The sequence below is a fragment of the Schistocerca piceifrons genome, chromosome 8 (genome assembly GCF_021461385.2).
Source record: "Schistocerca piceifrons isolate TAMUIC-IGC-003096 chromosome 8, iqSchPice1.1, whole genome shotgun sequence".
In the NCBI taxonomy this organism is placed as follows: Eukaryota; Metazoa; Arthropoda; class Insecta; order Orthoptera; family Acrididae; genus Schistocerca; species Schistocerca piceifrons.
This window is the reverse complement of record NC_060145.1, coordinates 59732669-59984111: the sequence shown is the minus strand read 5'-3', so window position 1 is coordinate 59984111 and position 251443 is coordinate 59732669. Positions and strand designations below refer to the sequence as shown.

Here is a 251443-nt window from a genome sequence, read left to right as displayed (position 1 = left end):
GCTGTGCCTTCTGTGCTGCATTTTTCTTCACTGCTTTATGACGCACCATTCTTTGATGCTTCTGCACCTGCCGCTCCCACCATGCCACATATCTCTTTGCTGCTTTACCATGTGCCACTCCACGATGTCTCCATTCCTGCTGCATCAACCACACCAGCCAATGCCCTAATGATGCTGCCAGCCTCAAAAAATAATGGCCCTTACTACTCCGTAAATCCTTGGCTGAAACTCCCTTTGTTGAAAAAGGACTCACCTGTGCTGTGGTTCGTGCTTAGTGAGTGCATAATGGAGTCTGCTGGTGACACTGAGGACAATGACAAATTTGCAGTACTTTTCAACCACCTTGGTGATAAAACTGATCTCTTTAGTTAACTTTCTGCTTGATGTGCACACACAAACAAATAAGTACCAGACTGTCAAGGCACTTCTGCTTACACACCTATCCTGCTCACCAGAACAACAACTTCATCTAGTGATAAGTCAAACCTCACTCGGTAACAGTATGCCTTCCAAATGGTGGCGCAAGCTTCATCTGCAAACTGATATGCGCCTACTTCCAGATCGTACCCTGTGGACTTAGTGGCTATTAAAACTGCCAGAGAACATTCAAACAGTGATACTCACAAATGATGATGCTCCACTAGATTTCAAACTATGCCTGACAGAATGCTGGTTCCCACACATCACCGCTTGTTGATAAATTCTCATTGTGTCCATGCTACAGGTGACAACACCCCACCTATGTCGCCAACAACACACGACCACAAATGAACCTAGCCGAAGCCCAGCCTGCAGTCCTGGCCAGTACTGTGCAACTTCTACCGTGCAGACGGCAGCCACCCGATGTCTACCGGGACTCACTAAACCTTGCGGAGCCAGCATCCACTACTACTCTCTGTGGTCTCCTGGCTGATGAATATAAGAAAATGCCTACAGTGTGGACCACCACTGGTGTGCCTCTACCTGGTAACAGACCATGCCTGCCAGTAAAACAATGTGAGTCTGTCGGGCACTATGCCCACTGCCTCTACTGGTTCCACACTCGCTTCGAGTCCAAAATGTTACGTTGCAAACAGCCATGCTCATACCCAAACTAATTTTGCAACCTGGTACCAATGCACCAGATCATTTGTCCTGTTTAAGTCCCACAAATCACCATTCTGGATAGTGTCCACAGGTCTCATCCACAATCGCAAGGCTCTAGCTCTTCATTTATGATGCACAACTAAATTCTTACTTTCTAGTTGATGTCAGAGCCAACATCAGCACAATTCCACCATCCCTCATTCCTGCTACACTTTCATCTCCACCCTTACAATTGCACGCATCTGATGACTCCATGAGACTGGTAGTTGGCACCGCCTCCATCACTCTCAATCTCAGCAATCATGCACCTATGCCCTGGACATTCTTGGTGACTGAAAAAATGAAACCCGTCTTAGGCACTGACTTCCTCACACACTACAGTTTACTGCCAGACCTGAAGCTTACCCTGCTCCTGCACCACGATGGCCAATGGCTGATCAGCAAAAAGATTAGCGACTCCCGTCCTGCCAGTGATAAACTGCCGTCTCCTACTTGGCAGTCAGAGGTGCCTCTCAATCTTATCTTAAAATGGCAAATGCCTCTGGGTGAGCACTGCATAACATTTGCCATGCACTCCAAACTCCAGTGTTGCAACTTGGATATGTGAGCAACCAAAGGTCTTCTCCACTCACACACCGTTGAGACATCTAGCGAGCTTCATATGGCTCAACAGCAACTCATCATTCCGCAACATCTACACCCACTTCCTGACTACAAAGACATTACGTCAACCTCAAAACAGGTCAGTCAAATGCCATTACACAATTGTGCCCACCTGACAACACCCAGAGTTACCGACAGTACCTCCATGACCATGGTGTCAGTTGACAATGAGATAATACCTATCACTATGCCCTCAGCCCACATTTCATGCCACCCCCTCTGGCCGCAGACTGTTTGTACTTTCCATGATGGGACAGTTCATCAGATCAACACCACCCACGGCCCGTCAGTCCACTGTCGCCCCCGCTGCCTACCTCACCACAAACTCAAAGCGGCAAAAACTACTGTCTATGAACTCTTGTCTGCTGATGCTGTACAGCCATCCAACAGTGCCTGGGTTTCCCCCATTATGCTCGTCCTCAAAAAGGATAATACTTAGCAACTGCGTGGTGATTATCGGTACCTCAATGCCTGGATTGTAATAGACAGCTACTCTGTACCAGACTTACAAGACTTTGCACATGAACCTGCTGGTGCCTTTATATTCAGTGTTTTTGACTATGAAAGAGCCTATTTACAGATGCCTATGGCTAACAAGGATATACCAAAAACTGCAACAATCACACTATTCAGCCTGTTTGTGTTTTTATTTATGCCATATTAGTGAAAAATCATGGCCCACACCTGGCAGAGGTTTACTGACGGCCTCCTATTTAATGTGTCCTTCTGCTATACTTGCCTCGATGATGTGATAATTCTCTTGCAGTCTCCTGATCAACATGCAATTCATTTACACACCGTGTTGTACAAGTTAGCAGCACATGGCATCATAATTAGTAATGATAAATGTCAACTATGGCAATTGTTTGTAACCTTTGCTGGACATGTGGTTTACATTAGGGAACAAATCTCTCCCCTTAGAGAGTCATCGATTTTACAGGCATCATCTCCCACATGTTGCTGAAACACTCTTGCCTCTAACTGAGGCACTGTGTGGCAAGAACAGCACTGGCAAATGATGCCTGGTGTAGAGACCAAAAATGCAAATGGCCTTTGACAAGATTACTCGTGATCACTGTAGATCCCAGTGACTGTGCATTTGGTTTGGTACTGCAACAAGAGATGACCAGCGTAACACAGCTGCTGCTTTTCTTCCCTCGAAAGTGGACCAATACTCAAAAGAAGTGGTTGACTTTCGATAGAGAACTCTTGGGCAACTGTGAGGAGTCCACTATCTCCAGCATGGCATTGAAGGATGCCCTCTAACCATTTACACTGACCACAAGCCTCTTGCAGATGTGATCAAAAACTCTTCTGTTAACATGATGCCAAGGTGCTTTCACCACCTCAACCTGGTCTCATAATTTACCAACAATGTCAGACACATCCAAGGTGCAGAAAATATAGGCATGGACAACCTGTTTCACCATATATACTCAGCTAGACTTTGATCTACTCACTGACACACAGGCCACAGATCCTGACCTACATCACCTACTCACCAGACAAGACTTGACATTGGGCTACAACTATTGCAGCGCACACTGCCAGGAACCACCAAACCTTTTTGGTGTGATGTGTCACATGAGAGGATATGACCAGTCATCCCGCAGTCCTATTACGAAACTCTGTTTGATCTGCTGTGAAATCTTGCACATCCCAGCGTATGTTACACACTCAAGTTAGTCACAGAATGCTTTGTCTGGCTCAATGTAAAGTGTGATTGCATTTCATGGACCAGGGGCTGTAACCCTTGTCAACAGACAACCTACATCACTGATGACAGACCAAGACTGGCAATTTGAGTTTGCCTAGTTCAATGAAATGTACTGACTTTGCGGGTGTCATCATTTCCATACAACTGCTTACCAATCCTTATCGAATGTCCTAGTGGAACGATGGCACTGCACACTCAAGGCAACGTTAATCTGCCACTCGCAGCTGTGGACCAATGCCTTGTCCTGAGTGCGTCTCAGAATTAAGACTATTCATAAAGAAGGTTTGAACGCCTTGCTTGCTAAGGTCCTATATCACTGAACAACAAATTTGAAGTGAAAGTGTGCAAATTGCATGATTTTGAGTTAGTTACATTTATTTCAGTATAAAATGATACAATATCATCCTCTTCATAAATATTTAGCTCTAGTTCTTTTTTAAAAAAAGTAATCTACATTTTTGTATAAATCACTCACTAACTAAATATGCAGTCATGTTCCAAGATTCAGCATAACAAATTTTAAGTGAATAATTATTTGAATTATGTTATTTGTTATGCACTGATAAATTTCAATGCCATTCTGGAAGTACAAAAGTAAAATATTAAGAAAAAATGAAGAAAATATTACATGAATGAAAATACTTTGTACCAGAACTATGTAAAGCACAAAAGAAAATATAATTAACTGGTGACAAATGTGTATAAAGGATTACAAATGTTAAATGTCCATTTGTACAGGATATAAAATTACATATTTTGTTCAGAGATACATTCAGATGATGACCATTTTCGATTGGCTTGACGTTTATACACAAACTTGGAACATCCCTTATGACAATCTAGCAGTGATCTGCTAAACATTAGGGCTCCACTTTCCGGTATACCTCTTCTCAAATGTGGCAATATCTTGATTAAATTTTGCCCACGTTCATCACTTACTGCACAACAATCTTTGGGGAAGAAGTCAAGATGACTATGTAAGAAATGCATTTTTAATGACATGTTGCAACCAAGTTTTAGATGACAGCATGTTATCTTATGAAATCTTATTGCTCGTTTGTTCCCTAAGAACTGTAAACAGACTGTCTTAAAACATTCCTATGTATGCATCTCATCACCTTGTATGATTCCATCAAAAGTATGGTATCCAAAAAGCTCTCGAATCTGTGGGCTTACAAAGATGCCCTCCTTTATTTTGGCATTACTTAAGGGAATTTTTGCTTTAAGACCTTAAATGTGTCACCATATTCGTTCATTCCCTTAACAAAGTTTTTTATGAGACCCAACTTGATGTGCAAGGGCAGGAGCAGAATCTTCTTATGGTCTACTAGAGGTTCACTCTTAATGTTCTTTATACTTGGCTGAAGAGATTTTCTGGTGGGCCATTCATTTTTACTGTAATGAGATGCACAAGCTTGGCTATCCCATTCACAGAGAAAGCAACAATATTTAGTATACCCTAACTGCATACCTAATAGCAGTGGAGCCACTTTCAAGTCACCACAAAACTGTCATTGAGAATCATTAAACTTGATGGCTTCTAGTAAAATTTTCATGTTTTGGTATGACTCTTTCATATGCATACTATGCCCAACTGGAATAGAAGGAAGTTCATTAACAATATGTAAAAGCACTGCTTTTAAGCTCAAGTTTGACAAATCAGTAAAGAGTCTGCACTCATCAGGGTTGTAATTAATTCTGAGAGCCTTCATTTGAGCATTTATGTCTACACATAAGTGAACTGTTGCTCTCTTCTGTGGTAGAATGAAACATTTACATTGCTTTCCAGAAAATTGCGCTGCTGCAATCTGGATGCTAAAATCTCAGCCTTAGCTTTAGAGAGCTCCAAATCTCTAATGAGATCACTTAACTCATTTTGAAACAATTTTTGTGGATCATCAGTTGATGATATATTTGGAAGAAACTCTGGATCTTGTGATGTACATGGTTCAGGACATTCAGAATCCCCATCAGAAGTACTCTCGCACTCTGTTGGTGGTTCAGGTATTGGCAATCCTTCCCCATGTAGAACTGGAAGTATGGCAGATGGAATGTTAGGCTAGATCACTGTCTGCTTCTTCTTTGATATTCCCTTCTTGATAGGAGGAACCATACAAAAGTAACAGTCACTGACATGGTTAGTGGGCTCATGCCAGATCATGGGCACTGCAAAGGGCATTGAACGTCCTTCCCCCATGCATCCAATTCCTGAGGTTGCTGGCCCAAGTGTTGCAGATCACATGTGGAGCCCAGGGTTTATCCTGATCACCTATTTTGCACCCAAAATAACAACCGTAAGCTTTTTTAATCAATGGAGTTATTTGCTGTTTTTGTGAAGCAAATGTCACTTCTCCGCAAACACAGCAAAATGTGTCGGCACTGTTAACACAAGCTTGTGGCATTTTTGTTCACTTCAATAGCAGTCAACTTGAACTACTGGTAGTTAATCTGGAAACAAATGTGCAAAAATAATTACGTGCATTAATAAAGTCACTGAAGCTGAAGAGGAGGGAGACAAAAGGATCACTAAAATTGGTATCAAAATGTTTATATCAAAAATATTGCACACAAGTAAGACCAGGGACAATAATATAATCCATTGTTAGTAGTTATTATGACTTTGACAAACCATATATAATTATCCATATATAATTATCTCACTGCAATAAAACAGTGTAAAATGAAAACTAGAGCTAATTTGAATTGTCTTTGTGAAATTCGCGATCAGCACATTAGAATTGATAGGAATTGGCTATTTTCATTCGCTTTACATTTTTATTGTTGCACAGTGTATTACGAGCCACTCTGCCTCCCTGCAGAATTTGTCACTCAAGGTGTGGCTACAGAGGACTATGATCTGCCGGAAATAGTGCAGTGGGTGCTCGACCATAGATGCATCACCCATATGCCAACAGCTACCCATCATGCAAAGCTGACAATACTTGTTCACAGGGACTTGAACACCTGTTCCCATGTTATGCTGCACAGACATGCTATCGAGCTGGCTTTTCACCCCTCCTGCAGTGGACCATACTGCATAGTCAACTGGGACACTAACATGTTTGACATTATCATCCCAGGAAAGACCAGTAAGGTGTCCTTAAACAGACTTAAACCATCATGGACTTCAGTCACCTCCCTGGTGGTATGCCCTGCATCACAGTCTCCACAGCCAACAGACACTAACTTCAAAGCAGAACTAAATATGAGTGACCTTCTGCCGGAAGATACTGATGTCACTCTTCAGTTTCGCAAATAGGCAGGCAGGCCCCAGTGTTGTCTCCAGGTCAACTGAACTTGCCATACCCCTGCTCTCCTTCATTGATAAAGGGGTTAACATCTCGCTTCGGACTGATGGAGCCCTTATTCTCAACACACCTGTATACACTACTCCAGCCGCTGATGCCTGGGATGATGCCACCTCTACCACCACCTCGTCAGCCGCTAATCATCGCATCTGGTACAGTGCCCCCTCCTCCATCACCGATGTTGACATCACGCCTCCTGCTGCCTCCCAGGTTGGGGATCATTATACTGCCTACACCGCACCATCCCCCTCTCCTCAGCCTCCAGTAGCTCCTCCTACTTCGGCTGCACCCTATGCCCACCAGCGTACCTCACCGATTAAGAGATTTTAACAATTACCACCACTGCACCGACATCTCACTGGTGCATACAGCTTTCTCCCATGTTCTCCATCTCTGTGGGGATGTAACTCCCTGGAATCAGCTGAAACAATATCATTGTACTGAGGTAGCTCAACTAACCTCTCTGGACCTGCAGGAGTTCACTCTGATATTCGTGACAACATGCTTTGTACCTTGTGAGACATTAAAATATATATTTGTATGGAATTGTATGGCCTGTCAGTTGTTATTATACGTAACTACTATTCCGAGTATTGTACTTTCTACACACATAATCTTGTATGCATTAAACATGTATAAGGAATAACCTTTAATTCTATCATCAGCTTGATAACAGAAAATAGTGATATGGATCAAATTGGGAGATTCACTCATATTTTCATTCACTGTGTTCTGAATGTCCTGTTATGATGGTGGGGGGGGGGGGGGGGGGGAACACACACGTACGCACGCACGCACGCACGCACACACACACACACACACACACACACACACACACACGAAGGTCTGAAAGCTGAAAACAATTCTAGCATTCTTTTCCATTGTGCCTGTCTGCATGTCGAGGCCTCCTCTATGTGGTGAGCAGCAATCTCTCCTTTCCATATTGTTGCTATCCCATCCTGGACTTAATGTTGTACGATGAAGTAAGGACAGTTAGGGATTAATGTCCCATCAATGGTAAGTCCATTACAGACAGAGCATGTGCTCAGACTAGGGAAAGATAGCGAATATGTGTGATTATCTAGTGTCCTTTTCAAAGCAATAATACCGGTGTCTGCTTTAATGGAGAAATCATGGAAATCAAGATAGGAACTGGAACCCCAGCCCTCCTGAATATGAGTTCACTGCCTCACCCCCATGTATGGTCCATTAGGCAGAACTATCAGGTTGATGGCTTAGCAGAAGCACACATTAACAAAAGAGAATCAGTTGTTAACAAGTACAATGGATTGGAAAAATTAACTCACAATATACTGATCTTTCCTATTTGATTATACATGAGAAATTGAACCTATGGAGGATTTCATGACCATGCTACTGATTTCATCTATGATATTTGTGTGTATGTTTATGTCTTCAAGTACCATATCTTCTTCCCACCTCCGTCTGACCCTATCCTCCTGCTCCACTTCTTTCCATCTCTGTCTCCACCTCTTCCTTTTCCACCTGCCCACTAGTCCTCTACACCTTCCACCTGCCCATTACACCTTCCACTTGCCTCATGCACCTCCCCCCTCCTCCCCTCTCTCTGTCCATTTCCTCTTTCCCCTTTGTCCACCTCTCCTCTACCCATCTCAACCTGTTCTGAGCGATGCTCATTAGCACATGTAGCCCCTACAATACAGTTCATAAAGCACGCTAATACTATCTCCCAACATTCCCATCATGCAAGGCAGACTACACATCAGGTGCTCGAAAACCATTTATTTCCCACTGTGTACAGGCTGCTAAGCAAAGCAGGTCAATGACCCTGGCCAATAGTACGCCAACACGTCTGTTGTGCAGGGCAGCCTACATGTTAGGACACGTAATACCATTTCTTGCCCCCGACATTTAGGCTGCCCTGCCAAGCAGACGGATTTGGCAGACTGACAGTGTTCCCACACAATATGCCGTTCGTGGAGGGCAGTCTACACACTAGAGGCTGAAAAAAACACTTTTTGCCCTATCTTCATTCCCATGGTAGCTGCAATGTTATATATCCCATAGTGCTGAGACTCAAGAGACCTGCTGTTTCGGGGCCTAATTTGATTAAAATCAATCCACGAGTTTGGGAGGAGATCCTGGCCATACACATATACACAATGCTTTACATATTGCTTGTCTTTTCTGCACAGCTTTGCTCACAAATGCATTCAACCCATATGTGCAGAAGTCACCTCCTCCTTCCTCCCTCCCATCTTTCTGCCCACCTCAGCCTCCCAACTCTATATGTCCATCTGCTTCTTGCCACTCTATCTCTCCATATCCTTCTCCCCTCTCTCTGTCCATCTCCTCTGCCCTTATCTCTGACCACATCTTCTTCCCCCTTCCTCTGCCCATTTCCTCCTGCCCCTCTTCCTTTTCCATGTGCCTCCTGCCTCTCAATACATATCTCCTACTTTCCTTCTCCCTGTCTGTCTCCACCTTGTCCATCTTTGTCCATCTCCTCTGACCCCTCATTCTGTCCATCTCCTTCTCTCTCATTTCTCTGTGCAGCTCATTCTCCCATTTCTATTGCTATACATCTCCTCGCTCTCTCAGCTTAGCCATGCCCATCCACAGGTGTATGCTTTGCAAGGCATTCTGTTGCTGTCTGCACACAACGAACCTCCTCCCCACACTTTCTGTTCATGTCATCCTTCCACTCTCTCTCTGTACGTCTACTCTACTCCCTCTCTTTCCATCTGCTCCTCCCCCTTTTCTCTGTTCACCTCATCCTCCTCCTCTCTCACTATCCGTCTCCTCCTCCTTCCTCCCCTCCAATCTTCCTGTACAGCCATGTCCATCTGCACATGTAGCCCCTGCAAAGGAGGTCAACAAAGCAGGCTGATACTACTCGCACACATGTCGTGCAGGGCGGCCTACATGTTAGGAGCCTGAAAACTGTTTCGTATACCTGATGTGTAGACTGCACTGCAGGTCTTTACCATTCTCAACCAATCCACCTATCATGCATGGCAGCCTCTACACCTACACCACAGCTGGCAAAAACATATTTTTTCCAATTTCTCTGTCCCTATTGGAGTTATGAGATTATAAACCCCACAGTGTTGATATATGTGATGCCAGTGGTTTCTGTGCCAGACTTTGCTGAAATCGATACAAGAGTTCGGGACATATCCATACACATACACTCCGCTTTACTTACACAGAGGTTTATTTATTGATTGAGAGCTGAGACTTCCCCAAGAAATTCAGTAATTAATTGTAACAAATTACTTCTATTAAAATTCATTAGTATTTATTGTTTAAAAATGATTCAGTTGTTATTACACTACCACTACACAGGGTGATTCAGCTCAGATATTTCTGGACCCGTTTCAGATACTGTAATTATATATTCACCCAGATGAATTGAGAGAAAGTCATCTTTTTATTATAAACAGAGATATCACTATCAACTTCATTTTTTCACGTGAAACTATAGTGATTTATGCTGCTAGTACAGTAGTTCTAAGAGGCCTATTCAATGGCATTTCACTCTTCAAAATTGTATTACCTGTTTTGGTGTAATTACAATACTTAGAAGTTAGCCTTTATCTGTTTTGCACACGAAAATGAGTGATAGCTTACTTGGAAGTTTTTGATGTGCCCTTTCTTTCAAAGTGCTGGCAGAAATAAGAACAGAATCATTACTGTAGTTACATGGTGAATTATCTTTAGATGCCACCTAATTTGTTTTCCAGCCAGTGTGTTGATCCAACCACATGTAGCCAAGTGTGATTAGTATCAGTTTTATATTAAACTTTCCTCCACTATTCCACTTTTGTAAGTATACTCTCTTGGCTGCCTTAAGCAGAATGCCCACCAGCCTGTTGCAACAGTCGATACAACAACACAAACTTCTGCATAATACAATAATTAGTTTCACAGTATAAACATGTAAATCCTTAGTTCTAAATACAGTATGCAAAGAAATGCGAAATAAGCACTACTAACTGTGTTTTTGTTGCATCTTTTCTTTTTTCAGAGTCAGCACCTTTTCTCAGTATCAACATTTCAACTTTTGAAAGAGTGATTTTGTTTACCCCGTTTTTGAGACCCATGCTGAATGTTTGGGTTTTGGCCTGAAATTGTTTCTCACAGAAGTGCATTCAAAAGTTTGTACAGCACTATGGCACTTTCATTGACAAACCACCAACACCCCCTCCAGCAAAAAAGTGCCCACTTATTCCCTGATTTGTTTTCAAGTTGAGTATCTTTCTTCTTGATTATATCCTCAAAGTAAGTGACAACTTCTTACATCATTGAAGTTGCACTTCCTTTTTAATTTTAACTACATAAAACACTTTTTTGCCTTGTTTCACAAAGTCTTATTATTTATGTACAACCTAGGTTTAAGGTCGTAAGCCTATTTTCCAGTACACAACTGATTCCAAACATGGCAACACTATCACAGTATCTCTGTTGACTATTTTGACACATTTATATTTGTATTGTACAATACAATGGCAGCATTTACTCTGACTACAAATAAAACTACACTAGAATAGAGTTACATACACAGAAAAAGGTATTTGTGCTGTTACCTATTTATGAATGAAAGCATCCACATCCCTTCCAATGCAGAAGTTACAGTATTATCTAAAAGGAATGACTAATTGAACTGATTCTCCTCATTTAATAGTAAATGTGTGGATAAAAATATCTGGTTTTTAATTATAACTGACTGAGCATTGCTCCCTTTCCCCCTACGTGTATGACTGCTACACCTTGACATACTTGCAATCTTGGTTTAAGCAATGTTCACCAAAGAATAAATCTAGCTTCACTCTCCAGTTTCTATGGTGTTCTATGAGCATAGTACAGATTGACCACTTACTCTGCCCTATACTGCAGGGCTGCCACTCTTGGAATGTGTTGTAATAAACCTCATTTTCCATTATAGCCAGTTGATTGTCTTTAGAAGTGAAAAAACTTCTACCTCTGTGCAACCCCTGCCCAATACATCCAGTCAGTCCATACTGTTCTAGTTTATCTCACAGGAATATCCTGTCAAGAGGCAGGGCCACTTCTGAAAGTCATATTCTGTTCCAGCTCTGTTATAACTTCTGCACAGAATTTTATGTGGACATGACCACCAACCAGCTGTCCACCCAAATGAACAACCACTGCCCAATTGTGACCAAATACAGAGTTGACCACCCAGTGGCAGAATAAGCCGCTGAACACACACTTTATTTCAATGGATGCTTCAGAACCCATGCCATCTGGATTCTTCCCCTCAACAAAAACTTCTCTGAAATTATGTGGATGGGAGCTGCCCGTGGAATGCGTCCTTCAATCCCATAATTGTTCTGGCCTCAATCTTCAGTAGCGCTATACTAACACCCAAATCCAGCCCTTCCCCAAAACCCAACTTGACTCATCCTGCACTCACACGTCCTCCCTGCAATCTTCCCCTCCTCTGTTCTACCTTTACCTTTCAATACACTCCTCCATGTCATTGTACAGGTTCCCCTTCAGGCTGGGAGGACTGTACAAGGAACTAGCATTGGGTGTGCGGATTACATCAAGAATTGCTCTTTTTCAGACAGTTCTTAAGTATTACAGATCATCCATCAACTGTCTTTGCTCATGGGTTATGTTGCATAAACAGAATTTGATTTGAACAGTGCTATCTGATCTGATGCAGTGAAAAGACAGTTGCAGCTGCAGTTCATTACGTACAATAACTTTTTCATCCTGCAATAATTTTTATGGTTATACAGGTTTTGTCAGCTTGGTACAAGGAAAACACATAAACTATGCATACGGTCATAGGGGCAAATGTGTTTAAGAATAGAACAGGTTGTTGGCCATGGCCTTGTTTAAGAATCATCCCTGCATTTGTCTGAAACAATTTACGAAAAAATCGAACAATGGAAAGTATAGGACAGAATATCAAAAACATTATGAAAAGGGCAGATTGCTACTCACTGTAAAAATAACAATGTTGAGTTGCAGACAGGCAAGCAAGCATGCCTCATGCACACACGACTGCTGTCGTCAGCAAGAATGCAACTGTCATGTTGAATGCAAGCAGCAATTCGGAGTAGGATAGGGAAAGGCCACCAGGAATAGCAGGGAGCAGGACACGGAAAGGCTGCCAGGAATAGCAGGGTATGGAAAGGGGGAGGGGGGGGGGGGGGATAAGGGCTGTCTGGCAGAGTGTGCAGGGATTCAATGGCAGTAAGACAAGGCTTCCAAGTGCAGTGTTGGGAGGCTGTGGAGGAGAAAAGGGGGGGAGGGGGGGTTGGAGAAATGGTGAACGGACAAGGAGAGGAGCAGAAAAAGAGAAAAGAATGGTGGGTGCAATGGCAGAGAGTGACATACAATGAAGGTGATGGGTTGTGGATTGGGAGGAGGTGCTAGGATAGAGGAGGCGGAAACTGTTGGGGCAGGGTGGGGGGATGGTAGGTTACCACAGGTTGAGGCTGGGATAATTTCGGAAGTGGAGAACGTGCTGAATGTATAACTCTCATCTACACAGTTTAGAAGAGCTGATGGTTGAGGGAAGGATCCACATGCTATAGGTTGTGAAGCAGTCACTGAAATCAAACATATTATGTTCAGCTGCGTATTGTGCCACATGGTGGCCTAATTTGCTCTTGGTCACAGCTTGGCAGTGGCCATTCAGCCTGGTGAACAGCTGGTTGGTAGTCAAACAAATGTAAAACGCTGTGTTATGATTGCAGCAGATCTGGTTTATGACATGGCTGCTTTCACAGGTGGCCCGGCCTTTGATGGGATACAATAAGCTGGTGACAGCACTGGAACAGAAAGTGCTGGGCAGGTGGATTGGGCAGGTCTTAATTCCAGCTGGAATAGTATTCTGGCACCTCCCAGGGAATTTTTTTAACTCACTTGAACAAGATGGCACTGTAAATTAAAAAAAAAAAATACATGTGTATTAAATCACAATGTTAACTATATACTATAATTTGCCACTGCACCAGCACCAGTGAATGTGACAATGGGTGGTCAATGTGATGTGATGGACAGAGATGTGGGGCGATGTACTCTGTCTGTGTGTGTGTGTGTGTGTGTGGGGGGGGGGGGGGGGGGGGCGTAGTGTTGGTGCACACACAATATACCCAAGAGTTGAACAAAAGGCTATATGTACCGATCACAACCTCAGAACGAAGTTGTGATCGGTACATATAGCCTCTTGTTTACAACTGTGAACACCCTCAGTGCTCCAGTAGTATGGCAATGTCTCAGGTCATGTGTGTCAATGAGCATCTCTATAATATTTTCAGAAATCGGAACTCATGACTTTTATGACTGAGTGGAGGAATGGGGCTATGGCTGAAGAGGTGCATTGCAGCACCTGATACTTTACAAATATGCACTGTCTTGCACCTGGGTCTTCCACAGGGATATGACCCCTGTGGTAAGTGGTTTGAACTGGGAGTGGCGTAGGGATGGACTAGGATGTTGCAGAGATTTGGTGGGCAATAGGACACTAGTTTAGGAGGGGTGGGAAGGATCTTGAGTAGGAAGTCCCTCATTTCATGGCATGATGATAGACAGTCAAAGCCCTGATGAAGGAGTTGTTCAGATGATCCAGTCTGGGGTGGTATTGGGTGACGAAGAGGGTGTTCCTTTGTAGCTGGTTCTTAGGGGCGGTAGAAGGATTAGGAGTGTGTGGTGATATGGCACGGGAAATCTGTTTGCAGACTAAGTCACGGGACAGTACCTCTCTGTGACAGCCTTTGTGAGACCTTCAGCATATTTGGCAGGGAGTTCATGTCACTGAAGATACACCATCCCTGGGTGGCCAGGCTGTATAGGATGGATTTTTTGGTGCAGAAGGGATGGTGGCTGTCAAAATGCAGGTACTGTTGATGGGTTTAATATGGATGGCAGTGTGGATGGAGCGATCACAGAGGACGAGGTCAATATCCAGGAAAGTGGCATGCTGGATTGAGGGGGAGCAGGTGAACCGGATAGAAGAGGTTTTGAGGTTTGGAAGGAATGAGGATTGGATGTCTTGGCCCTGAGTCATCTGGTCGCCATCTAGTCCCCCCATGTTCTAACATACAGCACTCTTCTCTCCTCTAACCCACACACTGCTATCCCTTCCCTTTCCCCACCACACTCTGGACTGATGCTTTCATGCAATGCAACAGTTGGATTCTGGATGCTGCAGCTGAAGATAACGGTCATGTGTGCATGAGGGGTGTGTGTGTGTGTGTGTGTGTGTGTGTGTGTGTGTGTGTTTACCTCCCCCCCCCCCCCCCTCCCCTACTCCCAAGAAGAAGGCTTAGGCCAAAAGCTTCCATCTGCTTTGTTGTGCTTGTCTGCAACTCAACATGTCATCTTCATGATGAGTAGTAATCCATCCTTTTCAATATTAATTTAGGGAAACCTAAATCAGGATGTCCTGACTGAGTACAAACATCCATCACTCTGAATCCTGGACTGGTGTCTTAACAACTGTACCACCTCATTCCTCTCTTTACCTGCTGGTACAAAGAGATACTGTGACTGATGTATTCTGCAATTTGTTGGCTTCTTTGTTTCCTAATAAGCAGTGATCTTCAGAGTTCATTACTTCAGGTCTGTGGGAAGGGTAGGTCACCGAGAGCTCAGGACAAAGGGGGAACACTGTAGTGAGGATGAGGATAGACAGAGATGAAAGGGGATCTGATATATTTCCTTTGTTATTAAGTTTTTTGTTTAGTTACACCTTTTCATTGTTCAATGAGCTTCCTTGTTTCACTATCTCCTTTCTATGTTTAGTGCTGGTTATTCCCCATGTTATTAACAATTTTCCTTGTCTGGGCAACCTCCTTCCATTTTCTCACAGTCTTTCTTTCTTCAAAAACAGTCCTTGGTGTCAATGTACTGTGTTGAAAAATGGGGAGTGGAAGTTCAAAATGTGGAGACGAAAATTTAACAGTCATGGGTGCCTGGAATTGTTTAAATGATGTAGCTGACAGTTGTACAGTTGCTTTTCACAGTTGTTTACTTTTGCAGTTCACAACCCCACAATATTACGCAGTTATATGGCCAGTCCCTCCCCATGAACCACGTACCTGGCCGTTGGTGGGGAGGCTTGCGTGCCTCAGTGATACAGATAGCCACACCGTAGGTGCAACCGCAATGGAGGGTTATCTGTTGACAGGCCAGACAAGCGTGTGGTTCCTGAAGAGGAGCAGCAGCCTTTTCAGTAGTTGCAGGGGCAACAGTCTGGATGATTGACTGATCTGGCCTTGTAACATTAACCAAAACATCCTTGCTATGCTGGTACTGTGAACAGCTGAAAGCAAGGGGAATCTACAGCTGTAATTATTCCCGAGGGCATGCAATTTTACAGTACGGTTAAATGATGATGGCGTCCCCTTGGGTAAAATATTACGGAGGTAAAATAGTCCCCCATTTGGATCTCAGGGCGGGGACTACATAGAAGGATGTCGTTATCAGGAGAAAGAAAACTGGCATTCTACGTATTGGAGCATGGAATGTCAGATCCCTTAATCAGGCAGGCAAGTTAGAAAATTTAAAAAGGGAAATGGATAGGTTAAATTTAGATATAGTGGTAATTAGTGAAGTTCGGTGGCAGGAGGAACATGACTTCTGGTCAGGTGAATACAGGGTTATAAACACAAAATCAAATAGGGATAACGAATAAGAAAATAGGAGCACGGGTAAGCTACTGCAAACAGCATAGTGAACGCATTATCGTAGCAAAGACAGACACGAAGCCCATGCCTACGACTGTAGTACAAGTTTATATGCCCACTACCTCCACAGATGACGAAGAGCTTGATGAAATGTATGATGAGACAAAAGAAATTATTCAGATAGTGAAGGGAGACGAAAATTTAATAGTCATGGGTGATTGGAATTCGACAGTAGGAAAAGGAGAAACGTACTAGGTGAATAAGGAATGGGGGTAAAGAATGAAAGAGGATGCCGCCTGGTAGAATTTTGCACAGAGCATAACTTACCCATAGCTAACACTTGGTTCAAGAATCATGAAAGACATTCGTATACATGGAAGAGACCTGGAGATACTAGAAGGTTTCAGATAGATTATATAATGATAAAGCAGAGATTTAGGAACCAGGTTTTAAATTGTAAGACATTCCCAGGAGCAGATGTGGACTCTGACCACAATCTATTGGTTATGAACTGTAGAGTAAAACTGAAGGAACTGCAAAGAGGTGGGAATTTAAGAAGATGGGACCTGGATAAACTGGAAGAACCAGAGGTTGTAGAGTTTCAGAGAGAGCATTAGGGAATGATTGGCAGGAACAGGGGAAAGAAATATGGTAGAAGAAGAATGGGTAGCTTTGACAGATGAAATAGTGAAGGCAGCAGAGGATGAAGTAGGTAAAAACATGAGGGCTAGCAGAAATCCCTGGGTAACAGAAGATATATTGAATTTAATTGATGAAAGGAGAAAATATAAAAATACAGTAAATGAATTAGGCAAAAAGGAATACAAACGTCACAAAAATGAGATCGACAGGAAGTGCAAAATGGCTAAGCAGGAATGGCTAGAGGACAAATGTAAGGATGTAAAGGCATAAATCACTAGGTGTAAGATAGATACTGCCAACAGGAAAATTAAAGAGACCTTTGGAGAAAAGAGAACCACTTGTATGAATATCAAGAGCTCAGATGGCAACCCAGTTCTAACCAAAGAAGGGAAAGCAGAAAGGTGGAAGGAGTATATAGAGGGTTTATACAAGGGCGATGTACTTGAGGACAATATTATGGAAATGGAAGAGGATGTAGACGAAGACGAAATGGGAGATAAGATACTGCGTGAAGAGTTTGACAGAGCACTGAAAGACCTGAGTCGGAACAAGGCCCCCGGAGTAGACAACATTCCATTGGAACTACTGACAGCCTTGGGAGAGCCAGTCTTGACAAAACTCTACCATCTGGTGAGCAAGATGTATGAGACAGGCGAAATTCCCTCAGACTTCAAGAAGAATATAATAATTCCAATCCCAAAGAAAGCAGGTGTTGACAGATGTGAAAATTACCGAACTATCAGTTTAATTAGTCACAGCTGCAAAATACAAACGCAAATTCTTTACAGACGAATGGAAAAACTGGTAGAAGGCGACCTCGTGCAAGATCAGTTTGGATTCCATAGAAATTTTGGAACACATGAGGCAATACCGACTCTACGACTTATCTTAGAAGATAGATTAAGGAAAGGCAAATCTACATTTCTAGTATTTGTAGACTTAGAGAAAGCTTTTGGCAATGTTGACTGGAATACTCTCCTTCAAATTCTGAAGGTGGCAGGGGTAAAATACAGAGAGCAAAAGGCTATTTACAATTTGTACAGAAACCAGATGGCAGTTATAAGAGTCGAGGAGCATCAAAGCGAAGCAGGAGTGAGACAGGGTTGTAGCCTCTCCCCGATGTTATTCAATCTGTCTACTGAGCAAGCAGTAAAGGAAACAAGAGAGAAATTTGGAGTAGGAATTAAAATCCTTGGAGAAGAAATAAAAACTTTGAGGTTTGTCGATGACATTGTAATTCTGTCAAAGACAGCAAAGGACTTGGAAGAGCAGTTGAATGGAATGGACAGTGCTTTGAAAGGAGGATACAAGAGGAACATCAACAAAAGCAAAAAGAATGGAATATAGTCGAATTAAATCAGGTGATGCAGAGGGAATTAGATTAGGAACTGAGACACGTAAAAGTAGTAGATGAGTTTTGCTATTTGGGGAGTAAAATAACAAATGACGGTTGAAGCAGAGAGGATATAAAAATGCAGACTGGCAATGGCAAGAAAGTCGTTTCTGAGGAAGAGAAATTTGTTAACATTGAGTATAGATTTAAGAGTCAGGGAGTCGTTTCTGAAAGTATTTGTGTGGAGTATAGCCATATATGGAAGTGAAACATGGATGTTAAATAGTTTAGACAAGAAGAAGATAGAAGCTTTCGAAATTCGGTGAAAATTGGATTGGTGGGTCACATAACTAATGAGGAGGTACAGAATAGAATTGAGGAGAAGAGAAATTTGTGGCACTACTTGACCAGAAGAAGGGATCGATTGGTAGGACATGTTCTGAGGCATCAAGGGACCACCAATTTAGTATTGGAAGGCAGCGTGGAGAGTAAAAATTGTAGAGGGAGGCCAAGAGATAAATATATTAAGCAGATTCAGAAGGATGTAGGTTGCAGTAGGCATTGGGAGATGAAGAAGCATGCACAGGATAGAGTCGCATGGAGAGTTGCATCAAACCAGTCTCTGGACTGAAGACCACAACACAACAATAAGTCCAGTTCACTATTGGTTAACTTTTGATATGCCTCATTAATAGTTTGCAGGCAAACGTCAGCATACTGCTACAATAGTTTACCATTTAACATCTATGAGCAGTAAAAACCTGACCGCACAGTTCTTGCAGAATAATACGGAATGTGTGAAACTACTGAACAGACACTGTTATTGTTTTTAACATGCAGCCTATTTGTGTCAGACTTATTTCGTGGTTAAATTGATGCTTTGTTGTTGACCTAACCAATACAGGTTTCTCATCTGAAAATCAGCTGTGGACTGTCTCAGGAGCAAAAATCAGGCCTTTATATATCCTCACAATAATAGGTACTGCAACTGCACTTTTCAATGTTTAATTTTCAGAAATTACAATTAAAATATAATTCATTCAGTTAACTGAATATACAGAAAAATCCCTTCTTTTTAAGCTTCTTCTACTATGAGGGTTAAGCCGAATTATTTGTTTAAATGATGAATTTAAAAGATATTGTTACACAAACAATACTTTTGATAAACCTGGAAATTATTTTGGAACTAATTATCGGCTGGCTTTGCTGATATGTTTTCAAATAGAGTCAAACAAATACTTTAGTAATCTGAGTAGTAGTTCTTCCAAATGTTTAAAATTATTACAGAATTTATATTTGTTAATAAGTCAACAATAGAATTTAAGTCATGAAACAATTGTTGATTTCACCCTATAATAAAAGATATTGACTAGTAACAGTCACAATAAATTAGGAAATTGATTACATCCACAAAGCTAAGCACAAAATTAAATCTGGTGCTATATTTTGTAAGACTGAGGGCCAATCTATTTCTTCTATGAAAATGCTGATTATACTCATGTGCGTTAATGGTAATTAGGCAAAAATTAAAATGAAATGAAGTTCAGGAGTCAAATGGCAAAATAATAGGAAGTAAAAAGATCCCAGCTGGCTTCGTCATACGCTTTTAAGCAATCTTTACTGTAGTTAATGATAATCTCTTTTCTCTTCATTCTATCAGTGTTTCATGTGTCTGTATACAGAAATCCTTCATCTCACTATCTTTTTCCTTTTTTTTCTTCAGGTGCACCAGTCGAAGTCGTCATTCATTCATACGTACTCTCATGTTCCAAATCCTTTACCACAACAACTAGTTTCCTTTCCCAAACATGCTCTCATCATAGCGAAACAACAATTCCAGTAACTCTTTGTCCAGTCCTGCTTAACCTTTGGCATTGCTTCAGATGATCTTATATTAAAAGTGCTAATATCTGGCTGCAATCCATCCTTCCAAAAACTCCCTCTCAAATTTCTGACTGAAGAATTCTTAGCCTTTGCCCACCTTGTCCTTGAACTATACATTGTCTATACCAACCAACCACCCCAATAGCTTCTGTCTCTGTATGAAATCCATCACCTTTTAGCCCCTAGATGTGCTATCATGCTCAAGTACAAACTCCTTGAACCTAGCCATGAACTTGAACAAAATGTCTCACACCTCTTAAAGAAGCTGTATAGTCTGGGAGTCAAACATCTCAGAAGTGATGTTCATCTCTCTAAACTACCACCCACAATAATTCCAAAAATCCCCCCCCCCTCCCTTTTTTTTCTGGCCAACAAGCTCAGCCAGGTCTCCTTACTTCACTTCCAAATCCCCAAAGTCCAGCACATCTCCACCCACAAACAAACATAATCATAGTCAAACACCAAGGTCCCAATTCAGTCCTCAAGGCCTCATTCAGTCCCCTCCATAATCCTGGCACATCTGTTCTTTCCAAAGGCCTCACCTTCAGCCCCACACCCAAATGAAACCATACTGCATCAGTCAAAGATATCCTCTCATTCACTCGTAACCTCAACCAAAAATATCATTTCACTACAGGTGAGTGTGTCTCATTCAGGAATCTGGATGATGATCTTTACTTTTCAAAATTCTCCCCCCCCCCCCCCAAAAAAAAACTGCCTTTCTCATCATCTGTTTCATAAGTTAGAAAGAGAAGGTGTGTTATTTACTGCCAGACTTGCATTAATAACTGTGATGTATTTGCAGCATTCTTTTTAGGTTCATAGTTTATTCTTTTTCATAATGCTTTACTATTAGGTATCATTACTTGCCATTTTTAATCTTCCTATTTACTTTATATATATTCTGTTGAACAATTTGTATGTGCTGCACAATAAAATGTAGGAACACATCATATAAATTATACAGAAAATAACAAATAAATGTTTTTTAAAAGGCTGCACATTTGATTAAGGGAAATGACTGTTGAAGTACCTATTAAGCTGTATATTTTGCACTACATAAAACTGCCTGGTAATGCATTGGACTTTGTTTTTCTGATGTCTCAAACTGCACTTGTTTGGTGGCTGTTATTTCTCAACAGTGATGCTTCATTTGAGTGGAAGTGGCATGATTTTAAGTACACTCCACTTCCCTAACACAAATAACCAGCAAAAAAAAAAAAAATAAATAAATAAATAAATAAAGCCATGTGAATCCACCTAGTTGATGCCTCAGAATATGTGTGCCGCAAAGCATTTTACCTCAGCACACATTAACATTCTTAGGATGGTGCTCATGTTCAGTCTGTGGTTCATTGTTGAAACTTTCTACCTCATGCATAATCCATGCACTGATATGAAGATTCCCACTTTTTATACACAAAACATTCTACTGATTCAATAACGGGTTGAATTTCCAGAACTTATGGTACAGTAACAGACTGGCAACACTGACAAACAGCCTCTTCATGAGCCTGGTTTCATTAAATTTGGATCAAGTCAGTGTTGCCCAAGCTGCATTGGGTTGCACATATTTCTGACAATGCTATTATTTTTATAACTTTTGTATTACCCCCTACTGCTTCCCAATAAAGAAATCATTTTCTGTAGCCTATACCCATACTATTGAAGGTTTTGCAATAGGGCATAGACACTTTTCATTCGTTTTATTATCTTCACTTAAACAAGTTCTGTCTCAATAAAGCTCAAATATTAATGACAATTTTCTTAATTTGATAATGCTAACAAAGTAATTTAAAAGCGAATAAAAATTACAATGTGAGATTTATACAGTGAGATACTGTTGTGGAATTTTCTTGGGTAGCCCTAAATTTTAAAATTAAAAAACATCAACATTGGGCTGGAACTGATGCAGTTAAATATTATGTAAAGATTTAAAGTACCGGTACTGTTAATACAAGTAAACCTGGTCCTACAAGTTCTCTTTGCACTTTCCGTTTACATAAATAGCTTTAACGCTTAAGTAATTTAAATTTAAAACTAAAAACCACTTAACATACATATTAATCCGCACACTATACAATGGAGTTGTTACAGGTTTCCAATTCGAAACCTCAGTTTACTGGTTCAAGACTTGATACAAAGCAGTATAAACCATATTCAGACTACATATATCATTCTCTTTCATCGGTTATATGGAGAACTGTGACAGTGACTGCAGGAGGTGACTACAAACAAATTCTTCGTTGATTGCCTTTACGTAAAGTGAATTCCATGTCTCATAGCGAAAAAGATGATCCTTCCGTCTGTCTTTCGCAAATTCCTTCTCTTCTTCACGCTTTCTGTTGGATCCTGACGTCTGCAAGTGACAATAGAAATTGTCTTGTAACAGGAATGCCATACTTACAATTACAAAGATGTATTGAGATAAAAGATTTGTTTACAGGTCACATGCATCCGACCTCGAATGTCTCTCAAACATTGAACTAAACTACAGAAGTGCATAGTCACATGTCAAAGGTCGCCAAACAGTGTTATTTAAAGCCTCTTTTACGAAAAACATTCATCCAAAATCTATGAACAAACGTACTCCGCGGAGTATTGGCAGTACTGCCTGTTTGTAAACAACAATTGAAATACTAGTCTGCGATTAGTTCAGTGGAAGATGGACTCAGTGTGTACAGTGATGTGAGAGGTTGTTGTGCACGGCGAAATTATGTATATCCTCATCGGTAGAGATGTCGAAGTTTGGGAAGTGCGGCCTAATGGTCGGTGATAAGAAAATGAAGGATAAAATGCCACCATTCAGAAGAAAAAAAGCGGGAAAATCGTTCCCCGTAAAAGTGTGTACTTTGGATGCTGAACTCGAATTTAATTTAGAGGTTTGTGCAATAACTGTTACTGATATACCTATTGTCATCCAGTTCAGTAGCAACTAGTTTAGTCAACATCTTCAGTGACCTCAGTACCCAGAACTCTGGATGGGATTATTTAGTGAAGCTTACAGAAATTGCACATAAGTTATTGTGATAGCATAAATTTTAGACGAATTTTACTCACACAAACATCGCGGTCCATAGAAAACGACTTATGCATCAAGTCAAGCAGTGTGTTAGTATACCGAACAAACAATAGTTGGGTATAATAAACGTACTCTAAATATAATCAAAATGGTTGCAGCAGGTGTAATTTAAGTCTGCCGAAAGCACTTTAATTCTCCTGATGACCGTACGTTAACCATGACCGTTTCATAAATATTTCTTCAGGAATCTTCGGCTGTCTTTCATTTCTAGACCTAATTGGCATTTTTTGACAATGTAGTTAAAGCCTCTCGTGAAGTTCGCAGCATGTTTTTTTTCTTATTAGAGGTTGTCGGTTAGAATGCTGACATATTTTGTAAATATACCGTACATCAGCAATGAAAAGTGCTAGAAAAGGGGTGGGCGAGCAGTACGTAACTCTTACCAAGTTATGGGGAGTGAGAGAGCAAAATACTTGTTTTTGCATCCTTTTATTAGCCTGTATGTTCATGTGGGCTTGGCGCCATAGTTGTAGAAATATGCTCGACTTCCACGGCACCTCAGTAAGCAACTTTAAATTGCTGAAGTTGGTGGTGATATGTTCTTCCCTAATGCAATTATGTACATCGCTGTGTACCACAACAGCACATTTTCCTAGTTTATTTTTAGATGAGGAAATGATAATACATTGATACTGGCAACTGAAATTTTGTGGTAACATTATCCAGCAATATTTCTAATTTCCAACATACTGAAGAAGGTGTACTTGATATTGACTGAAGGTTTCATGTATTGAACAGAAGATGTTTAGAGTCCTAACTTTTTTGTATCATAACAGAACTCATTTCTGTGTAGTTTGAAGGTGGATGTTAGATTATATCCTTTGTAACAGATTACTTAACTTAGTGGTATGTTGCATTTTATCTCCTTTGCATTCAGTTCTTCTGGAGTAGGCAATGTTTCTCTGTGTAGTATGCTATAATTAGTTACTAGCTACATGATTAATGAATTACAACATGAGTCAGTAATGTATAAGTGGGCCCAGGCCTAACAGCACGTGCAGGTACGAAGTGGAACTACTACATTGGTTCAGGGGGATTGAGGCTTGATTCATTGGTAAGATATTGGAAAGTGATTGTGTATTTTAATGAACGTCTAGAACATTTGTACCACATTGTAGGAATACTTCTCAAGTTCCTGGTATCAAGTCAAGCTAAAAGGAGGTGGCAGTACTAATGATCACTGGCTCACTGGCTTATTTTACGGGCCAGTTAGTGTTACCGAAGTGCTCCAACATCTGAACTCTAAGCCATTCAGTTGAATTTACTGCCAGAAATTCTTATACTATAACTTATAAACTCTGAAATGAACAATATATTTTACAATTTTTATGCCTTACTCTCTTTCAGACATTTAGGAAATACCCAATTTTCCGAAGTTGAGTTTATTAAATCAGCCAGAGATCTCCCTAACCACTGAGAACAGTTCTTTACTACACAGGTAGATATCCCATCAAGACCTTCTGTACTTTTGAGCTTCATAGTGAAAATATTATTTTCACTTGTTGGCATCAGAAAAATACATTCTGTAATATTGAATATGTTATACATATTATTTGGCTTTTGGGACCTATTGTTATCCTTTATAAGTTTTTACACTGTTTCAACTAGTGTAGATTAAAAATATTTCTGACTGCGTTTGGATCCCTACATTTCTTACCATCTTTCTCAAAAATTATATTATCACTATTTCCTCTGCACCACCTGATTTTTCTCCTATAAACTTTATTCTCTATGTTTTATTTATGTTCTAGACACTGCTCATTCTGTTAAGCTGATTTCCCAAGTCCTTTGGTGTCTTTGACAAAATTACAATATTAACTGCAAATCTTAAAATTTTTGTCTCCTCTCACTTATTTTAATTCCCTTTTCAAATTTCTATTGCCTTCCTTCGCTGATTGTTGTACTGACAAATTCATTAACATGGGGGATGGCCTGCTAATTATGCCTCACTTCCTTCTTGATTACAGCCTCTCTTTCTCATCCTTCGACTCTTACAATGCAATTTTTTTTCTGTGCGAGTTGTAGACAGTCTTTTGCTTTCTATGTTTTATTTCCATTAACTTGAAAGATACAAAGAGTTTGTTCCAGTCAGTATCATCAAACTTTTTTTGAAATTTACGAATGCTATAGACATGGGTTTGGCTTTCTTCAGCCTACCTTCCAAGTTGAAAATTGCTTCTGTATTTCTATGTTTCCATGGAATTCAAACTGATCTTACCCAAGGCCAGCTTCTATGTCACCCCATTCTCTATGGATAAAAGGCCTGAACACCAAATCGAGTCCATTCACCAGCATGCTGTAACACCGAATACAAATAGCATAAATCTTCCTAGAAGGCACAAAGATTGTGTGGTTTAAATCTAATGCTCCAACATCATGAACAATGATGGTAGCTCCATCCATAACAGCATAATGTATATTAGAGGTGTCAGCACCTAGTATGGTGAGATATGTTTAAGGAGTAACACTGGAACGTTTGCCTCTCGTTGTTGTTTATTCGGGTAATGATGCAAAACATATTCATGTTGTACATATCCTGTAAACTGACTCGTTCTGCATCATTTCGATAAAAGAATTGTTAAAACAATCACTGGAACATGTAATTAATTAACTAACTAATCAAGAAGAAAGTCTTAGTGAGCAGAATGGACTGGCAAATGTCCTGTGCCATATTATAGAGAAATAAAGGAAAAATTCTTTGGAGTGTTCCTAGAAATATTCTAGATCTTGTCAGAGGGTGAGAAATTCAACAAACTACATGAGAGAACAATCCAAACTCAACTTTCTCATTATTTCCTACTTTCCAGCAATCACTAAAGAAGCAAAATTAATTATCATAATAAAAATTATGGCTTTGCTGGCTAGTGGAAGGAACAGTTTGCATGAATTAGGTGAGACCACTTCCACCTGTCAACACAGGAAAAAATTTGTAGAAGTACTGCAAAATCTAATTAATATAGCATTGTGTTACGTAATACCTCTGTCAACTGGAAAATGACAAACTAGATAAAAATATCTAGTGTATATAACTACAGTTCAAAGTTGGAACTGTGATTTGAAAAGCAGAAAATAAGACCAGATATTCTAGTGTGTGCGTGTGCGTGCGCGTGCGGGTGCGCGTGCGCGTGTGCGTGCTTGCGTGTGTTCTCCTGCCACTGTGTGGTGAGTAGATTTTTTTATCTATCCAATTACATTATATTGTCAAAAATTGATTATTTTCATTCTTCTAAAGGAATGTGTTTTTCTAAGCCTTTCACAAATTAATGAAAGAAAAAAGACAAAACTAAAGTCAGTTATTGTGTCTCATGGATCACAATACTTAGGGAAATCATCATGTATGTGCTATAGACAGTGTATTCATAAACAGTGGAAAATAGTTATTAGAATTATGTTACTAATTAATCGTCACTTACAGCTCTACACTACTTTTGTTTATTCGAGCTAAATGAAACGTAATAAAATTAACAGGAGTGTCGCTATTTTGAGATCAGCTGCTGCTTCATCAGTTATGTTAAACGCTTGCTGTTAATGTGCTATTGCTAGTTTAGTATCTCCATGAATACATTGTGCAGGATGATTGAGAAAGAAAGAACAGTTTTCAGTGGTTTATTACAGATGAACTGTGAGAGACACACACACACATTGCACATTTCACTGCATGGAGAAAGGTTCAAAGTTGTATGTTCACAAATATCATACACCCAACATAAGCGCCATGTGTTGCTCAAGAAACAGCACAACAGTTGTCAATTTCGTTCCATACGTGAATCAACAGGTCAATAGCTCTTACCAATTTCCCATAGCCAAGGCTCTACCCCCATGGGACTCGACACTCGTTGGCGGGTTCATGTTTGGCTAACATGAGCCCCAGCCTTTGCATCATAATTTTCCATCCGTGCTGCATGTCTATCCATTTGTTATTCTTTTTCCCCTTCCTTGGGGAACATGTCTGGGGTGTTTTTGGAAATGTGTTCTGCATATTCAGTAGCCAATATCAGAACAGACTCTCCACTGTTTTTTGTTCCTTTGTTCTCTCTTCATTCCCCTTCTCCTATCCTTCCTCCGCTTTGCCATTTGTGAGGTTCCTCTTTTTCTTCTTCCTCCATGCATGCTCCTGAAGGCCAGCTCATGCGTCTGATGCATAACAAGTGACTGGATAAAGCATAATTCCCAGCCCTGGGCTGACAGGTAGGGTTCACACGTACCCCCTGGTACGGGCCAGGCACAATGACAGGTGACTGCCTGAGCTGCTGCCTTCCCAAATTGCTGATTGGTCCCTCTATCAGGTGTTCAGGAGGTGAACAATCATATAAGGTGGGTGCATACCCTTCTGAAGGGGGGTCCCTATTTGGAAGAAGCAAGCCCACCATCGGAGATGCTTGAAATCATGGGGGATTTTAATGAGCCAGTCATTATCTTCACAGTCAGCGTCTACCAAACATAAACGGAATGAGGCCAACGAATCAGAGCCGCTGCCAGCTGCACCATGGTTCCTCGTGGTTTCACGTACTGAAGATTGTTAGTCTTTTTCTATGGTAAATCCGTTTATTAGTCAGAAAGGTGTCAATGCAATTTTTGGCCCTGTAAAATCTTGCTCTCGTTCACAAAATGGGCCTTTGCTTTTGGAGACTATTTCTGATTCTCAAGCGCAACAATTACTTGCAGCTTCTCTCCTCCATGGCTATCCTGTTTGTGTCGAGGCCCGTCGAACACTGAATTCTTCCCACGACATTATTACACTAGACTGCTCGATGGTCTGTCCAAGGCAGAAATCCAAATGTACCTCTCTGATCAGGATGTCATTGCAGTCCATTGGGTGATGAAAAAGGTAGATGCATCCTTAGTGCCCCATACGCACACTTTTTCTCACTTTTGATAGAGTGGTGCTGCCATCAAAGATCAAAGCAGGCTATGAAGTTATCACAGTCCAACTGTACATTCTGAACCCGATGGGCTGCTATCTGTGCCATCACTACAATCACACTTGAATGTCCTTTCAACACCTGGCCAAATGTGTAACCTGTGTTTATCCTTACCATCGCAGAAAGTTCCATTCCTCACACTTCCTCTTTATCACGCCATGTCCCAGTCCCTTGGTAGACTGAGGCATGCCGCAGAGACATGTTGTCCGTGTTTTTAACCACCATCCTACAATGGCCAACTTCATTCATTACAAACAGTTACATGCACAGTGTCATCACATTCTTCGGGATAGCAGAAAGGCTAGCTGGATTTACTTTACTAGTTCTTTTAACAGTTCCACACCGTCTTCCATCGTGTGGGGCCAACTTCCGACAGCTGTCTGGGACCAAGGTCCATTCCCCAATTTCTAGCCTGACAGTAACAGATCATGTCATAGTAGACCCTAATGCTATCTCCAACACTTTGAGCTGCTATTTTCCTAAGATTTCGAGCTCCACCCTCTATTATTGGGCCTTCCTCCATCGGAAATGAATGGAGGAGACTCAGGCAATACCCTTCTCTTCTCAGATTTGTGAGTGTTACAATGCCATCTTTACTATGAGGGAGCTAGATCATGCTCTCACTTCATCCTGATCCTCCGCTCCAAGGCCGGATGATGTTCACATTCAGATGTTGCAGAACCTTTTTCTTGCAGTTTCTCCTTCATACATACAATCGTATCTGGGCAGAGGGCATGTTCCCCGAAGCCACTGTCATACCCATACCTAAGCCGAGCAAGGGCAAACACCTTCCTTCTAGTTTTCACAGCATTTCTCTCCCCAGCTGTATTTGCAAGGTGATGGAACTTATGATTCATGCCTGGCCAGTGTGTATGGTGGCTCAAGTCTTGCAATTTACTTACCTCTTTACAGCGTGGATTTTGAGCGTGCCCTTCTGCAGTTGACCATCTTGTCAACCCATGTTGTGAATGGTTTTCTGCTGAAATACCACACTGTGGCCATGTTTTTCAATTTGGAGAAAGCCTCTGACACCTGCTGGAGGACTGGTATCCTCCGTACACATTATATGGGGGCTTCCGGGGCCGCATGCCCCTTTCCCTTCAGGAATTCTTACAAGACTGGGTTTTTGAGGTATGTTTGGGTTCTGCCTTGTTGGACACCTTTACCCAGGAAAATGGTGTCCCTCAGGGTTCCATTCTGAGTGTCACCCTCATTGCTGTCGCCATTTACCTTTTTATGGCCTGTCTCCTGCCGGGCATCTCCAGCTCCCTTTTTGTTGATGATTTTGCCATCTATTGCAGTTCTCCATGGGCTTGTTTCCTTGAGCGGCATCCTTAGCAATATCTCGATTGCCTTTACTCGTGGAGCATTGACAGTGGCTTTTGCTTCTTCAGTGACAAAACAGTTTTATGAATTTCTGGTGATGCAATTGATTTCTTCCTTCGTCTTTACATCTTGGACCTATTGGTCATCCGTTCATTGAAACTACAAAATTCCTGGGGCTCATCATCGATAGGAAACTTTCTTGGTCCTGTGACATGTCTTATCTGGCTGTCCACTGTACGCGGTCCCTGTGTCCCACGTGACCTCAGTGGTACTTCCTGGGGAGCAGATCGGACCACCCTCCTCCATTTGTAATAGTCCCTTGTCCGTTCAAAACTAGACTGTGGGTATTATTTTTATGCATCTGCACATCCGTCCCTCTTATGCCGTCTCAATACTACTCACCATTGTGGCATACAATTGGCCATTGGCGCCTTTGACACTAGCCTGGTTGAGAGCGTGTATGCCGAAGCATCTGAACAACCGCTGTCACACTGCCGTGACTTTCTTCTCGGCGGATATGCATGTCGTTTGTCTGCCATGCCTCGGCACCGATCCCATGCCTCCTCCTGTGATGACTCCTTTGATCACCAGTATGGAGCACATCCCTCTTCTTGTTACCTCCTGGAGTTCGCTTTCGGTTCTTGCTCCAGCAACTTGTTGTTGTTGTTGTTGTTGTGGTTTTCAGTCCTGAGACTGGTTTGATGCAGCTCTCCATGCTACTCTATCCTGTGCAAGCTTCTTCATCTCCGAGTACCTACTGCAACCTACATCCTTCTGAATCTGCTTAGTGTATTCATCTCTTGGTCTCCCTCTACGATTTTTACCCTCCACGCTGCCCTCCAATGCTAAATTTGTGATCCCTTGATGCCTCAAAACATGTCCTACCAACCGATCCCTTCTTCTAGTCAAGTTGTGCCACAAACTTCTCTTCTCCCCAATCCTATTCAATACCTCCTCATTAGTTACGTGATCTACCCACCTTATCTTCAGCGTTCCTCTGTAGCACCACATTTCGAAAGCTTCTATTCTCTTCTTGTCCATACTAGTTATCGTCCATGTTTCACTTCCACACATGGCTACACTCCATACAAATACTTTCAGAAACGACTTCCTGACATTTAAATCTATACTCGATGTTAACAAATTTCTCTTCTTTAGAAACGATTTCCTTGCCATTGCCAGTCTACATTTTATATCCTCTCTACTTCGACCATCATCAGTTATTTTACTCCCAAATAGCAAAACTCCTTTACTACTTTAAGTGTCTCATTTCCTAATCTAATTCCCTCAGCATCACCCGATTTAATTTGACTACATTCCATTATCATCGTTTTGCTTTTGTTGATGTTCATCTTATATCCTGCTTTCAAGACACTGTCCATTCCATTCAACTGCTCTTCCAAGTCCTTTGCTGTCTCTGATAGAATTACAATGTCATCGGCGAACCTCAAAGTTTTTACTTCTTCTCCGTGAATTTTAATACCTACTCCGAATTTTTCTTTTTTTTCCTTTACTGCTTGCTCAATATACAGATTGAATAACATCGGGGAGAGGCTACAACCCTGTCTCACTCCCTTCCCAACCACTGCATCCCTTTCATGCCCCTCGACTCTTATAACTGCCATCTGGTTTCTGTACAAATTGTAAATAGCCTTTCGCTCCCTGTATTTTACCCCTGCCACCTTTAGAATGTGAAAGAGAGTATTCCAGTCAACATTGTCAAAAGCTTTCTCTAAGTCTACAAATGCTAAAAACGTAGGTTTGCCTTTTCTTAATCTTTCTTCTAAGATAAGTCGTAGGGTTAGTATTGCCTCACGTGTTCCAACATTTCTACGGAATCCAAACTGATCTTCCCCGAGGTCCGCTTCTACCAGTTTTTCCATTCATCTGTAAAGAATTCGCGTTAGTATTTTGCAGCTGTGACTTATTAAACTGATAGTTCGGTAATTTTCACATCTGTCAACACCTGCTTTCTTTGGGATTGGAATTATTATATTCTTCTTGAAGTCTGAAGGTCTTTCACCTGTCTCGTACATCTTGCTCACCAGATGGTAGAGTTTTGTCAGGACTGGCTCTCCCAAGGCCGTCAGTGGTTCTAATGGAATGTTGTCTACTCCCGGGGCCTTGTTTCGACTCAGGTCTTTCAGTGCTCTGTCAAACTCTTCACGCAGTATCGTATCTCCCATTTCATCTTCATCTACATCCTCTTCCATTTCCATAATATTGTCCTCAAGTACATCGCCCTTGTATAAACCCTCTATATACTCCTTCCACCTTTCTGCTTTCCCTTCTTTGGTTAGAACTGGGTTGCCATCTGAGCTCTTGATATTCATACAAGTGGTTCTCTTTTCTCCAAAGGTCTCTTTAATTTTCCTGTTGGCAGTATCTATCTTACCCCTAGTGAGACAAGCCTCTACATCCTTACATTTGTCCTCTAGCTATTCCTGCTTAGCCATTTTGCACTTCCTGTCGATCTCATTTTTGTGACGTTTGTATTCCTTTTTGCCTAATTCATTTACTGTATTTTTATATTTTCTCCTTTCATCAATTAAATTCAATATATCTTCTGTTACCCAAGGATTTCTATTAGCCCTCGTCTTTTTACCTACTTGATCCTCTGCTGCTTTCACTACTTCATCCCTCAGAGCTACCCATTCTTCTTCTACTGTATTTCTTTCCCCCATTCCTGTCAGTTGTTCCCCTATTCTCTCCCTGAAACTCTCTACAACCTCTCGTTCTTTCAGTTTATCCAGGTACCATCTCCTTAAATTCCCACCTTTTTGCAGTTTCTTCAGTTTCAATCTGCAGTTCATAACCAAGAGATTGTGGTCAGAATCCATATCTGCCTCTGGAAATGTCTTACAATTTAAAACCTGGTTCCTAAATCTCTGTATTGCCATTATATAATCTATCTGATACCTTTTAGTATCTCCAGGATTCTTCCAGGTATACAACCTTCTTTTATGATTCTTGAACCAAGTGTTAGTTATGATTAAGTTATGCTCTGTGCAAAATTCTACAAGGCGGCTTCCTCTTTCATTTCTTCCCCCCAATCCATATTCACCTACTATGTTTCCTTCTCTCCTTTTTCCTACACTCGAATTCCAGTCACCCATGACTATTAAATTTTCGTCTCCCTTCAGAATCTGAATAATTTCTTTTATTTCATCATACATTTCTTCAATTTCTTTGTCATCCGCAGAGCCAGTTGGCATATAAACTTGTACTACTGTAGTAGGCATGGGCTTCGTATCTATCTTGGCCACAATAATGCATTCACTATGCTGTTTGTAGTAGCTTACCCGCATTCCTATTTTCCTATTCATTATTAAACCTACTCCTGCATTACCCCTATTTGATTTTGTGTTTATAACCCTGTAGTCACCTGACCAGAAGTCTTGTTCCTCCTGCCACCGAACTTCACTAATTCCCACTATATCTAACTTCAACCTAGCCATTTCCCTTTTTAAATTTTCTAACCTACCTGCCCGATTAAGGGATCTGACATTCCACGCTCCAATCCGTAGAACGCCAGTTTTCTTTCTCCTGATAACGACGTCCTCTTGAGTAGTCCCCTCCCGGAGATCCGAATGGGGGACTATTTTACCTCCGGAATATTTTACCCAAGAGGACGCCATCATCAATTAATCATACAGTAAAGCTGCATGCCCTCGGGAATAATTACAGCTGTAGTTTCCCCTTGCTTTCAGCCGTTCGCAGTACCAGCACAGCAAGGCCGTTTTGGTTAATGTTAAAGGCCCGATCAGTCAATCATCCAGACTGTTGCCCCTGCAACTACTGAAAAGGGTGCTGCCCCTCTTCAGGAACCACATGTTTGTCTGGCCTCTCAACAGATACCCCTCCGTTGTGGTTGCACCTACGGTACGGCCATCTGTATCACTGAGGCACGCAAGCCTCCCCACCAACGGCAAGGTCCATGGTTCATGGGGGCTTAACTTCGCTATACTTGCCACTTTCCCAATGGGTGTGAACCCTTAATCACCTTCATTTACATCCTAAAGACACTACTCCAGCCTCATTCTATTGCCATACATTTCATGACCTTCGGAGGGAACTTTGTGATAGTACCTTTGTGTACACTGATGACTCTCGGACTGACTGTGGTGTCGGGTTCACCATTTCCTGACAGGATGGCCTCTTTTTAACCATTTATGTTTGCCATCTGAGTGACCAGCTGCTTTAGTAAACAACGCTTGGTCTGTTGACCGTGTTTTACTTTTTATTCATCGCAGCAAAGTGGCAAAGGATATTTAATCTTCAGTTCAGGACCTCCGTTTCTCTATGGCATATTTTATAGACCTTTCCTCAATTTATTGTTTTAGCTATGTTTCCTTCTGTCACTTGGGCTTAACGTGTAGTCATTTTTAACCCTTTTTTTCTTAGTGTTGTATGGTTCTGGCTTGAGAACATATGACCCTAGTTGCTTTTGAGCCTTAAAACAAAACAATAGTCAAGGCTCTCATATTAAAGATGCAAACCACTTCCTTCACCTACTCTTGACCGTCGCCAAGCTATTGTGGTACCACCTGGACCTTTACTTTTCACTGTGGATGCCACCCTTCATATACTATCATCCCCCATGTTGATGGCCTTGCTGATACGGAACACTTCCTCTCCCAACATACTTCTGACTCCAAAACCACCACCTCATTCCTAATACATCTAACTAATTACATCCACACACATAATTACTTTTTCTTAGAGTGAGAGATATATAAACAAATCGGTGGCATTGCCATGGATAATCAAATGAGGTCCTCCTATGCCAGTCAGTTTATGGGCTATCAAGAGACAACTTCCTAGCCTCCATAAACACCAAACTCCTTGTCTGGTTCAAGTCCGTTGATGATTTCTTCATGATCTGGACCCAGTGCAAAGACTCCCTGTCCTCATCCTTCGACATCCTTGATACCTCTCCCTTTTGCTGCACCTGGTCCTTTGTTCCCCACCTCTCTGATAGCTCCATGCGTACTTTTGCCCATATCTAGTCCGTGAACCATCAACATACCTGCATTTTGATGGCTGACATCCCTGCCACACCAAAAAATCTCTTCTGTATAGTCAAGCCACCCATAGGCAGTGCATCTGCAGCAATGAGAATTTCCTCAGCCAGTACACCTGTTGTTGTTGTGGTGGTGGTCGTCTTCAGTCCAGAGACTGGTTTGATGCAGCTATCCATGCTACTCTATCCTGTGCAAGCTTCTTCATATGCAAGTAACTACTATAACCTACATCCTTCTGAATCTGTTTAGTGTATTCATCTCTTGGTATTCCGCTGTGATTTTTACCCTCCATTCTGACCTCCAATACTAAACTGGTGATCCCTAGATGTCTCAGAATGTTTCCTATCAACCAATCCCTTCTTTCGGCCAACTTTTGCTACAAATTTATTGTCTACTAAATTGTATTCAGTACCTCCTCGTTAGTCACATGGTCAACCCATCTTATCTTTAGCATTCTTCTGTAACACCATATTTCGAAAGCTTTTATTCTCTTCTTGTCTAAACTATTTATTGTCCATGTTTCACTTCCATACATGGCTACACTCCATACAAATACTTTCAGAAAAGACTTCCTGACGCTTAAATCTGTACTCGATTTTAACAAATTTCTCTCCCTCAGAAACGTTTTCCTTGCCATTGCTAGTCTACATTTTATGTCCTCTCTACTTTGACCATCATCAGTTATTTTGCTCCCCAAATAGCAAAACTCATCTACTTCTTTTAAGTGTCTCAGTTCCTAATCGAATTCCCTCTGCATCACCTGATTTATTTTGACTATATTCCATTATCCCTTTTTTGCTTATGTTGATGTTCCTCTTGTATCTTCCTTTCAAAGCACTGTCCATTCCATTCAACTGCTCTTCCAGGTCCTGTACTGTCTGACAGAATTACAATGTCATCGGCAAACCTCAGTTTTTATTTCTTCTCCATGGATTTTAATTCCTACTCCAAATATATCTTTTGTTTCCTTTACTGCTTGCTCAATAGACAGATTGAATAACATTGGGGGTAGGTTACAACCCTGTCTCACTCCCTCCCCAACCACTGCATCCTTTTGATGCCCCTCAACTCTTATAACTGCCATCTGGTTTCTGTACAAATTGTAAATTGCCTTTCGCTCCCTGTATTTTACCCCTGCCACCTTTAGAATTTGAAAGAGAGTATTCCAGTCAACATTGTCAAAAGCTTTCTCTAAGTCCACAGATGCTAGAAATGTAGGTTTGCCTTTTCTTAATCTATTTTCTAAGATAAGTCGTAGGGTCAGTATCACCTCACGTGTTCCAAAATTTCTATGGAATCCAAACTGATCTTGCCCGAGGTCGGCTTCTACCAGTTTTTCCATTTGTCTGTAAAGAATTTGTGTTAGTATTTTGCAACCGTGACTTATTAAACTGATAGTTCGGTAATTTTCACACCTGTCAACGCCTGCTCTCTTTGGGATTGGAATTATTACATTCTTCTTGAAGTTTGAGGATATTTCGCCTGTCTCATACAACTTGCTCACCAGATGGTAGAGTTTTGCCAGGCCTGGCTTTCCCAAGGCTATCTGTAGTATTAACAGAAAGTTGTCTACTCCCGGGGCCTTGTTTAGTGGTACATCTTTCAGTACTCTGTCAAATTCTTCAAGCGGTATCATATCTCCCATTTCACCTTCTTCATCTACATCCTCTTCCATTTCCATAATATTGTCCTCAAGTACATTGCTCTTGTATAGACCCTCCAGCAATCACTAAAGGAACAAAATTAATTATCATGATAAAATTATGGCATGATAAAATTATGGCTTTGCTGGTTAGTGGAAGAAACAATTTACATTGAGTAGGTGAGATCACCTCCACTTGTCACCAAAGGAAAAAATTTGTAGAAGCACTACAGATTTTATTTAATGTAGTATCATGTTACATAATGCCTATGTCAACTGGAAAATGGCAAACTTGATAAAAATATCTAGTATATATAACTATATCTCAAAATTGGAACTGTGATTTGAGAAGCATAAAATAAAACCAGATACTCTAGAAAGCCAACACATTGAATTTCAACATGCAGAGCACACTAGACATTGACCAGAATTGACAAGACATGTGCCAAAGATACTGCAATAATCCACTGTTATAAGGCCAGTCCTAATATATACAGCACCTTCAATGGACTCACATAAGTCAAACAGCAAAACTCTTGATCATTCTAAGAAGAATACAAAAGACCGTCACAAACATAGTATGTGAATAAGATGCTTGGAGCAAAACTCGTAGAACAAAGTGCAAAACAAGTTCAGGACATCAAGTTCCAACACAAGCAGTAATAGGAACATAAAGTTAAAATACAGACTATGAAGTCCTCTAAAAGGTGCAGAAAAAAGTGTATCAGAATGCAATTAGAACAGGAGCAAAGAGAAACTGTACGGAGACAAAAATACACAATAATAAGCAACCGAATTATAACGTAAAGGATGTGTGAAGCAAAAAAATGAACTTTGGAGAAGTTTTTTAAATGTTTCCTCTGTCACTTGGATCACAAAATTTTTTTGAAATCCTTCCCATAAACAAGAAACAATTTGATTTAAAATCAAAAAACCTTGTAAAGAAATGTCATTGTAAACTTTACATGAATTAATAAGAAATGTCATTGTAAACTTTACATGAATTAATACAATAAAAAAAGCAAAACAGAAATAGTTATTAGAAACTGTTTTAGTTTTTAATCATTCTCTTACAGCATATATTATGTTTGCTTATTCAAGCTAAATTTAACATAGTAAAACTAACAGGCGAGAGCCATTGTTTCGAGAACAGCTGCTGTTTCATCAGTTATGTTAAACACTTGCTGTTAATCTACTATTTAGTCTCTCCATGAATATATTTTAGAGGATGACTAAACAAGAAAGGACAGATTTTAGTCTTTTATTACATATTAATTATGAAGACAGAAACACAATGCACATCTCACTGGATAGTGGAAGATTCAAAGTTTTATATTTGTATGTACCATACACGCCACATGAGCACCATGTGTAGCTCGAGAAACATCACAACAGTAGTCCATTTCATTTCACACAGGAATCAACAGATCCCTCTCAGTTTATTAGATTGAAAGTTTCAAAAATTAGGTTTCTCAGCTCCTGAAGAATAGTTGCCATAAGTGGGGCAAAGACTCTGTCTTTTATGTACGCCCACAGAAAAAAATCACAAGGTGTGAGGCCTAGTGAGCTGAGCTGGAAGGCCAAAAGAAATTAACAATATCTTCTTGTCTACTTCTTCCAGTACAACATTGTGGGATGGAAGTGTTAAGAAAATGCTAATGAAAGTGAGGTGGGGCATCGTCATGCATAAAAATGAAATCATTGGAATCGTCATTAAGCTGAGGAAACAATCAGCATTGCAGCATGTCCAGGTATGACATTCCTGTCACAGTTTCATGTACAAAAAAGAAAGGTCTGCCAACTTTGAGTACAGAAATGGCAGTAAACACATTCAGTTTCAGTGAGTCTCTTTCATGATCAAATACGATGCCAGAATTTTGTGACCCTCAATTGTGGTGATTTACTTTACCCGATAGATGAATTGTTGAGTCATCCAAAAAGATGAGTTGTTTGGAAAAAGTGTCCTCTGCCATATCCTGAGGAACTGAAATGCAAAATTTGCACCTTCTGTTACAGTAACCGGGATGCAATTGCTGCCGTAACTGTATCTTGTAAGGCTTCAAATGCAGGTGTCATTTCAGAACACACCGCACCATTGTTTGCGGAAATTGAAGTTCCTGGGGTACCCATCTTTAGGACTTCAGAGGGCTCCATGTGAATACATCTTGGATATGCTCGACATTTTCATCAGACACACATGGCCGACCAGTCCACTTCCCTTTGCATTTGCAACCACCTTCCAAGAATTTTGTATATCTATACATTTGCTTGTGTAGAGGCAGCTTGTTGCATAATTGATAGTGGACTGTGTGTTGCACTCGAACAATGGATTGACGTTGCACGAATTCCAATGCACAGAATTAGTTCCCTTATTGTGTAGTCACCATGTTGCTACAAACAACAGCACATCTGGATCAAAACTTTGAATGTTCCTCTATCCAGTGACAGGCACAGTGTACTTCTATCTGCTATGTTATATCTGTAATAAGCAACTGAAGTATGTTCTTTCTTCTTGAATCACCCAGTATTTGCTTGAGAAGGCTTTAAGGGCCATGGTCATACATACAAGATATATAGATATTTTAGGATATATAGCAATAACACTTTGTTCCATTTATCAATGTTTTGACCAGTGCTGCAGTTGAAATTCATAAGGGGGAGGGGGGTGGAATATAGGCGATTTATGGCCAGAATGATCAGGAATCCAGAATAAACTTTGCTATGGCTAGAAGAAAAATATAGCTGGATCTTAAGTCATCTAAAATATATAGGTTACTCAAAAACCTTACCCTCTAAGTACCATAACAAGTGGCTGTTTAAGAGTTATTTCCTGCAACAATGGACACCCTATATGACCAGACTTCAACTTGTTATTTTTGAGCAAGACTTCAAATTACATGACCACTAGGGAAGGTGGAGGTAGAGCCTCACAGCAAATTACCTACATTCAAATCTACATCTATATCTATATTCAGCATACCACTGTGAAGTGCTTGACAGAGAACAAGAAGGGACAGAGATGTACTATAATAAGTGTTGTGGAGGATATGTGGTGGCACTGGAATTCTAACGGTAGCATGTATTTCAACAGTGGCCACTTCTACATTAGTTTTAAACCAGGTCTTCCACTTGAACATAGTAAGTCAACAGTAGAGGCAATAAGTCCTCAGGCTTCAGTGTTTACTGTAAAGCAGTAAACTTGACACACACACACACACACACACACACACACACACACACACACACACACACACACACACAGTTTGCATCACTAAGAAAGGGTCATCACAATGACACAGGATGGGTCCTCTCGCCTGTGGATGTGACCGTGAGTCAGTCAGGCGTGGCTGAAACAGAACTGATAATGGATAGTAGATTCTCCTTGGGAAGAGTGCAGAGAAGATTGCCATGTGGTCGTGGCTCCTTTCATTGTTTGTAGCTTGTTTGCAGTATCCATGGCTTGCCACTCTGCCACTCCTTGTTCCAAGTCTCCAAAAGCTTAAGTTGCAATGTAAGTTTGTGTGTGTGTGTGTGTGTGTGTGTGTGTGTGTGTGTGTGTGTGTCGGTGGGGGGGGGGGGGGGGGTAGGCATTCGTACACAGCAAGTGTGTGTGTGTGTGTGTGTGTGGTGTGTGTGTGTGTGTGTGTGTGTGTGTGTGTGTGTGTGTGTACGTACGTGTACGTACTTTATGGGTACTCAACAGTGATATTATCAACTCCCTGACATATTTTCAAAGGAACAAATGCGCACAAAATCACTAAAATTATTGTATTTACTCAATAACACTCATGCACTCATTCCCACCTAATTCACATTCGCTAACACACTCACTATTTGTCATGCCTTAAGGCAACAGAAAAAGTGTGAAAGGTATAATGACACTGGAGCTAAAACAATGGCACAAATATATGTGACTGGCTTACCACTTATAAAAAAAATTGGGTGAGCCATTTACCCTGTTAACAGATTAATAAAGTGTCCCTTAAATTTTCTGGAAACAAATTGGACAAATAACAAAAAGGTTAAAAGCTTCACCACATTCATCTGAACATCACTTAAAATAGAGGGCGGATCTGCCAGCAAATCTGCCACTGCCCTCTGATCCAAAAACATAACACAGTCACTTCCTATGTGAAGGCGAGGTAGGAGGACCTCATCCCGTCTTTGTGGCTGGAAGGAGGTAAGATGAGTAGTGGGCTTTACTAGACACAGCTTATTATCTGTCACTTCCAGCCAATCATTCCCCATGCAATGCATGACTCTGTACCACAGTAAGGTGACAGAATGCAGGGGAATGGCGCATTGAAATAACTGGGGATCACGACATGCTGCCTTGGCTGCTATATGTGTCCTTTCATTCCCCATAATAACCACATGCCCTGGCACCCAGCACGAAGACACCTCCTTCCCCAGCTGTTGTAGTTGGAGGAGAATGTCCTGAATATTACGGACTATTTTATTTGACGGGTACAAGTATTGTAGAAAGAGAGTAGGGCACTCAGAGAATCACACAGACGTGTAATTTAGCACCTGAAGTCTCGAGGCATTTGGACCTTGAGGACAGGATCAGGGAAAACGACAGAGCAACTAACCGAGTCACCCTGTTTTGACCCATCCTTAAAGACAGCTGCAGAGTTGCAGTTATCAGTTAAAATGTCATAAAATAATTTATTAAAAACATAGACAGCAGTACAATCTGTCCTGCACTGCACCAAATCTAAAATTAATCTGTGTGGTAGGCAGTTAAAACCCTGAATTTGGGGTTGTATGTTTGCTCCACACCAAGTGACTCCAGCACACGCTACACGTGGATACCAAATGGCATCGTTGTTCGTGGGTGACTAGAGAAAAGGCATTCCAGAGGTGGACAAGCAACATAATGGTATGTGAGGAACTTAATGCCTGATGCACCATGAGCAGTTGTCACCCGAAGGTGAGCGGAGGTTCCTCAGCCTCAGCAGAGAGACTAGATACGGGGCTGGTCTTGTAAGCATCTGTGGCCAGTCTAATCCCCTCATGGTGGATAGTGTCAATAACCTGCAGGTAAGAAGGCCTCACTGACCCATACACTGTGCACCATAGTCTAGCCACAAATTCACTAAAGGCCTATAAAACTGGAGCAGACATGCCCTGTCTGCTCTGCAAGATCTGTGGCTAAGGCACTTTATGGTACTGAATTCCTTCTGGGTTCTAACTTTTGGGTCTCTCAGGTGTGGTAACTATGATAGTTTGGGGGCAAAAATGAGGCCCAGAAACCTCAACAAGTCTTTAAAATGTGGAAGGTATCCCTCATATGCAAGTCAGTTAAAATAAAAATACAATGAGTATGATTAAAATTAAGGCACACACACTTATCTGCAGAAAATCGGAACCCATTTGCTCAGCCTACTCCTCTAACCCCTGCACAGTAAGTTGCAACTGACGTGCAACACTGGAGGAGGAACAGAAAATACCAAAACTGTCCACATACAAGGAGAACTATACAGGGCTCCTTTCTGTAGACGTGATACTGTTCATGGCTATAGCAAAGAGAGTAATGCTCTAAGGAACACCAGCCTGCCACTCGAAACCATGCAACAGTACACCACCAATCTGAGACCTAAAATGCGATTATAAAGGAAGAAATGTATGAAAGTGGGGAGATGCCTATGAAAGCCCCATTGATGGAGTTGCTCGAGAATATTGTGTCTCCAAGTCTTGTCGTACACCTTACTGATATTGAAGAATATGCCAAGACAGTGATGTGTACATAGGAAAGACTGCTGAATAGCCGCCTCTAGTAGGGTCAGGGCATCAACAATGGATCCAAATCTCCGGAATCCACACTGAGAATGGCTAAGGAGTTGCCTGGTCTTTAACAACCAGACCAGGTGACAGATAACCATTCGCTCTAGGGTCTTTCCTACACCGCTCTTTAAGGCAATGCTCTGGTAACTACTGGGATGTGTGTGGTACTTCTCTTGAGCTGGGTAAGTTGCCTTTCTGCCATATAAAATTAAAACTTTCAAGGAGGATTTACTTTGACACTGCTAACAAATGCCAACACATGCAGTACCGGTTCTGGATGTGACCGGGTGCAGTATCATGCGTCTCAGACAGTGCCAATTCCAGCTCCCAAACAGAGAAAGGGCACTTGTAAGACTAAGAATTGTGAGATCTGAATTCCAACATTCCCCTCTCTACATTCACAAGGTAATAGCAAAATGTCGGATCATGGCTAACATTGGCTGTAGTCACTGCAAAATGCTCTGCAATTGTCTGAGCAATGCCTCTGTGTGTTATTTGGAGACACACGTTTCAGCTCTGCTGCTATTAACAAATGACTGTTTACCGGAAATCCTCCAATGGGTTCCCATACTTTTTTACAAGTGGAACAGCTGATGGAGTCAAGGAATACTTGCCATACCATTTTCTTGCTCTCTAGCACAGGGCATTCCTGCGCTAGCAGTTTCCGTTCTTCCACATGTGTCCTGAACCCACTAATGTTCTACTATAATATGGGAGCTATCTATCACAGAGGTTGCAATTTCACTCTATTTTTCTGCCAGGGAGTGGAGCCCATCATGGATGAGGCTCAGTCTTGGTGCGAGATTGTTGTCCCAGTCCGACCTCAGGGTCCATTAGCTCTACAGAAGAATCACGAGAGACGTCAAAGAGGACGGCATTTACATTGTTACACTGTTTACTTTCTGACTCCATTGGTAGTGGATGCGTGACCTTTGATTTTTGCCTGTGTAGGCTTCAGAGCCACAGCCATGGCAGTGCTAGTTGCAGTGCTGGGCAATGGACTTGACTGAACCTTTGGAGAAGCAGAGAGCTCAACAATATCTGCTACTACAGCCTCATCTGATGTTCTGGGAGGAAGTGTAGGCTTTGAAGTAACTGTAACAACACAAAAGTACATTGACAAACACAGGTACCAGTTCTGACACTAGCAACCTCTATTTGTGTAGCAGCATCAGTTTTCTGGACTGACAGTTTAACATATGAAGCAAAGAAGTAGCGAGCATGGGGTAGGGGGGCTGCATGGCCTTATAAATCTTTTTGGCCTCACCATAGGGGATCCATTCTGTAGTTTTGTCTCGTGTGTCTTCCATTCTTCAAGGAAGACACAGCAGTCCCTCCTCCAGACAGGTTGAGCCCCAGAGCATTTCACACACTTTGGAGGAGATGAACATCCGACTGCCTTGTGGCCAGCCTTATCACATTTGCCCCAAGTGACTTCTCCCTAACCTCCAAGAGTGGTGTGCCCAAAGTGCTGGCATTTAAAAGATAGCATTGGGTTTGGGACATACAGCTGCATGGTTAGCAAAGAAAACCTGTCTTAATATGTTCTGGGAGTTTTAAGCTATTAAAAGTGAAGATAAATGAGTTGGATTTCATTGGATTGCCTTCCATCCTTCTCTTAATATTCTGTACAAGGCTTTCTTGGGCCCATTCAACTTTCAGGTCTTCTTTGGGTATGTCCAGGAGGTCCTTGCATATCAAAACACCTTTACTGTAATTTAATGTGGTGTGGAGCTCTGTCTCAGTGGCATATTCCCCGAGGTTTTTGACCTTCTGCAGGCTTGTCACTTGCTGGGAACTTCAGGTTTCCACCAACAGTCTCCCATTTCGCAGCCACTTAACAGATTTTAACTTATCTGCAATCCCTTCTAACCTCTTTTGAATCAAAGACAGTGAGACTTTTTCAGAGCTTGTCTCTTTCCTTTTAACTGATTCTGAAGTGAGAGAACTGGCTACATGAGCCCTCCCATTAGATTGGGTTTGGTACCTTCCACTGGCCTACACTTTCTGCTGGGAGGAGGAAGTGAAAATTTCGAAAAATCCATCTTGGTCCCACAAGCAGCTAAGGAAAAAGTCCACCTTAACAGAGCCCCCGCATGATAGGTAAACCTTACACAACTGAGGTGCAGCAGGTTTCCCAGAGGTTGCCCGCTAATGTCTGTTCCATATCAACAGCCATGCATCTTGTCAGTGCGCAGCAGACCTTGAAGTTGAGGTTTAGTTTTTTTTTTATAGAGATTTTTACCATCTCTGCTATCTGGGCAATTAAATAAATGTTCTTGTTCCCTGTGACACGCAATGTTCCACTGCCTTGCCACACGGTGGTCGTTCAAGCACACCCATAGCTTACAAAAACAAGGAACTGTGGCATTTAACAGTCCCCAGCTCAGAAACTCCAGGGTTGCCAAGCCCGTACACAGCAATTTAATGCTAAGCCCCTGAGGGCTACAATGTAAGTATTGTGTGGGACCCCAGGAAAGCATGAAGGCAAGATTTACTTAATTGTCAACCTTAGAAACATCAATATACACAACTTCTGAACCAAAAATTTTGGCAAGAATAGAGAGGAACATATGGTGAAACACAGAAGAGCTCTTTGCTGATGAGACTGTAGTATATGTGCAAGCGTAGTCGTTTAGTGACTCTAGGGGACACAGTGACTGAGGACAAAATTTCTGTCTGATGTGATGAATGGCAACTTGCTCTAAATGTAGGAAAATGTAAGCTGATAGACTTAGGTCAGTGTAATGGCCAGCCTGGATGCGGCTTTTAGGCAGCAATACACACCACACTAGGTAGAAAATGGTATGGCAAGTATTCCTTGACTCTATCAGCTGTTCCACTTCTACAAAAGTATGGGAACCCATTGGAGGATTTCCAGTAAACAGTCATTTCCTAATAGCAGCAGTGCTGAAACGGATGTCTCCAAATAACACATGGAGGCATTGCTCAGACAATTGCAGGGCATTTTGCAGTGGCTACAGCCAATGCTAGCCATGATCCAACATTTTCCCATTACCTTGTGAATGTAGAGAGGGGAATGTCGGAATTCAGATCTCACAATTCTTAGTCTTACAAGTGCCCTTTCTCTGTTTGGGAGCTGGAATTGGCACTGTCTGAGACGCATGATACTGCACACGGTCACATCCAGAACCAGTACTGCATGCGTTGGCATTTGCCAGCAGTGTCAAAGTAAATCCTCCTTGAAAGTTTTAATTTTATATGGCAGAAAGGCAACTTACCCAGCTCAAGAGAAGTACCACACACATCCCAGTAGTTACCAGAGCATTGCCTTAAAGAGCTGTGTAGGAAAGACCCTAGAGCGAATGGTTATCTGTCACCTGGTCTGGTTGTTAAAGACCAGGCAACTCCTTAGCCATTCTCAATGTAGATTCCGGAGATTTGGATCCATTGTTGATGCCCTGACCCTGCTAGAGGCGGCTATTCAGCAGTCTTTCCTATGTACACATCACTGTCTTGGCATATTCTTCAATATCAGTAAGGTGTACGACAAGACTTGGAGACACAATATTCTCGAGCAACTCCATCAATGGGGCTTTCATAGGCATCTCCCCACTTTCATACATTTCTTCCTTTATAATCGCATTTTAGGTCTCAGATTGGTGGTGTACTGTTGCATGGTTTTGAGTGGCAGGCTGGTGTTCCTTAGAGCATTACTCTCTTTGCTATAGCCATGAACAGTATCACGTCTACAGAAAGGAGCCCTGTACAGTTCTCCTTGTATGTGGACAATTTTGGTATTTTCTGTTCCTCCTCCAGTGTTGCACGTCAGTTGCAGCTTACTGTGCAGGGGTTAGAGGGGTAAGCTGAGCAAATGGGTTCCGATTTTCTGCAGATAAGTGTGTGTGCCTTAATTTTGATCATACTCATTGTATTTTTATTTTAACTGACTTGCATATGAGGGACACCTTCCACATTTTAAAGACTTGTTGAGGTTTCTGGGCCTCATTTTTGCCCCCAAACTACCATAGTTACCACACCTGAGAGACCCGAAAGTTAGAACCCAGAAGGAATTCAGTACCATAAAGTGCCTTAGCCACAGATCTTGCAGAGCAGACAGGGCATGTCTGCTCCAGTTTTATAGGCCTTTAGTGAATTTGTGGCTAGACTATGGTGCACAGTGTATGGGTCAGTGAGGCCTTCTTACCTGCAGGTTATTGACACTATCCACCATGAGGGGATTAGACTGGCCACAGATGCTTACAAGACCAGCCCCGTATCTAGTCTCTCTGCTGAGGCTGAGGAACCTCCGCTCACCTTCGGGTGACAACTGCTCATGGTGCATCAGGCATTAAGTTCCTCACATACCATTATGTTGCTTGTCCACCTCTGGAATGCCTTTTCTCTAGTCACCCACGAACAACGATGCCATTTGGTATCCACGGGTCAAAACAGGGTGACTCGGTTAGTTGCTCTGTCGTTTTCCCTGATCCTGTCCTCAAGGTCCAAATGCCTCGAGACTTCAGGTGCTAAATTACACGTCTGTGCGATTCTCTGAGTGCCCTACTCTCTTTCTACAATACTTGTACCCGTCAAATAAAATAGTCCGTAATATTCAGGACATTCTCCTCCAACTACAACAGCTGGGGAAGGAGGTGTCTTCGTGCTGGGTGCCAGGGCATGTGGTTATTATGGGGAATGAAAGGACACATATAGCAGCCAAGGCAGCATGTCGTGATCCCCAGTTATTTCAATGCGCCATTCCCCTGCATTCTATCACCTTACACTCTTTAACATCCATTTTTATTTATTTACTTATTTAGGCATAACTAATTTGAGGGCCAAACAGACCAAAGAAAAAAAATCATCTTTTATTTGACTGTGCACTTGCCCACAAAAGTTCTTTGTAAGTGAGAAAACCAAATTTTGAAGTGTAATTTGTTTGTACATCTGGACTGTTCACCTCATGTCACACTCCTTAACTTCCACCAATTCTCACGGCTAAAGACATTAGTGGCTGCAAAATGTTTTGCATCCACTGAAGGACGTAGGACAGCTGTACATAAATAATTTGTGTACTTTACATAATTGTGCTTCAGGGTTAGAATTACTCTGTAGGGAAACATTGAACAACACGAATTGATCTAAAGAGAATTATCAAAAATAAATTCACTGTTTTCTAAAGTAACGCATTCCTTCACTCTTAGGCTGAGGAATATTGTGTGTCATTGTACTGTAAGGTCCTCTGAAAGTATTTCATTTGATTCATTTATTCGCCCAGATATCTCACAATAATATAAGATTTCTCTTCATTATAACAATGAAAATAGATAGCTTAAATTATACGTATACACCAAATATGTAATAATATTTATGTGAAGATAGGACAAGTGGTCAGCCATGGCCTTGATGAAGGAACCATCCCAATATTTGCTTGAAATTATTTAAGAAAACATGAGAAACCTAAATCATGATAGCCAGACAGAGCAAATTTTATCTTCCTGAATGTGAGATCTCTCTCTCTCTCTCTGTGTGTGTGTGTGTGTGTGTGTGTTTGTTTGTTTGTTTTTACAATTACACTGCCTCATTTGGATCATTGTACAGTGTTCTTTGACTTACAATTTGCAGCAGATAACTTATACTTTCAACGTAATTTTGGACTGCATCATTGCTCACATTAGACATCTGCTGGTGACTGCTGGAGCATGAACATACTGCTATGCATCTGGCACTCATTACAGTCTGATTGGAAAACTGACTCTGTCCTGTAAACATTCAACTATGCCCCATGCGTGTTTTTATGTCCTCCCCTCCATCCACCTGAGTAACTTTGGTCACAATCCCCCCGTAAAGAGAAGAAAAGCAAACCTACATTTATGGCATTTGTGGATTTAGATAAAGATTTTGACAATGTTGACTGGAATACTCTCTTTGGAATTCTGAAGGTAGCGGGGATAAAATACAGGGAGCAAAACACTATTTACAACTTGTAGGGGCATTAAATTGAAGCAATTGTTGAGAAGGGATTGAGACATGGTTGTAGCCTATCGCTGGTGTTACTCAGTGTGTACATTGAAGAAGCGGTATAGGAAACCAAAGAAAAATTTGGAATGGGAAGGAAGAAAAAAAACTTTGCGGTTTTCTGATGAGATTGTAATTCTGTCAGAGATACAAAGGACTTGGAAGAGCAGTTGATTGCACTGGACAGTCTCTTGAAAGGATTATATAAGACAAACATCAACATAAGCATAACAAGGATAATGGAATGTTGTTAAATTAGATCAGGTGATGTTAAGGGAATTAGGTTACGAAACAAGTCACTTTAAGTAGATGATGAGTTTTGCTATTTGGGCAGCAAAATAACTGGTGATGACCGAAGTTAAAGAGGATATAAAATGTAGACAGGCAGTGACAAGAAAAGCATTTATGAAGAACAGAAATTTGTTAACACTGAATATAAATTTATGTGTTAGGAAGTCTTTTCTGGATGTACTTGTCTGGAGTGTAGCCATGCATGGAAGTGAAGCATGGACGATAAACAGTTTAGATGAAAAGAGAATACAAGCTTTCGAAATGTGGTGCTACAGGAGAATGCTAAAGATTAGATGGGTTGACCATGTGACTAACGAGGAGGTACTGAATACAATTGGGTAGACAATGAATTAGTGGCAAAACTTGACCGAAAGAAGGGATTGGTTGATAGGAAACATTCTGAGACATCTAGGGATCACCAGTTTAGTATTGGAGGGAAGTGTGGGTGGTAAAAATCATAGAGGGAGACCAAGAGATTAATACACTAAGCAGATTCAGAAAGATGTAGGTTGCACTAGTTATTTCGGAGATGAAGAGGCTTGTTTAAGATAGAGTAGAATGGAGAGCTGCATCAAACCAGTCTTTGGACTGAAGACCACAACAACAGCAGTAATCCACTACTGATTGCTGCGGCAGAATTTCACGGGTAGCAGGGCTCTGTACATGTGAAATGGTACAGTGATGTCCATTACGACTAGGGATTCACTTGTCATTTTAATCTGACTGGCTGGGAGGTATACGAGTGGGGAAATTTAGTTTGTGTGCTGTCATTATGTCATTCAAGTTTTCATTAGGATCCAACTCATATAGATAACACAGCTTTATCAACATATACTATAGTACCCATTAAGTTTGCTAGATAATAGTAGGTAGTCAAAATTGCAATTGCAACCAATAAAATTGGTTGACATTAGAAATATCATATTCACACTCAGATATGTTTATTCATGCATAATATTTGAATGATAGTGGCCTTTTTCTAGAAATAAAATATTATAAACATAAATTTTAATCATGTGTAATGTAATTTTTTTTGCGCTTTATTTTTATTGGGCCTTCATATTAATTTCAGTGGCGTGCTACTGGAAGAGATCTGTTCGATTTGGTGTGCCGGACTATTGGACTAAGAGAAACATGGTATTTTGGACTTCAATATGAAGATTCAAAAGGCTTTATATCATGGTTGAAACTGGACAAGAAAGGTAATTTCTGATTTACTGAAGCACCATAGTGTGGGAACAGTATTCTGCGATACAGCATTCGTACAGTGATAAAAACTCAGGTGTATTTCTTGTAGTTTCCGCCAATCAGTTATTGTTGCAGATTGCTGCCAGGTTTATTACTTGAAGTTTTGACAGTTAATTATTAACTTTATAATGATTCCAGAATGAGATATTCACTCTGCAGTGGAGTGTGCACTGATATGAAACTTCCTGGCAGATTAAAACTGTGTGCCGGACCAAGACTCTAACTACCCAAGCACGTCTCACGCCCCATCCTCACAGCTTTAGTTCTGCCAGTACCTCGTCCCCTACCTTCCAAACTTCACAGAAGCTCCCTTTGAACCTTGCAGAACTAGCACTCCTGGAAGAAAGGTTGGAGACAAGGTACTGGCAGAACTAAAGCTGTGAGGACGGGGCGTGAGCTGTTCTTGGGCAGCTCAGATGGTAGAGCACTTGCCTGCGAAAGGCAAAGGTACCAAGTTCGAGTCTCGGTCCGGCACACAGTTGTAATCTGCCAGGAAGTTTCAGCTTTATAATGTTCCAAAGATGAGCTTCAAAAACTGATAAATACTAAGCTTGTGGGGCATAGAAAAAAGTGAAAATTGAATATATATGTTTACTCACTGAACTGGCCATTTTGACTCAGCTCCCATGTTGTTTTACCAAATCTCTTGATGCATGTGTGAGGGTCATGCTTAAGAAAACGCTATAAATAGTAATTTCCAATACCCTTTTTACATGATTAAGACATTTTTACATATATGAAAATTTGTTGATGGAACCAAATTGTGAAAAAGAACTAAATAATAAAATAACAAGAAGTGAAAGAACTATCATTATGTACATTGTTTTTCATACCATTTTCGAAGAATATAATGAAAAATGCTAACTATTGCTGGTGACTTGTTACTTACTTATGTATTCTAATCTTCTGATTTTGATGGTAAGTCCTTTGGGAGGGTCATTAGGTATCAGATAGGTTTTCAGAAAGAATATATGAGATTGAATTCTAACTAGGACAAAAACAAGTGTTCTTCACTGATAGAGATAAAAACAGCAAGGGCTAATGGTTTGATGGTAGGAGGCAAACTGTGGTAAAAGGAGAACTGAAAATGAAGAAGCAGTTATAAAAACAGGATTTAAAAAGTGGTTCATTGTAGCAACTACTGGCAGAGGAGAATTTAATTTATTATGATAGTGGGGGTGGCTTTGCACAAGCTTAAAATAAATATTATAGGCTATATTCAGAAACCTTTGCTGAAGTTATAAAGTTGCTTCAATAACAAAGAGCACTTGAACACAGGTTTAAATGTAACCAAAATCTCATACATGAACAAATACTGAAAGAAGCCAAAATTAGTGTTATATGATTGATATGTCTGAAGCATTTGTTGTATTTAAAGTAAAATTCTATCTACCCATTTGATTGAGACATTTGGTTACAATAATGGCATCAAAGTTGAGGATAATAGAGAGAATGCCGATACACTAAATTTTTTTCCCAAAATTATTTCACCGAGGAAGATCATGCAAATTCCTCCTTTCAACCATTGCTTAAACATCTAAATGACAAATAACTAAATAACTGTCTATGGGACACAACATTAGCTAAAAATCACTCAGCAAAGGAAAAGTGACAGGACAGAGTGATCTGCCCAAACGATCCACCTAGACTACGCTAAAGAACTTGCTCCTCTTCTAGCAGCAGTTTACTGTAGATTGCTGGAGGAGTGAAATATTCCAAGGGGTGGAAAAATGCATAGTCCATTCACATTTTCAAGGAGCTCCATTGAACACACACATGCAAATGTAGATCAGTTTTGTAGGAGTTCAAAGACGGGTTTGTTGTAGTCTATCCTGTGCAAGCCTTTTCATCTCTGCATAACTACTCAAACCTACATCCATTTGAACCTGCTTACTGTATTCAAGCTTGTACAATTTTTACCCCCATATTTCCTGCCATCACCAAATTGACTATTCCTGGATGCCTCAGGCTGTGTCCTATCAACAGATCCCTTCTTTTAGTCAGGTTGCGCCTTAAAAACTTCTTTATTCCCCAGTTTGACTCATTACCTCCTCATTTGTTATTCTATATATACATCTAATATTCAGCATTGTTCTGTAGCACTATTCTATTCTTGCTAGTCATCCACATTTCACTTCCATACAAGGCCATATTCCAGACAAATAAAAGATTAATAAAAGATTTCCTGCCACTTAAATTTATATTAGATGTTAACAAATTCCTGTTATTCAGAAACGCTTTTTCTGCTATTGCCTGTCCTCATTTTGTATCCTTCGTACTTGGCGCATCATAACTTATTTTGCTGCCCAAATAACGTGCCCTAATTTAATTTCTTTAGCATCACCTGATTTCATTTGACTACATTCCAGTAGTCTTGTTTTACTTTTGTCAATGTGCATTGTATAATAAGCTTTTTTTTTTTTCAAGATACTATCCATTCCATTCAACTGCTCCTTCAAGTCATTTGCCATTGCTGACGGAATCACCAAGCTGTTGGCAAACCTCTAAGTTTTTATTTCTTTTCCCTGAACTTTAATTTCCATTTCAAACTTCTCCTTCATTTCTTTCACATCTTGCTGAATGCACAGATTGAATAACATCTTACACCTTTCCAGTTGCCTCACACTTTTTCTCTGTCCCTACTTCTGTCAGCTTAAGCAAACACTCATCAAAGACAGTGTCACCATGGCCACAGATAGAAGCATTTGGGAGTTTGCCTTTGTGTGTGTGTGTGTGTGTGTGAGAGAGAGAGAGAGAGAGAGAGAGAGAGAGAGAGAGAGAGAGAGAGAGAGAGTCTTAGACTGGAAAATAATTGCAGCTCACTGGTTAGTTACATCTATGTACTGTTACACATCATCTGTATGCAAATGTCACTGAGGAACAGGTGAGCAGTTGATTTCCCTTATTTCTGTTTATTGATTCCTCCTTGGAATTTCATTTATTGTAGTAGCTACATCATAAGAAGGAAAAAATCAAATTTGCAATTTTTATGTTAATATTTTGTGTTTGACAAAGAGAAATAGCATTGAATTGTAGAACTAGTGGCAAAATTCTTTAGATTGTGTCAAGTTTACGTGGTCGTGGAGTGTTACACTTAATTTCTTCTGTTAACTCTAGACAAACTGTCATCAGTGTTATTGCTCCACATTGACAAGTCAGTTGCAATTCTGTGTAAGCCTCCTTCATAGTGTTGTGCCTGTTTGTATATTTTTTATCAGGTGGCATATCTGGCTTTGGGGTCATTAAAAATCTGTTTCTTCAGCCATAACAAATTCTCCCTCTTGGTCTCTTATCAGAAACATTTTGATCGAAGTATACTCAAGAACTTCTAAGAGGAGCTTGTCTTTCCATATGGCTCTAAGCTGTAATTGTTTTACTTCAAGGATCCCCAGGAGAATTTTTTCCGATCCTAAATGCTGTCGTATATCTCAATCCATGTGCCTGGATGTTAAAGTTCTTGGGCTGCTATGTCTTCATGTAAAAATATTGCCATCTGTTGATATTCCGGGATGTTTGGACTTGATGACGCACTTCAGTTTTTGCGAAGTATCCGTGTATGTATTAATTGTGATACCATGTTCCGGAAAGTCAGTAAGCAGCGAGACCCTTGCAGTCAAAGACTTTCCTAGAGCTGATGTGCATGGATTTGGATTTTTTCATTAGCCTGAATCCGTGTTTTTACTATTATTGGCTCTGACACTTGTGCTCGGGCTCAAAATGATGACATAATGATTCACCTCCCATGACAGTATGTGACAGGAAATGATATTATTCATTGTGATACTATTCCAGATACTGCAGTGATGTCAAAATTCTGTTCAATTCCTGCTCCTCTGTAAGGCTCTGGGAACCCACTGTGCACAGATTTTCTGAAACTTCAGATGCTCTGACATGATGGTGGGAGTGGAACCATGACTGATGCCGAACATGAACCAAATGTCTTCCACCATGTAACCATATGTTGGTCATCTCTGAGCATCCACTACAGCAATGGCAAAAGGGCTAGTTACGTGATGACCCTCTCCTGGCCGACTGCTGTCTTTCAATGACATCCGACATTCTTGAAGTCATTTATTCCATGCAAACATGTGTGCGTGTGTTCACCATACAAAGCAGGCATTTAATCATTAATGTCACTTCCTGACATCCCATCCGCAGTCAAAAACTGCACTACACCTCACTGTTCCTCTTTCCTGGTCTCCATAATGAAGTCAAATGCACATACAACTTGTTGACCTCACATAAAGCATGTCTTAAAGACAATGGCACAGTGGCGAACATCTTACTATTCCTTACTGATTCCTGGGTGAGACACTTCAATACACACATCTACATGTGTTACCAGTGTCCACACCATGTTCATTATATAGTTTCTCATTTTCATTTTACTGTCCCTTATAGACATAGTGTGTTGTACACAACATGGCAGGTCTCAACATGTCTCCATGTGCATGCAAGACAAAGACCACAAAGTGTTCAAACAAACTATAAAACAATTCCAAATGTAGTATGTGTGCCCTCATTTTGATGATTGTTGTTAATTTCATTTCTACTGTCTGAAACACAATTGTTTGTGTGTATAAACATACCCACGCATCTCTCTCTCTCTCTCTCTCTCTCTCTCTCTCTCTCTCTCTCTCTCTCACACACACACACACACACACACACACACACACACACACACACACACAGAGAGAGAGAGAGAGAGAGAGAGAGAGAGAGAGAGAGAAGGAATAAAAATAGAGAGAAACCTTCACCCTTAAAATGGTTTCAGTGCAGGACCAAGGCATCCCACAACAGCCTCAAACAGCATTCATGTTTTTGGGGAAGTTCTATCCTGAAGATGTGGCAGAAGAATTGGTGCAGGAGGTTACTCAGCATCTGTTCTTTCTGCAAGTTAAACAAGCAATCCTATCAATGGACATCTACTGCCCTCCAGAGGCATCTGTTTTGCTTGCATCGTATGCTGTGCAAGCTAAGGTGAGCTCATAGCAGTATACTACTAATTTTCATCAGGAAAAGTATACTAAAGTGACAGTACTCAGTAATTTACCATCCCCAGATGTGCCAGAGGGATCCATATCTGAAATCCAAAACATTAACTTAGAAGAAAGAATGCCAAGTCTGCAGAGTTTGCATGTTAAAATATACTGCTGAATGTTGGCCCCCCCCCCCTCTCCCTCCCCCCCCCCCCCCTCCTCCTCCTGCTCCCCTCTGACCCTAGTGGTAAATGAATTGTAAGAAGGTCCTCTGTTTCTACAGAAATCAGTGAATACTTTCTTACACCTGAAATACTGGTAAGTAAGAAATAATTCTCAACCACTGTTAAGCCAAAGGCACCAATATCAATGTTATAAAATTATTATATGTCATATTTTTCTTCATTCTGTATTGATAAAATCAATAAAGGAATGGTGGGTGAAGTACATTCTGACCGTGGAGCTATAGGACTGGCAAGAATCTATTTGATGATATCTTTATTACAGAGTTAGAACTGCAAACATCACTGGTCAAATTTCTTTGTATGACTGAATCTTAAATATTTGTAGAAAATCTTTCAAACAGTGGAAAATCCAAAATGGAATTACAAAACTAATTAAGACAGATTGCTACCCACCACATAGGAGAGGCATTGAGTTGCTGATACAGGGTGTCTACGACCCGGGACAACCGGGAGATCTGGGAAAAACCCGGGAATTTTTTCATCTGGGAGAAAACCGGGAAAAACCCGGGAATTTTTTTGAATTCCGGGAATTTTTCATTGTTTTTGTTCTCAGTTAAATTTTTGTAATTTTGACTCATAAGAACCAGTACTCTAACAAAGGATATTACTGTATCCTATTACTGCAGAATAATACTGCAGCCATAAAACATGAACAAGAGAAAAAACTTAAATTGCAAAGGAAATCCACAATTTACAGCAACAGAATACAGTGCTCATACAAGCGTCTACCAACAGCAAAATGTGTCAAAGGCTTTAGGAAGACCATGCAATGCTTCGTAACAACAAATTGCTTCCTATGAGCATGACGTCACAACTGTTAACAGTAGATTTGTTTCAGCAGTTACGAGTGGGATCATGCGCATGCGCAGTTGAGTAGTGTCTTCTTCTGCTTCTGGCTACAGAAATGTGGCTGTTGGCTATGTAAGCAGTCGCAGTAAAAATAAAAGATTGCGCACCAGCCCTGGATCTATGAGTGCGAGGGGAGGGGGGAACAAAATTGATATAAAACTTGTTTTCCAAAGCACCTAGCATCTAGCGTACGTTGGTCTATCGATTATTCGTATGACTTTGAAACGTGTCCCTGTCAGTTTTTTAACATTGTTGAACACATTATAAGTTGATTTCTGAATGAATCATAAGTTGATTTGTGAATGCGTGCATAGTGTACGTGATGTCTCTGTCAGTGGAATCCTCGTCACATCTAGAAATAAACTTTCTGCAGGCAAAAGAGGCTATACGAGCTGAGCAGAGTATAGCTGATCGAAAGAAAGCCAACCACTGTCTGATATGTGGTTGATAGGGTTTGCGAATGATGAGCGTTGTTACGATCACCAGCAAAATCCATAGATTCAGACTACCAGAGTGCAAATAAACCACTAACAGGAATAACAGATAAGAAAGATTATGTATTATCTTCCCGGTGTATTCAAGAAAATGAAATTTTCACAGAAAGTTTTTGGCCAGATCGCTGTACTAGCAAGGGCCAGTTGTACAGTCTCCGGCTAGCAGCCACTTTAAGGTCTATTCTGGAAGTAGCGCGGAAAACGCGTTGTACGAACACGTAACAATGCCTAACCGGAGAATAATTGTGGGATAACTGAACTGGTGATTCTGGCAGAGTTAGTGAAGTTAACCGGCGAATAAGCTTTGACATTGGCAGGAATAGATACAGAATTAGTGATGACAACATTGTTTGTTAGAACGAGGAAGGAGGAGAAGCGGGGACATCACACAAGTTATGGAAGAATACGACGATTCCAAATTTCTATAAAAATTTTGCACTACTACTTTTCGATCTCATGCTTGAGAAACTGGAGCATATGAATGAAGTATAAAACTATTTCCTAACGTAAAGCTTTTTGCTTGTAGTAGGCCTAATAGGCATTTCATATTGGTACTTTGTGAATTATAATCTGCCATGTTATAAAAATGACCATTTCTGCCAAAACAGTCTCGTTTATTTGGCGTGTGTTCCAATTGCTGCAGTATTATAAAAGCCTATTTTGTTTTATCTCGTAGACAGTGACAAAATATAGGTAATCAGGTCGAGAAACCACACCAATCTTGGGCCTATTTGTAATTACAGCTTTTTCAGTATTAGACGACGACATTTCGATTTTTCATGTAGCAAAATGTTTGACGAACTTTGATGAGGTAACATATCCTTTTGCAGAAAGGAAAGCATGCCATGTAAAGCTGTAGCAAGATTAGAGAGAAAAAAATTCTAGGAGCTAAGGATTGAAGAAATGTGTACTGTCTTGCTTGTCTCTTCTCTTTACTGGCTTTATGTATCCTATACTTAATTCTGTCACACAAAGCAGCAAGTTGTTAGCTAATACAGAATAAAGAGGGAAAATTTTCATGTCAAACCGGCCGACTGGAAGCAGGAGAGGCACCATAGGACATTTCAATTTCTGCTGTCCTGAATGTAGTTCGATGGCATCCAGTACAAAATATACACGTTTTAATTCCACAGACTGAAATACAGTGACGTGCGATAGAAGAATGGTGTGTGAATAGGTGTGGCGCTGCACTTTGGCACACTTAAGATCAGATAACATGTCTTACAATTCCTCGGACATGTATGTTTTATGCATCCGAGTCTTCAGAAAGTTGTGCGCTACAAAATGAACGTATTTTTGAAAATATTCAATTTTTTTAATTTTGGCTTCCTATCTCAAACGCTCGAGGGATGCCACTATCTACATTTGCCCCCTTTCGGAAATATCGTAGATACGGGTCTTATGCCCAGAGCAGTTACAATAGGGAAGGTGGTAGTCTCCATGTGACCCGTGTTTACATTTAGAGATTTTGCTGTTTCCTCTTTGTCTACTGCACTACGTCAAATGAAAACAAAATTGATTTCTTTGGCAGGAGCTATCATGTGAATTAAAATACATTCACATAATTACGGAAGGCTAAAATACGTTATTAGTTTCAGATTTTATTTTATTTCCACCTTACTGGCAATCAGGCACTAATTGCCATGCAGAACAATGAAGTTATTTTTATCGGTTTGCTGAAGAAATTTTCTTTTATTAACCTTTTCCACTGAGGCAGTCTATATATTTGAAACAAAGGGTTTAATTTCAAACTATTGGCTAGTTTCAACTGTTCGGTGCATTTCAAGTGTACATTTTCATCTCCTAGCACGTATGGCATTATGCCATAACAAAGAACGAAACATGAGATAACAAAGTACTGGTACCCAAGGAAATTTACATCCCGAAACCACATTGGAAAGCTTAATATCAGGTCGATGCCTACTTCACTGGGAATCTGGGACTCATTTAAAAATCAGCTCTTTGATAACGAGCCACTTAGAAGAATTTATAGCCCAGAAGATCACACTTTTATGTCATTATTAAAACATTTACTGGCACATTTGTGTGATATGTCTTAAAATGCAACACGTGCGTAAAAGACCAATATTATATGTGAAAGCTTAGCTTCTCTCGCAGTGTATTGGCCTTAGAGACCAATATTATATGTGAAAGCTTTGTTTTTCTTGTAGCAACATTATATATATTAATTTAAACCATTAACTTTTCCTGTTCGTGTGTTCGCGCTACTTAACAATGATGTTGCTATTGGCGGGCTACACCACTTGTCCGAAGCTCTGAATATCCGCTGTCATCGGCAGGTGAGATCACATGACATGACCTATGACTGGCTTACAAATACGCATCGCAATCTCGATTTCAATGCTTCAGAAAGTAACATGCGGTGTTTGGTGGAATTCGAATTTATATTTTCGTAATACAAAAATATGCAGGGTACATGTTACTGCACATCAGACATCTTTCCAAAAGATGTTTCGTTTTCTAAAGCGCCGGTAAATTCTACGCCCATGTATAAAACCATAATCATTCAAAGGATTGATAAGTTATACAGTTCCGAGAGAAAATATACTGTCAATTAACAGGGAAAAACTATGTTTCCACCCGGGAGAAAGTGTATTTTTAACCGGGAAATCTGGGAATTTTTTTTCTTTGTCCACGTATACAGCCTGTGATAGGTACATTTAAAAGTACATATACTGTTGGATATTTATTAGCTATTGGACAATGTCCTTTGTCAGACTGGGAAAAGTTCTTTCTCAGACAAAAATGCATGTGCACAGCCCCCTCCCCCGCACACGTTCATACGTGCACAAGTGAAGTGAGAGGCAGAGAGGAGGAGGGTAGGGGTGGGGGAAGATGCTGTACTGCTGCCTATGGGAGTGTGCAGAGGTATGATGAAGAGAGTATGGTGGGATGCAAGGGTGCGCAGCATTGGTTGGCTCAGGAAGGTTGAGGGGAGAGCAGAGAAGCAGAAGGGGGGGGGGGCAGGGGGGGCTATGTGAAGAAGCTGGAGTGGGATAGAGAAGGGGATAGAGGGAAGTGGAGACAGGGACTAGTGATAGTTGAAGACAGGATGGTTACAGGAATGAAGTGCACGTCACAGGCAGAGTTCCTACCTGCGCAGTCCAAAAAACTGATGTTGATAGGAAGAGCTGTGATGCACAGGTTGTGAAGCAGCCACTGAAGTCAGGCATACTATGTTGAACAGCCAGCTATCTCATGGCCACAGTTGGCAGTAGCCACTCACGTGAACAGACAGCTTGTCAGCGGTCATGACTATGTAGAATTCTGCACAGTACTTGCAACTAAAGGGCTGCTTTCATCGGTAGGGCAGCACTACAGTATCTTTCCCCACCCTTTACCCTTCTATACCTCTCTCTTCCACCACAAATCTCTTCTGCACTTACACTGCACAGTGCAGCTGATATCATTACTCGTCTTAGTAGAGGAGACGACAGTGGCCTTTTGTATGTGACTTCGGCATGTGTGTGCTTTGTATAATAAAAGACTGCCCAATAGCTAAAAAATGTAAAAGAGTCTACATTTAATTGTTTCCATCCTCTGCTCAACTGCTTCTCTACGTGGTTAGTAGCAATCTATTCTAATTCATGTTATTATAAAACATCATTCCACTTTGACATACATTTTTCCTTGGCTGCATGGTATATAACACACTCGCACTTTTGCAAGTGCCTTTTATTTGTTCTTAATCTCTTAAACCTTTGTTTTAATATTCAGAGTCGAGTGTGTCTCCTTAATATATGACTGTAGTATTTATTAAACAACAAGATTATTTTTGAATTAATAAATTTAAAAAAAATGAAAATTGAACTGCAAGAATCTTTATTAATGATCAGTCTTTATGATTTCATTACACATTTGAAGTTACAGCTGGAAGCTCTAAAAGATGTCTTATTTTAAGTAAAAAATTGTTGATTTAATATTGCTGGTGTTATGTCAAAGTCTAACAGGTGTTTAGCTATACTTTTTGTGATAAATTATTTTGATTATTTTTCTCTAAACAGTCTTCTTTTCTTGTAAAAATTCTAAAAAGGTGTTATGTAATAGACCAAGATTCACTGATAACATTGCAGTTCTGTCAGAGACTTTAAAGGACTTGTAAGAGCAGTTGAGCAGACTGGATAGTATCTTGAAAAGAGGTTAGAAGATGAACATAAACAAAGGTAAAACAGGAGTAATGGATTGTAGCTGAAGTAAATCAGACAGTGCGGAGGGAATTAGATAAGGAAATGAGACAGTAAAACTAGTAGATGAGTTTTACTACACTCCTGGAAATGGAAAAAAGAACACATTGACACTGGTGTGTCAGACCCACCATACTTGCTCCGGACACTGCGAGAGGGCTGTACAAGCAATGATCACACGCACGACACAGCGGACACACCAGGAACCGCGGTGTTGGCCATCGAATGGCGCTAGCTGCGCAGCATTTGTGCACCGCCGCCGTCAGTGTCAGCCAGTTTGCCGTGGCATACGGAGCTCCATCGCAGTCTTTAACACTGGTAGCATGCCGCGACAGCGTGGACGTGAACCGTATGTGCAGTTGACGGACTTTGAGCGAAGGGCGTATAGTGGGCATGCGGGAGGCCGGGTGGACGTACCGCCGAATTGCTCAACACGTGGGGCGTGAGGTCTCCACAGTACATCGATGTTGTCGCCAGTGGTCGGCGGAAGGTGCATGTGCCCGTCGACCTGGGACCGGACCGCAGCGACGCACGGATGCACGCCAAGACCGTAGGATCCTACGCAGTGCCGTAGGGGACCGCACCGCCACTTCCCAGCAAATTAGGGACACTGTTGCTCCTGGGGTATCGGCGAGGACCATTCGCAACCGTCTCCATGAAGCTGGGCTACGGTCCCGCACACCGTTAGGCCGTCTTCCGCTCACGCCCCAACATCGTGCAGCCCGCCTCCAGTGGTGTCGCGACAGGCGTGAATGGAGGGACGAATGGAGACGTGTCGTCTTCAGCGATGAGAGTCGCTTCTGCCTTGGTGCCAATGATGGTCGTATGCGTGTTTGGCGCCATGCAGGTGAGCGCCACAATCAGGACTGCATACGACCGAGGCACACAGGGCCAACACCCGGCATCATGGTGTGGGGAGCGATCTCCTACACTGGCCGTACACCACTGGTGATCGTCGAGGGGGCACTGAATAGTGCACGGTACATCCAAACCGTCATCGAACCCATCGTTCTACCATTCCTAGACCGGCAAGGGAACTTGCTGTTCCAACAGGACAATGCACATCCGCATGTATCCCGTGCCACCCAACATGCTCTAGAAGGTGTAAGTCAACTACCCTGGCCAGCAAGATCTCCGGATCTGTCCCCCATTGAGCATGTTTGGGACTGGATGAAGCGTCGTCTCACGCGGTCTGCACGTCCAGCACGAACGCTGGTCCAACTGAGGCGCCAGGTGGAAATGGCATGGCAAGCCGTTCCACAGGACTACATCCAGCATCTCTACGATCGTCTCCATGGGAGAATAGCAGCCTGCATTGCTGCAAAAGGTGGATATACACTGTACTAGTGCCGACATTGTGCATGCTCTGTTGCCTGTGTCTATGTGCCTGTGGTTCTGTCAGTGTGATCATGTGATGTATCTGACCCCAGGAATGTGTCAATAAAGTTTATCCTTCCTGGGACAATGAATTCACGGTGTTCTTATTTCAACATTTGGGCAATGAAAGAACTGATGGCCGAAGTAGAGAGGATATAAATTGCTGATTGACAGTAACAAGAAAAGCATTTCAGAAAAAAAGAGGAATTTGTTAACACTGATTATAAGTTTAAGTTCTCTCTCCCTCTCTCTCTCTCTCTCTCTCTCAAGGTATCTGTCTGGAATGTAGACTTGTATGGATGTGAAACATGGACGATAAGCAGTTCAGACAATAAGAGAACAGCAGCTTTTTAACTATAGTGCTATAGAAGAACAGGACTAAACTGCCAACAGGTACTGCATCAGGGGGTGGCGGAGCATGGAGAAGGGGAAAAAAGAGAAAGAAAGTAGAGGAGTGAGGGCTGCAAATAAACATGGTGGGAGATGAGAATGGGGAGGAGGTGATAGGACAGAGGGGGTAGAAAGTGTTGGGTGGAGGGTGTGGGAACCGTATGTTACCATGGGTTGAGGCAGGAGTAATTATGGGAGCAAAGAATGTGTTGTAAGGATAACTCCTATCCACGCAGTTCAGAAAAGCTGGTGGCGGATGGGAGGATCCAGATGGCTCAGGTAGTGAAGCAGCCATTGAAGTCAAGTGTGTTACGTTCAGCTGCATGTTGTGCCACAGGGTGGTCTACTTCGCTCTTGGTCACAGTTCGGCAGTGGCCGTTCATCCTGGTGGACAGCTGGTTGGTAGTCATACCAATATAAAAAGCTGTCCAATGATTGCAGCAGAGCTGCTAAATGATATGGCTAGTTTCACAGGTGGCCTGGCCCCTGACAGGGTAGGATAAACTGGGAACAGGTTTTGCACCTGGGTCTTCCACAAGGATATGATCCTTGTGGCAAGGGGTTGGGATTGGGAGTGCCATGCAGACAGACTAGGATGTTGTGGAGGTTGAGTGGGCGATGGAACACCACTTTAGGAGGGGTAGGAAATATCTCAGGTGGGATGTCCCTCATTTTAGGGTAATCGAAGCCCTGGTGAAGGATGTGGATCAGTTGTTCCAGTTTGGGGTGGTACTGGGCGACGCAGGGGACACTCATTCGTGGCTGGTTGTTGAGGGTGGTGTGAGGATTGGGGGTGTGAAGGGAAATGACAAGGGAGTTCTATTTGTGGACCAGGTCTGAGGGATAGTGCCTGTCAGTGAAGGCCTTGGTGATGACAGATGTCAAAATGCAGGTATGGTAGCATCTTTTAATTGTACCTGTCTCCAACTTGACATGTCTTCTTTGAGTGAAGTAGCAATTTGCTTTTTCCTACCTGGAGTTTCCATTGTTTGATAAAAGGAGGACTGATTGGTAGGGCACTTCCTGAGGTGTCAGTGAATTGCCAGTTGGGTAATGGAGAGGTAAAAATTGTTGAAGGAGACCAAGGGACGAATACAGTAGGCAGGTTCAAATGGATTTATATTGCAACAGTTATTTGGAGATGAAGAGGCTTGCACAGAATAGACTAGCGGGAGAGCTACATCAAACCAGTCTTTGGACTGAAGACCACAATAATAATAAAGTATAGCGGGTGGACAAAAATATGGAAACACCAATAATACAACACAGTATCTTGCCTAATATGGTGTAAAAAATCAATTGGTGTTCAAAATAGCTTCCAGTCATCTCAAAATCGATAAATACAGGTCCCGTATGGTTTTCATGTGTACCATATTTACTCGAATCTAAGCCGCACCTGAAATTTGAGACTCGAAATTCAAGGGGAGAGGGAAGTTTTAGACCGCACCTCCAAATCGAAACAAAGTTGGTCCGTTGTAACACGAGACACAATTTAGGTCGAATGGATGAAGGTACAGCTACAGTAGTTTGGTTCGAGTCATAAGCTTAGCAGTTAAGCTTTACCAGGTAGCCATTGCTATGCGTCTGGTGCTCTGTCTGTATTTATATGGGTACCATGCCTTTTTCACGTGCTTCGTCTGGTTTCAATCGATTGCTTATTTTGCTTTGATCTGATAAGCGCCGTTCTCTTTGTTATAGGTGTTTACATCACTCTAAACTGAAAATGCATTATTGCACTGTGTCATGCATTGTTTGTCGCATTCTGATAATGTTTACAACCTGTCGCCGCTCGCGTCATGGCTTGATTTTGTGCATGTTACCGCCGCTTACAATAAAAAAAGAAAGGAATTGTCTCATAAGTGAAACAATGGCAAGAGACTGCTATTTGTTGTTATTTACACTGCTGCTTTCTTTGATAATGATCAACAAGAACCAAATAATAGACTGCGTATGATAGAAGATGTTCTGAATGAGAGTTTAGCGAAAATTTTTCTCCGTTTGAAAATCTTTGCAGACGCCTCTTTAATACATTACAGTCTGCACAGAGATTAGAGTCAGCTTAGATTTAAAAATCTAGTCAGTTGCCGTGCTTCATTTCTGACTGTATCACTATGCAGCATAAGAATAATAAGAATATAAACATGACGTGATATGTATATTCTTCCGTGTTTGCTGTTGTCTCACTCTAGTTTCGTAGTTTATTAGGCAGACAGAATTTAAATGAGATAGCAGCAAACACGAAAGAATACATGGCATAATGTTTACATTCTTCTATCTTTTCTTTTAGTTTATTTACCGACGCAGAGGTTTTGGCATCAGTATTTATCTTTGTGCCTGCAAAGCATGCCTGTGTAGCACTACATATATTCGACGACAGAAGTCAGTTGTGGTGGCACCTACCAACATTTTCCAGAACTTTCGCTTACTTTGCACTCGATTCTAAGCCGCAGGCGGTTTTTTGGATAGCGAAAATCGGAAAAAAATTGCGGCTTAGATTCGAGTAAATACGGTATGTTTTACCATTTTTACTTCAAAATAGAGGCAAGTTCAAGTAACAGTGATGGAGGTGGATAGCAACCACGCACCCTTCTCTCCATAGTAGATCACAAAGGCTCAGTGATTGGTCTGGTGGCTACAGTGGCTAGGGGGGGATGTGACAATTTCGTCCTTATGCTCACAAAACTAGTCCTAGACAATGCAAGCTGTATGAGCAGAGACCATGTTGTCTTGGAACACAACATCACCATTGGAGAACAAACATTATACATTGGCAATAACACAACCTTGCAGAATAGCCGTGGAGCCTATGGAATACCACAATATGCTGCCCAAATCGTCACCAAGCCCCTGCCACATTTCACTCTCGGTACATAACTCAGCCAGAAGTTGGAAACAGTGTGAAACGAGACTCATCCTCAAATGACTTCTTTCCATTGCTCCACAGTCCATATTTTATGGCTTTAACATACACATTTATCAGCATTGTGACTTAGCGGATGACTTTTTTTCACTATCCCTGCATGTGGTATGAATTTTGAAATTCCAAACACTCGGCTATTTTGGTTATGGGAGCATCCACTACATAGCATCAATAATATGCCGACATTCAAGTTCACTTATTTCCAACATAATGCACTCACAGCATCACACAAACGCTATTCTGACACTTACAATGCAGTGAGGATGTTACACAAGTGCCATTCATGGTGAGATGGATCAGCATAACCTGCAGGCTTGGCTGACATCTGCATTTATGTTTAAGCCTGCATTTCTCTCTGTTTCCATATTTCTGTGAGTGAATTACAGCCTTCTCAATCTTGAAGTTATTAATAGATGTAACACAATAAATTGATGCAGTTGTGAGATATCGTATCCATTTGGCTGAAGAAAATATTTAAATCAAGCTGAAAAACTTATAGTCTTGATATATTTAAGAATGTTCAACCAATCTTGATATATTGAAGAATGTTACAGCCAAATAAGTAAAATGTTATAATCTGTAATGTATTATATCTTATGCAAAAATTTTACATATTTGTTGTAGTATGGTGACTATGATGAAGCAACTCATAAGCCAGGAATGCTGGCAAGTGAAGATTTGTTACCTCAGAGAGTAATTGATCAGTACCAGATGACGCCAGAAATGTGGGAAGACAGAATAAAAATCTGGTACGCCGATCATCGTGGTATGTCCAGAGACGAAGCAGAGATGGAATATCTTAAGATTGCTCAGGATCTTGAGATGTATGGAGTTAACTATTTTCCTATCTGTGTGAGTCAGTACAGTATGTAATATCAATCAAATCTCTGGCATCACAATTTTAATCATAACTGATCTAGACAACAACCTTTGCAAGCGCACTGTGTGTACTGCAAAAGAGTGCCTTATTAGTTGAATAATTTTCTCTTGCCTCCTCTTTACAGTTGTGTTCAGTTGCTAGTAGAAATTCATTATGCTAGATCAGAGATACTGCTTGTTAGCTGTGTGTTATTTTTTCATTGTGCATCTACTTGGAGTTATGATACTTTCTTCCAGACTCAACGTTATTTAACAGCCATGTGCAGCACTGTGATAATGTGTGATATCTGCTCAATTTGATATTATATAACAATTCTTATGGACAAACTGGGTGGATGTATTCTATTTTTTATTATTGGTATGTGTCAGAATTGGCAACCAAGACATTAGTTAACTCACCTTTGCAAGTAAACCATTATTTAAGAAATGGAACACCTTGTAGAAATTGAGCCTAGGTGAGACAGTAGACACTTGTAATTCAAAGAATCTTATTCAAATCTCCCATGATTTTTTAGATTTCTCTTTATGAATTCTTAGGAGTGATATAACTGAATCTGTGGCTGACTTAATTCCCATTCTTGTTGGGAGGACCATATCGTGTGATCACAATTATATACAGCTGTGTCTTTGGCTGTAAAGCCAGCTTTAGTATACATTTGCTGGATTGTTTTTTATACTGCTTTAGAGTTTTACAGCTCATGCCGTGCAGTATAATATCCACATTTATATGCTACACTTTTGATGCATCCATTTCGTAATTTATGGTATAATTTACCAAGCATGCCTGTTACTCAATGGGTTCCTATCCCTGTTAGGCCATTCTGATTTAAGCTTTTTGTGACAAATACTTTCTTGTGGTTAGAGATACATCACCAGTCTATTTTTATGTTGTAGAATGCTTGTAGGGAATGTCAAGAATATAGTAAATAGACGGGTTGCATCAGGTTGGTATAAAGTTCCAATATTTCAGCCATATCCTCCACTGTCTTTGACAGGAAAGCAACTATCAAAGAGATGATGAGAATCAGCAGATAAAAATGATGATAATGTTCCTTCTACAACCAGATATTACAGCAATGCCAAGTGGACTGAGAACATTTCATGCAATAAATCCATTGTGAAAGCCTTTGTAATTAATATCAAGTATGGTTTAGCAAATTGAATATTTGATATGTGTATACCTGTTGCGATGTTGTAACTGAATGTTACTATTTGATTTACCCCAGACATCCATGATAGCAAAAAACATGTTTACTGCTAGACTTCTTTAAAATGGGTGGCATATTGTACACTGTCAAATTATATATAAAGTTACAATGCAGCTAATATCATTAAATTAATTTTCTTTGTACCCCCTCCAGCTCCAATTTACATAATATATATGTGCTTGACAGGGAAATGTGTCAACACAATAACCAGTGGCTCTAGAAGGGAAACGTATCAACACAATAAGAAGTAACCAATACCATTTATTAAGAGTACGGTGCAAAAATTCGCAACAGTGGAAATTCCTGAATGAAATAATACGTAAAATAAGGAACGGCAACTGTTCTTCTATAGCACGTAGAACATGCAACTGAAGGTAGTTTTTATACTAGCTTATGAGTTCTTGCCCTTTCTTTAGCAAAAGTACACACATGTAGACAAAGCAACCCGACAGACAGCTAAGTGCACAAAACAGTGACCACATTTGTGACTGAAAGTCTGAATTATGAATTCTGCACAGGTTTACAAATCACCTTATGCTGGTATCAGAATATTCCTTCAGCAAGAGCAAAGTGTTTGTGCTATTCTTTGACTAAGCAGATGATTAAATTTAACCTGCGTTGTTAAAAAATTAGGGTGAGGTGATATGAATTGCCAACCTTCCAGAAGCAACCTGTTCCACAAAAAAACCAACATATTGACTTGTGCAATGATTCCACTATAACATCAGAGCATGACAATAAAGTATCACCCAAAAACATATATAAAAAAAATTTAAAAAAATATTCATCCACCTTTATACTGCACAAGCCAGCTTGTGGTACATAGTGGACGGTGCTTCAAGTACTGCTTTCATCTCCCCTCACTCCTTCTCCATTTGCAATTTGTTTGTGGGAAGAATGACTGTCAATTACTGTCAGTATGAAGTCAAATTTCTGTGATTTTACTACAATGGTCATTTCATGAAGTGTACACTATCTGATCAAAAGTATCCAGATGTAGTGGACATAAATATGGAATGTGTCCACCCTTAATGTTTATGAGAGCTTAAACTTTCTGTGAGATGTCAGAATGTCTGTGGAGGAATGGGAGCCCTTTCTTTTTCAAGAGCTGAAGCCAGAGAAAGTAGTGATGTGGGATGCTGGCGTCTGGAGTGAAGGCGGTGTTCTAAGTTATCCCAGAGGTGTTCCGGTGTGTTCCAGTTGAGACTCTGGGCAGACCTGTCCATTTTAGGAATTTTGTTGTTCACAAACCATTGCCTCACAGATGCTACTTTATGAAAGGGTGCATTTTTGTGCTGATAACAACACCCTACGACTTATCTTAGAAGAAAGATGAAGGAAAGGTAAACCTACGTTTCTAGCATTTGTAGACTTAGAGAAAGCTTTTGACAATGCTGACTGGAATACTCTCTTTCAAATTCTGAAGGCGGCAGGGGTAAAATACAGGGAGCGAAGCGCTATTTACAATTTGTACAGAAAGCAGATGGCAGTTATAAGAGTCGAGGGGCATGAAAGGGATGCAGTGGTTGGGAAGGGAGTGAGACAGGGTTGTAGCCTCTCCCCAATGTTATTCAATCTGTATATTGAGCAAGCAGTAAAGGAAACAAAAGAAAAATTTGGAGTAGGAATTAAAATCCATGGAGAAGAAATAAAAACTTTGAGGTTCGCCGATGACATTGTAATTCTGTCAGAGACAGCAAAGGGCTTGGAAGAGCAGTTGAACGGAATGGACAGTGTCTTGCAAGGAGGATATAAAAGCAAAACGAGGATAATGGAATGCAGTCAAATTAAGTCGGGTGCTGCTAAGGGAATTAGATTAGGAAATGAGACACTTAAAGTAGTAAAGGAGTCTTGCTATTTGGGGATCAAAATAAGTGATGATCGTCGAAGTAGAGAGGATATAAAATGTAGTCTGGCAATGGCAAGGAAAACATTTCTGAAGAAGAGAAATTTGTTAACATCGAGAATTGATTTAAGTGTCAGGAAGTCGTTTCTGAAAGTATTTGTATGGAGTGTAGCCATGTATGGAAGTGAAACATGTACGATAAATAGTTTAGACAAGAAGAGAATAGAAGCTTTCGAAATGTGGTGCTACAGAAGAATGCCGAAGATTAGATGGGTAGATCACATAACTAATGAGGAGGTATTGAATAGAATTGGGGAGAAGAGGAGTTTGTGGCACAACTTGACTAGAAGAAGGGATCGGTTGGTAGGACATGTTCTGAGGCATCAATTACAAATTTAGTACTGGAGGGCAGTGTGGAGGGTAAAAATCGTAGAGGGTGACCAAGAGATGAATACACTAAACATACTCAGAAGGATGTAGGCTGCAGTAGGTACTGGGAGATGAAGAAGCTTGCACAGGATAGAGTAGCATGGAGAGCTGCATCAAACTAGTCTCAGGACTGAAGACAACAACAACAACAACCATTGTTGTGGAACTGTTCCTCTACTGTACGCCACACGGTATGCTGTAAAATGCGCTCATAATGTGCCACATGTAGTGTTTTCTTAAGTGCAATAAGGGTACCACCACCTAATCATGAAAATTGCTCCTATACTGTAACACCACCTCCTCCATACTTCACTGTTGGCACCACACATGATGACAAGTAACATTCTCCAGCATTTGCCAAACCCAGGCCCTTCCATTCGATTGCCATAGGGTATAGCATGATTCATCACTCATTTCCAATCATCCACACTCCAGTGTCATCACCACCTCAGTTGTCACTTAGCACTGACAACAGAAATGCGTGGCTTTTGTGGAGTTGATTGACCATTCCACGACATTATTTTTAACTCCCTACACACAGTCACTGTGCTAGCTGGATTGCTGGTAACACTGTGGAACTCATGAGTGATTCCTTCTTCAGGTTTCATGCAGTTTTTTTATAACACCCTCCACAGTGCTCTACAGTCCCTATCTATCTGTACATGAGGTCTGTCTGGTCTTGGTTTAGCTGTGGTTCTTCCTCCTCATTCCCAAAGTCACTTCACCAACAGTCGATTGGGGCAGCTTTAGAAGGGTTGAAATGTTCCGGAGGGATTTACTCATGTGACATTCAATGACTAGTCCATGTTGGAAGTCAGTCGGCTCTCCTGACCAATTCATTCTTCTGTTACTGCTTCTCTATTGATTATACAATACTCCCTACCTCTATCATTTATACTAGTGGTCCCATCCCTTGCATTTCCACATTATATAAGGGTGTCTGGATGCTTGTGATCAGATAATGTATGTGAGTGAAAGAAAATATAAAAATACAGCAAATGAAGCATGTGAAATGGAATACTGATGTATAAAAAATGATGTTGCAAAATGAGGAAGTGCTGAGTAGCTAAGCAGGGGTGCGTAGAGAACAAATGCAAGGCTATAGAAGCTTTTGTAACTAAGGAAAGGGTAGGGTAGATGTTGCCTATAGGGAGATTAAAGAGACCTTTTGGGAAAAGAATATAAACTATGTATCAATATAAAATATTCAGATGACAAGTCAGTACTAACTTAAGAAGCGAAAGAGCGACAAAATATATAGGTGTATTCTGCAAGAGAAATGAACTTGAAAACAATATTATCAAAATGGAAGAGAAAGGAGATGGAAAGGAGAGGGGAAATATGACATTGCGAGAATAATTTGACAGAGCACTGAAATATCTAAATGGAAACAAGGCTGCTGGAGTAGACAGCATTACCTCAGAACTATTGACATCCTAGGCAGAACCAGTGATGACAAAACTATTCCACATGTTGTGCAAGATATATGAGACAGTCAAAATACCCTCGGACTTCAAGCAGAATGTTATAATTCCAGCTCCAATAGTTTAATAAGTCATACGTGCAAAATAGTGATGATTTATTTACAGAAGAATGCCGGGATGGAAAACATTCATTAAAATCATTAAAAGTAAGTATTTTTCAGATTGGTCAGTTTTAATCTGTATTTTTCAGTTTTTGGTCAGTAAAGTCATTTTTATTCCATAGCTTCTTTAAAAATGATTTATGTGATATGAAAAAAGGTTTGTGTTCAGTCTTTGCTAAAGTTATTGAAAAGGTTGTGTATGCAAGGATAATTGATCATTTTATTTTACATATTTTGCTATCAAATGTACAGTTTAGTTTTAGAAGTGGTTTAACAACTGAAAATTCTATATTCTCTTTTCTCTGTGAAGTACTGGATGGATTAAACTAAAGGTTTTGAATGCTAGACATCTGTTTTGATTTAACTGAGGTGTTTGATTGTGTTTATCACAAAATGTTGCTCCAGTGGTTGGACCATTATGGAATAGGGGAGTAGCTCACAATTGGTTGCTTTAACAACAGACAACGAAAAGTCATTATCCACAGTACCGAGAATGGCTAAGATGTGGTGGTCTGAATGGGGCATTTTCCAATGGGAGTTGCCTCAGGGATCAGTGTTGGAGCCACTCCTGTTCCTTAGTTATATAAATGACAAGCCCTCTAATATTACATGTGATTCTACAATATTTCTGTTTCCTGATGACACTAGCTTGATAGTAAAGGATATTGTGTGTGACATTGGCACTGTTTCAAATAGTGTATTTCATAAGTTCATGGCTTGTAGAAAATAAACTAAAGTTAAATCACAGTAAGACTCAGTTTTTTCTGTTTCTAACACACAATTCAACAAAACCCGACATTTTAATCTCACAGAATGGGCATATGATTAGTGAAGCTGAACAGTTCAGATTTCTAGGTGTTCAAATGTAATAAACTGTCATGGAAAGTCCACATTCAGGATCTTGTTCAAAGACTTGATGCTGCCATTTTTACTATTTGAATGGTATCTGAAGTAAGTGATAGTTAGACAGAAAAAGTAGTCTACTTTGCTTACTTTCATTTGCTTATGGCATGTGGTATTATATTTTGGGGTAACTCATCCAATTCTCAAAGGATTTTTTTGGCTCAGAAAGACGCAGTTTGGACAATAAGTGGTGTAAGTTCGCGACTCTTTTGTTGGCCCCTGTTCATTAGTTTGGGTATTCTGACATTGGTCTCTCTCTCTCTCTCTCTCTCTCTCTCTCTCTCTCTCTCTCTCTACTTTTCTTGTTAACAGTATCAGCTTATTCCCAAGAATTAGCAGATTTCAATTAGTTAATATCAGATCTGCATTTGGATTGTACTCCCTTGACTCCTGTGCAGAAAGGTGTGCAGTTACTGCTGCAGCCATTTTCAGTACACTACCACAAGAATGCAAAAATCTTAGCAATAACACACGCACTTTCAAATCAAAACTGAAGAGTTTCCTCATGGGTCACTCCTATTCTGTCGAGGAGTTCCTTGAAAAATGAAGCTGATTCCTGTGTTGTATTGTTGATTGCACTTACATAAACTTATGGCTTACCTTTCTTGGGTTCATAAACATTTTATTTTATCTGTTATTACTTATGTGTTGTAATTTCATGTACTGTCACATTCCATGACTTCGGAGATTTGCTCCTCAGTTCGATCTCAAGGAACTAGATGTGTGTTAAAAGAAAAAAAAAAGTATTGCTTTATGTGGCAAGTGGATTGGTAAATTAGAAAATGCCCTTGAGAAGACTCTGAATTACAACTTTGTTAATGGCCTTTTGCACAAGAGTGTAATTTTGATCTCTGTATTGGGAGTGTTATTAAAGTGGTGTGAAGTAATTGAAAACATTAAGACAGTTAACAAATCTCAAGATAAGTCTGGAATTTTCAGTTTATTGGGGCTTTAGTGCTAGAAGGGGGCGTGCTTCTACACATATGCTTAGAGAAACTACATACTTCACAACTTTGTTTTTCTTCAGCCCATTCTGGATTTAGCATTGATGGTGTAATTTCATCTTCCAGAGCTACACCATCAATTCAGCTTTATTTTGCTAGATAAATTGGTTCAACAGTATAATTAATCTGGTGTTTATAAATGATTGGAGGGAACTTTGCTTTTCACCCAGCTTCTGGGGTTTCAAAGAAACCTTTGAAGCAATGTTTCCGGTAAGAGTCCCTTCTGAGTTCAAAGTTCAGCCTTTCGAGGACAAAGGTAATGCTGCTCTAGCTTCATATTTTAAAAAGCAGATAGTGGATGATATTGGAGGAGCATGTTTCTCCCTTATGTTTTGATGAAACTGTGGATACAGCTTCAAAGAGAGAATTTCAACTATAGTTAAATACTTGTCTGATTGTAAACAAATGATTATGACATCTATAGACTTTCTTCATTGGTAAAACCAAGATAAATGGAGCCTTGGATAATGCCTAACTTTCTCATTCAGAGCTATTGATGACAGTTTGTAATGGACATGGTGATAAAAATAAAAAGAAAATACATATTTCCATAATGCATTCAAAAAAGGATGACAAGACTTTGGTGAAAATGCTTTGGACATAATCTTGTTCTCTCTAATTTTATTGATGGAACCAAACATCTTGTTGGGAAGATTTTGAAAAAATACAATCCATTGTGATACTTCTGAGTTGTTGGTTATCGAAGCATGTTTCCTCTAGGTGGCTGACATTAGAACCAGCTTGAGAGAGACCTTTAGAACAGTGGTCAGCTGTTGAAAAATACTTTCTTCTATTCATACCCTAGGACAAAAGCATGCTGATGAGTTATTTGAAATACAAAAATAGTGTTAAACTATTAAAATATAAATTTCCAAAGCAGAAATTATATTTGTTTGTGCAAGTGCTCATACATGTTAAAGATTCACTGGTTTCCTTCAAAAGAAGAGGTCCTTTAATGCATCTAATCCACAATGAACTTGCAAACCTTGTCGGAAGACTCATGAACCAATTTTGTGTTTGCACTGCTCCACACACAGAGTCTGGAAGCATTCTATGATAAGTATTATTTGCCATAAAGAAACATAGTGCTTGGTACTTGAGGAAGTGAATGTCTCAAGAAGCTAAGTGCACAAGAAATATGCTATATTTCCGTGCAAGCTAAAAAGCACTGTGTGTTCGCTTGGATACATATTTTGGAAAAGTATTTTTTGGATAAGCTGGTGTTTTGGTGTCTTCAATGTTTGCATCCTATAAAGAGGGTGAAAGATGGAACATATGAAAACATCTTGAAATTGTATGCAGTTCTTCCTGCTGAGCACAGCAAACATGCACTAGTTGATGAGTGGAAATTGTTGACAGAAGAAGAAAAGTCTGGTAGTGGCAGGAAGCTGGTGGACATTTTTTATTGGAGTCAGTGTTTTGAGAAGAAATAATACCTTTTGAGAAAAGAAATACCCTACTGTTAAGACTCCATAAATATGTGTGAAAGATCATTGGGTGCTCATTTGACTATGAGAGATGCTGTAATTATCATTCAGGAACATCTTGAGTTGGCCTGCACAGTTCAGCTCATTAGATACAGCCATTACAGTGAAGATGAGAAGAGAGTGGCTGAGTAAAAACTGAAGAAACACGAACAGGAAGAAGACAAATTGTTACAGGCAAGTATGAAGAGTAAATTTGAAAAAGAAGTAATAAATATTGAACATGGTGTACAGGTGTTGAAGAAAATAAAGAAGAAGAAAAGGAGGAAAGATTGACTGTTGACAGACAAGTGGATGATGCAAACAAGTGCTTAAAAGAAGCAATGAATAAAAAGGACAGGGTGGGAATTAGTGTGGCTCAAATGATATTGCAAATTGCTATGAAAGTCAGGGTACAAAAAGTGAAGAAAATTAAATATGTAGAAGAGAGATAGAAAGCAGTTAAGTGAAAAAACATTTTTTTAAAGCAGCAAAAAGAAGTCAAGCTTTAATTACCTAATTTTGTGTAAACAAATCGAAGATTTTTTTCGTTACATTTAACAATTAAAAGTTGTTAACATTTTGTTTGTGGTGTTCTGAAAATGGTACACTATGGCTGCTCTTTAAAGCTTTTTCTAGTTTGAGGTGTATTTGTGTTGAATAGGAGCATGTCAGTATAATTACAATAAAGTGCAATGATGTTTTTGATTGTAATTATTAGTTGTAATTTTATAATAATTTTATATGTTGATTAGAATTAAAACAATAAATAAGTGTGAGTTGGTGGGCTCTGGGGATGGTGGAAAGAAAGAGAGAGAGAGAGAGAGAGAGAGAGAGAGAGAGAGAGAGAGAGAGACTCTACGACTTAAAGAAAGAAAAACTATTTTTATAGCATTTTTAGACTTAGAGAAAGCTTTTGACAAAGTAGATTGGTATTTACTCTTTTGAAATTCCAAAAGTAGAGGAGATAAAATACAGGGCGCAAAAGATTTTATACAGCTCGTACAGAAATCAGCCTGCACTTAAGAGAGTCAAGAGACATGAAAGAGAAGCAGTAGTTGAGAAGGCAGTGACACAGAGGTGTCATCCACCCCCAGTCTTATCCAACTTGTTCATTCAGCAAACATTAAAGAAAACCAAACAAAAATTTGGAGAGGAAATTTAAGTTTAGGAGGAAGAAATAAAAACTTTGATGTTTGCTAATGTATAGTAATTCTGCCACAGACAGCAAAAACCTTAGAAGAGCAGGGAATGAAATGGATAGCGTTATGGTAAGAGGTTCAGGAAGAAGAAATAAAAACTTTGATGTTTGCTGATGACATAGTGATTCTGTAAGAGGCAGCAAAGGCCTTGGGAGAGCAATGGAACGAAGTGGACAGCATCATGATAAGAGATTGTAAGATGAGCATCAGTAGAGTAAAACAAGGGTAATGGAATGTAGTCAAATAAAAAAGACGATGCTGAGGGAATTAAATTAGGTAATGGGACCTAAAAGTGTAGATGAGTTTTGTGATTTGAATAGTAAAATAACTGATGGTGGCAGAAGCAGAGAGGTTATAAAATGTAGACTTACAGCAGCAAGAAAAGCATTCCTGTAAAAGAGGAATTTGTTAACATCTAATATAAATGTAAGTGGTGGGAAGTTTTTTGTGAAGGTATTTACCTGGAGTGTAGCCTTATATGGGTGTGAAACATGGATGATAAGCAGTTTGAAGTGGAAAAGAACAGAAGCTTTTGAAATGTAATGCTGTAGAAGAATGCTGAGGATTAGACGGGTACATAGAATAACAGAGGAGGTGGTACTGAATCAGACTGGGTAAAAAAGAAATTTATGTTACAACTTGAATAAGAGATGGGATTAGTTGATTGGACACATCCTGATGCATTGAGGAATGGTTAGTTTGCTAATGGTAGGAAGTGTGTGTTGGGGGGAGGGAATTGCAGAATGAGACCAAGAGATGAATACAGTAAGCAAGTTGAAATGGATGTAGGTTGGCAGTGTCTTTTTTAAATTAAAAATCCAAAAATAAGCTGCTAATTTTTAGTAGTTTCCCGTGCTTTAACTGTTTTTTAGCTCTGACTTTACTTTTAAATACAGAAAATATTGAGCAGTTATTTTGAAAATAATTATTGAAACATGTGTTTTTATTTAAAATTAAGTTTACTAATGCATTTTACTTTTATTTTTTCAGAACAAAAAGGATACAGAACTTTGGTTAGGAGTGACAGCATTAGGGTTAAACATATATGAAAAAGAGAACAAGCTTACACCAAAAACAACTTTTACGTGGTCTGAGATTAGGCACATAAGCTTTGATGATAAGAAGTTTATTATAAAACCAGTAGAAAAATCCTCACCGAACTTTGTGTTTTTCTCACAGAAAGTACGAATGAACAAATTGGTAAGTTCACATCCACCAATTGTAAATATAGAACTCAAATTTAAGAATGTGAGAAATTAGTGATTAAAAAAATCATCTGACTGGAAAGTATTAAACTAGAGTAATCAATAGACTGAACTACTGTGCTCCATTTTTATGGAAGACTGATAGTACAGAGAATTACAAGCATCTTTTTAACTCTCTATGCAGTGGTACACTGCTAAAATGTGCTTCCATACAGATAATGGTAGTGCAGGGATATTTTGAAATATTAGTATTCCACTGTTCATATCTGTTTATTTGTTCCACCCAGAATTCATTTAAAGCTGTTGCTGGACATTGAGGAAAAGGAGTTGTCTGCCATTTTCACTACTGAATAGTTTTACCTTTTCTTTCACCAACCTTCTAATTGCAGCCTGCCTCAGATTTCTGTACTACGTAACACTCTTCATCTTAAAGTAGCACTTACATTCATTGTCCTCAATTATTTGTTGTATGTATTCCTGTCTCTGTCTTACAGTAAAATTTTTGTCTTCTATGGCTCCCTCTGGTACTATTGCAATTATTTCTTGTTGTTTTAACACATGTCCTATCATCCTTAACCTTCTTCTATTTAGTATTTTCCACATATTTCTTTCCTTGCAGATTCTGCAGAGCCCCCTGTTTTCTTTTCTTATTAGTCCACTGTATAATCTTTGTTGCTGTAATGATTCTGTGCATCCAGCTTCTTAAGGCAGTTGGTACACAAAGCATTTTTTGACTACCAAAAGGCATTGGAGTCTGTACCACTCCTATGCTTATTATCAAAAGTCCAATCACACAGGGTATCAAGTGAAATTTGGAACTGCATTTAGGATTTCTTAGTAAGAAGGCTGTACTATGTTACCTTTGGTGGAGAATCATCGAAAAAAGTAAATCTAACTTCAGGTGTGCCCCAGGCAAATGTTTTAGGGCCATCGTTGTTGTTGTTGTAGATTAATGAGCTTGTGGTCAACATTAATAGCAACCTCAGGACTTTTTGCAGCTGTGATTATCTTTAATGAAGTACTGTCTGAGAAAAGCTGCATAAATGTTCAGTTGGACTTTGATAAGATTTTAAAGTGGTGCAGAGATTGACAACTTGCTTGAAATGGTCCCCTCATAAAAAATGTAGTATCCTATGACTACAATATCAGTGAGTCACAATTGAAATCAATCAGCTCTTACAAATACCTGGATGTACTGTTTGTAGGGATGTGGAATGGAACAGTCACATAGCTAAAGTTCCAGGTAAAGCAGGTACCAGATTTCGTTTCATTGCTAGAAAATTATTATTTTTTTTTTTTTTTTTTTTTTTCATTAATCTTTTGAATGGTTTGATGCAACTCCCCTGTGATTTTGTATCCTGTGCCTATCTCTCCACCCTAGAATACCACTTGAACCCAGTGACCTCCACAGCTTAATTTTGTCCTCAATTAGTTGTTGAATATGCTCCATTGCTCTATCTTCACAATATATTCCATTCTGTCTTCACAGCTCCCTTAAATAATATGGAAGTTATTCCTTGATGTCTTAACACATGTCCTGTCATCCTGTCATTTCTTTTTGGTAATGTTTTCCATATGTTCTTCTCCTCATCACTGATGTGGGAGAGCACCACCTCATTTCTTATCTTACCTGTCCACATAATAGTGCCACATCTCAAATGCTTCAATTATCTTCTTTTCTTGTTTACCCACAGTCCATGATTCACTTCCATTCAACACTATGTTCCAAACATACATTCTCAAAAATTTCATGCGCAGATTAAGGTCGTGGGAAATGCAGTCAGCCTGCTAATAAAATTACATGTGCGACCCATCCTATAATATTGCTGAAGTTTGAAAGATGTATACCAAATAGGACCAACAGGGCATATTGTGTGTGTACAAAGAAAGGGAGCACCAATGGTCACACTTTTGTTTGATCCTTGGGAGAGCATTGCAGAGGTACTGACAAAACTGAACTGGTAGACACTTGGAGAAAGATGCAAACTATTTGAGAACCCCTATTTACAGTGTTTCGAGAACCAGCTTTAAGTGATGAATCTAGCAACAACACCTATGGAATACTCAGTTGGTACTTGGAGGAACATAGGAATATTAAAAACCATGTATTTCAGTTATGAATGAATCCGCGAATGTACACCCTTTGTCAGAAAAGTTCCAGGATGGGTTTTTTTATTAAAAAAAAAAGAAAATAGAAAATTGCACTTGCCTAGTGATTATGCTAGCTCCTGTCAAAGTGTCTCCTTGGCTATCTATAAGCAGTTGCCAACGTTTCTGGAGGTTTTGGAAGCAAACAGGGAAATTTTCAACCGCAATGCTCGTGAGCTCATTTGTCAAAGCCCATAGGATGTGTGGGAAATACTGTGTAGGATGGGTGGGCGGCAGAAGGAAAGGTGTTTTGGGTATGATGATAGGTAATTGAAGCAGTCTCCATTGCTAAGGGTATGGCTCAGTTGTTACAGTCCAGAATTATGTTGGGTGACACTGGGGGTGCTCTTTTACTGCTGGCTCTTGAGGGTAATGGAAGGATAAGGAGTTTTTGAGGATATATTGTGAGAAATCTATCTGTGGACAACGTGTGGCAGATAGTGCCTGTTTGTGAAGGCCTTAGTGAGACGTCCAGTGCACTGGGTAAGGAAACTCCATTCACGGTACATGTGCTATCCACGAATAGTGAGACAAAACCGCAGTGATTTTTTTGGTGTGGAAGGAATGTGAGCTGTCAAAATGCAGGTACCTTTGATGGTCTGTTGGCTCATTAATGACAAAAGTATTGATAGAACCATTAGAGATGTAGAGGTCATTGTTTAGGAAGATGGCACATTGGGCTGAGGAGGACCAGTGAAGCAAATGAGATAAACATGTAAACATTGTAGACATGAGGATAGGATGTTTTGGTCAAGGGCATGAAGAAATGCTCAATGAACATGAGCCAGACAAGGGGTTTAGTGTTTTGGAAAGCTTGGGAGATTTTGTGTAGATGGTCTGCAAACAGATTGGAATAGGAAAATGCCATGTGAGTGCCTGTGGCCACACCAGGTTTGCTTGTAGATCTCCCTTCGAAAGAGAATTAGTTATGTGTGAAGATGTAGTTAGATATCTAAGGAATGAGGTTGTGGTTTGGAGTCTGAAGACATTGGGATGGGGCAAGTAGAATGTTGGTATGTAGGGCGTTTGCATCAGTAATAACAAGTAGGAATTTGGGTGGTAATAGGATGAGTATGGTTTAGAGTCATTGGAGGAAGTGGTTCATATCTTTAATATAGGAAGGCTAGGTTACATTCAGTTGGTAGGTGGTATCACTTGACAAAAGCATTGGAAACAGTTCAATAGTGCACCCAGAATAATTGCGTATATAGATTTTTAGAAGCATGTAGAATGTGGGCATAAGGTTGATGGGTGGATTATTACCCTGATTAACCCCCCCTCCCACACACACACACACACACACACACACACACACACTCTCTTATGTACATACATACATACATACATATTCATGATGGAGAAGGATTCGAATAAGAGATTCTGGAATGGGACTAAAGATTTAAAAAGGGATTATAGGTTATGCTGAACTTCTGGGATGGAATCATATGGCAGAGCTTGTAGGTGAAGGAGACAGACAGATGGCATATGCCTCCTGTCAGTTAATTGCTGTGATTCATTACGATACTGATGGAACCTTTGCCCCTGGTAAGGATGATTAAATCAAGGCCTGCTTTGAGGTTTTGAACAGCTGTTTTTCCTTTTTTTGTGAGGGTTGTGTTCTTAGAGAGAGACTTGGGAAGGATTGTGATAAGTTGCAGGTAAGGAATAACCAGGCATAGGTTAGGTGGAAGAGTGGGAAGGTCACATTTGGATGGTAGTACGAAATAGGAGAGGCAAGGTTCAGCATTGCAATTAATGTGTCTTTGGTTGAAGGTCTTGGTAGCAAAAAAAGTGTTTCAGTTATAGCAATTGGGAGAAGAAGAGTAGGTCTTGGATGAGCCCATCATGAGTCCTTCAGCCCCTCACAAAGATTGATAATATCTTTGTGAGGGGCTGAAGGTGAGACCTCTGAATAGAGATGATACTTCTGTAGGATTGCTTGTTCTGGTGAATAGATTGAGAACTGTATTTTAGTTTTGTTTAGGTTTTGGGATTTGTGGGATATTAGGACACAGTTTTGTGATGTTGCAGATTATCTTCCAGTTGTTGAAGGGCAAGGTTTTCAGTTTGGGAGATACGGTGTTGGTAGTTGGTGGTACACATTATCAGGGGGCAGAGGAGGTTCAGGGATGCCTTCATCATGGTGATTTGTTTCTGTAGCATCAGGTTAGTGAGGGATAGAACATGGCAGAATGTAAATATTTGAAGGCCATTGTGAAATGAGAGGTGGCTTCCAGAAAGGGGAGTGTTATGGTTAGATTGTTGGGGGATTCGATGGTTTGGACAGCACACATTCTTTGTATGCTTCCCAATATCCTTAAACCCAGCAGTCCTGTATATTCATGTAGCTGCTTCTCTTTTCTCTAAACGTTTCTTTAGTTTTCCTAGGGGCAACATTTATCTTTCCCATAGTCACTCATGGTTCTACAGCTTTGCATGTCTCCTCTAACTATTATTGCTTTGCCATTTTGCACTTAATGTTGGTCTCAATTTTTATACGTCTGTATTCCCTTTTGCCTGCTTCATTTATTGCAATTTTGTATTATCTCTTTTCCATGGCTGAATTCAGTATATTGTTTGTTATCCAAACTTTTCTATTGTGCCTTGTGTTTTTGTATGTTTGATCCTCTGCTGCCTTCACTATTTCATCTCTCGAAGTTATTCACTCACCATCTATTCTATTCCTTTCCCCTGTTTCACCCAGTCATTACCTAGTACTCCCTTGTAACTACTTGTTCTTTCTATTCATTCAAGCTCCATCTTGTTAATTTATTGTCTTTCTGAAATTTATTCAGTTTTAATCTGCAGCTGGTAACTAGTAAATTAAGTTCAGAGTCTAGATATGCCCCTGGAAATGTTTTGCAGTTTAAAACTGGTTTTGCAGTATCTTCTTGCCATTATATAATCTATCTGAAAACTTCAGGCATCCGCAGGTCTCTCTTACATATACAGCTTCTTTCATGAGCTTTGATGCAAAGCTTAAATTGTGCTTTGTGGTACTATAATATCTTTTCATCCACCCACTACAGTTTATATAATGTAAAAATGTAATTTTCTCATTATTTCTTGCAATTTGCCTGTGTCACAGTGTGTTTTAAATTTAGTTTGTTTCATGATCAGCTAATATTGTAAATATTACTCCACAGATAAAAAACAGAAATAATTGTTTATGATGAACCAAAATATCAAAAGTTTCTGTAGTATGTTGAGCTGCAAGTTTCCACGTGATATGTTCTTGTTTGATGAAATATTAATACTTTGTGTAACAGCATTTGCTAGATCCTATTAATGTGCTGATTTTTATTGCCCTACATACTTCCCTCTCAAAGAGTGGAAAATTATTGATAGTGCTCAACAGATTTTAATGTTTTATCCATAGTTTAGACAAGGTGGCAGAGTACATTGGCCACCGCATCAGTATGATTTCATTGCGTACATCTTTTTAGCTTATACTTTGTCTAATTGCTATTGTCTTCAGACAGTAGGAGATGATTCTTCGTAATGAAACTTCATTCATAAATGTCTGTTAATGTTCTTTTAACAATGTAGGAGAAGACAGATTGTTAGAATACTGGGGAAATGCAACGAGTCTACAAAAGAGATTACCCACCAATCAGCCGCACAACCAGTTCTAGAATATTGCTCAATTGTGGAGGACCCGTACCAGATAGGACTAACAGGGGATATTGAATTAATGCAGAATAGGGCAGCATGAATGGTCACAGGTTTATTTAATCTGTGGGAGACGTCATAAATATACTGAAGGAACTGAAGCGGAAGACTGTTGAAGACCAACATAAACCATCACAAGAAAGTCTATTAACAAAGTTTCAAGAACTGGCTTTAAATGATTACTCTAGCAATGTGTCTTCTTTACGGTAATTTGCAATCTTGTCTTTTCCTACATTGCTGATATTCCTGCCTGGAGTTTCCATTGTTTTATTAATGTCCTTTTGTACTCTCATGTGTCATGCTGTGTTTAACATATTTAAAATGCTCCCTGCACCTGAATTTGGGAATTCTATATCATATGCTTCTTTTCATTATTTTAAAAGTTTCTTGTCCTTTTCACGTACCTTTACGTGAAATTCGAGGATAGATTTCTGATTGATGATTAATTGTATATCATCCTCATTTCCCACTGTAATGGACACTCCAGTTAATGTAACACATTAAATAAAAAAAATGAAAGACCTGTGACAAATGGGAAAGTTGTTACACAACTCTGGTCTCTCTCACTCAAAGGTCAAATTTCACTGTCTTAAAGTGCAATGGTCATTTCACTTCTGGATAGCATCATTCATATTTTACATGTCATAAACTGTTCTCAAGATAGCTATCATCTTAACCTTTGCTTATCATTTTTGCATATAAATGATAGACAAATGAAAGAGATTTTATTCATCCAATGTTATTTAATTGTCTTCGAGATATATTTGCAAGCAATGCTGTGTAAAGTTAGAATAATAACCAGAGGAGAAGGAAAGAAATCTATCTTTTTAGGCAGTATATGGTGTTTTGATCAGATTTAATACCTTCCCATAGGGAAATTCCATTAATTGTATTTTACATTTGTGAGGTAATACATATCAATGTTAAATCTAAATTTTGTATGAGATGTTGACATATTTTTTGTGATAGATTTTAGATCTGTGTATTGGGAACCATGATCTATTTATGAGACGTAGGAAGCCCGATACTATGGAAGTACAACAAATGAAGGCCCAAGCTAAGGAAGAAAAGCTGAGGTAAGCATTTTTTGCGATAATATTTGAGTTTGCAGAAAGTAAATTTTTAGTAATAGATATTTAGGTACCCTAATTTAAATTCAGGTTATTCCTTGGGTAACCTTGTAACTATGATAACCCCCTTTTATTGGAAAATATTGGTGTAATACTATATGGAGACTTCAGTGCCATTTTTATGGCGCCTTCTGTGTAGGAGGAGGAAGCAGAACACTCTTTGCTAATGTTTTTTACTTCCAGCTGTGAAATCCCCAACGGTAATGAAGGGATGCAACTGAACATGATGGTCATTGTGTTTGTTTATTTCTCACAAGTGGCTAGTTTTTCAGTTATCAAACCATAGCCACTGATTTTCAGGACTGTGACTTACAAAGTCAGAAGTAAGATGACGGGAGACAACTATTCATCATTGTATTCCCTGGTATTCACAGCAGGTGGCTCCCTCTCGGCCTTGGGTGTGAGTTACCTGTCCTTCCTTTTTAACTTTCTCCTGCTATCTCCAAGGAATGAACTAATAGTTTGAAATGCTAGGACAGTGTTATATCTTTTTTATGTGTCTATTGGCACTCAAAGATGTTAAAGTGGGAAAGACACCAGGGCCTTCGGAATTCATCCCGAATCCATCCTAAACTGTGATAAATGTACCAAAAAATTGCTAGTGGAGTTCTTTGCCAATATCATGATGAGTATGAGAATCCCATATGAAATAAAAAAGCCCAACATCATCACTGTCCTTAAGCCAGTAAAGCCAAGAAGTGGGCCAAAAAGCTATTGTTTGACAACTCTTCTTAGCTCAATATACAAGCTTTTTGAAAGAGTCATCTACAAAGAATCTCGGCCATAGTACTTGGAAAAATTCCAAGTGAACAAGTCAATTTTTGTCCAGAAAGAACCTGTACAGACCAGATTGTCATTCACAACCTAAATAGACACTGGCTTTCAAAAGAATTTTAAAGCTTCAACTGCATTTATAGATCTGTCAGTAGCCTATTATACAGTGTGGAGACATGATATTTTGTACAAACTCATTCAAGTCATCCCATGCAGAAAAGCAGTCCAACTTATTAATAGCATTCTTGGCAGCAGGTCATTTTGGATCATGCTGGGCAATAGGACAAGCTCTTCAAAGACGCTAAATGATGTACTACCTCTGTATCTGTCCTCGTCCAACTGCTGTTTAATCTGCTGATATGCTTGAAACTAGATCACTTAATTTGATATGCTAATGACTGAGTGCTGGCAGCAGTACATTGAAATATTGGAGAACTAAGAGTCATCTTAGCATCTGATCTGGTGGTAATGGAGACTGAAAGCAGACTGCACCAAGGCAGAGATGGCATGCTTTCATTTGTTCAACAGAGCAACAAATGGACATTTTCAGGTCTATTTTGGTGATAGACTGCTTCACCACAATCAGCATCCAAAATATCCAGGAGTTATGCTGGATCGGACACTGTCCTACAAGAAGCATCTGAAAAACACCACAGCGAAGATATGATGTAGGCACAATGCTGTACATAAGCTGTGTGGAGCAGCCTGGGGCTCTACTGCTGAAACTCTGCACACTTCAGCATTCAGACTGGTCTACTCTACTGCAGAATATGATTGGGCCGTATTCCACCCCCTAGCCTTCAAGAAAAACAGCTCTTGTCTGTGAGTTTGAACACATGCGAGGTAACCTGCAACTCCCTGTCCCTCAAGTCATGGCTATCCTAGAAAGAAACCACCTTCAGTCAAGAGAACGAGCCATGGAACTGCTCATGCCTCTGTTCACCGTAACTGACTCATAAGAATGAGACAGGACAGAGGCTTGCACTCCAGATTGCCAGAACTTGTTCTACAGATTTACAGAAAAACACTAGAATCGTGGCTCCCTCTCCCTCTATCCCATTGTCCTCCACCATGCGCGTGCGCCCCCCCCCCCCCCCAACCACGCACGCGCGCGCCCACGCGCGCGCGCACACACACACACACACACACACACACACACACACACACACACTCTCTCTCTCTCTCTCTCTCTCTCTCTCTCTCTCTCTCTCTCTCTCTCTCTCTCTCTCACTCACTCACTCTGTGTGTGTGTGTGTGTGTGTGTGTGGGGGGGGGGGGGGGGGGGGCGGCACGCGCGTGGCAGAGGACAGTGGACTAGAGAGAGAGAACAATTAATTTTGACAAAATAATTCAATTTGAATAGATAAAAAAATCTGCTTACCAAGTGGCGGTAGAGCACAGACGTAAAAGGAGGTCATAATTAGGCAGGCTTTCGGAGCCAGTGGCTCCTCCTTCAGGCAGAAGGGTTGAAGGGGAAGGAAGAAGGGTAAAGGAAAAGGATTGGAGAGATGTAGGAAAAAGGGTATATTTTAGGGTAGTCACCCAGAACTGCAGGTCATGAGAGACTTACCAGGTGGGATTGAAAGGAAAGACTGATTGTTGGGGACTGCCCTGGATGAGATTTGAAAACCAGAGAGCTTAAAGGTGGAAGACAGGATAATATGCAAGACAGAGATTACTGCTTAAACATCTTGCACGAGTTAATAAGAGTGAAAAGCTAAGTGCATTGTAGTATGTAAGAGAGGTGGGAGGGGGCATTGAAAAATAGACAGGTAAGAAAATTGAAGATGTAGAAAGCTAAAACGGAGTGAAGATAGTAGTTGCTGTGAAGAGATGCTGAGGCGGAAGAAATTAACATAAATTAAGGCCAGGTGGATGGCGAAAATAGAGTATATGTTGCAGCACTAGTTCCCAACTGCTAATTGTGAGAAACTGATGTCTGGGGGAAGAATCCAGATGGCGCATGCGGTGAAATAGGCACCAAGGTCACGATTGTCATGTTGTAGAGCACGCTCTGAAACAGGATATTTTGTGTTGCAATTATACACCCTCTGCTATGCCCATTCATCCTAACTGTTAATTTGGCGGTAGTCATACCAATGTAAAAGGCTGAATAATGTTTACATAACAACAGGTATATGAGCTGTCATTTCACAGGTGGCTCTCCCTTTGATAGCATATGTATATTTCGCCAGTTACAGGTCTGATATATATGGTGGTAGGATGGTGCATAGCGCAAGTCTTGCAGTGGGAATAGTCACAGGGATAGGGGCCATAGTGTAGGGTGATGGATGCAGAAGGAGCGTAGGGACTGACAAGAATATTGTGGAGATTGGGAGGGCGACAAAAAGCTATTCTAGGAATGGTGGGCAAAATCTCAGACAAAAAGAATCTCGTTTCAGGGCATGATTTTAGGAAGTCATGGCCTTTTCGAAGTATCTGATTAGTACATTCCAGACCAGGATAATACTGAATGACCAGTAATGTGCTCCGAAGTTGTTTTTTGGAGGGATCAGCAGTACCAGGGTTGGACGTGATGGCCTGGGAAATCTGATTTTGAACTAGGCTGGTGGGGTAATTACGTACAGTGAAAGCTGAGGTGAAAATGGTGGTGTATTGCTGTAAAGAGTCTGCATCCAAACTGTTATGTCATCTCGTTGTCTCTTGCAGGCTTGTACCAAGGAAGCAAGGAGAGGATGTTGATTGGTGGCCAGTACCCTGCACGCATATATTAACTGGATTCTTTATTCATAAAAATTGAAAATTACTTAATTCTACATTGGTGTTGTGGTACAAGCTCTTCTGTTCTAGTCCACTTTAGCCTCACTGATGGTGAAATACACTATTTACACAATTTTGGTCACTATGGGCTGCCTGATTCTGAGCTAGCGGCAGACTCAATGGCTCGCTGGTTGCGACAGACTGGCCCTCTGGTCCGTGGCAGCAATCTAAATACTGGCGTCCGAGAGGGCATTGGTGGCACATTGCCTGCAAGTCTATTTTTGGTTTCTGTCGGATCTTCTGGCAACCTCTTTGCCGCATGGGGTGAAAAAAAAAAATGCTGCGCTGTTGTCATGTAGTGAGGCTGTGAATGGCAGTGGGGAGGAGGCAGTCACTGGACGTAGAGATGAGCCAAGAGCCATAGGTGTGGATGATGGCATACTCCTAACTGTACCCTGCCATCTGGCTTGCGAGGCAACAGGAACATCCTCTGGAAAACTGCTGCCAGGGCACACGTCCAGGCCTGAGGGCGTGTGCGGGGTTGATGAAAGTGACGGTGATGGCAATGGAAATGGCGATGGTGGATCCAGGTCCGTGGGATTGGCGAACAGGGATAGTAAGGGCAATGGTGCATCATCGATCCGCTCCTCCTGGGGTGCCCTGGTGGCACCAGCAGGCGGCTGCAAAGGCCTTGCAGTCCTGTGAAGCTGTGAATCTGTGGGGATAAAATCATCCGAATCACAGGGCAAATGAAACGCTCAAATTTGGTTCTGGTGGCGGCACTTCAAACCATTGGGACCTGCAATTAAATACACGGAAGAGCCAATGCTTTCCTGGATCACCCCTCTTTCCCAGTGCCCACAGTTTCCATAAACCCTAAAAAGAATGAGATAGCTTGGCACAAAGTGATACTTGTGGACCATTGGCGGTGCCGGATGCTGCAGTGGGTGTAACAAGTGTAGCAGTGTCCAATGGCATCAGCCATGCATAAGTTCTGCCGGTGATGGTCCGTCTCGTGGGTGGGAGCAATAGGAGGTGAAAAAGAGTTGCAGTGCCTGTTCCCTTGTGTGGGTGGTGCAAAGCTTGGCGATCTGTTGCTTGAAAATGCCTGCGAACCATTCTGCTTCATCGTTGGACTGCGGGGAAGCGGAGCACTTGTTAGATGATGAATGCCATTGCATTCACAAAACTCTTCAAAATTACGTGTGGTGGACTGCAGTCTGTTGTCCAACACAAGTACCTCGGGCAAACCTTTGATGGAAAATATGGAGGACAACACTTGAATGGTGCTACGTGACATGGTAGAATTTATAGGCACCGCAAATGGAAACTTGCTAAAAGAGTCTACCACTATGAGCCAAAGAGTGTTCCAAAATGGTCCTGCAAAGTCAATGTTCACTCGTTGACTTGGCGATTGAGTCTCGGTCCAAGCTGGAACGTCTGTGGCACAGCAGATTGGTTTTCTGCGCATGCACGACACTGTGTTGTCACCTGTTCAATGTGGGCATCCATGCCCTGTCAAGTACAATGTCGTCGTGCTAACTGTTTAGTGCGAATAATCCCACAATGTCCTTGATGGAGAAATTGCAACACATCCATTTGCAACACTTTGGGAATAACCACACACCATTGTCCACTGCCATTTTGAACTAGAATCACACCTTGTTGTACCGAACGTTTATGCTGACGAGCAAAGTATCAGTGCACAGCTGATTTCTGGATACCGTTCAATGAATGAGGCCGAGAGGTGTGAATGTATTGCAGCAAAATCTTGAGATATGGGTCTGCATCTGCAGCATGGGCAATTTTTCTATAGTGTATGGGAAAAGATTCCAGCAATTCAAAATCCTGATCAGAGTCTGGAGCAATCAGAAGACAAGATAGGGCGTCTGCAGTGCCTTGCTTTACCACTGGTCTGTACACTATTTCATACCAATACTGTGAAAGCGACAAAGCCCAATGTTGCAATTTTTGAGCAGTGTATGCAGGAACTGGCTTTGACGGATGAAACGAGGACTGTGATGGCTTGTGATCTGTCACTAAATGGAACTTGTGACCATACAAATAGTGATGGAATTATGTGACACTATACACAGTAATGAGAGCTTCTTTTTCAATCACTGAGTTTGAGTGAACAATTTTGAGGCAAAAGAAATAAGCCTGTCTCGTGCATCAATTCCGTGCGAAAGCACAGTGCAGATTCTGTATTAAATAACTGTCACAAGCAAAGGATTTTTGAGTTTCTGAAATGCATCTTGACAGTCTTTAGTCCACACAAAAAGCACATTTTTGTGACCCAAGCGATTCAACGGAGCCGCGATCTGAGCGGCATTCGGTATTAACCGAATGTAGTATGTCATGTTGCCTAGTACTGACTGCAGTTCAGACACATTGCAAGGAACAAGCAGGTCACAGATTGCAAGCAAATGAGATTGGAGGGGGTGCACACCATGACTGTTTATCACATGACCTAAATACTGTAGTTCAGTTTGAAAAAAGTCACACTTTTAGACGATATTTGAGTCCTGCTTCTGACAGGACTCGAAAAAGAGTACGCAAATTGGCAATGTGTTCCTCTGGTGTACGACCTGAGATGACAATATCATAAAGGTAGTTTGAACAAAATGGCACTTTAGCAGTCAGCTATTCTAAGGAACTTTGAAAAATGGTGGTGGAAGCGGAAGCACTGCCGAAAGGCAAACACAAATACTTGAACATTCCTAAGTGTGTATTGGCAATAAACACTTCCTGTGACTCTTCATCCAGTGGAATTTACAAGTGACATTACGCAAATCTGTCTTAGAAAAGTAACATCCTGCACCAAACCTTTTCATAAGTTCTTGTGGGCAAGGTAAAAGATAAGTATCAACTACTGTTTGTAGACTTGAAGTCAACATAAATGCAAATGTGACCAGAAGGCTTAGGCAACAAAACAAGAGGACTTGCCCATTGACTAGCTTGAATGGGAGGAATCAAACCATTACCGTGCAGTTCTTTCAATTCTGTGGCTACTTTGTCTCTTAAAGCAATTGGAACGGAGCGGGCCCGTAAAAACTTAGGCTGTGCATGGCCTTTCAATGTAACATGCGCTACAAAGTTATTTGCTTTTCCCATTCCTTCTGAAAATGGTTCAGGGAATTCTTTAAGCAAGCTAGCAATACTGTCTTTTGGATCAAAAGCTGATATGGAAAGTATGTTGTCTTGGATGCTAAGGCCAAACAAATCAAAGGCATCTAAACTCAAAATGTACTCACTGTCTCTGGATTTCAACACAGTAAAATTCACTGTTCTAATGTGATATTTGTGAGTGGCAGGCAAACAACCCTGTCCAAGCACTGGAATTTCCTGTCCGTTGTAAGCAGTGAGGTGCTTGTTAGATTTAGAAAGGCATGGTGAGCCTAACTGTTAATTTGTGGCACAATTTAGCAAAGTTACTGAGGCACGTGTGTCTAACTGAAAGTTCACACGATGGTCAGCAGTTCATAAGGAGACAAATAGTTCGTTAGAATGTTGTTGCACAGCACTAGGGAGAGGAGGCGGCACAACCTTAATCGTACTTTTGTCAGAACCTGTTGTTTGTTTAGAAAATACAATGTTCAGTGCATGTGCACGAGCCTGTTTTTTATGGGAGTGGGCAAAATCGGCATTTTTGTGTTGCTGAAAACAAACTGTTTGGATGTGGCCTTGTTTTCAACACGTGTAACATGTTGCATTATGTGATGGGAAGTCCTTTATTTCATGGTGAGCAAAACATCTAGGGCAAGACTTCACTAAATTCACAGGTCTGTTTACCTGTCTACATGTCTGTCCGCGCAGCTACGTACGCGCTCGTTGTTGTGGCTGCTTGGGGCGGTCGTGAGCAAGGGGGTGAAATGACCTGACAAATTGGGGCCTGGTCAAACTTATCGGCCGCTATGGCACCTGAATCCTGTTACTCTAAGATTTGCTTGGGTGCGACAGACTGCAGCAGACTTGCCATCCAGTCTGCGGCAGCGATCTAAATAGTGGCAGCCGAGAGGGTGTTTGTGGTGTATTGCCTGCAAGTCTGTTTTTGGCCTCTGTTGATCTTCTCGCAGTCTCTTTGCCACATGGTGTGCTGGCGCCAGCTTACACCAGCACACGAACAAATACGTTTGCCTCAAATGCCAAGGCTCTGTGGGGGGGGGAAAGTTTTAAATGGAAAGGATGGCAACTGTCAAAATGTAAGTACTGTTGTTTGTTAGTAGGTTTAAAGTGTGTAGCTTTCATTTGGTGAGGATGAAATCAGCATCAAGGAAAGTGACACAGGATTTGGAATAGGACCTTGTCAAATTAACTGGGAGGAGGTACTCAGAGATTCTAGGTTTTTTTAACGGATCAGTCTCACTCACCGAAGATGTTATCAGTGTATCTTAACCAGACCAGGGGCTGAAGACATATGGATCTGAGGAAAGCCCCCTCTAAGTGACCCATGAAAAAGTCAGCATAGGAAGGAGCCATCCTGGTTCCCATGGCCGTACCCCTGACCTGTTTGTATGTCTGCCCCTCAAACATGAAGTAGTTGTTGGTAAGTATAAATTTGATTAAGGTGAATAGGAAGGATGTCATAGGTTTCGGATCAGGTGGGCGCTGACTGAGGAAATGTTCAGCAGCAGATGACCATGTACGTGGGTGATGTTGGTATAGAGGGAGGTTGCATCAGTGGTGACAAGCAAGGTGTGTGGTGGGAATGGGGCAGGCACAGATTTCAGATGATCTAGTAAATGGTTAGTATCTTTGATATAGGAAGGAAGTCTGTGTACTATGGTGAGTGTACTATGGGCTGCAGGTGCTCATCAACTAAGGCAGATACATGTTCATGGGGTGCTTTGAAGCCAGCCACCAAAGGATGGCAGGACAATTGGGTTTGTGGATCTTAGGAAGAAGGTTAAAGATGGGCGTGTGTGGTTTGGGTGGGGTAAAAAGTTCTACGGATTGCAATGTTAGTCTTTTTGAGGGGCCTGAGGTTTCAAGGAGGGACTGCAGATCAGTTTGAATCGCAGGGATGAGATCTTGGTGGCAGACGCTGTATTATTTAGAGGTGTTGGACAGCTCACGTAGTCCGTTACTAACATACTTCTGTTGGTCAAATACCATAGTGGTAGGCTGGCAGGATAATGATGGAGTCATCAGCTTTTAGGGAATGTAGGGCTTGGGGAGTTCTGCAGAGAACAGGTTAGGCTTATTTTGTAGGGACCTGAGGGTTGTGAAGCAATGCTGGGTGTGAGGAATTCTTGGAAGGATTTTAAGGATCCTATGCTCCTTCTGCACCCATCTCCCTATCCAATGGCTCCTGCCCCTGTGACCGTACCTGCTGCAAGACTTGCCCTGTGCATCCTCCTACCACCACCTGTACCAGCCCTGTAACTGGCAGAACATATACTATGAAAGGGAGAGCCACCTGTGAAATGACACATCATATACCAGTTGTTACTAAACACTGCTCAGATTTTTACATCGGCATAACTACCATCAATTATCAGTTAGGATGAATGGGCATAGGAAGAAGGTGTATACTGGCAACACACAATATCCTGTTGTAGAGAATGCTCTACAACATGTCAGTCATGACCTCAATGCCTGCACTATCTGGTTTCTTTTCCCAGACACCAGTTTCTCAGAATCCACAGCTGGGAACTAGCACAACAACATGTCCTTGGTTCTCGCCACCCACCTGGCCTTATTTTACATTAATTTCTTCTGTCTCACCATTCCTTCTCAGTGTCTGCTCCTTTCTTCATTCTGTTTCAGTTTTCTACGTCTTACATTGTGTTACACGTCTATTTTTCACCACCCCCATCTCGCCTCTGTTATGTACAGTGCACTTAGCTTTTCACTCTTATTAAGTTATGCATGTTGTTTAAACAGTAATCTTCGTCTTGCATATTGCCCTGTCTTCCACCTTCAAGCTCTCAGGTTTTCAAATCTTGTCTGGTGCAGTCCCCAACAATCAGTCTTTCCTTCTCATCTCGTCCGTTAAGTCTGCCCTGACCCATGGTTCTGAGTGATTTTCCTGAGATCTACACCTTTCTTAGACCTCTCCAGTCCTTTTCCTTCACCCCTCCTCCTTCTCCTTCAACTATTCTGCTCGAAGAAGGAGCCACTGGCTCCGAAAGCTTGCTTAATTATTATTAGACCGCGGATTTTAGGTAAAAACCCATTTTGTTCCTGAGTTCCTATTTGCATAAAAATTTGTACTCATGCGTTTCATGACTATTTGCACTTAATAGCGTTAATTCTATAGGACCTAAAAAATCCTATTTCGACGTTAGTGCCTATTTTTGCCTGGTTCGGCTTTAATATCCTAAAAAGTGACTATTTCATTATTTAAGACAGTGGCTCCAAGTTTTTCCGCACTATGCGACAGATGGAAAAAAATATTTTCTGCCCAGCGTGCAGCAAGGTGGCTAGTTGATATGCGCTCATGCTTCGTATTTGCCTAACACGTCGGTCTTTTTTTATTTGTTTTATATCGCTATCCCTATTAATACCAAATACTCTTTATAGGTGTTTTATTATTCATATGTAAAAAATAGATCACGGATCTTTAGGTTAAAACCAATTTTTTTTCCTAAGCTCCAATTTGCATATAAGTTGGTACTTATGTGTTTCATGACTAACTAAACTGAATACCGTTAGTTCCATAGGACCTAAAATTGCGTACTTCGACGTTGACGGCTAATTTTTGCCTATTTCGGCATGAAAATCCTAAAAAGTACCCATTTCGTTAATCTGACATAGAGTTCTTGTGTTTTCAAAGATTAAAAAAATGGAAGTAAACTTAGGGCTTTACGTCTCGGCCAAGTCAGTACATTGTGTAGCGACCGACGTGTTAAGTGTTACTGACTTTCTAAGTGCAAAATAAATTCTAGTTTCTGTGTGAGAATACTACGCCATGCCGAAAACAGCTAGTTCAAAGTCTACTCATATAAGGCAGTGGCTGCAAGATTTTCTGCATTACACAACAGATGGGAAAATCATTTTCTGCCAAGCATGCAACAAGGAGGTTAGTTGATGTTTTTCTTAGACTTCTTATTTTCCTGTCACTTAGGATTCTTTTTTATCGCTATCCTTTAGTAATACGAAATACTCTTTATATGCGATTCTAAACTGCATTTCCCTTTTCTCTCATATTAGGTTTCGAGTGTTAAGAAATCTCACTTAACTCTGCATGCAGATGGAATTGCACATAAAGCTAATGTTGAACGAAAGTCAAAATTGAAGCAAACTCTTTTAACCAACAAATCTGGTGAATCCTCCGAAAAAAACAAGTTCTGCAGTGATTTGTGTCATACATTTGTGGCAGCAAACATCCCCTTTAGGAAACTAGAAAACCCCATTTTCAGAGGTTTTCTTGAGAAGTACTGCCATCAGTCTATTCCTGCAGAGTCAACTTTACGTAAGAATTATGTGGATTCAGCTTACAATGCTGCATTGCACAGGATCCGAGATGATGATGGAGAATCTTGTATATGGATTTCTGTGGATGAAACTACTGACAGTCTTGGCCGTTACATTGCAAACCTGATTATTGGCAAGCTAGATCCAGATGCTCCATCCAGGGCTCATTTGATTTACTCAAAACAGCTTGCAAAAACTAACCAACAAACAATAGCACATTTTGTGAACAATGAGCTTAAGGTGCTATACCCAAACGGAGTGGATGAGAATAAGGTGCTACTGGCCGTCACTGATGCTGCTGCATATATGATAGCAGCGTTTCAACTATTAAAAGTATTCTACCCATTGATGCTGCACGTAACTTGTGTAGTGCATGGGATCAAACGCATAGTAGAGCAAGTAAGGCTACAGTTTCCTAAAGTAAATAAAGTACTATCCATGGCGAAGAAAATTTTTGTTAAGGCACCATCAAAAATACAGGCATTCAAAGAACAGCTTCCAGATGTCCCATTGCCGTCAGAGCCTGTTGTCACCCGCTGGGGCACGTGGCTGATAGCAGCAGAATACTATAGTACGCATCTCTCAGCTGTCCAGAAGGTGGTTGAAAATATACCGGAGGATGCTGCATCCGTAACTGCAGCAATGGAGTTTGATGTGACTTGGCAAGACAGCCAAGTCACAATGAGAGGAAGCCGAAAGGCATGCGTTAAGCTCACGCAGATTGGCGTGAGGTCTGGAACAGTTAAAGGAATTAATAGTAGCAAATAAAGTACGTAGTTAATGTAATACTTAACTTTAATCCACAATTGTAGAACATCTCTCTTGATGGTACATGTTATAGCCACAATAAGAAATAATATCAAATGCTATGGCACCTTGCTAGCTCGTAGCAAATGACGTAGCTGAAGGCTATGCTAACTATCGTCTTGGCAAATGAGAGCGTAGTTGTCAGTGATCCATCTCTGGCTAAGTCGGCTGTACAACTGGGGCGAGTGCTAGTAAGCCTCTCTAGACCTGCCGTGTGGTGGCGCTCGGTCTGCAATCACTGACAGTGGCGACACGCGGGTCCGATGTATACTAATGGACTGCGGCCGATTTAAGTGCTACCACCTAGCAAGTGTGGTGTCTGGTGGTGACACCACATTCCTCCCCTGCAAATCGGCGTACGGTTGTGTTATAAGGCTTCCGCTCACCGTGGGGAGGACCCCATGTTGACGTGTGCGACGAGGTGGGGAGCCTAACAACAGGTGAGGCTGTGCCACCGGCACCCGGCCATTCGGTCCGAGGGGAGCTAGGAAATGCCTGAAAACCTAGTCCAGGGTGCACGCCAACATGCGGTGTATGCACCTGTAAAGAGACAGGAGGGGCCGAAGATTCAACCGCCATCGGGGCGGGGCAGCCGACGGGCGAAGACGACATCTGGTCCGGAGCAGGCAAGAGTTCCATTCGGAGGACAGCTGGTCACGGGAAGCGATCGGCGGCGCGTGACCCAAGGAGGCGCTTGGCGGCTGCAGCGAAGCGTCCACTGAGGGCGGCGCCGGCGGGAGAACAGGCGGTGGCGGCGCGGCGCCATGGGGCAAAATGGAAGGCAGCGTCGGTAACACCTGGGGATGAGGCGAGCCAGTAGATGGGTCCCCAGGGCGCTGACCGGACGGCACCGTCGCTGAAAGCAGACGGGGAGCGGCAGAACCCGTGCGACGACAGAGGCGCAGCTGATTGAGATGCCGACGCACCTCACCAGAGGCCCCCAAAACCAAATACATAGCGCGGCCGAGGCAGCGAAGAATGCGCCCTGCGAGCCAATGCCGTGAACCGCGATAGTTGCGATAGTACACAACGTCACCTGGAGCAAAAGCAGGTGGCTGCCGCTGCACAGGAACCGGATGCGGCGGATGTAGCAAAGACATCAAGGTTCGATGAGGACGACCGTGGAGCAACTCAGCTGGCGAGCGACCATCTCGGGGCTGAGAGCGATACGCGGACAAAAAGAGCAATAACGCGTCCTCCCGAGAATGCGACTCTTTCAACTTCAACATCTGTGACTTGAAAGTCCAGACCAATCGTTCAGCGGCACCGTTTGACTGATGCGAAAATGGCGCGGATGTAAGATGTTGAATACCATTGGCCTTGCAGAATGACTGAAATTCTGCGGACATGAATTGTGGGCCATTGTTGGAAACAATAGTCTGTGGAAGACCTTCAATGCAAAAGATAGCGGATAACGCTTGGATGGTGGCAGATGACGTCGTGGAAGACATCCGGACAACAAAAGGAAAATTACTGAATGAATCTACCACAACCAACCATCGAGCATTCCAGAATGGACCAGCAAAATCGATGTGTAAGCGTTGCCAAGGGGAAGTGGCTTTCAGCCATGCAAAGAATTTCCGCGGCAGTGCGGATTGTTGTTCGGCACATGTCATGCAAGAAGAGCTCATATTTGTAATCGCAGCATCGATTCCGAACCAAGTACAGTGCTGACGAGCAAGTTGTTTCGTTCTCACTATACCCCAATGTCCGTGGTGGAGAAGCCGTAAGACAGAGGACTGTAACGAACATGGGACCACGACCCTGGACTGATCATTATCAGAACGCAACAGCAAAACACCACGTCGTACAAAAAGTCTCTCCTAGTGAGCAAAAAATTGGCGAACCAACGGATCCTCGATCCGTGACTTTGACAAGGGCCATTGCGTAGCAACAAAACGCAAAACGGTAGCAAGGACAGGGTCAGCAGCTGTGGCTGTAGCCACACAACGTAAATCAATTGGAAACGATTCGACCACGTCATCGGTTTCCGAATCAATGAACATGCAAGCAAGTTCGGAGGAATCGAATGCTCTATCCTCAGCAACAGGCAAACGGGACAACGCATCAGCGTTGCCGTGCTTAGCAGTGGACCGATACAAGATATTGTAGCGGTACTGCGAGAGGAAAATAGACCAGCGAATGAATTTCTGCGCTGTACGTGGAGGTACAGGCTTGTTCGGATGAAAAAGCGATGTCAAAGGCTTGTGGTCTGTGATGATGGTAAAGTGACGACCATACAAGAAATCATGAAACTTTGTAACATCAAATACAAGAGCCAAAGCTTCTTTCTCTATCTGGGAATAATTTCTTTGCGCAGACGAGAGCAATTTGGACGCAAAGGCAATAGGGCGATCGTGTGAACCATCTTTGTGCGCAAGCACAGCACCGATCCCGAAATCCAATGTGCTTTGCACGCGTGGGTTCGTATCCCATCCTCGTCGCCAAAAATGTTGTGACTTGGCAAGACAGCCAAGTCACAATGAGAGGAAGCCGAAAGGCACGCGTTAAGCTCACGGAGATTGGCGTGTGGTCTGGAACAGTTAAAGGAATTAATAGTAGCAAATAAAATACGTTGTTGATGTAATACTTAACTTTAATCCACAATTGTAGAACATCTCTCTTGACGGTACATGTTATAGCCACAATATAAAATAATATCAAATGCTATGGCGCCTTGCTAGGTCGTAGCAAATGACGTAGCTGAAGGGTATGCTAACTATCGTCTCGGCAAATGAGAGCGTAGTTTGTCAGTGATCCACCTCTGGCAAAGTCGCTTGTACAACTGGGGCGAGTGCTAGTACGTCTCTCTAGACCTGCCGTGTGGCGGCGCTCGGTCTGCAATCACTGACAGTGGCGACAAGCGGGTCCGACGTATACTAATGGACCGCGGCCGATTTAAATGCTACCACCTAGCAAGTGTGGTGTCTGGCGGTGACACCACAGAGTTACTCAAAGATTCTTCTTTAAAACGGGACTTATCTTACATTAGGGCCCACTACACATTTCTGGCAAGAATAAATTCACAATTAGAAGGCTCAGGGAGAACTATCTACGACAATATTTCTTTGCTTGAAGAAGTCAAAATGAAAATTAATGAAGTGCCAGGTGATGTAGGGCAAAAAGTATGGGAAAAAATGCAAACCGTTTTGCAGAAGAACACTGGCCTGAAGGAGTTGTGTGCAGCTGTCGACATACTTAGTGGAAAATCCAGCACTCCTGACTGCAGCATTCCTGTCCAACATGTGCCGAAAATGAAGTACGCCCCTGTCACATCTGTTGATGTAGAACGTTCTTTTTTCAGCGTATAAATTGATTCTGACAGACAAGTGCCACAACTTTTCACTAGAAAACCTAGAAAAGATTTTGGTTATTTACTGTGAAGACAACTATGGTCAGAATATGTGAAACTACGAATGTATTAATTAAACCATTGCCACATCTTTTTTACGGAGATATTTATCTTGCAGGAACTCAAAAATATTTGGAGTTATGTTCAACATTAATGTTGTAGATTGCTGTGCTCTGTAACTGTGCAAATATTCATTCTCCTTGTTTTAATGACTGATAAGATGTTCATACTGTCAACACTATGTATTTTAATTTATTTTTATTTTACCTGCATCATTTTTATTAGAGCCTATTTTAGGTTTTATATAGCCTAAATGAACTAGTGAAGGAACCTATTTTAGGTGCCTAAAACACACTTTTTTACGACTTAAAAATCCGTGGTCTAATTATTATATAACCTTTTATGTGTGTGTTCTGCCACCGCTTTGTGAGTACATCTTTTATCTGTTCAATTACATCATATAAAACACACACACACACACACACACACACACACACACACACACACACCAGTCTCCTCTCTCCTTCCCATCTTTTCCCCACATACATATTTGCATCTGTAGCTTTCCATTTCTTTCTCTCATATTTCATTATAATCTAACTTACATCTGTTACTTATCAGCAGGCAAAATTTAATTTTTAGTGGCCTTCTAGACCTTTAATCTTAGCTATAACTTGATTGTTATTTCATATTCATTTCCTGTACATGTGTCACTCACTATTCAGAGCTCGGAATGTCACAGGTTCCCCTTCAGCACCTGAACATCTACCCTTCATGTTTCATAGTAAAATCTTATTAGACTTCCAGGATTGTGAAGCGGTTAAATTTCAACAAGCTTGTGACGTGAGTCGTCCTTGATCATTGCCAGGTGGCAACAGACTGCTGCTTTCGTTACTAGCCTGGTCCTTGTATAGCCATTCCTTTGACGACAAGGTAGTCAGTTACCACTTGGCAAGCTTGTGGGAATTGAACAACAACTTTTTGCAGCTGAAAACATGAAAAAAATTATTATTCCACGTATAGAACCAGGATTTTTCCTCTTTTTTTCCTTTAAATTTCTATTCCAGTTAAATGATTTTTAAAAGTTCTAAAAGTTATAGATTTAACAATCCCTCCCTCTCCCTCCTCTGTCTGTGTGTGTGTGTGTGTGTGTGTGTGTGTGTGTGTGTGTGAGAGAGAGAGAGAGAGAGAGAGAGAGAGAGAGAGAGAGAGGGAGGGAGGGAGGAAGGGGGGGGGGGGAATCCATGGACGTGCTTATGCCTCATTCAGGTAGGTCTAATTTCGTTAGTTGATTAGGAGAAGCTCATTTCTCATCCAAAATATTATTTTTTTGTTTTCATTTAGAATAGATTTTCAGTCTTGTAGATAATACCTGTATTTACCATTATTTGTAATTTGCCCCTAATTTAAATAATAAATTGTACCAACAGGCGACAGATTGAACGAAACAAACTTGCCCGAGAGAAGCAGTTGAGGGAGGCAGCAGAGAGGGAACGCGCTGCCATGGAGCAAAGGCTGGTGCAGTACCAAGAGGAGATACGGCTCGCCAATGAGGCTCTTGTGAGTGTCGCATAATGTCTTTCAAGCTGCATCCTATGGAGTGAGTGCAATTATACTACTTGAACAAAATCACTGAAATTTTAAAAAAACTGAATTCCTTAGTACTAGCATGAATTGGATAGATTGCTGCACATGACATGGATGAGATATTGAGCAGCAGCCATGCACATTTAAAAGTCAATTCTTGGAAAATATCAGCTTTCAGACGAAGTCTTTCATCATATGGGAGACAAACTCACATACACTCATACAAGGAAAACTCATTCACATAGGTCCACTGTCATCTTTCGAGCATTGTGGTGCCACTGCACCTGGAGACATCAGTGGTTCTCTCTCTCTCATATATATATATATGTGTGTGTGTGTGTGTGTGTGTGTGTGTGTGTGTGTGTGTGTGTGTGGTTGGGGAGGGGGGTGATGGTGAGGGAGCTACTACTCGTTTCATAATTAGTTTTCATTGCTTGTACTCTTGGGTCAGTTTTTTGGTCCATTCTTCATTCATAGGGTCCTCTGGTTTTTGCTTCAAATTGTCACAAAAGGGTGAAGGATGAAATACATCTGAGAAGTCTCCTCATGAAATACATCTGAGGAGGAGACTTCTCAGATGTATTTCATCTTTCATCCTTTTGTTCCACCTTGGTGTTTCTTGCTCTCTACTCTCATGGTTGTCTTCTCAAAGGTCTTTGTTGCTTCTGCAACAAAGGCTTCCCGAAACTCATTTCACTCTTCTTCACCATTCCTTGTGGTTCTGGTAACTAAATTATCCCCTGTTATTTGTACATACGCATTCAGCTTTTCCACATTATTTAACTCCTAGCTCTTTCTCTTCTGTTTTCTTTGCAGTCTCACCTTGCAACTGCAGTGTTTGACAAGGTTTCCACTTTTAGTATATGGTTGCCATTCAAGTTTTGAATAGGGGCAGCCTTCACAACTGTTAACAATCTCCTTGTTCTGTCATTTGTAAAACAAGGGAATGCCAACAACTCACATACAGCTGAATAATGTGTGGCACGAAGAAGGACTAACAGGAAGAGTGTTCACTAGCTTTCAAGCTCTGGGTCTTTTTCTAGTTGAAATTACACGCATTTATGCACACAAACACACACTACCACAGCTGTGGCAACACTCATTATTGATTATGGATTACTGAGAGCACTTGCCTAGGCTGATGGGTGTTAGTAAGGAAGGACACACAAGGCAAAGGGGGTGGGGTAGTGTGAGGCAGGAGTGGGAAAGACAGACAAATCAGTGCTAGCGGCTGCACAACATGACCAAAGGAGTTTTGAGGGGAGGGGTACAGGGGTAGAGAGAGAAACATGGGGATTCGGGGGGGGGGGGGGGGGAGAGAGAGAGAGAGAGAGAGAGAGAGAGAGAGAGAGAGAGACCCTGCAGGGGAGAGGAAGAGGGGAAAAGTTGGTGGGAGAAGACAGTAAACGATTTGGATGTGGAATGAGTAACGTGGACAAAAACAAAAGAGAAAACAAAAAAAGGTAGGGTGAGATAATGGGAAACAGCTTAGCAGAGGTTTAGGCCAGGGGATTAGCAAGAATGCAGGGGAGACAATTGTCACCTGCGTGGTTCAGAGAAACTTGTGCTGGAAGGGACTAAGTGAAGTGAAGCAACTGTTGAAGTCATTTGTGTTGTGGTGTGCAGCATGTTGAAGAACAGGATGGTCAAGTGTGATGGTGGTCATTTATGTGAGTAGACAGTTGGTTACTTGTAATGTCCACATAACCACATAAAATACTGCACTGTAATTAAGCGTAGCTGCTATATACCTTGGTTGTTTTCTTGCATGGCCGTGCCTTTTATATGATAGGAACATGTCAGTGTGCTTTGGTAGGAGGTGGTGGTTGGATGGAACCGGTCTTGCACGTGGGGTTATCGACAAGAGAATGATCCATAAGGGTCCAGAGTTGGGAGGAGGATTGCAACAGGGATGGACAAGGTTATTCTGTAGTGTGGGTGGGCAGTGGAACACTACTTTGGGTGTTGTGGGCAGGATTTTGGGTATGATATCCCTCATCTTAGGGCACAGTGAGATTGTTGAAGCCCTGGTGGAGGCTGTAGTTGAACGTTTGAAACCCAGGATGATACTGGGTGAAGTGTTGGTTTAGTTGAGGTGGCCAATAAAGACAGCCAGACATCTGCAAAAAGGTAAAGCATTAATATTTTATTTACAATATTTACACTTAATGATTGAGATATACGAGGGTTGGAACTTAAATAGTGGCAACTATTTATTCACAGCCGATACAAGAGAGTTACATGTCTGCACCTGTTACTGTCTGTCAAAGTAGTCACCAGTGTTGTGGAGAACCCGTTGCCAGCGATGTGGAAGGCATAGTATACCATTAGCAGAGCCTGTTCTGTTGATGGTGCGAATGGAGCGGTCTACTGCCTGTCAAATCTCTGGAACAGTTCTGAAGCGAATGCCACGAAGTGGTTCCTTCATATTCAGAATCAAATCAGAGTCACAAGGACTTAAGTCTGGGAGTATGGTGGATGCTTCAGTACTTCCCAGTCTCATCGACCAAACAGAGCAGCCACAGCTTGCGTTGTATGCGCCCGTGCATTCTCGTGGAAAATGGTGGGTGGGTTGCGCAGAAAGGGTTGCTACTTCTTTCGCAAAGCTGGTCGTAGGTGATGATCCAAAGATGAACAGTAATACTGTGCATTGACGGTCTGCCGTGGAGGAACGTAATGCGTTAGGATAACACCATCAGTCGTACACGAGAATCACCATAACTTTCACCATACTGGGGCTCTGATGCACTTTCCACTTTCGCAGCAACCCATAATGATGCCATTCGTTGGATTGGCATTTCAGTTTTGGCTCATATGATGTGGTCCATATCTCATCCAGTGCTATGATACATTGTAAGAAAGCATCTCCTTCATGCTCATAGCACTCCAAGTGCGTCTGAGCAGCCTTGTAATGCATCCATTTCTGCGTTTTCGTGAAGTCGTGTGGAACCCATCGTGGTGCAATTTTTCGCATGCCCAGTTGTTCCTTCAGGATGCAAAGCACAGTCATATGTGCTAATCTGGTTCCATGGGCGAGCTTACGAATCATATGATGTCGACCACTGTCCACTAATGCGGCAACAGCATGCACTACTTCTTCAGAGATGCTAGGACAACCTATCCGATGCATGTCTGCCACAGTCTGCCGACCTTCATTGAAGGCTTTTACCCAACGCGCCACTGTTCTGTACGGCAATGCCGATTTCCTGCATGCCTCTTGAAGACCTTGATGACACTGTTATGCTGTATGACCTCTGGCGAAGTCAATCTTGATCCAACTCCATTTTTCCTGTTTCGAAAACATAGTGACACTGTTACATTAGACTGCTTGCTCACAAGTGACTGTTTTTCCTTTGATTATGTGCACACTGGTGACATGGGACGGGCGAGTCCATTTGCTCGAAGATAGGGTTGGTATGTCAACAACATGTGCTATCAGCGACAATAGTAGCTTCCATCGCATAGTGTCTCCACAGCAGTATTGCCACTGTTTAAGTTCCAACCTATGTACATAACTTTGAAATGCTGTAGGTCCTTCTGTGGTACTGAGATTAATATTCTTGATAGAAACAAATAGTCTTGAATCATGGCACAAAGGAATGAACTACATTTAGCTCCATAGTAGTCACTGATTTACATCAATGAGGAATGTTGAAGATTTGTGGTGGATCTGGATTCGAACCCAGGTCTTCTGCTACCAGACAGATGATCTGACCACTAAGCCATCAGGACGCAACTTCACAGACTACACTACCGTGCCTTCTGTCAATTTGTCAACTTATCCCCACACTACTGACCTAGTGCCCCTGCCCGTTATCCTCATTATTCGCAGCATTTTGCTGATTCCCCCATATATAATTAAGATGAGACTGGCCTGTGATACCTTCAGTGCATCCCCCTGCGGGTCCGGGGATTAGAATAGGCCCGAGGTATTCCTGCCTGTCGTAAGAGGCGACTAAAAGGAGTCCCTCCCCCTCAAGGGGGTACCTAGCACCACCTGCATCCGGAGACGGACGGTTCCACGACCTATATTTGTGGTCATTTTGGTTTTTCACTTCTTCTCATTTCTTCCTTCCTTTGGTTAGTTCCTTACTTTGTTCTTCTCATCTCACTGTCTTCCTTACTCTTTCCCTTGCCTTCTTCTCCTTGCCTTCTTCTCCTTGCCTCCTTCTCCTTGCCTTCTCCTTGCCTCCTTCTCCTTGCCTTCTCTGGTCTCCACCTCGGCGTTTGAGACAGTCTGTCCTCTCTCTCCCTCTCTCTCTCTCTCTCTCCTTTTTCCTCTTCTTCCTTCCTCCTTTGTGCGCGCCTGAAGGCCGACCCACGCGTTCGCACGCGTAGCTGGTGACAGGGCAACATGTAATTCCCCGCCCTGGGTAGACAAGTAAGGCACACACGTACCCCCTGGTAAAGGCCAGGCCCAGGGAGGGGTGATTGCCTGAGCTGATACCTTCTGACCATGCCGATTGGTCCCTCCGTCTGTTTCTCGGGAGGTGTAAACATTCACCTAAGGCGGGAGTGCCCTCTGAGAGGGTCCCCACACGGAAGGAACGCGCCATCGGAGACGCTGGCAATCATGGGGGATTCCTCCGCAATGGATTTCTCTTCTTCTTCTCTCTCGACTTCTGCCCATAAACGGAAACTTGACCAGACACCAGTGACAAAAGTACTACCGCCTGCCCTACAGTTCCTCGTAGTTTCTCGATCTGAGGGCGGCAAGGATTTTTCCTCTATCAACCCTTTCGTTATCCAGAAGGGCGTAGATGCCATAGCCGGATCTGTCAAGTCTTGTACCAGGTTGCGTAATGGTACCTTGTTACTAGAAACTGAGAACGCCTTTCAGGCACAAAAACTGCTTTGGGCCACACTCCTGTACACGTTCCCTGTCCGGGTGGAGGCTCACAACACTTTGAATTCGTCTCGTGGTGTGGTGTATACTCGATCACTCGACAGATTGACTGACGAGGAGATTCAGTCTTTCCTCGCTGAGCAGGGCGTGACGGCTGTCCATAGGGTCATGAAAAAGGTCAACAATGACCTTGTACCGACCCGGACACTTTTCTTGACCTTTGATAGTGTTCAGTTGCTGTCGCGTATCAAAGCGGGCTATGAGGTTATTTCTGTTCGCCCCTATGTCCCGACACCTACGTGCTGCTACCAGTGTCAGCATTTTAATCACACTCGCCAGTGTTGTTCCAATGCGGCTAAATGTGTCACATGTGGCAGGGATGCCCATGAGGGTGACTGTCCACCTCCGTCTCCTCGTTGTGTGAACTGTCAGGGGGACCATGCAGCGTCCTCCCGCGACTGTCCCATCTACAAGGAAGAACGCTGTATCCAAGAAATTCGGGTCAAAGAGAAAGTGTCCACCTCGGCTGCTCGCAAGCTATTTGCTAGTAGGAAGCCCACGCTGCTCCCAGCGGGAAAATGCAGCACTGTCCTCGCCTCTCCTCGGACTACCAGGGAGGTGGCGACACAGACATGCGATCTGACCTTCAGCACCATGGTAGTCTGTTTGGCCAGTGCTAAGATCGCACGGTCGACGTCTCCTCTTCCTCCCGTCACCCCTCAGACACAAGCACCTTCATCAGCTTCTGCCAGGACGAAGACCCAGAAGTCAGATGCACGGGCCTTCAAGAAGGAACCGTCCCGTGCAGACTTCCTACGTACCTCGAACTCCCAGCCGTCGACCAGTACTTCCACTAAACGACCTTCCAAGAAGGCTCATAGGAAGCACAGTTCTCCTTCTCCGCCACGGCGCATTTCTTCTCCTGCGCCACCCAGCGGTTGCCGCCCCAGGCCGTCATCCGTTTCGCCTGGCCGCACCGCTGGTAGCCGAACATCTGGCCGTCCACTGGCAGAGGAAGCTCCTCCTCCCAGCCATCTTAACGAGATGGCCGATGAACCTATAGAACCAATGGACGATGACTGTCCGCCTACTGATAGCAGCGGCAGTGCTCGCTCGAAGCCAGGCCCTCAGATGCCTTCGAGGTGACCCCTTCTTTCATCTTCCTTTTCTTCTCACGATGGCACTTATTCACTGGAATATTCTCAGCATTCGCTCCAACCGAGTGGACTTGAAGTTGCTGCTCCGCTTGCACAGTCCGCTCGTCGTAGCCCTCCAGGAAACGAAGCTACGCCCATGCGATCACATTGCCTTGGCACACTACACCTCTGTGCGTTTTGACCTACCCCCTGTGGTAGGTATTCCGGCTCATGGAGGGGTTATGTTGCTGGTCCGGGGTGATATTTACTACGATCTCATCACATTGCACACTGGCCTGCAGGCAGTTGCCGTCCGAATTACTCTCCCCACTTTTACATTTTCCATTTGTACCATTTACGCTCCATCGTCGTCTGCCGTTACCAGGGCAGACATGATGCAAATTGTTGCTCAGCTACCTGCACCATTTTTGTTAACTGGAGACTTCAATGCCCACCACCCCCTTTGGGGCTCTCCAGCATCCTGCCCGAGGGGCTCCCTGTTAGCAGACCTTTTCAACCAGCTCAATCTTGTCTGCCTCAATACTGGCGCCCCTACGTTTCTTTCGGACACATCTCACACCTATTCCCATTTAGACCTCTCTATATGTACTACCCAACTTGCACACCGGTTTGAGTGGTATGCCCTTTCTGATACATATTCGAGCGACCACTTCCCGTGTGTCATCCATCTCCTGCATCATACCCCCTCTCCGTGCTCAACTAGTTGGAACATCTCCAAAGCAGACTGGGGGCTCATTCTCACTGCTGCTGAATATTCCATCCCTCACACTACTTCTTCTCCACGTTGCGTACCGGTCCCCTGGTGGACCGCAGCATGTAGAGACGCTTTACGTGCTCGTCAACGTGCTTTACGCATCTTTAAACACCACCCTACAGTGGCGAATTGTATCACTTGTAAACGATTACGTGCGCAGTGCCGTCGTATTATTAAAGAAAGCAAGAAAGCCAGCTGTGCTGCTTTCACAAGCGCCTTCAACAGTTTTACTCCTTCTTCTGTTGTCTGGGGTAGCCTGCGCCGGCTATCTGGCACTAAGGTCCACTCACCAGTTTTTGGCTTCACGGTCGCGAATGACGTCCTTGTGGCCCCTGAGGATGTCTCCAATGCCTTCGGCCGCTTTTTCGCAGAGGTTTCGAGCTCCGCTCATTACCACCCTGCCTTCCTCCCCCGAAAACAGGCAGAGGAGGCTAGGCCACCTAACTTCCGCTCCTCGAATCGTGAAAGTTATAATGCCCCTTTCACCATGTGGGAACTCGAAAATGCACTTGCCCGGTCACGGTCCTCCGCTCCAGGGCCTGATTCTATTCATATTCAGATGCTGAAGAACCTTTCTCCTGCAGGTAAAGGTTTCCGTCTTCGTACTTATAATCGCATCTGGATTGAGGGACATGTTCCCACATGCTGGCGCGAGTCTATTGTTGTACCGATTCCTAAGCCGGGGAAGGACAAGCACTTGCCTTCCAGTTATCGACCCATCTCGCTTACCAGCTGTGTCTGTAAGGTGATGGAGCGAATGGTTAACTCTAGTTTGGTTTGGCTGCTCGAATCTCGATGCCTACTTACCAATGTACAATGTGGATTTCGTAGGCGCCGCTCTGCTGTTGACCATCTGGTTACCTTGTCGACCTTCATTATGAATAACTTCTTGCGGAAGCGCCTGACCACGGCTGTGTTCTTTGATTTGGAGAAGGCTTACGACACCTGTTGGAAGGCGGGCATTCTCCGCACCATGCATACATGGGGCCTTCACGGTCGCCTCCCTCTTTTTGTTCGTTCCTTTTTAATGGATCAACAGGTCAGGGTACGTGTGGGTTCTGTCCTGTCAGACACCTTTCGCCAGGAGAATGGGGTGCCGCAGGGCTCAGTTTTGAGCATCGCTCTCTTCGCCATAGCGATCAATCCAATAATGGATTGCCTCCCAGCTGATGTATCAGGCTCCCTTTTCGTGGACGATTTTACCATCCATTGCAGCGCACAGCGTACATGTTTCCTGGAGCGCTGTCTTCAGCATTCTCTTGACCATCTTTACTCCTGGAGTGTCGCCAATGGCTTCCGTTTTTCTGCCGAGGAGATGGTCTGTATTAACTTCTGGCGCTACAAAGAGTTTCTCCCACCGTCCTTGCGACTCGGTCCCGTTGCTCTCCCATTCTTGGAGACAACAAAATTTTTAGGTCTTACATTTGACAGGAAACTTAGCTGGTCTCCACATGTGTCTTATTTGGCTGCCCGTTGTTCCCGTTCTCTAAATGTCCTCCGTGTTCTCAGTGGTATGTCGTGGGGAGCGGATCAAACCGTCCTACTTCGCCTATATCGGTCGATCGTCCACTCAAAGCTGGATTATGGGAGCTTTGTATACTCCTCTGCACGGCCGTCCATCTTATGCCACCTCAACTCCATACAACATCGGGGTTTACGTCTTGCGATCAGAGTCTTCATGCTGAAGCCGGTGAATTGCCACTGCCCTACCGGCGCGATATACTGCTTTGTCGGCATGCCTGTCGGCTACTGTCAATGCCCAACCACCCGTCTTATCGTTCCTTTTTTGACGACTCTCTCGATCGTCAATACGGGTTGTATGTCTCTGCCCTGCTACCCCCTGGAGTTCGCTTTCGTCGCCTCCTTCAACACCTTGATTTTTCACTCCCTGCAACCTTTAGAGTGGGCGAGAGCCACACGCCACCTTGGCTCCAGGCTCAGGTTCGTGTTCACCTTGACCTCAGCTCGCTCCCAAAGGAGGTTACCCCCAGTTCGGTATACCACTCCCGTTTTGTTGAACTTTGTTTGAAGTTCATTAATATGACCTTCATTTATACAGATGGCTCTAAGACCAATGACGGGGTCGGGTGTTCTTTTATTGTCGGTGCACAAACTTTCAAATACCGGCTCCATGGCCATTGTTCGGTCTTCACAGCTGAGCTCTTTGCCCTGTACCAGGCTGTTCTTTATATCTGCCACCACCAACATTCTGCTTGTTTCATCTGCTCCGATTCCCTGAGCGCCATCCAGAGCCTCAGTGATTCGTATCCGGTTCACCCTTTTGTGCACCGGATCCAACGCTCTCTTCAGCAGCTGGTGGACGACGGTCCTCTGGTTAGCTTTATGTGGGTTCCTGGCCATGTCGGTATCCCTGGGAACGAAGCTGCAGATGCCACGGCCAAGGCTGTGGTCCTCCAGCCTCAGACAACTTCTTGTTGTGTCCCTTCATCAGATTGTAGCAGGGTCATTTGTCGGCGCATTTTATCGCTGTGGCATGCCGATTGGGCTGCACTTACAGACAACAAGCTTCGGGCCTTGAAGCCTCTTCCCACAGCTTGGACGTCCTCCTCACGCCCTTCTCGGCGGGAGGAGGTAGTTTTGGCCCGGTTATGGATTGGACACTGCCGGTTCAACCATCGCCACCTGCTGACGGCTGCGCCGGTGCCGTTCTGCCCATGTGGGCAATTGCTGACGGTCCGCCACATTTTAACGTCCTGTCCGGATTTTACTACACTGCGTCTTGATCTTGGCCTGCCATGTACTCTCGATGCCATTTTAGCAGATGACCCAGGAGCAGCTGCTCGCGTTCTTCATTTTATCAACTTGACAAATCTGCCTAAAGACATTTGATTACGCTGTTTTCTTAATCCTATGCCTGTCAATCTTTTATCGTATTTTCCCTTTTAGTTGCTGTTTTAAACTTGTGCCTCGCGGTGCATTCCTAACGTAGTCTGGGCGCGAATGACCATTGAAGTTGTGCGCCCTAAAACCACAAAAAAAAAAAAAAAAACTTCAGTGCAGATGCACACCACACTCAAACTCTTACAAGAATCTGCGAAACACCATGAGTAATGAGGATAGCTAGCAGGGGCACAACTAAGTTGAGAATTTGGGTCTGACAGGAGTCATGCTAGGGTAGTCCGTGAAGTTGTGATGACCATTATGTTCGGATGGCTTAGTGGTCAGAGCATCTACCTGATAAGCAGGAGACCCAGGTTTGAACCCTGGTCCGGTACACTTCTTCAACTTTCCCCACTGATGTAAATCAGTCTATGCAGTTAAATGTCATTCATTCCTTTGTGTCTTGATTTATGATGGATGCAGGATCAAAGTGGTGTCTCTTCTTTTGTACATGCCTGAAAGTATATACACCACATATATAATGGTCTTGAATGCTGATACAACCCGATAAGTTACTGACACGTAGCAATGCTTAGAAGCATTGTGATACATCAGTGTAATTCCCTCACAGCAATCTTCCATACTAAGGTTGATATAAGCTCAAGGATTCACTGAGTCTAAACAAAGCTCTGAGTGTGGCTGCCTAAAAAGATGGGCTGCCCAATCAGAATCGCAGGCAGTGGGGTCCCTTTAATTCGGCATCCTCTGGTGGCATGTATTTACCCCTGTTCAGAGACAGCAGGCGACAGAAGAGTGACCTTCTGATGGCTTGGTGGTGGGAGGTCCAAATGTTCTCCTGTGTAGCTGTGAGCAGTGTGTCAGGTGTTTTGACGAAGACCACATCGATACTGCACTGACTGAAAAGAGGAGTGCTGCTCAGTGGCTAGTTAAGGGGTTTACTAATGTAAGAGGAGGAGGTGGCATGGGAAATCCACTTATGGATGATATTGATGGGATGTTCTCTGTCAGTAGAGGCTCTGGTAAGGTTATCAGTATATTTAAATAACTCCTGCTTTCCACTGCAGATGTGGCAACTACAGGTGGTGAGGCCGTTTGGAGGAGACTTCTTGACATAGAATTGGGGACAGCTGTTGAGATGGAGGTATGTCTCCTATACATCTCTCGAAATTGTGTTCTGCTGCCCACCCAACTTACAGAATATTTTGTCCATCCCTGTTCCCATTCTCCCAATCCTGCAGCCCGTGGTTCATTTCCTTGTTGGCAAACCTGGTGCAAAACTTGCCTTGTGCACCGACCCACCATCTCCTACTGCATCCCACTCATAGGTTCCTACCCTATAAAAGGCAGGAGTATGTGAGAAAGCAGCAACATTTTATATCAGCTTTGCTGCAATTCCCATGCAGCATTCTGTGTCAACATTACAGGTAATCAACTACCTACTCTCATGAATGGCTACTGCCATGCTGTGGTGAACTGCATACTTGACCATCCAGTTGCCAAACACAGTGCACACCACAACACAAATGACTTCCAGAGCTGCTTCTCTTTGCATGCTATTTATATACTCCCATCCAGCAACAGGTTTCTCTGAACAACGTAGATGGAACTTCTCTCTTCCGCACAACCTGCATTCTCACAGTCCGCCTGGCCTTAACCTCTGCTAACCTTTTTCTCACTGCCTCACCTTATCTTTTTCATTTTCTCTTCTGTCCACACCACTACTTCCCAATCCAGAGTGTGCTCTGCCTTCTCCCACCACTCTTCCTCCCTCCATGCATCTCTCTCTCTCTCTCTCTCTCTCTCTCTCTCTCTCTCTCTCTCTCTCTCTCTCCCCCCCCCCTCCCCCCCTCCCCCCTCCCCCCCTCTCTTTATCCTTCTCACCTCCTCCCTTTCTCCTTCTCCATCTACACCTTCTTCCCTTCTCCCCCTCTCCCTTCTTTCTCCCTCTCATATCTCCAGCACCTCAGAATCTCTTCTGTCTTGTTGTACAACCAAAGAGTCATCTGTCTTTCCCACTCGTGCTGCCTCGTACTATCCTGCTACATCCTCCTTGCCTTTTGTGCCTTTCCCTACCCCCCTCTTTGCTTCCATCAGCTGAGGGAACTGCTCTCAATAATAAATAATCAATAAACAGTGTCGCCACAACCATGGCAGTGCATGTAAATGTGTGTACTTTCTACTAGAAAAGGAGTCATGCTTGAAAGCTGGCGAACACTGTTTTCTGTTGCACACACAATCTGCTGAGATTTCCATCTTCCAACACAAAAGTATCTTCCAGATAATCAATAATAAATATTTATTTTGAGTTCCTGTAAAAACTGTTCCAAGGCCATGAGCTTCCAGTCGCTGCTTCGATTACTCATGCATTCCTGGCATGGAGTGGTGGGTCCACATCTCAGTTGTAGTAACAGACTGGCACAGAAAATCAGTTGCATTCTTTTTAAGACTTTCAGGATGTGCATGTTATGTTTGCTTTCAGTCAGCTTTCAACAAATGGATCACCAATCATGCATAAAAGGTTTCCACTGTTAATTCTTCATATAAGATACATCATGTTCTCTCTTCTAGGGGGTCTATGATGTCAGCTATTTCACACATTTTAACTGCTGATTATCTAGTACCATATTGCACAGATTCCTGACTTTTTTATGAAGTTGTAATTTTGGTATGTCCTTCATGTGGATCATCTTGAGGAGAAATACAGTCATATTCTGATTCAGTCATATATTTTTTCACTGTTGAAAATGAAGTAGCTGACATCTTGTAAACCTTCATCCATTACAGATGAATTTGCTTTACTGGGCAAAAGAATCACCTTATTATGTTCAAGGCATCACTTTGTCAATTTGACCAAAACACGCACACAACATGACTATGGTATTTGAAAAGGCTGTATAAATGAAAACTGTTCTACAGATCAAGTTGACTCTTGATTGACTTTGTTCAGTATAACAAAAACAATTTTTATTAAACTCTGTGTCTGGCAACTTTTCACATTGCTATTATGTTGACGGACAGTTGTAAATATGCCTATTTCCTTAAATAGGTTGGAGGATATGCATCATGTCTAATCATGTTGCACATTTCTGTATAATATTTAAAAGCCCATGTTTATTTGAATTCTTTTCTCTTGTTTTGGTTCATAGCTTCCAGTAGAAGAGATTTGTTTCACAGAATTGAAGATTTAGTAATGCTCAGATACTCCGTATGTGTTACAGGGACTGGAATCTTCCTTACCTTGGAATGTATTCTTTTATGCAACTGATAAAGTGATATAACACCACTTGCTGCCTCATATTAGTTAACACTTTGTGTGACCAGCTACTTACAAGACTATCAGGCCTAGGAATCTGGCCATTTATGCCGTTATTTAAAGCATTACTGGCACATGTTTAACAGATGTATCTTCAAAAGTAACACATGCTAAAAAAAGACAAAGCTTCAATATCTACTTAGTTCTTTGATAGATTACAAATTTTAAAATAATGATGACGAAAGTATAACTATCCTTAAAAAAAGGTGGGGGGGGGGGGGGGGGGGAATTATTAAGCAATGCCTTCCTCCGGATCATCAAAATTTTCTTGCTTATTTAAAAAACATGATGTATTTGTAGCAGAATTACAGTGAACTGCGAAACCTAATGAATACATCCACAATACTGAATCAGTGTGATGCGACAGCAGCTGTTATGTTTGCAGATGTTTCTTTTGGAATAATTCTAAAAAGTAACAACAGAAGGCAGCACCAGTCAAGGGACAGGTAATGAGACTTCTGTACATTGTTCTCATATGCAATGAGTCCAGTTTTCGAGTGACAGACAGCTTTTGTGTCAAGAAAATTGCGGCCCAACCTATACTCGGGTGGTCTTTTTAACACAGGGTTGTACCCTAAGCTGTGCTGTAGCTTGGTCTACAAAGTGTTAAATACAATCTAAAACCATTGTTAGTGGCATCTTCAGTGTCATAAATTTTCATTTTCATCAAAAGGGCTTTATCCTTTTCACAATGCATATATCATGCAGCAGTTGAGAAGAACTATCTCTATTGATCCTAATACCTAAACAGACAAACAAGTATGCCTTTTTCCTGTGCTATGTTCATGACTGCAAGTCAGCAGTGATTGTATGTAAGTGACTCTGGCCCGCTTTAGAAATAACGTCAACTCATGGAGTCTAAATATGGATGTGGATTTTCCCTGCTTGTCCATCTCTTACTTTTTTGTTTGTTGATATATGGTGCTAAAAAAAAGTACTATCTGATGCTGTTCTACGCACAAAATATTTTCCTCTTCTAGCAACATTCATCTGAGAAATCACTTGTGTTGCTGTTATTTACCTGTATTTACCAGCCTTGTTGCAGCCATAAAATACTTCATGGACGTGTTCAATATGTGAGATGCACAAGTAGTCCATATTTTGTATATACTGATATTTGCATAATTATGAATGAAAGTCATAAAGTCTTCCTTGATCTCATGGTCTGTTATTTGCACATATTTATGTAAATATTTAGTACTGCTTCTGTGACTACATAATTGTGTGGGTGCTGTAGTCTAAGCTGCACTGAATATGGCAAAATATAAACGAAAATCATTGCCATTTGTTAGTGAAACCAACTATGTTTTGACACTCTTTCCAGAGACGCTCAGAGGAAACAGCAGACCTGCTGGCAGAGAAGTCTAGGGTAGCTGAAGAAGAAGCAATGCTGCTCAGTCAGAAGGCTGCAGAAGCCGAACAGGAAATTACGCGGCTGAGACTTGGGGCTATGAAAGTGAGTGTGTAGGCTGCCAGTAAATATGAAATAATGTGTTTTGATTGGTACATGTTTGCATGTAATATTTATAAATTTTGTTTTTGTTCTGTAGATATAAGGAGATACTAAGGTGCAATCACTCTGTTAAGCTATAAGACATCACAACTTTCTGAATAATTGAGATGTCGAGTTGTCGACAAGCATGTAAATGAGACTGAGAATGTTGCTAGCTTTCAATCGAATACTTCTTTAGATCTATAGAATAAACATACACCTGTACGGCTACATTTTTCTGACGGATTATATTGTACTAACACTGCAGCTTGCCTGTAGTGAGGGAGCTGCAGTGCTGGCACAATTTATTCAGCTGGGCACTATAGCAGTATTGATATAAGTGTACCCTGTTACTGTGAATGGGGACTCGTCCAAAATCTGGCAATGTTCTGTCTTGTTTCTATGCCTATCAATGAGTCAGCATGTCAGCATTTTGGTGAGTGGTTACCTTTAATCCATAAATTAGTTGTATTCTACTAAGGACTTTCCATTACCATATTCACATCACAACTTGTTACATAATAGGCATTACGTTTTTCTTGTATGACAAAACTGCAAACATTACCTAAGAAAATATGAAAGGTGGTATTCATAAAATGTAAAGGAAACAACTTCAGCCTTTAGTAACAAAAGTGGTTTTATATAAGGCACAATGTATTTTGAGACAAGAAGTCATATCTTCAGGTGCTTAACATATTCTGTTTTTATTCTTACATGGTAGTTCCCATTGGCCCTTTTAAATTCAAGGATGAATCAAATATAAAGGGGATTTTTGTTCCTGAGCATCAACAGGTGGTAGGACTGTACCCACACTTCTAGTATTGTTGTGTGGTGCTATTAGGAGTGGGGGGAGCTGGCCATCACATACATATAACAGCTTCATCAGTAATGCTAATGACACAGGAGCAAAAGGTGGACCCCTCCTCTGTACTATGCATAATTTTAAAATTTCTGTCTTGTGAAGGAGTTAAAGTTTGGAAAGTTTCCGGAGGCTGAGTGCACAGTTCAGTGATCATTGTCAAGGACACATGTTTTTGTCTGGCCTAAAGAGTTCCAGGAAGGTTGAGAACGTGTGGAAAATTTGGCAACACAATTGCTGTCCTCAGACCAGCATTACAGATGAAAATATTCATGCTGTTCCTGGCATTTTTTAAGGTGACTGACAGGCGAGAGTATCGAAAATCACATAGCAGATCGGAATAAGTTATGGGAGCTGTCAAGCGATCATCACAAATGACCTACAATTTCGTAAAGTGTGTTCCAGATAGGTCCCTTGCCTTTTGACCGAAAAGAAGTAGTTGAGACATTTGGAAGTCTGTCAGGGGCTTACAGCAAGGTTTATGAAAAAAGGTCTCTCATTTTATTAATCTGATCATTACCTATGATGAAACACCCAAATACAAACAAGTCAGGGTGGAGGAAAAGGGAGGGAGCCCCAGTGAAAGCCAAGAGGCAACTGTCATCTGGCAACTTTCTTTCAATCATTATTATTATGATTATTATTATTATATTTTTTGCCCCCCCCCCCCCTTTCCCGACTGGCAAAGATTTTGCTCATTGATTTTTTTTTTCCATTAGTAACGCATGCTCAGTGCTATGTATTGCTGCTAGCTGTTGAAGGAGGTGAGGGATGCATATCACCACAAAAGATGAGACCAACTGATTTGACAGGTCACCCTCCTCCATGACAATGCCAGGCCCCATACTGAAACTCTGTCTCCAAACGTCAGGAAATGCACTGGACTCAACTTGACAATCCTTCTTATAGCCTAGACCTGTCACCATGCAATTTCTATTTGGACCTCTGAAAGAATTTCTAGAAGGCATTGATTTGAAGATTATGAGGGCGTGGAGGAATTTGTGTGCGATTGGCTCCTGAAGAAACAAGCTTCATTCTCCCTTGTCACTGGGAAAAATGTGTTTCTAAAGTTGAAAACTGTGTGGAAGAATAAATTGTAACTGCCTTTTGTTTTTCAATAAATGATTTTTGATTATAAAATCCCCTTTATATTTTATTCACCCACGTAAATATATTTTAGTCTCATGATGAAATAAATGTGACTAAAACAAAAAAGCAGTTGTCAAAAATAATTTAATTGTTCTGTCTGCTGTTGTGGAGACTTGCAGTCTTGGTAATTCATGTTGGATAAACACAGTAGATTTGATTTCTCTTCACCAACATTTTCAATCTGTGTGCACATTGCAAAAATATAAACATGTCAACCAGTAACTACATTTAAAAAGATATTGAACTTTTTTCTAATATAAATAGATTAAAAATGTTCAATATATTTGTATGTAGTTATTCCTTTGACATGTTTACATTTTTTGTAATTTACGTATGTTATGAAAAGGTTAACTTGCAAAGGGCACGTGAATGTAATGCGTAAATCTGTTTTTGTACTATGTCTAACGTACATTTACTGAAAATCTAAATGTAAATTATTACTGTTCCGCAAAATTTCAGGCCAACTGCCAGATGTTTGTAACTTCCCGCCACAATATTTTGGCACAGAGTCTTCTGGCCATCGTCAGGTGATACTGGCGAAAACGCACTGAGCTTTGGTATTTACAGCCCTGCCAGCACATGCGTGGTGGATTCACTTAGCATTGCATATGCACTACTTGAGTGTGTTAGATTCCGCTACACCACGCGCCCTCTTTAGTGAAAACTCACTGCATCGATATCAATTCGATTGTCCTCTCACGGTTCCATCACAGTACTACACTGGCTACGGAGGATTTGAAGTTTTTCAATGGTTGGATTCCATGCTGAATTCAATTTAAAACCACCGTCTCAATTAATAAGAGACTCACTGTCAGACAGTCATATTTCCATGGATTCATTAATAACAGAACAGACGTATGGGCCACAATTTTGGTCTCACAGTAATTAATTACATGACCAGTGGAAGTACAGTGTTCGGTGAATGGCAGACTTACAAGGCTGAAGGAAGTGAGTATGCCACTGACGTTCTACAATGCAATCCTGCAATCCTGTGTCATTTGCCCTACAAAAGATTTGCTGCATTCGCAAGGAATCCTGTAAACACCTACTTTGCACTACTCTAGGTCGTCTTTGACAGATCCCATCAGTGATGAAATTTTCGCAGGAGGGCAAAAGATTGCTTTCACATTATATTTTATTAGTATTCTGCCTATTTGCAGTAAGATATTACCAATTATGGTAATAGGCAGTTGTTTTAAAGGCCTCTTCCTCTTCTTCGCTCTGTCTCTTACAGGACTGCAGCACTTTCTCCACTTGCTGGGATGAATACCCATTCTTCAGAAACACAATGTGCAGGTGCGCCAGTTCCATTTGCAAACTATTGGTATCAGATATGACATGGGCTCAGTGAATCGATGTCTTCAAAACACCCATTGTCTGTGCCAGATGGTGGCAACTAGCGGCTTGCAAGTAAAGGTCTGTGTGAGTGGCCTTTGCTTTCGATCCTTCTGCCTATTTTAAAACCTTGGTCTGAACTAAATGCGCATGAACCGGTACATCTGAGTTTAATATTGTTAGTATAAAAAAGAAATGTAATTAGGTCCAATTATACAAAAATTAACCGTAAAGTTGTTCTCACCAGAAAAAGTATAGAAAATTTGCATGAATATTGCTTTCTGAGAAACTGCATCATAACATATTGCTATAATCAAGACAGTTATTCCCCAGAAATACATTTTTGCTGCTTTTGTGTTGTTTTTTATATTGAACATCAACAATGTTTTAAATAATTTGTACTTCTCATGAGATAACCAGCAATATTAATGCAGAGCGTTTCTATGATGATTTGAAACCTGTAAAAGCATTTAAAAATTATTAAATAAGTTAACAGAATACTTTAATAAAAGCTGAACAAAAACACAAAAGTTTCACAATTAACTGATCTCTGTTGATCCATTATGGATTGTGGGACAACGGCTGGCGTGTATTTCTGGATGCAATAATTTGCCAACAGCCTTTTGTATTGTAGAATTTTGTTTGCTGTATCGAAAGTGGAAGTCTGGTTGATCTAGATCAGTTAATTTCTTGATGCAATAATTTACCAACAGTCATATGTATTGTAGAAATTAATTTTATGAACTTCTTATATGTTACCAGTTTTGGTATTACATTGATGCCAATGACATCATAGTCATAAAATCGCTATACACGGAATTTGCAAACCGCCCCAGTCTGTGTCGCCTGGCCACCAAGAGCTGTTGCATAGTGATTTGATTCACGGATCCAATTATATGGCTCATTCCATGTATAGCGATTCCACTTCTTTAAAGGTTGTTTGTTTTTAATACATTTCAGCCCAGCTCTTATATCTGCTACAAGCAAGTTGTGATCTTATTGGCATCGGCTCCAGGGAAAGTCTTAGACATTGTGATGCTATTTCTAAATCTTTGATTGGTTAAAATGTAATCTGTCTGATACCTGGCTTTATGACTTGGGCTTTTCCATGTATTTGCTTATGATTCCTGAATCAGGTGTTGGTAATTACAAAGCCAAGGCTCTAACGAAATTCTGCCAGTTTATCTCCTCTTTCATTCCATTGTCCTAGTCCATAATCTCCAACAACATTTCATGCGTACAGCGCACCACCACACTGTTCCAGTGCCCCATCATCACTGTTCCTATTTGACCTTTCCCATTTTCTTCAAACACTTCTTCTGTCTGAACCTCTACCTCATTTGCTTCCGATGTAGGTGTCTACACTTGAACAAATCAGGTGCCAACAGGGTAACTCAGTACCTTCATTAGTCTCACTGTGTTACTGACAGGCATTATCTGGATTATGTTCTTATTCAGATTCTTCTTGTAAATCATCTTATACTCTCCAGAAACTAACTCTCCATCTCCTTCCCATCACACTTCACAAAGTTCTAAAACACTCATGTTATATCTCTTCATTTCTTTCTTCATATTTTCTAGTTGACCTTTCTCGTTGATTGTTCTCACATACCAAGTTCTTCCAGAAATTTCAGCCTTCTTCTTATTTAATCTCTCAGTGCACTGTTTTTATACTTGAGACCAAATAATTCACAACAACAGCCTTGGCTGTGGCAGGTCATGTAGTAATAATTCTGTTCTGAACTTCATTACAGACAGAAGAGGAGAAAGTTCATTTGGAACGAAAGACGAGGGAAGCTGAAATGTTGACTGCAAGGTTAGTTGACGAATCAGAGAGACGGGCAGCAGAAGCAGAGAGATTAAAGGATGAGCTTATCAAAGCTCGTCTTGCTGAGAAGCAAGCCAAGGAAAAATTACTAGAGTTCCTGTCACGCAGTGCCTACACAAATATAGCTGTGAGTAACAGTTTAGATAGCTCATTCTTGGGCATCATTTTTTCTTTTTCATAATAATGAACAATTATGACAATTTATTATGGCACTTTATTAGAGGCGTTTGCCACAAAATATTTAGTAACAATACCTAGCCATCACAAAGCTACTTCAATGTACCATGATCATGTTTATATGCTGAATTTTTTAAAGTAATTTGGGTATAGCTTTTTCCTTTGTAGTGTTATTTTTTGTTGTAATATAAGAATATAATTAATTTGTTTTCTTGTTTATTTATTAACTCAGTAGAACTTTTTATTGTTACATATTCAGTTCTGTTGAATGTTCATTGTTTCCTGTTACTGATTTTTTTTCCCCGCTCACCATTCATAATAGACTAGTCATTCATCTCTCAAAGATACTAACATTATACTCGGACTATATAACTGTTCAAGTTTTCCTGTGTAACAGACTGAATTTTTTAAACTATTGTTGTAACTGCTCTTCACCATCTTCACTTTTTTCCTTTATATTTGATTGCACTTTCTTTCTTTCTTTAAAAATATGATGGCCTTTTGGCTCTAATGAATTACATCTAACATTAAATTCAGAAAGTGTAAACTTTCCTGTTATTGAGTGTAAAAAGCTCAGTTGAATTAGTGAAAAGGCTTGGTGCCCAAGAAATTTTCTCACATGCATCACACAGAAAACACATGAGTATCTTCATCCATATTCATAATTTGTAAGCTGCCAAATGCTGTTGGCAAAAAATACCTTATCAGTATTATTTACTCTCACAATTGACTGAAGTGATCTTGTTTGTATGTAGTAAAATATAAAATTTTCTTAAAATAATTTACATTTGCACGCTTTAAAATTTTAGAAAAAAGCCCTACTTAAAGCCTGCCTTTTACAGTATACCATTTATCTGTAAAACTTAGCATATGTGTACAATCAATATTTGAAGCCTAATGTATGTAAAGATTACAGAAGCACAAGTCACTGAATAGACAGATTAATAAGTGTCATAAGTATGGAATTATTTGACACTTCAGTTACGTGATTAAAACATAGCAGACTGGAACAGTTTGTGGTAAAGATATAGATGGTGGTGTCACTGTGATTCTCAGTATTGAATTAACATAGAGTTGATACACAAAAATGATGTTGTTTGCTCACATTTTGCCTTTGTCAAGTGTGCTTACTATTTCATTCAGCAATGTTGTAAACACTTCTTTGACGATGAATAACAAATAGCATCCAAGAAAATAGTAACTTCTACTTTGGGAAATATGATTCTGTAAGTACTGCATGTATTAACATCAATGTTTGAAGGTTAACGTATGTAAAGATTACCGAAGCACAAGTCACTGAATAGACACAGTTTATGACAAGAGTCATAAATGTGGAATTATTTGACACTTCAGTTAAGTGATTAAAACATAGCCAAATGGATCAGCTCGTGTTAAAGATATAGGTGACATTATGACTGACTCTCAGTATTGGATTACTGCAGAGTGGATACACAAACCATATGTTGCCTTTGTCAAGAGTATTTGGCAGCGGATCTGCAGTCTATTTTATGTAATGATCAAACTGTGGTGTCACCGCCAGACACCACACTTGCTATGTGGTAGCATTTAAATCGGCCACAGTCCGTTAGTATACGTCGGACCCGCGTGTCACCACTATCAGTGATTTCAGACCGAGCACCGCCACACGGCAGGTCTAGAGAGACTTCCTAGCACTCGCCCCAGTTGTACAAGCGACTTTGCTAGCGATGGTTCACTGACAAAATACGCTCTCATTTGCCGAGACGATAGTTAGCATAGCCTTCAGCTAAGTCATTTGCTACGACCTAGCAAGGCGCCATTACCAGTTACTATTGATACTGAATCATGTACAGTCAAGAGCGACGCTCATCATTAATGGATTAAAGTTAAGTATTCCACCAGCTACGTCTGTTTTTCTAAAGTCTAAATTCCTTGTCCTGTTCCAGACCTCGCGCCAGCCTGCGTGAGCTAAAACGCGTGCCTTTCGGCTTCCTCTAGTACCCGGTGTTGGCTCTCCTGCCAACCCACAACACAAACGAATGTGGTTCATGTTTTAAAGTTTTGTGAATTACCCCACGTTTTTGACAAGATTTTGGGGAGATGTTTTTAATGTGTCAACAGAGTGGCTGGCTCACCCAAGTTTTTTGTAAGTGGTCAGCCAATCACATTTCCCTGTGTTGTTCTTTTAGCTCTTCTGTGTTTTGTTTTCCCTCTGTTTTACTTTCGTGATTAGCTATCTTCCCTCATTGGTTTTACTGCATGTGAGAGTGCCTGTGTGATAGGGAGATTTTGTGGTCATTTCGAGTGCATGCATGTATGACAATTTTAGTTCCTATCCACATTCATTTGCTTTAATAAATGTCAAGGCACAGATAACCTCGATGTTGGATGCCCATTAGATTTATAAACACACACACACACACACACACACACAAAGAGTGCTTACTGTTCCATTCACCCATGTTTTAAACACCTCTTTGACAACAAATAAGGGAAGAGCATACAACAACATAGTAACTTCTACTTTGGGAAATATGATTCTATAAGTACTGTGTTTGTTAACATCTGTTGTTTCAGACAGACATTTAGCTTTTGTCAAATAATACTCCATTGCTAAGCTACAAACATTGATTGTATATGAATGCAGAGTTTTCCAGATAGGTGACGTCAATAAGTGGTACAACACACTTGACTTTGTAGTTTAAAATAATTTTTATTTGGTTTTAGTCATTCCAGCCAGGATACCCCCTTGTCTCTACAACAGGGGGACAAACACTGAAGGAAAAGAAGTAAATCCACTTGCAGTATATTTAAGATTCTCATTGAAATAATCCATTATTTTGAGATTTAGTTGGATGCTGATAGCAAGAGCTATCAACTAGCAACCCACATTTGATAAACTGAAGGAAAAAAAAAAAAAATTGCACCACCCTCATGACTTACATAGTTTGTGTCTTTTCATTTGGAACCTTCTTTCTCACTTTGCTTTTGATGACAGAAAAATGCTATGCACAGCCTCCTTTGTAGTGGAAGTAAAAATAAACTTGTGTTTGCACTGCTGTTCAGTTCAGTTGAGTGCACTGTGTCGGATTCTTTGTTTGCTGTTGACTACACACAGTGTAATAGGGTCTGTCAGTGACAACTTGTAATAATTGCAATAATATCTGTTAAACTGTTGTAAGGTCTTAGAGGGTCATTTCAAACGTAGGTTGTTTAAAAAACCCTTACATGGTACTTAACATAATGTGTTTGTAGAATGGTTTGAGGTTCAAGGGTCATGCATCTAAGCGCAATGAAATGATTAACAAAAAATATCGCAGCTGATCTTTGTTGCTATGGTGACTAATGTACTGATGGTTGAAATTATTCTGTGCTTGCTTCTCGTCTTGATGTGAAGTTCCACCAAATCTACTTGTAGGAATACCAATAAAATTAATAGAAAATTCCACTCCAGCAGACCAGACTTTTGTTATAACTTATCATTTGCATGTTCATAAATTACCATTTGCGTTTTGGCTATGGTAGTTTCAGAGGGGAAAAAATTCAGAACTGCCCTCCTTCCCTCCTGCCATCAAAAAGGAACATACAGTGAAAACCCACTATTACACTTTTACACAGACTTTTAAAAAATGGTGTAAAATGCTACAAATGTAAAGGGTAGTAACATTTTGTGCAGTAAAAATTAAATGTCGGACCCCCTTTGCATTTTCGCACTTCATGTATGATATATGTATATAATAGTCATCAAAATACTTGTCGGGGACTTATTTATTATTTAATAAAGGTTTATTATCTAATAGAAGCTGCTGGTGTAACTGGATCTGGTAACTGTCGGGGAAGTAGAAATGTTTGACTTAATTTCATACATCATTATCAATATTTTTGGAAAGCCTGAAGCTGTCATTTATTATTTAAATAATGAAACACTGCACCAGTCACATATTTTTCATGCTTAGCACAACACATTTCTAGTTTTTTTCTCGTTGTCAAGTGCAAGTATTTGCGTAAGTATTTTGTGTGGTGTTTGCATATGTGTTGTTCTGCATATCTTGCATTGTAATTGTCTTTTGGAGGTTATCAGGTACTGTTCCTCCTTAGCTATGTAGAAACCATTTATGTGCAAACTATCAATCACATTGTTTGCTTGTGAAACGTCACAAAAAATACATAAGGAAATGTTGTTCTTTGTAATAATAATAAATACTCGAAACCCATGGAGCTAAGCATTGGAAAATGTGTAATTGGTGCTGTGTGTAAACCAAAAACATTTCAGTAAAGGAAAGTCAATGAAGGTGTTAACTAGCGCTACAAGTGGCCAATCAATTAAACACACTAAATGTGGTTCAACAAAGGTGTCAAAACAGTCATGATGATCACAAAGCTACACATTCGCGGTAGAGACAGTTTGGAAATTGTTGTGATTGGTCATGATATCTTTATTCAAACAAACCTAGTTACTCCCATCAGCCACAGTGCCAAGTATAGCTTGGCAGCAGCAGGAAATATTCAAACTTTTACCCATTTACAGTTCAGATCCTCTAAGTAGAGCGCCCTGGTGTCAAGAAATTTAACCATGTAATGTTTGTAAGCACTACTTGATGGCCAACCGCCATGCCAGTGCCATTTTGCATCACTTACATCTTTTTTTTTTTTCTTCTCCAGAGATGTTTTTCCATAAATCATAAATTGCAGGAAAGTTATAAAAATATTAACACTAAATCGGTTCCAAGTCATCATTGTGGACATAGGAAATTTGATGCTAACAATAAAAATAGCCGTAAACAGTGGGAAAATATTAATTCTGGGAATGTAAAAGCAGTGTTATACTGTGTGCATATAGCCATTATGTACAGTTGAGTTAATGCACAAGTAACTAACTGCAGCAGGAATAATGATCTCTCATAAAATCAAAAATTTTAAAAATTGGCAATTAGTTTCTAAATAGTGCTTGAAGTTTTTTTCTTAACTATGTTGTTTTACCTGGTACATCTTGCCTAATAGCAAGTCAATAAGAAAAAGAGGACTAAGTTACAATATGCCCTGGATTATGAAACTGTTTTCCTCAGATGCTTCTATACAGACAATAATAACTAATCAATCACTGATATTGCTGGTGTTTTACTTGAAACCTCTTATCTTTTTTTAAAATAGTGTAGCTGCATATCAATGTTACTGCCTGACATCTGTGATCAGTAAAACGTATTTGTTAATTCCTTGCAGCACTGCTGCATTGCCCCATTGTCTGCTTCCATATGTTCTAATACAAGAGAGCAAGAAAATAGACAAAAAAGTGTCAGTATATGGCCCTAGTAGTGCATTCCCTATTACCTTTAAGGTTATTATCTTATCCCCAATAATCTATATCACTAAGCAACTATCCTGGAATCCCATACCAGTTCTAGGTGGCCTATCTTATGACATCAAGGGACAACAAAAATTTTTCATTACTTCATACAATTATTGACCAAATTTAAAAAATTAAAATGCAGTTATAATCTGCTCATTAAGAGATATAATCTTACATTATACGTTTAACACAAGTATTTCAAGTGGAAACTGTGTTTGTCTTGATGCAGCATAAATGATGGCACACAGATGCCTGTACTTTATATCCATTATTTGAGAATGGTAGCACTTAGTGAATTCCAACAAACTTTAAGCATAATTTCAAACATTTCAACGTCAAATATTTAGCACATCAACTGATTTGTAAAGTAATCAGACATTTTAACCATTTTACGCTTTGAAATGTGATTCGTTAAGGAGTCGGGACTTTCTCGTCCTTCTCTGATGTATGTGATTTGTCTCTCAAGCAGCACATGCATAAAATCAGTAGTAAACTGCAGAAAAAGAGATGCACAAAATAAGGTGAACTGCTGATAGTGGTACCAGTTGAGTAAGTTCTGACATTACAACTGTCCACATATTGTGACTCTATTGTGAAGAATGGTTTTTGGTGTGCGAAGTTGCGTGTTGAATTCTCGTGCATCGTAATGACGTCATACAAATGTTCAGCTGCTCCCCTGAATCATAAGACATTGAAAACCTGTCTCATTGTCAGCAACACCAGCCGGCAACCGCTGCCTGCAAATTGTGGCTCGTAGGCAACCAGAGCAGGATATGGCAGAACTGCATGAGGCCATGTTGCAGGCAACCAGGAAGACTGTGTAAATTGATACAATACACGATTGTCTCGTTGCAATCAATTTGGCCCCTAGGTATCCGTTGAGACAACAGTACAAACCCCTAGCAGCATGGGCATAATTTAGGTGGGCAGGAGAACACCTGGGACGGAACCTGGATCAATGGCATCATAGTCTCTGACAAGTACAGGATTTATCTGAAAACAATTTTTTATTTTTAACTAACATTTTAGCCATGGTGTCACATAATCCTGTGCCTTTGTATAGCTAGGCAGTATAAATTTTACAGACACTAATGACAGATTTAATAGAAAGTGAGAGGGAGTTGAGTTAAAATATGTATCCTTCGTTTGCAGACAGAGAAGAATTCTCATAGTTCAGGAGATATGACATAATAAACAAGAAGATACGTGAAAAACTGCCACATCATACAGGAAGTTTAAATTCATTTCTTCTTTGTCACTAACTCTGTTTGCAATGTACTTCGCTGACAGTGTCTACACAAATATTATGTTGGTGGACAAGTGCATAGTGTTTTTCCATAAGTTTAATAAAGACAACAGATACAAATAACACAGTCATCAATAATATATTCTGCTTCACTATTTACAACTGTCTGTCAATGCTCTGGTAACATTTAACCAAGTTTTCTTCATATTTTATTATGTTCCTTATAATACACATGTTACAAGAGGTCATAAATTAAGTACAGATTCCAGAAACTGTTATCGTAGAAGTGGTAAAAACACTAATGGCTGTCATGAGGGTCGAAAAAAGTTTGTATGTGTTATGACAAAATACTGAAGGGCATGCTCACCGAGAAACTAATAAAGTAGCTATAGATGTGGTAGTCCAACCTTTCGTAACTGGCCACGTGGGGATTCCGTATGTTGTGTTTCCATGTACACCACATATTGTACTTCTAATGTAATTGGATAGATAATAAATCTACTTACCAAGTGGTGGCAGAAGAACATACATACAAAAAGTGTGAAAGTTTGCGAGCTTTCAGAGCCAGTCACTCTTTCTTCTGGCAGAATGGTTGGCGGGTAAAGAAAAAGGGGTGAAGAAAAAGGGCTGGAAAGGACTGGTGAGGTTTAGGAAAAGGAGTACAGTTGGGAAGAGTTGTCCAGAACTCCTTACCATCCCGTAAGTCTCCCCTACACGGGGTTCCGGGGCAGTTTTCCAAACTCTACCCTTCACCCCACCGCGAACCATGGACCTTGCCATTTGTAGAGAGGCTTGCGTGCCTCAGCAATACAGATATCATAGGTGCAACCACAATGGAGGGGTATCTCTTCAGAGGCCAGACAGATGTGTGATTCCTGAAGAGGGGCAGCAGCATTTTCAGTACTTGCAACGGCAACAGTCTGGATGTTTGATTGAATTGGTCTTGTAACATTAACTAAAACAGCATTGCTGTACTAGTACTATAAACAGCTGAAAGCAAGGGGAAACTACAGTCATAATGCAGCTTAACTGTATGGTTAAATGATGATGGCGTTGTCTAGGGTAAAATATTCCGGAGATAAAATAGTCCCCCATTCAGGATCTCTGGGCGGGGACTTCTCAGGAGAAAATTGTTATCAGGAGAAACAAAACTGGTGTTCTACAGATCAGTGTGTGGAATGTCAGATCCCATAATTGGGCAGATAGATTAGAAAATTTAAAAGGGAAATGGATATGTTAAAGTTAGATATAGAGGGAATTAGTGAAGTTCGATGGCAGAAGGAACAGGACTTCTAGTCAGGTGAATACAGGCTTATAAATACGAAATCAAATAGGGCTAATGAAGGAATATGTTTAATAATGAATAAAAAAAAAAAATAGGAACATGGATAAGCTACTACGAACAGCCTAGTGAATGCATTATTGTAGCCATAGTAGTACAAGTTTGTGTGCCAGCTAGCTCTGCAGATGAGGAGGAGATTGAGGAAATGTATGGTGAGATAAAAGAAATTATTTAGCTAGTTCAGGGAGATGAAAATTTAATAGTCATGGGGGACTGGAATTCAATAGTAGGAAAAGGAAGAGAAAGAAAAGTAGTAAGTGAATACAGACTGAGGGAAAGGAATGAAAGAGGAAGCTCCCTGGTAGAATTTTGCACAGAGCATAATTTAATCACAGCTAAATACTTGGTTTAAGAAACATGGAAAGAAGGTTGCATACATGGAAAAGACCTGGAGACACTGGAAGGTTTCAGATTGATTGTATAATGGTAAGAACAGAGATTTAGGAACCATGTTTTAAATGGTAAGATATTTCCAGGGGCAGATCTGGACTCTGATCGCAATCTATTGGTTATGAAATGTAGATCAAAACTGAAGAAACTGCAACAAGTTAGGAATGTAAGGAGACAGGACCTGGATAAACTGAAAGAAACAGAGGTTGTAAAGTGTTTCAGAGGAAGCATTGGGGGTGATTGACAAGAATGGGGGAAAGGAGTGCAGTAGAAGGAAAATGGGTAGTGCTGAGAAATGAAATAGTGAAGGGAGCAGAGGATCAAGTAGGTAAAAAGACGAGAGTTAGTAGAAACCCTTGAGTAACAAAAGAGATACTGAATTTAATCTATGAAAGGAGAAAATATAAAAATGCAGTAAATGAAGCAGAACGTCTAAAGAAATGAGATCGGCAGGAAGTGCAAAATGCCTAAGCAGGAATGGGTAGAGGACAAATGTAAGGCTGTAGAGGCAGATATCACACTGGGTAGTATAGATGCTGCCTATAGGAAAATTAGAGAGACCTTTGGAGAAAAGAGAATCACCCGTATGAATATCAAGAGCTCAGATGGAAAACCAGTCTGAAGCAAAGAAGGGAAAGCAGAAAGGATTTGTGTCTGCATCATAAAGTTGTTCTTGATTGAAAATGTCAGTTTACGAGCCTAATTCTCGTCATTTGCGGGAGGTATTTCTGTTTTGTTTCAATATGAAGAAAACAGTGGCTGAGTCTCATTGAATGCCCTCAGGTATGTATGGTAAGGATGCTATTAATGAAAGAACGTGTCGTGAGTGGTTTCAACACTTCAAGAACAGTGATTTTAACATCCTAGACCGGTACAGTGGTGGAAGAGAGAATGTTTTGAAGATCCAGAATTCGAGACATTGCTGACTGAAGACTCGTGTCAAACTCAAGAAGAATTGGCATGATTAGTGGGAGTGACACAGCAAGCCATTTCAAAACATCTTAAGGCTATGGGCATGATTCAGAAAGAAGGAACGTGGGTCCCTTATGAGCTGAAACCAAGAGACATTGAATGGCATTTGTGTGTTTGTGAACAGTTGCTTCAGAGGCAAAAATGGAAGGGATTTCTGTCGCATTGTGTCCGGGGTCAAAAATGGGTTCATTACGATAACCCTTAATGCAAAAAATCGTGGGGACATCCCGGCCGTGCTTCCACATTGACAGCCAAACCAAATATTCACGGCTCCAAGAACATGCTCTGCATTTGGTGGGACCAGCTTGGTGTCGTATACTATGAGGTGTTAAAACCACGTGAAACAATCACAGGTGCTCGTTATTGAACACAATTAATGCATTTGAGCAGAGCATTAAAAGACAAATGGCTGCAATACAGTGAGAGGCACGATAAAGTGATTTTGCAGCACGACAACACTCGACCCCACGTTGCAAAAGAGGTCAAAACATACTTGGAAACATTAAAATGGGAAGTCCTACCCCACCCACCGTATTCTCCAGACATTGCTCCCTCTGACTATTACCTTTTTAGATCAGTGGCGCATGGCCTGGCTGACCAACACTTCCAGTCTCATGAAAAAGTCACAAATTGGATCGATTCGTGAATCACTTCAAGAGATGAACAATTTTTTCGATGTTGGATTTGTACACTGCTCAAAAGATGGGAAAAAGTAGAGGCCAGCAATGGAAAATACATTGAATGATACATGTGTTACCAATTTGTTTCATTAAAGCCTCAAATGTTGGGGAAAAAACGGTGGAAACGAAGTTGTACACCTTGTAGTAATTTCAATTCCAAAGAAAACAGGCGCTGACAGGTGTGAAAATTACCGAACTATCGGTTCAATAAGTCACAGTTGCAAAATACTAACACAAATTCTTTACGGACAAATGGAGAAACTGGTAGAAGCCGACCTCGGGGAAGATCAGTTTGGTTTCCATAGAAATGTAGGAACACACAAGGCAATATTGACCCTTGGACTTCTCGTAGAAGGTAGTTTAAGGAATGCCAAACCTACATTTATAGCATTTGTAGACTTAAAGAAAGCTTTTGACAATGATGACTACAATACTCTTTTTCAAATTCTGAAGGGGGCAGGGGTAAAATACAGGGAGAAAAAGGCTACTTAAAATTTGTACAGAAAACAGAGGCAGTTATAAGAGTCAAGGGGCATTAAAGGGAAACAGTGGTTGAGAAGGGAGTCAGAGACAGCAAAGGACTTGGGAAAGCAATTGAGTGAAATGGACAGTGTCTTGAAAACGGAATATGAGATGAACATCAATAAAAGCAAAACAGGGATAATGTAATATAGTCTAATTAAATCAGGTGATGCTGGAGTAAATTAGATTAGGAAATGAGATACTTAGTTGTAGATGAGTTTTGCTATTTGGGCAGCAAAATAACTGATGATGATCAAAGTAAAGAGAATATAAATGTAGATTCGCTATGACAAAAAAAGCATTTCTAACAAAGAGAAATTTATTAACATCGAGTATAGATTTAAGTGTCAGGAAGTCTTTCTCTGAAAGTATCTGCATGGAGTGTAGCCATTTATGGGAGTGAAACATGGACGATAACTGGTTTAGACAAGAAGAGAATATAAACTTTCGAAATGTGGTGCTACAGAAGAATACTGAAGATTAGTTGGGTGGATCATGTAACTAATGAGGAGGTACTGAATAGAATTGAGGAGAAGAGAAGTTTGTGGTACTACTTGACTAGAAGGAGGGATCGGTTGGTATGACACATTATGAGGCATCAATGGATCACCAATTTAGTTGTGGAGGGAAGCATGGAGGGTAAAAATTATAGAGGGAGACCAAGAGATGAATACACTAAGCGGATTCAGAAGGATGTAGGTTGCTCTAGTTATTTGAAGATGAAGAGGATAAAGTAGCATGGAGAGCTGCATCAAACCAGTATTTGGATAACAACCACTCCTTAATACCTTCTATGTGTTTCCTTCTATCACCACTTGGTGAGTAGATTTTTTATCCTCCCAATTACATTATATTATCAATAATTGATAATTTGTGTTGACATATTGTACTTTACAACAAAAATATCTATCATTGCAATGTAGCTGCAACCGCTATCGTCGCAGACTGGTGTCGGAATGGATGGTGGCGGTGGTCTCCTGGCAGTGCTCCCCCCACCCACTGCCGTTCCTCCTCTGTACCCAGCCGGGGGGCAAGTCCTGCCATCAGAGCTGCAAGCCGATCTCCGAGCTCTCCAGCTCGCAGATGCCACTGCCGCTGCAGTTGCATCCGTCGGTGTCGGCACTGTTCTGACAACTGCCCCGCATGACCTGAACGCCTACGATTTGATGGCAGATGGTGATGTGGAACAGCTGTCGCTCGAGATCGAGAAAGAGAGGTGTGTAGGTGCACAGCTGGCATCTGCATGTGGCTCGCACTGTGATTCCGTAATTGTCAGCACGCACTTGTAAATGCACTGGTTGCTTGCTTTGTTGCACTGCTTGCTTGATTTTGTGTCGCTGGTAGATTGTTGTGGCCACAGATATCGAGAACACTTTTGCTTCCCAATATGTGTTAAAACTTGGGTGCTATTCAAATGTTTGGTGGTATGAGGTGGCAGTGCCAGATTGTGTGCTGTGGATGTGTGCCATTAGTTGCTTTCTAGTTGCATTTAAATTATCTGCATCCTTAGTGTCTTACTTCCAAAGTCTTTTTTATTCAGAAGTACCAAAGAGGCAAAGGTGTGATATTGTTCAGGAATAAATGAGTAATGTTGTCTTGAATGTAGTGGACGTGCTCTGTGTAGCTTGCATCTTACATTTATGTTGCCATTGTTAGTGATGTAACCATAAAGTGAGAAAAAAAAATTACATTTTACTTGATTTTCTTTGTTGACAGATTTATTCACTTATTATTGGTCTTGCTACTAATTTGCAATGAAATTGTACTTCAGGGCACTTTCAAATAAACCAGAATGAATACCATAGTTTAACCCTCAAGGGATGTTGGGCAACTATTTGAACATGTTTTACATTAACAGAATTTTTACAGTTTACTTGTTATACGTCATATCATTCAGTAGGCTGCACAGCGTCTATAAAAGTTGTGAAAGAGTAGTAGATACATTCCATCAATCAATATGGAATAAATTTTTATGTTCAGTGTGCAAATACAGATCCAACTGGTGAACTGCCAAACCATAAGAAGTATCCTATGAGTATAGGACAAGCAGTTGTGTTGGGAAACAATAGTGTTGCCTAGAGCTAAGTGGGCACTAAGTACAGTATACTGAAGTGAAGATCGTAGAGGTAAAAAGAACAAAAACTCCAAGGAAAATGTTTCAGTTGTGTTAGTAATCAATTCTGCTGTCATAGAAGATTCCTCTCAGCTTTGTGCAGGCAGTTACATTCATTTTCAGAATACCAGAAAATCCTTCGTTCTGATGTATGCCAAGTGACGTTTTGTGAGGTATGTGTAGAACAAGAGAGCTTTGATTTGTGACAAGATTAGTTTCAAATTTTTTTTAGCTCTTGTCGTAAAGTGCCTGTGTGTCCGCAGTATATTAACTGCAACTAGAAAGCAAAAAGCAAACATGAGGTCTTTGAAAAATGCAGGAAAATCTGTTTCCATATTTATTATTAACATTTATGTTTAGAGAACCTCCTGACAAAGTACAAAGAGACACATGTTACATACAAGTTTTACCTTAGTTTGAATGTAATTATTATTTTTGTCTCTATTGTAAGCAGTTACATAGTTTTCAGTGTAGTTCACATATAAACTGGTGTTGACAAATAACGAGCTTAAACTCAATATTGAGTGATATAGTTGATTTAAGGTTTGTGTACAAATATTAACTAAACTTAAGATGAATATTATTGAAATGAAAATAATCACCTTTATCACAGAAGACAGAGATCCAAAACTTCATTTCTTAAGCAGCAAGTTATTGTCTTCTCTCTCAGATGTTACTCTTATACCTCATTCTGCCATGAACTGTTAATCAGATTGTGATAGAGATTTGATAATTAACACACTGTTAAAGACAACAATGGTAAATGGAAAATGACAGCACAGATATGACATGAAGAGGTGGTAATATACATCTTAATACTATCATATTGTATTTAAGGACATAGTGCTGAGAAGGGGAACATATCATTTAATGTATTTGTTCACTTAGTATGTACTATCACCTCCTACAGTATTTACTGTTCCTCTGGAAACAACCTGTATGTTAAGAACATTATTGATGAAACAGTGGAAAATCCAGGCCAGAATAATGACAGTCTTGTGAAAAGGGTAGATTGCTACTCACCGTGTAGCGGAGATGTTGAATCACCCAGATAGGCACAAGAAAAAGACCGTCAAACATGTAAGCATTCAGCCAAAAAGGGCTTCATCAGAATTAGCCCACACACACACACACACACACACACACACACACACACACACACACACACACACGTGCAAACGCAACTCACATACAGTATCTGGATTCTGCTGATGTGTGTATGAGTTGCATTAACACATGCACGTGGCGGGGGGGGGCACTGCGACTCAACTTCTTCACTATTTGGTGAATAGTAATCTATACTTTTCATAATATTGAATATTATTGATGGCTAGAGAGACAGGAAGATACAATGGGGAGAAAGAGAGGATGCCAGAAATCCTTCAAGAAAGATCTAAATTGGCTTATTTTGAAACCCTTGTTTGTTATGCATGCATATTTTTGCAAGGAATGAGAAGTTAATATCTTTATTGAATATTACTTTAACTGTCTAGATTCCACGTAATAAAATTTTTGTAAGATTGTTTAATAAGTTATGTAGGATTTTGCAGGGTTAAATTAAAGTTTTATAAAATGAAATATAAAATAAAAATTAGCTTCATAAACACAGATTACAGAGAATCAGCTATGCAAAACATCAATGTCTTGTCTGGGAATAATTGCAAAATGATGTTCCCTGTGTTTCACGTTATTGTATTTGATCAAGATTGATTGAAGTAGCTGCAGAGTGAGAGTTGGTTTTGTGTATTCCCCATATTCTCAGAGATCTTGCATGAGAAATGAATACCTATGTTTGCTATGTCCATGTATTGTTTATTTGTTGTAGCTTTTTTTGTTATTGCTCATGCATTTCATCATGCTTACTTTCATTTGTACAATGTACAGATGTATAATTTCTGAAATATAAATTATATATCTGCACATTGGTACAGTTATAACATATAAATTAAAATTTTCATTCGAGAATTTCTGGTTCCTTAAGAGAAATTTCTCTTGGTTAGATTCTTTAGTAGACTGCCTGAGATTAAGGAATTTTTAGTAAAGTGCACGTTCCACATTAAAACTAGTGAAATAATAGACTTCCAAACTATAGTGCCAAATTTGCTTTACCTTAAAAAAATAATTTCTAGAAAAGAACACAATGTTCTGACTATGTTACGTGAAAAAATTGTTAACATTAAATTGGTTTGCATTACATGAATTGAAGTAATGTGACGTATATTTTTTCCTTCACTAAAATGTAATTATTCTGTAAAGACATCCCTATCAAATGCCAAAAACAATACCTCAGCACAGCTGCTGACCAAATGTACCATAGGAACATCCTAAATTTGCTTGCTCATTGCCCTGTGACAAACAAAACTTATCTTTGAAATGATTATATTAAGGTTTGTAATTCAGTCGACCATTTTAGCTTTTGCTTTTAAATATACTTTACAGATGGTACCCATTTACAAATTATTAGTGATGTTGAACAACCACATGTGTAAGCACTTGTTCTATGTGTGTGACATGTTTTTACTCTGCTGTCATCACTAAGTCTGAATTTTGTAGAAAGTACAAGTTCTAACAAATTTTAACTATTTTCAATTTGCCATCAGTGTTTCTGAAGATGGAATATTTACCTTGTAATGAGAGACATAACTTCTGATCAAGGAATTTGATCTAATTAATGCCATCATCTATGGTACAAGATGATAGAAATGTATGAAAACTCACATTGTAGAAAAACCTTCTGAACAATAGAGCTGAATTGGCTTTGTGGCTACTACCTTGGTGAATGTATGCTTCATTCATTAAAAAAAAAACACCTTTGGTGTTGTCATACGTTAACCAAAAGCTGGTAGGCACTTAACCTCTGTAGTCAGATACTGTAACTTCAGTTTCTTTTTCTAAGTCAGTCTTTCAAACATTTTGGTTTTGTCCAGGCTTTCATTTTGTCGCACAATAATCTCTGTATTTCACATAACATTGTAATCAATATCTACTGTTTTCGTTGCCCTCTGCTTTCTGCCCCTTACATCTCCCTTTATTACCAGAACATTTAGTCGAGTATGCTTCCACATGTTGCCTGTTCTATCTTACTTTCAATTGCTACTTATTTACATAATGTCTTTGTGTGTCACTCTTTAGCATCACTTTCCAAATCATCCAATTTCTTCTTTTTTTGGTTGATCCTATTTCACTTGCATACGCTGCTATGTCTCAATCAGTATTTTTCAGAAACTTCATCCTCCATTCTAAGTTTAAGTTTCATGTTATTAGATTGCTTTTCTTGGAGAACTCTTTCTTCAACTATGGACCAGTCTTCTACGTATGATGTCATCCTTTTGTTCTCAACATTTTGGTTACAGCATCTGTCAAGTTGATCTTGGAATAGCTCTTATGTTTATGCAGTTGTACTTTTCTCAATAACGTGAGGCTGATGCTGTCCTAAAAATGTAAGTTTACATAACCTGCTCAATGAATTTTGTACCCTAAATTGAGTCATGCAGTTCATGAATACATATTCATTATAATAATTATAAGGGCATCCATTGATAATTAATGCTTGTCTGAGTATAAATCTTCAAATGCATTCCTCTCTGGCTGTCCTGATTTTAATGATTTCTCAAAGTCACTTCAAGTGAATGCCAGAATGTTTTCTTAAAGTCTTGGGTAATTCCATCCCTCTTCTTATCCAACTAAGTTATTGCATGTTCTCTTACGAAGTGACTGCCAGTGAGATGGTAAATTTGAAACTTCCTCTGTTTCTTCAGAGGTTTATCAAGCACGGAATGCAGCAGAATTATTCTGGAAAAATAATCTTCTTTGTTTTAAAAAGATGAAAAGTGCTTTTTTCCTGAAGCCCATAAGTGCTGCTTTACTTTCTGAGGAAATAGGTATGCAGCCAGTTTCTCACAACCCATGTTTCTCTCATATCTTTTAAAATTTTTAATTTTAAAAAGAAAAAAAAAGTGTAATGCAGCTGGCATGTCTCATGAGCTGTGTTAAAATTAGCGATTTGTTTCATAAAAAACACTTGCATTATGAATGTAGAACCATTGGTGACAATGACTACAGTAATATACCAGAACAACTGTAAGCAATTGTAGTATATGTTCATGATGTTTATTGATACAGCTTTAATCAAATATGTACATATATTAAATAGATATTTTTAATGCTGCTTATTTCGTAAGTTGATGTCCATTTATTCTTTTAGCATTTGCTTGTTTTTACATGTTTTCATGTCTGTCTGTGCTAAATAAAAATCTAATAAATCATCCTCTCCATTTACTTGCTTCACAATATTTAGTGTATGAGTAGATTTCTGTGTGTACCCATTCCACTGTAACCCTGATCCAATATTAAACCATTGCATGGTGTCTGTTCTGTTGTGTTGTTCAGCTGTGTGTGTTATCATTCTGATTGCAAAGATTGAAAGCTGTAGGTGTCTGGCTAGTGCTATTGCTGCTGTAGTTGCACATGGTGACTGCTTCTCAGGCATGAAAAATATTTCAACAAAATGGTCACATCTTCCCCTTAGGTGTTCACTGAAACATCACAGTTAATCTACTACACATTGTGTTTAGATGGAAAGCTGCTTTTGACTTCACTCTGTTTTATAAAGCTTATATAATGAGGAGTATTCCCTCAAACTATTTTACAGTAGCATTTGCAAAGTCATTTATATTTTTTCAAACTGACTTTTTGAGAGTTGTCATGGTTCAGTATTGCAAACATTTCAAAGTGTGTTAAAATGATCTTCATGTACACGAAGTGTTCTATGTTCGGTTATATGTATGGTGTGTGCCGCAGATAGAAATTTTAATTAAGTATTGTTACTTTATAGTATGTAGACAGAGAAGACAAAATGAGAATGAAAAGTTGTCGTGGAGAAATAGTTAAATTAATTTGAACACATATGCATTCATATAATGCTAAAACTGAAACAAGCATGAATTATGAGCTTGATAATTCATGATCTGTCTTTTATACCATAGAAGAAAGAAACACTGATAATTTCATAGAGTTAGAAATCTGATTAATTACAACTGCATTGTGATCAAGAGTGCATTCACTGAAACAAATGAAGATAATGTAAAATTGACAAGACAAATTGCAGAGGGTCTGAAAGTAATAAGGCAAGACAAAAACAATACTCAAAAGTATGATTTTTTAATAAGAATCATCTTTACATTAAACAAACACAAGTACATTTTAAAAATATTTTATTATTACATGAAAGCCTATTTTTAACATACTTTTCTACACAAATTCCAGCAGTATTAAGGCACTTGTAATGAACAGCCATAATCTGAATTCCAGTCCCAAGAAATGTATGCCATTTGAATTTCCAACCTCTGCAGAATAGTTTTTTCCTTATGAGTACTAATAGTTGTGTACACTGGAACGAATAGTAGCAAATAAAAGTGAATGAGCATTCACAGAAAATTTGCCAGTTTACGCTACCATTCGCCAGTATCTGTGAACAAGTGTTTACATTGGAGAAAGTAGAAAAAAAGATATAATAAGCATAGCCAATGAATACTGTGTTTGTCTTTTGGCACTAATAATCAGCACACAAGGTATAATGTGTATAATTAGAGGCACAATGCAAAACTCTAGTACTTAGAGAGGATTATTTTGCATGGCGAGAGAGATGTTTTTAATGAGGCAAACAAAATGGAAAAGAATAATATAGGCTTTTGAATTTGTACATAAGTGTGAATTATGTGGAAGTAGTGCACTTAACACAATTGCAGCTTCATCTTTTCGTAGCATTATTCCAAAGTTTTGTATGTATGTCACATGACATTTTTTGCTGGCTTTTGATAAAGTTTGAGAAGGTTATTTACGAGCAGAATACTGAAGAACTCTGAGCATTAGCAATTGTAGAATTTTACATTAATGACGCTTTCACATTTCAATAGCTGCTGTATCTTTGATAGTTTCTGATGTCTGCAGTGATGTATGTGAAGCACTTCAAGGGTTTTATTACCTGTACTACTGTATAAAGACAGGCTGTTGTTTAATGTTGTTTCCAAAAAACTTAAAAGGTTTTTGACTGATTTACATGAAATTTTTACACAACTTTAACAACGTTTGGACTGACATAGGCTATATAATACAACGGGGGGGAAGAGTTAGCAAAAAATCTCGTGACCGATTTACTCCAAATTTTTACATGATACTCTAAACTGAGGTGGATGTAGGCTAATTTTTTTTTAAAGAACAATGTACAGGTTTCCTGTTAAAACCAACTGCAAGAAAGAAAGTTAGTTGTGCCAATAAAATATGTGGTTTAATTTTCATCTCACAGCCAGTTTCAACTATGATAGAAGGGCATTAAAATTATTAGACAAATCGCTTCTCTCATATACAGGGTGAGTCACTAATATTGCCACCTAGAATAACTCCAAAAGTATGATATTAGCTGAAAAGTTTGTGGGACAAATGTTGCATGGGACAACGGGGGCCATAATATGACGTTGGTTCTTTGTTGCTTGGTGGGGTCGCGTCAGATATATGAAGGTCAATTTTGTTTATTTAAATGGTATGCTATAGTTTGGTACTTGTTTTCTGATCGCAGCTATTGACACGAATCCAATGATGTGTCACAGTAAGGTCTTTGAAGGTCAATGAAGATGGCATGAACATCCATTTACAGATGTTCGAAGTGATGATCATTGGTATCAATGCAGTGCTGCAATCTTCGTATCATGGATTGAGTGGTGTTCCTTATCACATCGGCACTTATCGAAGCACATGCTCTGACAATTCTCTCTCATATATCATTCAATATTAAATATTCGCCAAATATGGCTTAGCCATCTAACGTGCCATTGACATGTAAACACCATTCAATGACTTCGCAATACAACACTAATAGGAACGGTACGGCTAGTACCATTGAATCAAGCGAATGTGAATCACCTATTCCTTCAAAGAACAAGTCGATATGCTCAAAGATATCCTCAACGTACTCACCCTACATGTCATATATTTAAATATGTTTATGACAAACTGAGAACTATTGCATCTTTAATGCATTGGAAACATATCAGGCAAAGGAAAGTTATTAACGAGGAAACGAAAATTGGTACTCTTTACACTGTGGTTTGAGATCCGTGTGTTAGTTTGCACCAGGTTGCAAGGGAATCTGGCTGAGCCAGAGTAATGTTGTTCATGTTTTGCATTGCCATAAATATCATCCTTACCACATCAGTCTCCACCAAGAATTAACTGGTACGGACTGTATGTGTCGCATTGAATCCAGCCGATGGGCTCAACTTCAGCTGAGGAATAACACATTTACTAATTTTACTGATGAGGCTACATTCATGAACCATAGAAATGTTAATTTACATAACATGCATTATTGGGCAACTGAAAATCCATGATGGTTGCGGCAAGTTGCACACCAAAAACTGTGGTCGGTGAATGTTGGTGTGGGATTCTGGAGGACAGAATTGTTGTTGTTGTGGTCTTCAGTCCTGAGACTGGTTTGATGCAGCTCTCCATGCTATCCTATCCTGTGCAAGCCTCCTCATCTCCCAGTACCTACTGCAGCCTACATCCTTCTGAATCTGCTTTGTGTATTCATCTCTTGGTCTCCCTCTACTATTTTTACCCTCCAAACTGCCCTCCAGTACTAAATTGGTGATCCCTTGATGCCTCAGAACATGTCCTACCAACTGATCCCTTCTTCTAGTCAAGTTGTGCCACAAACTCTTCTCCTCAATTCTATTCAATACCTCCTCATTAGTTATGTGATCTACCCATCTAATCTTCAGCATTCTTCTGTAGCACTACATTTCAAAAGCTTCTATTCTCTTCTTGTCTAAACTATTTATCGTCCATGTTTCACTTCTATACATGGCTACACACCATAGAAATACTTTCAGAAACGACTTCCTGACACTTAAATATATACTCGATGTTAACAAATTTCTCTTCTTCAGAAACGCTTTCCTTGCCATTGCGAGTCTACATTTTATATCCTCTCTACTTCGACCATCATCAGTTATTTTGCTCCCCAAATAGCAAAACTCCTTTACTACTTTAAGTGCCTCATTTCCTAATCTAATTCCCTCAGCATCACCAGACTTAATTTGACTATATTCCATTATCCTTGTTTTGCTTTTGTTGATGTTCATCTTGTATTCTCCTTTCAAGACACTATCCATTCCGTTCAACTGCTCTTCCAAGTCCTTTGCTGTCTCTGACAGAATTACAATGTCATCGGCGAACCTCAAAGTTTTTATTTCTTCTCCATGGATTTTAATACCTACTCCGAATTTTTCTTTCGTTTCCTTCACTGCTTGCTCAATATACAGATTGAATAACATCGGGGAGAGGCTACAACCCTGTCTCACTCCCTTCCCAACCACTGCTTCCCTTTCATGTCCCTCGACTCTTATAACTGCCATCTGGTTTCTGTACAAATTGTAAATAGCCTTTCGCGCCCTGTATTTTACCCCTGCCACCTTTAGAATTTGAAAGAGAGTATTCCAGTCAACATTGCCGAAAGCTTTCTCTAAGTCTACAAATGCTAGAAACGTAGGTTTGCCTTTCCTTATCTTTCTTCTAAGATAAGTCGTAGGGTCAGTATTGCCTGACGTGTTCCAACATTTCTAAGGAATCCAAACTGATCTTCCCCGAGGTTGGCTTCTACCAGTTTTTCTATTCGTCTGTAAAGAATTCATGTTAGTATTTTGCAACTGTGACTTATTAAACTGATAGTACGGTAATTTTCACGTCTGTCAACACCTGCTTTCTTTTGGATTGGAATTATTATATTCTTCTTGAAGTCTGAGGGAATTTCACCTGTCTCATACATCTTGTTCACCAGATGGTAGAGTTTTGTCAGGACTGGCTCTCCCACGGCTTTCAGTAATTCCAATGGAATGTTGTCTACTCCCGGGGCCTTGTTTCGACTCAGGTCTTTCAGTGCTCTGTCAAACTCTTCACGCAGTATCATATCTCCCATTTCATCTTCATCTACATCCTCTTCCATTTCCATAATATTGTCCTCAAGAACATCGCCCCTGTATAGACTCTCTATATACTCCTTCCACCTTTCTGCTTTCCCTTCTTTGCTTAGAACTTGGTTTCCGTCTGAGCTCTTGATATTCATGCAAGTGGTTCTCTTTTCTCCAAAGGTCTCTTTAATTTTCCTGTATGCAGTATCTATCTCACCCCTCATGAGATAAGTGTCTACATCCTTACATTTGTCGTTATATAAATATTATTCATAAATATTATTTCATCGAAGGAAATCTTAATGGTAGAAAGTACACCACATACCTGCAAGAAACATTAGGTCCGTTATTGGAAGAAATACCTTTAGGAGCAAGGAACAAAATGTGGTATCAACATGATGGGTGTCCCGCACATGTTTTGCCGATGGCTAGAATGAGTTGCAGAAACAATTCCCAAATTGTTGGATTGGACGCGGAGGAGATGTGTTGTGGCTGGCTCGTTCGCTACACTTGAAGCCTCTGGATTTTTTTCTTGTGGGGGTTCGTAAAAGACACTATTTATAAAGATGTTCCAACTACACCTGAAGATATGTGAGAGACAATTGTCAGAGCATGTGCTTCGATAAGTGCCGATGTGATAAGTAATACCATTCAATCCATGATAAGAAGATTACAGCACTGCATGTATACCCATGGTCATCACTTCCAACAGCTTCTGTAAATGGATGTTAATGCCACCTTTGTGACCTTCATTGACCTTCAAAGACCTTACTGTTACACATCATTGGATTCGTCTCGATAGCCGCCATCAAAAAATAAGTACTAAACTATAGCACCCCATTTAAGAAAACAAAGTTGACCTTCATGTCTCTGAAGCAACTCTGCCTAGCAATAAAAAACCAGAGTCATGTTATGGCCTCTGTTGTCCCATGCAACTTTTGTCCCACAAACTTTTTAGCTACTATCATACTTTCGGAGTTATTCTTGGTGGCAATAGCTAGTGACTCACCCTGTATATTCATTCCTTTATCTACAACTTTACACAAAATTATATACACAACAATGCACTATTTTGTTTTCTTTCTCAACGTCAGTTGTAACAGAAAACAGGGAAGTTGTGCTTGTAGCTAACTATGTAATCCTACCCGTTTGCAGATTAAAACTAAGTGAAATCTGTCATTGAAGTTACCATCTGCACAGATCCATCAGCAGGAGGCATCTCTCTCAGACACAGTATATACCAATAATCCCAACTGATTTAGCTATTCATTTTAAGTTACTTTTAATTCCCAGTTTAGGTTTCATTTGCAATAACAATAAACAAGGCTCAAGGTCAGAGAGATGGGGGAAGAGGAAATGGACAGAAAGGGGAGAGAGGAAATGGACGTAGAAAAGGGGGGGGGGGATGAGATGAACAGGGAGAGATGAGGAAGAGAGAGGGGAGAAGGGGGGAGTAAGAGGAGGAGATGGATAGGGAGAGAGGTAGGAGGTGATGGACAGAGATAGGGGGGAGGAGGAGGAGGAGATTAGGATGTTTCTCCAATTCCCATTCATATTTTGCAATTGTGGAGTACCACTGGGCTCATTAGTATTTTGTATAAGGAAGATAGTCAATAAAATGTTGTTAATGAAATTTGAAATGTACTTATGTTTTGTCTCATAGGCTTCTTGATAAAATGCACTGTATAATTTGTTAGAGGGTAGAAGGCTTGATCCCATGTAAACTATTTTTGTATATAGTCAAAAGTCTCTAATGTAACAGTGATACATCTGTCATGTAATTACAGTTACCCTGAACATAGGGAGCGAGAATAATACGATCTTTAGTATATTTTTAATTTTATTCAGCATAATAGACACAGATATGCACTTGCTTTCTTTCAAGGAAATTTATTGTGCTTTTTCAGTTTTATTAAAAAGCTTGCACAGGATAGAGTAGCATGGAGAGCTGCATCAAACCAGTCTCAGGACTGAAGACCACAACAACAACAACAACAACAACATTAAAAAGATACGCGTAGGTTGTGCTTATTCACTTCGCTCCCACCTGATGCAAGCATTTAATGAATTTATCATCTTTTTCACATGTCCAGTTGGACTTTTGAGTGTTTCGGCAATTTTCTGCCAATCATATTTCTTTTCCTTTAGCATTTGTGCTGTGAATATCTCGGATTCCAAAAGCACCTACAATATCTCTATTCCTTTACCAACAAAATTACTTTCTCTTCAGACTACTTCAGCACTAATGAAAGATGTGTCAACAACAGAAATAGACAACATAGCAGATGAAAGCATTTGTGTACTGCCAGCACTAAAGTGGAGAGGACGTGAATTTCCATTGAAGGTTCACTAAAATGTCGACAACCAGTGGAACACACGTGAATGCTAGCGAATGTGAACTGAACGCAACAGAATGCAGTTCACTCGCCTAGCTTTTATACCAGAGAATATTCCAGTTCACTGATGCTCGTTCACTCGTGTCTGCTCTGATGTAAACCATATGTAAGAATTTCATAAAATATACTACTTGAAACTTGAGAAGACTCTTTAGATAAGAACAAAATTGTAAAGCATCTGTTTTGTTGAAATTCTGTATAAAATTTTTGCACCAAGCATATGGTGTTGTGAGATGGTTACCCACTTAGCAGTTCATCATGAATTTCAGAACAGCCATCTTTAAAGATGCAAATCCATTTTCTTAGTATTCCATATATTCATCAACTTCACTAATATGTTGGTGAATTTTGACCACTTTGATATTGCACACAGGAGATGATAGTTGCATATATTTCACATGTGGTGGGATTTTCAGTTAACTGAGGCATTTTAAATGAGCACAAATTAACATAAGCTCAGATAGATGATTCCATTATAGAGTCAGTAATTAGCCAGTACATGCAGGTACTTATTGCACGTTGGCTGACTGCAACGCTATAGCAGTCATATTAAAAAAGGGAATCTTACTGATAAAACACACCTTCTATAAGTGCATGTGTTACTCTCACTTGCAAATACTTTGTTACTGCTTTTGTAACTTTTGAGGATTGTAAACAAAACTTGCAGAGAAAAATCTGATTGCATCGTTAGATCATTTTTCCATAAAAATACAACCATTGTTTTGAGCCAGTTTCTTGCTTGGGAAATGTTTTGTTGTCATTTTTTATAATAATCGACCACCATTATGTTCTTCTGGTTACCAGTCCTCTTCACAAAGAGACAGCCTTTGGCAGGGATTGCACCGTGTAGCTACACTTGGCCTCACTTTAAAATCTGTTTTCAGCAGTGTTCAGATAACTTCACATCAGTGGCACCACATTATTTGTTTCTTTTCTTGTGAGTAGTGACCTGCAATTCATTTGTCCCTGTAATCCCTATTTATTGTATAACCTGTAATTTCTATTTACTAAATTCCTCTCTCTCTCTCTCTCTCTCTCTCTCTCTCTGTCGCACACACACACACACACACACACACACACACACACACACACACACAATTCATTTTACAAATGGAATAAATCACCGAAAATATTTGAAGTGCCATTAGACAAATGAACCCATTGTCCTTTATCATTACAAGGGATGTATGTGTATGATGTGATGTGTCCTCCAGAAACTGTTGTATGTAACATCTGAGAGAGTAAAAGAAAATTCTTTTCCACCGTGGTGGTAAGTGTCTATTTAATTTTAATTGCTGTAACTTGATGTCTAATGTTCTTCCATTCTCCTACTCTTCAACTGAGACAGAAAAAAATGAGCTCATACTACTGTAACTCACAGAATTGAGACAATGACAGTCAGCTGCAAATAAGTAAGAAACTTGAGCCACAATGTTATCGGTAATTACATCATATTCAGGACATGGTGATGTGGTCATGTTCATTTTAAAACTGTAAGAGGTGTTTCTAATCATACAGTAAGCTGATTATTATTTACATTATTGCGATAGCTTTGTCACTGACAAGCAAAGTCATTTTATTGACAGACATTACCTTATCATTCGGACCAATAACAAATATATATTTTTAACGTCTAATAGAGGAGACATTGAATCACAGACAGGCACAGTGAAAAAGAATGCTAGAAATATTTCAGCTTTTGAACAAAGTCCTCCTTCAACAGTAGAGAATCCACACACATTCACACAAGCACAACTCAGTCAAACAGTAGGCATTGTAAAAGTAAGTTGGTTTTCAATTTCTGAAGGAGGACTACATCCAAAAACTGTAATATTTCTAGCATTCCCATTGTGCCTGTCTGTGACTTGACATGAACTCTATGTGCTGAGTAACAATCTGTCCTTTCCATGTTTTTATTATTCCCTTCTGGACTTTCTGTTGTTTTACTTGTAACATTTCAAACTCAGTTGAGGGAAAACATCACTGATGAGCCAGGGTGAAGAGAGGAGTTTTGCATCACAAAGGGATTTACTGTTACAATTCTGAAGCTTACTTTCCAAGGAGCGTCAAGTAACATTACTTTCTCCCACTTCAAGTCTCATGAAATGAAATGATGTGAAACTCATCGAAATTAGTGCTTATATGGAAGTGTACTGACAGTCGTTCTTCCCATACACCATTCACAAGTGAAACAAGGATGATGGAAAATGATGCCGCTGCCGGAAGTACCCTCCACCTCACACTATTAGGTGGCTTACAGAGTGTAGATGTAATCACTTCAGGAGTAAAGGAAACCGGTTGCCAAAAAAGCAGAAGTGTTGAGTTGTCGATAAGGGCACACATGAAAAGGAAAGAAGCTAGAGTACAAGGGACGGACACACGCACACACACACACACGCACGCACGCAGGTAAGGGCACACATGAAAAGAGCACACGTGTGTGTGTGTGTGTGTGTGTGTGTGTGTGTGTGTGTGTGTGGGGGTGGGTGGGTGGGTGGGTGGGTGGGTGCACACGTGCTCATATTTGTACTCTAGCTCTAAAGCTAGCGGGTTTTCTTTTGTTTTCGTGTGAGCCTGTTGCCGACTTAATGCTTCTTCTATTTGGTGAGTGATTTCCCTGTACTCCTAAAGTATTTACATTCTACCAGAACTTTCCTACTACAGGAGTCTAGACGTACAAGATTGCTCATTTTTCTTATCGTAATCTGTGTCACTTCTTACATGTTTAAAACCACTAATGGATTTCTGAGTTTGTGCTGCATGTGTTGCAATCATCAGTATTGAACTTTTCCATCTTTTTATTCACAAATTTTCTATAACACGTAATTCCTGTGTCAAAAAAGATGTAGATGAAAGTAATAAAGTCTGCTTTTCTTAAAACAATTCTCGAATTGCTCTGTATAGTGCCAGCTACAACTGTTGAAGTCTGCTATTCCTATTTGCCATAGCAGACTGTTGCAAACTACTATTAAACTACCAAAAATGAAGGCTCCTGCAGAGTTGTAGACATGTTAAAACTCCTCAGTACATGGCTAGTATAAATGATTCACTTGTTTTCAAAGATCTATATTTTTCAACATATTATATGTACCAGTATGAATGATGCATGAATAGAACCATAGGCTCGCCAAGTTCGCATTCTCAACTCTACAAATGTTCTATGAGTGCCCCCTCTGGTCACATGACACACGTCCGTTTGGTAGTCAAGTTTGTTCAACACCTTTTGTAGCCACATCCTATCAGTGGTCATCAGATTCAGATTCTTTATTCACCATTGACCACCTGATGTGGAATAGGCAATTTACATGGATATCATATAACATTTTCCTTGAGTAGTACCTTAAAACTAAATGAGCATTGCAAATAGTGCCCATAGATGATAACATACACCATAACATAAGATAAATACATTCAGTGACATCACATAATGAAATCCTTAAAAATTAATGTCAATTGATTTTATATTCATAAATTCTGTTATATTGTAAAAAGGATTGATTAGTAACCAGTTTAATAGCTTGCTCCTGAAGCTACTTATGTGAGCTGACCGAGAAGAAAATGGAAGTTTATTAAATATTTTTAGAGTATTGATTAGTTGGGAATTCCCTGTTCTTGTCAGCCAGTGCCTAGGTATGCCTAATTTCGTTTTGCCTCTGGTATTATGGTGGTGTATGTTTTCCCTCATTTCAAAATCTGCTATATTGTTTTTTGCATACAGTGCTGAGGTGTATATATAAAGATTAATAACTGTTAAATTTTCAGCTGAATTAACAGTGTCCGGCAGTGCTCTGATCTACCAGAATTGCTCATTGCCCGTATCACTTTCTTCTGAATTTTAGAACTTCAGTGATGTGAAGAGAGTGTCCCCATATCAGCAGTCCATACTGAAAGAGTCCAAAATAAATAACTCTTAAACATTCTTTTGTCACCAGGCTTCTCAGTTTCCACATTAAATACGTAACTCGAGACAATTTTGTGCAGGTATGGTTGATGGGTTTTTCCCACGTTAACTTAGAGTCTACATGGATTCCTATAATTTAACTGCTTTCACCTCTACCTCTTTTGACAATCCTAGTATAATCTGTTGGTTTTTATCAGGATTGCAAAGCTGTGTATTTGATGAGAACCATTTTAGTGCTTCTTCCAGGCCATCTTGCATCATATCTTGCAGAACTGATATGTTCTCATGCTGAGCAAGCAAAGTTGTGTCATCAGCATAACAAATAACAGTATTGGGGTTACAATGGGGTAAATCATTGACTGCAATTATAAAAAAGAAGGGCCCAAGGACAAAACCTTGTGGGACTCATGTCTTAACTTCTAGCAATTGTGAGTCTTTGTTTCTGACAGAGGCAAACTGCTTCCTATTGTTTAGGTATGATTCAATTACTGCCAATGCAGAGACTTATACACCATAGAATTTGAGTTTAGCAAGTAAGATATCATGAGAAATGCAGTCAAATGCCTTACTTAAATCACATAAAAGAAGTGAGGCTTTATTTTTATTCTCAAAGGCTGTTATTACTTCATTCACAATTGAAAGAACAGCAGTGGCGGTATTTCTTCCCTTGCGGAAGCCCAATTGACTATTAGAGAGTAAGTTATGCAACTCAAAGTAGTAGTGTAGTTGGTTATAAATAAGAGATTCAAATATTTTCGAGAAAATGGGAACTATTGAAACTGGTCAGTAATTTTTGAAATCATGTTTGTCCCCGTTTTTATACAATGGGATAACTTTTGATATTTTTAGAGTTGTAGGATAGACTCCAAACTCTAGACACCTACTAAACAGAAAGGCCAATGGTTCACTAATTATGTGCACTGTTTTTTTTTAATTATGTAATTGGACAACCAAGAGTAGTCCATGCTCTTGGAGTTTGAGAACTTTGCCACTACTTTTGTAATCTCAGTGGGTGTGATTGTCCTCCATTTAAAGGTATTGTTTGCAAGTTGTTGTTGCTCAAGTAGATCACTTGCATTAGTGTTTGTTGTTTCAATTTTGTTCCTAATATCACTTACAGAGTCCATGAAAAAACGATTAACTTTATCTGGGTCAAGAGCTATGCTATGTTCATCATTCCTGCAATGCTCTTGTGCAACAACATTCCATGCAGCTGTGCACATATTAGGAGCCCCTTCAATGTATCTTTCGTATGCTGTACTTTTTGCCATTCTAAGCTTAGTTCCATAGGTTCTCTTACATTCAAGATACGCTTTGTACAATTCATCTTTCTGCTCCATTCCATATTTAAGAGAATTTTTACAATGATTTCATATTTTCCCTCATATTGGTAAGTTCATCTGTGTACCACTTGATGTTTTTCTTTATAGGTTGGATTTTATGACTGATTTTTGTAAGAGGAGAACAATAATACCATAAATCTAAATAAATTTTAATGAAGTTCACAAAAGCAGTTTGTTTTACTTATTCCCACTTGACAGTTATATATACAGTCCACTTAGTATCTCCGAGTTTCTGAATGAACTGGTTTACTACTTCTTCCTTCTGCCCTCTAACCCACGTTACCTTTTCGTTAGCATTGGCACCTGTGTTGGAGGGGGGTCCTTCGGTTTTGTTTTGGTTGAGTGCGAGGAGTATTGGATCATGGTCTGCAAGTCCCTCACCTACAATACTGACAAGTGTACAAATCCCTATCAGAGTTAACAATGATGTTATCTATACATGCTCCATCATGTGTGGCATTTCTATTGCTACAATACAGATTGAACATTCTGAGGAGGTTAAAAAAAAATACTTTGTGTCTTGCTTGCAATCATTTCCCATTTCTATATTGAAGTCCCCACAGATAGCAATTTTTTATTTAGATTTTAACAACTAGTTTTAGAGTTGATGGTAAATTGAGTTCATGGTTCAGAGTAGTTTCAGGGGTAAGACAAGGCTGCAACCTGTCTCCACTGTTGTTCATATTATTTATGGATCATATGTTGAAAACAATAGACTGGCTGGGTGAGATTAAGATATGTGAACACAAAATAAGCAGTCTTGCATATGCGGATGACTTAGTTGTGATGGGAGATTCGATTGAAAGTTTGCAAAGTAATATTTCAGAGCTAGATCAGAAACGTAAGGACTATAGTATGAAGATCAGTATCTCTCAAACGAAAGTAATGTCAGTGGGAAATAGATATAAACGGATTGAGTGCCAAATAGGAGGATCAAAGTTAGAACAGGTGGACGGTTTCAAGTACTTAGGATGCATATTCTCACAGGATGGCAACATAGTGAAAGAACTGGAAGCGAGGTGTAGCAAAGCTAATGCAGTGAGCGCTCAGCTACGATCTACTCTCTTCTGCAAGAAGGAAGTCAGTACCAAGACTAAGTTATCTGTGCACCGTTCAATCTTTCGACCAACTTTGTTGTATGGGAGCGAAAGCTGGGTGGATTCAGGTTACCTTATCAACAAGGTTGAGGTTACGGATCTGTAAGTAGCTAGGGTGATTGCAGGTACTAGTAGATGGGAACAATGACAGGAGGGTGTCCACAATGAGGAAATCAAAGAAAAACTGGGAATGAACTCTATAGATGTAGCAGTCAGGGCGAACAGGCTTAGATGGTGGGGTCATGTTACACGCATGGGAGAAGCAAGGTTACCCAAGAGACTCATGGGGGTCAGCAGTAGAGGGTAGGAGGAGTCGGGGCAGACCAAGGAGAAGGTATCTGGATTCGGTTAAGAATGATTTTGAAGTAACAGGCTTAACATCAGAAGAGGCACCAATGTTAGCACTGAATAGGGGATCATGGAGGAATTTTATAAGGGGGACTATGCTCCAGACTGAACGCTGAAAGGCATAATCAGTCTTAAATGATGATGATGATGATTTAACATCATCTCCATTATTAATTCAAATTTCTCAAAGAAAACACACGTCACCACTTGGTGATCTGTAGAGACTTAATAATTAGGTTATGATCCACAAGATTTACACAGGTGAATTCCCCATCCATATCGGAACAGTATGGGCTAATATCAATTTTTCTGAATATTGTCCCCTCTTTAACAAAAATGCCTGCCCCTGCCCCCCGCCCCCCCCCCCTCCCCCATTTTTTTCACTTCCCGACACATTACATCTGCAGCAACATATCCCTGAGGAATAAAGCAATCTACCTCATTACTCCTCAGCCAGGGCCAAACAGTGTCTACTTTCTTTTCAATGCAGAAATACTCCAGTTCCAATTTATTCCTAATGCTACATAAATTCATTTGCATCACAGTTAGTGTTTTGTTAATATGAGAAAGTTTTTTAGTCATATTCTGTGTCATGTCCTGTTCTGTGTCATGTCCTGTTCTGTGTGCTGGTGAGGCTCCAAAAATCCTTGAGAAGCTTCTACATTTCGATTACTTTCACGATTTTTATTTAGAGAAGATATTTTTGATTTGTCATCCCCTACAGACAGTATCAGTTTCCCTTATTTTCAATTATTTTACAAATGTCAATGAGCATTTTACTGAAAGTCACTGACCCAAGTCTATTTAAATGAACACCATCCCCACCCAGACATTTGTCACTCAGGAATTTGTTTGGGTCAATGAAAATTGTACCAAGTTCATCGCACTGTTCGCTAATGCCACTGTTTAAATTGTTTATGTGAGTATTACTCACCAAACTTCTTTGTAAAATTCCACCGATTACCAGTCTTGAGCCTGTATAAAGATTTTTGGCACAGCGAATTATGTTTCGTGTTTTATTTATTATTTCTTACTGGCTGTTGCTTCGTAATGAATTTGTCCCTGCATGTATTATAACAGCTTTGAAATTTGTCTTAGGACAACCATTATTTCTGGTGTTAGAATCATGCTTTTTGATATTTTTGGGGACTAATGACCTCAGAAGTTAAGTCCCATAGTGCTCAGAACCATTTGAACCATTTTGATATTTTTAAAATATTTTGCGAGTTGTTGAGGTTGAATGCCAGGGCGAACATCGATATCACAGTTCGGAACTACCACATTTTTCAGTATGGAGTCGCCTATAACGAGAAATTCATTTTCGTCAACCTGTTTTGATGAGATCCTGGTATTTTTGAGTTTGTTCTTTTTCTTGTACGTAACTGTTTTCCAAGTGTATTTGTTTACACATTTTCCACTCGGTAAGTCCTTTGCGTCTTTTTTCACTGAAACTTGCACATGAGAATCATCCTTGTTTTGTATTGGCAGCATTGGTGTGTTTTCTGAGCTTTTCCAGAGTTCTTGGCAATGGAGATATGTAAGCATGATCTTCAATGTACCCCCCAAAGGAAAATGTCACAGGGCATTAGGTCAGACGACCTGATAGGCAAAGGGAACTGCATTACTCCCAATCCAGTGATGCAGAAGTTCGTCATTTGGGTAGTGATAATGAAAACAACCATGGACTGTTTTTAAATACCCTGCACACCAAATTTTCCCTCACCCTCACCACAATTCCACTTGGCATACTGGGTTGATCGGTAACTTTTCTGTTTACAAAGGCAACATCCATCCCTGAACTGTGGATACTAAAATACACTCTGTTTAAATGGCAGTTCTTTTCCACAATCCCTTGTGAATGCACACTGTGCTGTAGTAACAGATAAACATCTCACTAATTCCTAACACAAAACGTCTTTTCTTGCTTTGTCATCTTTTTGTCAAGGCACTGCACTCGTAATGTGAACTGGTGGGCACAAAGCAAACTTGGCAAGTTTACAGTTCTAGACATACATCAATATTTGTTCATGTAATATTTTAAAAAATATATAGCTTTGAAAATGAGTGACTCATTTATAATAGCTCTGTATAGCAAAGTATTCATAAAAATACAAAACACATACTCACTGCTTTTTTCATAGCTCTTACTGGTATTATAAAGAATCAGAACTTCTCAGGCAAATATATTTCAAAGTAACTTCGTGTTGATGAGAGGTATGACCATAAAATATGATTAAATCTATGGCTTTAGAAATTATCAGTTTTTTAAATCAGGATAAATGTGGTAAAACAGAAAAAAGAAGGAAAGCTACATGCACAGCTACTGATGGGAAATAAAAAGTGCTCTTCAAATCCTTAGTCAGGAAGGACACAAGGAAATGGTCAGAAGCAAAAATTGCACTTGTGCATCTACCAATTACTTCTCCTGTTATCAACCTCTGTTCTGATAAAGATAAATATCAATTCAAGTGTTTGACACAGTTGGTCCGCCATTTTTCCTGATTTGATCGTTGGTAGGCAGATCTCCTCATATGTTACCTTTTTTTTTTTGTGAAGTAGGTAGAAAGACTTGATAGCAGTTCAGTGACCAGAAACTACACAGGGTTCCCATGCACAAAAAAAGTTAAAGATATGTGGGATTTCTTTTGCAAAATGCACACTGGATGATGAGCTGTGAAATAAACATAAGTGGTAAATGCTGTTGTGGTAATGGAAGTAAATGGTATAAAAACACAATTCTTAAAATGAGTATTCATCAATGCTTTTTAGGTGGTGTTAATGGGAAGTAAAAGAAGAGTGGCAGGCATTATGTGATGGAAAACACAGGCTATTCATAAAATGCTACAAAAATTACACAAAATGCTAATACAGTGGTTCCAAATCAATATAGGATCATCTTTTCTGTTTTTCTTGGAGTTAACTTGATGATAGTGTACAGTTTTCAATGGCAGTTAGTTTTGCATAACCAGCTGTTTGTGTAAAACATAAACATGAAAGCCTGAAGTGAAGATGTATAAATTAGTGCAACACTTTAATCAGCAGTTCAGTTATTACTACCCCTGTAGTAATATGTAGAAAGAATTGCTTTGATGATTGTTGCATGCCACTGAAATCATTTTGCACATAAGTAGATTTGTGCGCTCGAGTAAATGGATGCACAATCAGGATTGCTGATTTCACCTAAAAGCACACAGTAGTATAAACTAGGGAAACATTCTTCTTTTCATCTAGTTATTTGTGGCAACCTTTGTGATCTTTCAGTCGAGTGCTTCTGAGAAGTTTGTGTGTTATGTCTGTTACATGCTTACACAGCTGCATCTCTGTACATGTGATGATAGCATTATCTATTAACTTGTTCTGTAAGATTAATGTTAACAGAGTCACAGCAGCTGTAACACCTCATGCTCACTGATTATAATTCTGACAAGTTTACTGAAATTGTGGTGCCTAACTTAATAAAAAGTGAGGAACTTGTTTCTTGAGCTGTGTAGCTAATTTCTCTTCAGTAACCAGCACTTGCCCACAAATACTTTTCCCCCCCTGGAAACGGTGGAAGTCTAGCACACGTCTCCCCCCACTCCAAAACTGCCTGACAATAACAAGTCCTCAACTTTAGGAACCGACAGCATCACATCAGCATGTATTTCTGCAGGATCTATGTGTCTCTTCTTGATGTGTAGTCTTCCTACAGACACATTGTCATCATCTCAGTTTTGAGAAATAAAGCATTTCTTGTTTCTCTTAATGGAGTTGTGCTTGTATTCTTAACTGTTCACTTTTATTGCATTTCAGGGGAGTTCTTAAGAAAATGACTCAGCAGGCAGTTTCACATCACAAAGAAAATAAAAATACTATCATGATACATAATGACAGTGGTGCACTTTAAAGCAACCAAAATGAGAAAATTGCTGATTGGTCCCCCCCCCCTCCCCTTTTTTCCAATTGTGGAGAACGTACAGGGTGTATCAAAATGAAACATCTGATTTGACACATCTATATTTCTGAACTTAATAAACATGTACAATGAATTTTTGTTATTTGATGAACAGGAAACTAAAACAAATTTTTTTTTCATACTTTTTCATAAGTGTTGAATATGCCCCCTTGAGATGCTCGGCATGTGTCAGTCCGGTATTCAGTTGTTCCCACACTGTCTTGAGTTACAGCTTCCACAGCTGCTGTTATGCGATGTCTCAGTTAATTCATTGTTGTTGGTAACGGAGGCACATAAATCGTCTTTTTTAAACCCCCACAAGGTATAACCACATACAGTCAGGTCCGGTGACCTTGGAGGCCAGTAATGTAAGGCTGAATCATTTGGTCCAGTGTGACCAATCCATCGTTCAGTAATCCTTTGGTTTAAAAATTCCCGCACTTCTAGATGCCAGTGTGCTACCTAGTGGAAGTTTGCTCTTTCTAACAGTACATTGTTCACGCATGTATATCAAATAACATAATAAGGTTATAATAGAGGGAATCATTCCACATAGGAAAAAAAATCTAAAAACAAAGATGATGTGACTTACCAAATGAAAGTGCTGGCAGGTCGACAGACACACAAACAAACACAAACATACACACAAAATTCAAGCTTTCGCAACAAACTGTTGCCTCATCAGGAAAGAGGGAAGGAGAGGGAAAGACGAAAGGATGTGGGTTTTAAGGGAGAGGGTAAGGAGTCATTCCAATCCCGGGAGCGGGAAGACTTACCTTAGGGGGAAAAAAGGACGGATATACACTTGCACACACACACACACACACACACACACACACACACACACACACACACACACACACACACACACATATATCCATCCACACATATACAGACACAAGCAGACATATTTAAAGACAAAGAGTTTGGGCAGAGATGTCAGTCGAGGCAGAGGCAAAGATGTTGTTGAATGACAGGTGAGGTATGAGTGGCGGCAACTTGAAATTAGCGGAGATTGAGGCCTGGTGGATAACAGGAAGAGAGGATATATTGAAGAGCAAGTTCCCATCTCCGGAGTTCGGATAGGTTGGTGTTAGTGAGAAGTATCCAGATAACCCGGACGGTGTAACACTGTGCCAAGATGTGCTGGCCGTGCACCAAGGCATGTTTAGCCACAGGGTGATCCTCATTACCAACAAACACTGTCTGCCTGTGTCCATTCATGCGAATGGACAGTTTGTTGCTGGTCATTCCCACATAGAATGCGTCACAGTGTAGGCAGGTCAGTTGGTAGATCACGTGGGTGCTTTCACACGTGGCTCTGCCTTTGATCGTGTACACCTTCCGGGTTACAGGACTGGAGTAGGTGGTGGTGGGAGGGTGCATGGGACAGGTTTTAAACCGGGGGCGGTTACAAGGGTAGGAACCAGAGGGTAGGGAAGGTGGTTTGGGGATTTCATAGGGATGAACTAACAGGTTACGAAGGTTAGGTGGACGGCGGAAAGACACTCTTGGTGGAGTGGGGAGGATTTCATGAAGGATGGATCTCATTTCAGGGCAGGATTTGAGGAAGTCGTATCCCTGCTGGAGAGCCACATTCAGAATCTGATCCAGTCCCGGAAAGTATCCTGTCACAAGTGGGGCACTTTTGTGGTTCTTCTGTGGGAGGTTCTGGGTTTGAGAGGATGAGGAAGTGGCTCTGGTTATTTGCTTCTGTACCAGGTCGGGAGGGTAGTTGTGGGATGCGAAAGCTGTTGTCAGGTTGTTGGTGTAATGCTTCAGGGATTCCGGACTGGAGCAGATTCGTTTGCCACGAAGACCTAGGCTGTAGGGAAGGGACCGTTTGATGTGGAATGGGTGGCAGTTGTCGTAATGGAGGTACTGTTGCTTGTTGGTGGGTTTGATGTGGACGGACGTGTGAAGCTGGCCAACATCAAGGAAAGTGGCATGGGATTTGGAGTGGGACCAGGTGAATCTGATGGAACCAAAGGAGTTGAGGTTGGAGAGGAAATTCTGGAGTTCTTCTTCACTGTGAGTCCAGATCATGAAGATGTCATCAATAAATCTGTACCAAACTTTGGGTTGGCAGGCCTGGGTAACCAAGAAGGCTTCCTCTAAGCGACCCATGAATAGGTTGGCGTACGAAGGGGCCATCCTGGTACCCATGGCTGTTCCCTTTAATTGTTGGTATGTCTGGCCTTCAAAAGTGAAGAAGTTGTGGGTCAGGATGAAGCTGGCTAAGGTAATGAGGAAAGAGGTTTTAGGTAGGGTGGCAGGTGATCGGCGTGAAAGGAAGTGCTCCATCGCAGCGAGGCCCTGGACGTGCGGGATATTTGTGTATAAGGAAGTGGCATCAATGGTTACAAGGATGGTTTCTGGGGGTAACGGATTGGGTAAGCATTCCAGGCGTTCGAGAAAGTGGTTGGTGTCTTTGATGAAGGATGGGATTTTTTTTAAAATCAGGTGATTCTTTTTGACACACCCTGTATACTAATAATGCTGCATAAACTACACTCTCTGAACATATAGTAGTACTTGTTGGAGGAAATTGACAGTTCTGCCTTTGATTCTTGAAAAAGATAAGAGTTGTACTTTCAGCCATCAACTATCAAGTCTCTCACTCCTCAGATTCATTACAGTGGAATCTGATAATAAACTACATTCCCCAATCTTACATGCAAATGATGTCTGAAAAAACAAATGAAAATATTTATCACTGTGTGAGACTGTTGGTATTCTTCAACATGTTCATTTTAAAATGGAATTTTCACATACTCTTAAGTTTAGATATCTAGACTTTCTTCCATTATGTTCCCAGGGTCTCGAGAAATGAGTGCATGGGGTTTGATAGTGGTCCATTCATCTGATAGGGATGTTAAGCTATATAGCCTCCTTGGTGCTATTTTTGGAAAGCAGGCAGTGTGCCAGTACTGGCTTTCACAGCTTCTCTTCTCTTCTAACAACAACAACAAAAACATGACACCGCACTACACATGTTCTCATCAGTCAGCTATTGAAGACAATCACAATTACAACGTATCACATGCAAACTGCCCAAGCATTCTAAACTAGAGAGGATTTAACGTAGGCACAAGCCACACAAAAAAGCTTCATTATTATGACTTAGAAAGAAATTTCCAGAACCATTTCTTCTTGCTTTTCTCTTTTGACAAAACAGAAAATAATAAAATTCTCTCCCACAATTTCTGATAAATATTTTAATGACACAGTGTGTGTTTTTCATTTGGACAAAGAATGTTACACTTCTGTTCGAAGTAGATTTTGATTATATTTTGTCTGTTTTTAATTTTTTGCTTATTTGTACCACTTTGTAGGCTCCTCTTATAATTTTCGAAGCTAATGAAGTTGAGTGTTTGATTTTTTAAAGCTCCACCAGAATGTGTGACCAGTTTCAGTGTGAGTACTATAAAAATGCCACAGTAATCAAATGGCATATGAAACAGTAACTGAGAAGATTTTATATGTGTGTAAATGTTGACAAGAACTTAAGCTGGAATAAACATATTGACTTCCTCTCAAAAAACTAAGCAGTTTTGCGTTTGTAATGCAAGTACTAGCTAGTTCCACTGACTTGAATCTGTCATTAGATAGAAGATAATTTTCTGGGAAAGTTTAAGTAGTGCATCTTGAATACTGAAACTACAAAAACAAATTATCCGATACACGTGTACTGCACAGCAAACAGAGTTTTGTTGCCCATTATTTCAGAAACTGGAAATGCTAAATGTTCCCTCCATATACATTTGTGAAATTATAATCTTCCTACATGGCAGACAAACGTTAGTTGAAGAGAATCATTTTAACCATACATATAACACAAGAAATAAAAATAATTTTATGCTACCTACACACCAGTTGAAATTATATGCATGGACTCCACAGTATATGGGGATGACAATACATAACAAGTTAATGGGCAAAAAAATATTTAATATGAAGCCAGAAATTTTAAAAACAAGGCCACAGCTGATTCTGCGATAGAAATGCTGCTATTCAAAAGAAGAATTCATGGAGGATGAAATGATAATTTGAGCAAGGAGTAATTAAGTGTTAGATTTTATTGCATTTATGTATAGCAAAATTGTATTATTATTGTTATTATTATGCTGTCTGTCAAGATCAGCTATTCGTTGTTTATAGTGAAATTTTACCGCAATTTGCTGTGTCTCCTGTACCTGAATCAAATGATTTAGATTATGTACATTATGAGACAAACCATGATTCACAATATTTGTTCATTTCATTACAAAACTTTATTAGGCATGGTCATATGAGAAATTGCAAACTCTTACCTTCTAGGCACTTGAAAACCAGTTCACCAAGTCAGTTATGAAGAGGAACATAAGAGTTTGGACGGGAATCTTAGTAATTGTGTGATTTGGAATTTTTCACACATGCAGAATAGTTCTAGATATAAATGTCACTTTAGGGCTTTCTATTTTTATAAATTAACGTATAAGGGCACTTGTAAAACTTTCGTACAACAAATTAAATTAGGCATCAGTAACTTTAACTAAAGTTTCTCCACCCATAGGACTTACCAACATTTTTCTCTAAAGATTGAAAACCTGTATCAATCAAATGTATGTACTCACATAGCTAACATATCTAGGCTTTGTGCCATTGTGTTCACAGTGTCTCCAGAAGTGAGTGCATGTGACATTGTTTGATGATGATTTATCCAATGGATCAGTGGGTTGTCTGAGGCCTTATTATTGTGCTAACTGTGAGCAGGTACAGGAATGGCTTTATGTTCGAGTTAGAACTAAACAAGCTATATCAAATGGAAAAAATTCTATTAAATTAATTCTGTTAAAAAAAGTTAAGTCTTTTGCATTTCAGCCTTTCTGTGACTTCTCTATAGTATAAGGGGCGACAAAAAAGTTTCTGTTCGAGGACTGTAGGGTCCAGAATCAGTATCCCATCAGACAAAAGCACCATGAGCATTGAGGCAATCATCCGAGTGACGCATCAGGTGGAAGATACCCGTTTCTTAAAACAGTGTGTCGTGCTTCATGAAGAAGTCTGTAACTGCCTGCTGCACATCCTCATCCAGTGGGAATTGTCAACCTTCCTAGGCCTTTTTTAAGGCACTGAAGGTCTGATAATCACATAAGGAGAGATCAGGACTATAGGGTGGGTGCTCTAGTGTCTCCCCCTCGAGTTGGAATAACTTTTGTGTTACGACATTTGCTATAAAGGGACACACGAAATCATGAAACAGTAGTAACTCTTGTCCACAACACTGGTTTTTACAGAAATGCTGCCCCATATACGTTCTTTATTCTCTAGTGGATGTCTACCAGTGTTTGTCCTTCGGCAGCCGAGAAAAGAACGTTGGTCCTTGTTGGACACATTTGGTAATAATGTCACTATAATTCACATTTCTGCATTTACTGCACCCACATCAGAAAGACACGAATGCCACATTAATCCCTTGCCTACATGTTGGTGCTTGTACACCCGCATCAAAGTTACGCTATGTTGCATACATGCTGCAGCAGTGTCCTCAAAGAGAAACTTTTTGATTTTAGATATGTTCTTCCATCTCCCAAAATGTACATCTTCTGATACACTGAAGCTCTGAGCATGTCAATCACCAATCAGAGCAGTGCCCATCTACTAAGCGATTATGAGTTAACTTGACCATAAACAAATTTGTAAGTTATTTAATCCTATTCAACACAAAAGGTACAACTTCTTCAAAAGTGCTCTCTCTCTCTCTCTCTCTCTCTCTCTCTCTCTCTCTCTCTCTCTCTCTCTCTCTCTCTCTCTCCCTCCCCCCCCCCCCTGCCCCCCCCCCTCTGTACTGATATTAGGTGTTATAGGAATACTGCGTGTGTAACTGCATTGTTATTTATGACAGTCTAGACACTACCACAATAGCTGCAGATCATACACTATGTAGCAAATTTTCCACAGCGTAAAAAAAATGCTTTTCGCGCCAGTTGCTTTGCACCAAAGATGATATTTTTTCCCCAATGCATCATATCTAATTATTAAGCTCATTAAAATGAGTACTAATAACATTGTTGATATAAGAAAAGAGTCTTCTTAAGCAGCTGTCAAAACGACATCAACCAGAGCACCAGGTGACACGAACACGTTTAAAAACACAATGGAATCTCTAGCTTTTGGAATTTTATACAATCCCTTCATGTCAGAACAGATGGGGATGTGCAGAAAAGAATGGATATGTCCATCATGACAGAGAGTACATTATGCCACTGTTAGTCTCTCCCTTCATGTTAAACTGACAAAATGAATGAAGGAAAAGTGACTGTCTCTGTGCTTCTGTATGAGCACTGATTTCTCTTTTATCTTATCGTCAATTACTTGCATGAGATGTATGTTGATGGCAGTAGGAAGCATTCTGCAGTCTGCCACAAATGTGGGTTCTCTAAACTTTTTCAATATTGTTTCATGAAAACAGTCTTCTTGCCCTCGGGGATTCTCTTTTGAGTTCACTTGATCAAACCTACTGGATACAAGTTTAGCAGCACACCTCCAAATTGCTTCGATATCTCCCTTTAACCTGATCTGGTGGGAATCCCAAACACTCAAGCAGTACTCAAGAATGGATGACACAAATGTTCTGTACACAGCCTCCCTTATAGGTTACCTACATTTTCCAAGAATTCTCTTACAGTCATTCTCTTTTATGTATGCCTTTCAACAACTCACTGCTTCTGCTATTCAGTGAGCAGTTTCCTTCACTCCTAAATTATTTAGCTTGTGTATGTGTATGGAGAGCATTTTAGGTAATACTTTTCTGTGACTGGAGTGTCCAGTGACAGGATTCCTATACCTTTGCTAATCTGCCCTGTAACATAAAGTGAGCAGAGGTTCACATGTGTACCACATAGTAAGGTGTTTGTCCTGGGAGGTACGGTCGCTTATTGGTTGTCATCCAGTAGCGTATTATTTGTGAGTGATTTGATGCACTATGCCTTATTTGTCCAATATTAATTGGCAGTTATCACTGTCATCAATACTTTATTGCAAACAGTAGTTGAATCTGGTAGTTTGTAACATAACAGCAGTTTTTCTTCCTGAAAAGTCCCAGAACATAAGTGATTTGCATATGGGAAAAAGCAGTTAAATTATGTCGCCCAGGTGAAAAGTATGTTTTTAATGTCTTATGGGAAATACTGTGATGACAATCCAGCAAGAAAGGCGAAAGACGAGCCACTGAAAGAAGAAAGATGACAAGTAAATAGCTTAGGAACAGACTACAATTTGTGCAAACTGAACAATTATATTGTATGAGGCTATAACAGATGAATGTATGAAAGAAGGTGTATCCTTGAAAAAACATAAGAAAGTGAAACTCCATGTGTACTTTCATTTATTCTCCGTGGACAAAATACAGGATTTGTTTTGGACTGTGGACATATTTTATATTACCTATCATAACTTTGTGGTACAAATGAAAGTATTCTACCCCTCTGAAAGGAATTGCTTAATAGTATAAAACATTTATTGAAAGAAACTCCTTCAAAGCCATTTCAATGCTGCTTCCACTAGATCTTTTTAAATTCTTTGGAAGTTTCTTCACTTAAAACTTCCGGGCTGATAGGCCGTGGTCAAAGTATAAAACTCTCCCCTGACATTTCGTCTCCCGCAGTTGGAGACGAAACGTCAGGGGAGAGTTTTATACTTCGACCATGGCCTATCAGGCCAAAAGTTTTAAGTGAAGAGAATACCGGCCATGAAAGCTTACATTGTATGATCTTTGGAAGTTTGTTACAAAATTTGATCCCTATCTAATAGGGACTGTGTTTTCAGCTTTTGTCTTATGCCTTTCCAAAGGATAATTGCAATGCCTTGTAGTATTATAAATGTGTACATATCTACACCATTGTATGGCTTGTATTTTAAAATTAGTTTAGCAGTTTTATAAACTTATTAGTGAAGTCTTACTTTTGAACATCACTTTGCAATACCCATAATAAATAAGCTTGCACAGAATCCTAAGTGCCTTTTTGTTATGGATGACTACCCTGTTTCTTATTTGCATGCTTGGCAGCAGCACAGTGCCATTTTTCCATATGCAAGGTATTGGTATGGTAAAGAATAGTAGATCATATTCATTAGCTCATAATTCAGAACTTGTGGCATTGTCCTCATTGAGCAAATTGATTTTCTTATTTTTGGCTTCCCACGAAAGATTTCTGCCTAACATAATGTCAGCGTATAGTTCAGTTTCATTTCTGAACCATCATCAGACACAATTTCCATTGCACTCCGTCAGCCTGGTGGTGTATTTGAACTTGTTTTACCAAAGTTTAAGCTTAAGCGGTTATTTTGGAAGTACTTCTTCAAGCCAAGTAAGACATCAGAAACATTTAAAGGCCAGACTTTTATGTCATCTCCTTAGTTAAGTACCTTGCTATTGTGCATTGTGGGTAGATCATTAACATATTGACTGCCATGAGGTTGCTGCTGCTCACAGCAGAGCCTTACACCTCAGGCCATCTGCACATTGCTGGCCACAGCAGAGCCTCACACCAAGGCCTGTTCTTGTCTGGCCTGGCAGTGAAACATCCATCACTACACTTGTAGCAGTTCGTGTGTTAATATACAATATGAACAATAAAGGCCCCAGAACTGACCCCTGGGACACACACCACACTTTAAAGTAGCTAGATTTGAGTTGTACCCCGTAATAATGATACCCACTTCGTGTGTGACTAGTGTTACCTAGTAGCTGTTTTGCAGACATGATTGTAAGAGACTTTAGCTACTCCTCTAATACCATAAGATTCCAGTTTATCAAGTATCAGCTAATAAAATACTTTGCCAAATGCATGTGATATATCTAGAAATAAACATGCCACCCTTTCTATCTCATCTAATTTCATTAACAGGGTATGCACTAGCTCACATATCACAGACGATATTAAGTAGCCTTTCCTAGAAGTGTTTTAGGTTTCTCGTAACACTTTTCCTTTGACAAGAATATGGAAAGGATAGATTGCTACTTACCACAAGAGCAGTCATTGGATCGCAGACAGGCACAATGAAAAATAATGCTAGAAATATTGCAGCTTTCAGGCCATTCGTGCTAGAAATATTTCAGCTTTCAGTTCAAGTCTTCTTGAGAAGTAGAAAACACACACAAGTTCACTGAAACATATCTCAGACACACAGTCTACATGCCTCCTCCTTACCCCTGCCACCTGATTGCTGCTCACGTCAGACGCAGTCATAGTTCGGCTCCAGTGCCCGTAGACAGTGGCCACATATGCGTGAATTGTCCTTGTGTGAATATGTGTGTGTTTTGTATTTCAGGAGAATGCTCTTTCTGTATTTTTTAGCTATGACATTCAATATTGTACAGTATATGTGCTACTTGCTATTCAGATTGTCACTGACTGTCTGACAAGGAAATGTAATCTCCCATCTGTGGTCGTATGTGGCACTGACACATAGTTTAATGTTTGTGGTATTATGAAACAGATATATCTGACCAGTAGTACTGATTTACTTGCAGGGTTGAGTACCTTGAAAAGAGTAAGCATCTGCAAGAGCAGCTACGAGAGTTACGTTCAGAGATAGAAGTTCTCAAGGTTGGGGAGAAGCAAAGCCAGCTTGACCAACTGCATGATGAGCAAGTCCGGCTTGGTGAAACCAAGTATTCAACTTTACGTAAGGTAAGTGTGTCAAACATGTGTCTTAGTTGTATTCCAGAATTTGGTAATAATCTTTCTTTCCATCAAACAATGTTCAGCATTATTAGTCATGATTTTCTGATGACATATGTGAGCAAAGATGAAACTATAAACTATTCTGTTTCATAGCATATCGTTCATGGTTACTATTTAATATCTGCTTTTTATGGTTATTATCATAGCTAATATGTCATCTTTAGTATGTGCCAATATTGTGCAACAGAGGCATTTGCCATATGTCATCACTAATATCTACATTTAATATATTTCATCATGTTTTATATAAGTGTCACTAGATAACTTCCTTGGCTTTAGTGAGACATTAAATAAAGAGCCAGACAATTTGCACTATAAAATTTCTCATCATCACTACAGAAAGGACAATATATCTTTCCTGCAGAGTTGAGCCATAATGTGATTTGTTTGTTTTTTCCTTCTTTTATTTTTAAAGAAAGAAAGTAAAGACTTCTTGTGGCATCAAAGTATGATAATTTTATATTCTGTCAGACAGTCCACAATAGATTTTGCTATGTGACAACTGGCATTGTCAAGACAACATGTAACATAATGGTCACTATATGCAATGTAAGGCAACAGCCAACTTTTACCAAGTCATGTCAAGGTAATTGCCAAATAGGCTCAACTTTTTAATTTAACTGATTTAATCAATTGGCATAACTAATGTCAGTGTCATAATTGAACATTTTCATGATACATCACCCTATAATTTTTAATTTGCAGAGCAGTGGTTGAAAAACTAGAGCTTAACTCACTTATAAGTAGGGCGAGAATTGAGATATAAGATTCCGCCAGGCGAAACACTTTTGTTTGTATCAGTTAGATTTTCATTTTCAGACAACGAAGAAATGTTCATAATTCCATTAATTAATTCAAATTTCTTCCCAAAACACTCAAATAACCTGAAGCTAGACATCTGGAAAACATTTACTAACCCAAAAATATCATGAAATATTCTCTTATAGTTCCCTAAGAAAGTCAGGGTTTAGCATAAAACAGATAATATGATTCAACAACAGCAACAAAGTGTGCCGTAGCAAATACAGTCATGAACGGACTATAGAGGGAGCCTGGAATAAAACCACACTCACACTTGCACATTGTTATTAACAATTTCATATTGTGCCACACTTACAATCAATAATAAAAAATGATACAAGGTAAACACATTTCTGAAGTCCAATGAACTGTGATTGTTGCCATTTGTAACATCAGATTGCTTTATTAAAGAAATTACTGAGCTTCATTTGCACAAGGCTGACATCGGATATTGGTTACTATTAGAAAGTTAATAATTACTGGAATAATGCCACATATCAAAAACAACAGCAAAATTTAGTAAGGTTTAGCTTTTACTCTCGAGTAGTTGTTTTGAAATGACATTAATGCAGGCTGCCATAACTCCTAACAGAAGTCAGTCTAATCAGTACTTTTTCACCTCTGTTGCAACTAGTAGATACAACCCATCGTCCATCTTCAACAAAATTCTGCCTGCAGCCAGCTTAATTATTGCAACTCTATTTCACTGTATTAACAATAAATTGTAAATGGTTTAACAGGCAGCCAGTGTACTGAGCCCACCACCTGAACTTCTGGGTAGGGCAGTGGCTAGAAAATTGCTGGCATATATAGCTTGGCAGATGTCATCCATGAACATATAGTACTGTGTCCTTTGTACAGTTGTAACACCAAGAACACTGGAAGTACTAGGTAGTCACAACAGATTAAGAAATACTGTTTGCTGGATAGTTGCAAATCATATCGGTAATAAATCTTCATTTGTATGGCCATAATTTAAACTTCAAAATTCTGATATACCAGTTTCAAACACCAATACACCAAATATGAAAACCAGTATAATATCAACAATTATTTCAACAGACTGGATAGTATACGCAGAGCATGAGAATCTTAAAATATTAATTGTTAACTGCCAGAGAATTTGCAGCTAAGTTCCAGAACAAACATTTCTTATAGAAAGCAGTCACTTCCACATCACACTAGGACAAGAGAGTTGGTTGACACCCAGGCACTGTATATTGATTATATACACACATCAAAAAAAGTTTTGCATCACCTCGGTTCCAAGAGTTCTGGAATCTGTACAGAAAATTGTAATAGAGATCAACATAAACATCATTTCTTCCCTTTTTATTGCTCATGAAAACCACACATTGCGTGTTGTATCACCATAAAGCGAGACCTTCAGAGGTAGTGGTCCAGATTGCTGTACACACCGGTTCCTCTGGTACCCAGTAGCACATCCTGTTGCATTGATGCATGCCTGTATTTGTCGTGGCATACTATCCACAAGTTCATCAAGGCACTGCTAGTCCAGATTGTCTCACTCCTCAACAGCAATTTGGCGTAGATCCCTCAGAGGGGTTGGTGGGACACGTCATCCATAAACAGCCCTCTTCAATCTATCCCAGGCATGTTTGATAGGGTTCACATCTGGAAAACTTCTGGCCATTCTAGTCGAGCGATATCGTTATTATGAAAGAAGTCATTCACAAGATGTGCACGATGGGGGCATGAATTGTCATCCATGAAGGATGAATGCCTCACCAATATGCTGCCGATACAGTTGCACTATCGATCAGAGGATGGCATTCACGTATCAGCCCAATACAACAGAGAACCTTCACCTTGCTGCACATGCTGGACAGTGTGTCTAAGGCATTCAGCCTGACCGGGTTCCATCTACGATGATTGTCTGGTTGAGGGCATATGCGATACTCATCGGTGAAGACAACGTGTTGCCAATCCTGAGCGGTCCATCCGGCATGTTGTTGGGCCCATCTGTACCGCGCTGCATGGTGTCGTGGTTGCAAAGATGGACCTCGCCATGGATGTCAGGAGTGAAGTTGCGCATCATGCAGCTATTGTGAGGTTTGAGTCATAACAAGACAACCTGTGGCTGCACGAGATGCATTATTCAACATAGTGGCATTGCCGTCAGGGTTCCTCTGAGCCACAATCCGTTGGTAGTGGTCATCCACTGCAGTAGTAGCCCTTGCATGGTCTGAGTGAGGCATGCCATTGACAATTCCTGTCTCTCTGTATCTCCTCCATGTCCGAACAACATTGCTTTGGTTCACTCCAAGATGCCTGGACACTTCCTTGTTAAGAGCCCTTCTTGGCACAAAAAGTAACAATGCAGACACGATCGAACTGCAGTATTGACCATTTAGGCATGGTTGAACTACATACGAGACGAGCCGTGTACCTTCTTCCTGGTGGAATGACTGCAACTGATCGGCTGTTGGACCCCCTCCATCTAATAGGCACTGCTCATGCATGATTGTTTACATCTTTGGGCAGGTTTAGTGACATCTCTGAAGAGTCAAAGGGACTGTGTCTTTGATACAATATCTACGGTCAACATCTATCTTCAGGAGTTCTGGGAACGGGGGTGATGCAAAACTTTTTTTGATGTGTGTAGATTTGACTCAAGGAGGAGGATTATTTGTAGCAACCACCACAAGCCTGAGCCCAAGCGAGCTGCAAACAATTCCGATTGTGGACTAGTATGGACAAGAGTAACTAGGATTGGTGGACTTCGATTACCAGATAGATGTTTCTGCTAACTGCCAGATTCAGACGCATTGGTCATACAGTCATTCAAGGAGAGCCAAAGTCAGTAGCTGAGAAATACTCGGAACATAATGTAGTAGCAAGTTGTGACATTAATGTATTCAATATCAACTGGGGAAAGTAATCATACATTATCGGCAAAGTAATTCTGAATACATGGTCTAACAACTTCCAAGAACAACAATCTGATTATTCACACAAGAGAAATATTTTAGACCTCCTAGTTACAAACAGGCCAGTCTTTTTTGAGAGGTTCACCAAAGGCAAATAGGTCGTCAACAAAGCTAGGTGAGTGTTTGCATTCGGTCAAACTGTGTGAGTGAGTCACTATCAATTTATTAAAGGATGACTGAGAACATGTAGTTCAGATCTGGCAAACACAGAACAATTATGGTTAAAGCTAAAAAATGTTACAAACCATGGCCTGGATAAATACATCCCAAGTAAAGTTTAAAAAAGTGACAAAGACATATCCTGGTTTAATGGTACCATTCAGACACTGTTCCAAAGACTTATACTGCTACACTCTTGTCACAAAAGAAACTGCAAGGAAACTGATAAATTAATAGCAACTTGTGCATCCATAAGAAGAACCATGCATGAAGACAACAATAATTTTCACAGATGAAGCCTCGCTAAAGATCTATCAGAAAATTCTAGGAAGTTCTGTTCATGCATAAAGTCAATGAATGGGTTCAAACCTTCCATTCACCCATAGAAGATTTGTCTAATGTTGTAACTGAAGACAAATGACAGGAAGTGCAAATATTAAATTGCATATTTAAAATGTATTCATACATGATGATAAAACAGTACCAATATATGACCACCACACTGGCTCACAAATGAGAAACATCAATATTAGTGATCCAACTACTGAAAAAAAATTGAGACTACTTAAAATGAACAAAGCACCGCGCCCCGACAGAATTCCAGTTAGATTTTACATTAAATACATTGCAGAATTAACTCCTTTCCTTGCTTTACCAAGAGCCGGCCACTGTGGCCGAGTGGTTCTAGGCGCTTCAGTCTGGAACCGCCCTGCTGCTATGGTTACAGGTTCGAATCCTGCCTCGGGCATGGATGTATGTGTTTAAGTAGTTCTAAGTCTAGGGGACTGATGACCTCAGATGTTAAATCCCATAGTGCTTAGAGCCATTTGAACCATTTATCAAGAACCTCATGCACTACAGATAGGCTAGTGTGGCTGGAAAATAACACAATTGACTCCTGTTTACAAAGAGGATGAGAGACAGAACACATGAAATTATGGACCAATATCACTGATTTTCATCTCTTGCAAGATCATAGGGCATATTCTAAAACCCGACATTATGAATTTCCTGGAGGAAAGAAGCTTCTCTCAGAATATCAGCATGGATTCAGGAAAAGCTACTCATGTGGAACATGTCTTGCTTCATTCATACATGCCATCTTGCAAACAGTAGGTGCAGGTGGACAGTAGCATTAACTACTAGATATAGTAGAAGGCATATCTTCACATGTATGTAATTGAGTTGATGTCTGTTTGGACCAATGTTCTTCAGAAATGAAGGTCATACCAAGTGTTCCCCAAGAAAGCATAATGGGCATAGTCCATATCAATTCAGGTAGGCTAGGAAAAAATCTTACATTCATAGTTCCGGATGCTATTGAATTTAGCATATGTTAAAATGAAGGACTAAGTAAAGAACACACATTTTTTTGTTTTCTCCAAAAAAATTCTGCTTAGAGGTACAGCCCTCCAAAGATGCCACTGCATTTACCATTTTGAAGATACGAATTTTGGTAAAATATTTTAAAATGCCATATCTCTGGAACAGTTGTAGATATTTTCTTGGTTTTTTTATTTGAAAGATAATTGCTTTATGATTACAAAGAAATTCTCCATTTGGACTTATATGTAAGAGTTCTGAACTTTTTATAATTTGTGAAAAAATTTTATTTTATTTATTTATTTTTTTTTTCAAAAATGCCAGTGCATAAAATTTTAATTTTTTTTTCTGTTGATTAGTACCACATAGTTCTACATTCCCTGAAAAGGACAGCTTCCACTTTCACATTGAACAGGCTTTTATAAACAGTTGAAATTTTTGCCATATGTAAAACTTGTTTTATTACCCCATTATCACATAACAGGCTCATAAAAATCGAAACCTAGCCTGATTTAACATAATTTTAGTTTTGAAAGCTGAGTAAGAGACTCATTTTGCAAGCATTTTAAATGGTTTCAAAATGTAAGGTTTAAATTTATACAACTTCTGTGCACTTCGTTTTGTACCGAAATTAGCCACTCAATGAACTAAAAATGTGTTCCACTGTTTCAGTATCTTCCTTTGATATAGAGTGATGCCTTCCTGTTGAACCAATAGGAGCTGGAGCACTTACAGTCTTCAAAACATTGTGAACAGGAAGTGAGCACTGATGGCATTGTTGCTGTCCTTCGGCTGGAAACCTATATCTAGCAGCTGGTCCATGTGATAGCATAAAGTTCACTACAGTTTTGTTTAACTTATAAATGGTGTTTGTAATCTCTGCAATCCACCAGTCACAGTCATACACACACACGCTACAAACATCCCCCTTCTCAGGTTGTGAATCTGAATATTATCCTGCTGTTTCTGAGGAGCTGGCCGAAAGAACAAAATTTCTTCTTTCTTGCTCTTTAAAGTGTGTACACTATGAGTTCGTCCATCTCTTTGAATCCAAAAATGTGTCTTCAGAATTCCTGTCAAAGGAGTAGTTTGTTTGGACCATTCTTCTTATTTCTGCACACAGAATTCTTCGATTTCATCTTTGGACAGAGGAATGAGGGCTGCCGATGTTAAGATTTCATGACTCTCGTAAAATACTCAGCATTCTGAATCGCAGCTGTATTTGTTCTGGAAAGATTATGTTTTGTAGCATGGTACTTCAGCAGGCCTCCTAAACCATCACAAGGCCCCTTCCCGTGACCAGTAGCACTGTATACCCAGTCAACTGGCACAAGCAGCTTACTCAATTCAAACAGCTGGTAACAATTTTTAAAATGACTAGGAGCACCATCAGAAATAATGATGATCTTCTCTGCCTCTGTTTGCAGTTGAAGAATTTTGCGCATTGCTAGCAAAGCATTTGCTGAGTCACGTCCTGTGTCATCACTTTTACCTACAACACTTGTGGCCTTGTTTTGAAAATATGTCACTCCTGTAAAAATTGAAACCTGGTCATTACTCCAGTGATACCCTTGTACTTCTTGTTGGAGAGTTACAGACCAGTTCTCAGCAAAATCACAGTGAAGCACTAAACATAGTTCTTCAGCCTGTACACAACCTTTCACTTCTGCAATGTGTTGTTGTTGCAGTTTCTTCAAATGCTGGCATGTTACTGCTTTCATTGACCATTTACAAAGTTCATCAATGAAACTGTCAAAGGCAACAGTTTCCTTAATTAGTTTATTTTCCTCCCATGTTGCATATGTAATTTCTGCAGAGTTTTCTGCTACGTTTTCCAGGCCAATTGTCTGTAACGACAGTCCTCCCTTTCCAAGGCAGTCACCACATTCTTGAAACAAAGAAATCTCTCACTTTACATCACAGACTACTAATGACTTCACACACCCAACCAAGGTGTCATATGTCACATGCCCCAGTAAGTTCTTCAAAGTTACCACACAAGAGTTCAAAATTTGCACAGTACACACATAAACAGACTTCTTTAGGTGGGTATGGGACTACCCACTTAGGTCTCAGTGCATAAAATTTTGATCTTCCAGTATGTGAAGTTGTATAGTTGCTCTTATGAACTGCAAAAGTTTCTTTAATACTGCAAGTCACATACCTCTTCACTTTCACAAGTTTTTGACCTTCAGCTGTTACAGTTATAGTGTCTTTTTTGTTGGCACTCTGGCGAGAACAGTCCCATTTATCTTCCAGAGGATAAAATGACTGCACTATTTGAACTTGAGCTGTTTCTACAGGATGACCATAGTAAGGATCTGGTCTTCCAAAGACTCCTTCTACAGACCTCACATTTCTTGATTTGTTCACCATTTACTTCGATGGTGATGGAATGTGGTTCAAGATTGTTTTCTTTGAAAATGTCTCTGGAATAATAGTTAAAACTTGCACCTTTTCACTGTAAGATGCACAGTATTCAACAGCTGAATTGATATTTGTGAAAAATTCCTATCAAGAGATGCAAGAGTGCTTTGGTTCATTTTCTTCTGAAGATGGAAATTCTACTTTGAAGATTGTGGTCATTTTTGCTGTAGTGTATTCATCTATAGCTTTAGTAATTTCTCTGCACTTTCTTGATGCATAGAGCTTATGACTCGACTTCACTGGCCACTGTTTCTTAACTGGACTAACACCTACCTCTGTAGTTGACTGATTCAGGCTATTTCATTCACACTCCGCTGCAGAGTGAAAATCTCATTCTGGAAATATTTCATTCTTCCTCTATTCATGCAAATTCTGCATCATCTGCACCATGGGAGGCTTCACCTTGTTCAGTTTGGTGTCATTGGATGTCCCCTCTGAGGAAAACAAATTTTCATTATAAATGTTTTGGATCCAATGTGTTGTTTTTGAGATATTTCATTGTCTTCAGATAAACTGAACGTCCCATATATCATAGGTGTTTGAGACTTGAAAAGATCTCTGGAACCACATATTTTCGTTTGAATATACAGGGTGTGAGGGATTTAAGTGCAGATATTGTGTTCATTGGTACCTTAATATGTACCCAGTTCAGTGCATTAGTTGTTTTCTCTCTGTATCTAATTAGTCTTCCTGCAAACATATCACATAATATATTAAATTATCTACATCTACATCTACATCTATACTCCGCAAGCCACCCAACGGTGTGTGGCGGAGGGCACTTTACGTGCCACTGTCATTACCTCCCTTTCCTGTTCCAGTTTATGTTTTCTTCATGGTCGTAACTGCACCATTAAGTGGACTACGCATGTCATTACAGACTAACCATTTTGTGGCCACTCTTCAACACCTGACACGCTGCCCTGGGGAAGATGAGCATTAATGGCTTGCTGTTGCCACACGTACTTTGACTTACTAACCATCCTAAAACATGCTACTGCTAATAGCTAGAATTATTAGTCTAGAAATGAAGTGAATACTGTGTAATGTTGTTCAGTGCGCTGTCCTCAGATACCAATAAAAATATCTATATGTATGCTCCGAACATCGTGTATATCAAAAAAATCTTGAGATGATGTGCTATGGGAGAAAGATGACGTAGTTCTCGTGAGCGTTGTTGGGTAAATTTAGCGTACCTGTATTCAAAGAACTCTTACGTTGCCACCATTGTGTATCTTATGTATGGATTATCAGAATAAGTAAGAGAAAATAATGTACGTAGAGAGGCACATAAACAGTAGTTTTTCCCTTGCACAATGTGCTAATGGAATGGAACAAAAAATAAAAAAAACATTGGTATGAAATACCCTCTGTCACACACTGTATGGTGGTTTTTGGAGTATATATGTAGATGTACAAAGTGTCACAGAGCTATTTGTTGTAATTTTTTAAATTTAATTTAGAACAATAATGAAACGTTGTGGGCTATTTCTATGCTTTATAATGTATAGGTGGAGTTGGTGTAAAGCCACATATATTACTACATCTGTATCAATCACCAATGGTGTACACCATTTATATTGTTATGAATACCACATATTTGTGATATAATCAAATTATGAAAATGTCCCTTAGACAAGACATCTGTAGTACATTATAAGTCTTGTGACTAGAAAATTCTAGATAATGGGCCTGATAGTCCAGAAGCAGTTTGCTCACTGCTGTTATGGGTAGAAGGAAGAATATGTGCAAGTTGCAAAAAAGGATGATCATCAATATTTGGGTCAAGAGGGTGTGGAATTTCTGAAATGACATGGATGGTGCACTGTTTATGTGTCTCAGTAGGAAACTTATATTGCAGTGTGTAAATGGAAACTGCAATATCAGTGGCTTATTGATGTTTAAGGTGAATGCTGGTTGCTAGTGCATAAAGGCCAAATGACATGCTTTGTTGGAACACTTCACTCATCCATTACAACAGTTCAGCCAATTATATTGTTGTTGTTCTCCTCCTCCTCCTCCTCCTCCTCCTTCTTCGTGTTCTATTCTGAGCATGTACCTTCCTCTGTTTGTGAGTTCATCCATTTCTGATGTCATCCATGATTCCAATTTTCTTTTTACTTCTTTTTCTCATTTCTTCATTCTTTGTTGCAGACAATTTCTATGCACTTTATGTCCCAGTCAAGGTTTTTTCCTCTTGTGGATCACTTTGTATAGTCTTGTTTCTTCCTGTTATATTTTCTTCGTTACTTTATGACTCTTAACTCTAATCATTGTTCTCCATAGTTACATTTCTAACTTTCTATACATCTTTCTTTCTTTTTAATTGTCCATGATTTACTGCTATATAACACTACATTCCCATCATAACATTTAGCAGATGATTCCCTCAGCACCATGTGAATTCTTCTAGATGTTAGTAACTGCTTCACCTTTTCAAAAGCTCTCTTTCTCATAGGTATCCTCCTCCTTATTTCTTCTGTACACCTTCCATTACCTGTCATTAAACTTAACATGTGTACAAAGGATTTCACTTGGTCTCCCATGCCCACAAAGGATTTCACTTGCTCTGTCTGGTTTTCTATCTAAGAATATGTTAACTGGCACTTCTTTTGGTTATTCTCATCATTTTTGTCTTTCCTGTATTTATATTTTTCCCTGCTTCCTCATCCATTTTTGCAGTACTTTTCAACAGCTGCTATTCATCTTCTGATTCTGCCAGCATTGCTTGATCATCTGCAAATTTATACTCTTTATCCTTTCTCCTCCAATTATGGCCTGTATGGTGTATCTTAGCAATTCTCCATATATGTTGAACAGCTTTGGTGATAGTGGGAAACCTTGCCTTACATCCCTTCCAATGCTCATCTCTTCCATCTCCGCATTCTCTAGTATGTCACTTTCTGCTTTGCATTCAGCTCCTTTTGAAACGTTCTATCTTTAAAACAAGTCCGTACCAACATCTTATAAACTCTCGGCAGTGTACTCTAGTTGACCCAATTGAATCCTTCTCCCCATCAATAAAACAAATATATACCTCCTTGTTCATTTCTTTGATTCTTTCTCCAATCTACCCCAGACATCCTGTAGCAAGCTTTCTGGATTAGGACTGCTCTTGCCCAGATTTTCTTCAATTTTCTTTTCAGTTCTCCCTAGTATCTCCAACTACACCTTATGTGACATAACTATCATAAATAATTGTCCTGTAGGCTTTGCATTCTTTTGCACTGCACTTTTTAGCTAAAGGTACTAGAAAGGTCTTAAGTAGATCTTGGGGTTGGATTCATGTGTCGTAAATTCTTTTTTATTATCTCAATCAGTCTGGCTGTTGAATTTGGACCTATAACTTTTAGTGCCTCAGAAGGTATTCTGTCAAAGCCCAATGCTTTCTTTTCCTGGAGCTTCTGAATTGCTTTCTCCAATTGCCATCTCAATATTTTAAGACCTCAGTCTTCTTCATTCCATTCCCCTTTCATCTCCCAAACCAGTCTGGTGTTATCTGCCTCTGCACTGTAGGACAACACACACACACACACACACACACACGCAAGCAAGCAAGCACATTTCACATGCACACAACTGCCAACTCTAGCATCTTGGGCTGGAATGCCATGCTGAAGTTGGTTTTGTGTGTGTGTGTGTGTGTGTGTGTGTGTGTGTGTGTGTGTGTGTGTGTGTATGTGTGTTTGTGTGTGGGTGGGTGGGTGGTTGGGTGGGTGGGTGGGTTGGTGGATTGTGTTGTGTTTTTACTGACGAAGGCTATGGCTGAAAGCTTTATGTGAGTGTCTTTTAAGTGCACCTGTCTGCAACTTGACATGTCTTCTTTATGGTAAATAGCAATCTGTCTTTTCCTACATTGTTCATATTCTTACCTGGAGTTTCCATTGTTTGATTTCTGCACTGTATAACTCTTCCATACAATCCATCCAAACTTTCTTCCCCTCATCTATACATATTACTTTCTTCCCATATTTATTTGACATTTCCCATGTTCATATGAAATTACAAACCAAGCATATGACATTGGCACCCACACTAATGATGGGGTATCCTCAAAAACTAATGGAATTTGCGTGAAGTGTTGAAATTTTTTAAAAACCGTTACCATTTTGGAACAGATGCCCTTCTCTAATGGGTTGCATATTTTTATGTATAAACCAAGAGGGCATCAACATATTGATCAGGAAATATTGTAAAACAAACACTATACAACCATTTCTTTAAGAATACGAGGTAGCATCATGATCTGGTGGATATTTTCATTCTATAGGATCATTAATTACTGACCAGTGTGGAAGCCGTTCATGACCAATTTTGTTATGAATGAAGATTGCATGATGATTGTCTTGTCTGGGAAAGGTGGACTCTTTCAGTAGGGTAAGAGACCTTACAACATGGCTATAAACGGTGATAAATGGTTATAACATCAAGAAAGGACATAAAAGTAGTTTCCTGGTGCTCAAATTGCTTGAATACTAACTCAGTTGAATATCTGTGAAACTTTTTTTATCCATGGTGATTACTGTGTAAATCATTCACTGGGCCATCTTGTTTAGCTGTGTGAAACAGAGCAGACAGTATGGCTCCAGACATTTTTAAAGAATTATCAGCACTCACCTGAATCATTCCTAAGTTGTCTACTCATGGCATGTGTCGCAAATGGCTGTTTTCCTAGGCCAGATTAGATTAGATTTACTTTCATTCCAATTGGTCCATAGTGAGGAGGTCCTCCAGGATGTAGAACATGTCAGAAAAACAACAATACATGACAGATATTTACAACTCAAACAAATAAGCTAATGTACTATTCCACAGGTCCCAAGTGGCATGGTTGTCATTTATTAATGAATGCTGTATGAATGAATCATTCTACAAATACTAATGCACTGAATTCAAAATAAAAAAGTTTTTTATTTATTTATAAGATAATAAATACAACTACTAAATACTTATTTACAATGAACACATTACTGCACTGAAATTGTGCAGAAGATACACAAATCAGTTGGTTCTATTGAGAAGTTAGTCAATGGAGTAGAAGGAGATGGCCACCAATAAATCCTTTAGGCTTCTCTTAAACTGAATTTCATTGGTTGTTAAGCTTTTTATGGCTGCTGGCAAGTTATTGAGAATGTGTGTTCCTGAATAAAGCACACCTTTTTGTACAAGACTTTTTGTACAAGACTAAGTGACTTTAAATCCTTGTGAAGATTACTCTTATTTCTAGTATTGATTCCATGAATTGAGCTGCTGATTTGAAACAGTGATATATTTTTAATGACAAATTTCATTAAGGAATAAATATATTGGGAAGCAGTAGTTAGTATCCCTAGTTCCCTAAACAGGCTTCTGCAGGATGTTCTTGAGTTCACAGCACATATAACTCTCACTGCACGTTTTTGTGCCTGGAAAACTTTAGCTTGGCTTGATGAATTACCCCAAAAAATAATCCCATATGGCTCCAGACATTTTTAAAGAATTATCAGCACTCACCTGAATCATTCCTAAGTTGTCTAGTCATGGCATGTGTTGCAAATGGCTGTTTTCCTAGGCCAGATTAGATTCATTCCAATTGATCCGTAGTGAGGAGGTCCTCCAGGATGTGGAACATGTCAGAAAAACAACAATACTTGACAAATATTTACAACTAAAACGAATAAGCTAATGTACCATTCCACAGGTCACAAGTGGAATGATCGTCATTTTTTAATGAACACTATATGAAAGAGTCATTTTACAAATGCTAATGCACTGAATTCAAAATAAAAAATTTTTTATTTATTTATAAGGTAATAAACATGTAATACAACTACTATAATACTTATTTACAATGAACACATTACTGCACTGAAATGATGCAGAAGTTAGATTGTTCTCTCTCTCTCTCTCTCTCTCTCTCTCTCTCTCTCACACACACACACACACACACACACACACACACACACACACACACACACACACATATTTACAATGAACACATTAATGCACTGAAATTGTGCAGAAGTTATATTGTACTTATATATAGGTCGATAGACACACAAACAAACACAAACATACACACAAAATTCAAGCTTTCGCAACCAATGGTTGCTTCATCAGGAAAGAGGGAAGGAGAAGGAATGACGAAAGGATGTGGGTTTTAAGGGAGAGGGTAAGGAGTCATTCCAATCTCAGGAGAGGAAAGACTTACCTTAAAGGGAAAAAAAGAAGGCAAAGAGTTTCGGCAGAGATGTCAGTCGAGGCGGTAGTACAGAGGCAAAGATGTTGTTGAAAAGCAGGTGAGGTATGAGCGGCGGCAACTTGAAATTAGCGGAGGTTGAGGCCTGGCGGATAATGAGAAGAAAGAATATACTGAAGGGCAAGTTCCCATCTCCGGAGTTCTGGCAGGTTGGTGTTAGTGGGAAGTATCCAGATGACCCGGACGGTGTAACACTGTGCCAAGATGTGCTGGCTGTGCACCAAGGCATGTTTAGCCACAGGGTGATCCTCATTACCAACAAACACTGTCTGCCTGTGTCCATTCATGCAAATGGACAGTTTGTTGCTGGTCATTCCCACATAGAAAGCTTCACAGTGTAGGCAGGTCAGATGCTAAATCACGTGGGTGCTTTCACACGTGGCTCTGCCTTTGATCGTGTACACCTTCCGGGTTACAGGACTGGAGTAGGTGGTGGTGGGAGGGTGCATTGGACATGTTTTACACTGGGGGCGGTTACAAGGGTAGGAGCCAGAGGGTAAAGAAGGTGGTTTGGGGATTTCATAGGGATGAACTAACAGGTTACGAAGGTTAGGTGGACGGCAGAAAGACACTCTTGGTGGAGTGGGGAGGATTTCATGAAGGATGGATCTCATTTCAGGGCAGGATTTGAGGAAGTCGTATCCCTGCTGGAGAGCCACATTCAGAGTCTGATCCAGTCCCGGAAAGTATCCTGTCACAAGTGGGGCACTTTTGGGGTTCTTCTGTGGGAGGTTCCGGGTTTGAGGGGATGAGGAAGTGGCTCTGGTTATTTGCTTCTGTACCAGGTCGGGAGGCTAGTTGCGGGATGCGAAAGCTGTTTTCAGGTTGTTGGTGTAATGGTTCAGGGATTCCGGACTGGAGCAGATTCGTTTGCCACGAAGACCGAGGCTGTAGGAAGGGACCGTTTGATGTGGAATGGGTGGCAGCTGTCATAATGGAGGTAACCTCCATTATGACAGCTGCCACCCATTCCACATCAAACGGTCCCTTCCCTACAGCCTGGTAACCTCCATTATGACAGCTGCAACCCATTCCACATCAAACGGTCCCTTCCCTACAGCCTGGTAACCTCCATTATGACAGCTGCAACCCATTCCACATCAAACGGTCCCTTCCCTACAGCCTGGGTCTTCGTGGCAAACGAATCTGCTCCAGTCCGGAATCCCTGAACCATTACACCAACAACCTGAAAACAGCTTTCGCATCCCGCAACTACCCTCCCGACCTGGTACAGAAGCAAATAACCAGAGCCACTTCCTCATCCCCTCAAACCCGGAACCTCCCACAGAAGAACCCCAAAAGTGCCCCACTTGTGACGGGATACTTTCCAGGACTGGATCAGACTCTGAATGTGGCTCTCCAGCAGGGATACGACTTCCTCAAATCCTGCCCTGAAATGATATCCATCCTTCATTAAATCCTCCCCACTCCACCAAGAGTGTCTTTCCGCCGTCCACCTAACCTTCGTAACCTGTTAGTTCATCCCTATGAAATCCCCAAACCACCTTCCTTACCCTCTGGCTCCTACCCTTGTAACCGCCCCCAGTGTAAAACCTGTCCCATGCACCCTCCCACCACCACCTACTCCAGTCCTGTAACCCGGAAGGTGTACACGATCAAAGGCAGAGCCAAGTGTGAAAGCACCCACATGATTTAGCAACTGACCTGCCTACACTGTGAAGCTTTCTATGTGGGAATGACCAGCAACAAACTGTCCATTCGCATAAATGGACACAGGCAGACAGTGTTTGTTGGTAATGAGGATCACCCTGTGGCTAAACATGCCTTGGTGCACAGCCAGCACATCTTGGCACAGTGTTACACCGTCCGGGTCATCTGGATACTTTCCACTAACACCAACCTGTCAGAACTCCAGAGATGGGAACTTGCCCTTCAGTATATCCTTTCTTCTTGTTATCTGCCAGGCCTCAACCTTCGCTAATTTCAAGTTGCCGCCGCTCATACCTCACCTGCTTTTCAACAACATCTTTGCCTCTGTACTTCCGCCTCGACTGACATCTCTGCCAAAACTCTTTGCCTTTACAAATGTCTGCTTGTGTCTGTGTATGTGCGGATGGATATGTGTGTGTGTATACCTGTCCTTTTTTTCCCCTTAAGGTAAGTCTTTCCGCTCCCGGGATTGGAATGACTCCTTACCCTCTCCCTTAAAACCCACTTCCTTTCGTCTTTCCCTCTCCTTCCCTCTTTCCTGACGAGGCAACCGTTGGTTGCGAAAGCTAGAATTTTGTGTTGTGTGTGTTTGTTTGTGTGTCTATCGACCTGCCAGCGCTTTTGTTCGTTGAGTCACATCACCTTGTGTGTGTGTGTGTGTGTGTGTGTGTGTGTGTGTGTGTGTGTGTGTGTATACACACACACACACACACACAAATCAGTTGGTTTTACTGAGAAATTCATCAATGGAGTAGAAGGAGTTGGCCACCAATAAATCCTTTAGGCTTCTCTTAAACTGAATTTCATTGGTTGTTAAGCTTTTTATGGCTGCTGGCAAGTTATTGAAAATGTGTGTTCCTGAATAATGCACACGTTTTTCTACACGACTAAGTGACCTTAAATCCTTGTGAAGATTATTCTTATTTCTAGTATTGATTCCATGAATTGAGCTGCTGATTTGAAAAAGTGATATATTTTTAATGACAAATTTCATTAAGGAATAAATATATTGGGAAGCAGTAGTTAGTATCCCTAGTTCCCTAAACAGGCTTCTGCAGGATGTTCTTGAGTTCACAGCACATATAACTCTCACTGCACGTTTTTGTGCCTGGAAAACTTTAGCTTGGCTTGATGAAGTACGCCAAAAACTAATCCCATATGACATTATGAGGTGAAAGTAAGCATAGTATGCCAGCTTTTTCATTTTTATATCCCCTATGTCTGACAAAATTCGCATTGCAAATAGAGATTTGTTAAGACGCTTCAGCAGTTCTGTGGTGTGCTCCTCCCAGTTGAATTTATTATCAAGCTGTAATCCCAAGAATTTAACACTGTCCACCACTTCTATCTGCTTGTCATCGTATGTTAGGCATATACTCATGGGACACCCCTTACAAGTTCTGAACTGCATGTAGTTGTTTTATCAAAGTTTAGTGACAAAGAATTGGCTAGAAACCAGTGATTAATGTCCACAAATATTTTGCGAGCTGACCTTTCTGAGACTACACTTGATTTGGTAATTATTGCAATGTTTGTATCATAGACAAACAAAACGAACTTGGCTTCTGGTAATCTTACTGATGAAAGGTCATTGATATACACAAGAAAAAGTAAGGGCACTAAAATGTAACCTTGTGGGACCCCACGTGTATTTAGTTCCCAGTTGAATGATGCCTGATAGCTTGATACCTGTCTCTTTCCTAATAAGTTTATAGAATTGTGGCCTTGACAGTTAAGTTATATTATAAACTTGAAAATGATATTCTGCTGGTAACTTGAAAGTTATTGGACACTATTTAGTAAGTAGAATAACAGGAAATTTAAACAGAATCATAGGTCTAAATAATATGCAAAGATGTAAGTTTTAGAGGAGAACACTTAGATGTGGAGGCGTTTAGAGGAGAACACTTAGATGTGGAGGCCAGTAGAGTGCTGCAGGCATTAGGGAGCAGTTTGAACTGTCAAACGATACCAGTAAATGTTAGTCCACTAAACACATTACAAAGTGACTAACTATTTGCACCTTTTTGTAGGTTTTTGGGATTGGGGGAGTGGGTGTGGTGGCAACTTACTACATAGAATGGAAAAAAAAACACACTCTGTAGATCATTAGATATATTCTGAAAAAATACAACAGAGTTCTCCTCTTGCTGTTAACATTCAGAGCCTGCATTTGCCGTAACTTTATAAACTGATGGAGAAATTGCAAGTCATGACAGCAAAATTCATTCAGACAGGTTGTCCTGAAACAGATTCTTAAACACATAAATTTCAGTTATAGGACCTTAATATGAAAGGAAGATAGTTGCCATGTTATAGTATATGTTGACATTACACAAGTAACTGTTTGTAATATTTACAGCACTTCACCTACTCCACAGAATTTAGTCAGAAATCAAGTAGGTTCGTCATAAGACCACCACCTGTCAGGATGAAGAATCTTTTAAATTTACAGACAACACAGTATCCAAGGCAGAGTGCAGATTAGTGTCATGACAGCATCTGTGTACCACTGTGACTTTTCTCTGCCTGGCGAGGGGTGCAGCCTTGGTGGTCTCATCCACATATGCCCACAACTCATTAGTGACTGGTTTCACCTGAGGAAAATATGCTCCATCAGACCAACTGTATCAATCATAGCATTTGTGAATGGATCTCTCCTATGACTTGATAATTATATAACATTTTGAAGCATTTTGTTGAGTGAAAACCAGCGAAAAGTGTCACTGTAGTTTGAAAAACAAAGACGGAGGAATATTTAAAGATATGACATAGTAGGCTGTGGTCTCTGAAGGAACTGTTAAAGACTTCGTTTTAGCTGGCGTAATAATTTTATAGTGCTCCAAGACAACACACCTGTATGAATTTCAGTACAATGCAACACATCAAAATATCTATATCAGGGCCTTAAAACGAAGGATAGTTAATCTAAACAGGTTTTATAATTTTTGTGGAAATCATTAATTACATAATAACATACAAGTTAAAAGATATTTCTAAATGAGCATGGTGCATGCTTTCTGTATTGAAATAAACTTTTCTGTTGAATTACAACTCTCTGATGCCATTCGGTAATGGCCATAAACACAAAGAAACCCCAATATCTCCAAAAGTATAGTGCTTTCTTCAGCAGCTCCAAAAGTGAGTGCGCAAGAGACTGTGACACCACTACTGAACCTGCAGCGTAAACAACAGGCAGCACAGTTGGCTTTGTGTTTACAAACTGGTTGCAACTGAGAGAAGGTCTTATGAGCTTTCATACAACCTCTCAATGTATAATTCTTATTTGGCTATAATCAGCAGCGCTGTAGAATTCCCAATTGACTATTTTAGCCAGTGTGTAATGATTTACCTGAATCATCTCCACTAATTCTAGAAGGTTCATGTATCATAGCTTACTTACTTAAGTGTGACTTTGTTGCAAGTATGCCTTTGTGTTTATACTTCACGTACATGGTAGCAGCTATTATCTGCAATAAGCTTGTGAGGGGTGCTGGATGGAATGTGTCTTGTGGAATTCTTATTCTTGTTTTATCTGTATGACCCTAAAATTCAAAATTAAGAAAACCCTGTCTGTACAGTTGTCCATTTATTCATTATGTACCAAATGCAGAATCTGTTTATTGAGTTTCATGATATGTTGCCAAGTGTAATGTCACAAAACAACCTCATTCTTATGTTCTAAATACTTTGTTTTTAGTTAGTAGGTATTTTACACTGCACCATCAGATTTTGTCCCCCAAAGCGATCTTGTTCATTGATATTTCATTTTCACTTCTGCTTTTACAGTGATATTTTTGCTATCCTTACTTGTGTGCAAATTTAAGCATAGTTTATTATTTGAAGATTTAAGTATTGTATGTTATTTTCCAGTCATGCCACTTTTGGATTTTCAAAAATGTTGGTATACCATTTAATGGATATTTTTTACTTTTGCGTGAAACTTGCACCGTACTGTTTGCTTACTTACTGAATTTGTATGTGTATTGTAATTTTGAAATTTTATTTCTGCATGCTGTTTTCAGTAACAGTTTCCCACTATTTACTTTTGCCATCAGAAATTAATTTGATTCCATTTTTTTCTTGTGCCTTACTTGTCAGTTTTTGTTATTTATTTTGCAAAAGAGATGATCTTTCATGTGATGCTGATGTATAGGTATTGGAAAATTGTGCACTTTTTAAATTTAGTTGTACTTGAAGTCTGAACTGGCTGAGAATAAATGATAATTGCATGACACAGAATAGAACAGCCCATTAATGAAGTGTGGTGGAACAAGTAGACAATGGAAACTCCAGGTGGGAATATCAGCAACATAGGAAAAGACAGATCGCTACTTACAGTAAAGAAGACATGTCAAGTTGCAGGCAGGCACAATTAAAAGACATTCACATAAAGCTTTCGGTCACAGCCTTTGTCAGTAAAAGACACACACACACACACACACACACACACACACACACACACACACAGACAGACACACACACACACACACACACACACACACACACACACACACACACACACACCCACCTCATGCACTCGACCATGCACTCGACTGCCAACTCCAACATCTTGTGCTAGAATGCAACATCATGGGGATGCAAGCAGCAATATGTAGGGGGCAGAGAAGGGGAAGGAATAGTGGTGTATGGATGGGGAGAGAGGCGAACACTGTCTTGTGGAGTGTGCAGGAACTAGACTGCCAACAAACGCAGTGTCAGGAGATTGTGGGGCAGGGAAGTGGGGGAAAAAAAGGAGAGGAGCAGGAAAAGAAAGGTGGATGTATTGGCAGAGAGCTGCAAATAAACGGGGTGGGAGATGAGAATGAGGAGGAGATGATAGGGCAGAAGGGGTGGAAACTGTTGAAAGGAGGGTGTGGGGACAGTACGTTACCGTATGTTGAGGCCAGGATAGTTATGGGAGCGGAGAATGTGTTATAAGGATAACACCCATCTGCGCCATTTGGAAAAGCTGGTGATGATGGGAATGATACTGATGGCTCGGGTAGTGAAGTGGCCATTTAAATTTACTTTGCTCTTGCCTGAGATGCTGGAGTTGGCAGTTATGTGTGCATTGAGGGGTGTGTGTGTGTGTGTCTGTCTGTCTGTCTATCTGTCTATCTCTCTTTTACTGATGAAGGCTGTGGCCAAAACCTTTATGTGAGTGTCTTTTAATTGTGCCTGTCTGTAACTTGATGTGTCTTCTTTACGATTAGTAGCACCTGTTTTTTCCTACATTTTTAATATTCTTTGCTTTTTAGGCTTTACGATTAAACTTTTTCTTTGTCATTGTGAATTGCACCTGAGAAGTCTGTGGTTTTTTATTAAGTGATGCTGTGGTCAGTTCTTTGTTTCAGTAGGCAGATATGTAGAGATTTTAGAATCTTCAGTTTCTCATTATTTACATTTTGCCTTCTACCATAACCAATAAGTTATCTGACATTTCCTGTGAATGTTATGCCAGTTTTTCTGCTCATAAAACTCTACATTAATATCCAGTGGCTTCCTTTATTGTAATCCTATTTCATGTAATCTACCATTTGTTACACTCTTTTCCCTCTCTGTAAGGCCATTGTCAATATTTTGCCATACTTCATTACTGGTTTATATATTAAATTTTTAGTTGAGAGCTTCACCATTACTGATCATTTCTCCAATTCAGAATATCTTTGTTACACTATCAATTTTGACCAGGTATAGCATTTTCCTGAATTATGTTGTAAGTAGTTTGTGGTAAAAATCCCAACTGAATGTGCTTAATGCGGATTATCAGTGGCTCAAATATCTTGGCATACAGCCTACCAGGTAGTTTCCACTTTTGATTCAATCTCCTTAAACCGTTAACTTACCATAGTGCAGTTGTTGATGAAATGTGACATTCCAGAAAGGGTCTTATTCTTTATTAGAAAGCAATGCACCGAAAACAGCAACTTTCTGAAATATATCACCTCATTAATTAATTACCTTAGTTGGCTGACTTTCCAAGAAAATTTCAATGGTTTTTTGTAATGATTTCAACAAACACCATTGCATGAATTTAGAAGATGCACTATTTTCTACTGTTAAATGCATATTGTTTATGTTCTTCTGCTTCATATTTTGCTAAGAGAAATTAAAAAGTAAGTTATTTAAATGTGACCAAGCATGAAGTTACATATAAAGAAAAAGAATCAATGGATTAACAATTAATCAAAATTACACAATGAAGCATCAACTGGTGTTCACTTTGAAACTTCCTGACAGATTAAAACTGTGTGCCTGACCTGGACTCAAACCTGGTACCTTTTCCTTTCAAGGGAAAGTGCTCTACCAGTGTTTGTGCTTGGTAGAGCCCGTACCCATGAAAGGCAAAGCTTCTGGGTTCGAGTCCCAACCTGGCACACGGTTTTGATCTTCCAGGAAGTTTCATATCAGAGCACACTACACTTTAGAGTGAAAATTCATTTTGGAGATATTCATCTTTTGTACTATCTATGAAACTTTTCGAATTTTAGGCAGATGGATTGCAAGTTATCTGTGATTTGGTATCATATTGAGACAACAAAAATATTAGGCTGAATACCTAACACTACAAAGGGGCTATTGCATCTTCTTGTTGTTGTTGTTGTTGTTGTGGTCTTTAGTCCAGGGACTGGTTTGATGCAGCTCTCCATGCTACTCTATCCTGTGCAAGCCTCTTCATCTCCAAATAACTACTGCAACCTACATCCTTCTGAATCTGCTTAGTGTATTCATCTCTTGGTCTCCCTCTAATACTAAATAGATGATCCCTTGATGCCTCAGAACATGTCCTACCAAACGATCCCTTTTTCTAGTCAAGTTGTGCCACAAACTCCTCTTCTCCCCTATTCTATTCAATACCTCCTCATTAGTTACGTGATCTACCGATCTAATCTTCAGCATTCTTCTGTAGCACCACATTTTGAAAGCTTCTATCCTCTTCTTGTCTACACTGTGTATCTTCCATGGCTACAGTCCATACAAATACTTTCAGAAAATACTTCCTGACACTTAAATCTATATTCGACATTAACAAATTTCTCTTCTTCAGAAACGCTTTCCTTGCCGTGGTCAGTCTACATTTTATATCCTCGCTACTTTGACCATCTTCAGTTATTTTGCTCCCCAAACAGCGAAACTCATCTACTAGTTTAAGTATCTCATTTCCTGATCTAATTCCCTCAGCATTACCTGGTTTAATTTGATTACATTCCATTATCCTCATTTTGCTTTTGTTGATGTTTATTTTATATCCTCCTTCCAAGAAACTGTCCGTTCCGCCCAACTGCTTTTCCAGGTCCTTTGCTGTCTTGTATTTTACATCTGCCACCTTCAGAATTTGAAAGAGAGTATTCCAGTCAACATTGTCAAAAGCTTTTTCTAAATCTACAAATGCTAGAATCGTAGGTTTGCCTTTCCTTAACCTATCTTCTAAGATAAGTTGTAGGGTCAGTATTGCCTTGTGTGTTCCTATATTTCTCCGGAATCCAAACTGCTCTTCCTTGAGATTGGCTTCTACCAGTTTTTCCAATCTTCTGTAAAGGATTCATGTTAGTATTTTGCAACCATGACTTATGCAACTCATAGTTCAGTAATTTTCACATATGTAAACACCTGCTTTCTTTGGAATTGGAATTATTGCATTCTTCTTGAAGTCTGAGGGTTTTGCTTGTCTCATACATCTTGCTCACCAGATGCAAGACTTTTGTCATAGCTGGCTCTCCCAAGGCTATCAGTAGCTCTAACGGAATGTTGTCACCTCCTGGGGCCTTATTTGGACTTAAGTCTTTCAGTGCTTTGTCAAATTCTTCACACAGCATCATATCTCCCTTCTCATCTTCATCTGTGTCCTCTCCATTTTGATAATATTGTCCTCAAGTACATCTCCCTTGTATAGACCCTCTATATACTCCTTTCACCTTTCTGCTTTCCCTTCTTTGCGGAGGACTGGTTTTCCAGCTGAGCTCTTTATATTCATATAGGTGGTCTCTTTAATTTTCCTGCAGGCAGTATCTATCTTACCCCTAGTGAACTACATTTGTCCTCTAGCCATCCCTGTTTAGCCATTTTGCATTTCCTGTCGATCTCTTTTTTGAGATGTTTATACTCCTTTTTGCCTGCATCATTTACTGTTTTTTTATATATATATATTTTCTTCTTTCATCAATTAAATTCAATATCTCTTCGTTACCCAAGGATTTCTACTAACCCTTGTCTTTTTACCTATTTGATCCTCTGCTGCCTTCACTATTTCATCTTGTACAAACAGAAAAAAAGCCTCATAACACACCCAATGAAATGGCAGTACATTAGTTTCCTTCTACACTTAAATCTATGTTTACACCTGTGTATAAAAGTGTATCCTGAAAAACTATTGGGCATTGCATCATAGCAGTATTATAAATGTTCTGTCCTATTCCATTTTCATATTGAATGAGGAGAAAAGTGACTGTTTATATGCCTCTTTACACCCCCTAATCCCTCTTATCTTCCAATCTGCAGTTCCAAGCCTGGCTTACCTTTCCCTAGACACAGGGTGAAAACTATTATTCACTGGGAAACAGATTGCATTAATTTTAATAGTACTGTGAGAATCTACATGGGATCAGGTACTGAGGCCAATAAAGAAGGTTACAAACTAGAACAGCTAACTATGGGGAAAAAACTTCTCATTTATCTCTGTGTTTATACATGAACACCAATAACTAATATATTCTTCTGGAAAATGCCTGTTGCCTAAATATTAAATTTTTTCATACAGACGTATCTGTGGAAAACATTGTGCAAATGATAAGTTTAATCCATTGCATCCTGTCAGAAAGAGTGATGATTTTTATGATATATCACAACACACACCATATTTCTATGCGTGTTGTGGGAGCTTGCTACTAACAGTAGGCATACAAACGTTAATGCATATTGTATTCAGAAATGTAATTTTAAAAAATCGTGCAGCACAAGGAGTTTACCCCGTTCTTTCAACTCTTGGAATATATTTAATGAGGTATTACTAACTCACTATCAATATTCTGCAGCTTGATGTGTAGGCAAAAATAAGACTAAGTGAATGGAATTATAAAAAAGGGCAAATAAACTTACATTTGAAGATACAGGATCCTCATAACTTATGAAGAGATATTGGTAATTGCTGTGTCAACAGCTGCTCACATATTTCTCAATGAGTTGTGGTTGCTGTTGAGTCACTAGAACCCTTTTCAGGAGATGATACAGTAAAATCCAACTAAAATCATTCTGATTCAAGTTGTTGATGTTTTTCCTGAGAAACTTCATATGCGTGTCGAGATGGTACCTTCACTGAAACCATTCCTGTCATAGTTTCTGCCCAATTAGTTTATTGTGTCATCCCATTAAATAATAATAATAATAATAAGAGGAGAAGGAGAGCATCTTGGGGGGTGGGGGTGGGGGATTTCTGAGTCTTATATTAATTTATGTACAATTTTTTTTAGGTATTGCTGATGTCAATTTTATTGTGAAATGATTGAGGAATCCTTCAAAGTGATTCTGTCACATAATCTATTGAGCTCATCATGATATGTCCCTTCTTATAAACACTCATGTTTCACATTAAAAAGGGAAACACAGAATAGGAGACACATAGGATAATACAAAAGACAATACACCACTCTTGTTGTATACACAACAAAGAGAGAGTTTAACGTCATGGAATTTAATTCTGTTCTACCTACCTTTAGTTTTGTTTACTGCGTCTTACAATCAGTTTCTTTTCATGGTAAGGTAGTACTGGGAGGAGCAGACTGATTGCATTTCCACTAAAAAGTCTCTCTGAACTGAAAGTACTGTAATGTTATATGTTTCCAAGAATCAACGAACATCAGTTCTAGGAAATATGTCTACAAGTCTTATAATTATTACTGTTGTTGTTATTATTTGGTACATTAAAAGTATCAAAATTCTGATTTGTTGATGTACTTGTGTATTACTTTTGATGTCTATTCCTTTTACAGGTCAAGTCAGGTTCAACAAAAGCTCGCGTGGCCTTCTTTGAAGAACTCTAAGAAGAGATGCCAAATGTGCATAGTAAGCACTTCAGTGTATGTTAATTTAGCCAAATGTTGAATAGGATGACATTAAACTGTGTGTTGTGCTCACAGACTTCACATCACAGTGGCATCTGAAGATGTTGTAGAAATGTTATTTTTTTATATTCTCTATTGACTTACATTATATGAAAAACGCTATTTTTGTGAAAAAATTGTAATATTCTGCCTCATTTGGTGTACAAAAAAATACTCGTGTGTGTGTGTGTGTGTGTGTGTGTGAGTGTGTGTGTGTGTGTGTGTGTCAGAGAAGGAGAGGGGACTTGTGTCTTCACACACAACGTAGTTCTTGAGAAAGAGAGGGTGGGACAAAAAGGAAATTATCATAACTGCACCACTTGAGCAATGTTTATAATGAGTGTGTTGCTATTATATACATTTTTATATTGTCATCACCATACACGTATAATTCAAAATTCATTGCCTAATGATTAAGGTATTAAAAAGCATTATGAATGTTCCTCACTTTGTTGAAGGACAGGATCTATCATGTTGGTTCTGATACCTTTTCTGTCCCCTATCTCATTCTCTTCATGACAGAATATTTTGTTGGAGGCAGTCAGCATTGGTGGTCATCAGTATTTAGTAACCGGCATGGTGTGCAATCTATTTGCACTGTAGTTTTATTTTGAATATAACATTTAATTTCATCTAGCTGTCTATAATATGTGGTTGCAAATATATCTACATTTACTTTACTGTTCTGCATTGACAAATGTTCAGACTTTGTAATATTTTCCTCTCTCTCCTTCTGGGATCTTCAAGAAATACTAGTTTTTCCAGCTGAAAGAAAATCGTCAAGTCAGTTTTCTGTAGGTAGCCATTGTAAACAAAGAATAGAATGGTCCAGGGAGAAATTTGCAAATCTGAGTTCACTGCCATCTATAGTTACTGGTATATATGTTTTTTTTCCCCACACAGTACAATATAAGAGCATCATATCTGGAATGAAAATAACTGTTTTGGAGTCAAAAGGGACATACTGTCATATTGATATTTATGTGGGCTGTATGGCTCAATTGGTGGCAAAACGAAAAGATACTGGTTTGAATCCCACTCTGGCACATGTGTACCCTGTCAGTCCAAAAAGTTTCGAGACTGGACTAATAAAAACTAGATAAACATTAAGATGGTGGTATTAATGTTTCAGGTGATCTACATTGCCTCCCCCTGCCTCCCCCCCCCCCCCACCCCACTTGGTTACAACACACACAACATTCATACAAGTATGTGAAACTGTCATAAATTCCTTTCTTTGAGGTGTTGGTCAACTTGCATATCACACTGACTTGAATGTTGATTATATCATCAAATTGTTGACCCTCTCTGTGAATTTCTCCACTTTGTTACTTTGTGTTAGGTTCATATTGATAACACCAAGTCACATCACCTGCAAAAAATTTTTTTGAAGAAAAGACTTTTCCGCATTTTTCATTTCAATAAAGCTGTAGCACACATCTGAGTGTTGTCATTTTTGTTCAGGAGTTAATGTGTGCAGGACAAATTTTGCCCACTGCAGTTGTTAGTTTGAACTGCCACTGTAGTTCCTGACTGACATTGCTTTTATGTCAGGAATAAAACCAGTCAAAGAACTTTTTGGATGCAAGGTGTAAACCTGTCAGGACACTCATGTTTGATAATTGATCAGTTAATGATTTTTGGTTATGCGTGCTCATGGGTACTTTCAGATAAAGCAAAAACAAATTTGCATAAAGTACATAAATGTATTGCCATTATGTGAGAATCATTAATGGCAGATATTTGCAAGGCTAGGGGCTGAGAAGGAAATGACAATGTTTCGGAACAACTACGTAAACATTTGATTTGCATAACTTACTGGCATTTTATCTGAGCATGTACCTGTGTTTTGTAATTTTGGATAAGCAGCTGGATTGAATATTTAAAAAATGCAGATCTTGTAGTTCAGTGATACATGAAAATATGAACTGGGGCAATTGTTATAAAGAACGCACAGTGTGAATGAGCTGAGGCAATTTTCATAAGGTTTACATTTTATGTAAAATATTCACTGACTTGAATTTCAAACATATTTTCATTTACTCCTCTGCTGCTCTCAGGAAAAGATTGACTAAATAAAACACAAGCAATGGAAGAAATAAAGGTAATCATTTATTCTATAGTTTAGAGGTGTGCATCCCCCTTCCTTCACCCCCCCCCCCCCCTCCACACACACACGGTGCTAGATGCTGCGCCCTAATTGTATGCTCCAAGATAGAATATTAGCCAGAGACTTAACTAAGATTTCAGTCTTGTTTATGTACATGTCTTCAGCTCAATACCTCAGCCCCATAGTGAATGGTTACCTTTACTCCTTCCATTCTTTGCATTCCACCTAGCGCTTTCCGATATAGTCATTACACAAAACACTTACTTTTCTCAAGTAAACTGTATTTATGATAACAGTCAGTGAGAAATAATTAAATGCATTTGAGCGATCATAAGTGTGCTGTTAGGTTTCTTTATATGTGTGCAGATCCTCCACATAAAATGTGGTAGCAGTTGTGACTCTGAATGAACTTCTTCATTATAAGAAACTGAACATCTGAATAATTGTGTCAATAATTCATAATTACAACTATCTTTCTTTTTAATTATAAAGTATAATAGCATATGTTTCATATTTGTGATTAAGTATATTGTGCAGGGTACCTGATTTTTTGAATCTCTACCATTTCATGTATGCAATGTAAAAAGGAATCTGATTATTTAATTATCTGATTGTGTTATTGTGGCTTTACTCACTGAAAGTTGATCCACAGAATCTGAAGAATAGTCTCTGTCTGTCATATTCCCATTCTTGGTCCAGTTAAGTAAATTTATGACAAGTATCACTACAGGTCATTTTACTAAACAGTGTTTTGTGATTTTCAGTATTAAAACCTCAATAAACTATTTGCGTACCAACCATACTTAGCCTTGCATACTGTACCTGTTACCTTTTTTTCTCCATTCAGAAAAAGAGGACATTGAAACAGCTTTAAAAAAATCTTGAGCCCAAATAACATATCTCCATTTTCCTTGAATAAATTTTGTGCCAAACAGAACGGAAACAAACACTGACAGAATACATTCCCACCCACCCACCCTCAAAATCTCTCAATGTGTAATATATTGGTGCTATGTCAAGCAAGATATATAAAGGAAAAGCAACCACTCACCTACAGCAGATCAATGTGTGGAGCACAGAAACACATAACAGAGAACAGCATTCACACTAGCTTTTGGGCACTAGCTCTTTTTCTAATAATCGCGCACACATTTGCACACAGATACCCAAATGCACACTCTTGTGGCCAAGGCAAGACTGCAAGTGGCCATGGGAGTGTGTTTAGGGCGTCTGTGTGGTTGTGGGTGTGGATGTATGTACTATTGCTAGAAAAGGAGGTAGTGCTCGAAACCTAGTGTGTTTTCTGTTATATGTTTCTGTGCTCCATACATTGATCCTATGTATGTTAGTGGTTGCCTTTCCCTTATTCTATGCATTGCTCCATCCAGAAATTTTTATTATTGTCATGCAAGATATGCACAGAATGATGAATCTGTCATTGTAAATTGTTGCAAGGGAACAAGCAACCTTGAATAAAGCTAAGTTTTTAAGAAGTTTGGCAGTTTGAATACACTGTCAGCTGCTACATTCTCTTGAATATCAGGATGTACCATACACTCAGATGCTGAGAACTTGGCTTGAGCTTTAGTGACCTCTCACAGGGTCAGTGGGGGGCCACTGTATGAAACTAATGGAATTCATTTGGTACTTGATGCTATCCTTGTTCTGACAGTGCATAAAACAAAATGCAGTCTTAAAGCTGTTTTGGGTAGCCTTTGAAGAAATAAGTTTGATAGTGCCAAAGAAAAGAAATGACTTTCATCCATACTATTAGGTAAAAATTGGGACTGAGTGAAGGAATAATTACTAGTAGAATTTTATTGCCTATATTGGGGGGGGGGGGGGGCAAAACCTTTTCATGGACATTTTAGTCTGTGCAAGTCTGAGATGATTACACTGATATCTCCATTTAGAAAGGTAGATTTCCATAATGCAAAATTTTCTGTTCTGTGACATGGAACTGTTACTGGCAGTTTAAATGGCCGTTGTGAATCATCAAACTATTACAGTTGCTGAAAATACTTTACTTTTATATACAAGGCAGTGAGGATGACATGCATATGCAAGAGCATGATGTATAATGTATAAGGAATTAGGATAAGTATTACATTTCTTGGTGTGCTATTACAGTATTATTTGAAAGACTTATGAAAAGAATCAGTTGAGATTTGAAGATTATAACTCAAAGCTGGAAATAAGAATTAAATACTCAACTGTAATGGGACATTGTTGAATGCAAGGAAATTTAAATTGTTCACCACTGAAACTATGCTGTTGTCCTCTAATTTGAGCCTTGTAATTGGTATGATAGCAGTGCTGAAAGCTCTGTATATATACAACAATGGTCCCTCCAGTTAAGTAAAGACAAAAATCTTGGCATGAATGTATTCTGAACCTTTAACATTAAGAACTTTATACATATTGTCCATATATTAACGTTGCTGGAAAAAATGCTCAAATAATCAAGAAAAACAGTATTTCATTGCACTGTTATGGAATGAGATGGAATCACATAAAAATTGTTCCTCAACTGTGCATACATCTGAAGTGTTCTATTACCATCAGAAGTGAAAGAAAGCCATAGAGTATCTGACTTGTCATTGTAGTCTCTTGTATTTATAGTGCTGAAGGATGGTATTATCTTTCAACATTATTTTGGGACATTGGCATATTCAAATGTGCAATTTTAAAGGAAATGCACATACAGTGTAAAAAAAAAAGTCTGTTTGTGTTTGTTTTAGTGTTTCCACAAAATCATGTTCTTTCCTGATAACTATGAATTCTGACTGGAATGCCTGTGTAGTAAAGATAAACTGTTCCCACAGTATGTAATATAAAATTGCCAGTAAATACATATTTTTTGTCATGTGAAATCACTCGTGTTAGCATCTACAACCAACTGAAAGGATTTTGGTAAAAGTGCTTGTTTTGTTACAACCCAGGCTACATTGTTTGGATTAGGCTTGGTAACATGGTATTATGTCCTGATCGCTAGTGATCTCATGTACACTGCTCTGGGATGTGTAATATTAAATGTGATTTTCACAAACATATTTATGTGTTATTCTTTATCAGCACCCACACGTAAGGAGAAAATCAGTGTGATATACCTTTAATGCATTAATGATCAGTTGTATGTGAATGGCAAACAGTAGACTAGCATATTTGAAGCATCTTCTATGTGACAGATGCCCTTCACCCTCTGCACTCTTTGATCTTTAACATTTGTCTTATTTACCATCATCTATTCTTTTGTTTATTCTTGAGTTTGTCGTATTGCTCCAGATGAAGGGGCTTACGAATCTTGAAAATTGAATATTTCCATCTTCTGTATGAATCATCTGTTTTCACCCACTATTCCCCATAATTGATGATCTGTTGAGCTTGACACACTCTTAACACCAATTGTGCTTTTTTCCCCACTTGACTGAATTCTTGTCATATGCAATAATATTGACTTTGGAAAATGCAAGCTATCTCTCCGTTCCTATCCAAAGGGAAAGGTGTGATACTAGACTTAGTGCTTTACGTAAATGAATGCTTTTCTTTTACTTAAAGGTTAACTAATATGATTATTTCTTCAGCATGTAGATTTACTCATAGTCTGCCTCACTTCTTTTGTGGAAGTACGTTTAAAGTAAGTCATCCTGCACTTTGTCTTGAATGTGTCATAGACTTTGTGTGATAGATAATACATGAGGCCATAATACTTTTCTAACAAAATTGGAAGTACCGTAATGCTCCTTTATGATTAATTTTTGTTTTGGCTGTGCTGCTATCTGTGTAAGATAACCTCATACTCTTGGTGCCCAAATCAACTTAATAAAACAAGTCCAAGATTCCAAATGTTCCCAAGTGTTCATGTGCCAACATCTTCCATGTCACATACCACTCCTTTTATTCTTTTTTCTCATCCTTCCAATTTACATTTACAGCCATTTGACTGTGTTGTAGAACTACCTTATCATAATGGTTTTTTCCTTTTGTTTTACATCTTTTCTATTTTTTATTTATATTTAGTTGTGTTTCAACTATTTTTGCTTTCATATTATTGTTTTCCTTCCTTCTGCAACTCATGTGCATATTATTGTTATAGTCAAACAATGGAAAATCCAGGATGGAATGTAACAATATAATGAAAAGGAAAGTCACTACTCACCATATAGTGGAGATGGTTAGTCACAGATAGGCACAACCAAAAAGAAGTTGTCTATTTTTGACAAAGGCCTTACTGGTCGAAAGCTCAATTTGTGACAGTCTTTTTGTTGTGTCTATCTGTGACTCAGCATCTCTGCTATATGGTGAGTAGCAATTTTCCTTTTCATATTATTGTTATTGTTGTAATGTGCATTTTGTGCATGTTTTCTCAGTTTTCCGATTGGATTTGGATGATTAATCTCATTTTTATTGCTGTCACTATATTATTGTTTATTTGACCAAACTGCCCTTTCCTTAATTAAGTTTCTAAATATTCTAGTATTTGTCTTAATAAGTTTCTCTAATTTCCTTGATTTTTTCCTCAGCTGAAAAATTTCTCATATATTCCTCATGCTAGATAGTACTAATGAGCTTTGTGCATTTGTTCACCATCTGTACTATTATCTACACACATTACTCTTGTTTTACTACAAATACCTGCTCACACTGCCCCTCTGACCCATTTCCTTTGGTTTTTGCTTGTAAAAAAGTGCATCCTGTCAAGGAACGCTGTCTCTTTCTCACAATCTTTCAAATTTCTCTCAACTATTATATTATCATCTGGAATCATTTTAAATACTTGTTTGTTGTATATGGCTTCTTCAAGTTGATGAAATGTATGTATGCTGAAGTATTGAATCACACTGAATTTACTGTTGTATATACTTTCGGTCTATCTCCCCCTTCCCAAAATATAATTCTTATTTTTACTATTTTATGCCACATAGATAAAAGTTGTTGTAGTTTACTGTCATCAGTAGTACATTGTATGGTCCACATAGTAAGCTACAAGTAAATGAAATATGTTATTTTATTTATACACGTCATCTCTGTCTTCAGAGTTATCAGTTCTTATTATTAATGTCTAAGTGATGACTGGTGCTTCATTGTAGAAAAGAATTATTTTAAAAGCATTGTATTTTGTCACAAGTCCATTCATTACTTTATACTCAGCTGTGTACATATTGTAAACCTTGTACATGTAAATATTATTTATGCTTACTTTTTTAATCTTTGTAAAAGACAATCTCTTCAGTTTTGACTTTCTTATTTGGTTAATGGGTTCCCCTTGTGGCTCTGTAAAACACTTCTCAGGTGTATCTGTTACTTATTGTGTAACTGGAGCTTCATCAAGGAAAAAGTAATAGTATTTCACACTAGTTTTACTTCCTTGCACAAATGGAGCATTGGAACTGTTGTGAAAATAAGTTTCTTGTGTGCACTTATCATTAAAAGAAAAAGGCCCTCATGTATTCTCATGAACAAAATTGTTAGCAGTTGTTTTCACCTTATTATTTGATAACTTAAAAAATGTAATAAACTTCTTTTCAAGTTGATAATGTGTGCATTAGTTTAGTAATCACCAATTGTAACTGTTGCCAAATATTTAAAAATGTTTTTTTTAGATATTAATAATTACAGTAGAGAAATGTTGGAATGAACCAATGAGAGAGGCACTGTAACAGTTATGTGTACTAATCATACAATACGAGCTTTCACAGTTGATAGTTCCAGTTACTTGCTGTCCAATCTACATAAAAAACTACAGTGGATATACAAATATTTTTCAATATTTTGTTAATCACATACAATTTTGTGTATACAAGCAGCACAACATTCATGTAAGATGAATAGTTAAATGGTAGTTGTTTATTTTGTGGTATTGTATGGAACTGACATTATTTTTCTGAACTTATCTCATAAACTGCAAAGGTCATGTGTAACTCTCCTCAAATTAAATACTATATGTTTTTGTCTTGAAGCATTATTTATGTCTGGTGTTAAGTTCATGCTGTGACATCTTTACATATTTACTCACACTGTTATGTGCCACAGATAGTGAACTTCGTATTCACTGAACCATATTTCCTTTACGCTTATAAAAACATTCCCTGCATTGTCACAATTACATACTTTTTCCTGTTTTTGTGTTAGTTATTTTATTCCTGAAGAAACTATGTTATTTATGTGCAGTTTATAGGAAATAAATTATTTGCAGTGGATTAATGTTTCATTGATAAATAAATTATTTATATTTGAATATGATTTACATTCTGCATGTATTATTCCATTACATTTGTTATTGATGTCATTTTGTGCACTGCATAATGTACAGTATTTGCAGTGTGATTGAAGACAACGATCATAATACATATTTAACTTGTCCTTTGCTTTTCACACCTTATTTCAAAATGCTATAAATTTTCTACATAGCTACTACCCTTTTAGCTGAGTTGAATGATTTCATTAATGTACTGGTATTTGTAATTTCGTAGTTAAAATTGCTTTTAACATCTCTGTACATTTGGTAGGTCTGAATGCTATCATTTAAACTAAAAGAGTTTCATTTTTGTCTTGTAAGCCGTGGTCTCTAGAATTTGACAGAAAGTGCCTCACCAGTGGCATTTGTTCAACACAGATTAGCCCATGATGTAGACTGAATGTAATACTTATGCATCATGTTTTACATATGCAAATAAATAGTTTTGTTAATATATTCTACCATTTCAATGGTTGACATGAAGAAATTACATTAAATCAAGATTATATATGCCAGATGTGTGTAATGACTAATTATATTTATAATGTGACTCCAAGGTGTGTATTCATAAATTCAGTGAGGTTATTGAGAGAATTAAATAGTGGAAGAACTTGATGTTTCAGATTAATAATATATATTTGTTAATGACTACACAGTGTAAAACAACTTAAACACATTTCTTTCATCACTGAGTAGTCCAAACATTCCTTTCAGCATTACTGTCTGTGCCGCATGATGTAACATACCATTTCTAATTTTTCTCACACTGCGTGCACCGGCAAGAGACCAAGCAATGAAGATAATGTCTATCATTGTGTTGCAGTTTCTCTGAACTCTAGCTGAAAAGTAGACTGTAGCAAGTTGTAAGATTCAGATAAATCCATAAACATTCTCTCCTCTGGAGATTCAGTCAGAAAGTTTATGTTTAAATGTCCACACCAAATTTTCTTCAGTTTATTAAGAACTGGGCCTGACATATTGATGAAATAAGCTTACTGAGCCTTCTATTCGGCATTCCCAATTTACTGAACTAACTTCCAGTGCTGAAAGACCCCCTCCCCCCCTCAAGAAGGAAAATTCAGGATGGAATAACAACAAAATGGAAAGTCAAACAATGGAGACTCCAGGTAGGAACATCAACAGTGTAGGAAAAGACAGATTGCCGCTTACTTTAAAGAAGACACATTAAGTTGCAGTCAGGCACAATGAAAAGACTCTCACATAAAGCTTTCAGCCACAGCCTTCATCTATAAAAGAGAGACACACACCATTCATACACATAAACAAGCACACCTCATGCATACAACCGCCAACACCTGCATCTCAGGCCAGAATGCAACTATCATGTGGGATGCAAGCAGCAATCTGGAAGGGGCAGGGAAGAGGAAGGGATAGTAGTGTATGGGTGGGGAGAGAGAGAAATGCCGTCTGGTGGAGTGTGCAGAGACTAGAATATCAACAGGCACAGCATCAGGACTTTGTGGGGCAGGAAAGTGGGGAAAAACTAGAGGAGTGGAGAAAGACGGGCGGATGTGTTGCCAGAGAGCAGTAAATAAACAGGGCGGGAGATGCGAATGGAGAGAAGATGATAGGACAGTGAGGGTGGAAACTGTTGGATGGAAGGTATAGGGACAGTATGTTGCCACAGGTTGAGGCCGGGATAATTATGGGAGTGGAGAATGTGTTGCAAGGATAACTCCATTTATTAAAAACTCCATTTATTAAAAACTGCCATAAATTCAAGAACATTGACATTAATAAATTCTGTTTGGAGCAGCATCTAGAAGTATGTGCAACAGAAGAAGAGTTCCATAACAGATCCTATATAATAGTAACTATTTACCGAGCACCTGCAGGAAATTATAATCTATTCATAAATCATCTAGAAGCTCTTTTGGGTTATTTAACAGGAAGAAACAAAGAAATTTTGATTGCTGGTGACTTTAATACTGATTTTCTAATGCAATCTTCCAGTAAACATTTACTGCAGTTGGTAATGTTGTATTTCAATCTAACTCACACTGTAAACTTTCCAGCTAGGATCACTAAATCCTCAAGGACAGCCATTGATAACATTTTTATAGACAAATCAAAGGAACAAAATCATATCATAAAACCTGTTATAAATGGACTATCAGATCATGACATGCGGCTCCTTGTTTTAGATGTAAATTCTAAGCAGATTATCAAGACTGCTAAATCTGAGTACAGGAGAGTAGTCAATCAACCAAAAATTGAGTGTTTTAGAAAACTGCTCAAAGATATGAACCAAAAATATGTTTATAGTGCTCATGACATAAATGAAAAATATAACACATTCATGAACAATGTCAGTACCATGTTTGAAAACTGTTTTCCTCTAAAAGTTACTCAAATTAAACAGAAGTCTATAATAAAACCATGGATTACACAAGGAATAAAGATTTCCCGTAAGACAAAAAGGAAAATCTATCTGTCGACCAAGAATAGTTCCAATGCTGATGATTCAGCTAAATACAAGGAATGCTGTAAAATATTAAAAAAAAAAAAAACATAATCCAACATCTAAACAAATGTACTACGAGAAGAAGATAGCAATGTCAGGGAACAAAATAAAAACAATATGGGAAATAGTGAAAGAGGAGACTGGTAAAACCAGAAAGGAACAGGAGTAAATAGCATTAAGGGTAGATGACACATTAGAAACCGATGGGCATAGTGTGGCAAATCTATTTAACAAGTACTTTATATCCATTACTGATAGAAAGGGATTGTCAGGATCAGTAAATAATGCCCTTGAATATCTTAAACTGGCCTTTACAAATAGCTTCCGGCACATGAATATGTCACTCACTTCACCAAAGGAAATAACTTCCATAATAAAATCTTTAAAAACAAAGCATTCTAGTGGTTACGATGAAATATCAACAAAGTTAATTAAGGCATGTTCCTGTGAGTTAAGTACAATTATAAGTTACTTGTGTAACCAGTCAATTACAACTGGGACATTTCCTGACTGGCTAAAATATGCAGATGTTAAGCCTCTATTCAAGAAAGGGGATAGAGAGATACCATCAATATACAGACCAATTTCACTTTTGCCAGCATTCCCAAAATTTTTAGAAAAAGTAATGTACAGGCAGCTTCTCAACCATCTGACCACAAATAACATATTACCAAGAACACAGTTTGGATTTCTGAAGGGTTCTGCTATTGAGAAGTCTATTTACACCTACAGTGCAAATGTACTTAATTCATTAAATAACAAATTACAAGCAGCAGGGATTTTCTGTGATTTGTCAAAGACATTTGATTGTGTGAATCACAACATCCTTTTAAATAAATTAGAATTCTATGGTGTCACGGACAGTGCTGCAAAATGATTCAAGTCATACCTCACGAACAGGAAACAAAGGGTGTCAGTACAAGGGACTAGTGAATTACGTCATCATCAGAATGGGAAGATACTACGTGTGGTGTCTCACAAGGATCCATTGTAGGGCCATTGCTTTTTCTTGTGTACATTAATGATCTCTCATCAGTTACATTGCCAGAAGCAGAGTTCGTTTTGTTTGCAGATGACACAAGTATTGTAATAAATAGTATGTCGAGTGTAGTTCTAGAAAGGTCTGCTAATGATATTTTCATGGATATTAATAAATGGTTTAAAGCCAACTCACTGACATAAAACTTCGAAAAGACTCGCTACATGCAATTCAGAGGTTTCCGCCCAGCATATGCATAAAGTATGAAGAAGAGCAGATAGAGGAGGCTGACAGTCTTACATTCCTGGGATTGCAACTTGATAATAAATTCAGTTGGGAGGAGCACACCACAGAACTGCAGAAATGGCTTAACAAATCTGTATTTGCAATTCAAGTGTTAGCAGACATATGCGACATAAAAATGAAAAAGCTTGCATACTTTGCCTCCTTTCATTCCATAATCTCATATGGTACGATATTTTGGGGTAACTCTTCAAGTCAAACAAAAGTTTTCAGAGTCCAAAAACGTGTAATACGTATTATTTGTGAAGTAAATTCATGGATGTCCTGTAGAAACCTCTTCAAAGAACTGGGTATACTAACTACTGCCTCTCAGTATATTTACTCCTTAATGAAATTTGTCCTAAATAATATATCTCTTTTTCCAACAAACAGCTCAGTTCGTACATACAATACCAGGAACAAAAATGATCTGCACAAGGACTTAAAAAGCACTTACTTTAGTTCAAAAAGGGGCCCACTACTCAGGAACACTCATCTTCAATAATTTGCCAGCAAACATAAAAAATTTAGTTACAAATAAAGATTAGTTTAAAAGGAGCCTGAAAGACTTACTAGTGGCCAACTCCTTCTACTCCATTGACGATTTTTTTAATAAAAACAAATGATGTATATATTCATACTATTAGTATTGTTTCCACATCCACGAGGATATCCTCAGCTCGGCTCTATGGAACGAAAAACAAATCTAATCTAATCTCCCATCTGCCAGTTCAGAAAACCTGGTGGTGGAGGAACGGATTGGCTCAAGAAGTGAACCAACCATTAAATCAGGCATGTTATGTTCGGCTGTGTGTTGTGCCACCATGATGGACAGCTTCTTGGTAGTCATACCAATATAAAAAGCTTTGCAGTGATTGCAGCAGAACTGGTAAATGACATAACTGCTTTCACAGGTGGCCCAGCCCCTGATGGGGTAGGATAAACCTGTGACAGGACTGGAATAGGAAGTGCTGAGTGGGTGGACTGGGCAGGTTTTGCACCTGGGTCTTCCACAGGGATATGATCCTTATGGCATGGGCATAAACGAAGATGTAAGGACTCCCCTGTGACGCACCATCATCTTGACCTTCCTTTTCAAATAATATATTATTCTCAACTTCTTCATAGCTAATACCACCCTCACCTTGATTATTATTGCATTAATTATTAGAAACTGGTAGCAAAACTCCTACAGGTATTTTAGGTCTCTCTAAATTACCCTCATTTTTCTCTTAACAAGATGGCGGCTAGTGTAAAAATTCGATATGTGTCTCCGAGAAAAAGTGTGGATTTTGCTGTTAAAAAGAAAAATTATGACAGTTGTAAGGATCAAATATAGTCATCAGCTGTTCAGGAAAGCTGATCCAGTTGCTGTAGAGACCTTTGTAAACCTTATAAAGGAACAAGAGTGGCAAGATGTTTGTAGCGCTGATACAGTAGACGATAAATATAATGCTTTTCTCAAGACTTTTCTCATGCTCTTTGAAAGTTGCTTTCCATTAGAACGTTTCAAACAGGGTACTAGCACAAACAGGCAGCCTGGGTGGCTGACTAGAGGGATAAGAATATCTTGTAGAACAAAGTGGCAATTACATCAAAACCGAGCGAGGTGGCGCAGTGGTTAGCACACTGGACTCGCATTCGGGAGGACGACGGTTCAATCCCGTCTCCAGCCATCCCGATTTAGGTTTTCCGTGATTTCCCTAAATCGTTTCAGGCAAATGCCGGGATGGTTCCTTTGAAAGGGCACGGCCGATTTCCTTCCCTAACCTGAGCTCGCGCTCCGTCTCTAATGACCTCGTTGTCGACGGGACGTTAAACACTACCCACCACCACCACCAATTATATCAAAACGTTAGAAACAGTCAAGATCTAAATGCAGCAGCCCATTACAAACAGTATTGTAAGGTGCTTAAAAATGTTATTAGGAAGGCAAAAAGTATGTGGTATGCGGATAGAATAGCTAAGTCTCAGGATAAAATTAAAACCATATGGTCAGTCGTAAAGGAAGTTGCTGGTCTGCAGAGACAGACCGAGGATATAGAATCAGTGCGTAGTGGGAACGTCCGTGTTACTGATAAGTCGCATATATGTACAGTATTTAATGATCACTTTCTGAATATAGCAGGTGAACTAAATAGAAACCTAGTCCCAACAGGGAATCATATAGTGCTCTTAGAAAAAAGTGTTCCGAGACTGTTACCTGAAATGCCCCTCCATGATACTGACAAGAGGGAGATTGAGTTGTTAATTAAATCACTAAAGACCAAGAACTCTCATGGATATGACGGGGTATCTAGCAGAATACTGAAGTATTGTTCTATGTATGTTATCCCAGTTCTCAGCCATATCTGTAACTTTTCCTTTAGGAGTGGTCGGTTTCCTGACCGATTAAAGTACTCAGTAGTGAAGCCACTTTATAAAAAGGGAGACATTGATAATGTTGACAATTTTAGACCTATTTCTATGCCATCGGTGTTTGCTAAAGTTATCGAGAAAGTTGTATATACAAGGTTACTGGAGCATTTAAATTCACATAATTTGCTATCAAATGTTCAGTTTGGTTTTAGAAATGGCTTAACAACTGAAAATGCTATATTCTCTTTTCTCTGTGAGGTTTTGGACTAAAAGGTAGCGAACGCTAGGTGTTTTCTTTGATTTAACGAAGGCTTTTGACCACAAAATATTACTGCAGAAGTTGGACCATTATGGAGTAAGGGGAGTAGCTTACAATTGGTTCTCCTCTTACTTTAAGAACAGAAAGCAGAGGGTAATTCTCCGCAATATTGAGAGTGATAGTGATGTTCAGTCCCAATGGGGCACTGTTAAGTGGGGCGTTCCCCAAGGGTCGGTGCTGGGGCCACTGCTGTTTCTTATTTATATAAATCATATGCCTTCTAGTTATTACAGGTGATTCAAAAATATTTCTGTTTGCTGATGACACCAGCTTGACAGTGAAGGATCTTGTGTGTAATATTGAAACAGTAACAAATAATGTAGTTCATGAAATAAGTTCATGGCTTGTGGAAAATAACTTGATGCTAAATCACAGTAAGACTCAGTTTTTACAGTTTCTAACTCACAATTCAACAAGAACCGATATTTTGATCAGACAGAATAGGCATATTATAAGCGAGATGGAACAGTTCAAGTTCCTAGGCATTCAGATAGATAGTAAGCTGTTGTGGAAAGCCCATGTCCAGGATCTTGTTCAGAAGCTAAATGCTGCTTTATTTACCATTAGAACAGTATCTGAAATAAGTGACACTTCAACACGAAAAGTAGTCTACTTCGCATATTTTCACACACTTATGTCATATGGTATTATTTTTTGGGGTAATTCTTGTGATTCAAAAAGGGTATTTTTGGCTCAAAAACAGGCTGTTCGAGCTATATGTGGTGTAAGTTAGAGAACGTCTTGTCGACCCCTATTCAAAAATCTGGGAATTCTGACATTGCCCTCACAGTATATATTTTCTTTAATGTCGTTTGTTGTTAGCAGTATTAGCCTATTCCCAAGAGTTAGCGGCTTTCACTCAGTTAATACTAGGCAGAAATCAAATCTGCATGTAGAATGCACTTCCTTGACTCTTGTGCAGAAAGGAGTGCAGTATTCTGCTGCATCCATTTTCAATAAGCTACCACAAGAACTCAAAAATCTTAGCAGTAGCCCAAACTCTTTTAAGTCCAAACTGAAGAGTTTCCTCATGGCTCACTCCTTCTATTCTGTCGAGGAGCTCCTGGAAGAGCTAATTCCAGTGTTACATTGTTGATTTTCTTCATTTAAACTTACGACTTGTCACCTGAATATGTTTTTTTATATTTCATTTTGTCTGTTTCTAATATCGTGTTATAATTTCATGTACTGACTCGTTCCATGACCATGGAGATTTCTCCTTAATTTGGTCCCACGGAACAATAAATAAATAAATAAAATAAACAAAGATCAGTAAACGTGTGTCTAGTTTACAATTTATTATCAGTTCCTTGAAGATGGAAATCAAGAAACATAAAGAAGAAAAAAGTGAATGGAACATGACAAAATCGTGCCATGAAAGTACGAATATGTCGGAGAATTGGATGGAAGTGAGGAGGAGGAGGAGGAGATTAGTTTTTAACGTCCCGTCGACAACGAGGTCATTAGAGACAGAGCGCAAGCTCGGGTGAGGGAAGGATGTGGAAGGAAATCGGCCGTGCCCTTTCAAAGGAACCATCCCGGCATTTGCCTGAAGCGATTTAGGGAAATCACGGAAAACCTAAATCAGGATGGCCGGAGACGGGATTGAACCGTCGTCCTCCCGAATGCGAGTCCAGTGTGCTAACCACTGCGCCACCTCGCTCGGTGATGGAAGTGAAGTACAAAGATGCAAACAGATAACACAAGATACAGAAAACGGTAAAAGAAACATAAATATAGTGAACGAAAATTACTTTCAATCTCTTTCGACTACAGATTGTGACAAGTGTTGTTAACAGTTCGAGTGTACAATGTGGAAAACCAAACGACTTTGTGAATGAGGTAAAACATGGAATATTTCAGCAACAGTTAAGTAAAAGATCATATGCAAAAGTGCTCACAAAAAATCTTCCACCATTAAGCTGTTCTACTGAGACAATATCGATGTGTGTTAACAAAAAAGACATAATAAATAGTGCCAAACAAGACTTTGCTTACTGCAAAGGTAGGCAGAAAACAGGTAATCTCGGAACAGCAAGTACTGGTAAAATTGAAGTGTATGCCGACAGTCAAGGACAAAATATAGCCACTGAATTTCAGTGTACAAGCAGTCAGAATTGTAATTTTAATTGTACAATAAAACCAGGAGCAAAATTCAGTGCTGCTACATCAACGAGTCAAGAAAAAATTTCCTCATTGAGCAAAAAGGACTCTTCCATCTTCCTGGCAGGATCAAATGGTGTCACTAGGAACGAAAAAAACGATCTCTTAATCTCGCTAAAAAGAAAACTGTATGAGCTGAGCGGAACAAATGTTACTGTTTTTTCGGTAGCACACTGTTACAACTTGATAGAATGGTCTTGTGTAAATAAAGAAATTGAAACTGTAAATAAAGAAATGCAAAATATTTGCAACCGGTTTGAAAATGTAACATTTGCGAACATCAGCAGTTTAGGGAAAAGATTTCACACAACACACAGTTCTCATCTAAATGTACTTGGAAAAAACATAATGGTAACAAAAATTTTAGAACTAGTAAATAAAATCTCAAATGTGCAGTGTCATGATAGAAAAGTCATACCTCTCATGGACAGGAAGTGTGTGTTACCCGGAGACTCAAATGTGAAATCTGCTGTCGGTGAAGCTACACCTCTCGAAGACAAATGTGAAATTTTATTAATGCATGTGAACACCCCAAATGTTAACAATTCACAGAAAGGCACAGCAGTTGTGGAACAACAAACACCAGAAATAAGTGAAACAGCAGCAGCACCATCATTATCATCAGAAGCAGTAACAACAGCAACTAAAACAGCAGCAGCAGTAGCAGAACCAACAACAACTGGAGCAGCAACACTGCAATGCTTAAGAAGGAGCCAAAGGAAAAATACATCTGTGTCATTCAGTGATTTTTTTTTCCTTTCAAGCCAAGAAGAATATAAAAATGTGAAAAACCAGCCTGCTAACTCACAGGTAAGTCACAGCAACATCTTATTTTTAAACATTTTTTAAACATTTGTTGAAAGTAAAGTTGGAATTCTGGAGGAGTCATTGCCACAGAATAAGTATTCTTTCTTATGTCTATCTGAACATTGGCTTAAACCAGAACAAATGCAATAGTATGTACCAACCAAAAGGTAATAAACATGGAAACAGTTTTTGCAGGCCTCAGTACCGTAATGGTGGTACTGTTATCTACGTTTCAAATGAAATAGAGTGTAGAGCACTAGATCTTAGTTAGGCATGTGTAGAGAAACACTTTGAAATTACCGGCATCATATGGGATATAATGAAACTTATCATAGTATGTATCTACCATTCCCCTGACTCAGATGATAAAACTTTTTTAGATAATTTAGACAGTGTACTCTGCTACATAACGAAATGGAAACAGTATGTAACTGTAATTGGGGGAGACTTTAATTCAAGCTTTGATGTAACATGTAACAAACCCAGTGTAAATTAGTTACTGAATATGCTAAGGCAGCACAACTTCCATCATGTAAATTCAGAACCAACAAGACTAAAAGCCTACTTGGATAATGCTTTTGTCAACTGTGCTCGTGATATGTACTCCACCAAGGCAAAGGAATTTGTTTTCTCAGACCACTCCATGTTAACAGTAGCATTAAGACTTTTATAAAAGGGGATGAGAGCAAGGCTGCACAAAAGTTAACAAAATCCAATACCTTAATATTATCAAAACACAATCTCAGAAAACTAACACACCAGCTGAGCATAACTAACTGGGACAAATTATTTCGAAACTGTGATTCAGTGCCCAAACAGTTTATGAAACATTCCACAATTACTTAATAGGTACTTTAAAAGCCCATCTTGTTCAAAAGGAATACCATAAAACTAGAAAGGGTAAATTGTGGTACACCAAAGAACTGGAGAATCTAAAAAATAAGCTACTGCTGTTGAAGTGCCGTGGCAAAGGAAATAATTCTAATGAAATTAAGGATCTCAAAAAACCACTAAGAAACTGTATAAGAAAGAGTTACAATTGGTGAAACAAAGATACAACGCAAATCTCATAAAAATTGTAAAAACCAATGCAAAACAGCCTGGTCATTAATTAATATTGTTAAAGATGAAGTCAGAAACTTTGACAAGACAGTCCCAATACCAGCAGATACATTCAATAAATATTTTGTGATCTGTGCTGATGATATCAAAAAGTTGACCAGTAAACCCAATGTTACATATATAGATTATCTTAAGAGTCCAAACCTAAATCATAATAGGGCCAGATCATCATTGAAACACTTTAAAGAGGTACGCTAACATGAAGTTCTTAAAACAGTGAAAGAAATGAAAAATTCATACAGTACAGATATTTTTAATATGTCAAACTGTCTACTGAAAGAAATCATACATCACATTGCAGCACCATTAACATATTCGAGAAACCTGTGCCTCATAGAAGAGGTTTTTCCCCTGATCCTCTCAAACTATCCAAGGTGACTCAATTCTTTAAGAAGGGTATCAAATCAGATCCTGCAAACTACAGACCAATTTCACTAATTCTAGTACTAGGAAATATCAGTAGATGTATGAGTACCTAGAACTAAATGATATGTTAAGTGCATCACAGTTTGGTTACAGAGAAGAAGGTCATACATGTCATAGAGCAGCATTCAAGGACCATGCTCACACAGGGGTAACCTTATGTGACCTGAGCAAAGCCTTTGACCGTGTTGACCACTCACTTTTGCTCTCTAAACTTGAGTACTATGGAATATGTGATAAAAATTTAAAACTCATCAAATCTTACCTCAATACAAGGAAACAGGTGGTGAGTTCAGGAAGTCACCTGTCAAACACACTCGAGGTTCAACACGGAGAACCGCAGGGATCTAAATTGGGACCACTTCTCTTCCTTGTACACATAAATGACTTACCAGGAAATATAGATGTAAAGACGTATATGTATGCAGATGATACAACTTTTCTATCAGTAAACCATGTATTTGATAACCTTGTAAGTGGTATGAAATTGGCAAAAGAAAATGCAACATCACGGTTTAATGCAAATGGTCTACTATTAAATGAGGAAAAGACACAGAATATGTGGTTCAGTCTACCAAAGACTACAAAAATAGAAAAACAAAAGTCAAAGTTTTTAGGTATCATAATTGACAACAGTCTAACATGGAACTCTCATGTTGATCACATAGTGGTTAGGTTGTCAAGAGTTATATATTTGTTGAAGAGACTGATGTGTTGTGTGACATTTAAGTACGTAAGGGCAGCGTACTTTGCCTTTTTTCAATCTGTTTTAAGGTATGGGTTAATACTCTGGGGAAACAGCAGAAACATAAATGAAATTATGATGATTCATAAAAACCAATCAGAGCAATGGCTAAGGTAGGTAATAGGACTCATTATAAACCATTGTTCATTACATATAGAATTTTAACAGTTATTAATTTATATATTCTTGACAGCGTTAACTACATACTTGCTGAACTACCTAATTTAAGTGTAACAAATCAAAGGCATGACTACTGCTGTGGACTGGCAAGACAGCCAATCCACAGTGACGGGTAACCGAAAGGCACGTGCTTAAACTCACGCAGGCTGGCGTGAGGTCTGAAACAGGATATAAAGAAAAGTACGTAGCTGCTGGAATACTTAACTTTAATCCATCGTTGGTGTACATCGCTCTTGGCGATACAAGTTAGACTCTTTAGATACATGCAATATACTGTTAATGGCGCCTTGCTAGGTCGTAGCCATTGACTTAGCTGAAGGCTATGCTATCTATATTCTCGGCAAATGAGAGAGTCTCCGTCCGTGTAGTCGCTAGCAAAGTCGTCCGTACAACTGGGGCGAGTGCTAGTAAGTCTCTCTAGACCTGCCGTGTGGCGGCGCTCGGTCTGCAATTACTGATAGTGGCGACATGCGGCTCTGTCATATACTAGCGGACCACGGCCGATTTAAAAGCTACCACCTAGCAAGTGTGGTGTCTGGCGGTGACACCACATTCCTCCCCCGCAAATCGGCAAACGGTGGTGTTATAAGGCTTCCGCCCGCCGTGGGGAGGACCCCATGTTGGCGTATGCGATGAGGTGGGGAGCCTAACAACAGGCAGGGTGTGCCACCCGCACCCGGCCATTCGGTCCGAGGGGAGCTAGGAAAAGCCTGAAAACCTAGTCCAGGGTGCACGCCAACATGCGGGTTATGTGCCCTAAGATAGTCAGGAGGGGCCGACGGGTCGACCTCCATCGAGTCAGAGCACCCGACTGGCGAAGACGACAACTGGTCCGGAGCGGGCAAGAGTTCCATGTCGGAAGACAGCTGGTCACGGGAAGCGATCGGCGGCGCGTGACCCAGGGAGGCGCTCGGCGGCTGCAGCGACGCGTCCTCTGCGGGCGTCGCCGGCGGGAGAACAGGCGGCGGCGGCGCGTCGCCATGGGGCAAAATGGAAGGCAGCGTCGGTAACACCTGGGGATGAGGCGAGCCAGTAGATGGGTCCCCAGGGCGCTGACCGGACGGCACCGTCACTGAAAGCAGATGGGGAGCGGCAGAACCCGTGCGATGACAGAGGTGCAGCTGATTGAGATGCCAACGCACCTCACCAGTGGCCCCCAAAACCAGATACATAGTGCGGCCGAGGCAGCGAAGAATGCACCCTGCGAGCCAACGCCGTGAACCTCGACAGTTGCGATAGTATACAATGTCCCATGGAGCAAAAGCAGGTGGCTGCCGCTGCACAGGAACCTGATGCGGCGGATGCAGCAAAGACATCAAGGTTTGATGAGGACGACCGTGGAGCAACTCAGCCGGCGTGCGACCATCTCGGGGCTGAGAGCAATACGAAGACAAAAAGAGCAACAACGCGTCCTCCCGAGAATGCGACTCTTTCAACTTCAACATCTGTGACTTGAAAGTCCGGACCAATCGTTCAGCGGCACCGTTGGACTGAGGCGAAAACGGCGCGGATGTCAGATGTTGAATACCATGGGCCTTGCAGAATGACTGAAATTCTGTGGACATGAATTGTGGGCCATTGTCGGAAACAATAGTCTGTGGAAGACCTTCAATGCAAAAGATAGCGGATAACGCTTGGATGGTGGCAGATGACGTCGTGGAAGACATCCGGACAACAAAAAGGAAATTACTGAATGAATCCACCACAACCAACCATCGAGCATTCCAGAATGGACCAGCAAAATCGATGTGTAAGCGTTGCCAAGGGGAAGTGGCTTTTGGCCATGCAAAGAATTTCCGCGGTGGTGCGGATTGTTGTTTGGCACACGCCATGCAAGAAGAGCACATATTCGTAATTGCAGCATCGATTCCGAACCAAGTACAGTGCTGACGAGCAGGTTGTTTCGTGTGCACTATACCCCAATGTCCGTGGTGGAGAAGCCGTAAGACAGAGGACTGTAACGAACGTGGGACCACGACTCTGGACTCGGATGTATGCCTTGGGCATTGATTACATGTCCCAAATATGGTAAGTCACGAGCAAAAAACACACATTTGTCATTCCGCAAGCGAAGACCATTTTGTCGCAAGACCTGAAATAATGTTCGGAGGTTGGCTAAATGTTCATCTTCTGTCTTTCCAGAGATCACAATATCGTCCAGATAGTTTGCTGCAGTAGGGACCGAGGCACAAACAGTTTGTAAATATTGCTGGAACAATGCAGGGGTGGATGCACACCCGAATGGCAGTCTTTTGAATCGAAACAAACCAAGATGCGTGTTAACCACCAATACACGCTGGGATTCTTTGTCCACCGGTATTTGCAAGTACGCATCTGCTAGGTCCAACTTAGAAAAATATTTACCCGGGCACAGTTTGTCAAAAAGATCTTCCGGGCGGGGTAAAGGAAAAGTTGCAATCACGAGTTGTGGATTCACTGTAGCTCTGAAGTCCACGCAAAGCCTCAATTTTCGGGAAGGTTTTGGCAAAATTACTAAGGGTGAAGCCCAGAGAGAAGCCTGCACACGTTCAATCACACCTTGTGATTCTAAATCGTTTAATGTTCTTGCGACCTCATCATGCAATGCGTGGGGAACATTGCGCGCTGTGAAAAATTTCGGTTGCGCGTTCACTTTCAGTTCCAAATGTGCTTCATAGTTCTTAGCGCAACCAAGGCCCAATGCAAAAATGTCTGCAAATTCTTCACAAAGACGAGAAACACTGGCTGAAGGCACAGTCTGGGTCACTGATAGGACCTGATTTACGATAGACAAGTTAAACAACTGAAATAAATCTAAACCAAACAAGTTCACTGCAGAAGAAGAACAAAGAACGTAAAATGACACAAGTTTTGTTTGTCCCTTGTATGTTGCAACAAGGCTGCACTGTCCTAACACAGGGATCGTGTGACCTGAATATGTAGTTAGCTTAACATTTGCGGCACGCAACGGAGGTGTGCCCAGTTGTTTGTAAGTGTCTTTATTGATTAGTGAAACTGCAGCTGCAGTATTGAGCTGGAATGGGATCACGTTGCCATTAATGTCTAAGTCTACAAAAAGTTTATTGTCCTGCTGACGACAAGAGCGACTGTTTTGTGCAACGTGAACAGACACTGGTACAGAATCACGTGCGACTTGACGTGAATTCCGTCGATGTCGACGCACACTCTTTGTGGGACGAACACAGTCACTGTTAGAAGGTGTGGCACTGGGCGAAGTGGAATGAACTACATTAATTTCCGAGCCTGAGTATCCTTGGCTCGATTCCGGCGCAAAGCAAAGGGCCTGTAATGGTTGTTAGTGTCCGTTTTGAGCTTTTTCTGGCAAACACTCTGAACATGTCCTTTTCTATTACAGAAAAAGCAAATAGCTTGGCGTGATGGGCAATTCTCATGCGAATGTCTAGTAGCACACCGCGGGCATGATTTCACTGCATTTGCATGCTTGCGCGGCACACATGGCTGCGCGGACGTGCGCGAGGGCTGTTTACCGTTCCGTGCAGCTCGCCCGGCGGGCCGGTTAATGTGACACACAGCTGGCGAAGTTGCAAATGATTCCTGAGCAAAGTCAAGTGTGTCTTGCCTATCCAATATGTCTATCACTTGTTGAAGGGAGGGATTGACAAGTTTCAAAATTTGCTCCCGTATACGAACATCAGAAACGTTCTGTGTAATTGCATCACGTACCATAGTATCTGAATAAGGGAGTCCACATTCACACTCAAAAGCACAATCCCTTGTAAGGCCTTGCAAGTTTGCAACCCACTCCCTATTAGTTTGACCGGCCGTACGTTTTGTACGAAAGAAAGTATACCTTTTTGCAACTACATTAACTGATTCCTTGAAATATACATCTAATGCTGACAAAATTTCTTCGTAGGACAGAGTTGCTACGTCACGTCTGGGAAATAATTTCACTATCACACGGTACGTTTGCACCCCTACACACGCCAATAAATGAGGCTGCCGCTCGTTACCTTGAATTCTGTAGGCAGCGAGATGAAATCCAAATTGGCGTGACCACTCCGTCCAGCTTTCCATCACCTGATTGAAGTGTCGAAACGGTGGTGCAACTGCATGTTGTGGGTGCAGTAGCAGTGGAGCGGCGACGGCCGCATCGTTTTGCATTGCACATTGACCCTGGACGAGCTGTCCTAGGGCATCCAATAAGGCCTGCGTCTGCTGATTCTGCAAGCGATAAAATTCAGACAGTACATCTGGAGATTGTGGCAAAGTCATGACACAAGTAAATCAAGTAAGTATAAAGAAGAAGACCGTTTTAATCGTTGTCACCAAAAATGTTGTGGACTGGCAAGACAGCCAATTCACAGTGACGGGTAACCGAAAGGCATGCGCTTAAACTCACGCAGGCTGGCGTGAGGTCTGAAACAGGATACGTAATGAATGCTATAAAGAAAAGTACGTAGCTGCTGGAATACTTTACTTTAATCCATCATTGGTGTACATCGCTCTTGGCGATACAAGTTAGACTCTTTAGATACATGCAATATACTGTTAATGGCGCCTTGCTAGGTCGTAGCTATTGACTTAGCTGAAGGCTATGCTATCTATATTCTCGGCAAATGAGAGAGTCTCCGTCCGTGTAGTCGCTAGCAAAGTCGTCCGTACAACTGGGGCGAGTGCTAGTAAGTCTCTCTAGACCTGCCGTGTGGCGGCGCTCGGTCTGCAATTACTGATAGTGGCGACATGCGGGTCCGTCGTATACTAGCGGACTGCGGCCGATTTAAAAGCTACCACCTAGCAAGTGTGGTGTCTGGCGGTGACACCACAACTACTATACAAGAACCTGTATTTCTCTGCTGTTGCCACAAAATAGATTAGCTAAAACTAACAATAGTCATAAGGATATGGCAATTAAAATATATAACAAATTGTTTAAGAATGTGTCAATCAAACCTGACAAATTATTTAAAGAAAATGTACATAACTTCTTGTTAACTAATCCATTCTATTCATTAGAATAATTTTTAGAAATGCCCAATATCAACTTAAATATTTAAAAAATTATTTTGTAAAATTAATAGGTTAAGTTAACTGACAGTCTATTTTATGTAATAATGTTGAATGACCAATAAAGAATCTGAATCTGAATCTGAATAAACTTTCGGCCCACAAGACCTTTGTCAAAAATAGACAACAAACACACACACATGACCATATTCTCTGGCAGCTGAACCTAGTCTGGTGTCAGGTGCCAGAGAATGTGGTCATGTGTGTGCAAGTTGTGTTTGCCTCTCTGATGGCTCCATCTCCAGCTCTGTCCACATTAAACTCACCAACCACCAACAGCACCTTCATTTTGATAGCTGTCATCCCTTTCACACCAAAAAATCCCTCTGGTACAGCCTGGCTATCCGGGACAGTGTATCTATGGTGACAAAAACTCCTTGCTCAGTATGCTGAGGCTCTTACTGAGGTCTTCACAGACAGGCACTATCCCCCGGACCTAGCCCGTGAATAGATCTCCCGTGCCATACCCACTCATTGCCCCAAATCATCCCACCACCTCCAAGAACCAGCCACAAAGGAATGTCCCCTTCATCACTCAGACCACTCCAGACTGGAAAAACTGAACCACATCATTCACCAGGGCTTTTTAGTGCCTATCATCGTGCCCTGAAATTAGGGACATCGTACCCAAATTACTTCCCACCCCTCCTAAAGTGGTGTTCCGTCACCCACCCAACCTCCACAGCATCCTAGTCCATCCCTATGCCACTCCCAATCGAGTACTATCATCTCCTCCCCATTCTCATCTCCCATCCTGTTTATTTGCTGTCCTCTTACAACATATCTGCCCATCTTTCCCTGCTCCTCTCCCTTTCTTCTTTTTTCCCCATTTCCCTGCCCCACAATCTTCTGACGCTCCACCTGTTGGCATTCTAGTCCCTGCACACTCCACCAGACAGTGTTTCTCTCTCCCACCAACTGTACACTACTATCCCTTCCCCTTTTCTGCTGCCTCTAGATTGGTTCTGTACCCACGTGATAGTTGCATTCTGGCCTGAGATGCTGGAATTGTTAGTTGTGTGCATGAGGTGCGCTTGCTTCTGTATATGAATGGTGTATGTCTCTCTTTCACTGATGAAGGCTGTGGCCAAATGCTTTATGTAAGTGCCTTTTAATTGTACCTGTCTGTAACTTAACATGTCTTCTTTATGGTAAGTAGAAATCAGTCGTTTCCTACATTGTTAACAATGGAAAGAATAGGTTGCTGCTCACCACATAGAGAAGCCATTAAGTCACAGACAAGCATAATGAAAAATAATTCTAGATATGTTCAGCTATTGAACTAATTCCTTCTTCAAACATAAAAGACTCTCACACAAGCACAACTAACATACACATGGTCACTGTCGTTTCTGGGCACTAGGCCTGACACCAGAGATAGCAGTGGTCATGGCTCTGTGTGTATATGTGTGTGTGTGTGTGTGTGTGTGTGTGTGTGTTTTGCACTTATGTAAATGTGTGTCAGTCTTTTAGACCTGAAGAAGGACTTAGCCCTATAGCTGAATATTTCTAACATTCTTTTTCATTATGTCTGTCTGTGACTCAACACCTCTTTTACGTGCTGAGTGATGGTCTTTGCTTTCCATATTGTTGTTCTTCCTCTAGAAGAAATACCCCCGTATAAGAGTTCATCCTAAAAAGGCTCGAGTCCTTCTACACATTATCACACGAATTCAGCCGTGAGTGAACACAAAGCCACTCACTATACTGTCACTAATAAGCTTAACCAAGCATCACCTCACACTTCTATTTGCATGTAGGCTGTGTACAGTACAACTTGAACTTTGAATACTTTGCTGATCTGGAACCACCCTAGCTCAAGTCTTATATTTAATTTGCCTCACAGCACTGCCAAGATGGGGCTCATCGTTGTGACGGAACAGCTGTACAAAGTGAACAGTAACGGTCTTGGTATGAGTAGCAATTGTGCCCAGTTCACCACCTGTATCACAAGCCTCATTCCTACTACAGTTGTGCCGAGTTCCTCCTAAAATCGCTACCTGAATGTCTTTGGTGAAGTCGCTATACAAAGCCAACAAGTCCTATGTCACTTCACTCAGCTTTACACTTGATTTAAAAATGCTGGTGACTTGGTACTCTGTACTGTATGTATCTTAATCTAAACGATTAGCTTTTCCTAATTGTGTGTTCGAGCTACTTTAATGTTGCTACTGGCTGACTACATCATGTACCATATGCAGAATCTCTGTTGTCACTGGCTGCCAAGATCGTGTGACACGAGCTGATCTCAATTTCGGTTCTGGGGAAGCTAGTGTGCTGTATTTGATGGAATTCATATTTATACTTTCTTAATGTGAAAATAATGCAATGCATATGCTGCCGCGCATCAAAGGTCTTCCCAAAACGCCTTCCCCCACCCCTTCCTCTAACATGCTAGGAAGTTCTATGCCTGTGTATGAGACCCTTAAAACCTTCACCATTCCAAAGACTGGTAAGTTTTACAGCGCCAAGGGAGCACAGAATAATTGTACCTTCACCCAAGGTATTGTATATTTTCACCCAGAAAAAAGTATATTTTTAACCTGGAAAAATTCAGGATTTTTTTTTCTCACCTGTATATACACACTGAATGCCCCATCTTCTCCCTCTGTAGATTCTCCAGTTCTCATCTAGCTTCCTCTATCTCTGCCTGAAGGTCACAGACTCTGACTTCCTACTTCACTACGAATCTGTTCTTACTACATGTCCTCCAGCCCCAGGAGAGGGCCTCATTACATTCCCCACTAGCTCCCTCCATATTCGTCCTTGTGAAACCCCTCGCCCCATAACTCACAATGTCTGACAACCGGAGGCATGCATCGTGCACTGCCAGCCTGAACTAGCTTCCCCAGATGGGGTGGTTTGCATGGTGTATATTGGCTCAGTCCACAGTGGTGTCACCAGGCCCTGCTGTACCAGGGCACTCTGAAAAGTCAACAGCTCATGTGAACTTTCCAACCTCCTCAATAGTCTCCAGAGCTGATGTCACCTGTCATCTCGAGTTGGGGTGATTCCCAGTGTGTGCACTGACTTGTCATTATTGATCATTAAGAATTAAGTTTTTCTTTTGAGTCTTTTATGATAAACTGCTATCACTCACGTTCTTAGCAGTCCCTTATTAGAAGGAATTTATGGCAATCCAGCTGGGTATTTTATTTGATTTGTCATTCCTAACTGCAGTATGTGCACCTAGCACAATATTTGAATGTTTGGTAAACGTAATTGTTAATGGCAATGAAATTAACTGTTTGAAAAGTAAAGTAACGATTGCCGTAAACATGCCTTGCACAGCACGATAGATGATGCAGTTTTGAGGGGCAGAAACAAGGAGAACATCTCGGACCAGTGATATGAAACTACTACTTGGTCCAGCACAGTAGCAGAGTCCTCCAACAATCATCCCAGGAAGTTGCTGGAACTTGTATGTTCTGAGCCGCAGAGAAAGCAGCACATCCACAGATTTTTTATCCATTACAGTTGAAGGATCTGACCAGTAAATAAAAGGGCAGCTACTATACAGTTATGTATCTACTATTACTGAACAAATGGAACTGATGTTCATTGCCTTCTTTGAATTGCTATTGTTTGTCTGGTTTGATGTGGAGTTTACCTAATGAGAGCAAGTGCAATCACCGAGTGATAATGTATGAATGTTTGGGAAACACTTACACAAATAAAATAATTATGAGTTACTGACTCTGTCTCATTGTGTCAATATGTGAACTTTTAGACAGAAAAAGGGGAAAAGTACTCAAGGAAATGCATCAGGAGGGAGAGCTGAAAGTTTTCAGTTAACTTTATGCATCACACTAGAATACAATCTCAAGCTTCGACATTTTAACTCTTACAACAATCCCTTGACACTGATTTCTTGTAAATACAGATACCTGGTTTTGTGTTTAAATGTACAGAATGAAACTGTGTCAGAGAATTAAAGCCTATCATCCAAGATGAGCAGATTTGGGGACTGGGATTCTGAGAAGGTCAGTATGTGTTTTGAGGGCACTCTGAGACTGTACTCAATGACAGACAAGCCTGACAGTGAAGACCCAAATATGTTGCCTTTGCTGGTGGAAACTACAGCAGCATTGCTTTCCAAATCTTTGTGGACTGACACGCAGTATTTTAGTCGTTCCTGCTACTTATTCCTTGATAGAACATAATTTCAATAGTTCAAGACTTGTTGTTTCAGAGAGAAAGAGTATTATAAGTGCTCAAAATATCAGTGACATTCTACTTAGACACAATTATTTGTTAAGGTTCTCAACAGAATTGTTGACTGTAAAACTGCATAGCTTTCTTTTGTGTACAGAATGCATAAATAATTTTTTGTCAAGCTGAATCTGATGCAGAGAGCTATCAAGGAAAAAAAGCTCCCTGCTTTTTGAGACTGCGACCTACCAAGGTGATTTATTTTGTGGTAGCTATCTTCATAATGTATGTATTTTTAATTACGTATCATTAACTCTCATGAATGGGAATGTAAAAATACATGTGCCTGCTTACGCTATAGAAAAATAGCTCTTGCTATGGGTCTTCAGCATGTATATGAGATGCAGCACATGGAGCGAGCATTGTAGCTTGTGCCTGGTCGAGCAATGGGCCAACCCGGAGTTTTCACAAACTCACCAGACTGAGGTAAACAGGTGGCCTAATGAGCAGCCTGACAGCCCCTGGATGGCTAGCCCAGTAAACAGTTGCAGGCTCGTGGCAGTCTGCGGTGGGCTAACTGCACACAGCATGTCTCCATCCGCGACTCAGTAACCTATGACAGTTCACACACTTCTTAGTCATGGTAAAAATTTTACAGTATCTTGAAACACATGCAATGAAATGATACAGGTCCAGTCACATTAATGTGACCGCCGCCTCTGTTCATCATCAACATGCAATAACCAGTCACAGATGGCAGGTGACAACACTAGCAATGGAGGGCGTATAAAGCTTGTCAAGGGGACATGGAAAACAGTGCTGTTGGTGTCATAATGTGGAAACAGAACACTTTATCTGATATCCAAATGGGCACAATGACTTGCTTTGAGGCCAAGGGTGGAATCATTTCCGAAATGGCTAAGTTTGTAAACTGTCCATTTGGTGCTGTGCTTACTTTGACCATCATCAGTTAATCTGTTTCCCAAACAGCAAAAACTCATTTAGTACTTTAAGTGTCTCATTTCCTAATCTAATTCCCTCAGCATCACCTGATTTAATTCAACTACATTCCATTATTCTCATTTTTCTTTTGTCGATGTTCTTCTCTTATCCTCCTTTCAAGACACAGTTCATTCTGCTCAACTGCTCTTCCAAGTCCCTTGCTGTCTCTGACAGAATTACAATGTCATCGGCAAACTTCAAGCTTTTTATTTCTTCTCCCTGGACTTTAATTCGTACTCCAATTTTTCTTTTGTTTCCTTCACTGTTTGCTCAATATACAGATTAAATAACATCAGAGATATGTTACAGCCTTGTCTACCCTCCTTCACAACCACTGCTTCCCTTTCATGCCCCTTGACTCTCAGACTTGCCACCTGGTTTCTGTACAAATTGTAAGTAGCCTATCACTTCCTGTATTTTACCCCCACCACCTTTAGAATTCGAAAGAGAGTATTCTAATCAACACTGTCAAAAGCTTTCTCTAAGTCTATGAATGCCATAAATGTAGGTCTGTCTTTCCTTAACCTACCTTCTATAAGAAGTGGTAGGGTCAGTATCGCCTCGTGTGTTCCTACATTTCTACGGAATCCAAACTGTTCTTCCTTGAGATCAGCTTCTAACAATTTTTCCATTCTTCTGTAAAGGATTCATGTTATTATTTTGCAACCATAACTTATTAAACTGATAGTTCGGTAATTTTCACATGCATCAGCACCTGCTTTCTTTGGAATTGGAATTATTACATTCTTCTTGAAGTCTGAGGGTTTCGCCTGTCTCATACATCTTGCTCACCAGATGCAAGATTTTTGGCATGGCTGGCTCTCTCAAGACTACCAGTAGTTCTAATAGAACGTTGTCAACTCCTGGGGCCTTCTTTAGCCTTAAGTCTTTCAGTGCTTTGTCAAATTCTTCACACAGCATCATATCTCCCTTCTCATCTTCATCTGTGTCCTCTCCCTTTTGATAATATTTTTCTGAAGTACATCTCCCTTGTATAGACCCTCTATATACTCCTTTCACCTTTCTGCTTTCCCTTCTTTGCTTAGGACTGGTTTTTCATCTGAGCTCTTGATTTTCATACAGGTTGTTTTCTTTTCTCCAAACGTCTATAACTTTCCTGTAGGCAGTATCTGTCTTGTCCCTAGTGATATATTCTTCTGCATCCTTGCATTTGTCCTCTAGCCATTGCTGCTTAGCCCTTTTCCCATTTCCTGTTGATCTCATTTTTTAGACATATTCCCTTTCACCTCCTTCACTTATTGCATTTTTATATTTTCTCCTTTCATTGATTAAATTCAATATATTTTTGTTACCCAAGGATTTCTACTAGCCCTCATCTTTTTACCTACTTGATTCTCTGTTGCCTTCACTATTTCATCTCTCAAAGCTACCCACTCTTCTTTTACTGTGTTCCTTCCCCTGTTCTCGTCAATCTTTCCCTAATGCTCCCTCTGAAACTCTCTACAACCTCTGGTTCTTTCAGTTTATCCAGGTCCCATCTTGTTAAATCCCTGCCTTTTTGCAATTTCTTCAGTTTAAATCTGCAGTTCATAACCAATAAATTGTGGTCAGAGTCCACATCTGCACATGTAAATGTCTTACAATTTAAAATCTGGTTCCAAAATCTCTGTCTTACCATTATATAATCAATCTGGAACCTTCTGGTGTCTCCAGGTCTCTTCCATGTATACAACCTTCTTTCATGGTTCTTAAACCAAGTGTTAGCTGTGATTAAATTATGCTCTGTGCAAAATTCTATCAGGCGGCTTCCTCTTTCATTCCTTTCCCCCAGTGTGTATTCACCTACTACTTTTCCTTCTCTTCCTTTTACTACTATTGAATTCCGGTCCCCCATGACTATTAAATTTTCACCTTTCTTAACTATCTGAATAACTTCTTTTATCTCATCATACATTTCCTCAATTTCCTCCTCATCTGTGGAGCTAGTTAGGAAATAAACTTGTGCAACTATGGTGGGTGCATGCTTTGTGTCTATCTTGGCTACAATAATGCATTCATTATGCTGTTCATAGCGGCTTATCCAAGTTCCTGTTTCTTTGTTCATTATTAAACCTACTGGTGCATTACCCCTATTTGATTTTGTATTTACATCCTGTGTTCACGTGACCAGAAGTCGTGTTCCTCCTGCCACAGAACTTCACTGATTCTCACTATATCTAACTTTATCTTATCCATTTCCCTTTTTAAATTTTCTAACCTACCTGCATGATTTAGTGATCTGACATTCCAAGATCTGATCCATAGAATGCTAGTTCTGTTTCTCCTGATAACGATCTCTTTCTGAATAGTCCCTGCCCGGAGATCCAAATGGGAGATTATTTTACATCCAGAATATTTTACCCAAGCAGATGCTATCATCAGTTAACCATACAGTAGAGCTGCATGCCCTCAGGAAAAATTATGGCTGTAGTTTTCCCTTGCCTTCAGCCAAGTGCAGTACCAGCACAGCAAGGCTGTTTTGGTTCATGTTACAAGGCCAGATCAGTGAATGATGTAGACTGTTTCCCTTACAACTACTGAAAAGGCTGCTGCCCCTGTTCAGGAACCACACATTTTTCTGGCCTCTGAACAGGTATCCCTCCAATGTGGTTGCACCTACAGTACAGCTATCTGTATCGCTGAGGCACACAAGCCTCCCCATCAATGACAAATACATGGCAAAATGGAGCTATACAAAATCAGCACCAAGGCAACTGTGGTGCATCTTGGGCCATAGATGATGGGGGTGAATGATGGCTGCAGAGATGTGTTCAGGCAAACAGACATGCAATTGTCGAGCAACTGACTGGCGAAGCGAAATAGGGGCTACCAACAGTGTCTCCGCAATGACCATTCAGCAAATATTGATGCATATGGGCCTCCACAGCAGGCTCTGGTTCATGCATCCATGCTGACTGCTGTTCATGAGCGACGAAGGCTGTAATTCGCATGATAGTACCGCAACAGGACACTGAGCAGTGGCTCATGGCCTTTTCCGATGAATCGCATTTTATGTTCTGTCAGTCAAATGGCCATTGGTGTGTATGGTGTGAAACAGCTGAAAGCAAATACCCTGCAACAATCATCAGAAGGGTGCAGGCCAGAGGAGGGGGTGTTATGTTCTGGGGAATATTTTCATGGCATTCCCTGGAATTTCCCATCTTTCTGGAAGGCACATGCATCAACAAAAGTATGCATCTATCCTTGTGGATCATGTCCACCCTTACATGCAGTTTGGCTTCTACCAGCATAACAGTGCAAAGTGTCTCCTGGCCACAAAAATCCCTGGACTTGACACAGTCAAGAATCTGTGGAACCAACTCGATTGGGCTGTATGGACCATGAGTCCTCAACCAAGAAACTTAGTGCAGATGGCCAGAGCATTGGAATCAGCATGGTTCCACCTCCTTATCGGTACCTTGCAGATCCTCACTGATTCTCTTTAGGCATGTCTCACAGTGATCCATGCTGCAAAAGGTGGCTATTTAGGCTTTTGACAGGTGGTCACATAAATGTGAGTGAACAGTGTATATTTTACAGGTGATTTAGGCATATGAAAAGCAGAAGTGCAGTGCATTGGATGTGAATGCTGCTGGTCATAAGTGTGAAGCCCATCAGAAAAATTCAGAAGTGCAAAGAACATTAGCAACACATCCAGCCAACACAGCAAGCAGACAGTCTGTCGCCAAGCACTGCCTAGAACATGATCTGGAAGTGAGATAGTGTGGTGTAGTATCCATGTTTCTGGGTCATAAGAATTAAAGACTACTGAAATAAGGATGTGTGAGATCTTATAATCAGAGGAAGAGGTTTCAATGTAAGGAATGTTTGGGATCCAGCACTCACTTTATTAATATCCCAGAGATAATCTCATCCATCAGAGCCAGCAAACAATGTGATGTGGTTTTCATGGGATAGTGACAAAGGCCAAGAAAACAAATATTCATCAAAGAACATAATGAAAACAATCAATTATTGGTAAATTATTTAATTGGATAGATAAAAAAATCTACTCACCAAGCAGCAGCAGAACACACACATAAAAGACTGTTGTGATTGGCAAGCTTTTGGAGCCAGTGGCTCCTTCAGGCAGAAGGGTTGAAGGGGAAGGAAAAAGGGTGAAGGAAAAGGACTCAAAAGGTCTAGGAAAAGGGGTAGATTTTGGGAAAGTCACCCAGAACCGTGGGTCAGGGGAGACTTACCGTATGGGATGAGAAGGAAAGACTGATTGTTGGGGACTGTGTAATATGTATACTACCCTGTCTTCCACCTTTAATCTCTCATGTTTTCAAATCTTGTCCACTGCATTCCCCAACAATCTTCCTTCCCCTTCAACGCTTCTGCCTGAAGAAAGACCCACTGGCTCTGAAAGCTTGCCAATCACAACAGTCTTTTATGTGTGTGTTCTGTCACCATCTGGTGAGTAGATTTTTTATCTATCCAATTAAATAAAGGACATAGTGAGATACTGAGAGACAAAATCTGCTTTAAATAAATGCATGCCACCAACAGTATCCAAGAAGAACAAAAGAAGATGACGAACAACTGAGAGCACAATATCACTGTTGAATGCTCAATGCACAACCGAAGGATGTGAACTCCACAGCCTGGAAAGATCAATTCCAGAGATCAAGGTCAACAGCAGTAGCACTTTAGAGGTGGTGTGGTCTCAAGAGGTGCTTCTTGTCAAACCTGCTGCTGCATAGTGGGTCAAGTAGGCCATCACGTACATAAAAAAAGAGCAAACTACTGTCCTGTTTATGGTCTTTAAAATATACTGAAATGGGTAGACAGTATCAGATGCCTCACTCACTATCGATTGAAGAGTCACTTAGTGCTGATCAAATACTCACCCACCACTGATTGACAAATCCTCTACCTCTTTTCAAAATGCTAACAGCAGATTATTGAGAGTTGAGATACAAGGAATGTCCCCTTCTGCTGCCGGAGAGTGTCCTTTCATCCCCATGCTACATGATTAAATATCACACTCCTTAGCAAGTAAAGAGAAAGCATGTCCAAAATATGGAGCAGGAGAAATGGACAAGTGCAATCTATTTAAGGCAGAAATTTCCACTGTGCTAGACACACCTAAACAATATATTGAAATTGAAGGTTTAGCAGAGACTTGGGCTATACCAAACAGTAACATGACATTTGATTATTATAAATAACACAGATAGAATGTTGGAGAAAGCAAACAGTGAACACCATAGAATATTAACAATTCTCAATGCAGTTACCATGACCCATATCTGAACAAGTGAATGTGTCATTTCTGGACATGTGTTTACAGGACTTTTTGCCTGGTTTTGACCAGTGCTGTCTCCTGTAAGAATATGAGACAATTTTATTTTAAACAGCTTGTATGCCATCTAATGAATTCCAGCCTACTGCCTTCCCACAATGCTTTATGTTATTCTCTAACACATACTAATGGATGACACGACAACAAACTTAAACAGATGAATGTTACAAGACTTCTTACCTGTGTAGAACATAATCAAACTGCCACTTGATGAGTTACACTTTCATTAATCACCTTGGTGACTCCCATCATGACTACCCACTGTTGTTGTTGTTGTGGTCTTCAGTCCTGAGACTGGTTTGATGCAGCTCTCCATGCTACTCTATCCTGTGCAAGCCTCTTCATCTCCCAGTACCTACTGCAACCTACATCCTTCTGAATCTGCTTATTGTGTTCATCTCTTGGTCTCCCTCTACGATTTTTACCCTCCACGCTGCCCTCCAACACTAAATTGGTGATCCCTTGATGCCTCAGAACATGTCCTACCAACCGATCCCTTCTTCTGGTCAAGTTGTGCCACAAACTTCTCTTCTCCCCAATCCTATTCAATACTTCCTCATTAGTTATGTGATCTACCCACCTAATCTTCAGCATTCTTCTGTAGTACCACATTTCAAAAGCTTCTATTCTCTTCTTGCCCAAACTATTTATCGTCCATGTTTCACTTCCATACATGGCTACACTCCATACAAATACTTTCAGAACTGACTTCCTGACACTCGATGTTAACAAATTTCTCTTCTTCAGAAACGCTTTCCTTGCCATTGCCAGTCTACATTTTATATCCTCTCTACTTCGACCATCATCAGTTATTTTACTCCTCAAATAGCAAAACTCCTTTACTACTTTAAGTGTCTCATTTCCTAATCTAATTCCCTCAGCATCACCCGATTTAATTTGACTACATTCCATTATCATCGTTTTGCTTTTGTTGATGTTCATCTTATATCCTCCTTTCAAGACACTGTCCATTCCATTCAAATGCTCTTCCAAGTCCTTTGCTGTCCCTGACAGAATTACAATGTCATCGGCGAACCTCAAAGTTTTTATTTCTTCTCCATGGATTTTAATACCTACTCCGAATTTTTCTTTTGTTTCCTTTACTGCTTGCTCAATATACAGATTGAATAACATCGGGGAGAGGCTACAACCCTGTCTTACTCCCTTCCCAACCACTCCTTCCCTTTCATGTCCCTCGACTCTTATAACTGCAATCTGGTTTCTGTACAAATTGTAAATAGCCTTTCGCTCCCTGTATTTTACCCCTGCCACCTTTAGAGTTTGAAAGAGAGTATTCCAATCAACATTGTCAAAAGCTTTCTCTAAGTCTACAAATGCTAGAAACGTAGGTTTGCCTTTCCTTAATCTTTCTTCTAAGATAAGTTGTAAAGTCAGTATTGCCTCACGTGTTCCAGTGTTTCTACGGAATCCAAACTGATCTTCCCCGAGGTCGGCTTCTACTAGTTTTTCCATTCATCTGTAAAGAATTCGTGTTAGTATTTTGCAGCTGTGACTTATTAAACTGATAGTTCGGTAATTTTCACATCTGTCAACACCTGCTTTCTTTGGGATTGGAATTATTATATTCTTCTTGAAGTCTGAGGGTATTTCACCTGTCTCATACATCTTGCTCACGAGATGGTAGAGTTTTGTCAGGACTGGCTCTCCCAAGGCCGTCAGTAGTTCTAATGGAATGTTGTCTACTCCCGGGGCCTTGTTTCGACTCAGGTCTTTCAGTGCTCTGTCAAACTCTTCACGCAGTATAATATCTCCCATTTCGTCTTCATCTACATCCTCTTCCATTTCCATAATATTGTCCTCAAGTTCATCGCCCTTGTATAAACCCTCTATATACTCCTTCCACCTTTCTGCCTTCCCTTTCTTGCTTAGAACTGGGTTGCCATCTGAGCTCTTGATATTCATACAAGTGGTTCTCTTCTCTCCAAAGGTCTCTTTAATTTTCCTGTAGGCAGTATCTATCTTACCCCTAGTGAGACAAGCCTCTACATCCTTACATTTGTCCTCTAGCCATCCCTGCTTAGCCATTTTGCACTTCCTGTCGATCTCATTTTTGAGACGTTTGTATTCCTTTTTGCCTGCTTCATTTACTGCATTTTTATATTTTCTCCTTTCATCAATTAAATTCAATATTTCTTCTGTTACCCAAGGATTTCTACTAGTCCTCATCTTTTTACCTACTTCATCCTCTGCTGCCTTCACTACTTCATCCCTCAAAGCTACCCATTCTTCTTCTACTGTATTTTTTTCCCCCATTCCTGTCAATTGTTCCCTTATGCTCTCCCTGAAACTCTGTACAACCTCTGGTTCTTTCAGTTTATCCAGGTCCCATCTCCTTAAATTCCCACCTTTTTGCAGTTTCTTCAGTTTTAATCTACAGGTCATAACCAATAGATTGTGGTCAGAGTCCACATCTGCCCCTGGAAATGTCTTACAATTTAAAACCTGATTCCTAAATCTCTTTCTTACCATTATATAATCTATCTGACACCTTTTAGTGTCTCCAGGGTTCTTCCATGTATACAACCTTCTTTCATGGTTCTTAAACCAAGTGTTAGCTGTGATTATGTTGTGCTCTGTGCAAAATTCTACCAGGCGGCTTCCTCTTTCATTTCTTAGCCCCAATCCATATTCACCTACTACGTTTCCTTCTCTCCCTTTTCCTACACTCGAATTCCAGTCACCCATGACTATTAAATTTTCGTCTCCCTTCACTATCTGAATAATTGCTTTTATTTCATCATACATTTCTTCAATTTCTTCGTCATCTGCAGAGCTAGTTGGCATATAAACTTGTACTACTGTAGTAGGTGTGGGCTTCGTATCTATCTTGGCCACAATAATGCGTTCACTATGCTGTTTGTAGTAGCTTACCCGCATTCCTATTTTCCTATTCATTATTAAATATACTCCTGCATTACCCCTATTTGATTTTGTGTTTATAACCCTGTAGTCACCTGACCAGAAGTCTTTTTCCCACTACACAGCCCAAAACTAGCTGATTACACATCTAAGACAGTGATGGACAGCGTTACAAGTGACCGTGTCTACATTGTATTCAAGATGGTGGTTACTAAAGATTCCATCAACACCGCTGGTTACAAGGACCTTATATCTCATCTCAACTGCAGAGCTGGTCGAAAAGCCAGGCAATATTTAATGACAAATTCTGCTTTCTTTTGATGATAACTGATTACAAAGACTTAAACTACACAAGGAAGACACAGAACAATTATCATCTGTCATTCCAACAAAGACTGCACATAAATGGAAATTTATGACCACTCATGATGTACTGCTACACATGTGGGAAGAAAGACGACTTCATACAAAACTTCATCTTACTAACAGCCCAGACTTGAACCCTGCTTGGAACAGACTGATTTCCCTAATAATGGGATGAGTCTCAGAGCATTGCCAAGCCCTTTTTGATGACACTTGCTCTAACACCGACTATTGACAAGAATGCAAGTTCTGTACTAAGTTCAACATGCTAGCAGGGCAGAACACTGAATGAGACAACAGAATAACCATCACAAACTCCACAATTACAGAAGACGCAGAAGTAGTCAAAGCTTGGTGCCAATTACAAGGCAACTACAAGCTGGCAGAGGCGATAATGGATCAGAATGTGTTGCATATGTGCCAACCATCGACTGCCAGTAACTGCCACCTACAAAGTGCAGAGTAAACGGTCTTCGGAGGACTCGTTGTTCTTTGGTTTGGTCTCGTATAATGAAGGTTATGATGTGTGTGTTGTTTTTCTTGTGTTTTGTGTAATTATATGAACCTTAATAAAAGTGCCTGATCAAAGTATATTGTTACGCATACCTTGATGACATGCCAATTTTTTCCTCCTCTGACAGAGAACATGAACTCCACCTGGCCACAATACAGGACTTATTGACACGTAACAGAGTCGAGATCAATAATGACAAGTCACAACTGCACTGCACCACAGTCAGTTTTCTGGGGTACACCATCTCCTCAGAAGGTATAAGCCCCCCTCAGGAGTGGGTTACTGCATTTGCTATCTACCTCTCCCAGTGTTGTTCCGTGAATTACCCTGGTTTTTAGGAACTATCAATTTCTATCGTTGTAACCTGCTAATGGCGGCAGCAATTCGAGCCCCATTGAATGATGCATTGGCCGGGAAACAAACCTCGGGCAATTGCCGAGTACAGTGGTCTGACAATATGGTGGAGCTTTCGAAGACCTTAAGTCAGCATTAGCATGTGGTGTCACTCTCACCCACCCTTTGCCAGATGCCTGCATCTCTATTACAGCAGGTGCAAGTGATTTTGCAATTTTTGCAGTACTACAACAGCACGTCAGTGACATGACACAACCACTCTGTTTTTTCCCAAAAAACTATCTACGGCTCAACGTAAATGGTCAGCTGTCGACAGAGAATTGCTTACGGTTTATGAAGCTGTAAAATATTTCTGCACAGACATAGAAGGAAGGAACATAACAATTTTCATAGGCCATCGCCCCCTCGCAGAGGCTATCCGTAACCCCACTGTTGACCTACTCCCACGTAGGTTTCGGCAGATGGACTTAATTTGCCAATACATAACAGACATCTGTTACATCCAAGGTTCAGAAAATGTGGTGGCTGACTACCTATCACGTATCACTGCAGTTTCGTCCTCCATTAATTTTGATGAATTGGCCCGCTTAAAGGACAATGAAACCGAATTGCACAACCTCCAACAGGACCCAGATACTTCCCTCCAGATCATTTCCTGCAACCTACCAGGTTCAGTCAGGCCACTGTGGTGTGATACATCCATGGGCACCACCCAGCCTATTGTTCCCCCTGCGCTGCATCATCAAGTATTCAGTACATTACATAACCTTTCACATACTGGTGCTAAGGCTACTACGCGCCTTGTTACAGAATGCTTTGTGTGGCCGGGTGTGAAGAGGGATTGTCGTACTTTGGCTAGTGCTTGTCTACAGTGCCAGTGCAGCAAAGTCGGCAGGCAAACACAACCCCATCCAAGTAAATTCGACATCCCGAAAGGGCATTTCTGACATGTGCATCTGGACCTCGTAGGACTGTTACCCGTATCTGATGGGTTCAGGTATATCCTTTCTGTCATCGACTGTGTTACACGTTGTGTGGAGGCAATACCCCTGCAGGACATCACAGCGGATTCTGTAGCAAGTGCATTAGTGACCTCCTGGATAGCTCAATTCGGCTACCCTACATCCATCACCACCAACCAGGGAAGGCAGTTTGAATCTCTGCAGTTTAACAAACTCTGTGGGGTGGATAGATTCCGCACTACGGGTTACCATCCACAGAGCAATGGACTGGCCGAGCAGTGGCACAGGACTCTGAAAGCGGCCCTCATGTGCCACGGCAGTGAGTGGTCTGACTCCCTTCCCTGGGTTATGTTAGGAATATGCACAGCTTACAAGACAGATCTCCATGCTTCACTTGCAGAGCTCATGTGTGGCGAGACCCTAGTTCTCCCCGCAGAATTCGTCAACGACAAAGCAATCATCGACCTGTCTGACCTCCACGCTCTAGTTGAGCACGTCCAGACACACTTAGCTGTGATCCGCATGCCCCCTTCACGACCACACACCCGTCCTTGGGTCTTTGTGTATTTGGCGCTGAACTGTTGCAAGTTCATTATATTACAGGATGACACAGTCAAACTGGCATTACAGCCACCTTACTCTGGCCTGCATCGAGTAGTGGCTCGCACAGACAATACTATGGATATTGTCATCAGTGGCCATCAGCAGACAGTTTCCCTTCAATGCATGAAACCAGCCTGGATGATCGAGGAATCTGTACCACACCCGCTCAAGTCAAGTGTTCCTCCATCAGGTGACAACTCCGATCTGACACAGATGGGACACTCCCCTGTGCCCCACTGTGATCATATGTGCACCAAGCCTACACCTGTGGGCAGCTCAGTTGTTGTGTGTAACGATACTCAACCTTCTTTTCACTCAGACTCTGCATGAGACAATCTACAACCTCAGGCCCAACAACATGTTGCATGTGACATTACCCCATCACAAGTGGCGGCACCCAGTGCCACCACAGAGTGTTTCAGTGTTTCTCCTGAACTACATTATTTTTCCCCACCACCTCCCCTAGTGCCCCCTATATCCACTGCTAACAAAATTTGCATCTCAATCAATGCCTCTGAGTGCCCACATGATGAGCTTTCCTTGCAGCTCCACGAGGGATCCATCTTCGTCCTCCACATAGGGAACACTTCGCATGAGTCCACTCCTATGTCACGTATCACCATCCTGCGCACAGTCCCCATCCCAAATGGGGTGGATACGGCTGGTATAGCTGCAACTTTCAGCACCGGCGGGATGCTCAAGATTCGCATCCCCCTCTCCACCCGTACTGCAACACTGACATTTTCCATGCCAGTCCAGTTCACACGTGCAGATCGACCAGTCCATAACCCCCACTGGATGGCGGACTATACCAGCACTAGTCCATCCTGCACCAACAGCATGGACTTTTCGCACACGTCTCTATCAACCAGCAAGCATCCCAAAACAGCACTACACAGAAAGATGCCCACGTCCTTCTCCCAGTGCTCTGCACTCCCGAGGGGATGGGGTGGGAGGAAGGGGGGGGGGGGGGGCTCTGTGGCAGCCATTGACTGCCAGTAACTGCCATCTATGAAGTGCAGAGTAAAAGGTCTTTGGAGGACTCATTGTTCTTTGTTTGGGTCTCGTGGAACGGAGGTTACGATGTTGAGAGTTTCTGTATAGTTTTTCTTGTGTTTTGTGTAATTATATGAACCTTAATAACAGTGCCTGATCGAAGTAAGTTGGAGTTTTCTGTGTGAAGTTAGTCATTATAGCCAGAAAACCCACACATGCAGTCACAGCATGTACAGGGCTATTACAAATGATTGAAGCGATTTCATAAATTCACTGTAGCTCCATTCATTGACATATGGTCACGACACACTACAGATACGTAGAAAAACTCATAAAGTTTTGTTCGGCTGAAGCCGCACTTCAGGTTTCTGCCGCCAGAGCGCTCGGGAGCGTAGTGAGACAAAATGGCGACAGGAGCCGAGAAAGTGTATGTCGTGCTTGAAATGCACTCACATCAGTCAGTCATAACAATGCAACGACACTTCAGGACGAAGTTCAACAAAGATCCACCAACTGCTAACTCCATTCAGTGATGGTATGCACAGTTTAAAGCTTCTGGATGCCTCTGTAAGGGGAAATCAACGGGTCGGCCTGCAGTGAGCGAAGAAACGGTTGAACGCGTGCGGGCAAGTTTCACGCGTAGCCCGCAGAAGTCGACGAATAAAGCAAGCAGAGAGCTAAACGAACCACAGCCGACGGTTTGGAAAATCTTACGGAAAAGGCTAAAGCAGAAGCCTTACCGTTTACAATTGCTACAAGCCCTGAAACCCGATGACAAAGTCAAACGCTTTGAATTTTCGGCGCGGTTGCAACAGCTCATGGAAGAGGATGCGTTCAGTGCGAAACTTGTTTTCAGTGATGAAGCAACATTTTTTCTTAATGGTGAAGTGAACAAACACAATGTGTGAATCTGGGCGGTAGAGAATCCTCACGCATTTGTCCAGCAAATTCGCAATTCACCAAAAGTTAACGTGTTTTGTGCAATCTCACAGTTTAAAGTTTACGGCCCCTTTTTCTTCTGCGAAAAAAACGTTACAGGACACGTGTATCTGGACATGCTGGAAAATTGGCTCATGCCACAACTGGAGACCGACAGCGCCGACTTCATCTTTCAACAGGATGGTGCTCCACCACACTTCCAACATGATGTTCGGCATTTCTTAAACAGGAGATTGGAAAACCGATGGATCGGTCATGGTGGAGATCATGATCAGCAATTCATGTCATGGCCTCCACGCTCTCCCGACTTAACCCCAAGCGATTTCTTTCTGTGGGGTTATGTGAAAGATTCAGTGTTTAAGCCTCCTCTACCAAGAAACGTGCCAGAACTGCGAGCTCGCATCAACGATACTTTCGAACTCATTGATGGGGACATGCTGCGCCGAGTGTGGGAGGAACTTGATTATCGGCTTGATGTCTGCCGAATCACTAAAGGGGCACATATCAAACATTTGTGAATGGCTAAAAAAACTTTTTGAGTTTTTGTATGTGTGTGCAAAGCATTGTGAAAATATCTGAAATAATAAAGTTATTGTAGAGCTGTGAAATCGCTTCAATCATTTATAATAACCCTGTAGAATTTTGGCTCAGGGGAAACCAGAATGAAATGTGTGCACCTGTGAAAAGTGCCTCTCAGAACCAATGTCTATCGATTGTGTGTGCACTGTGGTAGCGTCATTCTTGTTCTCTGTGTATATAAACCGACTGATGGATAGTGTGAACAGCAATGCACAAGAGTTGGCTGATGAGACTGTAGTGCATTGGAAAGTGTCAGCAGTAAGGGGCTGCAGTAGGATGCAGGATAACTTGAATAGAATTTCTATTTGGTATGTTGAATGGCAACTTGCTCTAATTGTGGAAAATATAAGTTAATACAGACGAATAGGAAAAGTAGTCTTGTAATGTTCTTATATGGTATTAGTGGTGCACAGTCACAGTAATTAAATATCTAGGTACAACAATGGCTAAGGCAAGCGCTCAACTTCAATTTATTGGGAGAATTCAAGATAAGTGTAGCTCATCTATAAAGGATACTGTGTAAGAACACTTGTACGACCCATTCTCGAGTACTGCCTGAGTGTTTGGGGTCTCCAACATGTCAGATTAAAGGAAGAAATCAAAGCAATTCAGAGTTGGTCTACAAGATTTGTTACCGATGCAGTCCATCAGAATGCAAATATTACAGTAATGCTCCACCATTGAAATGAGAAGCCCTGAAGGAAATCTGATGTTCTTTTCATGAAACACTATTGAGAAAGTTCACAGAACTGTTATTTGCAACAGACTGCAGAATGATCCTACTACCACAAGCATACATTTTTCTTGAAGTTTTCGCAATGGATGGAATATTAAATCATTTTACTGGCTGTGGCAGTATTATATCCTTTTTTGATATTTTGTCTGATAATCATACAGCAATCATCAAGGTGAGTCAATGAGAGAACTGAAACCACTGGATACAATACCATGAAGTACACATGAAGGCATCAGAGATAACACTGTACCTAGTTTGTCGATATATGAAACAATATTCCTCTTGATGGTGAATTGTACACCACCTCTAAACAGAGATTTACATGAGCACAATACACAAAGTAGGGAAAATTAACATATCTTCAGCAGAAGGATGAAAATTACAGATAAGGACTGTAGAAATGCAAGAAGTTTATTTTGTAACAGATTGCCACTTAGTATAAAGATATGGCATCATATTCTGGGGTAACTTATCATTGAGTAAAAGAGTGTTCATTGCACAAAAGCATGTAATCAGAATAATTGCTGGAGCTCATCCAAGATCATCGTGCAGACACTTATTTACAGAGCTAGAAATCTTCACTATAGCCTCACAATATATATATTCACTTATGAAATTTGTTATTAACAGTCCGAACCAATTCAAAAGTAATAGCAGTGTACATGGCTACAACAGCAGGAGAAAGGATGATCTTCACTACTCAAGGTTAAATCTAACTTTGGCTCAGAAGGGGGTAAAATGAGCGAATACTTAATGTTGGGTTCAATATTACCGTATGTAACATCTCGATTCCCACAGACTTATTGCTTTAAATACTATCACTAGTTGTTCAGTGCTTTGGTTGACTGTAAATCTCACATCAAATACACAGATATGCCAAAACATTATGACCACTGCCCGCTGCAGCATTGGATGCTGCCTGGTGACACATGACACAGTAACAAAAGTATGTAAGCAGACCAGACACAGATGGGGGATTACGCTAGTAAAGATACAGGCTGAAAATGGGGAAATCCACTGAGATAAGTGACTTTGGCAAACGGCAGATCAGATTTTTACTACACTGAGCCTGTGGATGAGTATCTTGAAAACAGCAAAGTTGGTCAAATGATCACATGCTACTGTTGTGAGCATCTACGGAAAGAGGTAGGAGGATAGTGAAACTACCATTAGGTGCTAAATGGTTGTATATCCATGACTCTTCACAAAACATGTGGTTTGGAGGCTTGTCTGCTCTGTAAAGTATGATAGATGGTGATCTGCGGCATCTCCCCTGAAAGAGCAGAATACTGGAACATGCACAAGTGTTTCAGAGCGCACCATTCATAGTACACTGTTGAACATGGAGCTCCGCACCAGACCATCCCTATGTGTTCGCATGTTGACCCCAATGACAATTTCAGTTATGATTCCAGTTGGCACAAGACCATCAGGATTTGACTGTTGATCAATGGAAACATGTTGGCTCTTTGGCTGAATCAGATTTTTGCTACACTAGGTTGATGGTTGTCTCCACAAATGACATCATCGAGGTAAATGGCTTGAAACATGCAGCACACCATGGACACAGGCTGATGGGAGCAGTATTATGCCATGGGAAACATTCTCCCCTGCTTGCACGGGACCTGTGGTAGTAATCGAAGACACACTAACAACTGTGAATAGCCTGTATCTCTTGTGCTTGATGTCTTCCCTGACAGTGATGACATCTTTCAGCAGTATAATTGTACATCTCTCAGAGCCAGAACCAGGCTGTAGTGTTTTGAGGAGCTTTACAGAGACTCGACAACCAAATTATTGTGATACAAACCTATTGAACCCATCTGGGTCACTATTGGGTGTCATCACTGCAGATGCAAATCAGCAGCCACTTATTCATGCAAATTATGTGGCCTGTGCATAGACATCTAATGCCACATACTTCCGCAATCCTGCCAATAAACTGTCAGATTCCTGATATGCAGAATCAGTGATGTATTTCTTTCCAAAGGCAGAAAACAAGCTGTTAAGCTGCTGGTCATAATGTTTTGGCTCTTCAGTGTATGTGTTTACTATTGTGGCCATTGTAGTACATAGCATAGCAGACAGCTGTTTCTGGAAGGTACCCTTTCCACTCTCCTTACTTTTTGTAAGGCCATGATATCTACCTTGTATGTTTTAATTAATTCAATCAGTCTTCCAAAGGCTCAAATTCTATATACACTATGTGATCAAAAGTATCCAGACAACCCCAAGAACATACGTTTTTCATATTAGGTGCAATGTGCTGCCACCTACTGCCAGGTACTCCACATCAACAGCCTCAGTAGTCATAAGACATCATGGAAGAGCATAATGGGGTGCTCCACGAAACTCATGGACTTCGAACGTGGTCAGGTGATTGGGTGTCACTTGTGTCATATGTCTGTATCCGAGATTTCCACACTCCTAAAAATCCCTAGGTCCACCATTTTCAATGTGATAGTGAAGTGTAAATTTGAAGGGACATGTACAGCGCAAAAGTGTACAGGCTAACCTTGTCTATTGACTGACAGAGACCACCAATAGTTGAAAAGGGTCGTAATGTGTAACAGTCAGACATCCACCCAGACCATCACACAGGAATTCCAAACTCCATCAGGATCCACTGCAAGTACTATGACAGTTAGGCGGGAGGTGAGAAAACTTGTATTTCATGGTTGAGCGGCTGTTCATAGGCCACACGTCATGCCAGTAAATGCCAAACGACGCCTCGCTTGGTGATAGAAGCATAAACATTGGACGATTGAACAGTGGAAAACTGTTGTGTGGAGTGACGAATCATGGTACACAATGTGGTGATCCGATGGCAGGGTGTGGGTACGGCGAATGCTCTGTGAACATCATCTACCTGCGGGTGTAGTGACAACAGTAAAATTTGGAGGCGGTGGTGTTATGGTGTGGTCATGTTTTTCATGGAGGGGGCTTGCACCCCTTGTTGTTTTGCTTGGCACTATCACAGCACAGGCCTACATTAATGTTTTAAGCACTTTCTTGCTTCCCACTGTCGAAGAGCAATTCGGGGATGGCAATTGAATCATTCAACATGATCGAGCACCTGTTCATAATGCACGGCCTGTGGCAGAGTGGTTACACGACAGTAACATCCCTGTAATGGACTGGCCTGCCTGCACGGCCTGTGGCAGAGTGGTTACACGACAGTAAATCCCTGTAATGGACTGGCCTGCACAGAGTGGTGACCTGAATCCTATATAACCCCTCTGGTATGTTTTGGAATGCCGACTTTGCACCAGGCCTCACTGACCGACATTGATACCTCTCCTCAGTGCAGCACTCTGTGAAGAATGGGCTGCCTTTCCCCAAGAAATCTTCCAGCACCTGACTGCACATATGCCTGCAAGAGTGGAAGCTGTCATCAAGGCTATTGGTGGACCAACACTATATTGAATTCCAGCATAGCCAACAGAGGGCGCTAAGAATTTGTAAGTCATTTTCAGCCAGGTGTCTGGATACTTTTGATCACATAGTGTAACTTCTGTACATTCCGTGATCCAATTCTCATATTTCTCGTCCCTTTGCCATGTCTTTGCCTGAGTATCTGTCTGGCTGTATTTCCTTGAGCTTCCGTAATAAGACTTTTTTCCGGGTATGGGTTATCAGCCCATAGCCCAACACATATTCTTCAGAGGACCGTTTCTCATACTCTCATCTCCGCACCCCTGTATCCCATTGAGGTTGCGTACCCAGCCCAGTCTTCCACAGGGTTGCTCAGGTTACAAGAGTTTACCAACTTGGAGAAGTGACCTTCATGTAAAAGCTTTTTCTTTTCTCTCTCTCTCTCTCTCTCTCTTTTTCTTCCTAGGAATGGGTAGATGGGTAGGCATATCAAGCTGACATTTACCTCACACCCCAAGGGCTATAGTTCCTTGATAGACTAAGATTTTGGAAGTTCTAAGTGAGTGCAGCCAAAAGATATGGCCATTTATGTCACATTTTGATACTTGCAAAATCACGCTTAAGAACCTATAGGATACTTCCCATTGGACTAGAATCATGAAATTTCACAAGAAGCAATGTTTCACAGTACTACCTAAGCAAAAATCTGAAAATTGTAAATCTGTAATTACATCAAATGAAAAAAATTATTTGGTCATTTATTATCTGATTGTCAATCTGTTAAGACCCCTTTTTCTCAAGAATGGGAACATGTACCACATTGAAATTTATGTCACATATTAGTCTGGGAGTGTTTGGTTTGCATACAACTTGAAATGCCATATCTACATGCAGTAATCTTTCCCAGATATCAGATGATGGATAAATTCTGGAACATATCATACGAGCAATAAAGTCATTCCTTGCAAGATGTTTGATTTTTGCCGTTGCAGTCCAGTCAGCCTGAATGGAGAATTGCTGATTATTATGATAATGGTCACCTACCTACTGCATAACTTTATATAACATTTATATTATTGAAATTAAAACATTCTCAAAAATCTTGGTATCCCTAGGACCGATATCTTGCCAGTATCATTGTCGATAACAGGCACAAATGATTGAGATTCTCGGTTCCTAGAATGGTGAATGGTCTACATACATAATTAAGTTTGAAGAAGACTCTCAGCACTCAAGTCCTTCTTGCACCTGGTCAACTTTTCATGTGGAAACCAACTAACTGAGGAGGGAAGGAGAGAAGATTAAGTGTAGTGGTAAAAATACGTCAGAAGAGAATAGATGTGGTAAGAAAGTTCCAGTAGACTGTAAACAATTTAGGAGTAATGGAGATCACTAACCTAAGAGCAGAAGTATTGTGAAGAGTGCGATGTTGAATTGTGTGCAATACCGTGCTTTGAGCTATACCATACAAAGAGCCATTTCTAATAAATATTCTTCAAGAAACTGTGTATCCTTTAGATCTACCACTAAAACCCTTCCTCATTATATAAAAATTATTAATAAATAATTTTTAATTCTGCAACAGTGTTACTACTGCAAAAACCTTCGAATTGTTAGGTATTCAGTTGTTAGATAATCACTTGCCTCCACAACAATCGCACATAAGTGTGTCAAATACGCACCGCTACAATAAGCGCTAGAGGTGCAGAAAGAATTACATGCGCGGGAACAGTTGTAAGAGCCAAAACTCCCCACCTGAGCAGTGCTGCAGCGGCCGACAATAGCCCACCACTGGGCACTTTTCCCCACAACAAACAACACAGTCGAGAGGTTAAGCACGTGCAGATCAGCTTGTACGTATTTATCATGGCAGGTCTAAATCAAGAAAGGCGATGGAAAGAAGAATTTGTGAGAAGGATGTTACAGATTGAAGAACATGACAAAAGAGAAAACCACTACAATGTTATGACAAAAGAATGTTACGATAAATTAGTGGACGAAATTGAAGAAGCACAATCAGCTGAAAAAAAAGATACAGAAACAGTACAGAAGATTAAATTGATTTAAGGTTATAAATATTTGTGGGACCAGGAAGTTAGTGACAAGAAAAGAGTCTGTGAAGTACTACTTATGTGTCGAAGAAATTTTCAACTTAATTGAAGCAGTTCGCCAGGTCGTTGGTCATGAAGCTCGAGACAGATTATAGGTTGAAACTTCAAAAAAATATGCAAACATAACAGTGGAGATGATAAACATTTATCTGTCTATGTGTGAAACTTGTTAGCGCAAAAGGATCATTAAGAAAAGGGGGCATGTTTCGAGACCTATACTTCACTCAGAAATGAACAGTCGTTGCCAAGTTGATCTGATCGACATGCAAATTCAAGAAGATCATGGATTTAAGTATACAATGGTGTATCAGGACCACTTGACAAAATTTGTTTTGTTACTTGCACTGCAAAGCAAGAGGCCAGAAGAAGTGGCACATCATTTAGCAGATATACTTTTGACATTTGGTGCTCCTTGTATTTTACACTCTGACAATGGCAGAGAATTTGTTAATTCTGTCACAAATGAGCTGGCTGTATTTTGACCTCAGTGTAAACTGGTTCACAGAAAACCGAGGCACAGCCAAAGCCACGGTTCTGTTGAACGCGCCGACCAAGATGTTGAAAAAATATTGGCTTCATGGATGCAAGACAACATTACCACCAACTGGTCAAATGGTCTCCACTTTGTACAGTTTATGAAAAATAGGGCATATCATTCTGGTATCAAGCAAACACCTTATAAAGCTATGTTTGGTACACAACCACGAGTAGGTTTTACGATTTCAAGTTTGCCTCTAGATGTTATTAAGAAGATACGAGATGAAGATGATCTTAAAGAGGCTTTAAATAAAATTGATGTGGTAGACACAGTAAATGAGACACCTGATGAACTGGAACTGTCACACGACTCAGGGGAGATAGCAGTTATGACTAGTAGCAATGGACAGATTACAGCTGCAGCCAGACAAGAAGATGCAGATGCTTTGCCCAGTACAAGTACACAGTCTCCAACAACAACAGCAGCAGCCAATCAAGAGGATTCAGAAGCCGTAGCTAGTATGAGTGCAGAGCCTCAAATAACTCCAGCTTGTCATGAAGATCCAGAAGCTGAAGCTATTACAAAACAACATTCTCAAATACGAACAGCTAGAGAAAACACTCATGGAACCTGACGAAACAGGCCAAAAGAATGAAGATGGCTTCAGATTCAATACACTCCACTGTAGAAATCAGTGAAAATATAATTATACCGATTCCTGTTATCGACAGAGCAAAAGCAGATTACCCCAATATTATTGTTCTTCAGAAAGGTGAACAGGGCTTCCACAAGATTGGAATGAAATATGGGATACTCAACAAATTGTATTGCAGGTATGTATTTCTAAATTGATTTCAATAATTAAGGGCAAATGTCAGACATATTTATTACTTCATTGATTTAATGCTCTGAAAATGTTGCTAACTATTCAATTAATTAATTAATATTTTAAGTTTTAATACTTACATTATAATATATATTAAGTACCTAATTGCCTTTCAAACAAGCTAATTAAAAGTTCTCTTCCAGATCCAAATTCAATGTGTCCAAAGAGAAATTCTTGCTACTGGAAGACGTGCCAGAGACAAAGGTATCATTAAGAACTGCTGTCTTAGGATCAGGACAAGGATTTGTTCACTGTATGTGTAAGAAGACATGTATTTCAAAAAGGTGCTTTTGTAGTAAAAAGGGAAACCTTTGTAACTCAAAATGTCACGAAAGTTTGCCTTGCCATAACAAATAATCAAAGTTTACTGTTAAATTTTTTTTGGTATGTTTCTCTTTCATTAAGATTGTAACAACTTTTGTCATATGTATGAGTAATTAATATACTTTTACTGTATGACTATTTTGTTTCCACTTTTGTAACTAATACTGTTAATATGGCTCTGTAATGTTCCTTAAAACGTTTCTTCAGTGTATGGTTATTTTTGTATTGCTATAGTTAATATTAATGACTTAGATGTATGATCAATATTCTCTACAAATATTGCATTGCACAATACAAAAATGCTGTTTTTTATTTCAGTCAACATGTAGTTGCTGTTAATTTTAATATTTGCCCCTAAATAAATTTAGTGAAAACTAGTTCTGTCTAGTTTAGTTAGAATGCATTCTTACTAGTTGAAACTAGCTGATACTGATAGCCTTAGTTACAACTAGAATTTACTGCTGGTCAAAAGTGAAAGTCAGTTAAAACTAGTTTTAATTAGGCAAAATGCATTTTGACGAAGTGGCTCAGTATAAACTAGTTTTAACTAGTAAGAACGCGTTCTAACTAAAAACGGGTTTTGACTGTAACATAAACACTCTCAGAATTTATCATAAACTCTTCTTTAGAAAAAAGATTTTTTGAAGAAAACCTTCCAAAGTGGCACAAAATTCCCTGGTTCATAGTGTAGTACAATATTTGCCAACTGGGCACACTGAGAGATCCAAAGTCTTGAGAGACCAGCATGTTGGGGCTGAGAACAAGCATTGGCTGAAGCCAGGAGGCAGGGCAATTGGTCATCTTGTTGAGACCAAAACAAGTGTTTCTCCCTCAAAACCAGGTGTGAAACTGCCACTATCTGTTTAAGCTGCTTAATTGACAGTCACACCTGGGTATGTACTTTCATGTGGCATACTTTCATGCATACATTTCATGGCATACATTCATACTCAGACAGTTGAGAACTTAATTTTTTGATGCAAAATTTCATTCGTTAAGCAATGACTACATCACAGAAAAGCAGCTGATCATTTTAATTTAAACAGAACTACTGCTGTAACAGTTAATAGTACAAATGTCACATCTGCAAGTGTCACAAAAAAGCAAAATCATAAAACAAAGGCTGAGGAGGCTCCAAAGCATGAAATCCATTACTGTAAATTATTGAGCACAGCAAAAAGAGGCCATTTTCTGATGTTAATGACACATCTGCCCACTCCCATCAACATCAATGGTAAAACTTTCTTTCCAAGAAACTTTGACGTCCCACTCCATTCCATTGGTGGCCTGTGTGAATGCCACTGAGGCAACCTCGATAGAGAATGAGTCGATACAAGTCCAGGTGCAATTATTCGAGCAATGACTTATCTTTAATATCATAATGGTATAAAATTATCTCTCTTGTTTTGTGTTTTTTGTGTTCGGTAATGGTTATACACTGAAGAGACAAAGAAACTGGTACATCTGCCTAATATTGTGTAGGACCCCCATGAGCACACAGAAGTGCCGCAACACGATGCGGCATGGACTCGACTAATGTCTTAAATAGCGCTGAAGGGAACTGACACCATGAATCCTGCAAGGCTCCATAAGAGTATAATGGGGTGGAGATCTCTTCTGAAGAGCATGTTGCAAGGCATCCCAGATATGCTCAATAACGTTCATGTCTGGGGAGTTTGGTGGCCAGTGGAAGTGTTTAAACTCAGAAGAGTGTTCCTCAAGCCACTCTGTAGCAATTCTCAATTCTGGACATGTGGCGTGTTGTATTGTCCTGCTGGAATTGCCCAAGTCCATCAGAATGCATAATGCACAATGGACATGAATGGATGCAGGTGATCACCAGTCAGTCATATCTAGATGCATCAGAGACCCCATATCACTCCAACTGCACATGCCCCACCCCATTACAGAGCCTCCATCAGCTTGAACAGTCACCTGCTGACATGCAGGGTCCATGGATTCATGAGGTTGTCTCCATACCCGTAAACGTCCATCCACTCAATACAATTTGAAACGAGACTCATCCGACCCAGGCAACATGTTTCCAGTCATTTACCATCCAATGCTGGTGTTGACAGGACCAGGCAAAGCATAAGACTTTGTTTAGTGCAGTCATCAAGGGTACATGAGTGAGCCTTTGGCTCTGAAAGCCTGTATCAATGATGTTTCATTGAATGGTCTGCACACTGACTCTTGTTGATGGCCCAGCATTGAAAATTGTAGCAATTTGGAGAAGGGTTGCATTTCTGTCACATTGAATGATTCTCTTCAGTTGTCGTTGGTCCCGTTCTTACAGGATCTTTCTCCAGCCACAGCAATGTCAGAGATTTGATGTTTTACTGGATTCCTGATATACATGGCATACTCGCGAAATGGTCACACGGGAAAATCCCCACTTCATCACTACCTCAGAGATTCTGTGTCCCATTGGTCATGCGCTGACTGTAACACCACATTCCAACTCACTTAAATCTTGATGAGCTGCCATTGTAGCAGCAGTAACCAATCTAACAACTGCGCCAGACACTTGTTGTCTTATATAGGCATTGCCAACCACAATGCCGTATTCTGCCTGTTTACACATCTCTGTATTTGAATATGCATGCCTATACCAGTTTCTTTGGTGCTTCAGTATATTATTACAGCGTAATTCCAGTGATTTCATGTAGTGAGTGTAATTAACATGAATAAAGTGTATTAATCAGTTTTGCGGTGTACATATAAAAGATCTGGGGCAAGCATGTCCCAACAGTGGTTACCCTATACTGAACTGTTTGCGAATAGACGTACCATCTTATTTTGTGTGTGCATGGAACAATGGATACTGGTAACAACGCCACACTAAAGCAAGAACAGTGGGTTTTTCCCTTGACCAGTAATGTCATGCCACCACTACCTACATCGAATGACAACAATGTAGGCTACTGGAACAGAAACAGTAACCTTTCTGACCCACCAAAAACAGCTGTGCCACATACCAATAGGGACCATCTTTCATGTACATGGGATCAATGCTGATGCAGATCATTGGAGTGTCACAGTTGGACCTAAGTGTAATCGAACAAATCGATGACTTGCTACAACAGCAGTCTTATACAGCTCTTAAAAAGACTCTGTTGCAATGATTTGTGTTACACCTGAACCTCTCCTGCATAATTTTACTAAAAGTGAAACTCATATCAGTGGTTCTCCTTTGAGATACTTTGATCATTGTGCTAGTTGTCTGGCAATGAACTACTGTCAGAACAGTCACTACAGATGTTTTGGCTTTATGCATCACTTGCAAATATTAGTGTAATTATGTCCACATTTGCAGACTTTCCAACTGATGATCTGACATGCAAAGCAGATGGTGTCGCTGTTGTTTGTAAGGATGACAGTTCACGTGCATCGATTAGAGAGGTTATGGCAGAAGGAGCTGAATCACACTTCCCAACACTTGCCACGTCAAGCAGCCTGGAATCATGCAATGCTCTGCCATGTCAGCTATTGACATAAGCAGACAGAACCATCTGTTAGCCGACTGATAACTGAACTTCTAAGACTGAGCGCAAAGCTGGAGAGATGTATGGATGAAGGAAAACTTCACCTCCCCACAGTTCTAAATGAGAGAACTTTGGTGTTGCTGCCAGGAAATCTGCAAGCCCATGACACTACCCAAATTCCAATGACAGGTGCCAGTAGAAATGCATGCTCATCCAAGAAAGACAAATTGCCATTGTTGCTATAAAAATGCCATGGTATCCATAGTTACCAGCTCTGGATGTCATTTTTACAAGACAGTACAACTGGTGACCATTTTCTGATCTACACAGGATCAGAAATCAGTTTGTATCCTAAGGGCCCATATGAACACCTTACATCTCCAACTCTTCCATTACTTACAGCACTGAATAATTCTGCATTAGATTTATATACATATTTCTGCCCCATGTGGACTTTTATGACAGCAGAATTGAGTGGTGTGATTATTGGAGAAGACTTCCTTTGTCATTTCTCCATGGCGCCAGACTTTACAAACCACTGTTTAATCAATATACCATACCATCCATACCTCTCTTTCATGCCAGGCAGCGATGTGTGTGATGACACCAACACACACCATATGTTGATTTCCAAACAGCCCACAGCTTCCGCATCATTCTATATGACTCATTGCCACACTTGTCACAATGCAGAACACACTCACATGCGTTACATGAGAACACTCAGAATGACAACAGCCAGTGTTAAAGAACTTCAACATGGAGAGAAACTTGCCTCATACTAAATGTAAGCATCTGTGAGATTGCGGAGAAGCACACCAAGGTGCATGTGATCACAGAGGAGTTACAAAAGAGCAATGCTGTAGTTAGAGCTAAAGTCGCTACTACACAGGCAGAGCTAGACAATGGGAATTACTGCAGTGATTTCACCGCTCTGTTGAGTCATATGATTGGAGCTATAGAGATGCCCCTATGGTGGCTACCAAGGTTGCACTGGACATAGATGATGACTGTCAACAGCTGCTCCAAGATTTTCCCGCATTCATGAACTCAGTATTGGCTAAGAGCAAATGGTGCTGTTCCAAACAACATCACATCCGGTCCACTGTGGGGCAACCTGTGGCTACTGCAGCCCAGCATTTACAACCAAATAAATTACATGCTGCACAGTTAGATTTCGACAGTATGCTTTTGGAGGGGACAGTCACAAGATCTTGCAGTGCTTGGGCATCACCTCTTCAAATTGTAAAGAAAAAGAATGGCTCATGGAGAATATGCAAAGAGTATAGAGACTTAAATGTACATACCATTCTGGACAGATATCCAGTTCCAAACGTAGCTGATTTTAACAATAATGTGTCTGATGCAGGCATTTTTAGGATGATAGATTGTTTGAAGGTATCCTCACAAAAACTAGTGGCAAAGACTGCTAAGCGCAAAACTGAAGTCGACCACTGCAGTCAAGCTATTTGAATATAATACTATGCCATTCACCCTACAGAACACTGCCCATACACAGTAGCATTTCAGGAACAAAGTGCTGCATGGTTTTGCCTTCATTTATTTGCTGCATGTATGATCTTGGTGTTTACTGAGACTAGGAAGTGGCACATTTAGCATTTACAGATGCTGTTTTAAAGACTAGAGAATTATGGGATGATGATCAGTTGCGATAAGTGTGTCTTTGCTAGAAATGAAGTGTAGTGTTTGGGCTATGCAGTATCTTGCACAGGTAACTCAGCTCTTCCTGAGAAGGTGGACAATATTATACAGATGCCCCTGCCTCCTGCATTCAGAGGCCTGTTAAGATTTTTAGGAATGCTGAAATATTATAGATGACATCTACCACACTTGGCAGGCATACAGAAACCTCTAAACAGACTGTTCATCTGTAAAAACTCAGCTGCCAGTAGGAAGGTTCCTTGAACAACAGAGGCTGAAGGTGCATTTCATGACATACAAACAGCACTGGCAAATGCTACCACTCTAGCACATCCAGTTGCAGGTGCTGCCATGGTATTGATGGCTGATGTGAGCCAGACAGCTGTGGGTGCAATATTGCCAGAGTTTGTTTCTGCAAACTGGCAACCACTACCCTTCATTTCTAAAAATCTGCTGGCTCAACAACAAAAATAAAGCGCATTTGATCAAGATTACTCACAATGTACTTGGCAGTGAAACATTTTAGACCTTGGATTGAGGGCCAGTATTTCGAAGTTTTTATGGATCTCAAGCCTCTGACCTAGATCTTTGAATAAGTGACAGAACTTGCCAGTGCAGACACACTGGCTTCCTCACACAATTTATGACTGACTTTCATCACACTGCGAGTGAAAACAGCGTTGTAGCAGACTATCTGTCTTGGAACAGAGCAAGCCTTAATGCAGTTGACTGGGCAGAGTTGGCAGCGTAACAAGAAACAGATGCTTTCCTCCAGCAGATTATAGTTGACCCAGATTCTGCTGTGTTATGGCTAGAACACATTCTGATGCAAAACACACATTGAGGGGTTTGTTGTTACACATCGAGTAACAGAGTACATACCTTCGTTCCTAAGAGATGGTGAGACAGCATTTAAAATGTTTACCACAAACTGTCACATCCTGGCATTAAAGCATCCACAAAGCTGGTTGTAGATAAGGTTGTCTGGTCAAGGGTTCAAAAGGACTACTGGTAATAGTTGTGTGCTTGCAGGAAATGTCAAAGCTGCAAAGTTTCCAGGCATGTCCTTGCACCTGTGGAGCCTTTCCCCACCTACAGAAGATTTTTGCAGATCCATATAGATATTGTGGGCCCATCCATATTCTGATGGATTTTGATTCTATTTTACTGTGAATCATACGTTTACCAGTTGGTCTGAAGTATTATCTGTTCCAGACATTTCCATGGAATCAGTGGCCCATGCTCTATTGCATTTGTGGCAGAACTGCCAGAAAATATTAATATATTTGCTTTTTTGTACTTGGTTTTACTTACTTTGGTTGTTGACTAGTTGGTGGGAGACATTCGTCATGACTGTTACCGTGATTGTCGAAAACTATTTCTTTGTGTTTTGATTTATCGTGTGCCAATAAAATATTACGTAGTGAAAGTAAATGGTGTTTTCTGTGTTATGAGTATAACACTCGCCATACATTGTCGGTTTGTGAGATTTGAAATTCTGTAGGTAATCACTATAGACAGAGGCAGACAACTTGCGGCCCAGTTGTTCGAGGAGTGCGGTTTAGACACACTGCATTTGGTGCTATTGGGACTACACATAGAGATGAAGAAAGATTGTGTTGTTCAGCTGCACATCTTGCATATGGTGAACAGATGGGGCCACAAGTAACGGAAGAATTCTTCTTGACCACACCTGTTCCTCAGCTTCCCCATCGTTATTTAGCAGCATTCCTACACCAGTTATGTTTACATGTGTGTCTTCTTGTGCTGTATATCCCTGTAGGACACAGAGAAAGGAAATTTTTCTTTTTTAAGGGCTTATTTAAGTGTGACTGAGGGATGATGGCCATAAGACCTCCACTCACTCCACCATTTGCCAGATCCTTTAGGGTCACTAAAGGAAGTGATAAAATGTTCACAACAGAAAAAAACAGCAAGTGAGAAACTGTTCCAATTGAAGACATCAAACCAATATGTATACACTGAGGTGACAAAAGTCATGGGATACCTCCTAGTATTGTGTTGGAGCTCCTTTTGCCCAGTGTAGTGCTGCAGCTCGATGTGACATGGACTCAACAAGTGAAATTGTTGCCAGAGTGGGATTTTGTGCACGATCTGACCTCTCAATTATGTCCCATAAATGTTCAATCGGATTCATATCGGGTGAACTGGATGGCCAAATAATTCACTTGAATTGTCAAGAATGTTCCTCAAACCAATTGTGGCCTGTTGACATGGAACATGAAGCCTATGAATGGCTGCAAATGGTCTCCAAGTAGCGGAACATAACCATTTCCAGTCAATGACTGGTTCAGTTGTACAATGGACCAAGACCATTCCGTGGAAACACAGCTCACACTGTTGTGGAACCACCACTAGCTTGCACAATGCCTTATTGACAACTTGGGTCCATGGCTTCATGGGGTCTGCACCACATTCGAGTCCAACCATCAGCTCTTACCAACTAAAATTGGGGCTCATCTGACAAGGCCCACTTTCCAGTCATCTACAATCCATCTAATATAGTCATGAGCCCAGGAGAGGTGCTGCAGGTGAGCTCGTGCTGTTAACAAACACACTCACATTGGTTGTCTGCTGCCATAGCCAATTAATGCCAGATTTTGCCACACTGTCCAATGGATATGGTCGTTGTATGTCCCACATTGATTTCTGTGGTTATTTCACACAGTGTGCTTGTCTGTTAACACTGACAACTTTACGCAAATGCCACTGCTCTTGGTTCTTAAATGAATGTCGTCACTCATTAAGTTGTCGTTTGTGAAAAGTATTGCCTAAAATTTGGTATTTTCGATACACTCTTGACGCTATATCGGAATATTGAATTCCCTAACGGATCCTGAAATGCTCCACGTTCAGTCTGTCAATTACCGTTGTGAGGCCATAATCACGTCAGGAACCTTTTCATATGAACCACCTGACAGCTCTGCCAATGCACTGCCGTTTTCTACCTTGTGTACGTGATACAATCGCCATTTGTATATGCACATATCACTATTCAATGACTTTTATCACCTCAGTGTAAAGGACACTGCACCTGCAACTGCACGCAGTCAGGCCCACTTACCACTTCAGACACAAGTACCAAGGAGTGATCTGTCGGAACCACTACTTAATTCACTAACACTGAGTGCTTGGTTCATATTGTTGTTGTTGTGGTCTTCAGTCCTGAGACTGGTTTTATGCAGCTCTCCATGCTACTCTATCCTGTGCAAGCTTCTTCATCTCCCAGTACCTACTGCAACCTACATCCTTCTGAATCTGCTTAGTGTATTCATCTCTTGGTCTCCCTCTACGATTTTTACCCTCCACGCTGCCCTCCAATGCTAAATTTGTGATTTCTTGATGCCTCAAAACATGTCCTACCAACCGATCCCTTCTTCTAGTCAAGTTGTGCCACAAACTTCTGTTCTCCCCAATCCTATTCAATACCTCCTCATTAGTTATGTGATCTACCCACCTTATCTTCAGCATTCTTCTGTAGCACCACATTTCAAAAGCTTCTATTCTCTTCTTGTCCAAACTGGTTATCGTCCATGTTTCACTTCCATACATGGCTACACTCCATACAAATACTTTCAGAAACAACTTCCTGACACTTAAATCTATACTCGATGTTAACAAATTTCTCTTCTTCAGAAACGATTTCCTTGCCATTGCCAGTCTACATTTTATATCCTCTCTACTTCGACCATCATCAGTTATTTTACTCCCTAAATAGCAAAACTCCTTTACTACTTTAAGTGTCTCATTTCCTAATCTAATCCCTTCAGCATCACCCGATTTAATTTGACTACATTCCATTATCCTTGTTTTGCTTTTGTTAATGTTCATCTTATATCCTCCTTTCAAGACACTGTCCATTCCGTTCAACTGCTCTTCCAAGTCCTTTGCTGTCTCTGACAGAATTACAATGTCATCGGCGAACCTCAAAGTTTTTACTTCTTCTCCATGAATTTTAATACCTACTCCGAATTTTTCCTTTGTTTCCTTTACTGCTTGCTCAATATACAGATTGAATAACATCGGGGAGAGGCTACAACCCTGTCTCACTCCTTTCCCAACCACTGCTTCCCTTTCATGCCCCTCAACTCTTATAACTGCCATCTGGTTTCTGTACAAATTGTAAATAGCCTTTCGCTCCCTGTATTTTACCCCTGCCACCATCAGAATTTGAAAGAGAGTATTCCCGTTAACGTTGTCAAAAGCTTTCTCTAAGTCTACAAATGCTAGAAACGTAGGTTTGCCTTTTCTTAATCTTTTTTCTAAGATAAGTCGTAAGGTTAGTATTGCCTCACGTGTTCCAGTGTTTCTACGGAATCCAAACTGATCTTCCCCGAGGTCC

The 251443-nt window shown here is 40.3% G+C and overlaps 1 protein-coding gene and 1 non-coding gene across 4 annotated transcripts; both read left to right on the top strand.

The window, feature by feature from the left end:
* The first annotated feature begins 22958 nt into the window (after positions 1–22958).
* Positions 22959–190812, top strand: LOC124711180 (merlin). Of its 3 annotated transcripts, none has more exons than XM_047241107.1 (12): positions 22959–23168; positions 49415–49544; positions 54365–54570; positions 65674–65901; positions 76559–76768; positions 83563–83669; positions 100227–100356; positions 114640–114771; positions 119905–120105; positions 131578–131849; positions 164249–164408; positions 190022–190812. In XM_047241107.1, exons 1-12 carry the CDS (start codon positions 23025–23027, stop codon positions 190070–190072), a joined length of 1971 nt encoding a protein of 656 aa, XP_047097063.1. In that variant the 5' UTR covers positions 22959–23024; the 3' UTR covers positions 190073–190812. The 3 variants fall into 3 exon arrangements, with proteins under 3 accessions (XP_047097063.1, XP_047097062.1, XP_047097064.1); XM_047241106.1 differs by having other exon boundaries at positions 131557–131849; XM_047241108.1 differs by lacking the exon at positions 22959–23168 and having other exon boundaries at positions 49462–49544; positions 54370–54570; positions 131557–131849.
* On the top strand, positions 110305–110377 carry Trnai-gau. The gene has a single exon. It is a non-coding gene; the product is annotated as a tRNA-Ile (tRNA).
* Positions 190813–251443: the final 60631 nt, after the last annotated feature.

What these genes read in the sequence shown, in the direction of transcription:
- LOC124711180 (XM_047241106.1), top strand. Translation starts at nt 23,025, where the DNA reads ATGTCGAAGTTTGGGAAGTGCGGCCTAATGGTCGGTGATAAGAAAATG. An exon ending in GTTGAAACTGGACAAGAAAG is followed by an intron (nt 49,545 to 54,364) that starts GTAATTTCTGAT and finishes AAATGGTTTCAG; the next exon opens with TGCAGGACCAAGGCATCCCA. An exon ending in TGAGACTTGGGGCTATGAAA is followed by an intron (nt 114,772 to 119,904) that starts GTGAGTGTGTAG and finishes ACTTCATTACAG; the next exon opens with ACAGAAGAGGAGAAAGTTCA.